The sequence below is a fragment of the Drosophila hydei genome, unplaced genomic scaffold, assembly GCF_003285905.1.
Source record: "Drosophila hydei strain 15085-1641.00,03,60 unplaced genomic scaffold, DhydRS2 tig00008125-arrow-arrow-pilon, whole genome shotgun sequence".
NCBI lineage: Eukaryota > Metazoa > Arthropoda > Insecta > Diptera > Drosophilidae > Drosophila > Drosophila hydei.
This window is the reverse complement of record NW_022045835.1, coordinates 829,229-1,060,758: the sequence shown is the minus strand read 5'-3', so window position 1 is coordinate 1,060,758 and position 231,530 is coordinate 829,229. Positions and strand designations below refer to the sequence as shown.

The 231,530-nt window shown below is 38.4% G+C and overlaps 47 protein-coding genes and 1 non-coding gene across 66 annotated transcripts; 27 read left to right on the top strand and 21 right to left on the bottom strand.

The window, feature by feature from the left end:
- Nucleotides 1-4,078: 4,078 nt before the first annotated feature.
- Nucleotides 4,079-4,692, top strand: LOC111605212. Its single transcript, XM_023323636.2, has 2 exons — nucleotides 4,079-4,389; nucleotides 4,462-4,692. Exons 1-2 carry the CDS (start codon nucleotides 4,167-4,169, stop codon nucleotides 4,611-4,613), a joined length of 375 nt encoding a protein of 124 aa, XP_023179404.1. The 5' UTR covers nucleotides 4,079-4,166; the 3' UTR covers nucleotides 4,614-4,692.
- A 22,036-nt stretch (nucleotides 4,693-26,728) lies between these two features.
- Nucleotides 26,729-71,620, top strand: LOC111605209 (myb-like protein V). Of its 5 annotated transcripts, XM_023323626.2 has the most exons (8): nucleotides 26,729-27,047; nucleotides 44,850-45,012; nucleotides 51,891-51,962; nucleotides 64,756-64,808; nucleotides 67,434-67,503; nucleotides 69,599-70,144; nucleotides 70,204-70,953; nucleotides 71,011-71,620. In XM_023323626.2, exons 1-8 carry the CDS (start codon nucleotides 27,013-27,015, stop codon nucleotides 71,278-71,280), a joined length of 1,959 nt encoding a protein of 652 aa, XP_023179394.1. In that variant the 5' UTR covers nucleotides 26,729-27,012; the 3' UTR covers nucleotides 71,281-71,620. The 5 variants fall into 5 exon arrangements, with proteins under 5 accessions (XP_023179394.1, XP_023179395.1, XP_023179396.1 ...); XM_023323627.2 differs by lacking the exon at nucleotides 51,891-51,962; XM_023323628.2 differs by lacking the exons at nucleotides 64,756-64,808; nucleotides 67,434-67,503.
- LOC111605210 (serine/threonine-protein kinase mos) lies at nucleotides 35,626-74,124 on the bottom strand. 2 transcript variants are annotated; one of them, XM_030225239.1, is made up of 5 exons: nucleotides 73,893-74,124; nucleotides 73,685-73,836; nucleotides 73,415-73,628; nucleotides 72,575-73,357; nucleotides 35,626-35,675 (listed from the first exon to the last, which is right to left on the bottom strand). In XM_030225239.1, coding segments are annotated over exons 1-5 (1,185 nt in total). In that variant the 5' UTR covers nucleotides 73,895-74,124; the 3' UTR covers nucleotides 35,626-35,641. The 2 variants fall into 2 exon arrangements, with proteins under 2 accessions (XP_030081099.1, XP_023179400.2); XM_023323632.2 differs by lacking the exon at nucleotides 35,626-35,675 and adding an exon at nucleotides 40,885-40,935.
- Nucleotides 74,125-74,284: 160 nt separating this feature from the next.
- On the bottom strand, nucleotides 74,285-78,467 carry LOC111605264 (tafazzin homolog). Its single transcript, XM_023323702.2, has 5 exons — nucleotides 77,918-78,467; nucleotides 76,015-76,432; nucleotides 75,144-75,380; nucleotides 74,683-75,071; nucleotides 74,285-74,625 (listed from the first exon to the last, which is right to left on the bottom strand). The coding sequence occupies exons 1-5, from the start codon at nucleotides 78,065-78,067 to the stop codon at nucleotides 74,581-74,583; spliced, it is 1,239 nt and encodes a 412-aa protein (XP_023179470.2). The 5' UTR covers nucleotides 78,068-78,467; the 3' UTR covers nucleotides 74,285-74,580.
- Nucleotides 78,468-78,525: 58 nt separating this feature from the next.
- Nucleotides 78,526-79,253, top strand: LOC111605266 (39S ribosomal protein L18, mitochondrial). The gene has a single exon (XM_023323704.2). It carries the CDS (start codon nucleotides 78,615-78,617, stop codon nucleotides 79,176-79,178), a length of 564 nt encoding a protein of 187 aa, XP_023179472.1. The 5' UTR covers nucleotides 78,526-78,614; the 3' UTR covers nucleotides 79,179-79,253.
- LOC111605270 (cytochrome b-c1 complex subunit 9) lies at nucleotides 79,193-79,623 on the bottom strand. Its single transcript, XM_023323713.2, has 2 exons — nucleotides 79,396-79,623; nucleotides 79,193-79,331 (listed from the first exon to the last, which is right to left on the bottom strand). The coding sequence occupies exons 1-2, from the start codon at nucleotides 79,525-79,527 to the stop codon at nucleotides 79,296-79,298; spliced, it is 168 nt and encodes a 55-aa protein (XP_023179481.1). The 5' UTR covers nucleotides 79,528-79,623; the 3' UTR covers nucleotides 79,193-79,295.
- Nucleotides 79,624-79,691: 68 nt separating this feature from the next.
- Nucleotides 79,692-83,650, top strand: LOC111605267. 4 transcript variants are annotated; one of them, XM_023323708.2, is made up of 3 exons: nucleotides 79,892-79,958; nucleotides 81,373-81,785; nucleotides 83,375-83,650. In XM_023323708.2, exons 2-3 carry the CDS (start codon nucleotides 81,461-81,463, stop codon nucleotides 83,476-83,478), a joined length of 429 nt encoding a protein of 142 aa, XP_023179476.1. In that variant the 5' UTR covers nucleotides 79,892-79,958; nucleotides 81,373-81,460; the 3' UTR covers nucleotides 83,479-83,650. The 4 variants fall into 4 exon arrangements, with proteins under 4 accessions (XP_023179478.1, XP_023179476.1, XP_023179475.1 ...); XM_023323707.2 differs by lacking the exon at nucleotides 79,892-79,958 and adding an exon at nucleotides 80,823-80,915; XM_023323710.2 differs by lacking the exon at nucleotides 81,373-81,785 and having other exon boundaries at nucleotides 79,692-79,958; nucleotides 83,375-83,646.
- On the bottom strand, nucleotides 80,998-81,079 carry Trnas-cga. The gene has a single exon. It is a non-coding gene; the product is annotated as a tRNA-Ser (tRNA).
- A 276-nt stretch (nucleotides 83,651-83,926) lies between the features above and the next one.
- On the top strand, nucleotides 83,927-84,420 carry LOC111605268. The gene is made up of 2 exons (XM_023323711.2): nucleotides 83,927-84,027; nucleotides 84,084-84,420. The coding sequence occupies exons 1-2, from the start codon at nucleotides 84,012-84,014 to the stop codon at nucleotides 84,347-84,349; spliced, it is 282 nt and encodes a 93-aa protein (XP_023179479.1). The 5' UTR covers nucleotides 83,927-84,011; the 3' UTR covers nucleotides 84,350-84,420.
- Nucleotides 84,421-84,694: 274 nt separating this feature from the next.
- LOC111605262 (NADPH:adrenodoxin oxidoreductase, mitochondrial) lies at nucleotides 84,695-86,822 on the top strand. The gene is made up of 4 exons (XM_023323701.2): nucleotides 84,695-85,068; nucleotides 85,474-85,846; nucleotides 85,902-86,073; nucleotides 86,134-86,822. Exons 1-4 carry the CDS (start codon nucleotides 84,830-84,832, stop codon nucleotides 86,787-86,789), a joined length of 1,440 nt encoding a protein of 479 aa, XP_023179469.2. The 5' UTR covers nucleotides 84,695-84,829; the 3' UTR covers nucleotides 86,790-86,822.
- LOC111605269 lies at nucleotides 84,997-85,369 on the bottom strand. Its single transcript, XM_023323712.2, has 2 exons — nucleotides 85,228-85,369; nucleotides 84,997-85,176 (listed from the first exon to the last, which is right to left on the bottom strand). The coding sequence occupies exons 1-2, from the start codon at nucleotides 85,334-85,336 to the stop codon at nucleotides 85,088-85,090; spliced, it is 198 nt and encodes a 65-aa protein (XP_023179480.1). The 5' UTR covers nucleotides 85,337-85,369; the 3' UTR covers nucleotides 84,997-85,087.
- A 183-nt stretch (nucleotides 86,823-87,005) lies between the features above and the next one.
- Nucleotides 87,006-88,706, top strand: LOC111605265 (UPF0605 protein GA14893). The gene is made up of 3 exons (XM_023323703.1): nucleotides 87,006-87,084; nucleotides 87,632-88,046; nucleotides 88,108-88,706. Exons 1-3 carry the CDS (start codon nucleotides 87,044-87,046, stop codon nucleotides 88,621-88,623), a joined length of 972 nt encoding a protein of 323 aa, XP_023179471.1. The 5' UTR covers nucleotides 87,006-87,043; the 3' UTR covers nucleotides 88,624-88,706.
- Nucleotides 88,707-88,791: 85 nt separating this feature from the next.
- Nucleotides 88,792-92,727, top strand: LOC111605261 (F-box/LRR-repeat protein 6). The gene is made up of 9 exons (XM_023323699.2): nucleotides 88,792-89,175; nucleotides 89,660-90,679; nucleotides 90,744-90,954; nucleotides 91,017-91,186; nucleotides 91,245-91,385; nucleotides 91,548-91,715; nucleotides 91,776-92,008; nucleotides 92,065-92,199; nucleotides 92,273-92,727. The coding sequence occupies exons 2-9, from the start codon at nucleotides 89,675-89,677 to the stop codon at nucleotides 92,463-92,465; spliced, it is 2,256 nt and encodes a 751-aa protein (XP_023179467.2). The 5' UTR covers nucleotides 88,792-89,175; nucleotides 89,660-89,674; the 3' UTR covers nucleotides 92,466-92,727.
- An 891-nt stretch (nucleotides 92,728-93,618) lies between these two features.
- Nucleotides 93,619-94,424, bottom strand: LOC111605241. Its single transcript, XM_023323676.1, has one exon. The coding sequence runs from the start codon at nucleotides 94,214-94,216 to the stop codon at nucleotides 93,758-93,760; it is 459 nt and encodes a 152-aa protein (XP_023179444.1). The 5' UTR covers nucleotides 94,217-94,424; the 3' UTR covers nucleotides 93,619-93,757.
- A 265-nt stretch (nucleotides 94,425-94,689) lies between these two features.
- Nucleotides 94,690-97,853, top strand: LOC111605224 (WD repeat-containing protein 48 homolog). Its single transcript, XM_023323652.2, has 9 exons — nucleotides 94,690-94,946; nucleotides 95,095-95,314; nucleotides 95,369-96,360; nucleotides 96,430-96,534; nucleotides 96,589-96,728; nucleotides 96,795-96,990; nucleotides 97,065-97,259; nucleotides 97,339-97,444; nucleotides 97,608-97,853. The coding sequence occupies exons 1-9, from the start codon at nucleotides 94,905-94,907 to the stop codon at nucleotides 97,649-97,651; spliced, it is 2,040 nt and encodes a 679-aa protein (XP_023179420.1). The 5' UTR covers nucleotides 94,690-94,904; the 3' UTR covers nucleotides 97,652-97,853.
- A 570-nt stretch (nucleotides 97,854-98,423) lies between these two features.
- Nucleotides 98,424-99,180, bottom strand: LOC111605236 (protein Vhl). The gene has a single exon (XM_023323672.2). It carries the CDS (start codon nucleotides 99,070-99,072, stop codon nucleotides 98,515-98,517), a length of 558 nt encoding a protein of 185 aa, XP_023179440.2. The 5' UTR covers nucleotides 99,073-99,180; the 3' UTR covers nucleotides 98,424-98,514.
- A 111-nt stretch (nucleotides 99,181-99,291) lies between these two features.
- LOC111605237 (trafficking protein particle complex subunit 2-like protein) lies at nucleotides 99,292-100,262 on the top strand. Its single transcript, XM_023323673.2, has 6 exons — nucleotides 99,292-99,378; nucleotides 99,455-99,531; nucleotides 99,585-99,754; nucleotides 99,814-99,901; nucleotides 99,971-100,050; nucleotides 100,111-100,262. The coding sequence occupies exons 2-6, from the start codon at nucleotides 99,499-99,501 to the stop codon at nucleotides 100,154-100,156; spliced, it is 417 nt and encodes a 138-aa protein (XP_023179441.1). The 5' UTR covers nucleotides 99,292-99,378; nucleotides 99,455-99,498; the 3' UTR covers nucleotides 100,157-100,262.
- Nucleotides 100,263-101,809: 1,547 nt separating this feature from the next.
- Nucleotides 101,810-102,262, top strand: LOC111605259 (cuticular protein 47Eg). The gene is made up of 2 exons (XM_023323697.2): nucleotides 101,810-101,837; nucleotides 101,909-102,262. Exons 1-2 carry the CDS (start codon nucleotides 101,826-101,828, stop codon nucleotides 102,260-102,262), a joined length of 366 nt encoding a protein of 121 aa, XP_023179465.2. The 5' UTR covers nucleotides 101,810-101,825.
- Nucleotides 102,263-107,773: 5,511 nt separating this feature from the next.
- Nucleotides 107,774-109,099, top strand: LOC111605231 (troponin C). The gene is made up of 4 exons (XM_023323665.2): nucleotides 107,774-107,843; nucleotides 107,912-108,086; nucleotides 108,409-108,660; nucleotides 108,977-109,099. The coding sequence occupies exons 1-4, from the start codon at nucleotides 107,832-107,834 to the stop codon at nucleotides 109,003-109,005; spliced, it is 468 nt and encodes a 155-aa protein (XP_023179433.1). The 5' UTR covers nucleotides 107,774-107,831; the 3' UTR covers nucleotides 109,006-109,099.
- A 3,630-nt stretch (nucleotides 109,100-112,729) lies between these two features.
- Nucleotides 112,730-118,557, top strand: LOC111605227 (glycine-rich cell wall structural protein 1). The gene is made up of 4 exons (XM_030225216.1): nucleotides 112,730-112,953; nucleotides 116,315-116,930; nucleotides 116,995-117,540; nucleotides 117,634-118,557. The coding sequence occupies exons 1-4, from the start codon at nucleotides 112,939-112,941 to the stop codon at nucleotides 118,491-118,493; spliced, it is 2,037 nt and encodes a 678-aa protein (XP_030081076.1). The 5' UTR covers nucleotides 112,730-112,938; the 3' UTR covers nucleotides 118,494-118,557.
- A 657-nt stretch (nucleotides 118,558-119,214) lies between these two features.
- Nucleotides 119,215-120,695, bottom strand: LOC111605240 (vacuolar protein-sorting-associated protein 36). The gene is made up of 3 exons (XM_023323675.2): nucleotides 120,508-120,695; nucleotides 120,010-120,423; nucleotides 119,215-119,931 (listed from the first exon to the last, which is right to left on the bottom strand). Exons 1-3 carry the CDS (start codon nucleotides 120,511-120,513, stop codon nucleotides 119,317-119,319), a joined length of 1,035 nt encoding a protein of 344 aa, XP_023179443.1. The 5' UTR covers nucleotides 120,514-120,695; the 3' UTR covers nucleotides 119,215-119,316.
- Nucleotides 120,696-125,316: 4,621 nt separating this feature from the next.
- LOC111605258 (larval cuticle protein 1) lies at nucleotides 125,317-125,830 on the top strand. The gene is made up of 2 exons (XM_023323696.2): nucleotides 125,317-125,328; nucleotides 125,405-125,830. Exons 1-2 carry the CDS (start codon nucleotides 125,317-125,319, stop codon nucleotides 125,828-125,830), a joined length of 438 nt encoding a protein of 145 aa, XP_023179464.2.
- Nucleotides 125,831-128,663: 2,833 nt separating this feature from the next.
- LOC111605221 (larval cuticle protein 65Ag1) lies at nucleotides 128,664-129,910 on the top strand. The gene is made up of 2 exons (XM_023323644.2): nucleotides 128,664-129,382; nucleotides 129,453-129,910. Exons 1-2 carry the CDS (start codon nucleotides 129,371-129,373, stop codon nucleotides 129,846-129,848), a joined length of 408 nt encoding a protein of 135 aa, XP_023179412.2. The 5' UTR covers nucleotides 128,664-129,370; the 3' UTR covers nucleotides 129,849-129,910.
- Nucleotides 129,911-131,817: 1,907 nt separating this feature from the next.
- Nucleotides 131,818-132,700, bottom strand: LOC111605219 (larval cuticle protein LCP-17). Its single transcript, XM_023323642.2, has one exon. The coding sequence runs from the start codon at nucleotides 132,523-132,525 to the stop codon at nucleotides 131,875-131,877; it is 651 nt and encodes a 216-aa protein (XP_023179410.2). The 5' UTR covers nucleotides 132,526-132,700; the 3' UTR covers nucleotides 131,818-131,874.
- A 3,476-nt stretch (nucleotides 132,701-136,176) lies between these two features.
- On the top strand, nucleotides 136,177-138,254 carry LOC111605220 (cuticle protein CP14.6). The gene is made up of 4 exons (XM_023323643.2): nucleotides 136,177-136,247; nucleotides 136,921-137,099; nucleotides 137,625-137,700; nucleotides 137,824-138,254. The coding sequence occupies exons 2-4, from the start codon at nucleotides 136,924-136,926 to the stop codon at nucleotides 137,980-137,982; spliced, it is 411 nt and encodes a 136-aa protein (XP_023179411.1). The 5' UTR covers nucleotides 136,177-136,247; nucleotides 136,921-136,923; the 3' UTR covers nucleotides 137,983-138,254.
- A 1,123-nt stretch (nucleotides 138,255-139,377) lies between these two features.
- On the bottom strand, nucleotides 139,378-139,787 carry LOC111605257 (glycine-rich cell wall structural protein-like). Its single transcript, XM_023323695.2, has one exon. It carries the CDS (start codon nucleotides 139,705-139,707, stop codon nucleotides 139,378-139,380), a length of 330 nt encoding a protein of 109 aa, XP_023179463.2. The 5' UTR covers nucleotides 139,708-139,787.
- A 1,039-nt stretch (nucleotides 139,788-140,826) lies between these two features.
- Nucleotides 140,827-141,251, bottom strand: LOC111605278 (ctenidin-1-like). Its single transcript, XM_023323722.2, has one exon. It carries the CDS (start codon nucleotides 141,175-141,177, stop codon nucleotides 140,842-140,844), a length of 336 nt encoding a protein of 111 aa, XP_023179490.2. The 5' UTR covers nucleotides 141,178-141,251; the 3' UTR covers nucleotides 140,827-140,841.
- Nucleotides 141,252-143,281: 2,030 nt separating this feature from the next.
- LOC111605275 (protein FAM98B-like) lies at nucleotides 143,282-144,020 on the bottom strand. Its single transcript, XM_023323719.2, has one exon. The coding sequence runs from the start codon at nucleotides 143,628-143,630 to the stop codon at nucleotides 143,304-143,306; it is 327 nt and encodes a 108-aa protein (XP_023179487.2). The 5' UTR covers nucleotides 143,631-144,020; the 3' UTR covers nucleotides 143,282-143,303.
- Nucleotides 144,021-146,116: 2,096 nt separating this feature from the next.
- Nucleotides 146,117-146,639, top strand: LOC111605256. The gene is made up of 2 exons (XM_023323693.2): nucleotides 146,117-146,412; nucleotides 146,474-146,639. The coding sequence occupies exons 1-2, from the start codon at nucleotides 146,117-146,119 to the stop codon at nucleotides 146,637-146,639; spliced, it is 462 nt and encodes a 153-aa protein (XP_023179461.2).
- Nucleotides 146,640-148,847: 2,208 nt separating this feature from the next.
- Nucleotides 148,848-149,633, bottom strand: LOC111605255 (prisilkin-39). Its single transcript, XM_023323692.2, has one exon. It carries the CDS (start codon nucleotides 149,631-149,633, stop codon nucleotides 148,848-148,850), a length of 786 nt encoding a protein of 261 aa, XP_023179460.2.
- Nucleotides 149,634-152,376: 2,743 nt separating this feature from the next.
- Nucleotides 152,377-152,870, top strand: LOC111605276 (keratin, type I cytoskeletal 10). Its single transcript, XM_023323720.2, has one exon. The coding sequence runs from the start codon at nucleotides 152,420-152,422 to the stop codon at nucleotides 152,786-152,788; it is 369 nt and encodes a 122-aa protein (XP_023179488.1). The 5' UTR covers nucleotides 152,377-152,419; the 3' UTR covers nucleotides 152,789-152,870.
- Nucleotides 152,871-155,250: 2,380 nt separating this feature from the next.
- On the top strand, nucleotides 155,251-155,600 carry LOC111605254. Its single transcript, XM_023323691.2, has one exon. It carries the CDS (start codon nucleotides 155,292-155,294, stop codon nucleotides 155,598-155,600), a length of 309 nt encoding a protein of 102 aa, XP_023179459.2. The 5' UTR covers nucleotides 155,251-155,291.
- A 1,691-nt stretch (nucleotides 155,601-157,291) lies between these two features.
- On the top strand, nucleotides 157,292-158,035 carry LOC111605252 (fibroin heavy chain). The gene has a single exon (XM_030225211.1). The coding sequence runs from the start codon at nucleotides 157,292-157,294 to the stop codon at nucleotides 158,033-158,035; it is 744 nt and encodes a 247-aa protein (XP_030081071.1).
- A 2,449-nt stretch (nucleotides 158,036-160,484) lies between these two features.
- LOC111605277 lies at nucleotides 160,485-161,358 on the top strand. The gene has a single exon (XM_023323721.2). It carries the CDS (start codon nucleotides 160,501-160,503, stop codon nucleotides 160,834-160,836), a length of 336 nt encoding a protein of 111 aa, XP_023179489.1. The 5' UTR covers nucleotides 160,485-160,500; the 3' UTR covers nucleotides 160,837-161,358.
- A 938-nt stretch (nucleotides 161,359-162,296) lies between these two features.
- LOC111605251 (glycine-rich RNA-binding protein blt801) lies at nucleotides 162,297-162,626 on the top strand. The gene has a single exon (XM_023323689.2). The coding sequence runs from the start codon at nucleotides 162,297-162,299 to the stop codon at nucleotides 162,624-162,626; it is 330 nt and encodes a 109-aa protein (XP_023179457.2).
- Nucleotides 162,627-162,710: 84 nt separating this feature from the next.
- On the bottom strand, nucleotides 162,711-163,072 carry LOC111605250. Its single transcript, XM_023323688.2, has 2 exons — nucleotides 162,976-163,072; nucleotides 162,711-162,907 (listed from the first exon to the last, which is right to left on the bottom strand). Exons 1-2 carry the CDS (start codon nucleotides 163,070-163,072, stop codon nucleotides 162,711-162,713), a joined length of 294 nt encoding a protein of 97 aa, XP_023179456.2.
- A 3,223-nt stretch (nucleotides 163,073-166,295) lies between these two features.
- LOC111605249 (uncharacterized protein F12A10.7) lies at nucleotides 166,296-166,745 on the bottom strand. The gene is made up of 2 exons (XM_023323687.2): nucleotides 166,631-166,745; nucleotides 166,296-166,465 (listed from the first exon to the last, which is right to left on the bottom strand). Exons 1-2 carry the CDS (start codon nucleotides 166,743-166,745, stop codon nucleotides 166,296-166,298), a joined length of 285 nt encoding a protein of 94 aa, XP_023179455.1.
- Nucleotides 166,746-168,914: 2,169 nt separating this feature from the next.
- On the top strand, nucleotides 168,915-177,282 carry LOC111605223 (MAGUK p55 subfamily member 7). 4 transcript variants are annotated; one of them, XM_023323648.2, is made up of 9 exons: nucleotides 168,915-169,067; nucleotides 172,813-172,910; nucleotides 172,970-173,247; nucleotides 173,310-173,441; nucleotides 173,804-173,833; nucleotides 174,991-175,158; nucleotides 175,222-175,543; nucleotides 176,045-176,338; nucleotides 176,411-177,282. In XM_023323648.2, the coding sequence occupies exons 2-9, from the start codon at nucleotides 172,868-172,870 to the stop codon at nucleotides 176,929-176,931; spliced, it is 1,788 nt and encodes a 595-aa protein (XP_023179416.1). In that variant the 5' UTR covers nucleotides 168,915-169,067; nucleotides 172,813-172,867; the 3' UTR covers nucleotides 176,932-177,282. The 4 variants fall into 4 exon arrangements, with proteins under 4 accessions (XP_023179416.1, XP_023179417.1, XP_023179418.1 ...); XM_023323650.2 differs by having other exon boundaries at nucleotides 168,916-169,067; nucleotides 176,162-176,338; XM_023323649.2 differs by lacking the exon at nucleotides 173,804-173,833.
- A 1,338-nt stretch (nucleotides 177,283-178,620) lies between these two features.
- Nucleotides 178,621-181,218, top strand: LOC111605235 (beta-ureidopropionase). The gene is made up of 4 exons (XM_023323670.2): nucleotides 178,621-178,857; nucleotides 180,007-180,269; nucleotides 180,330-180,949; nucleotides 181,010-181,218. Exons 1-4 carry the CDS (start codon nucleotides 178,754-178,756, stop codon nucleotides 181,181-181,183), a joined length of 1,161 nt encoding a protein of 386 aa, XP_023179438.2. The 5' UTR covers nucleotides 178,621-178,753; the 3' UTR covers nucleotides 181,184-181,218.
- Nucleotides 181,219-181,410: 192 nt separating this feature from the next.
- Nucleotides 181,411-183,232, bottom strand: LOC111605232 (spermine oxidase-like). 3 transcript variants are annotated; one of them, XM_023323667.2, is made up of 4 exons: nucleotides 183,146-183,232; nucleotides 182,444-183,081; nucleotides 182,166-182,295; nucleotides 181,833-182,107 (listed from the first exon to the last, which is right to left on the bottom strand). In XM_023323667.2, the coding sequence occupies exons 1-4, from the start codon at nucleotides 183,152-183,154 to the stop codon at nucleotides 181,916-181,918; spliced, it is 969 nt and encodes a 322-aa protein (XP_023179435.1). In that variant the 5' UTR covers nucleotides 183,155-183,232; the 3' UTR covers nucleotides 181,833-181,915. The 3 variants fall into 3 exon arrangements, with proteins under 3 accessions (XP_023179434.1, XP_023179436.1, XP_023179435.1); XM_023323666.2 differs by having other exon boundaries at nucleotides 181,411-182,295; XM_023323668.2 differs by lacking the exons at nucleotides 182,444-183,081; nucleotides 183,146-183,232 and having other exon boundaries at nucleotides 181,411-182,107; nucleotides 182,166-182,274.
- A 474-nt stretch (nucleotides 183,233-183,706) lies between these two features.
- LOC111605234 (spermine oxidase-like) lies at nucleotides 183,707-185,548 on the bottom strand. Its single transcript, XM_023323669.2, has one exon. The coding sequence runs from the start codon at nucleotides 185,495-185,497 to the stop codon at nucleotides 183,983-183,985; it is 1,515 nt and encodes a 504-aa protein (XP_023179437.1). The 5' UTR covers nucleotides 185,498-185,548; the 3' UTR covers nucleotides 183,707-183,982.
- Nucleotides 185,549-187,243: 1,695 nt separating this feature from the next.
- LOC111605247 (exocyst complex component 3) lies at nucleotides 187,244-190,414 on the bottom strand. Of its 2 annotated transcripts, none has more exons than XM_023323685.2 (3): nucleotides 189,287-190,329; nucleotides 187,943-189,207; nucleotides 187,244-187,568 (listed from the first exon to the last, which is right to left on the bottom strand). In XM_023323685.2, exons 1-2 carry the CDS (start codon nucleotides 190,256-190,258, stop codon nucleotides 187,963-187,965), a joined length of 2,217 nt encoding a protein of 738 aa, XP_023179453.1. In that variant the 5' UTR covers nucleotides 190,259-190,329; the 3' UTR covers nucleotides 187,244-187,568; nucleotides 187,943-187,962. The 2 variants fall into 2 exon arrangements, with proteins under 2 accessions (XP_023179453.1, XP_023179452.1); XM_023323684.2 differs by lacking the exon at nucleotides 187,244-187,568 and adding an exon at nucleotides 190,340-190,414 and having other exon boundaries at nucleotides 187,808-189,207; nucleotides 189,287-190,270.
- A 258-nt stretch (nucleotides 190,415-190,672) lies between these two features.
- LOC111605246 (SET and MYND domain-containing protein 4) lies at nucleotides 190,673-193,484 on the top strand. Its single transcript, XM_023323683.2, has 4 exons — nucleotides 190,673-191,354; nucleotides 191,410-192,430; nucleotides 192,490-192,805; nucleotides 193,151-193,484. The coding sequence occupies exons 1-4, from the start codon at nucleotides 190,678-190,680 to the stop codon at nucleotides 193,450-193,452; spliced, it is 2,316 nt and encodes a 771-aa protein (XP_023179451.2). The 5' UTR covers nucleotides 190,673-190,677; the 3' UTR covers nucleotides 193,453-193,484.
- Nucleotides 193,485-193,548: 64 nt separating this feature from the next.
- LOC111605248 (5'-nucleotidase domain-containing protein 3) lies at nucleotides 193,549-196,473 on the bottom strand. Its single transcript, XM_023323686.2, has 7 exons — nucleotides 196,002-196,473; nucleotides 195,495-195,898; nucleotides 195,140-195,435; nucleotides 194,888-195,074; nucleotides 194,334-194,474; nucleotides 194,120-194,271; nucleotides 193,549-193,776 (listed from the first exon to the last, which is right to left on the bottom strand). Exons 1-7 carry the CDS (start codon nucleotides 196,216-196,218, stop codon nucleotides 193,572-193,574), a joined length of 1,602 nt encoding a protein of 533 aa, XP_023179454.1. The 5' UTR covers nucleotides 196,219-196,473; the 3' UTR covers nucleotides 193,549-193,571.
- A 618-nt stretch (nucleotides 196,474-197,091) lies between these two features.
- On the top strand, nucleotides 197,092-208,168 carry LOC111605214 (CCR4-NOT transcription complex subunit 1). 5 transcript variants are annotated; one of them, XM_030225224.1, is made up of 10 exons: nucleotides 197,092-197,527; nucleotides 198,694-198,897; nucleotides 198,969-199,538; nucleotides 199,609-200,068; nucleotides 200,694-201,965; nucleotides 202,084-202,878; nucleotides 202,944-205,492; nucleotides 205,555-206,726; nucleotides 206,795-207,154; nucleotides 207,367-207,476. In XM_030225224.1, the coding sequence occupies exons 1-10, from the start codon at nucleotides 197,426-197,428 to the stop codon at nucleotides 207,434-207,436; spliced, it is 7,554 nt and encodes a 2,517-aa protein (XP_030081084.1). In that variant the 5' UTR covers nucleotides 197,092-197,425; the 3' UTR covers nucleotides 207,437-207,476. The 5 variants fall into 5 exon arrangements, with proteins under 5 accessions (XP_030081084.1, XP_030081082.1, XP_030081081.1 ...); XM_030225222.1 differs by lacking the exon at nucleotides 207,367-207,476 and adding an exon at nucleotides 207,759-208,168 and having other exon boundaries at nucleotides 197,093-197,527; nucleotides 202,108-202,878; XM_030225221.1 differs by lacking the exon at nucleotides 207,367-207,476 and adding an exon at nucleotides 207,759-208,168 and having other exon boundaries at nucleotides 197,093-197,527.
- A 6,856-nt stretch (nucleotides 208,169-215,024) lies between these two features.
- Nucleotides 215,025-218,280, bottom strand: LOC111604531 (membrane-bound alkaline phosphatase). The gene is made up of 3 exons (XM_023322633.2): nucleotides 218,117-218,280; nucleotides 215,658-216,820; nucleotides 215,025-215,586 (listed from the first exon to the last, which is right to left on the bottom strand). Exons 1-3 carry the CDS (start codon nucleotides 218,190-218,192, stop codon nucleotides 215,251-215,253), a joined length of 1,575 nt encoding a protein of 524 aa, XP_023178401.2. The 5' UTR covers nucleotides 218,193-218,280; the 3' UTR covers nucleotides 215,025-215,250.
- A 1,322-nt stretch (nucleotides 218,281-219,602) lies between these two features.
- On the bottom strand, nucleotides 219,603-221,941 carry LOC111604606 (odorant receptor 45b). The gene is made up of 6 exons (XM_023322719.2): nucleotides 221,427-221,941; nucleotides 220,593-220,780; nucleotides 220,364-220,539; nucleotides 219,947-220,045; nucleotides 219,744-219,896; nucleotides 219,603-219,653 (listed from the first exon to the last, which is right to left on the bottom strand). Exons 1-6 carry the CDS (start codon nucleotides 221,939-221,941, stop codon nucleotides 219,603-219,605), a joined length of 1,182 nt encoding a protein of 393 aa, XP_023178487.1.
- Nucleotides 221,942-230,165: 8,224 nt separating this feature from the next.
- Nucleotides 230,166-230,725, top strand: LOC111604607 (probable salivary secreted peptide). The gene is made up of 2 exons (XM_023322720.2): nucleotides 230,166-230,408; nucleotides 230,469-230,725. The coding sequence occupies exons 1-2, from the start codon at nucleotides 230,220-230,222 to the stop codon at nucleotides 230,640-230,642; spliced, it is 363 nt and encodes a 120-aa protein (XP_023178488.2). The 5' UTR covers nucleotides 230,166-230,219; the 3' UTR covers nucleotides 230,643-230,725.
- The last annotated feature ends 805 nt before the right edge of the window (nucleotides 230,726-231,530 follow it).

Genomic DNA, 231,530 nt, shown 5'->3' with positions numbered 1-231,530 from the left:
AGATCGGAAATGTGCGTTAATCCAATTAAATGCGCAATTTGCATGTGCAAACAGCAACAGGAACAACAACAACAACGCCAACTAGGTACATAAAATTGGTATTAATTAAAAATTGGTAGCTGGCTGCAATTAATAACAGGCAGAGAGAGCAGTTAGCAGGGTAAAGACGACTATGAAATACCCTGAATTAAGTATATAGAAAGAAGTGTATGAAGTATGACAGAGAGAGATAGATAGATAGAGAGAGAGAGAGAGAGAAAGAGAGTGAGAGAGAGAGAGAAAGAAAGAGAGCAGGGAAAATATGGTGAGGCAGATACAGAGGAATCAAGAAAGAAAGAGCCAAAGGAAGAAATTCAGTAAAACAAAGAGAGAGACAGAGAGATTACTAGAAAACTATGATCTATACATACAGGTATATATACTCGAATATTTTATAATAACAACAGTTTGTACTTCCCTCCGTCAGCTAGTCCTCCTTTCTAGGCTGTTGATAATGACCTAACCTCAACTACCTAAAAGACTAAGTTATTAAGAAATTTATGCTTATACTTATTTTTGTTATATAAATACCTATTATTCCTATTCATGGCAGCTATATAATATAATTGCGACATATTTACTGCCCATAGCAATGCGCTGCCAAGTTCAAAGCTGAGAGACGTGTTGGCATAGTACCAAACAGAAAGAGCTAACAGGAAAATATAAACTCAGTTCTTAATTATGATCAGGTATATAGATATATATGCATAAATAAAATGGAAAAGCGCGCTGAACAGGATGGAAATCGAATGGAATTGCATGCAAATTGAATGAAATGGGTTGGAATTGAGTATGAGACTTGGTAATTGGCAATTAGGGCTGCAGCCACCCGATGGAGGTCATTGTGCTGATTGAAGAGGAGAGGGAGCAGGCAGTAGGAGTAAAAGGAGGAGGCAGCATGGCAGCTGCTGTAACTGGAGCTCATTTTGCATATCGAAGAGTAGGAGCAGCAATGGGAGCGGCATAGCAGCAGTGGAGTCAGGAAAAACTGGAGGATGGAATGCCAGCTGGACACATAGAGTAGGAGCAGAAGGAGTAGGATCAAGAGTTGACATACGCAGCTGGAATTTAAAGAGAAGAAACTGGCTTGGAAGTAATAGTAGGAGGAGAAGGAAACAAGAGGTAAAGAGGGAAGAGCTGCAGCAGATGTAGGAATCAGCAGGTTGGAATTTAGGGAATGGAACCTGGCACATCAGCAGAAGGAACAAGAACAGAGCCTGCTATAACAGCAGCGGCAGTAGAAGGAGGAGCAGAGCCGGGCAAAGCAGCAGCAGCAGCAGCAGCAGCAGCAGCTGCTGGAGTTTCAGCACCACGCACAAATGCAGTTCATTTGCTTGGGTGCTTCATATTTAGGACAATGTCCTGGGCCAGAGAGTTGGCCGGCATTTGTTTTGGCTGCTCGGCTGTTTAGTTATGTTTTGGCTCGCTTCGTTGCGCTTGTTTGGACAGTTGTTGTTTAGGTTGTTCAACCCGCTACAGTGGCAACTGCCTACGACGACATGTTGACTGAGTGCCGCGTTTCTTTTCGCCTCCGCCTTTGCCTTTGTTTGGACTTCTCGCTTTTGCCGGGTCACGACAGCAGCCATTTAAAAGCGAGCCAAAATCAGAGCCAACAGCAGCTCCAGCGGCGACACGTGCCGCACGATGATAACATGGAAATCCTGGCAAATAAACTGCAGTGTAATGCGAACATGTTACACAGTGGCGTTATACACTGAGAGAAATGTGTGGTATAGTTCGAAAGGAGTAAGAGAAGTGTGTGGGCATATCGACTGTAGATACCCTAGACAGAGTTCTAGAAGTGTTTTATGAAATATTGAACAGAAGCTGGGAAGGCTAGGGAAATTCATTCATATTCATTCATACAGGAGAGATATACCCTAACGACAGATTACGCCAAATACTATTCATATTTCTCAATCAGTACTACATTTTCTGCCAGTGCACAAGCACTCGTAAAGCACACAGCAGTATAGCTAGTACTTAGAACCCCAGGGGAGCGATTTTGGACAGCAGTTAGGCGCATAACATGAGCCATCATTTAGACGCGAAGCAGGGGTAAAATGGGGATATTATAGAGAGGGGAAGGACTAGTAGAGAGAGAGAGCAGAAAGAGGGCCGCAGCTGACATTTTCAAAATTTAACTTGTGCAATTTGCATGAGCCGCAAGTAAAAGTAAAAAGCGATACTTTTGCCACAACTTTTTTCCAGTGGCCATAAAACAGCAGCAACAGCAAACAGGGCGACCAACAGCAGCAGCAACAATGGATATACAGGCATAATAAGCACGCGTCCTTTGTCCTGCGCACGGCACACATTCGGCACAGGTTTATACCCAGCAGCCTTTAAAGTAGCAAGCGGGTAGATGGGTGACTAATTATAATATGCACAAAGACGTTAAGCTGCAACTTGTTAAAGAAGAAATACAACTACAAACTACATAGCCATAATAATGCTCTAGCACTAAGACTGGATGACTCAAGCAAGCAGATTGCAAATAAAAACAGTAAAATTAAAAAAAAAATAAAAATAAAAATTAAAATAAAAAAAATTCTCTCTTGCAATATTGCTTTACAGAAATTCCCTAACATTGTCAAATACCGCAGCAAAAGTGAGTTTATATAGACATACTCTATTATTATGGAATTCGAGTGGTATAAGATCTAATGCATTGCATTTTAAAATAAATATTTAGGGATATTTTTTGTCTCAATACTTAATTTAATTTCATTAATATTTATAAAAGTTGCATTTCAATAATTGAACGAAAACGAGGCACTAGATTTGATAGCTTAGTCTAACTTATGTAAACCTTTAAAATATATCAGCATTTGGATACCCCTACTCAAGCTGTAGCTCTAGCCTATACATACTTAATTATATATACAACAATTTAACTAAACATTCCAGGGTATCTCCTAGTTGTTCACTCCCAACAATCGCACTCATGCTTGTTATTTGTCGTCTGGTTGTCGTCTAAGCTGCCCGCAATGCAAACAGACACGTGCAACACCCACACACCTACGACTCAGTGACTGCGAGGGGAGTCGTTGGTGCTGGGGTCACAGGGTGTTTTGCATGTGTTAATGATGGATTGTTTGCCAGTCGAGTCCGAGTTCGAGTTCGAGTCCGAGTCCTTGTGGAAACGTTTTCTAATAGCTGGCGAGTGTCCCTGCGCTTTGCTGTGGCTTCTGCTTGTTCAGCTGTGCAACCCCCAGCAGCAACAACTAAAAACACAATTTGCATAAACTGCAAAATACTCTCTCTCTCTCTCTTCTCTCTCTACTCCTAATATATCACATAAATATCTCCAAAACTTTAAAACCTTGCCAGGATATTTTTGGCAGGTCCTTTCGGGCACGTGATTTCAGTGCAACAATTAATTTTGTGCAGCTCATTAGCCAAAGAATTTTGGCTTGGGTGGGAGGCTGGAGGTTGGAGGTTTTCTTTGTGTTTGGCGGAAAATACGCATTTGAAATTTTCCATTTTGGCTTCATGCGGCAACAAATTGAAGTTAATGTTTAGGGTTTTCCCAGAAGTTGGTGCCGGGCTCCAGCCTTTTGACTGGCTTTATAAAAGTTAATGGCCTCGCCAGATAGCTAATGTGCGCCACTGACACAGCTTGAGGGTTAAATGCTGAAGGATTCCACTGCGCAAATAGCCCAAAAAGTGTGCACTGGAAAGGAAATATGTTTAAAAGTTTGGGTGGGTCTAAAATATGTATATAAAAGCTATAAAAGCTGCATATGAGAAGCTGAATTTATGAATAATAATAGACGTAAATATATCAAAGTTTATCTATAGAAACATAAAATATATTTAAGCTGAAAGTACCTTTAAGGAAAGCTTAGTTCATGATAGTTTTTCTGGTGTTTAGGTATAGGCATGGGAATAAATGTTAGCCAAAATAAGGACAAGTTGAAAATGTAGACAAAGAGTCAACTGCCTCAGCTCCTACTAAGTGTTGAGACTTAAAGTTAAATCCACCCCAAACAAACTGTATTTCACAGTTAACTTCACAACACTGACAGTTGTGACAGCTAAGTCACTGCACAACACTAACAAAGTGGAGTGAAAGAAATTGCATTTGTCATCTCACATGAATTAAATCGAAAACTTTTAAAAGCATGGAGAACGACAAGGCAGAGCAAGAGGTCGAACCTGCCTCGGGCTCATCCAACGAGGACACCGACGAGGATGTCGATATCGATGCGGATATAGAGGAAAGTCCACGTGGACGCAAAAGTGTTAGCGCCATAATAGCCGAAATGGCCATCAGGAACGAACAGGAGGCAGCCAGCAACAGCAGCAATCCGCGCACCCAAAAAGAAGACGAACAAAGGCGAATGGGTAAATGAACTGCAAATGCAATCAATATCGACTAGATATATATATATATATATATGTGTATTTACCAAGTAGAGTTATCTCATCTCTCACCGGCTGCCATGGCCGCCTACATACGTGAGCTGGAGGCGGAGCTGTATGAGCTGAGCCAAAGGGAGGCACGGGAGCTGTCGCGCAGCAAACACCTGCGAATCTTTGGCAACAATCGCAGACGCTCCAGCAAGTGAGGCATGGGAGAGCGGAGAGTAGGGGATTACGATTGCCGTATACGCTCGTATATCAAATAAATGACCATCAATGAATGAAAGTGAACATAACTCCAGTTTCTAAGTAGCTGAACAGTGTGTGGCATACATGTCGAAATCCGCTTACAGGGCTTAATTTCCTGACTTGGACAGACAACGTCATCATCGCCATCATCGTTGTCGTTGTCGTAGTTGTCGTGTCCATTTGGCACAGCGGACATTACACATCCGCCGGGTGCTTATTTAGTAGCCTCAGCAAACACGCAAATGCACAACTAATGGGACTGCCAGCTGGACCAGGGAATGAGAGTTGGGACTGGGACTGGCAATGGGATTGGGACTGGAATTGCAACTGGAGTTGAGAGTTGAGACTCGAGTTGGAGCTCATCGGCATTTGATTGGGGAGCAACGCAGCGCTTCGCATTGTGGGCTTAGTGTCGTTTGCTATACGCTTACATGGGATATTACAGTTTTTCTGATGAACTATGTCAGCTGAGTGAGAGGATAAGGTATAAAAGGTATAGGGCATAAAAGGTAAAAGGAATATATAGGTATAAGGTATAAAAGGTATAAAGTAAAAAAGGTATAAGGTATATATATATAGGTATAAACTAAGATTGAGTAAGGCATATTGAGGTAGGCAGTTCTATCCCTTAGCCTAGCTTTTGCTAGTTAATTTTTTATTGCTAAAAATACTACGAAATAAGATTTAAGGTAATGGTATGTGAATATATTAAGCTAGTCATGCATCTATTCTCTGACCACATATTCTTTAGCTTCGCTTGTATTTGATTTCAAAGAATCAATGTTCATTAGCTGTCTGCAATCATCTTTTATTGTTGTAGATTTCTTGTTCCATTCAAGTATACCACAGACCCCTCCAGCCATTATCAATGTCTCACAAAAGTCTTCCTCCAATAGGGTATACAGCATTCGTCAAGTCATTCCTTCACTCTCTCTTGTTTCCCTTTGTTTTCCTATTTGCGGCAATGCGTAGCTCAACTCTATCCCATTAGTAACTCAATTCAAAGCAAATAGTCGCAATTTTATTACATGGATTTGGGCTAATTCTAGATTTCCTGCTTGGAGCTTCTGCTGCTGCTCGATTCACTGGGGAGTTGAACTTCAGTTCTTAAGTTGATTAACTCTCACGCGATTTGATTCGATTTTCAATTATGTGAAACCGCAGCGTCAAAAAATGCATCAACTCGATTATGCTAAATAAAGCTCCACGAAAAATACTTCACTCTTGGGGTTGTGCTCGCCCATTTACAACTTCCTGCTAAACCCCTTTCGCCAAACGACGCGGCTAAATTGCAGCTGGGGAGTGTGAGAGAAAGTCCTTGTCAAAATAAATGTTGTCACCGACACGGTGGTTGCGGGTGCAAATGGTTGTCATCTTCAAAAGGAATCCCTCAACAGTTCCGTTCAGTTTTTCGCCCGATTTGGGGTTTGTCAAAACATAGCATTACCCGTCCCACCGTTCGAGAGGCCAAACTGAATGCAACATGTGTCCAGGATTTGCTTTTTGTTAATTTCCATCCCCCAAAATATATACATATATATATTTGAAATATTTAGGGGTAAGTTCCAGCTAAGGGTAGCTCCGGCCTAATAGAATATGCTCATTATGGGATTTGTGCTTGAGTGTGTTTCAATGTACATAACTCAAACTAAATGATTATAAATGAATTCATAATCTAAACAACACCGCAAATATTCAAATCACAATCCAAGCCATGAAAGGATTTAATTTAGTTGAGTGCCACGTCTCCGATTTGCGTCTCCAGTTCCAAAAATTTAAACTGGAGTTGGGAGCTCGGAAGTTGGAAGTTGAAAGTGCGCAGTTTCTTCTTTCATGAATAAGTGAATGTATAAAATAAACTTTTGGCCTGTTCTCAGGCTTTTCAGAGCTGCTATTTACCGTTACTTTCTCTTACACTGCATTCGCTCAATCGCATCTTAACAAGTGGGAAAGTCTTGATATGCGTTGCTGACTGACTAAGAGATACCTGCACCTGAGTTGAATATGTTTGTCAAGTAAACTGTGGACATTGGATCAAACTTATAGCTAAGGCACATAGTTGTAATTGTTTTTATCTTTACTACTACTTGCATAATTAAGAGTTGAATCGCAATTTCTACTAGAAATAGAAAAATTATTGGATAGTTTAAAGGCAAACAACATAGTTTGAACTTCTCTCGATTCTTTACTGGAAGACTTACTTCCTCTGTTTCCCTTTTTCTTTCTCCGTGTGCGTCTGGCTTTCTGCTCTCTCTGTCTTTAACATTTTTTCCTTTTTTCATTATTTTATTACCTCTCATTTTCTCCCTCTATTTCTTTCCTAATTCTTATTTCATTTTTATCTCAGAGAAATTCCATAGAGATTCCTTTTTTACTTTCTCACTTTACTTTTCTTAAATAACTCTTCTTTCTTTTTATCTGATTGTGTTTTCCTCTCTCTCTCTCTCTACCTGTAAATTATTTTTTTACTAATCTTAATAATTTTCTTTCTCTAAATATCTCTTTTTCTCTCCCATTCTTTTATATTCTCATAATTGTTATCTGGCTTTCGCTCTTTCGTTATCTCCTTTCATAGTCTCCATTTCTCTAAATCTCTTTCACACTATCTATCGTCTCTCTCTCACTCTCACTCTCTCTCTCTCTCTCTCTCTCTCTCTCACTATCTCTATATCTATATCTATCTCTCTCTCTATCTCCCTATATCTTAAGACTTTTTCTCTCTTTGTCTATCACTGCTTCAACTCTAATATCTCTGTTGAGTTTTGTCTCTCTCTCTGTGTCCCCCTTTTATTATATTACCATATTATTTTCATTATCTCTCTGATTCTTTCCCTTACTCATCCTCTCTTTTTTGAACTAATAAGTACCTAGCTTGTCATAACCCTTTCGACTACAAAGTGAAGGTATCTCAGCTAATTGTGTGTAGCTGCAATCTATTGTTAAGGTCTGACAAAAGTTCACTTGGTGGTCGAAAGACTCTTTAAAGCAAGACAGCCTGGAAGATACACACACCACACACCTATGTGTGTGTGTCTAATTAATGAGTGTGCCTATTTGTTAGTCAAAGTATGGGAGTTCGGTTTGGGCATCAACAACAGCAACAGCAACAGCAACAGCTGGAGCTGCACTTTTCAATGCGACTGTAGAGCATTTAAAAACCTTGGAAAAGAAGGAGGAGAGGCATGCGGCAATTGGCTGACGGCAGGTGGCAGGTGGCATGTGGCAAGCAGTAGATACACTTAATTACAGTTAATGCAAAAGTGCCTCATTGTATGTTAATTTAGTTTATGTGCAGTTTATGCAAATTTTGACACACAACTCACATGCCAAATACGTTTATGATCCATCTATGTTTATGGCATAGGAGCATATAGGAATTCAGGCAGCTAATTGCAACGCTCTGTGGCGCATTCATAAATTTGCCAACTGCTTTTATTATTATTATGTTTTATGTGTTTATGTTTGTGTGTGTCTCTCAACAGATCCAATGGCCAAAGGGGCATTAGCCTCTCGAATGCGTTCCTAAGCCATGAGCCAGGATCCAAGCGTTGCCCATTGTCTGGCCATAGGTGGGGGGCGAAAGCGGGCTGTGGCAGACACAAAGAAAGCGCATGGAAGCGTTTGTCTGGGTCTTCGACTCCGACGACGACGCCGAGACCAACTCCCGACTGGAGTTCGGGTTCGCTAAACTCCCAAATAAGAAAACTAAACCAAGTTGCGGGCAAAACAAGCGGGTACCATGGAAGCTTCAAGGCGTATAGACTAAATGATACCCTGTATTTGGGTAACAACTGCGTATGCAACTGTTAAACCCTCACTGACCCCCTGAGTTGCCATTTCGTGTTACTTTTAATATCGCCCTATCATACCCTCTCTTTCGCCAGTTGCAGGGTATTCTCACAACAATAACAAAGCTGGCATAAAGTATTTGCAACCATTTTTCTGCAACCTTTCATCTGTTTATCATATGCCTCGCTTGCAGCATCTTCCTCTTGCTCGCCGCCGCTGTGTGGGTCCTGGCCAAAGCATTTCAATTGTCCTGGGCTTGCGCCAGGACATCGTTAGTGTTAATGTAGTTGTTTGCTGTTTATGCTTTCACCTGCCGACAGGTCGAGCATTTGACATTTTATTATGCAGCCACGCTCCATTCAACTCTATTCAGTTATTCCATTTGAAGATGTCGCCTTCAGTCGAAACGACTCGCCTGGGCGCAATTAGATATTTCAGGTATCGCGCATACGCCACGTTCGCTGGTTTCACAAAATGTCAAGTTAGGTAAGTTGTAAAAGTAAGAGTGTTCTAGATGGGGTTGTCTGGGTAGGTCATGTCCTGTGTCTAGCTATTACAAAAAGGCAAGATTCGATCTCTTATTTTAAGGAAATCATCTATCATCTATCATCTATCATCTATCATCTATCATCTAACATCTATCATCTATCATCTATCATCTATCATCTATCATCTATCATCTATCATCTATCAATCATATCTATCATCATTCATCTATTCATCTATCATCTATCATCATTCACTACATCTATCAATCTATCATCTAGCTATCATCTATCAGCTAATCATCGATCATCGATCATCTATCATCTATCATCTATCTTATCATCTATCATCTATCATCTATCATCTATCATCTATCATCTATCATCTATCATCTATCATCTATCATCTATCATCTATCATCTATCATCTATCATCTATCATCTATCATCTATCATCTATCATCTATCATCTATCATCTATCATCTATCATCTATCATCTATCATCTATCATCTATCATCTATCATCTATCATCTATCATCTATCATCTATCATCTATCATCTATCATCTATCATCTATCATCTATCATCTATCATCTATCATCTATCATCTATCATCTATCATCTATCATCTATCATCTATCATCTATCATCTATCATCTATCATCTATCATCTATCATCTATCATCTATCATCTATCATCTATCATCTATCATCTATCATCTATCATCTATCATCTATCATCTATCATCTATCATCTATCATCTATCATCTATCATCTATCATCTATCATCTATCATCTATCATCTATCATCTATCATCTATCATCTATCATCTATCATCTATCATCTATCATCTATCATCTATCATCTATCATCTATCATCTATCATCTATCATCTATCATCTATCATCTATCATCTATCATCTATCATCTATCATCTATCATCTATCATCTATCATCTATCATCTATCATCTATCATCTATCATCTATCATCTATCATCTATCATCTATCATCTATCATCTATCATCTATCATCTATCATCTATCATCTATCATCTATCATCTATCATCTATCTATCATCTATCATCTATCATCTATCATCTATCATCTATCATCTATCATCTATCTACATCTATCATCTATCATCTATCATCTATCATCTATCATCTATCATCTATCATCTATCATCTATCATCTATCATCTATCATCTATCATCTATCATTTATCTTATTTATAGATTAAATAACTATCGTAACTATTTTCTATAGCCTCTTACAGAGTTGTGATCAAGCCAATATACCCTTTTGACGAATTCCAATGCGTAAATCCTCATTGTATCCCCTTTTCTAGAGCGGATATTAAATGAAATGCTATTAGACGCTCTATTTGCAGCATCTGCGGCGCGCACAAACTTCCAATTCTTATTCTAATTATGATAGATAGCTGTGTGCGGCAGGCGACATGTGGCAGGGAGTCATCAAGATGTTGCAGGTGCATGCCATCACTTGGCCGCTTGTCAACTCGAATGCTAGTCGAAAATAGATATGTCAATGGGGGGAGCTCTACCTAGTTCTAGGCTCCGTCCTCTAACACATAGCTGGATCAAAAAGCTGGCAAACACTTTGATTTGATTTTGCCACCAGGTTGCATTTCCGTGTTGCAGCTACACAGCTACAACTCTTCTTACTCTTCTCACACTTTTCCCTTTCTCCCGGTTCAGAGTTTGGCCCAAATGAAATTTTGGTAGCGTCAACAATTTGGTAAATGTTAACTTTGCTAATTTGCATAAACCGCAACAACCGACGTGGCTGAAAGTTAAGCGTATCATCGCCCTACCCCACCTCTCTCTATCTATCTCTCTCTTACTCTGCTCAAAAAGACCATAAAAAGAGATGGAAAATTGCAACTTTCAAATTGGCAAAGAGGGGAGTCAGTCTAAAGAGCAAAGAGTATACGACTAAAGGAATACCCGCACTAAGCTGTTAGGAGAAGCGAGTGAAAGGTCATGTGAAGCTAAATATGGTGAGTAAGGAGCACAATGTATTTCGATTAAGTTTTACTTGAATTAGGAATTCATATTTCATACATAGCTGGCAGTTGTAGCTCTTTTAACTAATTCGTGTCCGCTTGCTTGCCGGGTATATTTTGAAAACCACGACCAACTGACTGAGTGCCTTGCTGGCTGCCAGGCTAACCGTACATCACTGTTGCAGCCGGCCTGTGCGGCCTGTCGTCCTTTCCTACTATCCTGCACAAATGTATATATATATATATATGTATATGTATATCCTTACACTTCCACGCGACTCACTTTCAGTTTCGCTGTTTGAGCTCTCTGGATCGCTAGCCGTTGCGACCGGCCTCTGCGCCATATAATCCCCAACAAGAGCTGGCAGACACGTGCGCCACGTACCCAGTTGTGTGTGTGTGTGAGTGTGTGTCTGCAGACTAACGGCCAAGCGAAAAAAGAAGAAAAGGAATCCTCGAAGAGCCAGCCACAAATTGTAATGCAATGTTGCCACGCCACCCGCTTTGCTGCGCGCCCCCTTCCGCAGCTGCTGTTGCTGTTGCTGCTGCTGCGTTTCCTGCGCCCGGATGTCTATGCGATAATGATGGATTGTTAACAACAATGCAAAGGTCCTGACGCATTCGAGCGTATCCTTTTTATAACTTCTTTTATTTAAGGGTATTTGAATTTTGAGTAACTTTTTGGGTAAATCATTTGATTATGGCCTAAACGTAATGCGTGAAGCGTAAATAACGAAATTATATTTTTTTGTATTTTTTATTAATTAAATTAAATTATGCTCTATTTCCAGAGGGATTTGTATAAGTTAACGTATAAGACTTTAAAGACATTTAAATGTTTGAGTATTTTAAAGCTCTCTTTAAAATTTAACTCTACCATTTACAAATGCTACATAAATACATATGTATGTTCATACATATATTATTTTCTTGACATTTTTTGTGCTCGATAATCTTTACATGTCTTCACTTTAACTTTTAACTAAATAAACTCTATTGAAATTCTAAACACATTTGAGCACTTATACTGACAACAACAACAACTAGCGCCAAGCGCCAGCAGCCGTCTTATACACGCGTCAACGACTCTTATATTGTGTGGGCAACCACCGAAATGAGCGTCGTACAAAAAGCCGGCAACAACAGCAAGTTCAGCTGTTCAACGACAGCAGTCGCTCAATTCGCCGCAGTTAACAGCGTCTAAGAGTCGCCGTGCTGTTAAGTCTCACGCTCACAATAACAGCAACATAGCATATGTTGCTATTAGTTGCCATCGAGTCTTCGCCGCGTGCAGACGTTTATTGGTGTGTCGCCGTCGACGTTGTCGTCTAGCCTAAGTTGTGTGAGTGAGTGCGAGTGCTTGTGTATGTGCGTATAAGTAAGAGCGTTGCATTTTGTTGTCAGCAGCAGCAGCAACTGCATTCAAATTATGCGATAATTTAGCTGATCTAAAACTGCGAACAACGTCGCGTGTGTTGACAGCTGCCTCTGCGTGAATTAAACCAACAGCAACAAATAAACAAAAAACAAAAACGAAGAAGAAAAAGATAAAGAAAAAGGAAAACAACAAACACACCTGCTGCCTGTCTTCAGTTTTTTTGTTCTGTTTTGTTTTGTCTTCTTTCGCCGGCTTCGACAAAGTTCGCTCCAAAGTATCAAAACTTTGTGCTTCTAAAAAAAGTAAGTGCATTTGAGAGAGGCCAATTCGATGAGAGTTCAATGACTGTCGAGAGCTAGTTCTAATGAGTTGCTGTTGACCACCTGATAAGACAGACAGGCGACAAAAACTCATTTACATATAATTATAATCGGCGCGTTTTCTTCTTTTTTTTTTGACTGCCAATATGTTAATTTGAGAACACTATCAGCAACAGCAGCTGCTCAGGCACACACAAACAAATTGAAATTTTGGTTGCGCGACGCTTTTCTCTGGACGTAGGCCCTACGTAAACTGTCGCAGTTTACAAATGAACTTGTCAATTGCTCAATCATTTCATATTGTTGTTGTTGCTCACTCAATCGTTCGCACTTATACCCTAGAGTAAGCTCTTCAAAGGGTTGTGATGTTGAGCATGAGTCAGCTAATGCGCTAAAAAACTTTAATTTTCTTAAAAAGAAATTATCTAAGAAAATTTCGAAAAATTTAAAAAATATATATATATACATATATGATAAAATTATTAAAATAATATGTCTCATGTAAACTTCTCTCATAGAGCATAAAAAAACTGTAAAAAAATAGTTTTCGGCCGATCCAATCACCTTTTAATGGTGTAAAAAATTTGAATATTCAGTTAGCTATAAATTTTACAGGGCATTTGGTTAGTCATGCCTCATGCCTTTGCGTTTTGTGTACCAAAATTTTTATTGGACGCCCTGCGGCGCCTGTGTGTAACCCGAGCGTCGTCATCTTTATCAGGCCTTGGCTGGCAACGTTGTCCGCTTCCGATATCAATTGCTGATAGCGCCCCAATGCAATGGCAATTGCAGACGTCAAAAGCGAAGCTCTTATCAAACAACGAATAAAAACACAACCTGGTGGCAGAACAAATTCTGGCATTGCCTTTTATTTCGAATTGCATTTCGGAGCTTTGGGCAGTCACTCGACAAACAAATGCTGACCAAAAAATACACATGAAAATTGGAAAAAAGCGGAAGTTCTCTCTATATAGAATTACAATTCTGATTAATGGGAAACAGGAAATGAAATAATTGATAATATTTAATGAATACTTAAAGAGAATTTTGCATGTATTCATATAAAATGATAATACCTAAATATGGGCACTGATAAAGCGCTTACAAATCAATTAAATTTTAAAGACTTAAGTACTATAATAAAAAAAATAAATAAATAATTATGGTTGATATTCCTATAAGTAAATTATGGGTTCAAATATAATTAAAGTTTTAAAGTTTTCAAATATAATTAAGTATAATTAAACTTAATAATTATAACAATAAAAATATTAAACAAAAAAAGTAAAATTAAATTATGGAAGTTCTTAAAAAATATTATAGACTAGCTCTAAAAAAATACAACTTTGTAAAGGTTTTACAAATTTTGCTACTAAATAATCATGAGGTCATTTCGCTGAACTTATTGGTAGAAAAAAAAACAGTCCTAAAATAAATAAACAAATTTCTTTGTCGTATAATATAAACTTAGATAAGTTATGCATTAAAAAGCGATTTCTTTTTGATACAATAAAAAAGAAAATAAGATATAGATAAAGATTTAATGAGCATTACTAAATAGATTACAAATATATCTATAGACGGATTATAGAAAAATTAAAAGCGATAAATATATGTTTTGAAAGGGAATACTCAAGACAGATAATTTCTATAGATGAATTAGAAAGACTTTAAGAGACAAGAAAACAAAGTTTAAGCCACGTAAAAAATTTTTTTCAAGAACCATGAAGAGCTACATGAGTACCTATTAGTGTTAACTCCTTTATGAGTTCCCAATACATTTCTCTTATCAAATATGAGTCAAGTATATATATATATTACTTGCATTCGAGATATATTTCCCGACACTCGCAGTTTCTCATTTTTTTAACAAACATGAGTCAGGTATGCCCAAGACTAAGACCTCATTCGAACTCCTCTTCGTTACACATGCATTTATTTGCCTACACTTTTTCTCGCTGTGCACACATTTTATTGTATATTGTGCTATTAATAATTCTTATTTTGGGTCTCCTCTTCTTCTTCTTCGTGTAGTGCATTGTAAAAATACTTTCAATGGCTTCACCATACCATTAGAGTCAAATGTTTGCACAATGCTTAGTCTTAGAGGTCGTATGGGTAATATTATTGCGCATACGCCACATGGCGCCATGGTTGATAACTCGATTTTGGAATAGGTCTCCTATCAATATGGGTGTGTGTGTGCGTGCGTCTGTGTTCGCATTGAATTTCATTTCATTTCATTTTGTCATTGATTCAATTAATAACAGTGCATTGGCTCTTTGGCCAGCCAATTTGCCATTTCACAATGGTAGAGAGCTCATGAGTAATGGAAATTATAATGGGCCAACGGATCCGAAAAGCATTTCTCCGATAAGATTACAACCGCTATTTAGATTCCATTGAAATTATTAATGAATACTGCGTAAACATGAAATATATTGTGTCTTGTTCATGGCTGACTTGCTGCACATACATATTAAAATTCCATTTAGAAACTTTTCGATTTCGTCGAGCTTTTGTATCAAAATAGTTTCTGCGTGTGTGTAAAGTTCATCAATCAGTAAATTATTTGGGGATGTAGATGAAAGGAATGCTAAAAGAGAAAAAAGCATCATGCTTCCGTTTTATGAAGAAATGACTTGGCTTAAAATTCGATTCTTTTTCTAAATATTTAGCTGCAGCTCTTTGTAGAATAACTACTTAGGCTTACATTTCAGTTTATACTAAAATATTAGTTAAGAACTCGAGTTCTAATCTCTGCCCCAGTTCTTAGCTTTCTTAGAAATCTTTTTCTACTTCAAGAATATCTGCTTGCCTTTCGCTTCAAGTTTTATGTGCTTTCCGTCATGACTTTGCCTTTCCACTTTTGTTTTACCGTTTCGCACTTACACTTTCCATCGTTAAAGTTCAGACCAAAAACAAAAAATTGTCACGGCTAGTGCTAGTCGCGTAGCCGTGTCGTAGACGTAATTATGCAATCTACGCGTCGATTTCCACAAAGCGAAACAAAGCTCAAACTCAACCCAGGCACGACCCACGCGACATAAAGAGGAGACGAAACGTCATAGAACACCATTCGAGACTGTAATTTCTAGCATTTTGGGCGTTTAATTATGGTTGCCACAACAATCATAATGGGGCCTCCCAAAAGGCCAGCGTAGGAAGGTAGCGCAGGGACAGCTGTGGGCAAATTTTCACGCACGTGCTGCGACCTGCCTGAAAAATATGAGCATTAGCAATGAAAATGCCAAATGTGTTTGGCATACGAATGTAAGGGAAAGGCAGAGAGCTTGAACGACTGCTCTAATACCTGCACTAAGAAATGAAGAGTTTCTTGGAAGACTATTTAAATCATTCTAAATGTAAAAGAACTTTTCTAAGACTGTTTTCACTCAGCTTTCGTGTAACGTAGAGTAGATATATTTACTTTTCGTTGCTTCATAAAAGTTGTCAGCCTGAATAAATTCAATGTCATTTCTAATTAAGTCTTACAAACAAATTTCATATATAATGTATACAAAGTCTCCTCAGTCTATAATGCCTCTCTAATTGGTTAGGTGCAGGTATATGCATATACGTATATAAAAAGTGAATACAAAATGAAGCGAAGCAATTGACAAAAGTGAAAAAGTGACCCCTCGAGCGCGACCGGAAGTAAGGTGCGCCTCGACGTCAAAAATTTGACATTAACTTTAACGCTGGCTGCGTGCGTGTGAGCCAACATAAACATGAAATATTTGTTGCTACATATGTCAATACACACACACATACACACACACGCACACATGCATGACTTACATTAGCATAATAAATAAAGACATTTGCAACAGATACAAAACAAATTAAATACCGGACTCTGCTCTTTCGTGTGTATGTGCAAAGTTTTTAAGCCAATTAGCCGTCAGAATTTTCCGAGTTTTCCCAAAAGTTTCATGAGAGCAAAACTGATTAAAATCTGACTAGAGTTGAACCCTTGCTAGCTGTAGCCGGAGCGCACTGTAATCAGGGCACACACAGACCATTTTCTCTCTCGTGTGTCTGGCAAATAAATAAAGTCTCAGCTAGGCTCGAGCTATATGAATAGCAACTGCTGCTATTTGCATAGGCGCCCAATGTGGGGTATGCATTTGAGCCATGTGAATATCTACCTAAATGTCTATGTGTTTCTCTTTCTGCTCCTATTTCAGTTTCAGTTTCAGTTGCCAGTTGCCAGTTGCCAGTTCCCAGTTCCAGTTGACAATATAAACACATCAACCATAACCATATCTCATAGGGCTGCTCGTAAATTTTGGAGACTTCCACACAGACCATTAAGCGTGCCTCTCACCCTGTCTTCCTTGACATTGCTCTCTTGCTCTGTATACCCTAATATCATGGAATATAGTTAGAAGGGGTATATTGGCTTATCGATAAATATTAAGAGCTAATCAGTATAACCGAAGGCAACATAGTCAAGTCAGTCTGACTCTAGAAGTCTAAGAGCAAAACACTTGACTTTAGAAATTTATATGCTTCTTTATCATAGACAAAAGTAATTTAATATATTTTAATATATTATAATAATCATTTTCATAAGACGAAGCTATAAGTACTTAAGATATGCTATTTGTTATCTTATATAAAGTCTCACTTCTTTCTAGCTAAACCTAAACCAGGGCATATTCGAGTCGGTTACTCTCAACTGTAGCTGTGTTGACTTGTTTTGATATGCTCTTGTTGTTATTTTGTGTTGTTTGTCTGTTTTTTTGTATGTGCGCCCCTTCGCTCCCAGCCAAAAAACGCATTTGGAGACACGCACTAATTTTCGGATATTCAAAGCCATGAAAGTCAAGTGTGCGAGCTTTTGGTTTAGTTCAGTTGGCCAACAGTTTCGTTGGTAACTCTAGCTGTTGCGAGGCACGTTTTGCATTTTATGGTAATTTCTTTACATTTACATTTTAAAATACCAATAGCGTAAGCACAAGGCTGTAGCTTTGACACCTTTTCGGGCTTAAGCGAAAAGAGTTCAATTGAAACTCCAACTATATGAGCGTAATTCTTTATATGTATATATATCTATATTATATATCTATATTTTCATACGCTGTGTAGGTGTTTTGCTGGCAAACTGGTTTCCTCTTTAAAGCCAAATATCATACAAAACATCATCATTGCGTTTGTGATAATCGGCCAAGTTTTTAGATACTTGCCAAAAAGAACGTTTGTCGCCTTTTCAGTTTCAGTTTCAGTTTCAGTTGTCCAAAAGTTGTCCAACTGGTTAATGTCCAAGTGATTTAGTCAATGATATGTGTGTAAAGACTTTGCTTTTGTATTTCTGTTGTCATTTTTATTCAGCTTTTGGCACTGCTTCGGCTGTTGTCTCTCTACTTATGGACAGCCACTTCCGCGTGCGATTACCTCTGGGATCAAACTTGGCACTCGTAAACAAACTCGAAAAAAAAACGTATATAAAGGAGCTGGCAGCATGTCTGGAGTACTCAATAGGCTGTCATATGTGCAATTTAATTAACGTGTATTCGGTAATTAGCTTTTCACTGATGTCCATTAGGCATGGCTAATCATATTAATAGAGCTTATAGACAGACTTCTGGCAGGCTCAAGAACCTGTTGATGTCGAAGAACATGTGTACTTGGCTTTATGTTTGTACAGAAGTTATAACTTAGTTATGTTTGGTAGAAACTTGTGACTTTTGTTAAGATCTCAAGGTATAGACAAAAGAGGAAGGGTTTGCGTATAAGAGATTCTAGGGTAGGACAGATTTAAGGAAGAATCATGTTCAGAAAAAAAGTTAGTGAAAAGGGTATTCAGATTCTAAGGTATTCAGATTTAGGCTAGACTTTTAAGATCTCAAAGTTGGGGCTTAAGAGTCTCGGGTCTTCAGATTCTATAATGTTTATGTTGGACAAAGTTTGAGGAATTAGTGTATAAAATACTCTAAGGGCATCAGATGCTAGGGTATTCAAACTCTATGCAGTTCATGCTTCATTGAGTTCACTTTTGTTGACTAAAAGGCCTAACAAGCAAGCTGGGTTATGCTCAAAGTCTTCCCAGTTTTTCTGTGCGCATTCACTAACAATTTACCGCCCTTGGCTCCCCTGTGCAGCTCAATATTTGAACAGCCAAAGGCAAATACTACCAAATTGCCTAGCCTGAGGTTCTTGCCAGACTTAAAGCCAGTTTATGCTCTGATATTTACGCTAATTACTTAAGCAAATGCCGTTGCAGACGAAGCTCTATCTCTCAGCTACCAGCAGTAGAAGCATCCGAAATTTTATGACTGGCAAATAAACTCGAATTACAGATTTCAGTGCTAAGCCACCCAAATGGGCGCCTGTGGCCACGCCTACTTTTTTACTTTGTTAGAAATATATATATATATATATATATATATATATATATATATATATATATATATTTGTAGCATATACATTATGGCTTAATAGAGAGGTGGTTCAGTGCCTCCGTGATTTGGTGGCTCGTTGGCTGCTGCCTTGGCATAGTTTTTGCTGACGGGCGCAATTTTATCGGCACAAAGTAAAAAACCATTTAGTCTAGATAAGAGCCCAACTGATTTATAACAATGGCAGCAGGTGGGGGCTGTTTCACTCAGCATTATTATATATACTCCACGCTGGCTAAGTGGGTGTGTCTGCTGTTTCGTTTTCCTTGCTGTTGTTGTTGTTGTATGCGATTGAGTATGGTCAATTTATGTGTCTAAAATGAAGGATATATTTATAGTGTAGCTGGGCACAATGTATGCTTGGGTTATTGGAGCTTATAGCAGCTGAAATCTTGTAGAACTTGGTATGAAAACTGCGATTTTTTGCAATGTAACTTAATAATCGCAGCTTAGGCTTAATAAATGAATGAAAATGTAAAAGTCAATGTGAATCGATGTCAAAGTGCAATTAAAAGCTTGATAGTTTTGTTCAGTTGTATGTAAAAAGGAAGGAGACATGGTCGAATCTCTAAACTATATATGTAATATGCCAGTATGAAGCGTCTAGTCTCTGTACTAAAAATAGTTCTAGTCTTTAATATTTTCATAAACAAAATATTCAAAGTTTCAGAAAACAATTTGTATCTATGAAATATGTTTAACAAATAGTGAGGCTAACTATTTATCTATTCATCTATATAGTCATCCATAAGCCTATCCTTCGAATATGTTTAAATACATAGCTGTGTTGAGCACCAAGTTATGTTTGCTTTCCAGCCCAGCTAGTTTCAGTCCAAGTTTTCTGCCAACATTTTCTATGCCACACAAATTTTATTTTTACTTTTTGCTTATGAATTTATATTCCATTTTATATCCCTATAAAAGCCGTAAACTTTTGTTTGGCCGCCATTTACAGTAGTTTTTAAAACTTGTCAACAATAAAGTTCAAATTGTGCCAAAAACCTAGTTCGAGTCACTTTTAGCACGCAATTTTATTGACACTTTATTGGCATGTGGCAACCAGAACCACTTTAACAGCCCCAAGTAGCCCAATGTGAAAAGCCCAAACACCCAACCACCCACACACTTGATAGGTTTTAAGCAAAACTTTGCTTGTTATTTGTTTTTGGAAAATTTGATTGCGTCTTTTTTTGAAAGTTAAATAAAGTTGAATATTCGATCAAGTGAAATATGCTAAAAACAAATAATACAAATGTAAGTTTGTGTGTGTGTGTGTGTTTGTGGCACACCTGCATTCGAATTTATGCCTCGCTAATTGGATCTAATCATCGGCATCCAAACAGAATCTCACTTAAAATTAAACCAAATGACATTTCAGCGAAAGCGTTGACAACTTCTGCAGCTCGACAAACTGGCAAAAAATCAAATACTTGAGACACACATACAACATACACACACAGCCACACACACACACGCACACACTTACCAGTGATGCAAGCTAAAAGATGTGCTTGCCTCTTTTGGGTGGTCGTTGGTCGCGCACATTTTCCCAGATTTATGATTTGTTTATTTTGCGTTCTCATTTTCGATAGTCGCTGCGATCATTTCCAAATGCCCTACAAACAATACATAACGGGCATATTAGTTGGCTGTAATAACAAAATAATAATTATATACAAAATCAACAGCAATAAATTGAAAATAAATAGTGTATTCTGAGCATATTCTAGCTAAGCATTAAGAGGAAATATGCCTACTTCAACTGCTAAAGATGCATCATAAACTAAACGTGAAACTTGTTTTGATTTATTTTAATTTAAATTGACAAACTACCAAACCCTAAAAACCAAAACTTGCAGATGTTTTGGTACAGCAATAAATATAATTATCAGTCAAATTCAGCAGTCGCAGCAAAGGAAGTCAAATGTAAATACAAATATGAAATTTTAGAAATAAATAAGTAGAAAGAAGAAAGCAATTTAAGAATACTATAAATATATTATATAGTTCAGTATAGTATATATATATCTAAGTATATATGTAAAAAATTGATCAACAAAGAAAAAATAAACTGACGAAGATATTCAGTGTTCAAATAGCAATTCCTTTGTCATTTCTATCAAGCCTTTGTAGCTAAGCCAATCTAATAAGACTTAAATAGGTAAATCAAAGAAAAAAAATAACCATAGAGGTGTGACAAAACCTAAAATAAGTTCATTTACAAGACAATTTGTAAAATTAGGCAACTTTTATGATAAGCCAAGCTTTAGATGCGGGTAAAGTTTACCACGAAAAAAGTGAACATGGAGGAGGTGCGTCGAGCGAATTGATATGCTCATTTGTGTGGCTGAAGTAAACATTTTTCACATTGATTCAATTAGTTGCGGGTATATCAAAGTCGGAGATGCGGCGGGTCTTTGGCACAGCTTTCTAACTTGTTGACTTTTGAGTCACGAGGCATGAGGCCTGTGGCATGGGGGCATGCGATGTTTTGTTTACCAGAGGCGCGCGTCTTGGCGACACATTCACAGCAGCTGAGTGGATATACGTTTATATATATAAACATATATGTTTGTATATACGTATATATATTCATATTCATATTCATGCAGCTCATAAAGTCAGCAGAAAACGCACAACTGCAAAAAGATTTGCATTTCGAATTGCTGTCAGCACTAAAAACGCAACTGCAGCAGCAGCAGCAGCAGCTGGAGTGGGGCGTGGGCAGCAGGGGCGGGGTCGCTTTTAATAACTGAAATGGGGATTGCTGGCTGTTGTTCATTATTGGCAAAATTCATAAATGGGCTGGCGGTGGCGAGTGCGTGAGTGCGTTTTAGGTTTAATTATAAACCAAACAGACGAAGCTAAAAACACATAAGAGAGAACTAGGCGTACGAGCACGACTAGCAGATACCCTAGACGATTATTCAAGTATCATTTTACTTTATTTTCAAAGAAACTAAATGCCATATAAGAAATCTACCAAGAGATACCCAAGAATCTGAAAGCTATCAAGAATCTGAATATATTTAACTTTTGAGTTAGGTAAATAATAAGATATAATATGTGTAAGCATATATGAATATGATTTACATACGTTACAAGATCAAATGTGTAATATATTTCTTTGAGGAATACAAGACAATATGCAACTTTAATTAAGAGAAATTGAAATAGGGCTAGCTCGATTCAGCTTGGCTATGGCTGTGGCATTTACAACTGATTCTTACATACTTTCGCACTCAAGCAGTACACCCTTGCTACACCCAATTCCCAATGGATTTGCAGTATAAAATCGCCTGAGACAAACGGGCGCTATGAATATGGATCTGAATACGAATCTGAATACTCAAATGCGTGCTCGTCTGCGTTCAGGCAACAGCAGCTGCTGCATTTATGAGCCGACAGATACTTTATATATATATATATATATATATATATATATAAACATAGAAGGCACATCCATCAGTTGGTTCTTGGCCCGAACTGTTCGACGTGCCCAAATTGCATTTGCATTCAAGTTATTTGCGCTAATTTCACGTTATGAAATTTTTTATTTCGCACATTTGCGCAACGCGTTTTCTTGCCTCGTTTTTCATTGCAAGTGGAAAGCGGGAGGAAAACTGTAGCTGTAATTAAAAAGGAAAACTAAATTGGACTAAACAGACTGCGCTGGCTATCTGGTTTTAGTTGTAATTAAATCGCAGCTCCAGACTACAGCGGATTGTCTGCGGCATTTGAAGGATAGCCTGAACTTGAGCTGCACTAGCAGAAGGCTCCAAGGGAAGGAGTCCAGTTTAGACGGCAATTAGTTGCGCAAAAACTATTTCAAGTTCTCAACTTGTATGGCTTAAAGCAAACTTAAAGTTCGCACAAATTGAAATATAACTGAAATTCCAGAACTCAAATGTAACAACTGTGACCAAACTTTATTTCAAATAAAGTTGCGGGTAAAAGTTTTATCTTTGAGCTGTGAAAACTTAAAAACATTTTAATTAAACTTTAATGAATGCAAAAAGACTTTAAGTTTAGACAACAACTTAATGAGTTGTTATTATGATAGATATATTTTATGAAAGAGAGGGAGAGAGTGAGGGAGAGGCATATATAGCTGAGGCATATATAAATTGACATAGCTTTTCCTCTATCCTTCCTTTTTATCTTTCCTTAAATCTTCCTATCTTTACTTTTTTCTTTCATTCTTCTTTTAGATTTATCTATTTTTCTATGCTTCTATCTATCAAAATCTATGAATATATCAACTTAACTGTCTATTTTGTATATTTATCTATTCATCTTCATATATGTTTATATATTATGTTTTACTACCTACCTAAATTCTTGTCTAACTAAATGTTTTATATTTAAATTTTTGTCTATCACGATTTTCATATAAATTTATATAAATATATAAGAGATTTCTATTTATCTAGATTTTTTATCTAACTCAATTTAGACTTTATATAAATTTGCATCTATTAGATTTCACGTGTATCTTTCCATTCACCCAATTTTCGCTCACTTTAAGTTTAATCAACACAGTTCGTCTCCTTTTTTAATTAAATGAAAATATTTTTCGCTTTGAATTAGATATGCCAACTGTGTATAACATGCATAATCCAACTACAGCCAAGCCTCTATCCCCACGCCATCATTCTCACACTTCTATTGTGCTCTTTGTGCTGGAATCAGCTTGGTTAGTCTGTCATAAATATCATAATAATCAACAAAATCCACTTGTGCAGCTCTATGAATAGCGCTCAACTGATGCAAATTCCATGCCAGTTAAGCGAATTGTGCTTCTCCTTCTCCTTCTTCTGGTAGTGGCAGTGTAGTGCCGTCCAATCCGGGTCTGACCACCCGGACACTGAGCCGTAGACACATTGCACAATTGACGCCATCAGCGACTCCAAAAAGGAGATGCCACAGCGCTTTTGTTATTCAATCCGAATGCCAAACAAACGGGTGGGCGTCAGCACAAAAAGCCAACGAAAAGATTGTTTGTGAAGTAATCAAAAATGTGCACTGAGAGAAAAGCATGGAGCGTGAAATAAAAGTGTTAAAATGTAGTTTTCTAACGAATGAATAACTGACAGCTGGAAGAGACGGGAATGAAACTTCTGATTGGCTTTCATACTTATTATAAATTTCTTGTTGAAGTTGTGGAAATTGTACACTGCGAAAAGAGATTGACATAAAATTAAATAACATTCATTACTGAGTGGAAAATGGATAATTATCATTTATTTACAGCAAAAAGGCTTTTTCCATTATCTAATTGATCGAAAGATGAAGAAAACTTTGATGATAATTTTATTATTTATTTTTAAATTTTCACATATTTTTTTTGGCAGTGCAAGTGCGAGACATTTGTGTAAGTCCAGGGCATTACGTCTAAAGAACATTTGTATTTTATGTATTGTTCTGTGCTAACAACTATACTTAATATGCAACAGCTATTTTCGGTGGGCCACTTGAATTTCACTTTGTCAAGCCTTTTTCCAACCTCGGCCCCATCTGTCCAGCTCCTCCAATGCTCCCCTTTATAAGCCCTCCCCTCTTTTGGTAGCTCACGCAGTAACCGCATCTCGCATTGCTGTGCGATGTTTTGCGGTGGTAATTGCACGCGCGCTGAAGCATATCGTATGTTGCAGGTTTCCGTTGCTGGAAAACCGGGAGAAACGACCTAAAATAGCGGAACCATGGATGGGAACAAAAAGAAAAACTAGATGCAGGAGGGGCCAAAGGGGTACGTATGGCGGCCTCGTCAATATTGGCCGCGACAGCTTTTGTTGTATGCACGAATTGTACGTGTTGCAATCTTCAATAGATACAGCAGCAACAGCAACAGCAGCTACAGATACATTTACAGATACAGATACATTTTCCACTCAACAATTGCGAGCGTGCGTTTGTTCTTCTTTCACGCTTGCTGCATCGAGCTGTGACTCGCTCTCGCTTGCTGAAAAAACATGTTCTTTGTCATGCTGGCTGCCTCTGGTCTGTAGCTCGTTGTACCATTTGTATCTGTATCTGTATCTGAGCCAAGTGCATGCGCCCTTTGGCCCATTAGGGCGCAACCGTGCATAATTACATCTGTTAATGTATTTGTACACGCATTTCCATCTGTAGCTGTAAGTGTGTTGTATCTGAATCTGAATCTGTGTCTGTTGTTGTGCTACGCCCCTTTTTTTTAGGCAATTCTAATTACACGCGCAATGATTGATGTTCGCGCCGTATCTTCTGTATAGTTTTTTCCATTCCCTATTGCGCTTAAGCTTCTTTTGTAATATTTCAAATTTTTTATCATTAATTCTTTCACAAATTTCGCTTACTTACATCAAATTAAAAACCCATAAATCTTTCTCTATACACATACTAGTTTTTTTCATACATATACAACATATATATATATGCACAAATTTTCACACACAATGCAAACCGCAATAGCCACAACATCCAGGCAGTCGATTTATGTTGCCCTTTTAATTTGTCACTCGACACGTCAATTATATAAATCGCTTCTATATGTTGCATGCTGCTTGATGCGTGCTTCGTGCTGCGTGGCTGCATGGCTGCATGGCTGACAACATTCCCATTCTTATACATAAATAAAAACAAAAGATATTTTTATACTCCCGCTCATGCTGAGCGCGGAGTATATTAGTTTTGTACAATTTCTGTCTTGCTGTTCTTATAGCTGAGACATAATATTTTTTTATTCTACGAATTCGTATAGATCAAAAGCGTTAGCTATCCTTACTTTATCTAATTCGCAATGAAATAAAATAAATAATATAAATATTAATATGAATATGAAAAATAATATATATAAAATTAAGTAAGATAAAGTTTAAAAAAAATACAGAACGAAACTTACTTAAGAAAAGAGAGAAAAAGAAAGAGAAAAATAACTATTCCATAATCTCTTTAAGCTATATAAACTAAACACTCTCTATATAAGAAATTAGCTTAGCTTAAGCTATATAAATAGCACGTCTTATATAATATCTCAAGGTAGTATAATGTTAAAAGAAACTTGCTTTTCATTCACACTAAAAACATAAAAATATTTTCGTAGCCGTAAAAAGTCAATACAAACAGCTTACAAAAATGATAAGACTCCACAATACACAAAGCAGAGTATTAAAAAATAATGTTTATGAAAGTTAAATATTTTGTCAAGTCTTCAACTTTTTTCTTCTTTCTTTCATGCATTCCGTTTTGGGGCGAATTTATATATATTTGATAATAATGTGTGAATTTTCTTTTCTTTCGACTCTCGTTTCAGCTGCAACACAACTGAAGCACATCCCCACACCCAGGCACAAATGCAGGGTATATGTGTGCGTAGAGAAATGCCAGCTAAATTTTTACTATTGATTTCTACAAGTGTATGAAAAAAGCTCCATTGCTCAATGGCTAAATAAAACACGCAGCCACACTGAGAGAAATAATCTACTGATTGCATAACGAGCGAAAACGTGTCGAAAAAAACTAGAGAGAAGGGGAAAAACAAAATCAACAACAGTTGCAGCTGCCGTTGCGGCTACTTTGCTTAATTGATTTCTGTCTTGCAATGAGGCGTTTCAATGCCAACAACAGCAGCAACAGCAACAACAGCAACATCAGTAATAACAACAAAAATTTGCTGATACCAACTAAACAACAACAACAACAACATTCACATCTTCAGCAACTGTGCGACAACTGCGTTTTGGGTGCGTTTCGTGCGCGTTTTTCGCGCGCGTTTTTTAATTAATTTGAAATCGCGCTTGCCCTTTTTTTGTCTTTGGTTTCGGTTTGGTTGTGCGTGTGTGTGTGTGTCCGAGCGGAAATCAGCAATTTAATTTACAATAAGACGCTTGCCAAGGAGGCACCCGAAAGTGGAGCAAAAACCCATAAAAAAGAAGCAAAATAAAGGAAAGTCAAAGAAGAAGAAGCCAAAATGTTCGCGGGCATCAGGAAGAGACTAGCACGCAAGTGAGTAATACAGAAACCTCTCTCGTTGCCACTCTTAAGTATTTTTGTCAACCATTTGAGCTGCTTTTATTTTATCACTGTTGTCCCTTTACCCTAAAATACCCTAACTTGGGGAGAGTAGATATTTCAGGCTAAGGCTTGAGTTGTCTGCCAGAAAAGAGAATATAAAATGTGTATAGAAAAGATAATTAAAAAATTGGCATTTAATTGTTGTTAACTTTTATATTTCTTTGAAGCTTGTAAAAGTCTTAGTTTAAAAAATTAAATTTCTGTTACGGGATTTGAACCCTTCTAATATTAGTGCATACGAAATTCGACTTCTGAAAATGCATTTTCCATTCCTGGCTTTATCGAAGTTGTGCCTTCGTCGTTTTCATGGCCCAATTCCTTTGTTAATGACTTACGCGATAAAGGTCAGTGCGGGCGACTGGGGACTGTGGGGGGCTTGAGCGTGGCCAACCCTCATTCCAGGGCGTTTTTCAATTTGCAAAAATTAGAAAAAAAGTTGTTCTTAGAATATCGTTTACTATTTGTCTAATTAATTTTGTTGCACAGCTGGAGTTGAAATTTGGAGCTCATTTGCACGCAGCACTCTCGAGACGCAGCAGAATATTTGGGGGACAAGTACAGCTGTGTGCGCAGCCCTTCCCACTCCCTAATAATGCCAGTCAGCAGCATTGGAGAGCGCCTACGCCCCCTTCCCCATCCACACCCGCTGTTCATCGCGACATTGAAGCTCATGAATTTGCTGATTTGTGCAAATGTTGCACGTTTCGACAACAATCATCATTTATCATTATTCGTCGTCATCATTATTATAATCATTTTTGAACGTTTTTTTAAATGAGCCAATTAGCTTAAAAAATCTTTATTATTAGCCTGATTGCTGAAGACGAAAACCAGTTTCTATAAACAAAATTGAATTATGCCACACAAATTGATGGCTGAACTGTTGTGGTTTGCGGCGCGTGCAGACCCCGAAACGATCTACCAAAAAGAGTAATTTCTAAAAACTCTTTTTTTTTTGCAAAAAAAAACTATTATCAACTATTTTCGTGGGAAATTTTCATGAATTTCGTGTTAGACACTAATGAAAGCCAAAGAAAGTTGAGGAGTTTGAAGAATAGGCGCGTAATTGCTTAGAGTGTGGGCGCCTCCTACAAGTATTCAATTGTAAGCCCACATGAGAGGGGGAGGGAGAATGAGAGAGAGCTTGAGTGGCTCTTTAAGTGGGGATTATTGGGAATAGAGAACTATTCTTTTGAAGGGAATTAATTCGTATACCCTGAAATCATTGAAAATGTGAATTAAAGGTATAATTGTTTTGTTAAAATATAAGTTATAGGCAGAAGGAGAGTGACAGACCACTTAAAGTATATATATTCTTGATTTGTGTCAATAGTTCTCAATCTGCCTGTCCGTATGTATGACCCTTTGAGAGCTAGAGTCTTGAAATTAAGTTTGTTTCAAATTGAACTTCAATTGAACTTCAGTTATTGCATAGATTCATTTCGAATCATGAAGGCGGACATCGTGTTATATAAAAAACTATTCTATTCTATTATATCTTTAAGTCCCTAAAGTATGCATATTATGTAAAGTGAATCACAATAGAAGTAAGAAAATTTAAATCTTTCGCAAGGCTTTGCTTTTCTATGTCTCTTTTCACTTTTTAAGTGCTCCACTTTAGCTTTAGCTTTAGCTTGAGGTTTATTACACATCACACGCTCCAGTATCTGGCTAAGTACCTGCACAATTCACACCCACACTTTAAAAAATACATATATTTGAAAGCCCCTTGGTAGATGACAAAGGCGAGTGTTTTTCATTTTTATATTTTCCTTCTCTTTTTTTTTTGGTCGAAGTTGTTTACAAGTCATGATGTGCTAATTATTACAGAAAAGTGCAGCCAAATGCCTTTTAGCACTTAACGTTGACGGCAGCTGGAGGGCTAACAGCAACAACAACCACAGCAGCATAATACTTTAGGCTCAGGTGCTAAAAACACCTGTGCAAATAGAAACCGAAAACTCTAAAGTTGAAGTCGAGGCCTAAACTTCGACTTGGCATTTTTGTAGGTGGCAACATTTAAGCTACATAACGGAGACTCTAAATATATATATGCATATATATATGTGTATATATCCTCATGTATATATATAAATTGTTCAAGCTTCAAATCTTGTGTGTGGGCCCCCACACACACGCACACACACTAACAATTTTCATAGAAATTAAACGCTTGGTCTCGCAATCAAGCGCGACTAAATTTAAGAAATAACAACTATAGACTATGCAATCGGGCATACACGACTGCAGTATGCCCGTTCATGGCACAAAAACAGTCGAATCGATTCAAGAACTCGATCTTTAAGAGTATATCAGGCCCCCACATGGCACTTTATAAGCTTATCTATGGCAGAGTAAAGCCAATATCTACACACATCTATACAAGAAATCTTAAGGCTTCGACTAGGCACCCAACCCAATATACTCTCTGATCTGTTCACGAACGAGCATGAAAAATAATTACACGAAAAGCCATAACACACAATTTTATTTAACATTAAACATTAAACACAAGATTTTATGTGGGCAAGCATTAAACTTTACGCGTGCGGCCCACAATACGTGCGATAACCCCTGAAAAAGTTGATGAATTCTCACGCCTATAAAACACAAACTCAAACTAGACAACAAAACTGAGCTTCAAGTCGAGAGTCTTGGGCTACAGTGAAGCCCACTGTAGCTCTAACTGCATACATAACATATAATTAACTGCATCTTGAGTTTCCTTAAGAAAACTTACATTTATTGCATGCCTAATTATGATTGATACGGGAACACAGGAAATATGTAATAGGGCGGAGCTCTCATATGTAATATGCTTGGCTCTGAAACACTTTGATGTGCTCTGGTGAAAGTTTCAAGTAATTTCTCATCGTTAAGATTATATATTATGATGGTAAATACATTTTTAAGAAGTTTAAGAATTTCTTGTGCACGTAAATTAGCTGAGTACTGTAGAGAAATGGTGAAAACTGTAAGGCTTAGAACCTTGAGCTTCCTAGAAAAGTGATAGGTTTAGCTTAGAACAATTTCAATGAAATATTTTATAAGTTGGACAGCAATATGCGCTCTGTATTGAAAATATATCAAGTAAATATTTTCATATACCACATTTTAGAAAAAATGTATCAAATATATCTAGATATATTTATATATGTAAAAAGATATATATAAACAGGGTAGGGGAGGAGATAGATGGAAACTTGGAAGCAATTATTAATTAAATATATATTTATATAGACATATATATTCACATTCATACACACATAGTAAAATCATAGCATATGCTTCAAATTTTAGTCCATATGCGTATGCATAACCTTCCAAAATACCCTGTAGCAACGGATATGACAACCAACAACAGTTGGCTTTGGCGCCTTTGTTGATAATTGTTGTTGTTGTTGCTGTTATAGTTGTTGTTCTTGTGCTTGTTTTTGTATTTGTTGTTCGGTGCCCCAAGCAGCGTTTTCCATTTTGTGCTCATTTCTGCTGGCTGCGCTCATTGTTCTGCCTGAGCTTGTTGTGTAGCTGAGTTATCAAATGTATCTTTGTATCTATTTCTGAAACTGACTGACTGACAACTTGTGAGGCTGCGCATGTGCCACTTAGACAAGCTTATTGGGGCTTATGGGTTAAAGGAAATGTGATGCAACAAAGCGTGAGGCGGCAGCGGCACCAACTAACGCAGTTACAAACTGTGCGTGTATAATAGGCTGCTGTCTGTAGCTGTAGCTGTAACTGTGAAATGTATCTGTATCCATAGCTGTAGCTGCTAGCATGTAGCATGTAACTGCCTCTGCAGCCTTGCGCTAATTTCAAACTAAGATTACAACGGAACAAAAAGCCTAGAAAACGAAACTATTGCAATTACCGGATATGCGCAGCTCTTGATAAATAGCTCACATAGACGGCGTATAAACGTACGTCTTCTATTTTACGATAGGGCATGGAGTTTTTCGGTTGCTTTTGCCTAATTGCTGACGACATTCGATAAGCTTTAGTGCGAGGGTAGCATTGACACAATTTTCAGACTCTTCACAGTTCATAGTTCATTTGCCTCTCGTTAAGCAATACACAAAACATATCTTTTGTTCGCCTTGATCAATAGATAGTTAGATAGAGCACACTCCATCGTAAAGTAATTGTAAATGCGGAAGAGCGACAAGGAGGGAACTACAATGAGCACATTTTATACCCAGCAGCTCCTCTGCTTAGCAAACTTTACAACCGCTCCCCAGCCTCTGCGTTTAGCTGTCATAAATGCGCCATTAGAGCTAACAACTTCACTTAGACAAGACACCCACCCACAATACTCTATGCCTCTCCCCCTCTTCCACTTGAGCACTCTGTCACACACACAAAAGATATGCCATTTTATGCATTTCAAGTGCGTCGCCGTCTGTGCACTATCTCACATCTCTAATAACTCTGTGTGCATGTGTTTGTGTGTTTGTTTGTATATGTGCTTGCTGCACTCCGAACATCCTCTTTCGTCCCTCTCTGTGTATGTCTGTCAGAGCGAGTGAAGTGTCAATTCCATCATAAGCCAAAGTGGCGCACATATCACATAACATTTTCACAAAAGGGGCGACAGGCCAAATCAAAAGAAAAAAAGCAAAATTATTGAACAATATCTCAACTAAACGACAAATACAAATGAAATGTGGGAAAAGCAACAGCAATGCCGAGTTTTATATACACTTTCAATCTATGAACACAATGTGTTTGCATAAACAAGAATATTTTTGCTACTCACCAACACACACGCACACACACTAATGTATTTATATGTGAGCAACTATTGCCAACAAGAATTTGCACTTAGTAAAAGGTTATAGCATATTGAATAATAGCAGCAAATCAATATAAACAACACAGCACAGACTTCACTTAAGCATTAGTTCTTAGTTTTTAATTTAAATTCACACTTAAACAAAATATGTAAAAAAACGCGAAAACTTTTGCAAATTCAGCAAGCAACAGCTCATTTCCTAGAGATTTCAATTAATGTAGTGTTGCAAAACTTTAGCAAGCGATTACGATCAGTGCAAGCAGTGGCTTATCGATAGCTGCAAATATAAGTCTAGCTTTGCAGCCAGTGTTGACATTTGACTATTTTATAGCTAAAGCTAGATTTTTAGCTTTAAAATTGACTATTTCATATTGTCTGTACTACTGAGTTACATTTTATGTCAAGTCACTTTGCACAGTTAGAGTACCTCAGTTTATAGTATACAAAAAAAATGAGCACAATGAAAGCATCAAACATAGACGTCTGTCTCTTCTGCATTTTGACAGCAAACACGCTGCACACGAAGCAGCCGCAATCCCTCATTCGAAAAGATGCAGATACAGCGGACACCGATACAGATTTCAATTTGGGTGTGACAATTGCAGCCGCAGCCGCCAGACGCCATAATGATGAATACCTTTTTAATGAGCAGCTGACGTATGAATATGTATAGATCGCACAGACCCGGGAGACGATTTATTATCGCCTCGACTTGAAGCGACGCGATGCGGATTGCCATGCCTTGTCTTGGCTCCAGCGAAGAGGCGCGCAGCCTGAGTTGCAGCAGCTAAATTACATGGGCTTTTTCACTTTGATACCCTGTAGTCGCTGAAAATGGCTGGCTTATTGACCAAAAGGCTAGATATAGCTTAATTTGCATTACTATTGAAAGTTTTTGAAGAGGACTTTCTCTTGTATTCAGAGTTTGTGCTGTGATACCCTGTTGTCATTATAAATGGGGTATGATGTTTATCGAAAAAAGCTAAATACAGTTAAATTTGTTAAAAAATTTATTTTGGCTTCAGTTAGTTGATTGATTTTTCGATAGAGCTTCAATCTGATTTTAGAGTACCCCAAAGTCGGTAATTTTAATTTTATTTACTTTTGTTCTTTTGTGCGCTTTAGTCGTTAGCTTCAATCATAAATTCTTACCTTTGACGCATGGAATGACCCTAACCTACCCAAATAGTTGACCAGAGTTGTAATGTTTATTGCGCTTTGACATGCAAAGTGAGTTATTCTCGTTGTTCCACTAATATATACATATTCCATATATTCCATAAGTATTCAGAATAATATAAATAATAATTTTTACAGTGTTTCTTAGTATATAGAAATTTGGCTAGTACAAACAGTTTAAAGCCAAAAACTGGCAAGAGTTCTAATTTCGTTTCACATTTCTTTTAATTTTTATTGCATTCATATTTATGTTGCAATTAGCGAGCATTGACTGTAGCCTTCCAACTTTCAATTTTTATTTGCATTTTATTACAAGTTTTGAATTTGCGAGCGTTCACTGTGCTAGCTATAATTTTGAATCTATTTTCTAGCTTTTTTAAAGCTGTAAAAAGAACTCTTTTTTGCGTAACTTTTATTTTATGGTTTTACAAATTATTCCACTTTGCTAGCATTTACTGTATTCAGTTTATTTTTAGCTTGTTTTCTTAGCCTTTTTTAGCAGTTTGTACTTGTTTTTCTAATTAAAAGTTTTCGCCCTTAACGCGCGCTACAAACGCAAACTTATTTCCGCTTGGCGCTTGACTCTGGCCAAAAACACACGCCCAATTGCCAGCCATGCCACACCCACACGAAATATTTCTAAGGGCGTAGACGCAGCTTTATTGCCGTGCAGGGTATTGTTGTTGGCTAAGGTGAATGAGAGGCAGAGGCAGCAAATGTTTGTTGATAAATACAATTTATACAGGTGAATGTGTGTGCTGATGGCTGGAGTGGCAGGTGGACATAGCACATATATACTTAATATATATATATATATTTTTTTTTGATGTTATATTTCGTGCACAATAGAGCGAGTGCGTTATCTGTTTCGGCTGCGGAAATGGGCTATTGAGCCGGCTGTTTATGGCCCATTAGAGCGCTGTGGCCCAAATAATTAGCATGCCATTGTGGTCCTTGAAGGTCCCCAGATAAACGATAACCGATAACCGATAACTCATAGCTGTTCAAGTGGTAAAGTGTCAAGTGCTAGCTACAATTTCCGGCTGGCCAATTGCCAAAGCTACGAATATATTCTGAATGCAAATAACTTTCTAAACTGATGGCTGCACCTCGACGGCTTCCTTTTGCAAGTACGCCTAAGCATATGTACATATCTGTGTGGCACAGTGAAAGCACTGTACAGATGTCCAGCTCTCTTGACAAGCCAGACTTTGTAGTTAATATGCAGCAAGCTTAGCTGTACGCGTCTTCTGTAGAATATTTGGTTTATTGTTAATCATTTACTTATAGGTTTTGCTTGTTCACTAAAGCCAGCTTGCACTGTACCTATGCCCATAGCCTACTAGATGTATTTACTGTAGTTCACATGACCTTTCAACAAAATAAATATGGAATATGTTCACGGCAGTCGGCTTTCACTGTACGAGCCGTGGCAGAACCAAGGCTTGGCCTGCCGTCAGATGCCAGTCAAACTATTGCCGCTGTTTTGTGTGAAGTGTTTGCCCAGGTAAACACAAGGTGTCCACTTGACTTCCGTTTTGCTGATTGCTTCGTATGGTTCGCTTCCCGGAATCGCAGTTCGTAACTCGTAACTGGAGACTCGAGGCTCGAGAGTCGAGAGTCGAAAAACTCCAAACAAACGTGACATGTGCTGACGTCCGCATCGATGTTTGCCATAGTTTCTGCGCTGCGGTTTAATTCATACGATTTGCATAGGCATTTGGCATTTGTGTTTCTAGCTATTTGCATTTGGCGGCGGGCCCTCTCTTTGTTGTCGTCCATCCTACAACAGCAGCAGCAACAATTCTATTTGCATATCAAATATTTGCAAATGCCAACGCATAAAACACTCGAACGCTCCATTTGAGTGCCAATTGGATGGGCCAATAAAGTTCTAATAAAGTTGATCGATAAACGATAAGTATAACGATAACACTTAGATTTAACTTTGTGCTAAAGCGAGATTTAAAAGCTGCCGTCAAAGTTGATGCAGCTGAAGTTTTTAGCTATTTTAACACTCAAAAAAGGCTAGATATGACAAAATGAAATTAGACTTTTAAAAAGAAGTCAACTTCTAGTTGTAAAAGTTCGATCTATATATTTAACACTATCTTTAACTTATTCCATAAGTTTGACAATTTTTGTTTAAAAATAAAGTTAGTTATAGCTAAATAAGTATTAAAGCTGACAGCCAACTAAAAGTTGTATATGCTTAAAAGCATCTGTTTTTATCTTCTTCTTTAACTATATTTTCCAAAAATATATTGCCTAAGAAAACATGCCAATTGTAGCTTTAAAGATAAACTGTCAGCATTTTTTAAAGAAGTTTTTCAGTGTCTTTTAGACATTTTCGATTTAAAAATAAAGTTAGCTATAGCCAAAATATGACTGAATTAGCATTAGAGCTGAGAGCAGCGTAGTCAATTTAAAGTTGTGTATGTTTAAAAGTATCTGCTTAACTTTTGGTAATTGGTATTGGAAGGTAAACTGTCAACAGCGTACACAACTTATTATTTTTAAAGAATTTTTTAAAGTGTTTGACAGGACAATTTTCTTAGAAAATGTGGCCAAATACAGCCATAACAAAGCTGAAATGATAATAAATTGTATTAATATTTATGTTGCTTTAATTTATGCTCAAATTATATTTTCTTATAATAAATAATAAATAATAATAAATGCTAAAGACAGCTATAAAAAGCTATATTGTTAACAGCGCAGCCAACTTTAAGTGAATCTGCAGTTAAATATCATATGCATTATGTTTTTTAACAGCTTATTATAATTTTCCAATTAAACTTTTCCAGATTAAAACACGAATAATAGCTTTAAAAAAGCTTTAAAAAATAGTCAACTTTAAGTTGAAAAATGCATTAAATATATTAACTTTGATTTAGATTCATGATTATATATTCCTATACCTTCATTATTAACCAATAAGATATAGCTATAAAATGGCTAAATTGCCAACAGCACAGCTAAGTTGAAGCGGATTTTTGATGGTTTCTTCCCTATACTAAATGACATTTGTTGCGCTGCGGTTACAAAGATCTCATTACGATCAGTGACTGTCGCCGACTCAATTATATGAATATGTGAGGGGACTATATAGATGGTTTCCTGTTCGAGTACAATTATCAGATGGTTATCGGATCAGTTTTACCCGTATATGCAGAGTGTGCCCATAATAAATCTTAGCTTTTTTTGTTTTTTTGTCTTCTCTTGGTTAACGCTTGTCAAATTATGCAAATTTCAAGTGTGGGCTACAAAATCAGTTATGAATGAGCCAAAGAGAGTGAGAGCAGGAGAGAGGCAAAGGGAAAGGGAGTGTGTGCGCTAGAGATGGCCCGAAAAAAATAAACAGATTTGGGTCATTGATACAAACTTCGATGGAGCATTCAGTCAACACATTGTCAACGACAAAGGGCGTGTTGAAGCGAGCTGCTTCACACGCACCTCAACCAAGAGCCAACAGCCAAGACACAAGAGACACGACGAACCCGAGCGAATTTCACGCAGCAACAACTACTTAAATTTCTCATTACATTAATCACACCCACAGGGCTCTACGCGGCGGTAAAAAAGCTAAAATTCCTTTGTAGCCTTTGTCGAAGATTTACACGTTTACGTAGTGAAACGAGTATATTACACATAGAGTATATATGCTCTAGATACTGTAGGTGTATATAGGTATATCTGAAGATATACTAAATGGAGCATATACTCTACTCTTCACACCATGTAGTCTAACACTTCTAGTCCAAAAAAGCAAGCTGCAAGTGCCTAACAATGGGAATGGGATGCTTGGCTGGAGCTGCAATGGCCAAGTTAGCAACGGGCCTTGACGCTGCCACCGCTCTTGCCTTTAGCCTTGCCTCTGCCTCATACGCTGTGTGCTTCTTTCTCTTCACCATCTAAGCAAACTGCAGCTGCATCCTTTTGGCTTGTTTAACTTGGCTTCAACACTTTTGTCTTTCTTTTTTGCACACGCTTCAAGCTGTAAGCGGAGACCCCATTCGAATTGTAAACAGAGTTTTGGACACGCCTATTTGGGTTATGCTGCTGCATGGATGAGTACCCGCCCATATACACACACACATCTGCATATAGATACATGTATATATATATATATATATATATGTTCGTTGTCGGATTTCGTTTCAAGTCTGCAAAATGGGTTACTGAACGGCCCTTTGGATTGTTCAGCGAAGCGTGCGGCGCGGATTTATAACGGAAGCTTAGCCCGCTGCCCGTTGCCCATTGCCCATTGCCCGTTAGCCGATTCGAATCATGAATAAATTAACAATCGTTGACTACAAATTTGCATGTACACGGAGACAGAGCCAGGGGGAGAGAGACACACACTATATCTATATAGACCCCAACTAAATGCACATATATATACATATATATATATAAAGCTTCTGTCAAATATGCAGACAGTTTTGCATGCCCAACAGGTTCGCTAAGGGGAAATTGGGATTCGAGCCGTGAATTGACCCAAAATTTAATTTAAATATTAAACTGAAAATTCATTTATATAAAAGATACAAGATAAGGTTACCCAACATTAAAGCCATGGTCCACTAAATAAACTCAGATTATTCAGTTGTTTTAAGAACAAAGAAATATAATTTAAAAATATATATATGGTAAATGGGATTCGAACTCTGATCTTGAACTGAGATATAAAACAATAGTCGACCCTATGATTAAAGAGATTCGAACTTGGAAACTTTTCATTGATTTCCTAGCAATCATTTTGCCAAGTGCTTTAAGCTTTCTAGTTACTTGCATTGACTAATCGATTTTATGCAAATTTATCGATAAATATGCAAACAGTAGCTCAGTCCCTCAACCTTTGCTCGAAGCCCTCAAGCTAAGTGTTCCAGTCTTTGTCTACGTCTATGTCTGCAACAGCATCAGCATCTCGATCTGCAACTGCATCTGCATCAGCATTTTGCGTGTGGTCAGTTGTCCAAGACCCACGCCTCAAACGCCCCCCGCCATCGCTTGTCAGCTTCGGCTGGCACCCACAAGCGCCAGAGCAAACAGGCCAAGCAGACCAACAGGCCAAACTGACAGTTCGGACAGTTCGAAAAAGTTTTTGGATAGTTGGGCGTATGCAGCTTCGATCCGAGATGCAGGCGGATAGCTGATTGTGGGCGTGGCGCGTGGGCAGCTCTTGAATAGCAGTCGAAAAATTATTGCAGAATTGTAAATTATTTGCACTGTCGACCTCATTGTCAGCGCTTTAAAAGAGTTAAAGATACAACATACACGCTCTACACACACTCTACACACTCAACTGCAGCTATTCATGACATTAAATTCAAACGCGTTTTATGCAAATTTTGTTTTGTTGCATTCGGTTTGGGTGTAAATGCTTCCCAAATAGCCCCATAATTATTTTCGAGTGTACTTAACCGAAAACCTGTCCAAATTGCTTTTAAATGTTACTTTTAATTAGTTGGCAGCACATATAGAAACACGTCTGTATATATGCTAATAATCTAGCTATAAATCAAGCTTTTCTATTGTAAATGCAAAAACTTGATTTGCATAAAAAACTCGAATTACATAGCCAAATGACTAGGCGACAATTAGGTTTACTTTGTTGTTCATTAAATACCCTGTAATTGGCATAGAAAACAAATAAAGGGTGGGCTGAGCAGAGCTGCTAAGTGAATCAGGCACACAACTCAGGGAGGGAGGGGAATGGGGGCAGTTATCCAAAAGTCGATGCATACAAAGTCTCAATATTCATCAGAGGATCATACATAGTAAATTCAAGATATCTAGCGCTGGTGGCCCTCAAGCTAAATAAGCCAAGTAGAAGGATCGATTATTATCGATAATATGGAAATGGGTTGAGTTATCGAAAGAAATATTTAGCTCATACTTTATATGGCAACAGGAATATACATTTAATATAAATTACAAGTCTTAAGCAAACGTCCGACACTCTGCCGGTCGTCCTGATTAAGAATCATTATACACCATATATATGCGCACATATAGATCGATATATTTCATAATGATCATTCAGATAAAAAACATTTTGAATCAGAATGTCGAATGAACTCAGATGAATGTGTATAGGAAAGCAGGGTATCTGCCAGTATATAATTTACCACTTATCATATCATTTTTAACAACTAAATATTTTATTTAGCTAATACTTTAAATACATAAAATACTTTAAATACTTTAGTACATAATTCCACAGGAACTGATATAAAAGTAGCTAAAAGAAGAGATCCACTCTCTTTTCTCTGCCTCTCCCTCTCTCTCCATTATTATCCCTTTTAATCCTAAGTTCCAGTGCCCGTTCCAGTGCGAAGGTCCATCACTCGCTCATAAGCAGTTAAAAGCCGCTTAGTATTTATTATATTCCACTTTAGCTATAATTATATATATAAACTGAAGCTTATCTGAGCAGCTCCCCCAATTACTGCTGGAACTCCACACACACACCCATCCACACCCACCCACGCAGGCAGATTGTAATTACTTTCCACAAATTGCCTTTGAGGGCCTTTCGGGTCAGTCACAGGCCGAATTTGGCTGCGGCATCGGTCAGCCTCAAGTAGTAAGCGTCTTATGTGGCTTATTTGTAGCTTGCATTAAAAAAAAGCTAAAGAAATTGCCATTAAATGCAAGGCAAAAGTGTTTCCAGCTACTTTTAATGGCTACACAAATGAAAGAAGCGAGTATATTGGTTTCAGGCATTTCGAGTGTAAATAGTCTCTTAGCAATAGCAAAGGTATACCCGAAACTGGAGTCTTTCAAATTCAAAGTCTAAAAACATCATTCCACTCAAAATAAAAAAAAAGCTGAAAACTTAATAAATATTCCAATCAAACTGCAGTTTGCCTTAAAATTTTTCAAAAATGACTCAAAATTTAGAAGTGAATATTGTAATGCCCCAATTAATACCCAAGACTTCAACAAGTCAAAAAAAGTATCACACTCCAGAATCGAACCACATATAGCTGAGTTATAGCCAATTTAAGTTCAAGAACTAACTGTATTAACAAATCTTACGACAACTCTATCTATTCTTTATGTATAACTTAGCTTCACTATTTCTTTGTACCCCGAACGAGTATTACGCAGTCGTCTATACACGCTCTCTCTTCCTCCTCTTTGTCCATTCACTCTGTGCAATATTTATTTTTATGCCAACTGCAACTGGCCATTGATAAGCGCCGGACAGCAGCAGCAGCAGCAGCAGCAAACAGAAGCAAGTGGCGGGGGCCAGTTCTTTGAGAGGGGGCGTGGCAGCTGCGACAGCGGAAATTTATGGTCGTCACATAAAACGCATAATCAGTAAACGAATGTGCCGCACAGTCGAGCCGGATTAACCGAATGACCGGACGGGAAGACAGTCAGACGAATGGATGGACGATGGATGGACAACTGAATGTTTCTCCAGCTCCCGCTGTTTCCTCTGCTTTAAATGATTGCGCGCCTGACGAATGTGCAACATTCAATGAATATCAGCAGACATAAATATATATATATATACATATATGTATTTATATATATTTATCTGTCTCTTTTATATTATTTAACAAAGAGGAGGAGCAAAAGAGAAGCAAAGTGAAAATTATCTCAGCTTTTGATGACTCTTTAGGCTAAGCAATTATTTAATAAAATGTATGACAAATATGATGTGACTAGTTATATTTGCATATATATGTATATATCCAATGTAAAAATGATTGTAATTAAATTTCACATAAATTTATGTATATTCAATAATTAACTTAGTGAGCCAGCTTAACTTTGTGTCGCAGATTCGAATTCCAGGCAGACTTACTATAAAATTATGGAGGGCATAAACTGTAAATTAAGTTATAAACAGATTAATTGTATTTAAATATATATGTGTGTAAAAATATAAAAATAACAATATAGGGGCATAGGAAAGCTAAAATATTTATATAGTAAATATATAAAAAATATAATTAAGTCGAATTGAAAAACTGAAAATGTTATAAATAAATAAAAGGGTAAATGCGCGTAGTCCTTGAATATCGTAATATCGTAAATATTTAAGAATATTATTTAAGATATCTCGAATGAGGTATATGGAACTCCATGAATCCCTCAAACACAGAGAGGTTCAATATAGTCAAGCTAGAGTATCTTTCAACTGAATATCGTAAATATATGAAAAACCAAAAATAAAAATATTTAATAAAAGTTTGAATTTGAGATATGTTAGTTCGTTATTCCTCAGTTCATCATTCTAGATAGCAAACCCAGTCTATCCAATATCGTAAATATGTGAATATCGTAAATATGAAAAATCAAATACCGAAATATTCAACTGAGATATGCTAGTTCATCATTACATACAAATATCGTAAATGACAAACTCAGCCACCTACACATCATACCCAATATCGTATATATATGCATATGCTTATACTTTTTTTATGACTTATGTGGCAACGGAAGCTAAAGTTGATGGGAATGCAAATACCCTGGCTGCAGGCATTGTCGAGGGCTGCACCTTAAAAGGCAGAAGCGAATTCGAAATGGAAATGGGAATGGGAATGGGAATGGGAATGGGAATGGGAATGGGAATGAGTGTGGCTATGGGTAATGAGTCACGGGCGCTAAATTAGATTCCTAAAGTGCAGCGTCTGCACTTTGCACCTATTGCACAGACAATTGATTAAGAGATTGAGGTGGAGGTAGTGTAGGGGCAGGGTAGCTGCATGTTGCATGCCACAAAGCTGACTGTTAATTAAGGCAATGTAATGCCATTAGCTGACCTTTTGCCTTCGCCAATGCCATTGATGTGGCAGCTAATTAAGTTTGCAACAGCTGAATACAGATCAAACCAGGAGGAGCATAAGCTGGAAGCTGGCAGCATGAGTCACCTATACATATATATATATATATCCATATATATAAGCAAGTTTATTTGAAGCCAAAGTCCAGCCAGTTTGATAACAGTTAAATTGATTTTGATTGCTTTATTTGATGATCATAAATCAAAGGCGCATAGAACTGCGACGCGGCACGTGGGCCGCATTTGAAAAGCAAAGTGAAAAACTTGCCACAGATGGTTGCAAGATATGAAGGCAGCCAAACACACACAAAACGCACTTGGACGCTGCCCACTTGGCTGCAGCTTCAGCTGTCCGGCTCTCCGACAGCCGGACACGATACGAAACGAAAACATTTTGTGCGATTTGCTTGTAAGTTTTAGATACCCTGCAAAAATTAGAAAAGGCTCAGTTGGGGTATATTGGTTTACTGACTAGATGTGTGCCTATAGATAGTGGCAAGAAATGATTTGAGTGTTATATGTAGTTTTTTTTTTCAATTTATCGATAACTTACAACTATCGATACAATTACAATTAAAATTATCAATAACTTCCAATTATGATATAGCACTCCAGCGTATTCAAATAATTTACTTCAATTTCAACATGTCAACTCCATCTATGTTAAAGACTGTGAAGCAGACAGAAGTATGAAACATCGACTCGAGACCTTCAGTCACCCCAACGTCAGTTCTTTGATTATTTCTCTATCTTCTATTTGTTAACTAACTGTTTAGCTGGCAAACGCTATAAGACCTTAACTGATTAGGACGTGTACATAATTTTCAATTATCGATAACTTGCAGACTTAACAAAAATCGATCAACTTAGTAAAAAAAATATTTAACTATTTTTTTCTTATATTTTTAGGAATTTAGTCATAATTTTTCATGCAAGCAAGATATATGTATATATATATACATACATATATGATATCGATAACATTAACTCATAGTCAAAATCGATAACTATCACATTCATGCCTGAGCAGATTGCAAATATATATTATTTACTGTACAGATGCCAAGGCAAGTCGTATATATTTCAGTACACATTGATCTATGTAATCTCTTAGGATTCAGAGAGAAACTATTGACAAAGAAATTCTTTGGGATGAGGTAAAGTTGGCTCGTTATGTAGGTTCGTGTTTATATACATATAAACATCAACTGAAATATCTTTCAGGGAACTCTGCTTGATTTTTGAAATATCATTTCATTTATACAGGGCATCAGTCCGTCGACCATTCACACATGTTTTCACATTCATTTATTAGACGCTCGTTTGAGCGTTAGACTTGACCAAAGACCAAAAAAAAGAAAGAAAACTGGATTGCTCGCATGTGGTTGAATGGACGCAGTCAAGTCAAAGCATTTGGCCACAGTCGAAGTCGAAGTTGGAGCAGGAGTTGGAGCTCTAGTTGGCGCTGTTGCCGTTGCCCACTCGAATGCCTCCAAGTGCCAATTTTATCAAATTATTTGCACTTAACTCGCAAATTCAATTTGAAATAACGAGCAAATTGTTGTTGCCTGCGTTGCTCTTGTTGTTAGCAATTGGCTGTGGGGCCGACACAGTTCACATATGGCTTTGGACATGCTTAATAGAAACTTAGGATATCTGTGGCACGCATATTCCTTGCTTTCTCACAGGTGCAACCATAATCGATATCTTTGTCAGCTGCAAATATTGGGTCAACACGTCAATAATGCCACAGGGTGGCAGCGCCTGACAGCCTAACAATTCGCATGGGTGGAGGGGGGCTAGCATGGTCAAAAGGCACAGTGCTGCCAAATCTACAATTTGGTGAGACAAAAAGAAGTGTGGCCAAGTGTGTGTGGACAGTGTATGGTGTAAAGTGAAGAGTGGAGAGTTGAGAGGGAAGAGTGGAGAGTGGATATTGGATAGTGGATAGTGGAGAGTGGAGAGTGGTGAGTGGAGAGTATAGAGTAGAGGCTAGAGTATAGAGTGGAGAGTGGAGAGTGGAGAATGGAGAGTGGAGAGTATAGAGTAGAGAGTACAGTGAAAAGTGGAGAGTGGAGAATGGAGAGTGAAGATTGGAGAGTATAAAATAGAGAGTGAAGAATCAAGAGAAAGTTTAGACTGGAGAGTGGAGAATGGTGGGTGAAGAGTAAAGAGTGTAGAAGAAGGCAGAGAGTTGAGAATGAAAAGTGGAGAGTTGAAGCTGGTGGAGAATGGTGGATGAAGAGTTGAGACTGAAATGTAGAAAATAGAAAGTGAAGAGTGAAAAGTGGAGAATGCAGAGCGGAAAACGATGATTCCACTCATCGAGTTAACCGAAAGAGTCTTCAACTCAGGGATGTGAACATGATCATGAAGACTATTTATATATATTTGCTCAGTAATCTTAAGGTTTTGAAGTAGCTCTTGAAGTTAACAGCCTAAAATTTGTTTGCTTTGATTGTTATTCGATTTCGTCACATATTCCCCTGGCGTGGTATCAGTGTGCAGTCTCGTTGGATTGCATTATTGGCTTCGTGTACTTTGGTTGTGCCTATTGAGGCACTTGAAGATATTTTCTGTTGCAACACAATGCTCCAGATTAGTGGCTAGAGCTCGTGTGTGTGTTGTGTGTGCTTGTCGACCAGCTGGCTGGGCCAGTAGTAACAATAATTTTGACACTTCTTGGGGGTGCCGGAGCTGGTGCCGGATTATAAGCATTGGGAAAGATTTCAGCTATGCAACCAGACGATACCATACGATACGATCGGCAGCCCACGCGACGAAGCTCGTAGCTGGAGCTGGAAGCTGAAGCTGGTTGAGCAAGTTTTCGGCTGCAGACACGGCGGCTGCAATTGAAGGCTGTCAGCTGGCATTAATCAAGCTCTGTGTAGATATCTCTCTCTCTCTATCTGTTTGCTTACTTATCTATATATATTCAATTTACGTTTTGCAGACAAAACGAGAAGGATTGCGACGAGGATGACAAGGACGATGTGCATGATATAATGCCGCCAGCGAACTATATACAAATATCGCAGGGCAAAATTCAATTGGTGCATCAGGCGCGCTCGCTGGAGCACGAGCCAGCGCTCAGCTTGGAGCGTGCCAGCGACAAGGTGAGTGAGAAAGTAGTTAAACTAACTCAGCAAGTATACCCCGTATATATATATCCAATAATTTCCAACTGGTGCTGGTTCGTAGCTCTACTTAGCCCGGTAGCAGTGCTCAGTGCAATTACACTCCTATTAAACAACATTAAACTATAAACATTATTGTCATTTGGTTAACCCTCACCTATGCATAACCCAATTTGCCCGGCCTGGGAAGCTTTTCCTTGGCTTGTCGTGTGCAAAACCTGACATGCAACACCTTTTGAACCTTTCAGATTAGCTGAAGTGCAGCCACTTGAAGTTACAGATTGATGCAAGCTGCAATTCTGGCATGCAAATGCACTTTTGACATGCAGTTAAAGCTGCTGTTTCAGCTTGACTTTATGAATCTCACATAAGAATTTACCTTCAACATGCAGTCAGTTAAGCTTTAGTTTACAATTTGACTGTAGAACTGTAGTTGGTTTATCCTGATGTAACAAAGTTGCACTCCACAGCAGTTGCTTTCATGTGGCTGTTAAAATTTGTCAGTTGGATTTACTTAAGCAAATCCATTTTTTATATTCAGCTTAAGCAGCTGTCCACGTTTAACTGTACAACACTCTCATACATATGAATTCTTAACATGCACTTTAAGCTGCTGTTAAAGTTTGACTGTAGGAAACTCTGATACAAATGTATTTTTAGCCCGTCGATAAACTTTGACTCTCGCATGCAAATGCACTTTAAACATCCATTTTAACTCGCTTGCAAAACATGCTTCCTCTGTTAATATTTGACAGCCACTTTGACCTTCTTGTGAAACTGTAAAGTCTCTACAACCAAGCCAAGCTTGAGCTGCGTGTCTCTCTCTTTCATGTGTTTGACTCATAAATCTGCGAATCTCAATCAGCTTCTGACCATCTGCTAAGAATGCTGCTGATAACCTACATAATATTTTTAGCTACATTCGAAGTAAGGGTTAAGCTCATCATTCTTAACATTTTGCATGATTTGATCTGTGTCAAGATTTATGTTCAATGTGATTAAAGCTGCGGTTCGCTTTCATCTACCGAGATTGTTCCTTATGCTTTACATATTATGTTTAGGAATGAGGTTATGTTTAAGATTTATAACATGATGTATAGATAAATGGGAATTCGGTGAGTGTTTGTAATAAGTTTTTAAAATTTTCCTTTTGACTTGGCTTATTTTTGGGTCATCTTTCTGAATTATAGACATGCCACTAGCTGAAGTGGAGTTGGTTATTCACATCATTCGCTATGATTCACAAAGGCTATTCACATTTATATGGGTCAAGATTTATATCATTCTGAATGATACACATTAGACTGATCATCATTCTGTATGATAGACTTTAGTCTGCCCATCATTCATATCATTTACTATTATGATAGAGCATACTTATATGATTCACTATCATTCTGAATGACAGTCTCTAGACTGATCATCATTCATATCATTCACTATCATGCATCACTTACACCATTCTGAATGATAAACTGTCCAGTCGTTCCACATCTTTGCATCATTCCCTTTCATCATGCCCATCATGCCCTATCGTTCTGAATGATTCGCCTTCCTCTGCCCATAATTTGCAACATCTCAAACAAATTTCTTCATTCCGAATGACACCTTCATCGATGCCAAATCAACGTCAGCCGCTAACAGCTGTTGTGCTGAGTTTTCAGCTCAAGTTTTCAGCTTCACTTGACTGTTATGGCCAATTGCGGCTTGTTTTGGCATTGGTTTACTCTCGCGTTTCCCATGAGCGTGTTTAGCTAAGCGTTCCCATAAAACTTTGGATGTTCGAGCATGAGGCTTATGCGATCACGTTTCGACTTCCGTGACGCTTTAATAGCGCTAACTATGGCGCAGGCGCGCACTGGAGCACTTGATTTATGGCCACCTCTTCCAGCCGTGGAACGTGGCCAAGTTGGCCTGGCCCCATAAGCAGCTGCAAATGAGCTTCGCACAGAATCTGCGGCTATGTAAAATTGGTTGGGACAAAGCTGTGCCGTGTAATGTTTCTCAGAAATCTCGCGACTCTTAGAAGCGACCCAGCGGGCAGCTGGCTGATGGCTGCTGCCTGATGGCTGCCTTGCTGCTGACTGCTAATTGAAGCTGTCTTTAAGCCTGGCCCGCACAGTGGGACAAATGCTGCATCTGTATTGATTGCCACACATGTTGAGCTCATCTCGCTCTCCCCTCTCTCTCTCTCTCTCTCTTTCTCTTTCTTCAAATGGCAACACCCACACACAGATGGCTGCAGCAACTGCTCTCTCTTGCCCCTCTGCCGCCTCTCTCTCTGCTAAATGGCATCTTGATTATGCCGCTCGCATACAATAGAGCTGCTGCTGCTGCAGTTACTGCTGCATCAACCCTGTCTGCATCCCAGCGCCCTGTCATCAGAACCCAGTCACGTTCTCTGCCCGGCTGCAGTTGCATTTCTGCGACGTCTGATTGAACTAAAGTGCTCTAGTCGCAGTTGCTCGACTAGCAGATACCATGCAATTGCGAATGCGAAGATCATATAACTGGTTTGTATAAGATCTACCTCAACTATTTTTGTCTTGTTTGAATATCGATCAGAAATCTGAAACGATATTGAGCATACGATATTCAGCATACGATATTCAGCATACGATATTCAGCATACGATATTCAGCATACTATATTCGACATACGACATTCAGCATACGGTATTCGACATACGACATTCAGCATACGATATTCAGCATACGATATTCGACATACGATATACAGCATACGATATTCAGCATACGATATTCAGCATACGATATTCAGCATACGATATTCGACATACGACATTCAGCATACGATATTCTACATACGATATTCGACATACGATATAATAAATATAATATTAAATATATATAAACTTTAGCTCTTTAAGTTTGTCTATTAATAATTTCTCTATAAATTTCCTTTATGCTTTCTGCCACCTGTTCACATTCAACTGCACAGCTAATATACCCCATTTTATACCCTATGCAATGGGCTCGTCGCATAAAAAGTTCATTGAACGTGCGGCAATTTATGTGCAACGTTTGCACTTCGTCTTCAGCACCTGCCCCTGCCACATCGATCTGCCTGCCCCCTTGAATCTTTGTTTATTTATTTATTTGCCAGCTTTGGATTCGCAACGTTTTTGGTTTCAGTTTCGCTGGCTGGCTGGCTGGTTGGATGGCTCAGCTGTTGCCAGTTGCCAGTTGCCAGTTGCCACTTGGCTGTGGCAAATGCAGTTGCAAGTTGCAGTTGCACATGCGCAGCAGACAGCAATCGTTGCCTTTGTTCTGCTGTGTGTGTGTATGCGAGGCAATAAAGCGAAATATGTAGCTATGCGCATACCCTATAGTCATTAAAGTGCACAGGGAGTGCTAGAAGAGTTGCTCACTTGTTTTTGACTCTCTCTTTCTCTATTTATCTATATATCTCAATCTTTCCCTTGCTCTCTCTCTCTGTCTCTCTGAGTATCTTTTCCTCTTCCTCTCATTTTTTCTTTTTCTCTATCACTCTCTCTCAGTATATATATCTTCCTCTAACTATCTCTCCTTTATTATATATCTGCCTGTGAGATTTCTGTTGCAGGGTATCTGCTAGTGCAGCCTCAGCTATGCTATAGTTAGGCACACTAACATGTCAGAGTCACAAGTGATATATAGCTCAAGCTTTAGTTTTTTCAGACTCTGGTTCAAACTTCGCACACACTCGACAACAACAGCTGTATATTGTTCAGATAAGCTGTTTTATATATGTAGATATATGTGGATATATGTTTATATATACGCTTTAAATAGGTTAGGCACGCATTAGTATTTATCAAGCGGCACATTTATAACAAAACGATCTCACTGTGACTGTATATATATATCTCGTTGCCTGCCTTATAACTCTTTTATGGCTATGAAATGGACTCCACTTAACCCACTCGACGTCTGCGTAATTTCCTGCCACAAATCATGGCTGAATCATGCATCTAGCCAGGCTCAACCTGGCTTATAAATAGTACAGATATACATATAAACGAGGGTGGTATGACAACTAACAATACTTAAATAGAAATATATATGAATAATGAATATATGAATACAATTTCATTGGTATTTATGTAACTCATTCTATCTTCGTTTAATTTCTCTGGCCACCCTCGGCCCAGCCGTCTGGCATTTATTAATTTTCTTCACACCAAAAAATAAATATATATATATTTCTAGCTATAACAATTAGATTTTTACAACTTCCAGCCGACTAATTTTAAGTGTTTAAAGCAAAATATGTTTTACGATTTGTCTGATTGCTTGCGTGTCTCTATTGCCCTCTCTTTCTGTTTATATGCTCATTCATGAAGTGAGCTAAGAGTATATTGGTTTTGTTTACTGCCGTCTACCTTTATGTATTCAATATTTTAACTAAATTTACTGTATGAGCTGTGAACGAGTATTTGGCAGCCAGCTAAGCACGTTTCAATGTTTTGACTTCTGTCTCTTTCCCCCTCTCTCCTCCTCTCTCTCACTCTCTCTCTCTCTGTTGGAGGTGCTGCTGTTTAGCATTTGTTTTTACGAGCCTATTTAAAATTTGTTACTTTTGTTTGGTTTTTTTTTTTTGTGGTCGAAACTTTGTCTAGCGCCTAAAAAAACCGCTGGACTCCCAGACTAATAAGCTGCAAGTTGACTGACTGCCTGAGTGCCTGGCTGGCTGGGTGACAAAGGCTCATAAAATAGCTTCAACTGCAATTGCCATTGCAACGGCAACTCCAACTCCAGTTCCAATTATGAGACTGTCATTCCAACTTCCTGCTTACGCCCACCCAGCTAAAACCTTATATAGGCAGCAAAGTGCGGGCACATATCCAAAACAAGTCACAGATAGATCGCTCTGCTATGCAAGTGCTTTGGCTTTGTTCGTGCCACCGTTGCTTTGTTGCATGCCACACTCGACTGAATTATGGGCCATGCACACCTGCAAAATCAATTCCAAGTCGAGTCCCAGACCTTCGAATCGCGTGCACATGCAAAACTTACCAAACGAAAATAGTTAAAAAATCAAAATAAATTCATTTGCTCGTAAATTAATTTAAATCGCTTAAGCATTAAAGACGCCAAGTATTTTTTTTTTTATTTTCGAATTAATTTTCTCATGTTCCACTTAAAGTTAAATTACAATCAGCTTTTCTAGTACGAATGTTGCGGGCGCCAACGACTGCATAATGCTCGTCAAAAAACTGTTTAATCTGTGCAGAAATCAATATTTCCGAATGGGGTGACCATATAATGAATAGATCTTTCTATGGAGCAGTTGATTCTGATCTTAAATGTTAAATTCTGCAACATTACTTGTTTGTTACGCCCTTAATTGTCGGGTATATATCAAGTCTCTTGCTTCACATTGCACAAAAGCAATATACTCCTTTCACTTTTTGAGGCGAGTATATCAAGTGTTGCAACGCTGCTTTGTTGCTTCCATAAAAATGCACTCGATAAGCTAAGTTTAGCAACAGTTCAATTACAACTCGTTCGTTATCGCAGACCCGCATTTAGTCAAAATACATAAAAACTGTAATTTGGCTCATAAATAGTTCATTTGCAGTTCGTTATCTTTTGTGAAATGTTGCAACTGGCCGCACTTATCGATAAAATGCTCAAATTCATTTATCGCTAACTGATATTTTATTACAAAATTGGTTAAACGAAAAATTTCAGTGTATGCAAAGTTCAAAAAGATTTTAAAATATTTGTGAATTGTTTGCTAAGATCAAAAGCTAAAAACTTTAAATTAAATTTGATTCCAAGTTAATTTCTAAAGGTTAGTACGCAAAATTAACTTGTTGCTTACTAACTATCCAAGCTTTTAATAATGTTGAGAATAACTCAGTATTTGTGATATTTTTGTAGCGATCGATTGTATTTTCGATTGTTATCGATATGTAACTGAGCTCTTAAGCTGTTTCTTGCTTTTCGTTTGTCATTTATATAAGGTGATTAACAGCAACTTGACAACTTGTTTAACTGACAGTTAAGACTTAACATTTAAGTTAAAGTTAACGAAAAAGCTTTCTTGATTGATCAAAAATATGTGTTCCCATATATAGTCTGTTGCTCAATTGCCACTAGAGCTTGTTTATATTAACTGTCAGTTAAAAATTTTCTATTAGAGCTTAGCAAGTTAAACTGATTATCAACGACTTGTCGCTATTAGAACTTTATAAAAATACGTTAAAGAAAATTGTCATAAAAAAATAAAATATAAAAAATCCGTTAAAAAAAATTGTTATGGAGTAGTAATATGTTTAACTGCCAGTCAACAGTCTAAGCAGTCAGTCACAAGTATAGCTCTATTGATATGGACATGGACAGCTTGCTAACAATTGTCTTATCAATTGTTAATCTTTGAGTTATATGCTGACTGATTATCAATGAGTCAGTAGAAAATGCTTCTCAACCTTGTTAACAACCAGTTTATGGTTAACTAATTGTTATCTCTCGCTACACAAGTAGTTTGTAGCTTTGTACTGTGTTAACTACATGTTAAATACGTAACAGCTATTAGCTTATCTATCTTATTTGTATAATATGTGGTTAATATTCGCTTACACACACACACATACACACACACATACATATAGAAATATATACAAATATATTACGCATACGCCCCATTGGTTTCATTGGTCTACACACATCCACAGCCACACACACCCTCTCGCACTTTCCCTCCATCGCACAGCTAAATCATCTATAGCTTTTCTTCTTTTTTTTTTGGGCCTATTTATCTGCTTAGATATCGTTGCCATATCCGAACAACAACAAAAATTGCATTTTGTTCTTCAGTTTGCGTTTCTTTCTTTTTGTTGTTTTTTGCAGGATTTGTTATTGGAAAGGCGCATGATTGAGATTGAAGGCGCGCTGCTGCGTTTGCAGGAGCAGTTCCAAAAAGTGAGTACATCTTACCCACATCTATTCGACATTCTCAGCCAGCGTTGCCAGAGCTTACCAAATTTCATTTCCATTCTCATACCCGCTGCGGTTAGCAGGAAGCAAGTTCCTTCAGCTATATGTATTATATGTTTATATTTCCTTTCAAATTGGTTCACATGGACATTGTGACCTGCCCTGCTGGCGTTGCCAGATGTGCGCATTAATCGTGCTGTTGGCATTTTTGCCAAGAGTCGTTTCGGCTCTTGTGGTTTATGTGGTCAACGGGCCCTGGAGCTAAAGCTGTGGCAGGAATTGGGGCCAGTGAGCGTGGCAAGCTGCGCAGCAGGCAGCAAAACAGCATACGCTGGTCAGCCAGCTCAGCTATGGTAATTAAAAGCTGCAAGCTTTAATTACACACAGCCAGAAATGAGTTTATATAAGGCACGAGGTAGAGCTCTGCATAGATGCGAGACGCTAGAAACCAACTCCATTTGGTTTTGACTCTTGAACTTGACTCTTTGACTCTTTCAGGTTTGATTCTTGTTTTACACTTTAATTCTTACAATCCAATTGGTTCAGATGTTCCCTCTTTGAATAGTTTGGGCTAACTTTGTCATGCCATCTTACCCAGAACCTAATCTCTTGTAACTCTCTATTAATTCTCTTCTCTAGCTTTAGGATTGTATTTCTTATCTTACTCTAACTTTCAATCTTACTCAGCGTTAAATCCCTTTTGTTATCCTTAGTTAGACTCTCTATAGGCCTGAGTATTGCAGCTCAGCTTGAGCGTAGTTGTCTCATTTTTTCTATAGATATTCGACTTAGTTCTCTGTAGCTAAGCCTTTTAATTATTTTCTTACTCGTTAGACATTCTGGCCTTGGACGTAACTTTGATACTTGGCTTTGCTTTTGGTTCTCACTATACAGCTAGACCTATTTGTTAACCTTTCTTGTCTAAGCCTAGATCTGTTAGGGTTTTGTTTAGTTCTCATGTTCTAAAGTGGCCCTTTTTTAAAGGCTGGCAGTCTTTAGAGTCTCGGCACTTGGTTTTCATATTAGTTAAAGTTAATTTAGTTCTTGCATGAGAAACAAAGTCACAGTCGGCTGAAAGATTCTTATGCTAAAGCCAAATTAAGCTGATTTGTTAATGGCTTAGAACCATTTCGTATTGCCGTGAGCGAGCTACAAGGCTTTAAAAAACTGCTGTCTGTCTCTGGATTGTCTGCCAACTATATGTTCCTCTTTAGGTCTCATCTAGCCCTACTAACGTTTCAGCCCTTTACAAATAACTCAACTGAACTTTCGCTGCTTTAAGCTCTTCTTCTGTGGGTTAAGATGAGCTACAGCTTTTCGGAAATTTATGTCTATCTAAGTCTCTTGAGTGTCTAGACCTAGTTCTTGTGCCTCTGCGCTGGTCTTAGCTAACAGCAGACCTTAGTTGAGTTATGGGCCCCTTTTTTCGCTGACTGTAGACCCTCTAGGCTTGGTCTTGTATCCTGCTTTAGTTAAGTCATCGCAGCTTTGGGCTTTTTTGGAGTTCTTATTGCAAACATCTTTTCCGAAAGGAAAGGAAAAATCTCGTATCTAAATGGCACATCTTGAGTCATCTTTTGGGCGTCAGTTTTATGGTCTAGGCAAACGCATTTCCGGGTTTAGGTAATTGAATTTGATAACGGCCTACAGCATTTTGCTTCTGCTTGGCCCAAATAAATGGCCAACGAGTTAAACAGCGGAGTTTATCGTGTGAAAAGGCACAGCATGCGGCCTGAAGAGCCATCACTAGCTACTTCTGCTGCTGCCAGCTCCTGGCCAATGATTTCCGCAACGAAATTGCTGACGCCCGGCCACAGGAAGCGATGGAGACAAAACCCAACAGCAGCCCCTCTAAGTGTATGGGTGTGGGCGTGGCATTTGGTTTTTCGCCTCGGTTCGTCTGATTTTCTATGCTCTGCTTTTTTTTTGGGCTCTGGCAAAAGCGCAAATTTACGAGCTATGGCACTGGCATTGGCATTGGCAATGGCACACAGCTTCTATCGCCCTCTGCTGCCTCAGTTGCCTGACTTTGGCTCTGCCCCCTTTCATACAGCTCGTTATCGCAGCTCCATGTGCCTCCACCGCCTCCGCCTTTTGGGCTCATGCATGGGAATCCGATTACTTTGCCAGTATGCGCATTCTTTTGCTTAATGCGCTCTTCATGCCAGAGTAATATGATATTTTGATGAGCTATGCAACGTCTTCGAGAAGAGAACTCTGAATGCTAGTGCGGATGTAGCTAGATAGATATGGGTAGATAGATAGATATAGGGATAGATGCGTAGATAGGGAGATGGATAGATCTTGAAATAGATAGAGATATAGTATATATAATATCTATCTATCTGCAAACTATATGGATATTAAGAGATATATTGACCGATATATAGATAGATATCAGAGCAGGTGCACGTAAATAGTAACTTGGACAGAAAAACAGATAGATAGAGGGATGAATGGATTATCTATCCATGGAAAGATCTATGGAAAGATAAAGATAGATAAATTTATAGGTAGGTAGATAAAGTTGCATAGATTCATCCATCTATTGACAGATAGATATGCAGATAGACAAAGAGATAAAAGGATATCAGAGTAGATGCAGCTAGCTAGATAGATAAAAAGATTAACAAATAGATAGATAGATAGATAAATATATAAACAAATGAAAAAAAAGCTTGATAGATATACCGTGTATAGGAAGAAACTGAGTGTCGTTCGTTAGATAGCTAGCTTGTGAAATCAGTTGATATAGACGTGTGATAAGTGGTTTTAAGTAGGTCAGTTCTGAGACGAAGAGTTATATATATTTCCCAGACCAAACTGATATATATATATCAGAATCAAAACTCTGGCAAAAAATCTTTCCGTATAAAGTTTTCATATATCTATACTTTGGCTAACTTTATAAGACAGAAGTACGCCGCTATCATATTATTCCTCATCATATACTATGATGGCAAAAGTCAAGACTTACTCAAAAATTATTCACTGATTTAGAAAAGGAAGTCTCTTCAGCTGGAAAGGGTATTTCAACTGCGAAGTATTCCAACTCTACCTTTTCTAGTTGTTTGTCTTACTTTTTTTCATTCTCATTTTTCCTTTTGGTTAGCTGCTTTGCTGCTTTTACTTGGTTGGCAGTTCGACATTTTGGTGGTCGCATGAGATACATGAGCTAACGTTGGCTGGGTCTGTCGACTCGTCTGCTGCTGCTGCTCGACAATATTTCTGCACTTTATCTGTCTGTAAATAACGATTAACTATGCTCACAGCTTCCAGCAGCACGGCTTGGCTACCCGGTTTCACTTAGACAGAGTTTGTGGCACGCCCGCTGGGTGTGTGCTTTATTGTTATTGGCATATCAGTGGCTCGTGGTAGAGTGTGGGGCAACAATGACAAGTCAGCCCAAAAGTGTGAATGTTGCAAAATGTTGAGGCCAGTCTGAAAGCGAGAGCGAGGTAGGGAGAGGGCCATGTGGCATGCAATAAATGGCACGATTCAATGAATATCCATCTTATGATTCGCTTTGCTCTTATCAACATCATCATCATCTGCTTCTAATTTGGACAACATACAGTGACCGTGGCAGGGCGGGCGTGAACCACCGTTTGTTGGCGGCGGGCGCAGTGCGAGGGTGGCTAAAGCACTTTGTGCAAGTACTCGCATTACTTCCATGCCAAATGTAATTGATTCGCATCTGATTATAGCTCTCGTAACCATAAATATTTAACTTCTCTCTCTATCTAGCTAACTCTGTCTCTCTTTTTCCCTCTCTGTCTTTATATAATATATATGCATATCATATGGATATACTTCCCTCCCTCAGTCTGTCTGTCTCTCTCTATGCATATTGTATGACATCCGCAATATTATCATTTGATTAGCATCACAAACCGCAAAGCTTTGGCCACAAACTCAATTTTGAGCCAAAACTAATTTTGATTTATTGTTTATTGTTTATTAATCAATGTGCAATAGGTCAAAGCCAATTGTTTGTCCGAATTCGCTAAAATTTGAGCATAATTTAAATACTATTTTTGGAAATGATGAACTGCAGATACCTGAGAGGTAATATTTGGTAAATAAACATACCAGTGATAAGTTATAGATTCATGAGTTATATAATATATATGCATGATATATGTATATTTATATAAACTGTGAAATACTGATAGACTATATTATAGTATATACATATATAGACTCTGTTATATATATACATTTTGAATAGGTATTTTGGCATGCTTTGGTTTGTCTTCGATTTTTGGCTATTCCAAAAGCAAGGGCAAAATAACTGTATCAAAAGGAACTCATGGAGGATGCTGCAGCCGTCGTATTCCGCCCAGTTCTTATTTATTTATTCTTGTGTCCAAAACTGAAAAGTAGTAAAAGCATAACGATTGAAGAGATAGAGACGCAAAAATATGATTTTTGAAGTGCTTCGAGAATTGAATCGAGATAAACTGAAGTTATAATTTACAATAAAATATAATAGCATAGGAGATAATTGAATCTATTGTATGGGCTTATACCCTACAAATTGATTTAGGTAATTTAGTTTTGCCATGAACTTCAATCTTTAAGCTTGACTGGATTTCAAATTGATTTGTTGTAGTTGTTGTTGTAGTTTTCATTATAGCATTGTGAATGCTTTTCTGTTCATTGTGATTGCAGCGACTTGGCTAAATCTTTTGCCTTTGTTTCGGGCTCAGCTTGAAAATTGAAACTTGAATTTTTTAGCTGAAGCATGAAAAACTCTTAACCCAACTCAAAATGCTGACAGTTGTTGCTGCTGCTGTTGTTGTTGTAGGACTTAGCTGCGCTATTGCAGCAGCTGAGCCCAGGAAACGGAGCCAAATAAACCAACCAACCAACCCACCCACCCGTCAAGTGACATCTAATCCCTTTTTTTGCCCACGCCATGGAAATCGCTCAAATATTTAGCCAAGAAATTAGAAATGTAAAAAAAAAAACAAAATGTAAACAAACGAGTGTCGAAAACGAGATTCGCATTTGCATTTCTGTTTGTGCTAGTGTGTGTTTACTGTAGCTTTTTGTATGCTTTTCATCAGTGATAAATCAACAAATTGGGTAAAATGTAAACGTCGCCAAACACTGGCCATTTGCTAATGAAGTTGGCTGGAAGTTGCTCGGACAATTTATTAGATTTAAGAGCTCCAATTGCCAATCCCTGTCAACCCCATCCGCCCTCCGCTCTGTGCTAGCTGTCAACAATAGCCCCAACCAAGGCTTGGCACTGCAGCACGTGCTCAATTTTTAATTCCAATGCAGCAAAGACGCCAATTTTCGTCCCCCAATCCGAACGCTTCAGCTACGCTTTAATAAGCTGAGTTGCATGCAACGTGGCAAGATTGTGCGGCGACTGGGTGGGGGTGGAGCGGCACAATTGAAAAGAATATCTAAATGTCACTGTCAAGGCGGTTGCTCGGATGCTGGGCAAGCCACTTGGGCTAACCTCTGGGTGGGTCTGACGTCGACTTGGAGTCGACTCGACTTCGAGTGCTACTCCGTAGCTGACAAGAGCTTGGAAGGCAGGCAGTGCAAAAGTCGCAACATGAGCACTTTCTTGTTGCCCGCTCAGGATAGTTGAGTAGAGTATATGGGCTTCTGTGTAACGGCTACTTATACATATATACTTTATTAGAAACAAGACTTGATATAGGTGATAGAGCTTGAGCACTTTGAAAAGGAGAAAAGGAGTCCCGCTCACAGATGTGAAATAGAGCTTATTGGTTTTTGTGTATAGTTCATATATATGTATATGAAAATGAATTACAGAAAGATCCAATATTTAACTCACTCCCTAAAGTTAATTCCAAAAACTTTGGTTTTGCAACATTATTTTTCTAGCAAATTTTTCTCCTGCTGGCACGCTAAGCGAGTATTAAGCAGTCGTTGTTGCGCGATTTGTGAAGTGTTCTTGCTTAATATTAATAACAACGTGCCGCAGCATAATGATCAACATCTTCATCAACAACAACTTCATCATCGGCATCTTCATCTGCATTGGAATAGCTAATAAGTTTTGTGACAAACGTTTTGATGGCTCGCTCACTCGGAAATGAAAGCGGCGCCAGCGACGCCAACGGCCACAGCCATTCGAAACTCCTCGTTTAAGACCCTGTTTCAGACGCCCCATGGAGTACGCCTTTCGATTGAAGACTTTCCTTGCCCTGCACCGAAATTAAAGATGCCTTTTGTCTTTCAAGGGGAGCAGATCTTAAAAGAATGCACTTAAAAGGCAATTAGTTAAAGACTAAATGAACTATGTAATTCAATTTGTACTCAAATTAATGTATTAGGGAGGGAACGAAATGCCTAAAATGCTCCAAGAAATATTTAGTTACCAAAACGAATGCTGCTTTATAATATGGGAATCTAATCTGGAACTATCTTTTAAACAGTTAAACAAATTGAATATCTAGCTAAGATATTATCTTAAGATATTTTAACTCAGATATACCCTAACACACCTTACATAACATGCACCTCAATATATCCTGAGCAGATCTTAAATGTCTTCAAGTTGAGCCTCAACCAAATTTTCCAGAAATATTATATTTTCAAAAACATCTTAAAAGAGGAAAAGAAAACTCTTTCAAAGTTCGTCTAACCTCACAATTTACCAGAATTTTCCATATATGTCAAGAAAAAAAGGGAACCCTCGTTTCTTGCTGAATCCCCCAACAAGTTCATACCCTTTAGGGTAGGTCGTAAAGCGTTGCAAACTTTCTTCAAAATGTAAGCTGCTTTTGCAATACTGTTGCACATGCATTAATGACCCTCTGACATTGCCAAATCCACCCTATGTTCGCATTATATAGTCGTATATAGTCTATATGCATGTTAATTTCTATATGCCCTTACCTTTCTGTTGACCCTCAAGAAACGGGCTGCTTTTTTAACTGATGATGAATCATACGCCCACTCAAACCACTAGACTTATAAAAACTACCACCACACTATATATGCATATATGTATATTATATATGTATATATATATACATGCATATACGACCCTTGATAAATTAAAAAAAAGAGTGCAACGCAATTAATTTTTCGCGAATTTACGAAAGAGGGCAAAATTTGTATCCCTTGTCAGCCTGCTGCCGCTGCTGTTCAAGTGACGTTTAGTGTTTGCCAAGAACTTGGATGGTTCGTCTCTATGTAGATCACCCCCTAGAAACTGTTGTCAACCCTCTGCTTGGCACATCTGCAAAATATTCGTTTTTTTTTGTTTTGTTGCTATCTGTCCATCTCTCGCTCGCTCTTGAATTCGAACTCGAACTCAAACTCTCAACTGCGAACAACTCCACTTCTAGTTCCAGTTCCGTTTGATGTTTGCTGCCGTCGCGGTTCATTAAATTAAAAACAGCCAATTCGTTGCCAAAGCAATACATCAAAAACCGTTGCAATTGATGGGCAGAGAAGACGGGTGTATGTGTGTGTGAGTGAATGAGTGAGTGTGACAGGCAGCCTGAGCCGGTCTCAGCTGATGCTGATCTGCCGGTCATAGCAGTTGTTAGTGGTGTGAGTGGAGCCACACTCAATCGGCTCTCTGCCTGCGGCGAATTCGCCGCCTGTTTGGCTGCTCTCTCACGCTTATTGGCTTGACTGCGGCGGGGGTTGTTTTGCAGTGGCCGTTTTTCAGTGTTCCGCCGGCTGTCTGCCCTGTTTGTATCGGTCGCGCCGTCTGCTACGCTTTTTATTTCGGTTTTTCTCATAGAAATTATAACTTTACCTCTAATTTAAGTTACGCTCGTTTTGGGGGTTTATACATACAGTTTTTTTTTTCTTTTTTTTGTCTGTTTTGGTTGTGCTCTGCAAACATTATGACAACGCTTGGGGACAGCGCCCGAGGCTAAAGTAACTCCGGTTGTTTGTCGACGTCGCCTTCGCTGTCTCTGTCGCCGTTGCTTTTGTGCCGTTGTTTGTATTGCTTTACATGTCACACACACACACACATATAGAGACACATCTCTATGGTTATCATGCTTGTGTGTGTATGTGCATATTGTGCTACCGGTTGCTTGCGGTTTGCCTTTTGACCGTTTGTTGTTACTTTGCTCGTAATGTGCTTTTGTAAAGAACTTTCCACAAATTACAGCTTGCAGATAAACATCAATAAGCAACTGATATATTGACATATTGCAGCTATTGAAATGGTAAGATTTTTCTAACAAATTGAATAAGTTTTTTATTTTATGTCCACTCAGCGCAACTTCGAAGTTTCTTTCGCAGCCATAAAATATCGTTGCAAATTTCTCTTACCCAAAAACTTACTTTAATAAAAAAATTTTCCTATTTTCTAAGTATTTATCTGTTTAAGGTAAATACTTAATTGAATGTGGTTTCTTACTGTTTTCATAAATTTATTATTTTTTGTAATTTTTTTTATGGTATTAGCTTTTTAGATATTCATGAAAAATGAAGCTTAACTGGGCTTATAAGAATATATTTCAACCATTTTTAAGCTTTTTTAATCCATATTTCTGTCGGAATTGCAACCCCTATTCCATGTGTATACAAAAAAGACTCAAAAAACCTATAGACATTTTATAGAATTTCTTCCTATTATATTTCCTCTTCCTCCTATAACTTCCATAAGCCCTCTTGTAAATTTACATTCATAAGAAATTATACTTACAATTAGATTGACAGCTGATTGGCTTGTTCAGCTGCCCCTTTTAGAGCAACTAGACATTTACCACCCGCTGCTCAATCTGCATGTTAATTATTAATAAGCTGGTTTCAAACATTTTCTAAGGAATCGCCCCACACACCTCAATCAGAAATCTATCAGTAAAATATTTTGGCACACTCGGAACAGCCACCCCTTCCACTTTAATAAACTGCATCCCCCTCGCTGTGTGTGTGGGGGGTGGCTTGTCCAGGGATTATAGCGGGTGCAAATGTTTCGCTGATCCACTCCGGTGGCCACCCTCTGATTCAGTTTTTTATGTGGACCGCCCGCCCCCTAGGCTTAAGACTTATTGTTGTTTTGGTTGTTGGCATTGAGCCTGCCACGAGTGCAACATGTTGCCGGGATTTGTTTTGTTAATTTCGACAACCCTAAATCATCAACATGTTTTAATACCCACACAGCAATGAAAATGGGGGATATAGGCATTGCTAATGTAAGTTACTGAAGCTAGAGCAGTGAAGAAAGCTGAAGAATCTAGTCAATAGACCTACAAATATTATATTCCAGTTGTTTATCCTTGCATAAAAAGGTGTATTCGATATATTAATCTATGTCAGGGACATTGCATATCAATTAAGAGTATATCCATCCATATTCATAGACTCTTAGTTAAATAAATATTTTAGAACAGGTATTTTTTAGTTGGCTATGCCCTATTTTAGCAGCTTACTCACTTTTCCTTTTGTGCCGCCCTAACATGCCTCGACGTGTGTCACTAATTAAATTTTATGCAAAATTCAATCGAATTCAAACCCTTAAAAAGTATTTGTCAGTCATTTACGAACAATTGGAGCGATGCTTGCTAGCTTTTCCCCACTTTTTTTGGCTCATCCTAACATATTTAGTCGTGTGGCGTTGGGTAATTAAAATGAATGAAAAGATTTATAAATGACGGCCTTAAACCAGTATTACAGACTGCCCGATTCATAGTTATTTTTCCTTGAATTTATTGGGCCACCCTAAGGTACCTAGACTACTTGAAACTAAAGAAAATAAAGAAGTCGCCTCTACATGCTTATTAAATTCCTATAATAATATATTTCCAATTTGGAAAAACAAGCTGATACCAGAGCGTACATGAGACACTGGCCTATGCCAGTTTCATGCAGTCACATTTCTTTTTGCCAATTTTTTGGGCCACCCTAAGCCACCTAGTCCTGTGTCATTGACTAATTGAAACTTATGGAAATTTAGTTCTTGGTTTGCCCAGGCTTTGTTCGAGGCTTTTAATTAATAAGCAAAAGTCCGGTTCGATTTTATGAGTTTATCAATGGGCAGCGCACAGGCTGGACCCCCCAAAACACACAAAAAATTCCCCAGCTCCTCACTTGGCCCCCTTTTGTCTAGGCTCTGCTTTTTTATGAGCAAAAATTCACAATGAATATTTATGCGCCAGTTGTTGTTGTTGTTGCTGTTGCTGTTGCTGTTGTGGGTGCAGTGGCAGTAGCCAACAGCTGTTGACAGCCGCACCAGTTGCCCAAAATAGCATTTCTTATGAATAGGAGAGAGCGTGGGGTGTGGAGTGTGGATTGTGGGGGCACAAACAGTGCCCCACTGCCGCCACGCCTGCTGTTTGGGCTCTAATTTTATTAACACGTTCATCATTCTATGCCACTGCCATACAGCCACTGGCACAAGTGGCGCCTTAGATGGGAGCGCAGCACGCCCCACGCCCCCTTCCTCGCTCCACCCATGGCAGCACTTGTCTGGGTGTTAGGGAGCTGCAGGAGGAGGACGGCAATCAGTCTGCCACAGCAGTCGCGTTTGCCCATTTGGCGCCTGATTTCTGGCACGAGATGAAGATGACGAGCAATGCGGCAACAGCAGTAGGGGTAGTCATGAAAGCGGAGTGGGGCTTGGTATAAGAGGCGGCTCTGCTAGCTACAGAATTTTGTGTCGGCAGCATTTTAATATTGTATTATGTTTCGCCTGATGCCTGGGCGAATTAATAAAAATTATTGCATATATATTTTGTAATTCAGTAAGCGAGCTTCAGCTTTATTGCGGCAAAGCGGGTGGAGTGGAGTGGGCTGGTGTGAGTGGGGGTGGGTTTGGCTTTGCGGCCCCAGCCGTCTGTTGTTTTCGCGCGTGCTGCTGCCTTTTTATTGTCATTCTCAAGCATAGGCTCTGGAAAACATAGGGTATAACAATGAGGATTCTAACTTCACATATAAGCAAACAACTTTTTCTATTATAAGGACAAAGTTGATACATTTTTGATTAGCATATAAAGTGGGCAGAGCGAAGAGATGGGGTAGAGTGACAGAGAGGGAGAGAGAGACTGAGTAGTAAGAGAAGAGTTAATCTTACCACAGGGTATACAAGCAGGCCTTTATATATATACAAATATTTGTCTTATATCAAAGGCATTTTTAAGGCATGGAATGGAATGTTGCTTCCAACTGAAGCACTTTCATTAAGGTATTCGCAATATTTATTTTAATATTAAGCAAAATTTCGAAGGTATTCCAGAAAGTGAGAGTGAGAGCTTGAGAGTCGCCTTTATGCACTGTTCGCAAAAGTGAAAAGGGGTATATTTGTGAAAGCTTCAAAGTTTACTTAAATTAAATTCTACTTTTAGAAAATATTCAATTTTTTACGGATAAATAATAACATTTTTTTTAAATGAAGAATAATAGGATCACTCCTCAAAAGTCCATAATAATAATAAAATAATATAATGATATATATACTGTCCGCATCCCTTGATGAAAATGCTAGCGATGCATTTTTTTAGCAAACAGAGTATCAGAATCAGAGTATCAGACTGCAGTTGACTCCTAGAACATTTTGTTTTAACTACATTCAGTTCTTGTAATAATTTTTAAAGAAATCGCAGAGTTTTAAGGAATATCTGAATATATAAAGAATAATATAATAAACTCTAACATTATCAAATTTCAAAGTTGTACAGGGATTCGCAGAATTTATACTTCATAAAATGAAAAATATTTCCTTGCAGTTCAATTGAATAGCTCTTTTAAAGATAAAGATAAAGTTAGCAAGAGAAAATTTCCTAGAATTCAGCTAAAACTCAAATTAAAATTGTACCTGAAACGAGTTTCATTTGTTTTAAGCGAACTTTTATTTATGAGGAAGTGTTTAAGCAGCAATCGTAATTAACTATGCAAAAAGTCGTGTTTACTAAAGAGCTTATTTGAATAGTATATATGTATATATCTATCTGTCTATCTAACTTCTAGTTAAACTGACATCTTATTTGCTTAACTTTTTCTATCCCTAGCCTTGCATCATAAGCAGCTCTATTTGATTTAGACTCGAAGCTGTGTTGTCATTCATTATATTTGCACTAAAACCAAAACGATTTATTACAAACGCTTGTCGCTCAGCCAATTCTAGCCAAGTATCTGTTTCTGTATAGTTGTTGCTGTGAGTGTATCTGTATCTTTAGCTGTAGCTGTGTAGCTATGTGAGCTGTCGTCAGTTGGATGAAAACGTCGTGATGTTACTTTTTATCGATTACATTTCACGCCAAAAGCGCAACAGCCAAGGGGCAGGCGGAGGGGGCGTGCTGGGGCACTAGCTGCCGGTTGTTGACTCTGTTGATTTATTGTTGCATGCAACAGAGTACACACACAGCTCCCTCTCACTCTGCCCTCACCTTCGTCTCAGCTCAGCTGCTGTTCCGCATTCTCGCAGCGAAGTTTTGATGCCATTTAGAGCTTTGCAGTCTAGTCGAATGGGTCGATGGGGATTGGGGGATGGCGTGTAAGGTCGGCTCTGTCTTTGTGTCTGGTTCACCTCGTCTTGTCCCTCTCTCTCTCTCTCTTTCTATTTTCAATTTCATTTAGACTCCCCCACACACACCAAGTCTCGGCATACCCTGACTTTTTGTCACTTTCCATCAGCTGTCCGCGTTGATTGTATCTGTGATATCTGGCAATAAAATTGTCTCTCTTAATCATTGGCCAACTGCACTAATTTATTGTATTTAATTACTTAAGCGTTTCATTTACTATATATATAATATAGATATCTATATAAATGCCCTTCCCTACCCCAACTCTTGCTTCTTTAATGCACTTTTTACAGAGCCAATGCGGGTCGCCAACGTTTGAGAAGGAGCTGCGCGAGCAAATCGAAAAGTAAGTGACATTATCATCACAGTTCATTAAGTATATTTATATGTATATATATAAATATATATATATATATATAATATATAATATATATGTTTATATATATAGACTTATGTATGTGTGTGTGTGTACTTCCATTTATATTCATTTACTTATCAGTTACACAACAATTGAACTTGTCTATGAAAATTGTCGCTGTGTCCTCCAGGGTTACTTTTTTGTTAGTTTCAATTAGTTCTCATGCTGTCTTCCAGACGAGACTTGCTCAGCTTATTAGCTACACATAATAAAACTTAAATTATTATTAACTACGCAAAACAACAAAGTTTTACTATGCAACTGTCCTACTGCGTCACTTTAGTTAGAAGTCAGTCTGAATTTGAATCTTAATTTGCTTAACCAATTAGTTGAACAGGTAGCATCAGTCCTCCAGACTAACTATATGTTAACTTGTCTTTCTGTCTAAATTTGCTTAATTTATTAGCTAGACACATAAGTATAGAACTTTATTTGAAAGTTATCCTTGAAACTGAAGCTGCCTGAACTAATTAGTCAGTTTTAGAATAAATAGCGACATTTTTTATGTTAAGTTAAATACAAAAGTTCTCTATGTTCGCTTTAATTGCTACTCAATTTTCAAGTTTGTTAGGCTTTTCCACATTCACTGCTTAAATATACAATAATAAATCCCTTATATAGTCCTTCAAAATTCCTTTTCATCACAATTACATCTTGAGCTTTCTTTTATGCCACAATTCTATAAAAAATCAACTAGTCTAGCCGTTTTCAACAGTTCCATTTGATTCTCTTTGGAAAGACAAAGAGTTCTTTGACTTCCTTGTCCTTAATGTTACATTGATCATAATCTTTGCACTCTAAAGCATTTCTAATGGTATGTAGGCTAAGTATTTCTTTATACAAAACACTTAAGTGTCTAGTAATTGTTCCGCCTAGCACTTCAATTGCTTATCTATGGGGTTTATCAGAGGGTTTTACTTCTTAAATATGGTTCAATAAAGCTGGAGCATAGCAACGAGCAGTTGATAGTAGAAAAGCACTAGACTACAAAGGTTGTTTACAGAACACAAAAAAATTAAAGCTGTGGCTATAGAAGTAAATCAAAGAAGTGACCAAGAAGAACACTAGACTACAAATTATTAACAATAAAGCCAATTGAATGTGTAAATAAAACGAAAAAGTACTTAACTATAGAGTTGAGTACGTTCTATATGGCTAAGAAAATGCTAATGCTACCACAAAAGAATGACTTGGTAAATATAAATTATGTATATATAAAAGATAAAAGTAGAGGTTCATAGATCATTAGAAGAAACATAACAGTATAAATACTTTGTAGACGGGGATAGTAGTAAAGTGGACGGAAGTTCAAGCTTTGCAATTTTAAGAAATGGCAAAAAGAAATAGAAAATATAATTATAAAATGTGGCACATGATAATGGAAGCGCTTTATAGGAAAGGGAAGTAATAAAAAAGATTAATAGACAGTGGTTCAAACTACACAAAACACAGATCTAACTCATCTTGATAAAACCACAATAGAAGCAAAACTATAACTATAAACGCTATACAAAAAAATATATATATAATAAATAAGCTTAAAGTTCAAATCCCACAACCGCTTAAGACTAGGTTAACAATTACTTAGGAAAACTTAGGGCATAGACAAATAATATATTGGAGAATTATGTAAATATTTACGAGCGCTGCCAAAAAGAAGAATTGCTTGAATGTTTTATGCATTCCATTTTATTGGGGGAAAAACTAAATTATAATTCAAATGTTAGCCAGGGACAGCATGGAAAATGTATGTAGAGAGGGTTCACTTTGGCCTGTTCTTTGTGGATTTTCCGCTACATAATTATGCAATTTTTGAAAGAGTTTCTTTTCGCCTGGCGTTGGCCAAGCAGTCGTAGAAGACGTTAAATATATTTCATACCAAATTCGTGACCAAGAACGCCTTCAACGACTTACGCATTGAGAAGCCAGAGAGAGAGAGAGGGAGAGAGAACTATGGGTAACTCGTAGACTTGGCCAAAGTTAACGGCACTGAATGCAATTTTCCAAATTACTGAGCCAAGTCAAGCAAAGCGAATGGCTTGGAAAGCTGCACGAGTAAGGGGAAGGGCAAGCGAAGCAGTAGGAACAAGAGCGAGGTGCAGAGGAGTTGGCGCAGCTTGGCAATCAGGAAGCATTTATTTGCAGTCAGCAGGGCCTGGGTCTTGGCCATTAGAAACATGCCTATGCCTAGACGCGGCCATCAATCAGTCAGCAGCAGCAGCAGCAGCAGCAGCAAAAACAGCAGCACAAACAGCCAGTCCTTCCGTCCGTCCGTCCTTCCGTGCCTATGTCCGTCCCTCCCTTCTTGCTTTGTATTCCGGTTGAAAAGCTAATTACGCCAATTTTCAATTCGCGCTTAACTTTGATTTTCACACACACACACACACATAGACTAACACACACAGATACGTTTGCAACTTGTTATTTTCCTACCATTTACATTTATTTATTTATGTTTTATTTTCTGTTCTTCTTGTCTCTTTCTACACATTTGCTTGCCTGCCTCTCTATTCGCTGTCTCTTTCACACCAACAACAACACTTCCGCTTGCAGCATGAATCGCATTATGAAATCCAAAGAACGCAAACAACTGCAAACATGTCGGGATCACAAGGCCCTGCAGGTATGTACCCCATATACGTATATATATCTCGATTGGGGGGAGGTGAGTTGGTTATTGCTATTGCTAATGTTGTGCTTTATGCGCTGTAGCAACAGCTGCGAGGGCTGATATGAAAGCTACTGAAAATTTACAACAAAATAGAAAAATAAAAAAGAGTTTTTGGTTATTTTCTTTTACAATTGTTCAGCTTAAGCTTGTTAAGTATTTGATTTTAACAAAATTCCTAACAAAAAATAACTCAAATATTTCTTATTTGACAAATTTCTTAAGCTTAAACTTGCTCTTCTTTCCTTAGCTTTAAGAAACTGCTTGAACCACCCTCGCGTTATGCGCAGCATGTGGAAAATACAATTTGCACTCTGTGGCCAAAGAGTTTTCTTTTCAGTTTTTCTTGCTTCGTTTTTTTTCTATCTTTTTTTTTAAGTTCAACTTGCGAAGTTGGGGAAGTTGTGGAGCTTTGTGGGGGCTAAAGTCGACTGCCTGTCTGTCTCGGTAGCAGGGCAGTTTCTATTGAAGACGCAGACGAAGTCTCAACGAAGTCATAAATAAACGCATAAATTCATTTTTAAGAACAATGTCTCCCCTCGCTACCATTTTGTGCATACAAATTGTCGCTTATCTGGGCCGAGGCTGCGAAGCTGAGAAAACTGAGACTACGTGTTGAAATTGTTTTTTTTTTTTGCCCGACATATTGTTTTAGGATACCCTGTAAAGCGGATAAAGAATAGCCAACAGAAGTCGTTACTATAAACAGGAGCAGCAGGAACCAAAAATTAGTGAGCATATACACGCTTCTATATTATACTTTGTTATCGACTTGTTATCCTTAAAATCGATAAATTTCAATATGCATAATTATTCATATGTTTGTTATATAATCTGCTTATCATGTTTCAATATCTTCCTTACCAAGGTCTATATTAATCCATAATTTGATCTAATCAACTAATTACCATCTTAAGTATCGATTATTATCGATAAGTATTATTTTCTAAGTTAAATTAAAAAGTCGAAATGTGACTTGTTAAAAAAAACTCTTAGCCTTGTATAGGGTATCTTTTAGTCTGCCCCTTTCTCACTCTCTTTCTCTCTTTTCGCCTTACACTTGCTTTATTTCCTTAACTTCTGCGTCTTTTACTTAAATTTTTTTCTTTTTAGGAAATTGATTGAGCGTTTGCATTAGAGACGCTTCACTGCGCTCCACTGCGGCATCTTTTCGTTGCCCAACAGGCGAAAGGCGCCCCTCTCCCTGCCACGCCCCCTTCCCCCTGCAGTGGGTGGCTGTTAAGATTTTATTCGAAATTGTTTCTCTGGGCTTTCGGCGTTAACTGACATTGGCTAAGCTTAAGTCGAGTAAATTTGTTTTTCTTTTGTTAAAGCGACTCTAATGAAGCCCAAGGTTTTTCACACTCACGAACTCTCGAATCGAGTTGCAGTGACCTTCGAGCCAGTTAACAAGACCTGGTCAGATGAAATGGGCGGGGAATTTGGCGTCTCATTGGCGTCTATTTGATTGCATGTAATTCGTTCATTTAGCACTTTTGACTTGCTGCCAGCCGAAGTGCTGTATCGATCAATCGCGGCCAACGGGCGACCCTCGTCAATGCAAGTGTCGCAGGGAGTTGGGGTAGATCATTACACGAGATTTCAGAAGTTGACTCGGAGTTACCACTTTAATTAAACTATAAAATAGAGCTTAAAACACATAAATTGCCCTTTAAAGTATCAAACCTTGGTCTAAATTGAATCGTTTATGTAAACTGGTTTAACCAAGGCTCTAATCTTGAATTTAATTGTAAAGAATCCGTCTTAGGGCGGAACGAACTGTAAATCGAATAACTGATAATCAGAAATCTGTCTAACCAAGCCTTGAAATTTGAAAGCGACTCTGCCAAGGCCAAAGTATTCCTTTGGCTTGAGAACCGAAAATCAAATCGGAAGGATCAAGGCTTAGTCTCCATGAGCCGAACCTCCAGACAGAGGCTTGCATTAATTTTTGAAGCGAACCACTGATAAAATATGTTATCTATATCTAAAGCTTAGGTAAAGCTGAACAGATTTTATACCTAATAAGCCTCCCTTTCTCTCTGCGCAGACACGCTTTGCACGCCAGGAGAGTCTGCTACACACGATGCAGCAGGAGAATCGAGCCCTGCTAACACGAATACGACAGTACGAGCACTGCCTGGACGATGTGATGCGCAAGGTGGTGGACGCTATTGTGGCCGAGGATAATCTGCGGGAGGAGGTGAGCATGTTGAAGAGTCGCGTGCGCGATCTGGAGGCACAGAATGCAGCGCTGTCAGCGAGCCCGGTCAAAGGACGTGATGAGGGTTACTGCACGATGAGCAGCGGTCAGCCGCAGCCATCGAATGGGCATCTGGAAGATCTGCCCGAGGAGCCGGAGCAATGGCTGCTGCCTGCAGAGCCCTGCTCCACGGAAATGGAAGACTGGAGCATGTCGCAGGAGGAGCTGGCTGTGATAACCTTCGACGACGAACGCGATCGGCAACAGCTGCAGCTGCAGCGACGCAAACGAGAGCACGATTGGCTTTGGCCCTCGAGCGATTTCATCAATTCGACGACCGTGGAGACGGATGATTCTGTGGCCGATGGAATTGCCCAGCTTTTGCAGCAGAAGGTGAGTTAAGCTCCTCAGCTGACGTCCATTGCCAATTGACTTATTCTCTACCATTGCAGCTTGTCTACTCGGAGGACGAGGAGGTTGCCTGCACGAACTTTACCAACGACTTCTATAAGCTGGTCAACATACGCTCCAATTCTTCGCGCAGCCTCTTCTCTTATGTGGAAGGCGAGACTGATGATGAGGACGATGAGGATGAGGAAGATGAGCAGGACTCAAGCATGTCGGAGAGTCAGATTAAGCAACGCGTCAGTCCGACGCCCAGCGAGGCGGGTCGTGCCCAACTGACCAGCTGCTCCTCCAGCGAAACCGATGAGCACTCTGTGGCGCCTCTGCCGCAACAGCAGGCGGAAGCAGAGGAGGATGAAGATGAGCATGATTATGCGGTCATTGACGAATGCCGAAGACGTGTGAGCGACATCGAGATCGAGGATGTGCCGCTGGTGAAGAGCTCGTCACCTCCTCTCAACGAACAGCAATGCATTGCGCAAATCATCAAGACAGAGCTGCGTCGCCCACCCCATGTACTGGTGAAGTCCAAGTCAGTGCTAGAGGAGCAGGAGCCCAGCTGCATATTGCGCCACAATCAGCGCCGTGAGCTCGAGTCCAGCGTGGTGCGCAGCGACAGCATCAGCTGTGCGCTGATGGCTAAAATGGCCAAAGATTCGCCACCCTCGCCAGCGGTGGTATCGAAGCTGAAAGAGCGCCTACTGCAGCGGCACCCAGCGAATCCAACGGCCAACTCCTGGCGTCGCAGCAATGGCTGGAAGCGTGTCACCTCTCCAGTTGCCGGATCACCCAAAAAGGTAGGTGCTTCATTACTCTAGACATGGAATACACAGCTCATAGTCAAATCATTGCAGGAAACAACAAAGACAACGGAGCTGCCAAAGAGCTGCCAGCAAAAGGCGCCGCCAACACGTATACCCACGTGCATACACACTACATCAACCACATCCTCTATCAGTTCATCCTGCTCCTCCTCAACGCCCTCTTCGCCCTCGCCGCCAAAGCAGACGCAGAAACTGACACAACAGCAGCAGAAGCAACAGTCGAAGCAACAGCAACCTTCGCAGCAGCGCAAATCCAAAATTCCGCCACCTGTACCCGTGCGTCGTTCCTATGCCAGCTAAGAGACGCCCCAATCCCCCTCTAAACATAATCTCAAACAGAATTCTATAAATTGATAGCGACAGAGCGAATAGCCAAGTGCATTCGCCATAGATTTAAAGATTTAAAAGACTAAATTGTGATATATATTCAAACTAAAAACGAGAGAAGTAGCAGGAGAGGGCGTGCACGCACGAATCTAACATATTTATATTATATATACACACACCTATATATATATATATTTAAGATTTTTGGATAATGTTTACTACAGTCGATACAAGGCTCGACGTACTCTATACAGTTTAGTAGAGCAACGCTCGCAGTTACAAGTTCCCAAATTGCATTTCCAAACTGATCAAAAGAAGATGAGCTCTTCAATATATATAAATATATATATATATATATGTAAACTTTATAAGCTGTATAATCTGTATACAATATATATATATATATATATATATGATTTCTATTGGACTAGCCAAAGCTTTGCTCAGCATCTGAGCAAAGCGTCAACAAAAACTAATAAAACTATTAACTATCAGTAAACAGAACTATAAATATAATAAAACAAATAGAATATATATATAAAAATGTAGTCTTCCGCACAAAATCGAGTGTACTATATATATAAACATATAGATTTGTAGAACAGTTATAAAACAGTCGCTAAAATTTGGGTGAAAAACAAGAAAAACAAAAAAATAAAAATGCATATGCAGTATATATATATATATATACATACATACAGATACAGTAGATATATATATGGTATATATGGTTTCCAAGCGATTACAATAAACTGTATATATTTATATATATATATATATATATAGGCAACCAACTCTTCTTCTACTCTCTAGTTAGTCTCTCTAAGTAGCAACCGAACTTTGGTTCAGTCCTTGCAATCACATCCTAAGTACGAGTTATATATATATATATATATATATATATATATATATATAGTATATGGTATATAGTATGTACGACCTATAGCAAACGCACTACGCTCGACAGAAAACAAAATTGAGAAATTATAAATTTAAGCTCGTATAAAACATTATAAATGTATTTTCTTAGCGTAGCAAGTACAAAACAGTAAACAATAAACAAAAAAAGTTACGAAATATAAATTATTAAAACAATGCGAAAATGTTTTTCATTTGCATAAAAGCTAATAAAAAAAATATATATTATAAATAAATTAAAAATATGTTGAAGAAATAAGAGTTAAACATAAAAGAAATATTACAACAAAATATAAAAAATTTGAAACTAAAATTCTTGTAGAGATTTAAATATTAGTTCAATACGCACTTGTTTAAGATCAGCTCCAAGCGTTTTTGTAGCTGGAGAGCGTTTAGACGCAGCTCGGGTTGGCTCAGCCAACAGCTTTTATATAGCTCGCTATAAACACCTTCAAGACACCTGGACGCATCGGTTGTTGGTTCATCGAAATAGTGCGCGAGTCTCGGCTGCTTGCGCTGTTTGTGCCGCTTATGCACACGTCCATGGTTGGACTCAAAGTTTAGATTGCGACGCACCTTTTTGTACAGATCAGTAGAGAGTAGCACATCCAGTTGTGGCCTTATTCGACCTATATAGCTGTACATGAGCTCCACAGAGCCATCTGCCCACTCGGTTCCACAGTAACAGCCATTCGAGGGCAACTGTTCCTTGCCCATCTCAAGTGACTCTAGTAGTGCATAGTTATCGGGGCGCAAATCATGCTTAACCACCTGATAGGCAATGGAATCGTTGCAGTTGAGCGTATGGTAGGGCAAGCGACGTGCCTGCAACTGCCACATTGTAATGCCCAAGGAGTAAATATCCGAGGCGCTGGTCAAGGGCAAGGAACGCAACGCTTCCGGCGACATATAACGCAATGTGCCCTTTGCACTGCTATGTTCATCGTCCAATCGAAGCGAGCTACCAAAATCGCAAAGCTTGCAGATGTAGCGACGTTTAAACTGTTCCAGTTTGCCAAATCCGGTCTGCTTGGTGCCCAATGCAACCAACACATTTGGAGGCTTCACATCCAGATGCAACACTTGCTGACAATGACAATATCGCAAAGCAGCCAGAATATCGAGCGTTATGCTGCAAAAATATGATTTACACTAATCTATATATTTTTGATGATGTACCAACTCTTACTACACTCTGTGCAACAATGGCAACGCAAGCGTATCTAAAACACGCTGCAGGCATAGCCCACTGGGTCGCTCCATGATAAGCAAACCAAACTCGGGCGTCGATTCCATCTTAATCAAACGAACGATATTTTTGTGCTTCCAGTTCAAAACGTGCGCCTCATTTTGCAATGTGGATACGGCGCCGGTTTTAATAATTTTCAGGGCCACGGCATGCTCTGGCAATATATTATAATTAAAATAACAGCTAATCGAAAGTAATTTTGGCATATACCTCTATAAATAGCCTTAAAGACTGTGCCATAGGCTCCTCGGCCCAAAATTTGACACCTGTTGGACCTTTCTGTCACTGGTGGACCGTCTTTGAGCAGCTCTATGCGCTTTGGTGTGTTTAGCACCAGCGCACTTTCTCTCTTTAAAAAGGACCTGCAAATTAGATTTTTACCTATTTTTAATATTTATTTTCAATTAAATTGACTTACATTTTTATGTGCCGTTTAACGGTGCATTCAACAGCTGACAAGTGCCTAACAGTGCTGCCAGCTTACTTAAATAAATAAATTGAATGCTGCTGCGCTTTTGAACTTGAACAGAGCTTGCCTCAAATATTTTTTACTTTTTGGTATGTTAATAAGGAGCTCCTATTTTTATATAATCGCCATTAAAAATTAATCTTTAATGTTTGAGTTATTTATTTGGCAAGAATCTTATTTAAACGTGAAAAGCTAAACGGTGCATTGAATGGCGTTGCCAGTTCTTTGAAATAAATACTAAACAAAATATAAAAAATGCAGCGCATTTTAACTTGTTCGTTGTTATTAATCAATCTGATAATACACTCTTTTACTTAAAATAAAAGTTCACAATAGTGCTGTTGATCGGTGCATATGCTGGCGTTGCCAGCTTATTGAATTAAATACTAAACGAAACAAAAAATGCAGCGCCTTTTAACACACTAATTTACTTAAAGTAAACGTCACACAATAATTGTTCTGATTGCTTAATTTGATAATTTTCGCACACTGGCAGCATAAGCCTCATATATACTAATATGAAAATTGTAAATACAATAAATATATATAACATTCTATGGAGGCTTCATTTTGGGCTTAATACTATAAAAATAAATAAGCTTTCATAGTTTTATATGCTAAAGCATGAATATCCCGGTTAAGCACGCTCCTCATGTAATCTCTCTGTTTCGTTACGCAGATCCTGAAAAACAATTACGATTAAGTACATAAACTGATTGTGATTGGTGTCCAACCATACCTTAAAGGCGTCTTGTATTTTGTCTGTGATGAGTTTGCGAGCCACAGGCTCTGGGACTCGCGTATCCTTGAGAGTCTGCACGAATTCATTCAAATCGAGCGGCTCGCCAATGTTGACAGTGACCTTCTTGCGCCACTGCAGCTTGTAGGGCTCCACATTGGGCAGCACAGTATCCATGCCTTCGTGCCACAAGGGGAGTATAATGGGAATGCGGGGCGATTCATAAATAATCCGACCCACACCCCATTTGAGACGCATCTCCTCCTTGGTCATGTTCACCTTGCCCTCGGGAAACACGTGTACCCATTGCCCCAAAGCGCACTTCTCGATGCACAGATTGATCGCCTCCTGGTACACGCCAATGCCACGCACCACAGGTATGCATTTACCTGTAAAATACAGTTATACAGTTAAAGTATCATATATAGATATATAAATAACACGTTTTGTAGACTACTCACCGTACATAAAGAACATTGCATGAATCTTTTTGGTAAAGCATATGTCGTGTGCAGCCATGGACCATCGAATGCGAAATGTATTGCAGACATAGCGTATGGGAAGGATGCCCCAAATACCGGGATCATCAAAGCAGGAGTGATGATTGGAGACGGTTACCAAGGGTATGCCCTTTGGTCGCTTGACCACTGCTTTCACCAGACGCTCCTTGTTGTACACTCGAGTTTTATTCATTACAACTGTGAGAGAGGAGATAGTGAGGAGTACAGCAATTATAGTTAAGTCAAGCTTATAGCGTAACAATAAGAGGGGGATATAACCTTAAGGTTGTGAGTATAACCATGCGATGTTGGGATATAGCTAGATAATATAACTTAACTATGTTTAGGTCCACCTTAACTTAAGAAACTGTTGTGAACTGAAGAGTAGAATGGTTTAGATATGTTTAAGCCGAGCATGCCCCATTAGGAAACAGCTAATTGCGGTTAAAGAGAGCTACATAAGTTGATCATGCCCTATTAGACGAAAGCTATGTAATGCTTGCAAGAGCAAATTTGAATTAATATGCAAACAGGAAGCATCTTGGCCGTGATGGCCCAAAACTAAACGAAAACAAAATTAAGCAAATATAAATAGATAAAGAAATTTATATAGTATATATATAAGATATAGCGTGTAGAAAGAGAAACGACAAAAATATTGTAATGCACAAATGCAACTAAAAACAAAATTTGATTTGCTTTCCGTTGACTTCTGCGGGAAGAGATACTCTTACAGGAGCGACAAATGGACCGAAGACAAAAATCAAGTAAATATATATAATTCTATATCCATACACTGCTCGTCTATGCTCACAGACATATTCTTACTTACCTAGAACAAACTTGCTGATGAGGCCAACGATGGTGACCACTAGTTGGCTGGTGATGAACCAAAGTTTGGATGGACTGCGCAGCCGTGGAAATATCCAATCGATTGGATATGGTATCTCGACACCGGATGACGTATTTTCCATATTGGGGGACTCTCGATCGGACGACCGGCTCTCCTGTTGCTTGAGCTCCCTGTCTGCTGTATGTCTAATGCTGTCTGTCGATAAAGTTAGCTGCAATGTGTTTGTCTGGTGTGTAGAGTCCTTTTGCAGTGCCTTTGGCTGCGACTTCTGTTCTTCCTGCTGCTTCTGTTCCTCCTGCTGCTGCTGCGGCTCTTTGTGCGGCGGCTGCTGCTGCTGCAGTCTCGACAATGATCTATCATCGGGCAAAGGACGCGCCTCTGGGGCCTGCACAAACGGCTGAGAATTGATGGTAATGGAGTTTAACATGGCGATCAAGCTAAAAAACTAATTAACAGCCATGAGGCAGGTGTCTCAATCTCTAAAAATGTACTTTATGTAAGGTCAAAGACTACTTTTCTCTCAGCTCCATTTCGATTCAAGATACATACAAATATTAGATGTATTTTTGTTCAGAGACAATCGGAGTTACATATGACGGAATATAGCAAAGCTTTGTGCTACATAAGAGAAGAAGCTGCAGAACAAAAAGTTGGAGCGAGAGCGAGAGAGAGGACGAACAACAAAAACAAAGAAACTTAATTTACGCAGTTTATAGAAAACACAATACAGTAAAAGCTCGATTAACGAACTGTTCAGCTGAACTGGTCTGAACAGCTGCAACTGTTAATTTAGCTGTTTTTAAATATTGAACTCTCATGCCTTTTCACTTACACGAAAACGAAGAAATATTTATTCGAACAATTTACATTTTATAAAAGTAACAAAACTAAATTTAATTTTGAGGAAAAAAGTGTGTGTGTGATATTTATTTCATATTTCATTGACATTCACCTGGGCACTGTAAGACAAGGTTCACTGTGAGCAATTAAAGTCCAATCAAAACGTTTCATATGCTTAATTGAAGACGGCTTCAATTAATTTCAAATATGTCTAAATAAATGTATATATATATAAATAAATATATATAAATATATATATTCATTACTCAATTAAGATTTATAGTATTGCACTTGTTTCTGAGCATAAAAGAACATTTTGTTTTGGGCGGACACAACTACGCGCTGGCAGCTTTAAACCGTAACTGACAATTTGTCAAGTTCAAATGTGCACGATTAGATGCGTACAAGGGCGCCACAAACAAAGAGAGAAAGAGTGCGACGCACCTAGAGAGAGTGCTTGGGCAATAGTCAAGTGGCAGTGCAGCACATTATAATCAGTAAATAATTATCAGTTGTTGCGAAAGCACGTTTTTACACACATATTTGCACTTGGCATGCACCGAGAGACAAGAACAAAAAACTATTCAAATTGCGCGCTAATGCGTTGTAGCCCTGGGCAGATAGGCAATTGCGGTGTGGTGAATATAATTGTCCAATAAACATGCATAATAAATATAATTCAAATATATTTATATATATATGTAAATATATATATATATATATATATATATATATATATATATATATATAAATCTTTACACCTAAAAACCACCAATTAACAGACTCGAAACTAATTGATTACACTTACGTCTATTTAGGTCTTATTCACTTAAAAATATACACCGGAAATTGCTATTCAAATTGCGCGCCTTTGCATAGCAGCCCTGACCTGCAGGTCGTATTGTCAATTGCGCTGTGGTGAATATCAATACGCGTGCCATTTATATACATATAGGCACACAAATACAGAAAATCAATTAAGTTGGACTAAACTAATTGACTATATTTAAAAATTTTCATTATGTTTAAACTTAGCTCTTACCCGCACGGCCAGTATATACGCATGTCGGCCATAGATGATCGGCCGCAGGTACTTTTCCTGCCTATGAGATTGCCACAAACTACGCGTGGCAGTCAAATTCACGTGATCTGGCCGAATTCGCCTTAAACTTGCACAAATTGCCATCAGCATGATGAAAACACTTAATTTACTTTTGATGTGATTGTTGTTGTATATGAGAATATGTATATTTGTAGATTGGATACTTTCTTGTATATGGCACCCGCGTTTTTACATAAGCGTTATTATCTTAGCGAAACTACACACATACAGCCAATTTGCTTATTCGGGGAGGAGGTTGCACCGCAACTGGCAACGAGCAGGTTAAATTTTGGCTGGCCAAGGTTTGCGCATTCAGGCCCGTGCAATAAATTCTTGTGCCTATCGCGCACTTTCGCTGTAGGGCGCATGTCTGGGTGAATTGCTGTTGCCAAGAAAGCAATGCAGTGTATTATGTGGGAGGCCAAAAAGGAAAACGAAATAAATTGAAAATTTTCTATGTAAACAAAGCCGAAACAGCTGAGCGTGTTTGCCATTCAGAGGGAACAAATACAATAGGCAGTGTTGCCAGCTGTTGTAAAAAATACTCTTAAAATTATCGACTTGTAATCGAAGAAAATTTATTCATTTTACATAAAAAGTGAATTAAAATCAATTATTTGAATAAACAACTTTCATCATGTCACGTAGTGCACGCCCACTCACCTCAGCCCGTGTGCTTCACAAGATTAAAGAATTGACTACGCCGTCTTCCGATGGCAAGTGCGTGGTCAATCGGAATCCACGCAATCTTGAAAGATTACGTATAGCCTATAAGCCAACCGGTTATCATCTGGAAAAGCCGGGCCGTACCTATTGGCATACATTGGAGATTAACACAAGTGGTCGCTACGTTAGCGCCGATGTGAAGCATTTCGAAAATGGCACAATTCTGAGTGCCAGCACTTCAGAGTGGGCTATAAAGCAACAATTGTACAAAACAAATGATACACCTGCATTTGTAAATCTGGGCCGTGTGCTCGCCCAGCGCTGCCTGCAAGCTGGCATTACTGAGATAACTTGCAACGTGCCTGCAGTTCCCGGCAGTAAACTGGAAAAGCTGCTGCAAGCTGTGCAAGAAAACGGAGTCAGCTTCCAGGAACCCGCCAGACTTCCACTTACCCATCCCTGGGATGCCTACAGACACGAGAAACCCTGGGAGGTAACGGAGCACGCATTGACACAGACAACAACAAAGAAATAAAATGAAAAACAAAATTGTTTTGGGTGTTGTATCGTTTATAATAAACGTTGAGTTATGCTAATTACAATGAGTCAATGTCATTGTTTTATTAAGAACTAGCTGCAGTCAAACGGTCGTCTATTCGTACTTGCCCTTGATGTCCTTCCAGAGTTTCTGTAATTGGAACATTCAGTTTTCATAAGCACAATTTTATTACATAAGCAACAAAAAAACTTACGCCTTTGTTGACGGTGTCGAAGATCATGTTCGCGCTAACATCGATAGCGCGTTCAAAGAAGAAGGCCGATGCCATGATGGCCACAGCGTATGTGGACGTACGTTTGAACAATGTATTATATATAACCTTCATTTTGGTTAGATTTTTCGAAAATTCGTAATTTTCTGGCAAAATTTGCAGTTGCTTCCCACGCCAATAAACAGCTGTCACAAACTAGTGTGGAGTAGCGTAAAAAGTTTTACGTAACGCGTTAACGACACTGCAGCTTGACAAGCTTGCGTAGCGTGGCCGAATTGTTTTTTTTTTAGTTAGATGGCAACGCCAGTTAAATTATTTTCATCTGAGTCGAGTTTCGGCTATTTTTGAGATAAACTTTAAGTGTGATAGACGCCACAAAGTGAACAGCCTACCAAGCTGCATTAGCTACTCAGTTAAACAAATAATTTAATTTCTACTTAATTTACACACAATGGTCGATTTAACCGATGCCGGCTCACCGTTCCAACAGTCCATACCAAATCTTGCATTCTATGTGCCGGCCGTTGTTGTTTTTGGATTAGCAGGTGAGTTCGTTTACTAAATGCATCCTAAATTAGGGATGCATTTTGTTGCGTCATGCATGCAATAAAAACACCACATTCCACCACTACACCCGCCACACCATTATGAAAGCCGCACTACTGTTATGTGGGTCAAAAGCAAAACAAAAACAAATACAAAAGCCAACTTTCACCACTCTAAATCTAACTAGAATTGAACTACTTCACTCGCCGCTGCCCCGCCCCGTTCCATATTGTCTTTGCCTTTTTTATACACTGATACGCTGATTGGAAACGCCGTTATCTTTATGCTGATTGGAATATATTAAGTCTTAGTATCTACCAGAGCTCTAACGATTTTTTTTGTATACGTGTACTTAGTGCACTTATCATTATTTTTTTTTATTGTATATTTTTGAATACGTATACAAAACTTTTGCTGTTCAAAATTCAGAAATGATAAGTACGCAGAGATAAGAGCGGCCAACCACTACCCATTGATTGGCAGCTAACAAGAAAAAGTTGTTAATGGCGGAGCTCTAAACACGTGCTCAGATTCGTGTTAGAATTTTCATTTGTATCTTTTAACTGGCATTTGTTCTTATGTTATGCATGCCCATAGCTATATATATAATCTATAGCCCATAGACGTTTTCTATATATATAAATTGCAGCTGATAAGCCCATCTTATCTTATATTATATTATTTACTGACTTGAGTTCGAACAACCTGCTCAAAAAAATATGCTGACGCTTAAGCAAAAAGAACAAAAAAGCAATACAAAGCGCAGCAACAACTACCTGTCCGCACGTATATCTCATATAGAATGAAATATAAGCGCACCTGATTACGAATAAGTTTTTATTTTTTCCAATTTATGTATTAGATTTGCCTTTTGACGTTCAGTTCGTTACAGGCAACGCGGCAGCAAGTTAGTTGCGCATCTTTAAACGTATTTAAATAATATTTATACGAAAATAGTGAGTTATTTTTTAATGAGTGATGAAAAATCATTTTAATTTCATTTAAAAATATAATAAAAAAAAGTTTTGCTACTCAACTCGCAGCCGGTAGGATTCGAACCTACGCTCCCAGAGGGAATCTGATTTCGAGTCAGACGCCTTAACCACTCGGCCACGACTGCTGTTGTCGGATGGCGACCTAAGTGCCATAACAGAGCAAAAGAGCGCGCGCATTTAGTTGAGAGTGAAGTCATTCGCTTTGCTCTTTGCCACGTTGAATTTTTTTCTTATTTCTTCGACATAAATCAATGATTATTTTATTTAAATATTCATTAAATACTTAAATGAAAAAAAAAAATTGAAATTAAAGAAAAAGCTGTTGCATGTTATAAAATACTCCGTTTAGTTTGTAGCCAAATATTTTATTGTATTGCCTGCATTTTGATGCTGAAACTCAAGAAATTTTAACTTGCAGACGCCATAAATCGTTAAGCCAGCCACACTTAACTTAAACTTAACTTAAAAGCCAAAGTCAAAGTCAAAAGCAATACAAACCATAAAAAATGGCCGAAGATCCATTGAATCAGCGCGCATTTGCCGAAGATGTGGCCGCTGCCGCCGCGGCTGGCGGTGATCAGGGTTTCGCCTTGCCCCCAGGCGCTAGTCCTGGTGCGGCTGACTTCCAAATGCCCAGCGCTGATGAGATATGGAAAATGATTGAGTCCATGGACGGCATTACAGATGATGAACGCGCCGAGCTGCGCGAAAGCATTTTTAATCCAAAGCCACCATCGCCAGATGATTTTATGAAATATGGACATCCGGGCCACAGCTCGAGAGAGTATCTAATATTCTTTGTGATGATAGCGCTCATATTGATAGTCTTCGGTAAGCTGAGAACATTACCACAAATTCGTGAAAATTTCAAAGAAACGTAGGAAATTAGAGTCGGAAATGCTCGACTAAGGATTAATCTGAACTCTTTTCGTTTTGGCTGTTTCTTATATCCCGACACTCTCATATTCAAGCATAAACATTACAACACTCTATATACACACGCACATTCACACTTAAGCATTGTTCTTCCTCGTTCTATAGTCCCTCTTTTTGTGATAAACTTATTCTTGAATAACTTCGGCTTTAGATATATTTAAAATCTCTACTAATTGGCATAGTACCAGGCATAGGCATTAGAGTTACATATATACCAAATTTGATGCCTCTAGCTTTATAGCTGGTCGAAAGCAGTTTCATTGTCAAGTCTTATCGATGGCAAAGCAACTTTATGAGTTATCAATAGAGCAATCTAGATAGTATAAGACTATCTAGATTAGATATATATAGAATATATATTTCAATGTTCAGACCGACAAAGATAGCTAGATCGTCTCAGCTTCTTTTTCCCATAGAGAATAGAGTTGAGAAATAAATAATAGCACCACTATGATCAATGGCGAAACAATTAATAGCACCATTATGCCACTTTTTTGTATTGATGAAAATTTTGACTTCTTGAGCAATAACAGTAGTAATAACAGTTACATTGATAAAAAAAGTGGTAGTTTCTGTTTGTATATTCTTTTTAATATTATTGTAATATTTGTTTGCTTGCGTAAAGGGTTTTAGATGGGTCCTCTACTTCTCAAAACACATATAATTTGATAACTGAACAGGTGTCGGTGCTATTTTATTTTTAGCAACTGCAGCGATCTACTGCTCCTTAAATAAGTACAAATAATATACCCTATATAACCATTTGCAATGGGTATAGAATACAAATACAATATATATATATATATATATATATATTTGTGTGTATGTGATATCTGTGGATAGTGTGCGCTGTTAACATACTCAGAAATAAATGTTGTTTTTTTTTTGAGAATGTTGGCTTTTATAGCTGTTCGATTTCCGATAAGATAGGAGAAATCCACCACAAAAATTGTAAAAAAAAATCAGTAAAGAAAAACAACATAAAAAAGGTTTTTTGGTCAGAGTAGCATGGTTGGCCATGACGATAGTTCTCCATCTCTCTATCTATCTATAGTTTTATTTTAATTATTATTATAATATAATTTCGTATCAAAATTTGTTGTAAACTTGTGCAATGGGTTCGAATGATGAAACCATAATTGAGCATCTGAAACGTTCTGTGGAATCGCTGGTTGAGAAAACCGGGCCGCATAGTCGCTTCGCCGAGGATCTAATACAGAAAATTGGCAAACTGCAAAGCAAAATGGATTCCTTAACCGATGTCGATCGACATCAGTTTGTCAGTGAGATGAAGGGCTCCATCCAGGAGGCGATAGCCAGAATAGAAAAGCGGTTGCTACAGCATACGCATATCTCCCAAGCCTATACCACCTCGATTGTGGTGGCTGTCATATTTCTAATCGTCTCGGTTATCGGTTAATATTACGCCCTTATAATAGCCTTACTACAGATAACTAAAACTGTTCCGTTTACGTCTCTTACAGCTCTCTTCGGCTTCAAGCTCTATAAATCGCTGACTGAGAAGGAGCTCAAGAAACAGGAGAAGCTCAAGAGCAAACAGCAGAAGAAAATCAAGAAATCGAACTAAGCGACCGCTCTCTATATATCATCTCCTTGTCTTTATATATAAATATAGTGAAAACAATTATATAGCTACATACCGCAATAATTGTTCATTTTGAAATTTATATTAAATTGCAAAAGTTTTGTTTTAAATGGTAAAAAAACCTCAAATAAAAGTTGCCTGTAAATGAAAATCAATTTATATACAATATATGTAGCCATTATGCGTATTAAACTATATAACATTTAAAGTTAAAAGTTAAAGAAATGAGTTTGTTTTGCGTGCTTACTTGACATTAAATAAAAACATTCATTGCGCATTGAAGCCATTTCGTGACAATAGCAAAACTTGTTGCTAAAATACCCCAATAATTAGCCATATATATGTGTTATATATGTTCTTATAAACAAGACCGTTGCCATGACAAGAAAATAAAACGTTTCATCGTAGGCTTTGCTGTCAGCTTTCGACACATTTCAGAGTAACAAGAAAATTTCTGGCTTTAAACTTTATTCCAGTGATCGCCAAGACTAAACACAACTATTGATAAATACAAAATGTCCTATTCAAGTCGTGGGTATTGTTGTCATGTTTATTTGTTCTGTAACTAATTGTGGTTGACTCTTTAGGTGGTTTCGATTTTTATTTGCCCACGGGCGGCTGGTGCAATCCAAAAGACGATTTATACTTTCGTCGCAGCGTTGAGTGGGTGCCCATACGCAGCGCGGGTGTCGGGCGCTCCTTTGCCAAAACTAACGGTGCCATTTATCCTCGCGTTATTGGGATGCTGCCCCATTATGGCGGCCATGTGCCGGGCGAAATTTTTAAAGTGGGCCACACGTTTGGCCGATCCACTATCGACGCTAAACGCTGGCTAGCCCTGCACCACGATTAAATATTGCTTGCATTGCACCAATAAATACAGAAATGAAAACACAAAATTTGCGCTTAATCAAGCACGTTCAAAATTGCATGAAAGTATACAAATTGTTAATCTATGTTAAAATATAAATGCGAATCATTGCAATTTAAATTTGCCTCTAATTTTGTCAGTGTTACCAGAGTGGCTAAACTGGCATTATGCTTACATCTGTGATATTTTCACGACGCGATGTGCAAATTTAATGTACATGTAATGGCTTAAGCAGTAATTTCTGCGTTTAGTACGTTAAATTGCCTGATTGATTAGATAAACTTTAATACAAATGTTCTTTATTCAATTGGGGAATTAAAGAGCTGTGGGTTAGCATTTAAAATTGCCGCTCCGCAGCCAGCAACCAGAGCTGCCACATCGTAAGTGGGTGCAACGGTCACACTGGGGCTATGTTTTGGTTTGTGCGATTTCACCATTACACAGCTTTTTATTAAGACAAACATGAGTTTCGCTAAGAATCTGGTATATTCGCGACTTAAATTGTTAAATAAATACAGTCGGAGTGTAAATACAAGTGCAATTAGACTACAAAATGTGCAACAGGTGACGACGGGCAAACGAATATGCATTGTGGGCGCTGGTCCAGCCGGTTTCTATGCAGCTCAATATTTACTCAAACAGCTGAGCGACTGCACCGTGGACATTGTTGAGAAGCTGCCGGTGCCTTTTGGATTGGTGCGGTAAGCTGGGAGAGTTAAGTTAATTACTTGTGCTATTGCCATTTCTGGCATTATCATCCACCCCAAAAATTGGGCCAACCACGGAGCGAAAAATGCCATTGAAGTAGGCTGCAAAAGAAATGTGAGAGAGAGAGAGACGATCCAATTGTAGCTACTTACAGCCCACCTGGTCGAAGCTCCATATTGGGCCAGGTGCACTCTCCACAAGCAGTAGCTGGCAAACTAACATCAGTAGGCCAAACACAATCAAAGCACGAGTCGTCCACATCTTGGGGAATCGAGTGCCAAATGTCTTTTGTTCGGCCAACTACTTGTGGCATTTATATTTAATGGCTTTTGCGTGTGGATAACAGCTTGACACTTATCGACTAATGACAATTGCCATTATGCAAATCAACATTCCAGATTTGGTGTTGCGCCCGATCATCCGGAGGTCAAGAATGTCATCAATACGTTTACAAAAACTGCAGAAAATCCGCGCTTACGTTTCTTTGGCAATGTTAGCCTTGGCCAGGATATCAGCTTGCAGGAGTTGAGGCAACGCTATCACGCTGTGCTGCTCACCTATGGCGCGGATCAGGATCGAGAGTTGCAGCTACAAAATGAGCAGGAACAACATGTCATATCCGCGCGCAAATTTGTGGCTTGGTATAATGGTTTACCTGGAGCGGAGCAACTGCAGCCGGATCTGAGCGGACGTGATGTAACGATTGTGGGACAGGGCAATGTGGCTGTCGATGTGGCGCGCGTGCTGCTGAGTCCAATAGATAAACTGAAGGTAAACATATATAGAATATACTATAACTTTTTCAACTAATCTATTGTTCCTAAAGATTACAGATACCACGGAGTATGCTCTGGAGGCTTTGGCGCGCAGTCAGGTGCAGCGTGTGCATCTGGTGGGACGTCGTGGACCACTGCAAGCTGCCTTTACCATCAAAGAGCTGCGCGAAATGCTCAAATTGCCTAATGTAACAACTAATTGGCGCTCATCTGATTTTACGGGTAAACGCTGTAACGATTAGATATGTAAAATCCAGTTAAATTGTCCTATCTGCTTTATAGGCATAGCAGAGCAGCTGGAGCAGCTGCAGAGACCAAGGAGACGTCTAACCGAGCTAATGCTCAAAAGTCTGAGCGAGCAAAGCACTCGCAGCTCAACAGCTGCAGCGGGCAGACAATTTCTGCCCGTCTTTCTGCGTGCCCCAAAAGCCATCTCTGCCAAGGAAATGGAATTTGCTGTCACGCAGCTCCGTGAGGGTGTAGCGGTGGCTACGGACGCCACGGAATGCCTGCCAGCTGATCTTATATTGCGCAGCATTGGCTATAAATCCAGCTGCGCGGATGCAGGCATCAATTTCGATCCACAACGTGGACATGTGCGCCATGAGCAAGGACGTGTGCTAAAGGATGGTGAAGAGAAAAGCGTGGAACCAGGGCTCTATGTGGCTGGATGGCTGGCCAGTGGACCTACGGGCGTCATCTTGACCACTATGAATGGCGCCTTTGCTGTAGCCAAAACCATCTGCGATGACATAACAGCAAAAGCTTTCGACACAGCTTCAACCAAACCTGGATTTGAGGTGGGCAGCCAGAGAATTGTCAGTTGGGATGGTTGGCTAAGAATTGATCAACAAGAATGCGAAGCTGGCAAATCCAAGGGCAAGCCTCGAGAGAAAATTGTGGATATTGAGCATATGCTGACCATTGCAGGAGTCTGATCAACCTTGATGGAGCTGTTAGCCTTATTCGAGTCTGTCAGCACATTGCAATCTTCCAACTGATAAATGCCAACTGTCAATGTATTCAAATCCAGAAACATCACAAAAGCTGTTTTAGTTGTCATGACTTAGATTTATGTAAATTTGTATATTATGTTTATAAAAATTTTTACTTTTTATGTTATAGCTCAACTGTTCTAAGTAAAATAATTACATTTCCAAATTTGTAGTAAAAACAGTTTTAGATAAGAAAAATGGACAACACTATGACTCCAGAGCCTCACTTGGTGCCAGGGTGAGAGTGTAACTATCACCACTAACCGAACACATGCATACAATTTTCTTTACTAACCACACACATGCATACAAAGTTGAGACATCTAATGCAAACTCTTACAACAAAAAGTCTGTGCGTCTGTGCAGCTTGCTCCACAATTTCGTATTTGTTCGGATTGCCTGTTCACTCGCTTCAGACCCATAGGCTTTGGTGTGCGATCAAGGGAGATGGCCGCTCTCTGTTTACCGTTTCTAGTAATCAACTTTTTTCTATTTTCTCGCAATTATTTACGTACGCATGTAAGTGTTAGAAGTTTAAACTCTCAATAGCGCTCTGTTATGTATATTCTTCCCTTGTAGATGAAATGTTTATTAAAATAGTCAAATGGTTTAACGCGTTCTTAAAAAATGTTTACTTATTACATGTTAGGAAATGGAGCAAAACGTTGATGTGCTCAAATTAAATTACTTTTCAATATATACAGTTACACTTTCATGCACATTAATGTGCTTGTGTGCATGTATCTAGCTGCGTATTGAAATTATTCCTCACCCTCTCTTTACAGTTATACCGGGCACTGTCCTGAGAATCGTGATCGAGTGGGCAAGACATACGGCAGACAGACGCATACGCTGCTTATCGATCCTTGCAGTAATCATGCACCTGAACTAATACTTGCGCCCATCAATGCCAAGCCTGATATCAAAGATTATCCTACACCAAATGAACTGAAAATCCTGCACGATCGCAGTGAGTTTGTAGACTCAGTATATCAACATCCCATTATCCCGGGCTATGCGGGCTTTGTGCCCAACATGTTCAAGCAGACGGGTAAACGTTATGTAGCCGCCGCCACAGCGGGTGTTGCTCAGCACGAGACGCTAATGCAGCTCTATCGTTGCGAGCAGCGTACTATACGTCATCGAGATTTACTAGAGAGTGGAAGAGGATTGTTCGAGCACAAATTGAATGAGCGATTAGTGAGTAACTTTCTCTGTTCAAATATTTTGCTGTTAGCTATAGCATCTGTTCCCCTTGCAGCTACCTCGTTCGCAGTATCGCGCGCCATTGATACCCGTTACGCACGTCTGCAGGGGCATCAAAGACGAGAAGTGCCCGCCGACAACGGAGAAGCTGCGCTATAGCAAATTCACTTCACCCCACTTTTTGGATGATGATGATCAGGACAAGTTCATCATCAATGGCTATGCTGCTCATATACCGATGGCTATGACGCGCTTCGGGGAGCCAAGCAAGGTGCTCACCCATAATGCCCTCTGCAGCTTCTCGGACTATATGTATAAAAAGAAGCGCGATAAGTGGTGTTGTGGACAAGATTTGACAACTCCAGCTATTAAGTGTCCGCCAGTTGGACACTTCATCGTTTACCATAATAATCAGGGCATGCATCCCACTTATTCCGGTCATGTGCCCGGTCAGAATTACAAATTTGGACGTTCGTTTGAAAAAACATCATATCATGCGAAACGCTGGTTGGAAGTTCATAAGGATCTCACTGTTCTTCCAGAGATTGCCAAATTGGATCTCGAATATTAAACAAGTCAACAATGTTAGAGAATCCTTTTTAAGCTTGGCTCCGTTTAGTTTCCAGAATACAATAAAGTTTGCATTGAAATTAATTTGGCTATTAAGTTTTAGATTAATTGCGCCTGTTGTGGGTTTTTAGTATTTTAGACATTATCTAGTTTGGTCTCACTGGCTTGAGTAAAATCATCTATCGATGTCGTGTATCGATACGACAACAACATCGCTGCTCTCGTTTCTACGTCGTTGCAGTTGATTAAAATAAGTTTTTATTGAATCGGCAAGTTAAATATGCTTAAATCGTTGTCAATGCCATGATCAATAAGTGTTCAGTGCCTCTAGTGCTTGGCAAAAATGTAAATGCTTAAGTTTTAATAGCAGAACGTAAAAAATTCCATGAACGCCAACCAAAAAAATCTTTTCCGAATTGAACAAATTCAAACTAACACATAGTGCCGCACTGTTCACACCGGAGCGTTGATATAGTACCGCAGCGAGTGCAAGTGAACCAAACAGTGGTATACGAAGATAACATACATTTGTGTACCTACCTCTCTTCAAGTGGTGAGTTGAATGCCGATTATTGCACCCTGCAATTGTAGCGCGCGGCATGTAAGTGCAGCGCTTGCTTGGTAGTGGAAAATCAACATGTTTTTTGGGATTTATGCCCATGGAAGCTAATTTCCATAAATTTTCTTTATCAGCATGAGATAAGATTGTGCCACACGATTTATTGAAAAGCAAGCAAAGTGCTTAAGCAGTGTGGAGAATAAGCATGCAGGTAACAGTTGTGTCGGTGCGATCCTACCACAACTTGTTTATTAAAAGCGAACAAACGAATAAAAATAAAAACAAAAAAATACATATGTAATTTGTTGTTGAAGGTGAGATTCAACGAATGCATGTTGAGTTGGGAGAGCTCTCAAGAATAAGAACGTATAGAGAATCGGGAAAAACCGCCAAAATGGGTTGAGTTTGTTTTGCATCGATTTTCCGGCCGCTATAAAATGGATGCACAAATTTACCCATCACAAATTTTAATTTTCAGAAAATCCGTACGGAAATGAGTGAAATAACGGATAACGCCAAGGAGACGACGACCACAAATGATGTCGAAAAGAATGACGAGCAGGAAGGAAATGCGGCTAACATTAAAGAATCCAAAGATAGCGATGCAGACGTAACAACAAAGGACACGGATACGGACGCAGATAGTGTGCAGGCACAAAGCGAGCAATGTTTAAGCGTAAAGCCCATTAATTCCTCAGTAACCACAGTGGATATAAATACGTTAACGCCGTCAACACCATCACAGACGCCGCCTCAGCTGCTGGCGGCTGAAACAAGTGCAACAACAACTACAGCAACGGCAGCTTCCAGTGGTGGCACCTCTGCAACAGCCATACCCGAGAATATATTATCGCCGCCGAAGTCGGAAACACAAACGGATGAAACAAATACGGCCACATCGACCTCTTGCTCTCCAGCCTCTGAGGGTCAGAGATCACCAATAGCAGAACCAGATTTACAGCCACAAGACGATAAGCCAGCACCAAAAGAGGAGGAACTGGATAAAGCAACCACAGTTAATGGCACCATACCAAAGTCGGGCAAACCGCTGGTAACGGCGCTCAATAAGAAACTAAACAAGTCCGCCACTACATCGCCTCGAGCATCACGTGCGCGTAAACTGAAAGCTTTGCCCATGTACGAAAGCGAAATCAGTGACCACAAAGTTGGCATCAAGTTGTGCATTAAGAAATCGGAAGCAGCTGCAGGCGGGGCAGAGATGCCAGCCACAGGTGCAATTGCAACGCCAGTAGCTCCTTCGCCAAGATCCGCATCGTCAGCAGCGAAACCTGCACGTAAACGAGTACGCAAACCGAAGCAGCAGGATAGTGACGAGAGCGAATACGAGCCGCGCAAAAAAAAAGGCGGCAGCGGCGGGAGTAGTAATAATAGCGAGCGTCAAAAGCGAATATCAAATGCTGCAGCAGCAGAAGCAGATGCCGAGCCAATTGAGCAGAGTGCTTGGGGCCACGGCTTGCCCGAGGAAGTGCTCTTTCATGTAAGGCAATAGGAAAGGTGCACATTATACAATTAATTGCAATATTTATCTTATATTCTTGCAGATCTTTGAACATGTTGTCGATAAGGAGGGTTGCTTGCCCACGCTTTTTCGTCTTGGACGTGTTTGCTCGCTGTGGAGACAAGTATCGCTTAGGCCCACGCTATGGCGCACAATGGATTTGACCACCTGGATCAAAGAGAAATATCGCACGGAACTCAAATTAAAATGGTTTGTGGATAATCGTTGCAGTGCGTGCACTGAACTAAATGTTTGTAAGTAGTTCTGTGAGTTTTACCGATAATAAACCATTATTAATTGTTTATGTGAATTACAGCCAATTGGAAAATATCGGACATTAATTGTTTTCTGGTCAAGTTGTCTAGTGGGTGTCCCAATTTAACGGGCATTACGTTATCTGGCTGGAAGGGTTTCACATCGGATCATTTAACATATCTGGTCGATAATATGCAAAAGCTGCAGCGCTTAGACTTGAGCTCTATCAATGTAGGAAAACAATTTAATACGTTTTATACAGGTGCTTTAATGCCTCCATTTTTTGCAGGTCGAGATGAATGCTAGCAAGAGCGCCGTGGGTGTCAACTCGCTGTGCAATGCGTTGCAGACCATGGGTAGTCGCTTGACCCACCTTTACTTGGCACATAATCGTCTGGCGGGCATACCCAATATTGTCAGCGTTCTAGCGGTGCGAAAGAAAATTTAGCTTTATTAATATTATATTATTTATTAATTTTGTATATGAGTTACCTAAGTGGATGAATCATTTAGATTCCTCAATGAGCAAAGAGTCCTGTCTTAGCCAGTTGAAAACTTATGATAACATAAATATTTATTAATTTCATTGCAGACGTATTGTCCAAACTTGACGCTCTTAGATCTCTCGAATGTGACCACACAGGCTACATCGCATGGCGTGCTGTACATAGAGAAGCTGCAGCATGGTTGTCAAAAGCTAAAGGTTCTGCGTGTTACCAATTCACACATTACGCCTAGTACAGCTGGCATGCAGGAGATTGTATGTATTTAATGTTTTTTTCTACTCTGCATCTTCTAAACAACTTGGTTTTCATCGCAGATGGATTCACCAGGCTTTCCCAATCTCGAAGAGCTTTCAGTGGCCGCTTTGACTGATGAATCCCGTATCATAAGTGATGATCATTTGCAGCGCATCTTGAAGAGCAGCTCCAAATTGAAGCTTCTGGATGTACGCAATTGCACACGACTAACTCACGAGAGTTTAATACGTTTGCCAGCCTGGGATATAAAGCATTTATTTCTGTCAGGCTGCTCGGTTACACGTGATATGGGGTGGGTAATTAAAATAAAAATGTATAATAAATATTAATCACATATATAATGTCTAGGTCGGGTCTGGAACTCATTGCGTCGAAGTGGGCGCACAGTCTCATTGAACTGGATTTGGCCTGGGCAAATGTACAGCAGCCCATAGATAATGCCTTGCGTGCACTGGCTGAAAAAGGCAAAGAATCGCCATTGGCGTAAGTTTCAAAATACTATTTATTATTGTGTATTAGATATTTTTAATTAAAATTCTATACTTTCTATGTGTAGCCACTTAAATCTGTGCGGCTCATCCGTATCCGAGGACGCGGTTAAGGAAATACTCACGAATTGTGTGCACATGAGCTCAATTAATTTAGCATCATGTCGCGGCTTGCCACGCGGCGTTAAGCGCCTTATGCAGGGACCACAGGAGCTGCACGAACTGCGCGAGGTACTCGGCGTGCAACTAAAAGTGCAGTAGAGACTATCACTAGAATGCATAACAATTGCCTCTTTCACCAACAAATTGAAATTGTTTTGCATTCTGTAATTACAATTAGGAAATAGAGACAGAGAGAGAGAGAGCAAAGAAAAGCGTTTAGTGTTGTGTGGTTTCTGTTCTCCACTATAATGCAATAGTCGAAAATCGCTTCGCATCTTCCAATTTCATGCTTCAAATTTGATTTCTAGGTCCGCGCACTCTTGTGTTTTGTAAATGCAATATATATGTATTCATAATTTAATTGATAATGAGAAAATTGAAAACTAATATGTATACATATATATATATATATATATATGTATATATATAGTGATGTTTAGATGATTTTTTTTACATATATGTATATATATATATATATATATATATATATATATATTAATATATATGTATATATATTCATTAGAGATCTTAGATAAGACACTAAAGAATGACCACTGTATGTTTGTAAAGTATGTATGCATATTTAAAATTAAGTTTACAACTAATTTGTATGTTTTTTGCAATACAAAACAATTGAAGAAAAAATTATACAAAAAATCGAAAAAAAAAAATGATTAACAATAAATAGTAGTCGTCAATTTGAATGTCATTAAGGCAAATTTGTAGAACGTTTTAACCCCCAGATCAACTTTGTAAATAAGTATATTGGCGTTTAAGTAAACTTTCTTTATTGAAATCAGACGATTTCATACACACACCAACACACACATACATATATTGAAAACAATTCAATTGTTAAGCATTATTAGCGGTTAAGAGAAGGCAATTAAAGGTACATTTAATTTTAAAATAAAAACAAATTTTAATATTCTGCGGACCAGTCTTATCAATCAAAAGATTTTAAAATTCAAAAATCTTTTTTAATCAAAATATTTATAATTTCTAAATTAATTTTTTTTATAAATTGTATTAAGATTATTTTTAAAATTTTCAACTGTTTATTTTATTTGTCTTGTTTTCAAAATTTCATAAACCAAAATTTCTAAAAATCATAAAAAATGTATTAAGCATTTGATCTTAATTAGTTTTCTTCCAAAATGCTTATATTTTTTCGTTTTATAATTCCTGGAAAATATTCAAACAGATACTGCATTAATTTATTTTTTCACTAAATAATTTTTATTTATATTGCGAGCGTTACTATTTTTGCAAGTTATTAATTAAGAGCGTTTTAAGATCGGGAAAACACTTTACAAAAACTAGTATACATCATAAATCGCCTTTACCATATACATATATATTATATATTATATATCTCTTGCCGTTGCACTTCAGTTCTTAAGCTTGTCCAGATCATGAATGTAGTCGGTACCGATTTTAACGACGGCAGCCCCAGTGCCAATGCCAGCGATTGTCGCCAGCAAAGCATTGTCCTTGGGCAAGGCAGACTTGATCAGCGCCCAGGCGAGCACCGAGCCCATGCTGAAGAGTGTGGCGCCTAGCAGGGCGTATGCTGCACGTTTGTTGTTCTTAATATCCTTTAAGTGTGGCCGGCCGTATATGTAGAAGGCGCTACCAACAATTGCAGAGATTAGGAACACATTTGTCAAATCCTTTTTGGGCAATATTTTTGGCACAATCTGCGGATTCATCACGTTGACGCTGAGCGCTCCATAGCTAACAACTCCGTGCAATGGTATGTAATAGTTGAAAATGTTTTCTTTGGTGAAGGGCTTTAAGCCGACCTTCTCGCAAATGGTGCAGGCGTCTTTACTTTGTGTGCTAGCCATTGTATGTAATTTTTTTTGATAATGTACAAATGCAGTAAAAAGCTGCTGCTCTCTTTAGTTATGTAAAGAACAGTGTTGCGAAATATCGCAACTAAGAATAACTGTGCCGGTTTTACTGTTCCTTTAAAGCGCTGTAAGTTCACATACAAGAATAGCTTATAGTATGGAATTTTTATTTATATAACGTTTTTTATTTAATATTATTTGACTAAATAAGCAATGTTAGTGGAAACAAGAAAACTTTGCGAATGGCCTGAAAGCCGGCACTTGTAAAACATGGTGGCAAGCTATCGCTGACTAAGTCGATGTTATCCATATTAAAATCATATATAACATACATATTTATATTCCCAAGCAAGTATAAGCAACTATATATTGTATTTTATATTTCATTTAGTCATAATTTATTTTATATTCAATTTAAAGTTGTTAAAATTTGAAGTCATAGCGTTGCCACAGAGTCGCCATATAATTGTATTTTGATCAAATTATATCGATATAAATTCATCGTTAAGCAAATTGTCGTGCATTGGCCGAAAAGCATATTAAAGTGTTGAGTTTTTATTTTACAACTAGGATAAGAAATTAATTAATGCGTGTATTTAATGTGCAGCAGGAGACTACAAACACGTGAAGATTACACAAAATACAGGCAACAACGACAGCTTAAGCTACGGCCGTGTAAGACATGTTGACGCACAAAACTTGCCAGGCACGAAAAAAAATGCAGGTGAGTTAATACGAGTATCCCCAATAAGAAACACCGGGTCCGTAATAGTGCGAATGTTTAAGGCATACAGGAAACTCAATTAATTTACCAACTGACTGTGATTACGTGATATTGGGCTTGATTTGTACTCATTTCAATTTCTTGGCAGGTTTCCTTTGTGATACGAGACGCGGAAGAGAAACAGCATCGGAATGGCGTTAATGCTCTTCAATTGGATAGTAACAATGGCAAATTATATTCTGCTGGACGAGATGCGATAATACGCGTTTGGAATACACGCACTGAAGCCAACGAGAAATATATACAATCTATGGAGCATCACAACGATTGGGTCAACGATATTGTACTCTGCTGCAATGGCAGAAATTGTAAGCACCAAACTCCTAAATCGAACATTAATTAATTACTTAATTTTATTGCAGTGATCAGTGCTAGCTGTGATACGACTGTTAAAGTGTGGAATGCACATAAAGGCTTTTGTATGTCCACCTTACGTACGCATCGAGATTATGTGCAGGCATTGGCCTATGCCAAGGATAGAGAACAGGTGGCCAGTGCTGGTTTGGATAAAGCCATATTTTTATGGGATGTGAATACGTTAACTGCTTTAACTGCCAGCAACAATACCGTTACAACCTCTAGTCTAACAGGCTCGAAGGATTCCATCTATAGCCTGGCCATGAATCCCTCCGGCACGGTCATTGTCAGCGGCTCCACAGAGAATATATTAAGAATCTGGGATCCGCGAACCTGCATGCGCAGCATGAAGCTGCGCGGTCATACAGAGAACGTACGCTGCCTGGTTGTATCGCCCGATGGCAATCAAGTGGTTTCTGGTAGCTCCGATGGCACCATCAAAGTGTGGAACCTAGGTCAACAGCGTTGTATACAGACGATTCATGTGCATAAGGAAGGCGTTTGGTCGCTGCTAATGAGCGAGAATTTTCAATATATTATTTCGGGCAGCAGGGATCGAAATATTATTGTGACGGAAATGCGTAATCCCAGCAATAAGATGCTCGTATGCGAGGAGAAGGCACCTGTGCTCAGTCTTGGCTACAATATAGATAAAACTGGCGTGTGGGCTACTACTTGGAATTCGGATATTCGCTGCTGGAAGCTGCCCATGTATGATCGCTGTACGCTCAGCTCTGGCGGCATGGATGCCCAGTGGACGCTAGGCGGCACGGAATCGGCCTGCATTAAGGGCGGAGCAGCTATCAAGGAGTGTACTGTGCTGAATGACAAGCGTTATATCATAACAAAAGACTCACAGGATCAGGTTGTGGTCTATGATGTACTGCGCGTTACCAAAAAAGAGGAACTAGGTGCCGTTGACTATGAAGAGGAGGTGAAGAAGCGTAACAAACAAGTCTACATTCCAAATTGGTTTACGGTTGACCTTAAAACTGGCGTACGTATGACTATACTAGCATTATATATCAATTTACTAATTAAATTATTATATTCTTGACGTTCACAGATGCCTACGATAGTTTTAGGCCAGGAGGAGGTGGATTGCTTTGCTGCCTGGGTGTCCATAGAAGCCGGATTGCCTGAATGTGATGATCCAACCACTGAGATAAAGGTATGTTTATACTACAGTTGAATTTTGTGTGTATATTTATGAATACTTTCGCAGATAAATTATGGCAAACTACTTTTGGAAGCTTTGCTCGAGTATTGGACGCCTCCACATAGCATGCCACCCAATGAGATGGAGCCCGACGTACGGGGCAATGGTTATTTTCAAGTGCCCAAACACACCCCTGTCATATTTAGGTAAACGATCCACTCTCCAATTCTAATCAGTTAATCCTTATTCTATCTTATATTCATTTTTTGTAGCGAGGTTGGTGGCCGTACAGTGTGTCGCCTGCTGGTGCGAGATGCAGCTGGCGATAGTGAGAGCACACTGCTGCATGAAACGGCGCCGCAATGGGTGACGGATGTTGTGATCGAAAGGAATATACCCAAGTTCCTTAAAATACCCTTCTTCCTGCAGCCACATCCACAAATGACGAAACCAGAGCGTACCAAAAAGGTTACTGAAAACAGTTTCAGATAAACTTTTTTAAATTTAATTTTAAATAACCAATTGTTTCTATATTTTAATAGGATCGTCTGGTGGCCAATGAGTTTATACAGTGCCGTAAGGTGTGCGAGCATGTCCTTGAAAAGGTGCTCAATGCGGAAACAACACCCAGTGCTGGCAATGCAAATAACTCATTACAAAATAGTCAAAGCGATGCCAATTCTGAAGGATCACAGCTGCCAGCAGAAGAACGCATTGAGCTGTGGTGTAACGATGTGGTAAGTAGAAGCTTAGATTATATACATATGTGCGTATGTCCAGCTAATGTCACCTCTCTCTATCTAACTTCGTATACAGATCGTTGATCCAAATATGGATTTGCGTACTGTGCGTCATTTTATATGGAAGCAATCGACTGATTTAACATTTCAATATAAAACGAAGCAGAATTTTAACTTTGATGGTAAATAATGCATATTTGCAATAATACAAACAAATCACACACAACACACAATACACACACACACACATATAATCACAAATACACACACATAAATACAAACAGAGAGTATTTTATAATTTGTAGCTTAATTATAGTTAAGTCTTATATATTCATTCAATCCTAGGTTCAATCGGTGATAGCTTGGAGCGTGTGACTCGCAAATATTGAGCTACAATGTTCAGCTACCAGAGTTATTGTGCTTTAACTAAAGGCGTTGCTTTCCACAGACGCATGTGATTTCTAACCTTCTAATCTGTTTGTTATTAAATGGGCAACATTTGTCAAATATGCCTGTTTTTATTCTTATGTGAATTGGTTTAACAACAAATTTTCGATTTGATTTGTATTCACAAAAAACATATGGAACATATTCAATACATATATATATATATATATATATATATATATATATATATATATATATGTATATATGTATATATACATATATATATATATATATATATATATATATATATATATATATATATATGTATATATGTATATATACATATATATATATATATATATATATATATATATATATATATATATATATATATATAAATATATATATAGATCTTATATCGTACACACTTATAACACTAACTATACCACTTGCATAAAAACAAGCAAACACCATCTATATGTGTATATATATATACAAACAGTTTTCATAAAACCAGTTAGAGATCGATGCATATTATGTGTATGTTGTATATGTCTTGCGCGACATTATTTAGTTGTTTACTTATTAAAATTACATAAACATATTAGTTCTAAGTATTCTGTTATATGATAAATTACAAAGAAAAAACATAAAACAATGCAATTGTAGAAAAAAAAAAACATATATATTAAAGCATATATGCAAGCCAATTTGTACATAAGTAAATCGAAAAAGAAAATTACAAAAAATCAAATCAAAAAATCTTATTAAATTATTTAGAAAACAAGCTTGGCTTTTACTACCCACAGCACAACTTAAGATTGAGTCTTAAAATAATTATATGTGAATATATGCGAAGATTCCTTTATCTTCTATTTGCCATTCGTAATCTCCTTTGATGCGCCTGTCTGTAATAGGAATTGATAGTCCTTAGTAAAAGAAGCAACTGTTGCTTTAGCGTCGCGGGTATTAAGTAATTATTTATGAGCAACTCTGGAGTATTGCAGGTACGTTTTAGCCATCGCACAATTAGCCACAAGCAATTCTCTTTTAGCGAACGCAATGGAAAATGGATGAGAACCTGGCTGCGTACGTCACATAGCTCATCCGGCTGTTGGGGATTCCTTGGCACTCGTATGCGTATAGGATAAAATAAACGCTTCGACCGCACATGCATACGTTCGCCCGTGTAATAGTCGCAAAAAAACCATATGTGTGTATTATACGTATTTACGGGCACTCCTTGATTCGGCTTTAATGTTATTTGTATATTTTGGGTATCCGGATCGCGTACCCAATATAAATCGAGAGTTCGATTTGTTGTGTTCACAAAGTGTACGTATACTTCGATTTCTTCCTGCGGAGGTATATTAAACAGTTCACCCCATTCCCCATTGTTGCGTGCCACATGAAATGCCATCATCAGCAGTATAACTCATATATTGTATCTTTGCCCAAGAATTTTCAATTTTGCTTAAAAGCGTACAAGTGTTTTGCGTATCTTCTTCTTAAATTACCATTCACAATGTACACATTTCATTTTACCAAGTTGGCAGCACGATTGTTTGTTGTTAAATTTCTCGTATGCATCACTTTAACTAATAACTAATAGTTACGTGATATATGCAGCTTCACTCTAGAGTCGACCATATTTGCTAATTGTAACAAACAAATTTTCTTACCAAATTTTTAAGTTAGTTACTAATCTTGTTTTTAGTTTACTTAAAGCGTAAGTGTTTTTGTTTGTCAACTTCGTTAATTGCCATTCAAACTCACATACAACGTTTACACCATCTTTTAAACAGCTGTTCATCTAAGTGAATAAAATACCCAAACATTTTAAAAAACAATGGCATTTTGTATTGCTGTGATTGGCAAGGACGCAAGTAGTTTTAAGTTATTGTATTATATGGCTATTAAATCTTTTACATTTAGAATGCGCCACTGTACTTGGCCACCTCCGATGTGGAGCGTGAGCTGGATCTGCAATATCATGTACATGCGGCCCTCGACGTTGTAGAAGAGAAATGTTTAATTGGCAAGGGAGCGCCCGAGTCCAAGGAACTCTATTTGGGTCAACTTTTCTCAACAGAGAATCATAAGATGTAAAAGCTACTGGTTAAAACATAAGTCGATTCGAATAAAGATATATTGTTTTTTTTAGTTACGGTTTTGTCACCAACTCCAAAATCAAGTTTATTGTTGTCATTGATTCTAGCAACATTGCATTGCGGGAGAACGAGGTGCGTGCGGTAAGTGTACACAAATTTAAGCAAGAAGAGCTGTTCTTAGCTATAGTAATTATTTATTTTGCCTTGCAGATATTTCGCAATTTACACATGCTTTACACGGATGCCGTATGCAATCCCTTTTACATTCCAGGCGAGCAATTGACTTTCAAGTATTCATAAAATATTTTCTTAAAAAAAAAAACAACAAATTAATCTATTTCCTTTTACAGGAAGTTTGATCGAGCAGTACAGAAACTAATGAGCGGCAATGTGTAAACAGAACAGAGTTCAGGAAAGCAAACAATTGATGATGAAAGGAATGAAGGGAAAAGTTTATCAGGAGAAGAAACAAGGAGGGCCGAGAGAGATGGTGGAGTGATATTCAGATAAATTCTAATATAATTTATACATAATGTATTTATAATATATATATATGAAATAGAAATTAATCTATTAAATACTAATAAAACTATTTATACGTATCGAACTTGTTATATAAAAAGTCTGATGACATTAAGCCTGATTCATTTTAAGACAACCATCCATGGAGATATTTGGATTTATCCACATCTATAAACAATTCAAGAATGCCAATGTTTATGTCAGTTCTAACATAATGAAGTTATGCTAAAATAATTTTAGCCGGCGCTAATTAAAGCTTATTAGTAAAGGGAAACAATATTTGTATTATTAATTTATGCATATATGAATTTATGTAAATGATAAAAATACATACAGATATGAGGAATGACAATGTCATTTTCAATGTTTCTTAAAAAAAGAGGTTTAGCAGGCTTGAAGAGGTAACATTTTTAGCAATACAAATGAAATCGAAATTGACTTTGAAGAATATGTTAATTTGATTTCATGCTTAATGAGGTGTTTATTTAAGGAAAATATTTATGTTCACTTAGTCGATATAGCACGTTATAGAAACCTGTTGTTCACGTGAGTTGTTGCCAAAAAAACCAAACATTAATCAAATTGAAATTAAATGATTTGGCTTTAAAATTAATTGAAGTATCAAACATTCGAGCCAATACAGTAAAAAATATTTGTATAATAATTAAATGGAAACTCAATTTTGATTATTTTTTAAAGATTTCCATTATGTTGAGATTTGTGAAAAAAATGTATCAGTATTAAAAATTGTTTATATTATTATTCTCTTGTTTTTATTATATTTTAAAATATATTCTGTCGAAGTGAAATAAGGAACTGATAATTGAAAAAGCAGACTTTTAATATATAGTTTGATAAGACAAATGAAACCATTATTTCGAATTATATAATAATCATATATAATTAATTTTTTTATATTTTATTTTTCAACTCATTTATAGAATATAAATTATTTTTTAATTGTTTATTTTTTGTTAGGATCTATTGTATCTAATTTAATATGTTATCAATTTGTTTAGGAGGAGGATTTACGCATGAAATGATGGAAAATCGATCATTTATGGAATGTAGCAGGTCCACATCGATTCGTCTTTTGATGCTCTTCAATAATTGATTGTTCAGGTCAACTTTTCTCATTTGTATAGTCAACATAAGCGTGAAACGTGAAGCGAGTTTTTAATTAATTAATAAAAATACCTAGGTATCTAAAAAGTATTATTTACCATTAAGTAAAAAATGCTAGTTATGACATTAATGGATATATTTTTGTTTAGCTAGTTGACAGTTAGTATATATCACACATTTAATTCAATTTCCGCTTCTTCCAAATGCTTCAAACTTGTTTTTATTTTTAAATCAAAAGAGGCGAGTCGAGCAGATCTTATGATAAGTTTCTGTATATGCCATAGCTATAACTAATACAAGTGAAATATAATATATTTACATAAATAATGCTAATCAAATAGACAAAATTTGGTATAAAAGGCTTTAACAGTGAGAGATTAGGTATCAGTTAGTCTTCTCAAGTCTTTCAGGAAACAACATGAAGTTCTTAGTAAGTGAGCCTTCACATATACACATAGTTAACAATATAATATTATCTAATATTATATTTGCATTTTACAGATTACTTTCGCCTGCCTGTTGGCTGTGGCCTACGCCTTTGAGAATGCAGAAGTTCTGAAAGACATTAGAGATGCCGACACCGTTAGCTACAACACCCAAATTTCGCTGTCCAATTCAATTGATTCAAAACAAAGTGGTAAATTGAATGGAGACGAATGGATTGTTGAAGGCGATAGCGCCTTTACCTCTCCTGAGGGTGAGAAAGTGGCCATTAAATACATTGCCAACGCAAATGGCTACCAAGTACTTGATGCCCAACCCCCACTACCAACCCCACCACCAATTCCAGAGCCGATCTTGAGGGCGATTGATTACATCCAACAGCACCCAAACTTAGATGCCCAGAAGAACTAAGTTCTTATGTTTTGTAAATAATAAACAAAATGAATTTGATTCAAAAAAACCCTTATTGTTTTCGTTTGTTAATGCTTTGCATTATATTATCACAATCGTTACATATTGATTGCACGATTTAAAAAGTTTCCACTTAGAATGTGTCTACTACCAATACTAACTTTAAACCTATTAATATTTGTACTGATACTACTAGTTCTGCGTCTCTCGAGTGTTTTTTACTACCGATTGTTCTACTACGTCTATTACTATTACTAATACATCTAATAATTCTATTTCTTTTACTTCTACAACTATTATAACATCTACTACCACTACTTTTTTGTGTTATTGCTACTACTACAATTTTTATCACTACTCGTAGTACTATTTCTATTCATACAACTTTATTATTTCTTTTACTAACAATTCTACTGAATTTTCTTTTATTTTTAAGTTCAAGTTTATGCTTGAGGGATGCACAACAAGCAACATGATAATGTAAATCAATTTGTGTATAAATTAATATATTATAATGCATATTTATTTTCTGTCAATATTTCAGATCTTTATTTTTGTCAGTAGCACAGAGTTTAGAAAACAAGTTTAACAGCAATTAACGATTCGTTATGCAAATGAGGTTCGATTCAAACTCGTATCAGTTTCTTAAATATACTTGTGATTACTGAAAATCGGGTTTTCGGTGTCGCTCATGAACTTGAACTTCTGATCAATTTATAGGTCAGCTGAACTGAAAAAAAAATACTTTTGATTTCACTTAAGCTTAGACTTTTGCAAATTATATACGGGAACTATGCAGATATGTGTCAGATATATGTATCAATTTTTTCATATCATCTATAGTTGTTTTCGGTATTTTCATTTGCGAGCTTTGCTACTAATTTGATTTATTCTCAGATTTGTGTTTACTTATGCAAAGTTTAAGAAAAAATTGAGCTTTAATTGTTTGCCAAGTAGTTATGTTTGAAATTAAGCTTTGTAATCAAACTAAGGTGTATATAATTTTAAGTCTTCTTGCAAATTGTTTGCTTAAATTGCAATTTAAAACTGTGATTCTCTTTAGTTATTTGCTATGCTGACTAACAGAAACATGTTAAAGACATGTGCTAACTAACATTATTATGTCAGCCCATTGTTAGCTAATTGTCTATACTTATTGTTAGAGAACACGCTATAAGATGTAAGCCGTAGTGGCAGGCGACTCTCAAGGCTATGCAACAAAAAAAGTTTGCCTTTTCATTTTAAGCTGCTTTCTGCTCATTGCTGTTCACCTGGTATTTTAGTCAAATTTCAATTAAAATTTGTGGCTGGTTTGTGCAATTAATTTTTTTTTCAGCCCAAAAGTGTGCTACATTATTTAGAAATCAAGAATTTGTCCGCTGTTCATAAGAGTATGCAATTGATATTTTTAAACAAATTTGTTTGCGCTTTTCATTTACAGCCTAAAATTATGCCGCGATTTAAATAATTTGTTATTGTCAAGACTTGCTAAAGGCTTTGAGTTACATGTAAGGTCAGCTGACCTAAAGATGCAAAAGAAAATATAAAAAAACTGAAGCTGATTATTGATTTTTTGTTCTTAAAAAATAGATATATATATATTTCTTATTTAGTTCTAAAATATAATATACTATAATTACCCTTGACTATCCTAACTAAAGACTGCTGCAGGTAGATCGCTTAGCATTTTGCCACCAATGCTAAGTGAATGCTTCTGCTGTTGCCAACATCAATTATCTATGCAGGTCGAAGAGCTGGCGCGTTTGTAAAAGTGATCTTAAGCGACGATCAAGGCAACATTATTAACGTCAAAGCTGAAGTTCGACATCGTCAAATGTCAAAACAACAACAACTTTTACTCAGGCAGGCTGGCTGGCTGGCTGGCTTGTTTGGTGGTCTAGTCTAGTCTGGTCGGGCCTGATCTCGTTTTCCAAAACACGTAGCAGCTAATCGTATCAGCAACTCAAACAACTGAAAACCTATTGACGGAGTGTAAGCGAAAACTAATTTTCCAACATCTTGCTAAGAGAGCTGCCAAGACGTCAACTCAGATGCCAGCGCAGATGTCAACGCTGTCTATCATGCAGAGCTTTGGCATCAAAGTCTATCAGCTGTGAAATGATTTGTATGAACTGACCATGAAGGACATGTTAATTCGAGCTCATTACTTTGCTCGAATCAATAATCAATAAAAAATATAATAATGATAATGATAATGCTTTTTTTGGATGAACTAGGATTAGCTATGCAATGATAACGAAAGTGCAAATGCTAATGCTAATGCTAATGCGAAGGCAAATGCTAATGCTAATGGTAATGGTAATTGTAATGCTAATGGTAATTGTAATGCTAATGGTATTGCTAAAGGTGATGGTAATGATAATGATAATGATAATGATAATGATAATGATAATGATAATGATAATGATAATGATAATGATAATGATAATGATAATGATAATGATAATGATATTGATAATGATAATGATAATGATAATGATAATGATAATGATAATGATAATGATAATGATAATGATAATGATAATGATAATGATAATGATAATGATAATGATAATGATAATGATAATGATAATGATAATGATAATGATAATGATTGATAATGATAATGATAATGATAATGATAATGATAATGATAATGATAATGATAATGATAATGATAATGATAATGATAATGATAATGATAATGATAATGATAATGATAATGATAATGATAATGATAATGATAATGATAATGATAATGATAATGATAATGATAATGATAATGATAATGATAATGATAATGATAATGATAATGATAATGATAATGATAATGATAATGATAATGATAATGATAATGATAATGATAATGATAATGATAATGATAATGATAATGATAATGATAATGATAATGATAATGATAATGATAATGATAATGATAATGATAATGATAATGATAATGATAATGATAATGATAATGACAATGACAATGACAATGATAATGATAATGATAATGATAATGATAATGATAATGATAATGATAATGATTGATAATGATAATGATAATGATAATGATAATGATAATGATAATGATAATGATAATGATAATGATAATGATAATGATAATGATAATGATAATGATAATGATAATGATAATGATAATGATAATGATAATGATAATGATAATGATAATGATAATGATAATGATAATGATAATGATAATGATAATGATAATGATAATGATAATGATAATGATAATGATAATGATAATGATAATGATAATGATAATGATAATGATAATGATAATGATAATGATAATGATAATGATAATGATAATGATAATGATAATGATAATGATAATGATAATGATAATGATAATGATAATGATAATGATAATGATAATGATAATGATAATGATAATGATAATGATAATGATAATGATAATGATAATGATAATGATAATGATAATGATAATGATAATGATAATGATAATGATAATGATAATGATAATGATAATGATAATGATAATGATAATGATAATGATAATGATAATGATAATGATAATGATAATGATAATGATACTGCTCCTGCTACTGCTCCTGCTCCTGCTCCTGCTCCTGCTCCTGCTCCTGCTCCTGCTCCTAGCTCCTGCCCATCTTCATACTTTGTTTGCCCTTCATGAATAACAGTTATTTTCTATAAATTCCATTAACTGAACAGAGCGAAGCTGAACAGCTGACCATTTCTAATTATTTTCTGGCTATGTTATTGGTGCAATATTTTAACAAAAACATTAAAAAATATTAACATATGACCAATATGTCAGAAGTGACGTCAAATTGTCTCTTTTTTCCTAGACACTAAATCATATTTCAAATAAAAATATTTATATATATAGAAATATATGGGAGTATTATCATAGAGAATCATATATGCAATATCTTAATGGCGTATATAAATCAATTAAGTTCCATTTATATTTGCCGTAAAGCAAAAAACTGGCATTAATTATTATTGCCGTTTAGAAAAACTCAAAATTTAATTTTAAATCTTAAGAATTTTCGAATCGCTTATAAATTGTTCGCTTTTTCTAGGTGTGTGTGTGAGTGAGGATGTGTGGGCGTTGCTCTATGGAATTTGTTGTTGCTTTTGAAATTATTGCAAATACTGAAATGGGGTATAATAGCTGGCGGCATGAGGATGTAATAGATTAAAAGAGGCGTGGCAGCATTAGCTGTATTTCCAACTGTTCTTTCATACGTCTTTCAGTTTGTTCTTCAGGCCGCTGCTTCGTCTCTTCCCTCATTCCTCCGCCTCTAACTGCTTCCGTCTCAACCGTCTCCTTCAACTGCTCATCTGCCCGTCTGTCCGTCTCTCTGTCCGTTTCTCTGGTGTGTTCTATGATATTTGGTACCAACAGAGTAGAATCTCGCTGAGTGTATTTCCTAGGGTATTTTCTAGTCCATCTATATTACTCTATCTCATTTTACTATTATATGTGTGAAACCAATTAATTAATTCGTTCAGCTATTTGATTATTTGATCAAATTATCATGTTTTACATACTTCAGTATGTGTGTGTGTGTTTATCGCTGATTGATTCGCACAGTAAATCACAGCGTGAAATGGCAATTGGGAATCTAATTCAATAATTATCGCGTGCCGCTATAATAATACACTGCTACAAATTTGCTTATGATATTCAGATTAACTTGTTTCTACTTCGGCATTTGTAGTATTATTATATTATTATTAATTATTAATATATTATTATTATTTTGTCGCTGTTTGCAAGCGCCGTTAATAACCAAGCCGAAGCAGACGTAAATTACTCTTAGTTGACACTCAAAGTGCTGCCCATTTTGTGGTGCATACTGAGCATAGGCTCAAGTGCTGCCCATCAGAGGTTTTGTTAAAATGTACTTTTCAGCAAATTGAAAGGAAATTTGGGAAATGGCATGGTAAATTGCCCTCGATCGCTGCCCAGACTTGCTCATCTTGCCCATGCTAAGGGATTTCGAGAGGAATTTGATACTTTTTAGAGCTCAACTTCAAATTCAAATCAATTCATAAGGATTTTCTTGTTGGCACTTGAAGTTAAGCATATCGGCAACACTTTTCTTGCAGTGTAGTTTAAATATAATCATTGTGCTCCACGTTAAGCTTAGCAAACCACTACAAAACAAATGAAAAGAAGAACGAAACGAAATTCAAATTGTTCTTGCGGTGAGCTGGCAAACTGTTGGCCAGCAGCAAAGTAAACATGGCCAAATGCTCTATGATTTTACAGTGTTTTTCAAAAATTATAAATGTGTACACATGTGTGTGTGTGTGTGTGTATGTGTGCGATTGTTGTTGTGGTGCTTTTATTTTCGAAATGCTGTTGAAAACCATAAATTAGCTTGTTACTTTTGGAATGCAGCATTCAGTGACGTGTGTGTGTGTGTGGGTGGCTGTGTCTGTGTGCGCGCCTTAAGCATATCAAGAAATAAGGAACTAATTCGTTTGGCCGCACAGTCTTTAGCGTTGATCAGTCGGGTGAAGAACAAAGCAGAGCATCAAAAAATTAAATATGGATATCATTGTGCGTTTGGAATTTGTTGTCTGATAAGGCGAATTTTGATTGTGTGTGTGTGCATGTTGGTTTTTCAGGATGAAGATCTGACCCCTGAGCAGATTGCTGTGCTGCAGAAGGCCTTCAACAGCTTCGATCATCAAAAGACTGGCAGCATACCCACCGAAATGGTTGCCGATATTCTGCGTCTTATGGGCCAGCCCTTTGACAAGAAAATACTCGAGGAGCTGATCGATGAGGTCGATGAGGACAGTAAGTGAAGAGCCAAAACTAAATACTTTGAACTCGTCTTATTATATATATATATTATAGTATAAAAAGAGTATATTCTATATATATATATATAATAATTTAAATAGAATTATGCATTTTATAGAGGGATTATCTTAAATATGTCAAAGTCGTTATAAGTGAAATGAGTTTTAGAGCTAAAAACATGAAAATTTGAATCATTGCTGAGCTCTTTCTACAGTTAGATCATATAATTGTGGTTTATGTAGGTCAAGATGAGCCATTATCTAGTATTATGTACGCTTTTAGACTTTTTTTGATATATATTTCTCTTGCTTTGCAGAATCGGGTCGCCTGGAATTCGAGGAATTCGTGCAGCTGGCAGCCAAATTCATTGTGGAGGAAGATGACGAAGCCATGCAGAAGGAGTTGCGTGAGGCATTCCGCTTGTATGATAAGCAAGGCAATGGCTATATTCCCACCTCCTGCTTGCGCGAGATTCTGCGCGAATTGGACGATCAGCTGACAAACGAGGAATTGGACATTATGATTGAGGAAATCGATTCTGATGGCTCCGGCACCGTGGACTTTGATGGTAAGATTTCCAACAATTAGCAGCTATGCGGCCACTGTCACAATATTAACAAAAGAAATACTCTTGGCCCAGTGCCAGATACAAATGACGGCCATGGCGACACCATTTGTCTACTTCTTCTGCATGCCCCTAGCGCCTCGCCCACTCTCTCCCTCTCTCTTCCCCTCTCGCCTGCTGCTCCATTCCAATTGTTCGCCTGCCCTTGTCTCCCGTCTATTTTCGTACTCAACGTGTTGTTGTCTGTATCCATAGCTGTAATTTTATATATCTGTGTATATATTTATGATTCTAATGTATCTTTTCGTTTCTTTTACAGAATTCATGGAAATGATGACGGGCGAGTAAGCTAAACAGCTTTGCGCCTTAACAACAAATCAACTTTTCTACATTTTTTCTAACTAAATGCACAAGATTCTCGAATAAAACACACACACACACACAACCATATAGATAAGTGTTTTAATTGTGATTGATTGACGCATTGAAGAAGAGATCTGCAGATCTTAGATCATGCAAGCTATAAAGTCACAGCTATTATGGCTGAAATACAAATTTCGTAATTAATTACTTTTAATATGAATATAATTTTTACTGTTGATTGACTGATTGATTGATTGAAGTGAGCCTCATAAAAAGAAACACTAAAGCTTTGATTATGAAACTTAAAAAGTTAGTAGTTAAAGTTAAAACATGGTTACTATGTAGACTTTTGCTGCTGATTGAGTGATTGATTGATTGAGGAAGGATATTGTATATATAATGGATATTGTACAAATCTCTAAAATTGCCAAAAAAGGTATAAAAGTATAAGTATGAAATTATAATATATGCTGATGATTAAGTGATTGATTGATAGAGTACTTGATTGAAGAGATTGATAGCTTTTCTTTCTACCGATATTAGTTATCTGTATATATAAAATTTTATTTGCAGCCGTGCAAAGCCGCTTAATATTACCTGCTAAAAGCTGAACTGTTTTATGTTTGAGCCAAGTATTACACAATAGGCGATGAGCTCTAACAATTGCTGTAAAACTAATCAATTCTCGAACAGGAACTATTTAAGCTAACGGAAAACCCAGACGCCAAAGCATATTGACTTAGACCGAGGTTAAGGTAGGGATAGTGGCAGAGGGGGTCAGATGCAGAGGAATAGATACTGATAGAGGCAGAGTTCGAGGTAGATTGGGGAGCAGAGGCAGTGATAGAGACGTAGGCAGAGCTACAGGCAGACCCAGAGCCAGAGGCAGCCGCTTGCCACTTGCCTCATTCATCACAATTGCATCAGAGTTAGCTCTGACTGTGACTCACGCGGGTTTAAGGTCCGCAAACAAATAATTATGAACTCTGATTGATCAGATATGCATTAACTCATTTGTGTGCTAATTCTGTGTTAATTTGGCAAGGCCAACGCAGCGTATGATTAATATCTGCACGCCCAGTCAGCGTATATCACGTATACGCATTGTCTCCAACTGCGTGCAAATTCCTTTGCCACTTGGCTGACCTTCTTCGTGGTTACAAATTGCAGCAACGGGCTGAAAGACATCTGTTGGTTAAAAGTGAATACCCTTCCCTGAGGTAGTCTGAACTAGTTGAGAGCTTTGAGCTGAGCCACAATTATTGCTCAAATATTGAATTTCTATGTGAATAACTCCTTTGTTTCTCAATCCAAACTGAACTGCTTTTTAATAACTGGTAAGTGTATTGCACATTCGTCTATTGTTTAATTTAACTTCTTTTGTTTTTTTTTTTGCTCTCGTGCATCTCACAGTTTGTTGGCTCAATAATTGAATTGCAGCCAGAACAAATAAATTGGCCAAATGCATTTTGGATGCAGCTTGTTGCATTTGTTTGCCATTGCTTGGGCGTGAATGGGCACAGAATGAAACAGCAAATGGGGTATGCTAGGCGAACGGATGCCCTGTTAGCTTTGGGAAGTTGAAATTGCTTACAAAAATATATTTTATTTTGATTGCTGTAGCCACTATACTCTATATGTTGTTCAACTCACAGGGTATATTATGTTATCATATGAATAAAATTGTGTGTGATATATGTATATACCTATAGTAAGAAAGTTGATTTTGATTATACTATTATCTGGTATAACCCATTTATCATGTAAATTACAGGGTATATTATATTGCAATATAACAAAAGTATATGTAATTAAAGAGTTTCCATAACAAACAACAGATTATGTGACCTATAGTTAATACCTAAATCTAATATAACCGATTTGTTGGCAGATTACAGGGCATAACAGATTGTTCTATGTTAAAATGTTATGTAGCCATGCATAGCATGATTTATAAACTATATTTTACACATATAATTTATATACCCCGTTCGTCATTGTGACTTGCAGGGTATATTGTGTTGCCGTATGACAAAAGTTACACAAAACGACAAGGAAAAAAATATATAGAAGATGTTGACAACATGCAGCAAATGCTCGTCTTCAATTGTTGTTTGGCTGCCAAGTTTGCCAGCCTTTCTAAATCACAAATAACAACAACAACAACAACAACAACAAATAACAATTCTTCAAATGTCAATGAGCATTCCCTAAGTTGGTTACGCTTCGTAATAGGTATACGTACATAGACAGATATATCATCATTATATATATATATACATACATAAATGAATGTTACTTGCATGTTAAATGCTCTGTATTTGTATGAAATGTCTGTAGAGGGTATATTGACCTAAAGAAAAAATGAAGTAAACGAACTGTTCTTTGAACTCTTCAATCAATCAATCAAGATGTTTATAAGAATTCGAGCTCAGGGCATCTGTTAGTTGTGTACTATGTTTGACACATTTTTTCGCAGCTTAGGGTATCTTCTAGTCAGGCACTCTCCTTTGAAAGCACTCGCACATCCCACTTGGCCATAGATGAAGCCAAATGACAAAAACTTTAAACAAAATTTCGCGAGCAACTGCCCTTTGAGCTGTGTGTTGCTGCTGTAACTAGTTGTTGTTGTAACTCGTTATTGCTGTTGTTGTTGGGGTCAATATAATTTGGCAATTTTGTCGGCTGGCCGCAGGCTAGATTTGGGTGTTGCTGTCGATATTAGCGATATTTATGACCAGAGAGTTTTACAAAAGGTCAAACGAAATAATTGCTTAATAATTTCGTTATTATCTAAAAAGAATTTCAACGCCTCAAAGGGTCAGCGTGTAGATTTATTGACATCCGTTTCATAATGAAGCTGTAGAGTTGCTCAAATGCAATCAAATATTGTTGTTGCTGCTGTTGAAAACGTGCAAACGATTTAAATGGGATGCATTTGGAATGGGATAGTTGAAAATGGGATGGGAGAGAGAAAGAGAGCGAGAGAGCTCGCGCGGCGAAGCGTTCAGCTTCGATTGGATTTCAATTTACGAGCGCAAAAACTTAACAACTGGTAGCTGGGCAACTGCCAATTGCAACTGACTAAATTAAAGATGCGCTAAAGAGCGAAGAGTGCGGTGAGCCGTGCGGTGTTTGGGAGAGAGCTGCAGCTAATGATATTCTTGTGGAGGATAGTGGTGAGTGGAGAGCAGGAGAGAGCGGCAGTTAATACTATTCTTGCGGATGATAGTGGTGAGTGCGGAGAGTGCGGAGAGCCTTAACTGTAAAGGCGTGGGGAGTAAGGGAGAGAGAGCGCAGATAATGCTATTTTTGTTGAGGATAGTGGAGAATGAGCAGAGTGGAGAGCAGACTCAGCTTGTAGCTGCTGCTGCTGCTGCTGCTGCTGTTGTTATTATTGTTTTTGCTGCTGCATTGAGCAAACGCCAACACAATGGCCACAGCCGGAGACTTTGCTGTCGTGTCTATCTCCCTTTTGGCATGCAATTGTTTTTGCCAGCTGTGCGGCACAGCCAAAACACATACACACATACATACGCTTGCAATAAATGCCATAAAGTATCAAAATCTCCGCTCAGGCACAGCCTCAGCATTAGCTTTTTTCGTTCATTCCATTCCATTCCATTCGATTGCATTTGGCGCCCCAAACGATCTCGCGTTGCATTTGTATAAAAGCCGAAGAACCTGCACTCCAATCGGCACACAAGTTCCGTGACAATAGACGAGGCCACAACAGCGAATCGCGACAGTTATAAATAGACTTTGAAGAATTCTCCCCATTTGGATGCGGCACATTTTGTGATTCACATTTGTGTGTGTGTATATGTGCGTGTACGCGCGTGTGTGTTCCAGTGTTGTGCTATTCCATAAGGATACGAGTCATAGAACATTTTGGTTATACTATTGTAACAGGCGAAAATGAAGTTGAAATTGGTGAGTTTGTGGGAAAGGATTAAGATTGTAGATAAAAAGTGAAATAAAATGTAAATAATATAATAATGAAATATGAAATGCGATATGATTCATATTAAATCTTCGTCATCTTGAACGAATCTTCTAGGAATTTTAATAAACCTGTATTAAAGATTTTTGATAAGAAATTTTAATCGAACAACTAGATGTCTAGTAATTATTAGCTTAATGTTTATTTATATCTTGAATGAAGGAGTAGATATAAGAACAGCGACAATAACTTACATTTACAGAGAGGTAGATGGGAAACTAATATACCCCTTCCTTATTTGCTTGAACAGAGTATTTGAGGGAGATTGACAGGTTACGCTAAACATGTTTGTTCTGTCCGTAAATTACATCATAAGCACAGCTGGCTAATCAACTTCGACTTCGACAAACATTCTTTAAGCAGTATGTAAGAGGCATTATTATAAATCAATTGAAATAATTAAAAAAAATTATTAATAAGATTTAAATATTCTATGACAGAAAAAACACAAATTGGTATTAGTTTAAAAAAATTACATATCTTAAAAAATATTTTGAATGATTTTTTCAGGCAAAGATCGTTACCAGAATAAGTTAAATTATGTAAGTTAAATCAAGGCTAGGTCAGATAAGCTAAGGTTAGTTCTAAAACTAGGTATCACTCAAATAGATTTAGGTATCACTAGAAATATGTAAGTTTATATATTTATCTCATAATCTATATGCAAAATGAAAAAGAAAAGAACAATAAGAAATGCTATTTATTGAAATGAATATTTATATAAATATAATATATATATTAATATAAAGAAATTTCCCCTACCACACTCTCCCATCATCAATATTTAGTTAAGATTCGTTTCCATCTATCTGAGCTCAGATTTTCAATGCAGCTCTCAGATGTATTTTTTGAATAATTATCTGCTGCAAAATTACTTCGAGCTGTATGTGAACTTTTTGCCTCCCTCATCAAATTCTCAGCGATTGCAACAGTCAAGAGTTTTCAATATGTTGCTCAATTGGGCGCAAATGCCGTTCTTTGCGGCACACGCAACGCGAAAGACAAAAGCCAAATGAAGTTGCCGCAACAACCTTAACTGCAACTGCAACTGCAACTGCATTGGCAACAAGCAGCTGCAACATGGCCCAAAGATCTAAGACAAAACGCATAAATTAAAAGCCCATTAAAAATCACAGAGCTTTGCTCGATTCATTGATGAAAAATCAGCACGCAAAGTTAGGCAAGAGGCAGAAGCAACAGCAGCAACAGTAGCAGCAGCAACTGCAGCAATAGCAGCTGTAACATCAGCAACAGCAATGTGGGCAACGGCAACAACATCAAAACTAGCAGTGAGAGCAACACCAAGAGCAGCAATAGGAGCAGCAACTGGACCAGCAATAGTAGTAGCACGAGCAATATCAACAACAGAAACAGCAACTGCAACCACGGCAGCAGCAACATCAGTAACTACAACAGTCGCAAGCTCAATAGGAGCAACATCAGCAACAGAAATATGAGCAACAGCAACAGCGATGGCAACCGAAGCAGCAACAGCAACCGCATCAATAACATTACCAGCAATAGCAAAAACAACAGTAACAGTGGCAGCAGCATCTGCAACATCATCAGCTACAGCAATACCGGCAACAGCAACATTAGTAACAACAGCAGCAACAGCAACAGCAGCAGCAACATTCACCGCAGCAGCAGCAGCAGCACCAAAATCATCTTCGTGTACGCCCACGCCCCCATTCACGCCCCCTTCTTTTTTTTTATAAAAAAAAGCAGATCAACTTAGTTAGGCTTTATGCATAGTTGACCCAATTAGCAAGCAATTTGCAATTTACTTCAATTATAAACGAGGCAAAAACCTAGACAAGGACGAGGATGGGCTGACGACGCAGAGTTAGTCACGAACTGGTCGAGGCAGACCAGGCGAGAGGCATGCAACATCAACTGTTTGTGTCCAGCTAAATGTCAAATATATCAGTTTACACAGTATTTCATATATATATTGATTTGATTGAGGTTGTCTATGGAGCTGTCTATAGAGTTCTTCTTCTTTTTCGCAGCCAATTAAAGTTAAACGCTTTAAACTTCAACTTGACACTTGACTAAGGCAGCAGCAGCAGCTCTGCCACTTGCCACTTGCCACTTGCCAGAGATGCTTGCTTAACCTTCTTCTATTGCTGCTTCTCAGTGGTTCACACGCTGCTGCAGCAACTGCAACTGCAACTGCAACTGTTGCAGCAAATATCAGAGTTCGTTTAGCCTTCTCCGCACATCATGTTTTCTTCTTCTTCTTTATATTTGGCTTTGATGCCTTTGTCGATAGTTTAAATAGTTGTCTTTAGCCTGAAGAGCAACGATAAACGCTTTAATAGCAGCTAAGGCGAAACGTGAGCGCATTGTAAAATTTTTGTCTTCATATTTTGTCTTTCATGAATTTTTTGTATTTCACATATTTTTGCTTGATATTTTAATGGATTTATTTAAAGTAGATTTTTTCTAGTTTCTTTTTTTTTTTCAAATGAACATTTCATTCATAAAGAGCACCGTCTAGCAGGTAGCTAGTTCTGTCTGTCATCTGCCATGTTTTGCGTGTCAGCCAACGATTTATGAATCGTGTGATTCATGCGGCTTACCACCAAAAGCATGGCGCACAGAGCGTGCCTCTCTATAGTCGAGTGTAGTTTTATTACATTTTGACATTAAACATTCGTTCGTTGGGCTGGGCGATAACTTAATATCATGAGGCTAAAGCTGGGTGTACTATTTTAAATTGAGTTGTAGAAGAGACATCGCTAGATCTATATATGGAAATAGATATTCGGTTTATTTGAGTTAAGTCTATCATGGGACTAGATTGTAAATTGGAGATAACAAAATTAACTCTGGTTATTTGACATGAACTTAACATGAGGATAACGAACATTGCAAATTTAAAATTCAAAATGGAAAACTCACGCTCCGCCCATGTCGCTAGATCTCATAAGTCTTTACTCTATTTGTAAGTTCTCAACTAGTAGTTACCCTGTATACAGCATCCAAGCTTAATAGGTATCCTCTAGTAATGAACTCTGATTGCTTCTAAAAAGTCAAGCATTTGACTTTTATGTAAATGTTTTACACATCTCCTCGTACTCACTCTGCTGGCTGGTTTGTGCTCCCTCCTTTTGGTTAAAACGTGCATCACGATGGCATATGGATTTTATGGCTGTCAGACGCTCCACTGAAAGCTTGCCATGTGCTATGCACCGCTGAACTGTTCGCCGCACCACTGAGCCGCATAAATTAGTAATGTCAGTTGGCTGACTGTGTTTAATCTTCCATCTCTCATCTCTCTTGCAGGCGCTGCTGACGACGTTGCTGGCGCTGACGCAGGCGGCGCGACTTGATAACAAATATTTGCCACCGCCAGCGAATGCAGCCAGTGCGGGTGGTGGTGCTGGCACGGGTCTGCAGGGACCCGGCGGTGGCGGCGGCGGCGGTGGTGGCTTTGGTGGCAGCAACAATGGATTGGGCGGCATTAATAATGGACTCGGTGGTTTCTCGGGCGGTGGTGGACCCAGCAGACCAATTGGTGGTGCTCCGGCTCCACGTCCACCTGCACCCGCACCACCTGCTGGCGGTCCACCGATACCCATTCTATCGTTTGTGAATGAAAACGATGGCGACGGCAACTATCGCTTCAGCTATGAGACGGGCAACGGCATCAAGGCCCAGGAGGAGGGCACCGTAAAGAACAAGGGCTCCCCGAATGAGATTCCCTCGGTAATGGGCTCTTACACCTATACGAATCCTGAAGGTGAGCTCGTGGAGATCTCCTACACGGCAGACGAGAATGGTTTTGTGCCATCGGGCGCGGCTCTGCCCACTCCACCGCCCATACCAGAGGCCATAGCCAAGGCCTTGGCTGCTCAAGGCATTTCTCCACTTCCTGGTGGTGGCTACAGCGGCGGTGCAGGTTAGTCAATTGGCTATCATCATAGAGTTGGGTATCCATTAACTCAACTTTTTAAATTTAACAGGTGGTGCTGGCGATGGAGCTGGAGCAGGAGCTGGCGCTGGTGGCTATGGAGGTGGAGGCGGACGTGGTGGAGGTGGCGGTGCTGGTGGTGCCGGATCATATGGTGGAGCCGGTGGTGGTGCTGGCGCTGGAGGATATGGCGGCGGTGCTGGTGCCGGTGGAGGTGCTGGTGCCGGTGGAGGCGCCGGTAGAGGAGGTGGTGCTGGAGCTGGCGGATTCGGCGGTGGTGCTGGCGGTGCTGGAGCTGGCGGATACGGCGGTGGTGCTGGTGGTGGTGGTGGCGCCGGTCGCGGAGGTGCTGGAGGTGGTGCTGGAGCTGGCGGATACGGTGGTGGTGCTGGTGGTGGTGGCGGTGCCGGTCGCGGAGGTGCTGGAGGCGGTGCTGGAGCTGGCGGATACGGCGGTGGTGCTGGAGGCGCTGGAGCTGGCGGATTCGGCGGTGGTGCTGGCGGTGCTGGAGCTGGCGGATATGGCGGTGGTGCTGGTGGTGGTGGAGGCGCCGGTCGCGGAGGTGGTGCTGGAGCTGGCGGATACGGTGCTGGTGGTGGTGGAGGTGCCGGTCGCGGAGGTGCTGGAGGCGGTGCTGGGGCTGGCGGATACGGCGGTGGTGCTGGCGGCGCTGGAGCTGGTGGTGGTGGAGCTGGTGGATTTGGTGGTGGTGCTGGTGCTGGCGGATTCGGCGGTGGAGCTGGTGGTGGCGGAGCTGCTGGACGTGGTGGTGCCGGAGGCGGTGGTGGAGCTGGCGGATTTGGAGGTGGTGCTGGTGGAGCTGGTGGCGCTGGAGGCGGTGCAGGACGAGGAGGTTCAGGTGGTGGAGCTGGTGCTGGCGGATTCGGTGGGGGTGCCGGGCGTGGTGGTGCTGGAGGTGGCGCTGGAGGTGGTGCTGGAGGCGGAGGCTACGGTGGAGGCGCAAGTGGTGCAGGCGGTGCTGGCGCAGGAGGATTCGGTGGAGGTGCCGGCCGAGGAGGTGCTGGTGGAGCAGGTGGCGCTGGAGGCTTCGGTGGTGGCGCAGGCGGTGCTGGTGCTGGTGGATTCGGCGGTGGCGCCGGTCGTGGGGGAGCTGGAGGTGGCGGTGCTGGAGGAGCTGGTGCTGGAGGCTACGGTGGAGGAGCAGGTGGTGCAGGTGGAGCTGGTGGCTTCGGTGGTGGTGCTGGCGGTGCTGGAGGTGCTGGAGGTGCTGGTCGTGGTGGAGCAGGTGGCGCTCCCGGATATGGAGGTGGTGCTGGTGGTGCTGGCGGTGCTGGTGGAGCTGGAGGCGGCCCTGGTCGTGGTGGTGCGCCAGGAGGAGCTGGCGCTCCCGGATTCGGTGGTGGAGCAGGAGGTGGCGGAGGATTTGGTGGTGGTGCCGGTCGTGGTGGCGCGCCAGGTGGAGGTGGCGCGGGACGAGGTGGTGCTGGCGGACCTGGTGGCCCTGGTGCGCAATACATTCCTCCTGCTCCCGGTGGTCCTGGTGGTCGTGGCAATGGTGAATTCGATCCACAGACCGGCTACATCTATTAGAGCGCTAAAGATGAAGACGGATGAAACCTCAATGCAACGCATTCTGCCGCTAATTACTCTTAGTACTTAGCTCATAAGAAAGAGTTTCGATCTATAAATAATTCAAAAAGAATACAGTGTTTCCAAATTAAGACTTAGTTATAAGCGATATAGCTAAGCTATATTTATATTAAAATATATTACTTAGATGTATTTTGAATAATACCAATTGTGTTTAGTTAAAGAAATTTGCAAGTATTAAACGCTTTCAAGAGCAAAATAAGATCTTAAAAAAGTTTTTATAGTCCATGGCATACTTTTAGACTTGAATGAATTGCCTCGATGAGGGCAGAGAGAGAGAGAGAGAGAGCTGTATCATTCGAAATTATGATTGTTCTTATACTTGATTAAATGCATTACTGTCGAACATGAATAACTTGAAATACAATTTGTATTGCATACTTCAAGGAGTGGCGGCTCTGTTAGTTAACATTGTATTAACATTACTAACTTAACATAACCTAACTAAGCTTACGCTGGCTGCGCATAGCTAAGCGATTAAACGATGTATTTTGTTAACATAATGCTGTTATCTAAAGCAAATAATTTTGTATGAGGACAGATAAACATAATCTCGGATAATCTCAGATAAACATAAATATTCCAAAAAGAATTCAAATTTGAATACAAATCTTGAATGAAATACAAAAGGTGTGGGTTTTTATAGGCGCATGTATATATCACGCATTTGAATGCGACTAAATCGACTAATTCGCAAATAGATTTATATGTATATATATATATATATGTATGGATATTGTTGAAGTATTACGCGATCGATTGCTTATTGCTTGGATGACTTCTTGAAGCGTCTGTTGAACTGGTTATAGCCAAAGGGGTCGACCAGCTGGTTGGGTCTGCCTCTCAGCTGCTGCGTAATCAGCGCCTGTTGCTGCTGCTCATTTCTTTGATCTTTTTGCTGTTGTTGCTGCTGTTGTTGTTGCTGCTGCTGTTGATTGAGATTTTGCTGCTGCTGCTGCTGTGGTATTAAATTGCCGCCCAGCTGCTGACCAAATTGACTCGCGTACTGAGCTGGCAGATTGCCGGACTGCAGATTATTGAATGGCTGCTCCGGTTGAAATTGTCCGGAATTTGGAAAGTTTCGCTGCTGCTGCTGTTGCTGCTGGAGTTGCTGCTGTTGCAGCTGCTGCTGTTGCGGCGTCAATTGTTGACCCGGTCGAAATCCTTGTGCCCCTGTTGGCAATTGCCTGTAGGGCGTTTGATACGGATTCAGATTCGGGTTCAGCACGCCCTGCTGATACGGCTGTGCGCCCACAAAGTAAGAGGGCGTGGCTGGAATGCCAGTGCCCTCTGCACGAAAGCCATTCTCATCGGCAATATAGCGCACTGTAATGGGCGTGCCCTCCGGTGAGGTGTACGAATAGGAGCCCTGAATGACCTGGTATGAAATATAATTTAATTGGCTTGAACACTGAAAGTTTCTTCCTTTGAATCAATATTTGTAATCACTTCTCACCTGCGCTTCCACACCTTCGCCATAGCCCAGGTTCTTGACATAGCCCTGCGCCTGAGCCGTGGTGCCATCGGCAGCTGCATAGCCATAGGAGAAGCTGCCGTCCAGATTCAGATCGTTCTGATAGGCGGTGATCGGAACATAGTTCTGCTGTGGATACTGATTGTAGCGAGTGTAGGGATTAGGTGTCAGAGGATTGAGCGGATTCAAAGGATTCAGCGGATTGCTCTGTGCTGGAAATAGGCCCTGTCCAGGTGGCTGTTGACGTTGGCGTTGAAAGGGCGGCGGTGGCTGTGGCTGCTGCTGCTGCTGTTGCTGTTGCTGTTGTAGCTGGCGCTGCTGAAAGGTCGTCTGCTGAAACGGCGCATTGGGCAGCTGGGCGTGGCCAGCGGCAATTAGCACACAAAACACTAAACACTGCGAAATTTGAAGAATCAAGAACACATTGAACATAAATTTCTACTGCAAGAGAGAGTGAGTGAGAGAGAGAGGAAGCTTTACCCGCATTTAAGCTGTCGACGTAGTCATAAATCTCAGCGGGAAAAACGCTTAACAAATTACACGCTCGATAAATTTGACGTAACTCTCACGCGCTGAGTGGGGAGTGAGGGATAGAAACGCGTATCGGAGTATCAGAGTATCAGAGAGTCTGATTTTTGGAGAATCGATGCTGTTGCTGCTGCTGCCACTTGAACTAGACTGCAAATGCTGCAACTCAGGCCAGATCTATTTATACTTCGCTTAACTTGGCAGCCAGCCAAGCTCAACCAAGGCAGGCCCTAAAGCGCAGCTCGATCATAAGAATCGGCGGCCGCCCAACGGCAACGTCTTCCTGTCCACTCGATGGCTAGCTGGCCGGCATATGGGCAGCTGCCATATCTGATCAAGTGCTGGTTTGATCTTGATTTTGATCTTGTTATACCCCGCATACATAGCGAATGGCCAAGCGATGGATCAACTGGGTGTGGACGTTGTAAGTTCTCCCATAATGAATATCAATGAATAACAATCAACATGCTCATGAAATCGATAACTATCGATTACTATAGTTTGTGATCGATTTTCTCAGACATCAAAGTATACATCAAGTTAACCAATTTACAATTATCGATAGAAAATATTATGATTCACAATTATCTCATAGCTAGAGCTAACAACGGCTTACAGGGTATCTGAGAGTCGAGTATTGTCACATTATATTGCTGGTAGGTTGTAATTTATCTACATGCGAATCGTGTTAACAGCAGCTACTGACGGCTTGCTGGTTGGCAGCTTTATTGGTTTTTTATTGGCCATTGACAGAAGGACAAACGAATTTCCAGCTGCTATGTGCAGCTATATTTATGATGTTGCATCTAGAAGATGCATGCCCCGCCAGCTACATAGATTGCCGTATGCTAATTTCTATTCACTTTTTTTGTACATCGATTCTTTTGTTCTTAAGGTGTTTATGTGAGTTATGTGCTGGTACTGTGCTCGTTTTTACTGCTCCCGATCTCGTCTGCAGCTAGGCTTTTGGGTTTGTGGGGCGTATACGCAACTTTTACCCAATGGTCAAGGTTGAAGTTTAATTAATTATAGTTATGAGCTTAGCAGATGATATGTTCATGGATTATTTCTATGGTCAGCAATTAGATTCTCTTGTTCTGAATATCATGTTCACCTGGACTTTTAAGCTTGGTGGGCTCACATGTCGTATACGCAACATATACCTAATGCTCAAGTTTGAAGATGAAACAGCTCTAAGCCCGACTGATTCGTATATACACTTAGTTGCTCATATATGATTTTGTTGCTCTCGAACTCATCTTCAGCTAGCTTTCTGTGTTTCCGGGGCCATCATTGCGCATACGCAACGTTGACAAAATTTATCTACCCAAAAGAAAATTACATTCTCCATGATTCCATCTTCCTTTCCTCTGCTCTAAATCTAAGCTAAGCATTTGCACATCTGTCGTATACGCAATTTGTGCCCAACGGTCAAGGTATAATTGAAGATTCTATGTTAATTAAGTTAGTTATCTAGCCAGAAGTTCGTCTCGTAGATAAACCTGTGAATTCAGTAAGCTTCACTACTTGAAGCCCATCCATTGTCTCTTCACTTACATTCATCATTCATCATTCATCATTTACCATTTATCATTGCTCATTCGTCATGCTGTTCATGTTAAGGTGTTGCCCTGATCCATTCAGTTATGATCTGTTCAGAAAAGTCATTTGTAATTTATGCGCTCGACAATAATGCAATTTTTACGTTTTTAATGCGTTCTCGCCTGCTATTATTATAATTTTTTTTAAGTAATTTCTTTGAACATGTTCTGCTCGCTAACTAATTGAATATGTAAATTTTTATGAGGTTTCTTCGGTCGATACGCTTTTGGCAAGGTCAAAGCTACTGTTGCGAATGGCTGTAATCTGGAAAATTGCATGAGATTTTTAAGCGATGTCTCAAGAGCGTGTCACCGGGTATTACACATAGTCGAACTATATTATACTTTATTTGTTTTTTTTTTGTATAGAAAAGTTGTTTTTGTTTTTTGATATATATATATTAATGCCCGCAGATATGTTTCATACTTTATAGCTTTTTTGAGAGGCACCTAAAAGTATGTTGCATGTAAAATATCATTTTTATTAGGTTGTGGACATATTCGAGTACCCTGCATTTATATCATGAAAGTTTTACTATTAATTAAACATTTTGAATAATATTTATATAAAAGTATAATATGTACAAATTACTCTTAACTGTCTCTGTACATTAAAATATAAAATTTTATCTTTATTACCATGAGCTTTAGTAACTTTTTCAAATCTTACCTAATTAAAATTCCTCATCAGTTTCCAACACTGAAATATAGGTAGATTATCACTATACGGTTTATTTCGACTTTTCCAAGACTAAGTTATGTAGGATTTGACTGATTTAATAAGATCACTGATACATTCATTATCTGAATATATTTATAATAATATCAAATATGTCATCTCTTTAGTACGTTTTCCAACACTCAATAATACAGATTACATTATCAATATATTTAATTTAAATCTGATTTCACTCATACCAAAATTATAAATATAAATAAAATATTTAAGTTATTTATTGTTATGAAAATAAATAAAATATCTTCATTTAAACATATTTGTTGCTGAATTTTGTGAACAACACTAGTTTTGCAAATTAATTTTGCAAATAGTTTGTATGCTAATTTTAACAACCATTCAGTTGAACAAACAAGCTTAAAAAGATGAAGAAGAGATATAAAAGAAAATATAAAAAAATAGTTAAATAAATGTGGCTGGGTTGGGAAACATCTTACATTCGTGTCGCGGTTAGCCTCCTTTTCGTTTCGGTATTATTATTGAACGATCTGGCGATCATAAAGCCGAGAGCGAGGCACTTGGCATTTGGCAGCTGTAGTAGCATTCGACCAGGTTAATTACTGCTAATTGATTCAATCTGCAATACGATACGATCTATGGATCTCTATTTGACTCGCTCTTTCTCTCTCTCTCTCGCAATGCGTAGATTCCTGCTGCTGTTCCGGTTCTTCATTTTGCATTTGCAATTGCTGTGTAAAGGTTAATGTGTCGCATCTAAGTTATGCACTCGTTGGCATTGCAACCACTCAAAACTCATTAAAGTGTTTCCATTTCTGCAGCCAGACTAGTTTCGAATCGCCTTAGAATCAATTTATTAATACATCTTGAAGCCGGAGCTCGAAAGAGACCGAGACATAGACATAGCTAGAGCCAGAGCTAGAGCCAGAGCCAGAGCCTGTCTCTTCATACTGGGCGTGTTGTGTTTAACGCCCAGAAGACGCCAAGGCAAATGCCAACACCGAATCAGAGCGAGATAGTTGCCAAACATGCTACGGCCACATACCCTGTAATGTGATTAAAGTAGAAGATTGGCTTAGAGTTAGAACATCTAGAAGACATCAAGGAAGATATTTTACTATAACTAAAAATGTAATATAAACATATATAAAAATTAAATAATTATAAAATTAAAATTAACAATTTTTTAACAAATAAATTATATACACAATTATTCAAAAATAAAAAATTAATAAAATATATTTTATGAAATAATACAAAGTTTTACAAAATAAAATATTTAGATAAATAGATATAATATTTTTGCATTTATTTTCTAAATATCTAAATATTTTCTTCTATATAAATTAAAAGTATACAAAATATGGTTTATTTTAAGTTTTATAATAATATTAAAAATATATTTTGTAAATTTTCTAAATACATTAAATAATTTTTTAAATATTTTTTGGAATATAAATATTATTTTTGCTAAAGGAATTCCTCAAGAAAAGGTATATACACTGAGTTTAAAAAAAAAAAATGCATATAATTTATATTTATATATAAATATAATTTGGAATGGAAAATTAAAATCTTAGATTGCCTGCAACTCGGAACAAGAATATAAATTTTTCATAGTCAGAAATGTGCTTCAATCTATAAATTGCTGAATAAATATAAATTAATAAATATAAATATAATTATATGACATAATTGTGATTGTTAATTCCGCTAGTAAATGGACAAGTCTACACCTTAGCCTGCGCTACTCTAAGCCCCGTTTTACAGGGCATTTAGTAAGTCTTTTGCGGCCAGAAAACAGTTGCCAATGTCTGGTTGCGAAACTTGCCAAAAATTATTATAAATTGTTGTTGTTTTTTTTTTTTTTTTTTGGATTTTTGGCATAAATGTTAGTCGCTTCTCAGTGCCCACCCACTGTAACAGCAGAGCTCGAAAGATACAAAATTCAAAAATTCAGAAATTTCAACTTCAAACTGTGGCAAGGAATTTGCATGGTAGTCAAGTGGAAAAGAGCTTAGCTATTTTCTTAGCCAGTCAGCCGTTACATATGCAGCACCATTCGCTTTTTTTTTGCTGTACGTTGGTCGGGCATGAGGGCGTGGCGCACGCCCACTTAGCGACATGTTTGTACAAGCAATTTGACAAATTTTATTAGCTGCTGCACCTTACAAGCTAGAAGTTGTTAGATATTTAGATATGCGCCCACAGACAGACAGCAACAACGAGCTGATGTGTCACATTTAACACGCAGACAATGGCCAAATTAAGGCAGGTTACATAAGTTTGGCCAAAGAGTTTTGTTTTGTTTCGGCTACTTTAAATTGCAAATGCAGTTCAACGACTTTATCAGCGCCTGCGACTCGTCTCGCAACTTTCTATTGACCCAGCATAATCAGAGAAATGGTATAAAAGCGCTTAGAACTGTTTGCGATTAGCATAAATTCACAAGAACTGCCATAAAACATGTTTCGATTGGTAAGCAGAAGCTGAAGCAGCACAGCCAAAAATTATTTTCAAGCAGCCTTTGAACAACTTCTCACTCTCTTTGCAGTGCTTGCTCTTGACTCTCTGCTGCACAGGCAGCTGGAGCATTGAAGTTGAACCTCAGCTGGAGCTGGTGCCGATTATCAAGTCGTTAGTTGAGCAAAAAAATGATGGCTCCTATTTCTTTGCATATGAAGGCGCCGATGGCAGCTATCGCGAGGAGGTTGGCATCGTGAGACGCTCCAGTAAACACATGAGAGCTGCAGTTGATGAAGATGCTGCTGCTACAGATGATGATGTTGATGATGATGATGCTGAAGCGGAGCTAGAAGTATCTGGCGTTTATCGTTACATTGACAGTGATGGGGAGCGTGTGGAGGTCAACTATGTGGCTGACAAAAATGGATTTGTGCCCGTGGGCACAAATATACCCAAGGAAATAACGGAGGTGGCCAGGAATGCGGTAAAGTCACTCGAGGTGAGAGTTAAGTAGAACTCGAAAGCAATTGAGCTGTTATAATAGTGATATACAAATGAAATGTGTGCAAGGTATTACAAGAAAATTTACCAAATTTACTATTTTTTATGTTTATGAATAAAGTATTTTATTAATAAAAGCAGAAAGTGATTTGTAGATACAGAAATATCAGCAATACTGAATGGTGTCCTTTGGGACATTCTGGGAAATGTTATACACTATAATACGCTGCCTAGCGGGCCTGATTAGTTCAATTTTGTAAATATTATTCAATCAATATGCCAACAAAACAACTTTGGTTGTACTAATGAAATGTTATTCATTTTTTTATTATTTTATTTTATTAAAATAAGATACAAACAAGATCAAAATAAAATAAATTTCACAGCTACATATCAAGTATCTATAAGAAAACGAAGAGTTTCAATTGCAAAAATTCTGGCAGCTGCATCAGTTGAGCTGTTATACGCTGGTTATAGCCAGCTAGCTAGCTGCCTTGATTGTCGCACTTTTGTAAATGTTATTCAAACAATTATTGAGAATAAACGATTCATAAACCAAACGTAGCCTGGCTAGTCAATAAATTCAAATCAAAAATCCCCAACTCAGTCACTTGGCCAGCTCAGCAGACAACTATGCCAAAATGGGGAGCGCCGAAGCGAGAGCTAATGGCCCAATGGACAGCGTGAGCACTTACAACACCAGCTGCTGCTGCTGCTGCTGAGCTGCTGCGACGGCTACCAACACTGGTCGTAAAGCTGCTCATCGTGCACATATTTAATTTGGCTACGTGCATCGCCGCGCTGCGCCTGTCACAAATATAAATTGTGGCAATTTTTATTGGCACCACAATTTGCAACATGGTAATTTTTTCGTCTTGATTTCAGAGTTCGAACTGGGGTCCAGTGAGCCTCGCGGCACTTGCCTGGATTTTGCCCTTTTGCCAAATGTCGTCAGAGCTGACGCCGCTAATAAATGTACCTAAATTAATAATAATGTTTATTCTCTTGGCTATTCTACAAATCTTCTTGTTCTGAGTTTATGGCTTTGAATATTTATTGCTAATTCAATTGAATATTTCATTATCGACGAAGCGCGATAAACACAGTTTATGCAGCTAATTACAATTTTAATTCGAAACATTTATCAACTAACAAGCTTTAATTGCTCGTAAGATATCTAACAGCTTAAGTGATTTATGGGGAACTAAATAGACAAAGCAGAAGTTGAGCGAAGACTGATTGATTTGAACACAAAAGCTGAGGTGAGAAGTGAGGAAGGCAAAGAAGGGAGACATTTGTATCTATATCTGTATCTGTATCTATATCTGTATCTGTATCTATATCTGTATCTGTATCTGTATTTGTATCTGTATCTGTATCTGTATCTGTATATGTATCTGTATCTGTATCTGTATCTGTATCTGTATCTGTATCTGTATCTGTATCTATATCTGTATCTGTATCTGTATATGTATCTGTATCTGTATCTGTATCTGTATCTGTATATGTATCTGTATCTGTATCTGTATCTGTATCTGTATTTGTATTTGTATCTGTATCTGTATCTGTATCTGTATCTGTATCTGTATCTGTATCTGTATCTGTATCTGTATCTGTATTTGTATCTGTATCTGTATCTGTATCTGTATCTGTATCTGTATCTGTATCTGTATCTGTATCTGTATCTGTATCTGTATCTGTATTTGTATCTGTATCTGTATCTGTATCTGTATTTGTATCTGTATCTGTATCTGTATTTGTATCTGTATCTGTATCTGTATCTGTATATGTATCTGTATCTGTATCTGTATCTGTATCTGTATTTGTATCTGTATCTGTATCTGTATCTGTATCTGTATCTGTATCTGTATCTGTATCTGTATCTGTATCTGTATCTGTATCTGTATCTGTATCTGTATCTGTATCTGTATCTGTATCTGTATCTGTATCTGTATCTGTATCTGTATCTGTATCTGTATCTGTATCTGTATCTGTATCTGTATCTGTATCTGTATCTGTATCTGTATCTGTATCTGTATCTGTATCTGTATCTGTATCTGTATCTGTATCTGTATCTGTATCTGTATCTGTATCTGTATCTGTATCTGTATCTGTATTTGTATCTGTATCTGTATCTGTATCTGTATCTGTATCTGTATCTGTATCTGTATCTGTATCTGTATCTGTATCTGTATCTGTATCTGTATCTATATCTATATCTATATCTATATCTATATCTATATCTATATCTATATCTATATCTATATCTATATCTATATCTATATCTATATCTATATCTATATCTATATCTATATCTATATCTATATCTATATCTATATCTATATCTATATCTATATCTATATCAATATCAATATCAATATCAATATCTATATCTATATCTATATCTATATCTATATCTATATCTATATCTATATCTATATCTATATCTATATCTATATCTATATCTATATCTATATCTATATCTATATCTATATCTATATCTATATCTATATCTATATCTATATCTATATTTATATCTATATCTCTATCTGTAGCTGTATATGTACAGATACCGAATCTGCATTTTCACGAGTATCTCAAACTCATTCTATATCTGCAATTCAGGCAGTTATCTCTAGCTGTATCTTTAGAATTGATGGCATCAATCAGTGCATCCATTAGCAGGCTCTCAACTGGCATTACCTTTTACAAGCTGCAGTCACAATTGTTGATCGCTGCTTCACCCACTCAAAGTGTTGCGATTAATTGCCGCTCAGCATTGGCATCCAACCACCAAGCCCACAAATGTTTTCATTTAGCATGTAAAATGTCAGCGCTTTGTGTCATTCTTTCTTGTAATTTATTAGTAAGTAACTCCGTCTGAATGCGATTCGTGTAAGATGCAACAGGTCTGACACCTGAGCAGAGGAGTAACCCGAACAGCAACAGCGCTTGCCAAATGCCCTGGGCATTTTCAATCCAATTTTGGGAAGGTGTGCTAGCTCGCCACATATTTGAATACGAGACAGACACTTTATGCTAACTTGTGAGTTCATTGTTTGGCTTTTGAGTTAGAGTCGTTAAAATATATATAAAAATTAAAATTATGCACGGAATCTTAAAAGAGCAATATCTGGTCTCTATGACTATCTCTTGCCTGAGATAAAATATGCCATCAGCGTATGGATGCAGTTGAAGATAGAGGCAAAAATATAGTACGGAAGTTACTGCTGCAGCGGCTCCGGAATAACTGAGTGGCTAGTCAGTTAGGCTGCTTCAGTGGTTGACACATTTTTGTTTTTTTTTCTGCTTTTGTGGAATGACCCTGACATTTAGCGTGAAGTAATTTGAGCATCGTTTAAAGTTTTTGGACGTAGCGCAGCTGCCATAAACCGGGATGCAAACATGTTTGGCATGTTTAAACGCATAGAGAAACGTTGAATTATTTGATCGCAATGCCGACCGCATATAAAAGCCAACGCACGAATGATCCACACTCAAACTCTCGCTTTCGTTGATCCAGTTCGAATATCTAAAAAATAAGCTCAAAAATATGTTCAAGTTCGTAAGTGCGCTGGCAACCAAGCAAACTCTACCGATCGTCGAGCTAATGCCTTGATTTGGATTTTTTGCAGCTACCTTTGTTCGTCCTGGCTGTCGCGGCTGTCGCACATGCTTTGCCTGTTTCCGAGAAAGACGAAGTCGTGCCTATTTTGAATTCGGTGGTCAACAAAAACGATGATGGTTCCTATAAAGCCTCCTATGAGTCAGGCGATGGAACCCTGCGCGACGAGGAGGCTACCGTTATAAATGCCGGCACCCCGGAAGAGTCACTTGAAGTCAAGGGCTCTTACAAGTACATTAATGAAGACGGCGAAACCGTTGAGGTCTTCTACACGGCTGGTGTAAATGGCTTTGTGCCCTACGGCTCCGTCGTTAATCCCGAAATCACGGCCGTGGCACAGGCAGCTAAGGATTTACCAAGCAACCAAGACTCTGAACCAGAGCCCAAGGCCAAAACATATGCCTAGTGAAATAGTTATGTAACTTTCGGAAGATGTGAATAAAATTTAACGAAAAATATCAGATAAATTCAATTAATGACAAGCGAAGGAAATATTTTTATAAGCTCGAAAAAGCAGACAATATCGTCTGGTGTTTTGCATAATCTTTCGCTCGCTCTCTTTCTCTCTTTCTCTCTCGCTCTCTCTCTCCTCGAAAATAAACAAAGATTAGAAATTCCCAGCTTCGTAGACCTTGAAAAGCAACAGCTTGGCACAGTCGCAATCAGGTCCGATACTCTCCACTTCTCTTCATACATGCGCATCATTGATAATCACACGTTTAGCCGCTTTTGATGCTGCAGTGAAGCTTGGCATAGTTCAACTTGTTGTAGTTGCTATGTGAAATATGAAATAAGATGTTTATTATCTTGTTTACAGATAATTTATTTGTATTTATTTTACTTACAAATTTTTGTTTATTTTTAAGTTTTTTAAATTATTTTTTTTTTAAATAATTAATAAATATTACTTCAATTTTTGCTAAAATTTATTTTTGGTTTAATTTAATTTTTATTATTTTGACTATTTTAAAGCATTTAATTTAGGTCTTTTTAATAACCTATATCATTGATGTTGACTTAAATTTTTACTTTTAAAAAAATGTATACTAAAATTGTGTTTTGTTGGTCTTTATGTTTATATATATATACATATTATTTTCATTTATTTAGTAATTTAATTTTAATATAAAAAATTAAATTACAAAGACTTAATGTAATTTAATTTGATTTTTTTTTTATTTTTATTAAAGTTGGTATACTTTTTAAATATGTTATATATTTTTTATAGCTATGTAATTTATTATTATTTTACTATTATCATTTTATTTATGTTATTTTTGATATGTAGTTTATTTTTTTAATATTTTGCTATTTTTTATTTCTTATGAAGTATACCTACATAAATGTTTTTACATACATTGTACAGTAAATCTACAGCAAAGGCTCCTTTATAACCTGCACAACCATAGCAAGCTCTACTGTTCTATGTAAAAAGTTCCTAATAATGTATTTGAGTCTTTAACAATTGTTCAGTCAGGCATCAATCACTTCTTCAGTTTATGCTTGCTTCATGGCAGTAATTAATTTTGTTTGCACTACGGTGAAGTCTAACAGCATTTGCCAATCAATAGCCGAGCACACATAGCACACATGATTTATTACGTCTAGCAGAAGCATTTGGAGTTTAATGCTCAATTATCGCGCAACATAATAAAATTGACAAATGGTAAAAATAATTATGCAAATTTCTCATTTCATATCAATTAAGGCTTTAGATAGCCGAATTTATAATCTTCTAGCTATTTTAATTGGAGAAGACAACTCTTTCTTGAAGCTTTATTAAAGAGAGGGAGAGAAAGAGAGAGACTTAATCTTTTGTGATCCACAAAGTTGACGTTTCATCATCGCAGCAGCCTCTGTGGCTCCAAAAAGTTTTATGACATCATTATTTGGCACTTAGCATGTTATTTTGTTGTCAAGTTTTGGGTGCGATATCATGGGCTATAGATAGACGAGATTTGCAACTTTACCAGATGCAAGCAGTGTTAAAGAAATATATTGGTTTGCTGCTGAATTAAGTCAGATATTAATGACATAATAATTAGCAAATAAACTATATTATATGTTAGACAGTTATATATAGCAAGGTTTTCTAGGGGAAAGATGCTACAGAAGTATTTGCTAAAAAATATTTAGAATATTTATTTATATTTTTTATTAGTTTTAAGACCACTCTTACAAATAGAACTATGAAGAGTGATCTCTGCGTTAAAGATGAAACCAAATGCATTTTAACATCAATTTTAAACTAGTTTTAAATGGAAATTGCCTTTTTTTATAATTTTTAAATTGAATTCAATAATTTCTGAATCAAAAACGAGCATTGCACAGTCAGTAATTTCGACTTGTTTTGTTTTTTTTATTTTTATTGCTAATCAGTTTACAAATACACAAATTTAATAATACTAACATAGAATTGTATTAAGTCTCATTTATGCGGTCTTTGACTCCACTTTGTCGCTCTGCTCGACGGCGACAGCTTTCACCTTCTCCACGGGGACCACCTCCACGGGCACAACTTCGGAGGCAGCGACAACGGGCTCGGAGACCACAGCAGTCTTGACTGCCTTGACGGGCTCAGCTTCCACAACAGTCTTGACCGGCTCATCCTCAGACTTGGAGCGAGCACGACGCTGATTGAAACGATCGGCACGTTCCTGCTCCTCGGTATATTCGGGCAGATCGGCGGCTGCCTTGGCCAGACTCGAGATCTCAGGGGCAATGTTGGTGCCGATGGGCACAAAACCATTCTTGCCGGCTGTATAATGCACTTCCACTAACTGGCCATCGGAATCGTAGTAACGATAGGAGCCTTTCACCTCAAGAGCCTCGTCATCGGTGCCGGCATTGGTGAGTGTGCCAGTCTCTGTGCGAGAGCTCTGATCACCGCCTTCGTAGGAGAAACGGAAGGATCCGTCGGTTTGCTTATCCACCTCAAAACTGAGCAGTGGAATAATTTCACGCTTCTCGGTGGTTACTTCGCTGGATAGCTTGCCGCTATTGCCGGCAACGAGGTTAACGCTGGCTCCATTGGCTCCAGTGGCCACAGCCACCAGAAGCAGGCAGATCGTTAGCTTAAACATGTCGCGTCTTGTCTGGTCTTCACTCTTAACTTGGCTAGAAGTTTGGATAGTGCGTCGCTTTTATATGGCACAGCAGTCAACGAATTAGCATCCATTACGTTATTTAACAAAAAAAAAAAACAACCATAAAAACAAAAACAAAAATAAAAAACACTAAAGAAATTCTATAGAAACTTGGCCGAATAAATTTTAATAAAACGCTCACAGCTCGATTTGCATAACTATTCACAATTCAGTGAATCAGCGTGGGGAAATATTTAAAGATCGACTCAGACTGAAGAGGCCGAAAAATATAATTAATTGATTTGCGTTTCTGAAATCCAAAGCAAAATCTTTAGTTATACTTACATTTGCCTGTTATTCAATAGGTCTGGCAAGTTCTTAGATCACACTTGAAGCTAGTTTTGGCTGATGTCTTACGAAAGATATGTTAATTAAAAAGAAGTTGGAAGAGAGTGAGATCTAGAGTGAGAGTGAGTGCTGACTAGGGTATACTCTAAGTCCGGCTTCGGCAATAATATCGGCTGTGATCGATCAAAGTTATCGATTGTTAAATCAGCGCTGCCTTTAACCTATCTATAACAACATAGCTCCTACCCTAGCACACCTTAATTCCTCAAGAGTACTCCTTGTTGAATCTGAGCAGCTGTCTGCCATTGATTACATACTTGATTCACATAGTGAATATGCCCTCTCAATACATCTGCTCGCAGGGCAACAATTAAGCTGCGTCACAAACTGGTTTTTGGCCTGGCCAACTGTAGTCATGTAGTCAGCTTAATATTTCTCTCAGAAACTGCACTCTATATTAGCATGTGCATACATATACATGGATCATTAGGCATATCAGTTTAATGAAGAAGAAGAATTGCAACAACAAAAGTCGCATAAATTTTAGATAGATTTTAAGCGCACTTAAGATGCGCTCTGATTGAGATGGCAAATAAAATGAATTACACATGCGATTCATTCATTCATCATTGTGAATGGGAAACGATGTGACGGAAAACTTAAACTGAAACTGAGCAACGTCCACTAAGGCACACGGGAATTTTTTCTGGGCGGAGAGCAATAGCAAGTAAATGAGAAATACGAGTGTGAAACCCTATTGCAAATGCGAGTAGACCAAACAGTGAGATTTTTGTATGTCAAATGTGAACGAGAAATGAAGCGAGAAACGGCTTGAGAGACGTTCGAATACCCTTTCGATGAGATGGAGGGAGTATGATGTCTTGCAAATGCAGACCCAGAGTAAGGGAAGAAATAGAGTAAATACAATGAGAAAATATGAAGAATAAAAAAACATCAATTTTTTATGTGCTTCGAGTGTGGACAGCTTAAGACATTATATCTATAAATATAAATAACCAAACATGTTAACTACAGTTGAGTATGTAACAAAAATTATGACAAAATCGAAGTGGCTCATTTTAAAGGGCACAGCAGATGCACTTAAACAGCTTTAGATGCTGACTAAGACGAAGGCCAGCAAAACGCGGGCAAATCGCAGCACACAAAGTGCACAACAGACGAAAAGGAAAAGCCACAACAAAACAACAACAACAACATTACTACTACTATAACTATAACAACAACAACAACAACAATAAAGGGTGGCTAAGGCAAAGACCAGCTGGACGCGGAGGCGGGCTAAGGCGCAGGGTGGAGCCAGAGAGGTGGAGCTCGAGTTGGAGTTAGAGAAGGCGTCTTCGCTGCAGTTACTGAGCGCATTTTAAAATGAACTATGACAGGGTATATGAGCTTGGCAATGGGCTATGTGACACTAAGCAGTGGATGTAAAAGTGAGCAGTCGAAAAACTGAAGGAAAAGACATATTAAAAATTAAAATTAAAAGGTAATGCAGATTAAAATATATATATATATATATATATTTTTTTTTTGAAAATAAAAAATAAATAAAATTTTTACAATACTTTAAATTATTTTATTTAAATAAAAAAATATAACTTGAGAGACTTGAGTTAGTAATTTAATCTTTCTGATATATAAATATGAAAAAATAAAATATATATTTTATTTAATAATTTTTCTTTGTTAGACTTAAGTTTTTCTTATATATATTTTACCCAAATAAGTTATATAATTTATAATAAAATATTCGTATTATTTAAATTTCCATAAAACTTATAAATAAATACGATAAGTCACTATTAAAATTTATTTTGTTTTTAATATAATTTGTAGACTTAAAGATTTTTTATTACTATAGATATGAATTTTACAATATTAATTATGAAAGCAATTAAACAAGCTCAAGAATGTTAATAAGAAGTAAAAACATTGCCGATATTTATATTTATAGATCATCTGCTAGTCGCGCATACCCGACTAGAGCACTCTCATTTGCTGTGCTGCTGCTGTTGTTGTTGGAGGCGCGTTAATCTCGCGCGATGTTCATCATGGCATGTTCGTGATCAGCGCGCACTCTTTGTTGCAGTTGCTGTTGTTGTTGTTTGATCTCTTGTTATTGTTGTTGTTGCTGTTGCTGTTGCTGTGGTCGCAGCTATTGCTGCAATTTTTATGAATTGCAACTGACATTTCCTACACGCTGCAAAAGTTTAAAGTTTAAAGCTGAAAATTGCAATTTTTATGCGCCGGCCGGCTTAGCTTAAGCCTAAGCTTAACGCCCCACGGCCCCGCCCCCTTTTCCGCATACCCTTTTTCGGTCGGCATATCATTTGGTTCACCTTTCAGTGGGAACTGGTGCAGGGGAGTGGCGCAGCACAGTTGGTCAGCAAATTGGCCAACATGCGCAAGCGTTTCAAATGTCTAAATTGTGATTAGCAGCAGAAGCAGCTGTTGAGATGCTGCAGCAGATGCAAAATCAAACAATGGCAAACAAATGGCTTTTTTATGCTACATTCAATTGTGTTCCATAAACAAGTGGGCAAACATTGCGCCAAGCCCCGCCCCCAAGGCAATTGCATTGCAAATGTCAATAAACATAAAAACAAGAAACAAGAATTTAATGCAAGCTAATGTTCGTAGATTCAGCAAGGCAATTGCAACATTTATGCAATATGTCTTGCTATTAATCTTTTAATTAATATTTGAATTAAACAAATTATTGCATATTGCGGCGCATCGCAAATTGAATCACACACACAGATAGAGAGAGAGAGGGAGAGAAGTGTGGGCAAACGCCAGCGTGGGCTATCAAATGAACTTCGCATTGCTAATTCACATAAATTAAAGCCTAGACAAGCTGGCGTGCCACACACACACACACAAACACACACACACACAGAATGCAGCTTAGCTGTCGGCTTAACTGATACAACACACTTGCACACTCTTGTATATAGTTATGCTGGTTATACATGGCGTATGCGCAACGCCCATTTGCATTCTGAAACACGTTGCGCATACGCCGCGTGGAACAAGTGGCAGCCTCTTCCGATTCTGTTGCCAACTCTACCGCCGCTGTCAAATGTACAGCTTCTTGATCTGCTAGCTGCCGCTGCTGTTGCTGCTGCTTCTTCTTGACAATCTGATTGCTGCTGCGCTGCTCTCATTGCGGATGCTGTCGCTGCCGCTGCTGCTGTTGCTGCCGTTGCTGCTGCTGCTGCGGCTCAGTGAATGCATTTTTGGTATAAAAACCTTTGTGTCGACTGCACTCAAGTCAAAACAGTTTTGACGAGCCTTCCAAGCGCCACACAAACGCTTCAGTTTAAAACAAAGTCGCGCTCAAATTCATTTAAGTGAGTTCGTGTTGTGCTCAAATATCTGCAAGGATCTGATTTAACAAAGGATTAATATGAAAGCAAATATCAAGGAAATATATAAAACAAATTTAAACAAAAAGTTCCTTGTGAGCAAGGAAGCTGGATTTGTTAGTGTCTGAATATAGAGACGTCTAAGTTTATAAAAAGAGATTGGCCAGAAGACTTTTAAAAGCTAGTTAAAAATAAAAATAATCTGGCATTGCTTTCCATTCCTTCTAAAATATATGTCAAGCCAAGTAGTTGCATATACGAGGTTGGTCTGAATTGATCCAAAATTTAGATTATGAAAAATCAAAGTTTTTGTTAAGGAAAATGGAAATATTTCCGAGGAAGCTCGCACAAGATCCTGACAGTGTTGACAATTTATCGATAACCAATAATCGATAACAGTACTGTTCTTTAGTTCTGTAGTTCTACTTCTCTTTCTCCCTCTCTTCTACTCATATGCATATCAAACCCACACTTAGCTGTGACCTTCTTGTCTCACCAATTATTCTTTGTGACTTTCGAAAGATGCCATAAAAGATTATTGTCGGTTATTAGTAGAGCCATCAATTGCAATTATGCATATCGTTTGACATTATCTGCCGCTGCTGCAGTGTCTCAATTAACCAATCATCTGTTTTGTCGTTTATTAATCCGAAAAAAGGTCATGCAGTTACTTAGCTCCGCCTATGTCGTTGCCGCCCTGGCGTTGTGCTCCCTGTGCCTGGTCACAGCTCAGCCACAACGCGGTCTGGCGCAGCCTCGCGGCAACTCGTACGATGCAAATGCTGTGATACTCAAGCAGAACTTCGATCTGAATCCGGATGGCTCCTATCAATACAAGTAAGTTATTGCTATTGTTGGAATAATCATGAATGTGGATCAATCAGTAAATCAATCATTCAGAATCATTATTCTGGATTGTCAATCACTGCCAAAGTATATAAGTAAAATATACAATCAGTAAGAGAGGCAACTGCTGCTCCTTCATTCAGTCATCAATCAGTCAGGATCAGTCAATCAGTTGCTCAATCATTATTCATTTAGTTACTCAATCAATCAGTGAATCAATTGACCAAGCGATCAGTTTATTTTATGAATATATCTAGTTAACCACTAAGTTAACCATTCAGTCAACTTGGCAGGACATCAGTCAATCAATCATTTACTCAGCTTTTTGAAAATCTCGATTAATATCATATATATAATATCATATTAATAGCATATCTATTATAGAAGTATGTTGCGTTTCGTCCATCATTCAGTTAGTCAATCATACTACTTGTCAGCCAATCAATCAAGCACTGCTTAGTCATTCCCACGCTCAATTTATAATTTTTTTATACTTCTTACACATTTTTTACACAGCTACGAGACGAGCAATGGAATTCGCGCCGATGAAGCAGGCTACCTCAAGAATCCCGGTTCACAGCTGGAAGCTCAGGTAGGCTCTTCGCCGTTGCTTAGTTTCAAGCGCAGCATCAAAGCGCGCCAAAACACGCATTGCCTACCTTTAGGCACTTCTTGAAAGCTTTTTCTTTATAATCACACAATTTACCTCTGGTAGGTCATGCAAGGCTCCTACTCGTACACCGGTCCAGATGGTGTTCTATACACCATCACCTACATCGCTGATGAGAATGGCTTCCGCGCCGAGGGCGCTCACATTCCAACTCCCCCTCCAGTTAGCCCAGCCGCCGCAGCTCCACGCAGATTCTTCAAATAATTCATATGACGACCATTGAGAATTATATATATTTCTATGTGTATATAATTGAATATATATTTTTGTACGATAACATCCAGGATGAAGCTCAGTTGGTTATCAGCAAAGGATTCACAGACCTCTGTCTCTAAATATATACATTTATCGTCTACCCTTTCCCTCACTCACTCCCGCTCCCTTCATTTTCCACTCTGTGTATATTTATGCATTTACCCTGCGTTCTCTTCCGATATCTTCACATCTACCTAGCGCCTAACGAATTGCGTAATATATATATATGTTTTGTACATTATGTAAGTTTGATTGTTAAATTGTCGTATGACTTAAAGCAAGCTATGCAATAAAACGAATATTGCTCGAAAAAAATATATTTAAAATGATTTTCATTTCTTGGAGTGTGGATTGGATATAGTCTAAAAATAATTATATCTATATATATATTTATTTATATAGCTAAAATGATTACGATGCTATTTCCATTGAGAGCTAGCAGAGCCAGAGTCTGTCCAGGCGCGCTGAGGGGCTGACAGGGGGGATTCTGGATAGAGTGATATAGCAGAGACATTTGTCGTAAGCAAACCTCTTAAGCATAGTTTTCTTTACGCTTTGTTTTAATATTCATTTGTGCCAAGCAAAACAAAGCTGACATCTCCTATCTTATCTCCCGCTCTTATGTCTTTCTAACCACATTAAATAGTTACAAATTTAAAAAAAAAAACAGGTCTATCTGTCGCACAGCTCCAGAGGCGTGGACAGACTAACAATGTATCCAAATCCAGATCAAACAGGATTTCCAAACTCGCAAATAATTTGGCTACCAACAACAACAACCGAAGATTGAAGAGATTACATCTTCTGGACAGATAAATTTGAATAAAATAGAAAAAAGAATAGATTTATATACTACTATATACCACTCGAGGTTTGGAGTTATATATCTAAGCTATAGTGTCTCAGGCAATAAGCCCCAACAAAGGAACTAAGTAAGAAAGACAAGAATAACTCATTTCTTGTAGCATACTTTTTGGTTAGATTAACAAATAATTTTATAATAACAATAATTTTAAATAATTATTTAATTTTATTATTTTAATTTAAAATTATTTAAACACTCTTTCAAAGCTGAAATATATTATTTATGAATTACATTAGCTTTAAAGTTCATAAAAGTTATTTTAAATTTGAGATTCTGATTTCTGCTAGAAACTGTTTTTAAACAGGTCACAAAAAAATATAAAAATTAAAAAATCTTTAGCAAAATAAAAAAGTATTAACATTTTTTTTAAATATTCTTTATTTACAAACACTAGTATAGAATTAGTAGCTATGGCGCTGCAGTGGCTCCTTAGCAGGTTGTCCTTGAAAGAAGAAAAAAGCGTTGCTTTTTGACAGAGCTTAGCGTCCAAAGGCCTCGTGGTCGTTTACCCAGCGTCCGCCACCCCAGCCGCCTCGACCCCAGCCGCCTCGACCCCAGCCGCCTCGACCCCAGCCGCCGCGACCCCAGCCACCGCCACCCCAGCCGCCGCCACCATAGCCGCCCAAACCGCCGCCACCCCAGCCGCCGTAGCCGAACTGTCGCACCTGTCGTGCATTTCCAGTTACATGTTCTTGTCCCAGATCCGCCAGGTTAAGTAGATCGTTACTCTCCGCTTTGCCCTCCAACGGCTGGGCAAAGCTGCAGGCGATGCACACAGCGCCAACGAGCGCCAAAAGTGTTAAACGCATCTTGTGATTCGACTTGTTCTACTTCGATATACACGGTTTATTGTGCACAGATGAACTGATGCTGCAAACCCAATTTCTACTGCCTTTTATTTGCCTCCGTTTCTTTCTAATTCATATCTTATAGACTTTATACCATCCCAGATCTAAAGTTGAATAAGGCTCGTGATGGACTATTTGCTTATATTAATTATTGCAATTCTGTTCTTTTTTCACTCTCACTCACGTAATTTATTTGTTTGTTGATTAGGCTGTTGTTTGTTTAACACACAGTCGAAAAGTTGCACCTGCCCAAAGGTACTTCCCAATTACACAGGCCAGCAGAAACACGATAGAGTTCTGTGACTCAGCCTTAACTTTTTCGTAGGTTTTTGATGTGCTATAAACGAAGCTGAAATTATAAATATTATTTTAATGGCTTTTCAGGTCAGTTGGAGCAAAGTTTCTGCAAATGCAAGAAGTATCCTACTTCAAATATACTTGTACCACATTTTTGTTAACACTTCAAGGTACAATATATGACTTACCATCAGCTTCATATTCGTCTGTTCCTTCGTAACAAACTTCTGTTGATTAGTGTTACTCAAGTACTAAGTGGCTCATATTAACAGTTAATTTTATTGGAAGCGGTAGCTATGGTGGTTGTGTACAATCAGGTGTGTGTGTGTGTCAATGTGTATGTGTGTGTGCGTGTATATCGATCAATTAATTTGCATGCCATAAAAAGAATGATTTGGTTAGTCAAGTTTTGTGCAATATATTCCAACATTTTGTTTGTTTTAATCAAAAAAGAGAATAACTGTAAAAGTAAAAATTGACTTGACGATATCCTGTTTAAAACGGCTCCAACTAATTTTTTATTTTAGGCAAAAAACTCATAGTTACGTAATGATTTAGATGGACTGGAGCTAACCGATCCAATCTCCCAAATAATTAGACTCTGACCAACAAATTGCTTCTAAGCAGCTTACAAAAATGATAGCAATTCAAAAACCTTACCGAAAATAAAAACAATTCACTTTTTTTTTAAATGTTCTTTATTTACAAGCACCAGTATAGGATTAGAAGCTGTTGCGCTGCAGTAGTTCCTTGGCAGGTTGTCCTTGCTAGAGGCTGCGTCGCTTATTTTGCCAGAATTTAGCGTCCAAAGCCCCAGCCACCGCGACCCCAGCCGCCACCACCCCAGCCGCCGCCCCAACCACCGCCCCAGCCGCGACGATAGCCACCGCCCCAGCCACCCCAACCACCTCCCCAGCCGCCACGGTAGCCACCGCCCCAACCGCCGCCCCAACCGCCGCCACCCCAGCCGCCGAATCCAAACTGTCGTGTCTGTCGTCCATTTTCAATGGCATGGCCTTGACCCAGATCCGCCAGATTGAGTAGATCGTTATTCTCCGCTTTGTCCTCCAATGGCTGGGCAAAGCTGCAGGCGATGCACACAGCGCCAACGAGCGCCAAAAGTGTTAAACGCATTTTGTTATTCGATTTGCTCTACTTCGATATTCACGGTTTATCGTTTACAGATGAACTGATGCTGCAAGCCCAATTTCGACTGCCTTTTATTTGCCTCTTCTAATTAACATCATATATACTCTACATCAGATCAGATCTAAGGTTGAGTAAAGCTTGTGATGGGCTTTATTTGTTAATATTAATTATTGCAATTCTGTTTTTTTTTTCACTGTCACACGTAATTTATTTATTTGTTGATCATGCGCTAGAAGGTTATTACACTTGCCTCGGTCTGCCATTTGCTTAGCACACAGTCGAAAAGTTGCACCTGCCCAAAGGTACTTCCCAATTACACAGGCCAGCAGAAACACGATAGAGTTCTGTGACTCAGCCTTAATTTTTTCGTAGGTTTTTGATGTGCTATAAACGAAACTGAAATTGTAAATATTATTTTAATGGCTTTTCAGGTCAGTTGGAGCAAAGTTTCTGCAAAGGCAAGAAGTATCCGGCTTCAAATATACTTGCACCACATTTTTGTTAATACTTCAAGGTACAATATATATACTATATATATTTAGCTGATTAGAAGTCAGCTTCATATTCGTCTGTTCCTTCGTAACAAAATTCTGTTGATTAGTGTTACTCAAGTACTAAGTGGCTCATATTAACAGCTAAATTTATTGGAAGTGGTAGCCAGGGTGGGTGTGTACAAACAAGTGTGTGTGTGTGTCAATGTGTATGTGTGTGTGTGCGTGTGCGTGTGTATATCGATCAATTAATTTGCATCCATGAAAAGTGTGTTTTGGTTAGTCTTGTTTCGTACAATATATTTAAAAATGGTTTTTGTTTTGATCAAAAAAAGCGAATAACTTTAAAACTGGAAAAGTATGGCTAGAAGATACCCTGTCTAAAACGAATCTGACTTTTTATTTATTTTAGCTCGAAAGCATTATCTGCATATATTACAGAGAGTTTTTCCAATACCCCAAGGCCCTAGTTGGAGTCATTATATAATTTTTAGGCAATCGTAAGAAGATTTTGAAAACTGTGGGAGCTTATTGGAAAACCAATATCTTTATTCACTGAAAATTATTCTATATTCTAAAAATCAATACAGCAGCCAAACGCAACCAGCTGACTTAACTGCAGCAAAAAACAATTCGTAAATTTGAACTGCACTTGTAGATGCCATTTTCACATATTTACGACGCAGAGCGCTAAAAATGACTTGGCAAAATTAATGGAACTGCAGATTAGCGTATAATAAGGCATTCATTTAAATGGGAAGACTATCAAAGCCAGTTCTAAAACAAATAAAAATTCCACAATAAATGAAATGTTTTCGAGAGTCTGCAACTCAACCCAGAGGAGTCAATAAACTGTATGACAATTTAATTTGATGACAATCACTGAGTTGAAGGATAAATAGCTTAACAGTCTGCTGAGCAAAGTAAAAACGAGAAGTACTTCCAAATACACAAAGCTGAAAACGTCGAGAACATTTATTCTTTACTACTTCATCTTTGAGTATTTTGAAATATGAGCAAAATATATTTTTGATCTTTCATTACAAGATTTTAGAGACATTTTTCAGACATCACAGTCAAGAAAACAATTTTAAAAATCAAGAACACAAAAAAATAAGGACAAAGATTTTTACGTGAAATTAAATAGTAAAAGATAACCAATTTTTAATATTTTTCATATACTCTTAGAATAAATTTTTTAGATAAAATCTATTGCTTAAATATATATATAGAATTTTTTTAATACAAGTCTTAACAATCTGAAATGATAGTAGTAAAAAATTAATATTAACAATCAAGATATTATAAGCAATAAAAAGTCATTTAAATTATATTTTAAAAAATTTTTTTTTTAAATACAAAGTATAGACTTTTTAAATGTTTAAATTTAGTTTTTAGTTCAACATATGCTTTTTTCAATCTTCTGATTATATATTTTTTAATTTTTAAATTTTTTAAAGGATCTCTTGTTACAATCAATAACTTTAGAGAAGAAAAAACTGAAATTTAAATAAAACATTGGATTTTTTAAGTAATGTTCTTTATTTGAAAACAAAAAATGTACAAAAATTGGCAATTCTGAGCAAGTGCATGGATAAGATGGCGTTGGCCTTAGACAGTTTATCTGCCCCAACCGCCGCCCCAACCTCCGCGGCCACCCCAGCCTCCGCGTCCACCCCAGCCGCCGCCTCCCCAACCGCCACGTCCACCCCAGCCGCCGCCTCCCCAGCCTCCGCGTCCACCCCAGCCGCCGCCTCCCCAGCCTCCACGTCCCCAGCCTTGACGCGCCTCACGCAGACCTTCGTTGGCATGTGCGTTCTCATCCTTCTCAAGGCTGAGCAAATCGATTTGAGCGGCATTTTGCTGCTCCTCGGCGTCGGTGTCGGTCAGGGCATAGGTGTAGGCGAGGCAGAGCACGCCGATGAACGCCAAAAGTGTTAAACGCATCGTGATTCGAGAGTTCCTTCAATGGATTCGCTGTATTACTTGGTTGGTTGCTTGGTTGTGGCTTACTGATGCCTACTGCTTAGATCCGTCGGCCTTTTATTGGCCCATCCAAAGCCTGGAAATAACCGGATGAGCTGTCGTTCCTGTTCTCATACGCATTGCTTAATTTTAAGTGTCACACAGTACTTAAAAACCACAAACAGCTTAGAATGGGAATTTTTGTTTTATTTTGTTTTGCTTTTGTTTACTTTTTGCTTGCTCCACAGCCAGGCATTGTTACTTTCACTATGTTTGTTTATTTATTTATTACTCTGTAGATTATCACACCCGTTCTGCTTGCGATTGTTGTTGATATTATTATATATTAACTCTTGATGTTGTTGTGCTGCTTTTGCATCTAAGTAAATCACTTTGCATACTGTCTTCACTTACTGTGGAGCATCTGCTCGCTAATTATGATAATGTAAGTGCTGTAAAGTATTGTAAAGTGTTGTAAAACGTTGTAAAGGTGAAGAGACGAGAGGGCTGTTCGAGAAGTTGAAGTCTTCTAAGCCTACAACAATTACTACAACTTTTACTACTTATACTACTACTACTACTTATACTACTACTACTACTTATACTACTACTACTACTTATACTACTACTACTACTTATACTACTACTACTACTTATACTACTACTACTACTTATACTACTACTACTACTTATACTACTACTACTACTTATACTACTACTACTACTTATACTACTACTACTACTTATACTACTACTACTACTTATACTACTACTACTACTTATACTACTTATACTTCCTACACTACTACTTATACTACTTATACATCTTATACTACTACTACTTGTACTACTTATACTACTACTACTTATACTACTTATACTACTACTACTACTTATACTACTACTACTACTTATACTACAACTTATACTACTTATACTACTTATACTACAACTTATACTACTTATACTACAACTTATACTAACTTATACACGACACTTTATACTACTTCTTTCTACTACTACTACTACTTATACTACAACTTATACTACTTATACTACAACTTATACTACTTATACTAGTACAACTTATACTACTTATACTACTACAACTTATACTACTTATATTACTACTACTACTTATACTACTACTACTACTTTTACTACTTATATTACTACTACTACTTATACTACTACTACTACTTATACTACTACTACTACTTTTACTACTTATATTACTACTATTACTTATACTACTACTACTACTTATACTACTACTACTACTTATACTACTACTACTACTTATACTACTACTACTACTTATACTACTACTACTACTTATACTACTACTACTACTTATACTACTACTACTACTTATACTACTACTACTACTTATACTACTACTACTACTTATAATACTACTACTACTTATACTACTACTACTACTTATACTACTACTACTACTTATACTACTACTACTACTTATACTACTTATATTGCTACTACTACTTATACTACTACTACTACTTATACTACTGCTACAACTTATACTACTTACACTACTACTACTACTTATACTACTTATACTACTACTACTACTTATACTACTTTTATTACTACTACTACTTATACTACTATTACTATTATCACTTCTGCTACTACTATAAATCAAGCTAATATTATTAGTATAGTTATTAAATAATAAATTAACAGTGTTGTAAAGTGACATAAGCTCCCATAGGTAAGTATGCACTTTGAATAGCAAACGGCAAGTCACTCGATATTGCTATGCCAAATATGAATACTATGTATACGGAATACGTAAGTATAGCCAAAGCCGAAAAGTAAACAACACAAATTCGCATATAATCGCGAATTGTCTATGACACGCTGATGCATTCTAATGGAAGCAAAACAGCCAAAGATCAAAACAAATTAGTTGAAACGTAATATCCAAATTGTGCATAGCATAGCTGATCTTCAAGAGACAAACATATATATATATATATATATATATATATTTGTTTTAGCTTTTTATAATGCAAAATTGACAAATGAATAATTTTGAAATCTTGTTTCAAAGCTGAATTGTGATATAATTCAAAAGAGCTGTACTTTATTAACTTTGACTAAATTCTAATTAACAATTGCTATTTATGATAACAGCTTTACATAGTATTGCATAATTTCAAGACATGTTTTGCTCAATAGACCAATGGGAGCAATGGGAGAGTTTGCTGACAGAGGTGTGGAGCATGAATTAGAAGGTCATTTATGTAATATAATAATATATAATTTTAAATGGATTTATATGTTATATAGGTGAAATATTTATATGTTTATGCAGAATTTTAACCTCACAGTTCAGTAACAGAACCAAACGAGTATTCACTTGGCAGCGCGGCATATTCTTTGTCCCGTTACCAAGGCACGTAGATGCAGTCAACGACCAAACAAGCAAAAGTCAGAAAATGCATGTTACCGAGTTTCTGAATCGAACCAATCGACGCAATCGTAATGCCCAAATTGATTGCAGTGTAGAATGCAAGCTAGCCGACTATGCGGAAGATTTGGATAGACGTCGTCATCAGCTGGCTCGCCAGCTGCACAGTGAGCAGCACCAGCTGGATGAGGAGCTGGCGGAGCTGCAGAAAGCACGTCTCGACTTAGCTCAGAATCAGCGCATTGAATGGATACAAATGTCGCTGATGAGAGACGAGGCAGCCGAACAGCAGCTGCTTCAACTCAAGCAACTGCAGCGAGAAATGTGAGTCAGCTGAATTTCTTCCAATCAGCGTTTCCCATTAAAAGTACTCGACTTCTTACAGCGAAAACTCTGAGGAGCATCGGCACGAGGAAACAAGGCAAATACTACTGGCAACCAAACAGGCGCAGCTCTATCAGATTGAGGAGCGCAAAGAACGGCAGCGTCGAGCTGCCCAAATGGAGGCGATCTGGTATCAAAATAAATATAAATACATATGGGATAAATAAAGATATAATCAGCTCAAAAAATTTGTAGCCGCCCTCGACTCGCCACCTATTTATTTACTTATAAATAAAATGCCATTCGATTTGCATATGCAAATTGATTATGCCAAAAGTTTGAATAATATATATGTGAAATGCAAAAATATAGTAGCCAATTAAATAGGTGTGAATATTTGTTTCGCTTTAAAAACTAGTCTAGAATAATGAAAACTTCAGCTCAAAAAACATGTGAGCAAAGCAAGCAAGTGTCGACTATAAAATACTTTGTAATTGAGTCAGAAGTTAAGAAGATGATGATAATTATTATTATTATTATTATTATGTAGTCAGCTAATTTGTCTAATGAATTGCATCGATTCTTGTTGACCTTGTTTAAATGTCTATGAGCTTGCACAATTATCGAGTGCTCAATCAACGTCACAGGCTGTGCGGGGATTGCCTTCTAGCCTAGCGTCAATTAACACCTTTTTCGATGATCAGCAAAATCGTTTTGCAATGACTAATTGTTGGGTCATGTTGTGAAATCGTAATTTGCTCATTTCAAAATTGAATAGTTGATTGAGTTAAGTAATCGACTGATCCCGCTATTAACACTTCAAGTAAAGGAAAATAAATAATGATCTAAAACCTATTATCTATAATCTATAATCTACGATCTATGATCTATTACTTCTGATCTACAATCTATTATCTAGAAAATATGCTATTTTATCTATAGTTTATGATCTACGATCTATAATCTATCATCTATGATATATAACTTATGGTCTTCGATCTTTGATTTATAATCTATGGTCTACAATCTGTGATCAATAATCTAAGATCAATGATCTATAATCTATTATCTATGCTCTATAAAATATCATCTATCATATATAGTCTATGATCTCAGATCTTTGATCTATAATTTTTACCTAAGAATGTCGCTCACTACTAAGATCGTATTTAATGAAATAATATGACTAAAATACATTCATTATATTCTTAAAGCATTTCATTTAATTATTAAAAACTTTCAAAAAATTCTTAAAGCATTTCGCTTAAATATAAAAAATTTTCATACAAATTTCAAAGCAATTTATCGTAAATCTAAAATTGTTGCCGTATATCAAATCATTTCATCAATTTTTCAAATCGGGAGAACAGTCCAGAAGATTTACCACCAACAGTTGTGGTAATAATAGTAATTTGGATAGAATTGTTGGGGGTAGTAAGTCCAGGTACGTCCCCAGGGTCCGCCAAATATATGGCGTAATTGACGCGTTCCTTCTTCTGAGTGTTGAGCGCCCACATCAGCGACATCCTTCAAGGTGGCTAGTGATCCCTCGTGCTTATTGTCCAACTGCTGCTGACCAGCCTGCTGCAGCTCCATCTCCATTTGCTCCAGCGTAATCGGAGCTGGCAAGCCACAGGCCAAAACGGCAAATGCAGTCATCAACAAAATGCACAGCTTCATTGCGAATAAATTGAGAAATGTCAACTGTCTACCAAGTGGTGGCCAGCTGCCACTTTTATAGCCCTACTCAGGACTTGCACTTTGCATTTCCAATTAGATTTATTTACGCTCACAATTTCACAATATTCTTTGACTGAATGACTCTGCATTTTAGCGGGTTTGTTTGAAGTGCAATGCAAACAAGATGGGTAATACAGTAGCCAAAAAGCGCTTAGAATAGAATTACGCTCTTAAAAGTCAATAACATTTATTTCAATTCCAATTTATATCAATTAGCAAGCACTTGTGAGTTTCAAATTCGATAACATACTTTTAGGCTGTGTCTAAAAGGTATTGTATATATATTACATTAGGCAAAATATTTAAAATAGTTAAAAGCGATAACAAGCAATTTGATAGATATTTTTGTTAGGCCAACAGAGCTGCTTAAAAATTAATCACATTTTGAGTTCACTCAACTCGCTTAGCTTCATACATATATATATATATTATATATTATATATTATATATTATATATTATATATTATATATTATATATTATATATTATATATTATATATTATATATTATATTTATTATATATATAATATTTAATATATATATTATATATTATATATTTATAAGAAATGAACAAAAATAACAAAATGACAACGCAAGCAAAATATTATACTCCTTATATATCATGATAATATGTAAATGCAGTAACAACGTTTCATTAATGAGTGAATTATAGATATTTTAAATAGCTTAACAAATTTAGTTTGTTAATCTCAACGAGTTTAGTAAATTGCTTAGCACTTGTGGATTAATGCTAGCAGCACCTGCTCCGCCAGCTCCACCATTGGCCAAAAGCGGACGCAAGCTGCTGCCCAAAGCTTGACCCAGCAGCCCAGCGATTTGGGATGCCTGCGCGGTGTTCAGCTGTGAGCCAGCAGCGGCGGAACCGCCAAGGGACGAGACTGCTGAGCTGGGATTGGCGTTGACTGGCGCTGGATAGGCTGCGGGTCTATTGCCATAGCTGGCAGTGCTGCCATAGCTTCCATAGTTATTGTAGTTGCCTGCGTTTCCGTAGTTATTATAATTGTTGTAGTTGGGTCGGTTGCCATAGTAGCTGCCTGGGTATTGTGTGGGGCGCTGATAGCCGGCATAGTTGTTGTAGTTGTAGCTGGGTCTATTATAGCCATAGCTCGGATAGCCCAAGAAGTTTGAATAGTTTGGATAGCCGAAGGCAAAACCGGGAAAGCCAAAGCCATAGCTGGGCCTATATCCATAGTAATTGCCATAGTATTGGCCTGGATAACCGCCTCCACCTGCTGCTCCACCTCCATAGTACTGATCCGACTGTGTGGCTGCACCAGCTGCTCCGCTGCCACCTACTGGCACCACTGGCACATCGTACAGAGGACGCGCCCCTGCGCCGAGCAGCAGCGGCGTTAGCAGACCCAACGTGCGTCCCTGTCGATCTGTTTTTGATTTTCCCTTCTCAGCAGCCACCAGAGCGAGGAACACAACGAGCAGACACAAACGCGAACGCAAATACATTTTACAAACTTCACTCAGGCGACGCTCAAAGACATACTAAAGCTGCGCCTCATCAAATTTAGTTATATATATGCAAAAGAAATAGGAACGTCCACGCCCCATAGCCACTATTGTTGGCCAAATATGTTACGGAAACTGGCAGACCTTCGGCGCATCCAAAAAGTTGCCAAAAATCACAACGGAAACGCGCTACGCACACGCAAAATAAGAAACGCTAGAGAAACGCGCATGAAACGCGCTGAAATCGCGTCATGGACTGGTTTCCATGCTTTCACGCATGCTCCAAAGACTGCAGACGCTGACTGACATTGACCTTGCTCAACGTTTCAGCAAATATTGGCCAAATATGTAGAAACAAAGAAAAAATATAAACAAAACCAAACACGGCTGACAGATACTCTGTAAATTGCTTAAAACTAATTAAATATGGATTTCAATTTATGTAGATCACGAGCAATAAATGAAAGCGCTTTGATTTCGAGCAAACGGACGGAGTATATAAACTAGTTTTATGGCCTTAAGAGCTATACATATACGTATAGACTATAAATACTCTCTTCGATATTAAGCAGACCTGCTTAGTTTTGCCTAGTTATGATATATACAATACACCCATATCTAATACTATCGCTCTCTCTTTTATCGATATACAAATTCAGCATACCCCCTTCAAGTATATTTCAATGGGTATTCAAAAACTGTTTCACACCGTTAATGCGTTAATATTGTTTGTTTTTTAGTTCACTTCCGCGGGATTTTCAAAAGTTTGTGGAACTTGTTTGCTTTATGGTTGAGCGAGGATTATATATTATATAGTATATGATATTTTGAGATGTCTATAATTATATTTACTTGCAATAGCAATGGCTTATAAGCCGAATAAGCAAAACAAGTACTCGACTTGAGTATTTGACGGCATACTTTAAGTATTTCTAATTCTGACATTATGATATCTTTATATAGAAACGAATATTAAGATTTTCAGTCTAATTTAAAATACATCCTAAAGCCAATTATCTTAGCATTAATTGAATATTTATTTAAGCTTTGCTTACAATTAAGAAAATTATCTCTAATTACATTTCGTTAATCGACTTTCAGCTAAATAAGTATTTAGACTACAACTGTGGGAAAATCAGATGAATGAATGTAAACGCCTGTAATATGACTTGATTATCATGTGATCCTACAATTATATATATGCATATATATGTATTATAATTTTTTTGAGTTATTTAATCTTCAGTTGACGGTTGGGCAGAGTAACTATTTATCAACCGGTTTTCATTTTTGTTGTCTCATTAATTTGACACGTCACTTAATTTTTGTTGAAATGTAATTTTTTCAACAATTTGACGTGCACTGAGCGTAAATTGTAGGAATTATGAAAAAGTTTTTGAATTGAAAATATCTATTCGAAATCATATTTACAAACATAACAAGCATTCATTAACTTAACTTTTCTTAAGCCCAGAGATATGATATAAAAATATATTTGTATCGATCGCATGCTGTTTAAAAATTGAAGAGATTTCATGATGTTTCAAGTCTAAAATGCAAAAAAAAAAATAATATTTAAAAAAATTATTTAAAATAAAACCAATTACATTTTAAAATTTACAAAAGTTAACAAATATATTATTTGAAATAAATAATACTTTTTGTAATTATAAATAATATTTTTAAAAAGTATAAATAATGTTTTAAAATTTATATATCATTTTAAGAAATATATTTAAAGAAAATATCTAAAAATCTATTCTCAGAATTTTAAAACATTTTTATTTTATTCTTGTCTTCAAGTATACAAAACTTAAGCCAACTTTTCTTTTCAAAAAAACTTACATTTAATAGCCAATTTATAATTTGATGACACATATCCGACACTTGTTTTCGGTAAAAAGAAAACGTAAACAAATTAAACAGTCTAAATAAAAATGTAGCTAGAAACAAAAACTGGTCTTTTATGCAACAAAAAGAAAAAAAGGAATAGAGAATAAAAAGCCATAAAAAAATATTGATATAAGTAGCCATTGAGACGATCTTAACTGCGCAGTTCTGCAAACAATTTAAAAGGTCAGTGATCAGAGTTCCTAACAAGTTTTTAATTATTTTCGATTGTCGCTCAGGGTATTTTAATTGTTGACGAACGAAAGCCATAATAATTAAAAGATGATAAAGCATAGTTCAGAAAGTACCCTGTAAAAATATTGAAATTAAATGGGAGATTTAAAGATGTACCAAAACTTGAGATAACCCAGTTAACCCTCAGAGCTTTGGTCCTAGAATTTGTCCTAACCACAACTTGTTGAAGTACTATAGCCAACTAGTTTAGATACCTAGGAATATTTTAAGCTAGTTGAACTTCGGCATTATTCAACTATTTTACAGGGTATTTGTTCAGTGAGTCCCCTGCTGAAGAGCCTTTCAAACGCTTATAGACAATGTGTGAGAAGTTCTGACTTTGCAACAAAATAGGTCTTTGGCTCTAGGCCAACCTAATGAATGGGCTCCAAAAGTGAGCTCCCAATGCGGGGGCATCTGAGGCGAGTGCCTTGGGGGTCTGGGATTTACGTTTATAAGTTCTGGTGAAATCATCAAAAGCAAAAAACAATTTGAAAACAAAAATAATGATAGATGCTTGAAGCTAATGATTCGTCTGGCAGGATGAGCCAATCAGATTCGCATAGTTATTCTCTATTGGTGCATCCCCCATCAAATATCGTCGAGTATAAAAGATGTCGACATTCGATAGAACCCAAATAGAAGCAATTGCAAAACTAAACATGAAACAATTTGTGGTATTGGCGCTCGTCTACTGCCTGGCCTTAACCCTGACATGGGCCCATCCGCTGGTGCTGGAGGAGCAGCCACAGCAGCTGACGCTCGAGGACGTGGATGCTCAGCCAGTGAATGATGCGGATGGTGGACGTGAGGCTCGTGGTTTCTGCTGCGGTGGTGGCTTTGGACGTGGAGGCTTTGGCGGTGGCTTCGGAGGTCGCCGCTTTGGCGGTGGTGGTTTCGGAGGCCGCGGCTTTGGAGGTGGCTATCCAGGCGGTTTCGGCGGTGGCTATCCAGGCGGTGGCTATGGAGGCGGTTCAGCTTCAGCATCAGCATCGGCCAGCGCAAGTTTTGGCGGCGGCTATGGCAAATAAACTAAATCCAATTGCAATGTAAAATTAAATGAAATAAAATTTAATAAACATTAAGTAAGAACCGACTGCTTAATACTCTATCTTGGGCAAGAAAAAACGAGAAGATATATTTATTTTGAAATTTTTGTTTAAGTTTAAATTTATATATCTATCGTCAACATTCAACAAAGTCAATATACTCATTTCAATTTCTTGGCGTTTATATAGCCGAGTCCCTTCTTCACTTTATAAAAAATAGAACCAATACACCCCTTAAACTTTTCGCAAGAGCGCAAAGCAAAACGTGAAACGAGCTTAACACGCCTTTGGGGTATAAAGGGGCACGGTTTCAACGCATTCGCCCGACTAGCTGTCGCTGGGAAGCTGCTTAATATATAGCTCAGCTGTTCACGCCTGCTTCAAGCCGGTTTTGGCACTCACGAAATGCAAACAACAAATTAATATCATAAACAACAACATTAATGCCATTAACAAAAATACTATTAATCAAAAAAAAACCTAGCGAATGTGAAGATTTTATTTATAGCAACAAAAAAAATCGAGAGTAAATAGAGAGAAAAAATAGCTTAAAATATTCTACTGCATTAAATTCGCAAAAAATATGATATATGATATGATAAGACCAGACCAGACATTGCATTAGACACTTTTTGTAATTTAAACCCGAAATTGACGTCAAGAAATTAGTATAAAAAAATAAATGTGATAAATGATTGGCAAATTAGTCATGAACAATATATTGGTTAAATTTATGAGTAAAATAAATAAAAATGATATCAAAAATAATAAAAATATTCAAATTAAATGTCAATAAATTAGTGTAATACATTAACAATAAATTGAATAAATATATTAACAATTGATCAAAAATGGAAAAATTTGTAATAAAATAAAAAATTAGTAATCTTATAATACATAAGAAATAAATGAATAAATTAAATTTAGTTAAAATGTAACAAAAACACAATTTAAAAAAAAAATAAACTGAAAACCACTTTAATAAAATTACATTGAAAATATATTATTTAAAAAATCTTTTGAAGCTTATCAGTTTTATTCTTCTAATAGACATTTAAAAGACGAAAAGAAAGCTCTGCTCTCCCTAATTAAACTAAAAATATGAACTCTAAATTGTTATATAAATTTAAATTTAAAATTAAAAATTTGTATTAAAGCGTTTGTCTCTTAAATATTTTATAAAATTATGAAATAATATGAAATTATTTTAAGCAAATTATTCAAATTAAAAAAATTTGCCACCCACATCTCACATCTTTTTTAAATGAAATTTTGAGCAAGCAAAAAAACTATAGCTCTTATACGCTTTGGACTGTGCCAAGAACTTCAAGCAAACTCTTATACAAATATATTAAGTTATAGATGATTTAATATATATTTATATACATATATAAACTTATAGCTCTCATACAAGTTGTACGCCGAGCATCAGGTTTATTGAACTTGATCAAGTTATTTTCTCTGCGAGTTTTTGAGTTTAATTCACAGTATACACATTAAAGTTCAGATTAAAATCTTTTAACACACATTTTTTGCTGATTATTTGTACAATTTTTTAACTGAAGAATCCGTTAAATACGCATGATAAATATACCTCTCAGCTCCTAGCACGACACGCCAGCCTCCCCATTCTTTGGACTAATGAATAATTCAATTCTAGTCAAATATTTTGCAATCTGTTGTAATTCGAAAATTACACGGAAATAAACTTCAAGGTGATTCAAGGTAAATAAATAATTAGCGTCTATTTATTTGTTAACGAGAAGCGCAGCAAAGGCAAATGGACACGAGCTAAACTTAGATATGGAAACTAAATTTCAATCTCTATTAAAAACAAGTAAACAAGCTTTAGGGGGTGTGTATGATAATAGATACTTTTATATTGGATTAATAGGCAGACAGAGTGAGACGGAGGTATGGGACCATCGCATATAAGAATAGATAGACAAAGAAGTAGATAGGTGAACAAATGGAGAAAATGAGAAACGGAAGGACAAATGGAAAGACGAACAGATAGAGAGCCAGATAGATAGACACAGGTATGAAGGGATGGATGGACGGACGGGATATTATGTAGACATCCTAACCCAATTGTCCCTTTTCAGTAAGATCTACAAAAGAACTCCCTAATTATTACCATTGCTAAGATCTAGAAGATACAAATACCGTGGAAAATCAGTTGATTCACAGTGCCTACCGCAACAGTCATAATAATAAAGCCACAACTTGGAAGTCAATAAATACCAAAGTCATGGATCAACTTCCAGCTCAACTCAGTTTTTGACGTCAGATGAACATCCCCCCTTAAAGTTGAACGGAAATGTTATTCAGGTGCTAATCATACTGAATAAGGGGTCTCTGTCTGACTGTCTGTCATAAATATTAGCGATTGCTTGTATAAAATGAGTTGAGAACCGAGAGCAGCCAAACAGAAGCAAAAGGAACTCCAACTGGAGCGCAGCAGCAGCATACAACACTATTCAACATGAAGATCACGCTCATCCTTTCCCTTATTGTGGCGACAGTCAGCTTTATCCAAGCAACACCTGTCAACAATCCCTATCAGGCCGTTCACTCAGCCATCGATCTAAGTGGACAGCCGGTGAGAGCGAGGCGTGCTAGCTTTGACGACTATTATATCTGCTATCCGAGCAGCGTGGTCTACAGCTATCATAGCAACTCCTTGGAGTCACATCGTCGTAGTGATGCGGAACGCAGCTTTTCGCGCTACGATGCTCGCAGAGATCGTGCGGATAGAGAAGGCCCCGACTACACAGATGTCTTTGGCAAATAGACTTGATTGAGCTATGAGCTAGATGGCTTATAAGTAATAGTCTGTAAGATGTTCGTATAGGCGCAGAAAACTATTAATATTATTTATTTATTATAATGTGTTCCACATGTAAATAGAGAAATTAAGAATTTTAAACAGAATTAAAGTTGAAAATAATAAAGTTAATCTGATTTCTGATTGATTGACACATTAAATGTGTTGTGAGGTGCGATCAGCACTAAGACTAAGGATGACTCAAGCTACCATATACGACTTAAAAGATTTCATGTCCTAGACCTGCACCACAGAAATAGATAAATATGTAAAGTAGGTAAATATATGGATTGATCTCATAGGAGCTCAAGCGATCCAGTTATGTAATATTATTGTAAAAAATGTTGTTTATTGACTAGTAAAAATAAAAACAGAAATAAAAAAAAAAAATTCTTACTGATTGACACATTCAATGTGTTGTGATGTGCGATCAGCTTTTAGTTCTAAGAACAAATAGTTTTTGAGTAGTAGTAAAATGATTATTGAATGATTCATTGACTGGTGAACAATGCACTGCACTCCACAGTAAGGGCAAAGATGATAACATTCTTACAGTTGCTGCTTCTTCATATACAATTTATTTCTTAACACATTCACAAAACCTAACAAAATATCACATTTGTTAGTAAGCTACTAACAATACATGAACTATCCCTTAGTCACTTGATTAGCCCATACTGCTCTCTTACCGTTTCTCCATTGAGTACTCGACTCAACATAGCATCAACTATCCCCTGTCAATGGAAGATGCTGAAGTAGACACGTTATTTATTACTGTGAGAGAGATAGATTATTATTAGATAGAGAGATGAATACTAAATTTAATAAAATCAGAGAAGCAAATGAATATGGAGTAGAGTATCATATTCACATCTTGCTAATTCAAAGAGAGATTATGAGATCTTAAAATTACTATCTTAAAGTTATAAGCTTACTGCTATGCTCTTCTATCAAGCCTTTCTCAAAGTCAAAGCTTTAACTAAATCGACCTCAAAATTTAATTTAAACTTAAATCTTTAATGACCTCTTACAGACAAAGCGCTCCAATTGTTTTGGGCAAATCAATATCTAGTTTAAGTTTATGGTTTTTATGTTTCGCTAACGATATTCGCGTTCAGCCACAAAATCAAAATTATAACTATAAATTAGTCATAAAAATTTTGCATGGAAACTAAAGCTGATGAATCAGAATCTATAAAATATCCGCCGAATATCACAGCATACTTTCAGGCACAGCAAGAAATAAGCAGAAAAATGTCAAGTTCGCTGCCTAAGTCTTTCGTTTACAAAGCATTCAACAGAGACCACGACGCATTTCACTTTGCTTCGTAATAATTTCATGCCATCGACTGAGACATTTAGCACCTTATTTGCGTTGGCCATTAGCCAAAAAGTGTGAATTGTTTATAAAGAGATTACAAAACGCAGACGAGATACAGCCACAGCTGCTCTCTGCGGAACTTCAGTAATACACATATATTTTTGCTACTGTCATAAAAACGTAAAAAAGACTTACCTTAACCACAAAACCGTTTTATGAGCCAAATAGAAAACTGAAAATTGCAATAGAAAGTTTTTTTTGCGCCCCCTCAGCATAAAAAGCGACTTTGACGTGCCGGAAGCAAACAGTTGTCGAACACCAGTCGAAGTCAAGCAAAATGAAGTCGGTTGCTGCACAGAAATCCTTATTGATGCTAGCGCTTCTGCTTCTTGGCAGCTGCCAGGCGTTGCCCGTGAAGGAGGAGGCACGTGAGCAGCGGAATATGAAGATGCTGACGCCAGGGGCCGAGGCCGATGTTAAGATGATGGCGGCAGCGGGCACAGCAAATATGACGCCAGCTTCGATGAACCTCGGCGGCGCGTTGCCCATGAATCAGATGGCTCTGGGCATGGTTAACAATATGCAGCTGGCACGTTATCCCAACTATCCGGGCTTGATGTCGCCCTTTGGTCTGCAGGCAAACATTGTCAATGGCTATCCCGGCGATGTCAATATGGGTCTTGGCTTAGGTCTGCCCGGAGCTGGACTAGGCCTTGGAGCTGGATCTATGCCAGGCGCTGGATATGGAGCTGGCATTGGCGCTGGAATTGGAGCTTCACCTGGCATCGGATTCGGCGCCGGACTGGGAGCACCTATGCCTGGAGCTGGCTTTGGCGCTGGTCTGGGAGCTACACCTGGTGCTGGACTTGGACTAGGACTTGGCGGCTATCCAAACACTGGCTTCATGTACGGTAATTCGCTCTATGGCAGTCCACAACCTATGCCTGGCTTTGGTCCACAGGGCACGCTGGACGGCATCATCGGCATGGCCAATGCACCAGGTCTAGCACCAGCTCAAGCTGGCATCTACGGCCAAGCCGCTGCACCACTTGGACTTGCACCCATGCAGGGCTTCTTTTAATTAGCTAACTTAAAACTTGCAACAAATTTGAACAATTATTTATTTAATTTATTTAGCTAAAATATATAAAACGCGAACATTTATTTAATGGAATTTCTTATACATGGTAGCCCACTGAAAGAGTTGCCTGCGCTGCTGCAACTGTTGTTGCTGCTGCTGTTGCGGTTGATGTTGATGTTGCTGTCGATGTTTCAGTGCAGTCAGTGCAGGTTGATGGCGCTTGGCAGCCAACGTGTAGGCGCCCTTGCCCACAAAATGATTTGGCAATACGCCCACGCGTCTCTGCTGCGCTGCAAAGGTGGCCAGGATCAGGCAGAGGCTAAGGCACAGCAGCAGCAAAAACTTATAGCACATCGTGTCTAGAATTTTTTCCGATTACTGTGACTGCAACCGTTGCCAGTTGCTGCTTTTATGCCACTGCCGGGTGTGTGCCACAACCAGCTGGAAAGTGGATTAACCGGGGATTTGGCGGCTGGATTGCGGCTTAAACTGAGTTTGAAGTAGTTGCTAGGTAATTGGGACTCTTTGGAGTAGTTGCTCTTAACTGGGACTTTGCTTTAAGTCTGTGGAGTAGCTGTTGCTGTTAACTAGTTTCGCGACTCTCGCATATTTCACAATTGTCCCAAAAGGCAAAAGTCGCTAATTATGCCGCCAGCCGAGTCGAGTCGAGTCGCGTTAAGTCGAGTGTCAAGTGCAAGGCGAAAACCAAGTCCAAGTCGAAACTCAAGTGTTGACCAAGATACTTAATGCAGGTATACACAGACAAACAGAGAGAGATCACTAATTTGTTAGTCACTTGGCAATTGGCTCTTTAGAAAGTGAAATTTGTAGGGTCCCATTGTTCGGCTAGAGACAATGGCACATGTTGTTTTACATGGAAACATTAGCAGCTATAAACCATACCATATACCCTGCTTGAACATTTTCAATGGGTTTAGGGTATTCAAAAAAAATTACCCATAAGCAATTGTCATCGCGTCTGAGTAGCCTGCAGCTTTGTTATGCTACCCGTGGCTGTGGCCTATTACGGCATTTAGTTAAAGGCTATATAATAATCTGAATGAATGAAATTACCTTTAGAATGGGTCTTCGCTAAGAGAATCATAGAAGACTAGAGATACCCTAAATAGTGCTGATTGAATGAAAGAAATCTCGAACTGACTAAGAAATACTCCGAAAGAATCGATAACAACTAGAATTACTGACTTGTAGATATAAATCATAATGCTAGAATATTCATGCTATAAGAATACGAGAGGAAGCATAGGTAAAGTATAAAATACAGTTAAATATCATGTTAAATGATAATGCTGCTAAGAGTGCATGGCAGCCAGTTCAAAATGAGTATCAGAATCATATTTTAAGCATCTCCATTCCAAATTTGAATGGCATGAAAAATGCTCAAAAAAAAGGTTAAATATTCACCGATATTTATCGATTTCTAGCTAAGCTATCAACAACAAAGTTAAGGTACTCGTCAATAGAGACTTTATTTTAGATTCAATTTATTTATTATAAATATTATAATATATATATTATAAATATTATATATTATAAATATTATAATATGGTCGAATCTAAACTATTACATGAAATACAATAAAATAAAATGCAAAATACATTAAATGTAACATAAAATATTCAATATATTAAATTACACATATTTCTTAATTTAAGGGTCCTTTACAGTTTCTATATGAAGTGGCCAAAAACTTTAATGCATAGACTTACTTTTATAGATTCTATAGACTGGAAACACTAGAGACTCTAGCGACTCTATAGACAACATAGACCTTTGAACGTCTCATTTTTCGAGCTGTAATAGTTACTTAGATCTGTTCATCTAACAGATCTCAACAAAAACATATACAAAAAATTTTAATTCTATATACTTCATACTCCTCTTGCCCTGCCTGTAACCTACAATTTCACTTAACCCATCTACCCCTATGTGATTCACTTTCAATTTTGCCATCCATAAAAATATATCATTCAAAACAATTTTCGCTCATTTTTCACTCTTGCAGGTGAATTTCCAGCTGTTCTTTTATGCACAAGCCTAAATCGAAATATAATTGAGTTCTAGGGCAGATTTTTGTCTTTTATTTTATGATTTATAACAGGTCAAGTTATTGTTGGAGATTTCCAAAAGAGATTTGAATGAGATTTGTAAACTGAGTACATTTTTGACCTGCGCAACAATTTTACCCAATAGAGAGTTTACGCAGGTGTGTGTGTGTGTATGTGAAGCAGGTATGACACAGTTAATCTATAAATGCCATGTGCAGCATGCAAAAGGTTTGTTTGTAGAAGACTTTGTTCCATTTGCCTAGTAAAGTAGACCCCGAACAGAGGCTTGAGTAGATTTCGTGCTGCGTTTCAGCTCATATAAGACGCAACTCGTTCCAGTTGCAATGCAACAGTTTCTTATTAAACGCCAGCCAAGTAGGACACACACATTTCGAATGCTCAACACATCAACGACAACTGTTGGCAGCTGTCTGCTGCTGCTGCTAATGCTAATGCTGTTGCAACTGGGCATGGCCATGCCCTGGTGGCGTCAGAACGATGCCAGCTACGATGCCAGCTTGGATCCCGTTGCCTGGTCTCGTGCTTTCGTTCAGGATCAAGTTCGTAGACCGCGCATCAGTCAGCAGATGCTATTGCCACAGCTGGAGAAGCCCAGCCGCAGCTGGTGGAGCAGCAGCAACAGCAACAGCAAGAAGAAGAAGAACAACTACAAGAAATTCTCGCGCAGACATCGTAAAAGGCGTTTGATGCTGCATCAAACGAGATGTTAAGCCACTCAACTGCCAATTAGCATAATAAATTATTTGCCACAAACTAAAACGAAAAAGTGTAAATTTATGGTGTTAAAAAAAGCTGCTTAATTTTAAATTTCCAACACTTAGTGTGCATAGAAGACAGGTTAAATCAGTGCTGATTCCAGAGCATCGAAAGTAAGGGAAGCCCAACCAACCTGCTCTAACTCTCTCTCACAACTGCAACGCATTTTCTTATCAATGGCATCGATTACAAAATCTATAGTTAATTCAATAGGCAACTGTTGCTAAGGTCAATTGGATTACGTTTCAAGACCAAATCCCGCCAAATACGCAGGCGGTAAAGACAAATGCAAACATGATGTAAGCGAACCCACAACAAGAAAAGACAACCAGCTAAAGACCTAAGCAAACTATGCACAGGCAGAGGCAGAAGCAGAGACACAGAAAGAGCCACAGTCAGAGCCAGTGCCCGAGTCAGAAGCTAAGCCAACCCAATCCAACTTTGGCACCAACATTTACACAGACTACTGCGACCTGAGCGACTGTCAGATGCTCTGTAAACTACATGGAGTATGTGAAGTTGTAGAAAAGGGAAATTTATATTGGGCTTATATTAAATTATTAAATAAAATAAAAATATTATAAAACCAATAATTTTTAATATTTTAAGATATATTAAAAAATTTTAATATATGAAAAATGTTAAGTTCAAAAACAACTGTATTAAAATAATAAAAAATAATAAAATTATTATCCCACAAAATTATTATATTCATATTTATTTTAATTAAAAAATATATATATTCAAAATTGATTAATTTGAAAACTTTGACCACTTTAACCACTATTTATTTTTATACATTTAAAAATGAATACTTAAAAATAATAATAATAAATTATGAATACAACTTTATAAAATTGAAAATCAAAATCAATAAAATAATTACAATTATTATTAATTATTTAATTAACTATTATAATTAATTATAAAATTAACTATAATTACTTTACCAAAAATATATTAAAAATAAATATGATTAAAAAATTAATTAATAGAAAAATAGTTGTCTTTCAAAAAAATAATATTGAAAATTTATTATTTATTAAGAACTTATTATATTTTAATTTTCATCTCGGCCACAGATTGCCCAGTTGCCTAAAATATTCTAGCACTTGAACAACTCAAGTGCTATAAGGAATTATTAAGAAATGCATTTATTTCTCTCAGTGTACGCACATAAACGACGCCTGGTCTGCTAACACTCTCAAAAATATGAATGAATGAATGAAAGTACATTTGGATATGAAAAGCAAGCATAAAGTCGCAATGTGGACTCAGGCAATTAGCAGCTACACGCACGAGCCACGCCCCTACCAGCCCTTAGCAGATCAGCCAGAAGTAATGCTGTGCATATATAAGCATGAATCTCTGCCACTTGCAGATTAAGTACAAATCAGTTAACAGCTCAGCGAACATGAAACTTCTCGTACTGAGCCTTTGCCTAATCGTGAGCTGCTGGGCAGCGCCTGTGGAACTGCAAGTTGAGCCACTCAGTCTGCTCGATGTGGATGGAGATATGCAGCTGGAGCCATTGCAGCCGGAGAGTGAGCGTGTGGCACGTGGCCTGGGACTCGGTGGCTTCGGCGGAGGCCTCGGTGGCAAATTCGGTGGCTTCGGCGGCTTAGGTGGCTTAGGTCACGGCTTTGGCGGCGGCTTTGGCGGTCATGGCTTTGGCGGTGGCCTGGGGCATGGCTTCGGCGGCGGTTTCGGCGGCTTCAAGGGACTCTTCAACAAACACTTCTAATAGCTAGACCTAAATATTAATTTTTATTATTAAATTTTTTAACAAATTCTAGTTGTAATAAATAAAACATTGCAAAATGAAAGACTAAAAATTTTGCGTCAAATAAATTGGATTTAAGGCTCCGTAATATTGCAGCTCTGGCTGAGCATCATAATCCACGTCAGTTTCGGGCGTGGTGCTGCGCAACTGTACGCGTGGTGACTTAGTGGTGCGCCAACTACGGAACACTTCTTGCACCTGAGCCACAAAGCCACGCCATAGACTCAACGGTGGTTGATAGACTGGAAAAGTGGTTCAGAATGAAGTTAAAGAAGATTTAAAGTTGAGAGAGTTATCTTCTAATGCCTACCCTCTGCGTGTGGTGGTGCCACCTGTGCATCGTATTCCAGCTCATCTAAGGAGCAGACGCCCACTAGCAGCAGCATTAGGCAAATCATACGCAGCATTTTGAGCTCAAATCCAAACTGAGCCGAAGTCGTAGACAAATTTATATAGGCGCGTCGCTGTGATGGCCCTTGGCCACTTTCCCATCATAAAATGGCGAACAATCATAACTACCAGGCCAAACATAAGATATTGATTTTCCAGAGAAAGAGAGACTGACTGGCAGATACCCTGTACGCAATTTCACTTCTTTATAGATATTTTTCCTAGATATACCTTTCTATTTATTCTAGAAATTCAGTCTATTCTACATTTTGTATTACTTTTATTTCAATATACAGAACCAACAAGTTATTTTTGGGCAAGTCAGCTGTCTATCGATAGTTATCGATTTTCTAAACTGTAATAAAAACTAGATACCAATCAAATTAAATAGTTTAGATCTGCCTCATATATCAATATGCCATCAAACCATTTATATTAATTGATTTTCATTAAGTTATCGAATTTATCGATTACCTAGGTAGAAGCTATGACGCCACTAATGTCAATTTCATATGACTCGTTTTATAAAACATACGAATTATGATTTTATCGCAAATTAACATATACATTTCATGTGCTTGTTTGTTTTTGACTGTTATCGATCACTAAATATGTTTTGTTCATAAGAGAAACTCGATACCAATTAAGCTAAACTCATTTTAAGGCTCTGATATTCAAGTTTGCCATTAAAAACACTTTTTCTTATCTTTTATTTATCGATTTTAGTGCATCTATGAACATTATCGATCTCTCAAAAATCAAGACACCAATAAAAGAAAATTTTTTTATCCCTAAAAACGTTGTATTTATATTATATGAATGACTGATCAGAGCTAGATGACTTTTCTATTTCCTGATCACACAGCTCTTGAATATGCTGCTCGCATTCTGCCTGTTGACTCTCTGCAATACCCCACACTAAACTCCCTGCAGCTATGTTCCATATTCTACAGGGTATTAAAACGCACACTTATTTATTGAGGCAACGCCAATAGCTGTGCGGCACACAATGGAATATCACAAATATCAAATGTTCATACAGATATATGTATATATCTATAGGTATATAAACTGCGAAATAAAAAGAGCAAACTTTAGCCAGAGAAGATGGAGCTACTGACTGCAAATTAACTGCGATTGCCAATGTTCGCACTGGGATCCAAAGCCGACACGGAGACTACCAAAGCCGTCGTTGCCTAAGAATTGACGTACTTTGCGCGCACCACCATCAACTTGATCGGTTCAACAATTTTTTGCACCGCCAATTCATTTGCTATTCAACTATCTCTCTCTGTCTCTGTCTTTTTTTCATCCAGTCAAATAATATAAAAATCACACTTATTTATTGAGGCAACGCCAATGGCTGTGCTACACACAATAGAATATCACAATTATCAAATGTTCATACAAATATATGTATAAATTTATAGATATAATATAATAGCAAAATAGAGAGAACAAGGCTTAGCCGTAGAAGCCGAAGCCACCACCAAAACCACCGTAGCGACCGCGATGGCGAGTGCGTGTAACCACACGCGTGCGCTGAAATCCGTAGCCGACACCCAAGCCAGCGTAGCCACCACCGTAGCCGCCATAGTAGCCACCATATCCACCATAGTACGGTGGTGGTGGTGGTAGTCCACCGTAGAATGGCGGTGGACCATAGAATTGACGTACTTTGCGCGCACCGCCATCAGCTTCATCCGCAACCACATCCGCTTGAGAGTTCTCGCCAGCTGTTAGCAGAGCCTCCTCCGGCTCCTGCGCCGCTGACAGCAAATCTTCCTGCTCCACTGCACCGCTTAGCAGCGCACAAATGCCCAACAGCAGCAGGCCAATCTTCAGGTATTCCATTTGGATTTTTGTGAGCCACTAAAACTGAATGTCGAGTCGAGCTTCAATTTATAGTCAAATATTAGGAAAATTACCTACCTGGAGAGGTTCAATAGCATTTCTTGAGTGCCATTGAAAGGTTTTTTATTCTTTGAACTTTTTTATTTTGAATTTTTTTTGCCGCACCACCAAAAGGCAAAAGAGTAATTACGCTTAAAAGCCGCAAGCGAGGGCTGTGTTTGGCTTTTAAGTTGTTTACTTCAAATTGAATTTGAAATTAAGCCAATCTTAAGATCTTGTTGCCAGATGCGGAAGTCTTGATAGAACTGTAGAGTGCACAGCTACTCGAGTTACTTGATGTATTACTTTGATATATGGGCTGAGATCCAGATGATTTATGAGTGCCTTATCATGAATTTGTAACGTTTATGCGTGGTATATTATGATATTGTGATGTTTATGCGTGACTTATCATGAATTTGTAATATTGTTTACTAAAATGTGAAACATTAAGTACAATGAAACCTTGTTATGTTTATGCTTGCAGTATAAGTCTGTAATATAATAAATGTATCATGAGTTTGTTTTCTTTTAAGTTCAGTAACTATCGACCAATTAATTAATATTGTAAGTTGACTCATTTGGCTTTCAGTCTACATCTTAAAAAGTATTTCTCTCAATCTTAAGCGTAATCTTTTAGCTCTATACATTTATCCAAAAAACTCATTTGATTTAGTTTTCCACGCTTAAAACTTAAATTTCGATGAAATATTCAGCAATTGAATTATTTTACTCTCAATTCATTTTTTAAGGAAATTTGACATAGCTGTCCATAGTACTTGAGATTCAAAGATCTCTATGTCTTTCTGTCTCGCTTTCGTTCAGCGTACTTGAAATTCAAAGATCTCTCTCTATCTCCCTCTATCTATCTTACTCTCTTGCACTATCTCTCTTTCTCTTAAGCACAGCTGCCGATCTGATTTAATGCTCAGCCAAAAGGCACTTGGCGACTGCACAGAAAAGACTCGAGTTTTTTATCGGAAGGTTTCATAGCTGTTTGTTGTTGTTGCGTTATTTGTGTATTTTTATTTAGCTAAACGAATAAATAAAGCTGAAAACGTAAAACGAAACTTGAATAACAACAACATCAGAGCTGAAAAGAAACTGCAGCATCATCAAAGAAAAGACATATTTAAGATGTATATATAGATCGATATATATATATATGGCAACTCTTATGTGATACATATTAGACTTTATCTAGATTATTTTTATTAATAAAAACTAAAAAAAATATTATAACAAATTTATTGTATTTAAGAAAATATATATCCATTTATATCGGTATATGTCTTTATATTTTCTGCTATTTTTATATATTTTTCGCTTCACTTCAATATCTTGACTTCAGCCCAAAAAACCGCCAAAGCCAATACCTTTGAACTTGGCAAAGCCAATGCCACCGCCAACAAAGCTACCAGCGCCTAGACTTCGACCATAGCCGCCACCGTAGCCACCGCCATAGCCACCTCCAAAGCCTCCACCGTAGCCACCTCCATAGCCAGCATAGCTGGGCACTATGCTGGATATGCTGGACACAACAGGCACGGTCGTAATAATCGGCACGGTTTGTATCACGGGCACAGTTTGTATGACAGGTGGTGCAATGTAACCACCACCACCACCACCGCCACCAGCAGCTACTATGCCACCGCCCACAATGCCACCGCCAATAAAACCACCTCCAATGTGTCGCGTATGTCGCACAAGTTCATTGCCTTCATTCACGATGGGCGTGGCCTCCAGCTGAGCAACGACAAGTGCGAAGATCAGCGAATAAAACGTTTCACGCAGCATCTTTGAAGCTCCAACTGATTGGAATAGCATCGCCAACCTCGTTATTTATGCAAATTAATTAGTGGGCCACGTCTGTTCGCATCCCATGGCATAGCGGCAGGCATATTTGCTTTAGCAATTCACAAATAACTGGATGCCGAAATTCCCCAAGCACTGAAAGCTAATTCCATTTAGATCTAACTCGGAATATGCTCATAAGCAGCTGCTTAGTTTACACTGGGATAAATTGGGTAGCAGCTATTGAAGATGGTGTCAGCAGACATTGAAGAAAGAGAAGAAGGAGAAGAAGAGGATGACGAGCAAATCACTTAGTCAATCAAGGAGTCACTCAATCATTGCTTCAGCCACGCCGTCTACTCAGTCAGGCAATCAATCAGAAAGTCACACAATTTGTAAGAAACAATATAAGAAGAAGATGTTTGAGATAATAACATAATCAGTTCATCAATCAATCATTCATTCAATCAATCAGTCAATCAATCACTCATCAGCAGTCATAATTCAGACAGTCACATAATACCTCAATCAAACAGCCCTTTAGCCTAGTCTAGTCTATCCATCAGTCACTCAATCAGTAAAGTAGTCAGTCAATCAATCAATCAAGCAGTCAAATAGTCAATTCAATTAATAAGTCAGTTACACTCAATCAATAAGTCACTCATTTAGTCAGTTATGCACACATTTTTCACAAGTCATTCAATCAATCAACGATAACTTTAAAATATTCCCCCAAAATTTCTTTGAGTGTATTTCACACATCAACCACATCGATCACAACTGAGTGAAGGTCAGTTTTGGTTGCGAGCCACGTGCATAGAGACGCGTAAGTGAAGACCCAGCCAATGCTTGGTTAATGCGTATGCAAACATAGCTAAGCTGGTGGGGTTTTTTTGTGGTGCTGCATGACGCACCACGCAAACGCCGCATAAATACGTTGCGACGTCTGCGCCCGCGTCGCAGAACGTAATCAACTCGACATCCAAGATGAGTTGCTATATTCAAGTGCTGCTGATTTGTGGCGCAGCTGTGGTGCTGGAGGCTTACGGCTTGGATGGCATCAGTGCGGTGCCGGTGGTGCAGCAAGTGCCGGTATTGCAACAAGTGCCGATTGTACAGCAACAACCACAGGCGCTGGCCTTAGGTGGTGGCTTGCTGGGCGGTGGTGCGGCTGGCTTCGGCGGTGGTTTTGGCAGTTATCGCGAAACCATTCGGGTTAGGGGACGTGCCTTCGGCGGTGGCGGCTTCAAGGGTGGCTTCGGACATGGTGGCCTTGGCGGCGGCTTTGGTGCCGGTGGCTTCGGCGGCGGCGGCTTCCGCGCGCGCTACGACAAAAAGGTGGTGGGCGGATTTGGTGGTGCTGGCGTACTTGGTGGAGCAGGAGGTGCAGCGCTGTTCGGATAAACAAATATATATAGTGGTGCCAATGATTTATGTTTATGAAATAAAGCCAAAGTGAAAACATGGATACCCTGTAGCGTCTGATAAGTTTAAGCTAGAATGCCACCCTGTATACTTTGTATTGATAGTGCTCATGAATGTTATCAAGTAAGCATTGCTTTTATGTTGTACTTAATGGAAAAAAATAAATATATTTCTTCTTATGTTCAATCACAAGTCAAAAAAAAAAAAACACCCTGTATATGTTGTTATGCTCACGCATTTTGCTGACATGCGCATTTTCAACCCTGCTGCTGCTGCTGCCGCTGCCTTTGCTTGGTGTTGTTGATGATTATGGTGGTGGTGGTGGTGCGGTAGCGGGTCTATATAATTTTTTATTTTTCTGAATGGGGCAGCCAGCCAGCCAAAGCAGACAGTTTTAGTTGGCCAGGCGCCTTGGCCACAGTTCGAGTCAGTCGCTCGCTGCAGTCGCTCGTCGTAGACGCTGACAGCGCGCTATCGCTCCCTCTCTCGCTCCCACTCGGGCTTGATTTGATTTTACAGTTAGAGTTGCACGAGCTGCAGCCGCACTTGCAACAAGCTGAGCAGGTCGAACATTTTGTTTGAAACAAAGTCAATTGTTAAATAAAAACAGCTAGGCAAAAGCAAAAATCTTAACTAAAAATAGCAACAAAATCTGAGCTATAAATCGGGCATAAATATATATACTCTTATATACATATATATGAGAGATAAATGTGCTGTGTTGTTTTCTGTGTGTGCGCCAAGTGGAAAACTGTTTAAAAATAAAACAAAAACGCCAAACGGCAAAAGCTTCAACAAAAACTTTTGTCATCAAAGATATGAAGAGAGGAATATAACATAACTGCATAACTGTAAACAAGAACAACTATAACAACTCCTACTGGAACAAGAAACATTCAGGTACTTCTTACATATGATTCGATTTGATTTGAGTTCAGCTGCTGCGCGCTGTTTTTCCTTTCAATGTTAATTAAAAACCAAAATGAAAATTTTGCAAATGTTGCTGCGGCGCTCGCTCCGGCGCTCTCACGCTCTTCCGCTCTCTTTTACTGAGACACACACTCGCACACATGGAAGCTCGTTATCTATGCTCTCTCTTGCTCTTAACGGCGTTGCCAGACTGTTGTCATAAATCACATATTGTTAGTAGTTCATGTGAACTGCAGTTGATCAAATCTGTTTTATTTTGTCAACTAATATTGTTGTTGTTGTTGCTCGCTCTCACTCTCTCGCTCTCTCTCCCTCTCTTTCTTTCTCTTTAGCTTATCTACTATTACCTGCCTTATCTCATGAGCACACTGACTTCCTTTTTCTTGTTTGCCATACATTGACACGTATCATTATGCACAACAACAACAACTGCACACTTCTACTTATAATATGTATAAGACGGAAAACACGCACTTGTCTTAGTCTCAAGTCCTCTGACACCACGCTTGCAATTAGCGTAATTGCGGCTCAACACACACTCGCACGCACACACACATGCAGCTGTTGGTCTCATATGACAACGCCAATTTCTTTAAGAAAACACATTTGTAGTGATGTTTCTAGAACACTGTAGCCTCTATAATGAAATATAATAAGCTTTTATAAGTTTCATACTATTTTTAATAGATGTCATTCTTTCATTATAGACTTTCAAGTCTTCCATAAACAGCCCTAAAATATTTTACTTTCGACAATTTTATTTTTCTCCTAACTATAGATTAGTCCCTCTTTCTCCCATAGATACTTTCTTATTTTAACTGTTTAGTTCCAGTATTTTCTCTTATTGTTGAACTATCCACCATTCTTTATTCAAGCATTTTAAAAAAATTTTTTATGAATTCTGATGAGCTCAAAAATAACAATTTTTGATATGCTTATTTTGTGTCTTATGTTGTGCCCTTGCTTGGGAACTTCCTTTAACTACATTCAATTTGCATTATGAATATGGAAATGCTGATGAGCTTTGATTATGGCAATTTCATTGTGACCTCGCCTCCCCCTCTACTTCCTGTTATTGAGCCTAAAGTTCACATAGTAGCTGCGCCCAATGATATAAATAGTTATCAGGCCGAAACGTTGCCCACCCCCTGCCAGAAAATCTCTCATCCACGGCCCACCTCCCACCACCCACGGTGCTGACGTCGTTGCATTTGTAACCCTGACAATGTCAGCTGTTGTATGTTGTTTGTTTCGTCCACCTTTGACATATTGTGTATTTAGTTCAAGGTCAATCGAAAGTTTTGCTTGATAGCAAGAAACTGGAGCAGCGATAAGCTACTCATCGAATTTGGTTTGTCCACTACAGAGAGGCTAACTGCTGGCTGGCTTGTCCACTGTCAAGGGCAACAGCGAAAAAAAAAACAACATGCGTGTTCTTAACGCCAGTTGATTACTTTTATTCGTGTTGCGAAACTCTCATTATTCAAAAGGTGTCAAAAATATTCTTAAAAGTTCATTAACATGGCAACAGTTTTTTATGACGTCTTGAGCTGACACTTGGTGAAAACTTTTGGCTAAAAATATGAAGCATAGTCAATTTTAGAAAGATATTTAGTATAAGACATTGCTTTTTCACTACTTTGGAAGTGTAAAAGTCAGTGAATTTTTATAATAATATGTGAATTCTTTAAACAAATGTTAGATAACAGAAACTTTCCCTATTAAATAAGTAATTAATAAAAATTTTTCAGTAAGGAAATATATTGAGATTATAAAGACATGCGGGTGGAACTACGACAGTCTCAAAAATATATTCTTTACAGGTAGTCAAAAATTAAAATTCATTATTTTAAGCACATGCCGTTTGAGCTACCTTTTTAGATTAAAAATCAGCAAGTCATAAAATTCTCTAGCTCTTGTCATATTCGGCAATCTCAACAAATTTAGCTTCGAATAACACTAATACTGCATGATAAAGTAAGCACGTTTTGAATGCTCGCCAAGTCCACCTGGGCTATCGGTCAGTTGGCCGTAAACTGAGCTGAGGTAATGGGCTGGCATAGTGTTAACGGGTCACAGCTAACAATAGCAAAGGGCTTTGCACACAAAGTGTTAGTGAACTTTTGTGCCGCAGCTTGGCAGTTTGGCAGCTGTCCAGGACTTGTTTTCCAGCTGGTTGGACAAAGGATCCGCCGACAGCCGCAACAGCAGCAGCAACAGGAAGCGCAGCCATTGAACATTTAATGTATGCAGATAGAAAACGTTGCAACGTTGCCTTTGTCCACTAGCGCGACTAATTTATGGCTGTCACTTAAACGGGGCCGGCGCCAACTCACTGCAAAGCTGCAGCCCACGCGACACTCGCAACGCAAGTGGCCATAAATTGTGCCCTCTTCTAATCAGCCAGCCCTCAAGTCTGCCTCGCTCTGCGCTTCTCATAAATCAGCGGCAAGTGGAGCAGCAGCCTAGTTGGCTCCGACTTAATGGCAACTAATTGCATTTGCGCCAAAGCAAACAACGTTAAAGTGAAATTTGTGGAAAAAGCAACGACTAAAAAATACCCTAAATTAGAGCAAAGAGAATTAGATTGAGAGGAAATGGGGGAGTAACTAAAAAACAAATTTGCATAGTCTGTTTAAACTCTAGATGAAGCTGAGTACCTAATTTAATATCTCTAGCTCGCAAAGTTCTCGAGTTATGCTTGAAATGGCAAGTCTCAAAATAAACTTTAGTTAGGAAATGGAGATTTATTAAGAGAACTACCCCACTCAGCTATGCAAGCTATACAAACACTTTCAACAAGCCAATCTACCATACGTACTTTAGTGTAGGGCATAAGAAGACAGCGTTTTAAATCCCTTTTAGAGGAGAGGAGTAAGGTCTCCAAGTTATTGTGCGCCAGTCAGACGCCAGCCAGCTAAAGAGCCATTGAAGCCAACTTTTTAGCTTTTGTGTCTAACGAAAATGTTCGCATTACACATACGACGCGTTGCCAAATTCAGTTTTGCGATGTCGTGCGGAGGCGCCAACAAAGGAAGCACAAAGTGATTGAAAATTGACTTTCAGCACGCATCAACATTTTGTTATTTTGTTGTTTGTGTATTTCAATGTCGCAGGATGTTATTGTCCTGTTTATGAGCAAATTTACAAAAAAAGTTGCAAAATGAAAAAGTTTCCTGCCGAATTGCGAATCGATTTTGGTTATTCACAAAGTTGTTGGGGGAGAAATATATGTATATTAGGTATATAGGTATATAAGTATAAGAGTGTTAAGGCATATATTTGTGTATAGATATATAAGTAAAGGCGAGCTTCTTAACGCACTTGTGGGTTGGCCTTGTTAGCAGAAAGGAACTTGAATAAAGTTCAAAATTGGATTTTCTGTATTCTCAATTAGCATTTCCATAAAATCTGCCTAATGATGCCAGAGCATTGAATTGAATAGAAAAAGGGCACACAAATACCTCTTGCTCTCAGTTTTAATGAATAGCTTTCAGAAAGTGTTTGCTTATGCTTCAATTTGTGAGCTAATTAGCATATAGAACGGCTGGAACTTTTTCATTCAATAAAATAACTTAACTTAAGCAGTTAGCTGAAAATTTACCTTGGGAACGAATTTTCTGATTGTCAGTAAAGAATTTATTTTATACTACAGCTTGCTACTCTTAACCCACTTCCCAATCTTAATAATTTTCTCACCTCTTTATCCTTACAGCAACGCTATACAAAAGTGTCGCAGCTGTAGGTGTAGCTGAGTGTTCGCTTGTAGCATGCTAGCTGCAGTTATGGCATCCGATATCAATTGGGATCCAGGTAAGCATGACTCACCCACTCACTCCTGTCTACACATTACAAAAATGTTCATCTTGCAGCGCTTTCAAGATTGATAACCACACTGAAGGAATCGGATAATTTGTCCAATGATCAGGAGATTGATTTTCTCAAAGCGTTGCTGGAGTCCAAGGAGCTAAATGCCTTGGTCAATGTGCACACAAAGGTGGCCAAGGTGGGCCGAGACGAAAGACTAGCACCTGTCTTATCCACCTCGTCGCAGGTGCTGTACGAGGTACTCGAACAGCTGTCGCAGCACTGTCATCTAAGCGACGATTGTAAGGAGGCATTCCATCTGCTGCAGGATTCGCACGTGCAGGTGAGCTAAGCAAACGAATTTAACTGTAAGAGAACTTTCATTCAACTATAAAATCCAATTAGCACCTGCTCTTTGCACACGATGCGATTGCACAAAAGGATTTCTATCCGCATCTGCCGGAGGTGCCCATCGAAATGGACGAGGACGAGGAGACCATCAAAATTGTTCAGCTTGTCAAAAGCAATGAGCCTCTGGTAAATTTCGAACTCCCATCGCTGCTTTCTAACTCATGTCCATTAATGCCTCATATTGTGTCATGTCTATCGCATATATATAATGCTATAACTGTCCAACTATCCAGACCATGCATACTTCTCGCATATCGTCACAAAGTCTCTCAAACGTCCTTTGCCTCCAATCGTTTCGTTTCTTCATTCATCTAAAATCTCATACTCATATTTGTTTTTCAATGCTAACAAATCTTATTGTAAATTTTTGCTTTTGTCTCGAAAAAAAAAAACATTAAAAAATCGAATAAAATCGAAAAACAATTTCAAAATTCCGTCCATCAAAAAATTGTTAAAAAAAAAAATATATATATATATATATAAAACAGACAGGAGCACAAAGTGCGGAGCCAATTGTTGTAAGTAAAAAGTCCTTACTGTAAAACGTGAAAAGCATTAGATAAGACGGATGTTAAACTTGGCACCAACAACAACAACAAACAACAAGAACAACAAAATACTGTAACAACTTTTGTAATATACAAAACTATTTGATGTACTTTTATGTGAAACAATCAAGTTTTTTAAATGTTGTATATTTTTCATAAATTTTTGTTTTAAATTTTTTTATATTTTATATTTTGTATTTTATATTTTATATTTTATATTTTATATTTTATATTTTATATTTTATATTTTATATTTTATATTTTATATTTTATATTTTATATTTTATATTTTATATTTTATATTTTATATTTTATATTTTATATTTTATATTTTATCTTTTCTATTTATATTTTATATTTATCTTTTATATTTTATATTTTATATTTCTATTTTATATTTATATTTTATATTTTATATTTTATATTTTATCTTTATATTTATATTTTCTATTTTATCTTTTATCTTTCTATTTTCTATTTTATATTTTCTCTTTTCTCTTTTATATTTTATCTTTCTCTTTTATATTTTCTATTTTCTATTTTATCTTTTCTCTTTTCTCTTTTCTCTTTTCTCTTTTCTCTTTTCTCTTTTCTCTTTTCTCTTTTCTCTTTTCTCTTTTCTCTTTTCTCTTTTCTTTTCTCTTTTCTCTTTTTCTTTTCTCTTTCTCTTTTCTCTTTTCTCTTTTCTCTTTTCTCTTTTCTCTTTTCTCTTTTCTCTTTTCTCTTTTCTCTTTTCTCTTTTCTCTTTTCTCTTTTCTCTTTTCTCTTTTCTCTTTTCTCTTTTCTCTTTTCTCTTTTCTCTTTTCTCTTTTCTCTTTTCTCTTTTCTCTTTTCTCTTTTCTCTTTTCTCTTTTCTTCTTTTCTCTTTTCTCTTTCTCTTTCTCTTTCTCTTTTCTCTTTTCTCTTTTCTCTTTTCTCTTTTCTCTTTTCTCTTTTCTCTTTTCTCTTTTTTCTTTTCTCTTTTCTGTCTTCTATTTGACTTGTTCGCTGTAAAGAAAAACTGTAAAAAATATGTTCTACATATACACATATACATACACATACACGTACATGCCTCACTCACACACACTTACACAACACACTCAGGCGTCAGCAGCGTTTACAAAAAGTTCATTGCCTACTTTTAGGGCGCAACCATAAAAACGGATGAGGAAACGGGCAAAATAATTATAGCTAGAATTATGCACGGCGGCGCGGCAGATCGATCTGGCTTAATACACGTGGGTGATGAGGTCATCGAGGTCAACAGCATCAATGTGGAGGGCAAGACGCCAGGCGATGTGCTCACCATATTGGTATATATAATACTCAAACTATCTCTAGCCTATCTAATCTATATATATATCTGGAATTCTCAGCAAAATTCGGAGGGCACCATTACCTTTAAGCTGGTGCCAGCGGATACGAAAGGTGCGCAGCGTGAGTCTAAGGTGCGTGTGCGCGCCCATTTCGATTATAATCCAGATGTGGATCCTTATATACCCTGCAAGGAGGCTGGCCTGGCATTTCAGCGTGGCGATGTCCTGCACATTGTCGCACAGGACGATGCGTATTGGTGGCAAGCGCGCAAGGATCATGAGCGTTCAGCACGCGCTGGCCTCATACCAAGTCGAGCTCTACAGGAACGTCGCATCCTGCACGAGCGAACGCAACGCGAATCCAATGACCTGGACTCGAAGCGTAAGTATGAATTGGATTCCATTGAATTAGTGTGCATATATTATAAATATGTATGGCCCCTTCATTTATTCATATTTCGATAAAAGATAAGTTGGATTCATCCGTTCACTCTTGAGCCTTAACCTTAACTAAAAATATAAAATGATCATAATCCTAACCAAATGAACTTCATCGTCTAAACTTAAAATATTAAAAAATCATAAATTATAAATATATTAGAGGTATTCCTTAAAGTTGAGCTTGAAAATAATATATATCTGAGATAAACATTTTTATTTCAATCAAAATTTCCAACAAAAATTCTTCAAAGCTTAAAAACTTTAAGTAATTTGAGGAATACCTCAAAAAGCTCCTTCATCATTCTATTAACCAGCCCAATTAGACCTTAATTAATCGAGTCCTCGCATGCATCTCATTCGTTTCATTCTAATCACACGCTCACTCACTACTCACATCGCTACACATCGATTCCCTGCATCCGTAATCCACCTGGCCATCCAGCCGGCTCATGCGCCTCGCTGTGCACCACGCCGCCCGGTTCACCGCGTCTGCAGACGAGCAGCAGCAGCTCCTCCTGTCGCCAGCCCAAGACTAAAAAGATAATGTACGATTTGACAGAGAATGACGATTTCGATCGGGAATTGATTGCCACCTATGAAGAGGTGGCCAAGCTATATCCACGACCAGGCGTCTATCGGCCTGTTGTACTAATCGGAGCACCTGGGGTGGGACGCAATGAGCTGCGCAGAAGATTGATAGCGCGTGATCCCGAAAAGTTTCGCAGTCCAGTGCCATGTGAGTAGTTAACAGTAGACGTCATATATAAAACATATATATATTATATATATCCTATATACCCTTGCTTAGATACCACTCGACCTATGCGCACAGGTGAGGTGCCTGGACGTGAATACATTTTTGTGGCACGCGATAAAATGGACGCTGACATTGAGGCGGGCAAATTTGTGGAGCATGGCGAGTACAAGGGTCACCTCTATGGCACCTCAGCCGAGAGTGTCAAGTCGATTGTGAATGCGGGTTGTGTCTGTGTGCTGAGTCCACATTATCAGGCGATCAAGACGTTGCGCACCGCCCAACTGAAACCATTTCTCATACACATCAAGCCACCGGAGCTCAGTGTATTGAAGGCAACGCGCACGGAGGCGCGGGCTAAATCCACGTTTGATGAGGCCAACGCGCGTAGCTTTACGGATGAGGAATTCGAAGATATGGTCAAATCGGCGGAACGCATCGACTTTATCTATGGTCACTTTTTCGATGTGGACATTGTTAACGGGGAGTTGGTGAATGCGTTTGAGCAGCTTGTCCAACACGTACAGAGGCTGGAGAATGAACCACTCTGGGCGCCATCCATGTGGGTGCAGTAGGCGTAGCCACGCCACCCATCCACCCAGTCCTAGAAACAAACACCAAAGTATTTGCCATACGAATTTAGCCCAACTAAATTAAAACAAACAAAACAAAAAACTGCTAAGCTAAATGAAAAGTTAGTTGCCAATGTTGCACGGCATTTAGTTAGAAAGAGAGAGCGAGAGCGAGAGCAAGAGAAAGAGAGATATATATACTATATACGTAGATATATAGAGAGATATACTATTTACCCTTAGACGCTACTCTTCAGCGTCCTTTCCTTTTCACAACATGTACCTTTTTTTGCGTAAAAGTGAAAACAATGAAAAGAATACAATAAAAGCAAAATGAAAATTATAAAGAAGAAAGAAACCGAAAAGAGAAAAGAAAATTAAACAAAACTTACTAAAATTAATTAACAAAAAAAAACTAAATCCATTTAACCAAATTTATGCGTCATCTGTTGTACAACAATTATTTCACTTAAATAATGTTTGTCCATAAAAACAAAACTCCTTATATTAAAGATATAAAATGTTTAAATTTTATAAATAAAAAAAGAAAAACTTATAAATGTGTTACAAACTCCAGCTAAAAGAGTTTTTTCTCAACTATTTTTAAGAATTTTTTTATTATATTTTTTAATTATTTTAAAGCTTCAGATTTTGTATACAAAATCTTTTCCGAGACTTTATTATATATTATAATAATCACAGAGGACAGTTGATAGCAAAGATAGCGTTCGCTTGATAAGACAGACCTGGTTTCAGAGGGGAAATAGTTAAGGCTAACCAAAAACAAGTAGGGTCATATCTATATATATTCTACATAAAGATCAGTAAATATAAAAAACATTTCCATTTACCAGATAAACAAATTTTAGAGCTATAAAATATGTAACCAGGTCGGCATTACTATACATTTTAGCTTTAAACTAAAACTGATTTTCAGAAAATCTATTATTAACACTTATCAATTCGAAATTAATTGAGAAATTTTGACTATTCGAAGAGCCTTAACCTGGGCTTAAAAAAGAATTTTTAAGCTGATGTTTTATGTTAAGTATTTACTAGTTGTTAGCGCACTTTTCTATTACTGAACAGCATGTAAGGTATCTTCTAGTCGAATACTTCCACTTATTATTATTGCTCATAGGACATCTGATAGTCGTATATTCTCAAATATTCTATCAAACTGGAAATCTTATTGTACCCTTATTTGAACCTATTTAACATCTAAACAATTCCCTCTATCTTCTCTCCTCCTCCAGTTGTCATTGATAATTATGATAAGGTCAAACGGCGCGCGCGCCCACAACTAAGTCGCACTGTATGCAGCAGTTGTGGGATGGGGCAGAGGCGTGTATATGGAAGTTGCTGGCTAGGGATGAGCAACAGTAATATATGTGGTTCACAGTGACAGCTATAACAGTGACAAATAGCAGCTACACTTTACAGTTACTTAGCTACTTTCAAATGACCTGAACTAAACACTAAATACATATCAAAAATAAATAAAAATAGCTAAAATACAATATTTTTGTTTTTAAAAATATTGCATATTTTATTTTTAATAATTATTAAATTAATAATTCAGGAGTAACTGATAAATACTTGTTATATGTAACGATTTATGGCAACTATCGCTCATCTCTAGAAGCAGCTGATCAACTGTTGATAGTTTACCATGAGCATTCCGCGATCTACGCTCAACGCGAGTGGTTGCTGTATTAATCGAGCGCTTTTCTATATTAGAAAGAGAAAGAGTACGTCCCTCTCTCCCTTCTACCTATCCGTACAACTACGAAATAAGCATTCAAAGACAATACAGCCGGAAAACATGTCGACATTTGAATTGAGAAATTTGGACGAATGCCTGGAAAAACATTTGCCAGCTAAGGAGCTACAAGAAGTCAGGCGCATACTCTATGGAGTTGAGAAAGAGTGAGTAGATATACCTAACTATATATATATATATATATGTATATGCTGCCTCTGATGCGATATAGATAGTATATCTATGTGCTAATCAAAACTTAAAACAGGCCACACTGCGAGCTGATAAGGCAACAAAATTGTATAGCGGAGATAAGTCTTAGCACATATTCAATTTGGGCAGCTAGTTAGTAAAATCTATAAGAAAACATATAGTATACATATATATAAATATAAATAAATTTAAATTTAATGCATACATATACGTATTTGTATATGTATATCAAGTATACGCAGCGTTAGAAATATTGAAAAATTAAGTATGCAATGATGAAGCTTGAATGCCCTTACGGAAAGGTTGGCATAAAAGAGATTATAAACACTAAGAAATGGAAAGAGGAAGAGAAAGGCAAAGGCAAAGAAAGTGAGAGAGAAATAAAAAGAAAGTAAAAGAGAAGAGAGAAAGAATGTTGTTCCAATCTATATAACCAAAAACAGATTCATTCATGCCTTAACTAAATGTCTGATAACTAATTGGGAGACTCTTCCATATAGGGTATATTAAAAATACCAGCGAGCACAACCAAAACAAAAACAAATACCAGCAAAAGTTGCGCGCATTGTTTACAAAGCAGTGAGAATGCAAACCCAGAGGTCTCTCTGTCAACCTGCCTTTCTCTCTCTCTCCCTCTCTCTCTCTCTCCATACACGCTAATTCACTCACTTCCTCTGCCATACTCTCTTCACTTTACAGCCGATCTCTCAACCGATCGAGAATCACTCCGTCTTTATTTTTTGGCCCCACACTCGGACGCTCCGACACTCTCTTTGTCGCTATGTCATATGTCGATTACGATTTCGTTCTCATATACTATGCCGCAATTCGCTCTCACACATTCCACTTTTTTTAATTTACACGTGCTGACAGTCTCTTTGGCATCATATCATTCTCTCCTCTCACTCTCACTCTCCCTCATTATCTCTTAAAATCTCACTCTATTTCGCTGTTTTGTTCTGTAAAGCTCTGTTCAACTCACGCACTCTCCCTTTCGCTCTTCAACTCTCTCAGTTGCCAACTCTAACTTCAACTCTCGCGCGTTCTTGCCAAAACCCTGCCAGTCTAACTCACTTTCTGTCCCACGTTCTTATCGCTCTTAGCCAATCTTTGGAACTGCCAGAGAGCGCTCGCCAGACCGCTTCGCAGAATGGCTTTGAGATCAAAGGCTTTAAATTTGAGGCACGCCCCGAGGAGCTGCGTAAGCCGCGGTTGGTTCGAATTGGTGCCATACAAAATAGCATTGCTTTGGTAACAACGGCACCTATTGAAGAGCAGCGCGAGGCCATTTGGAATAAAGTGAAGAGCATGATCAAAGCGGCGGCACAGGCTGGCTGCAACATCGTATGCACCCAGGAGGCGTGGAGTAAGTGCAGCCAATTCCAACTATAGACGACTCCTATTTATCTAACTCTCCTTCCATTAGCCATGCCCTTTGCCTTCTGCACACGTGAGAAGTTTCCCTGGTGCGAGTTTGCCGAGGAGGCGGAACGTGGGCCGACGACCAAAATGCTGTCAGAACTAGCAAAGGCCTACAACATGGTCATCATACACTCCATCTTGGAGCGAGATATGGAGCATGGGGAGACGATTTGGAATACGGCTGTCGTAATCTCGAATAGTGGTCGGTATATGGGCAAGCATCGTAAGAATCACATACCACGTGTGGGCGACTTCAATGAGTCCACCTACTACATCGAGGGCAATACGGGACATCCCGTTTTTGAGACGGAGTTCGGCAAGCTGGCGATCAATATTTGCTATGGCCGCCATCATCCACAGAATTGGATGATGTTCGGTTTGAACGGAGCAGAAATTGTGTTCAATCCGTCGGCTACAATTGGACGTCTCTCGGAACCCCTATGGAGCATAGAGGCAAGGAATGCAGCTATAGCGAACAGTTACTTTACAGTGGCTATCAATCGAGTCGGCACTGAGGAGTTCCCCAATGAATACACCTCAGGGGATGGTAAGGCAGCGCATAAGGATTTTGGCCCCTTCTATGGCTCAACATATGTGGCGGCACCAGATGGCTCCAGAACTCCCGTAAGCATACACCTTTAACTGGACTTGCAGTCATGCTAATTATGCTTAATTTTCCCACAGAGCTTATCGCGCTGTGAAGATGGTGTGCTAGTCACTGAGCTAGATCTGAATTTGTGCCGACAGGTTAAGGACTTCTGGGGCTTCCGCATGACCCAACGGCTTCCACTCTATGCTGAGTCATTCAGTAAAGCAGCGCAACTGGATTTCCAGCCACAAATTGTGCGGGAGAAGTAATAGAAATTTTATTGTATTACAAGACCTATTGGCAATGACCAAAATAATATATATATATATTAAATTTTGTACGCACTCTTAGAAGGAAACCTTTTCAAATTTTCTTTCGAGCTAAACGTGCCCTTATAAAATTTTGGTAGTGGCCAAATCTTTATAGCAGTAGCTGAGCGCCTTTTGGTAGCCGCCAGAGCGATCAAATAAAAAATTATAAATTCTCTTAATTTGAGGTCCAATTAAATGAATATCATTCATTTTCGTAGAAGGATATAATGCGTCCAGCCTCGCGTATTCCCGTCTCTACGGCACCGTGAACTGTCGAATAATGATTGGGGCTGGTTGCCTCGCCGGCGAAAAATAAAACCGGTCGCGTTACCACTGGCTTCATATGGGTAGCTCGCACGGAAACAGCCGTATCAGCCGAGAGAAGCGCGTCGTAGACTAGCACATTAACTGGCTGTGCGAGTTGTGCGGGTCCCGTTTCATACTCGGAGGCCAATAGGGAGGGATATGAGTAGCTGCCCAAATGCGCCGGATCAATGCTCCATTTGGTGGTAACCACATTGTTGGGATGCGACAACTTAAATTTGGGCAGAAAGCGATGTAGCATATCCATAATGCCTTGCACCAAAGCATCGTGGTCCATGCTCTCGATAACGTCCACGTGAAATCCGGATGCCCAGCCGAGCAATACGCGTGGCTGATGCTCGTATACATGAAAGCCATAGATGTCCTTTAGCCAATATTCCGATGGCAAATCTTGTCCTCTCCATAGGGCATTGAAGCCGCGCCAATTATCTGGCCAGAATTTCTCATCAAATTCAATAAATATTTTGCAAATGCTGGCAAATCCAATGAAATTGATCGCTGCACAGTTAGCTTCTGGCAAATTTGGCCGAAAGAGCATTGTGTTGCGCTTGAGCACGCCTAGAGAGAAGGTAATCACTACATGATCCGCGGCATATTTCCTTTTATCACAGCTCACCACCACAGAGCCATCTATGCGATCCCATTCAATTTGAATAACCTTTTGATTAAGATCAATGCAATCCTTAAGTATTCCATGCTCATTCATCTCGTCACCTTTGACGAGGATGCGCAAAAACTCCTTAAAACTGCAAAAAGGGATAGTTAATAAGAATATGCTTAGTTATTAGTGACCGACTGGCGGTTAGCCAGAAGATCACAAAACAAACGAAGGAAGAACGAACTGACAGATGAAGGGAGATGCAGACAGACGGACAACCTTGGCTTACTGCTTACCCCTTTTCACGCCAGTTCAAATGGTGGCAGCCTTTACATGGCTTAAAGGTCCAGTAGTCATAGGCTGACACATCCATCATACTGCCTTCTATTTTCTTGAAAGTAGTTATAAACTCTTTAGCTACATGCCTATCCAGATGGCGATGTCGCTTGTCCATCTCTCTGTAAAACATCTGTGAAACGTATTCGCCAAAGCTGGCCTCTGGATCTATTTGGTCGTCCTGCATCTTGTAATATATAGTTGATATCAAATTCAACATTTCCTCGACAACGCTCTTAGACAGTTCATCACCATTCGAGCGTATCCAATTAATATTCTTTAACGTATCATCAGATTTCTCCAATATGTTTAACTCTTTCACCATCTGATAGACCACATTGCCTTTTTGTCCATAGACCCACTGGGCACCCATATCGACATAATTGTCAGCAAATTTCAAGGTTTTAACACGCCCGCCAATCCGATCAGACATCTCTACAATTCGGACATTATTGTAACCATTAGTCTTCAGTTCTACCGCACAGGCAAGACCCGCCACACCGCCGCCCAAGATCAAAATTCTCGGCTCACATTTATATACCGAATTCGTAGGCCTGGTTTTATTGCGTGCAAGTTTTGCTTTTTGGTTGGACCAACACTGCGACAGTTCGAATTAGTTAATTAGCTTTTCTCCGGTTGTGCTGCAATCGCGATCAACTTACACTTCCCATATAAAAGGTAATACAATTCGTATTTATTATAAATGTCTGTTAAGAAAATGTCAAAAGTTGTCAGAAAAAAAATTTATAAAGATTGGAAACTAAATAAAAATTAAACAAGAGAACTATAGTCGGTGTGCCCGACTAGAAGATACCCTGTGCATTCTCAACTAGTCAGGTAGAGTCAGTTGTCTTGAACTGTCTAAAAATCAATCAATCATCAATCAGTCACTCAATCACAGAGTTATATGTATCACTAAGTAAACTTATAAATAAAAATCTGGCTCTGTGTAGCTGTTAATCAGACGTAAATATAAAATAAAACTACCTAATTAGGCAGACTTTGGCTTTATAGCCTAAATCAATCAGTCAATCAACACAAAAAGTTATAGCTTATAGGTTTAGTCATAGCTTTATATTTATGGTCAATAGCGCATAGTCAAACATTTAACAGCTCCTTACATGCTGATTGATATACATATATATATATCAATATACATATATATATATATATATATATATATATATATACATATATATATATATATATATCTTATAGTCTATTCAGGATGTATTTATTGTTTGGTTAAATTTAATTGATTGTTTTTACTTTTAAGCCATTGCACAGTTGCTTATAAAATAGGGAAACTTTTTGTGATTTTACAGCTGCGATGTGGCCATGGATCAATCATTGTCAATCAGCCAGGAAACGTCACTCGATTAGGCATGCACATAAAGCTGGCCGTCGCATAGGAGTTGCCTAGAGTGACATCAATATCAATCAGTCAATCGTCATCAATCAGCCAGGCAGAGTCAATCAAATGAAATATCTGACGATTGCTATAGCTGTGATTTGGCCGTCGCTTCCTTTAGGCCATAGAACTCCGCCAATCTCTCAGCTTCTCTCCAACCGGCTTCCACAGCTCCATGAACTGTGGAATAGTAATGCGCGCTGCTCGCCTCGCCGGCAAACTGGACAATGGGTCGATCGCAGCGAGTCTGTTGTGGCAGCCTTTTGTTTCTGCCCGGCGATTGAGGTGACATGGCAACCACTGTCAAAGGCTGCGCTAGATCCTGAGCACCGGTGCCCATACGTTCCGTATCCATGGAACGAAACGAGTAGGAGCCACGGAAGTTCGGATTTGTATACCACGCGGAGGTGCAAAAGCTGACCGGCTCCGGTATATGCCAATGCAGAAAGCGACGAAACAGATATAAACAGCCTGCAACCACTTCATTTCGATCCAGTGACTCCATGTGCCTGCCACTCGCATTGATAATCCAACCAGCCAGAACATGCGGCTGATAGCTGACTCTATAGAAGCCAAACACATCCTCCAGCCAGGCACGTGGCGTATTCCTTATATCAGCCAAATCCTCCTCCCGCCACAGCAATGTAAAGCCCGTCCAATCCTCGGGCCAAAAAGCTTCCGGAAATTCCACAAAGATTTTGTTAACCGTGCCAAAGGCCAAGCCTTGGATGGCTCTCTGCTTAGCCACTGGTAGCTGTGGCTCAAACATCTGCAGATGTTGCTCCTTGAGCACACCCAAGGATACGGTCACAATCACATGATCCGCCAAACAGCATTCACCATTGCTCAACTGCAGCTCCACGCGAGAATCGTTCCGATTCCAAAGGATCTTTTTAACACTACGATTGAATAGCACGCGTTGTTCTAGTACACCCAGATCTGTGGACGTTTCTAGCTCTCGACTGCGCGTGAGCAGACGCAGCAGCTCCACAAATCCTTTATCCTTCCAATTGAGCAATATATCGCCTTCGCATTCCCAATAGTCCAAATAGCCGCGACCAGATACTTCCTCTAGATTATCAGATGCCTCCACAGAGTTTTCGAATTTTTGATAGTTATCAAAGAACTCGTCAGCTAAGACTTGATCTATGTCGGAATTCTCGGGTCGGCGTAGCATTTCGTAAAATTTATTGGTCAGGTAGCTGCCCAGGGAGCCGCTGCAGTGCTGCAGCTCCAGTTGACGTGTGACCAGAGAATCACCCACAATTGCTTTCAGCCTGTTGGCCACATTATCGGGTAATACTTCTCGATTGCTGCGCACACATTGATAGTTCTCGTACACCGGACCGGTGGTCTCCAGTAAGTCCTTCTGGCTGGCCAGCTGATGTACGATATTGTCCTGTTCACCATGACACCACTGAGCTCCAAGATCAATCACATTCTCGCCGAAAGGTATTGTGTGTATGCGACCGCCTAAGCGGGACTCGGCTTCCACGACGAGAACATTCTGAAAGCCATAATCCAGGAGCTTCGTAGCACAAGCAACGCCCGATGCCCCAGCGCCGATGACAACGATCTTTAGATCCCGATGCGATTTACTCATAGCTTCCTATTTATATATATATATATATGTGTTTGTGTGCGAATCAAGCAATCAAGATCTGCAAAGAAAACGAATTTAAGTGTTGGAAAACTATGGACTCAACTAAGAGGGAAAGAGGAAGGGGTATCAGCGCAAGCAGAGTGAAATCTTATGAATTGATTCAATTAAATGGAATGAGATCAGAATATGAGCTACAACTAATGAAATAACATTGGCATAGGCAGTGTAAAATTGGTAAAACGCACTTTATATACCCTGTAAAAACATTGTAAATTATATATTTTATATATTTAAATACAATTCAAAGCCTAGGTAAAGCTATAGAATCAAGTAGTCGCAGTTGGCATGCCCTGTAAAAATGTCGGAAATAAGAATATATAATATAATAGATTTTCAAGCATAGCTAAAGTTAAAAACCCTAATTAAAATGTATTTACAAATCAAACATAATTTTTAACATAATTGGATCAATATATATATATATATATTTTTATATATAATTATACCCATATTTATTCTGCTAAAGTGTGTCATAAATGCATATTATAGTGCAGAATAAACCAGCTAACCATTAAACAAACCTAAAGGAACGCTTATTATTATTAAGAGGAAAGCTTTTGGACTTTTGGACATTTATATAAAGATACCAACTATAAACATCCAAATTATCTAGAAAAAAACTCATGGAAACTAACACTTCTAAATTGATTAAAAATATATTAAGTTAAGTAAAAATATACTAAACCATTTTTCGGAATTCCCAGCAAAAAAAACTGCAATAATCTAAAGCTTCTATTCTGTAAAACGCATTATACCCTGCGCATTCATTTGAAATGAAACGCCGGCTATACCGTAATGTATATGCATATGTTTTTGCTATTTGTGTTTCTGTTTTGCAGCGAGCGTGCGTTGTAGTGCAGACACGTGCGCCAACAAATGCCGTTAAAAGGGAATTCCGTCTACCTATTAGCTTATGCAGTTGCTTTTGCAATGGTATTAGTTGCTTAAGAAAATACAAAGAGCGTAAACAAAAACAAGCTGCAGATGGCGCGACGGCAAACTGTATTTGAAAACAGCTGCAAGAACTTATTTGAAACGGTAACTGATAAGAGGAAACGCGCGTAACATGCTCTGATAAGAGTCAAAGAGTGCGACTGAGAGAGCATGCAGTGACATACAAAAACATAAGCACACAGAGTTCAGCATGGATTTATAAATAGAACGAGAAATTGTCATGCATGTGTGTGTGGATGTACGGTACATTAGAAACGCTTTAGCTTTGCATCTTGTTTGACCAGCCTGGACCAAGCAGCCAGTTTTCTAGTTAGCAACCCCCTCGCAACACCAATACCAATAGGCATTTATACAATGCCAACACACTCACACGCAGACACAGTAGCACGCGCTGCTTTGACTGCTGCTGCTAGAAAGAGAGCGCAGCATTGATTTTATATGAATGCAATATAGATTTGACAAAATGACCAAAAACTTTTCAAGGTTCAAGAGCAATGCATAAAATTATAACAAAAACAGACACACTGCACACGTTCACAAACACATATACATACATATATCGGCATAAGTATGTATGTTTATGTAGTCACATAAAAAGCTCCACTATCTGTCGCGTGTCTCACTCACCAAAATAATTTTTTTTATTATTTTCTTTTATTTGTTATTAACTGTAATTTATAAATCCAACTTTTATAATATTATATATATTTAAATATTTTAAAAATTCACTGCACATAAAAATTAATAATTATTTAATGGACTATGCGCTCTGTTACTGAGTCAAGCGCACAAACAAAACTGAAAATCATATGGAAACGTGCTGCTCCACAATGCTTATGCTGCGCCAGTGGCGTGGCAACAGCTCCAACCAGGCAGACACATTGCCTAGGCAAAGTTTCAGCCAGGAAACTTTCTCTGCTACGCCACTGTGTTTGCTCTGCACATGCTGCGCGAGAGAGAGCTTTCATCGCTATGAAAGCTCGTCTAGCAAAAGCGCGCCAATGCAAAGACCAGCTGACCGGCGTTTGGAATGGAATTATGAATGAGCACTGTTGCGCTGTGGTTTAGATGGAGGAGAGCGTTAGGTGTGAAAATAGTTGTATAGATAGTGTATAAGACTTGTCATTAAGTATACGTAGCAAACTTAGCTTATGTAGTCTAATTAACATAATTGAGTGTATTATTATTATTAGTAGAATATAAACTATGTTTGCCACGTATAAATTATGTCTTATACATTATTATAAAATACAAATATTATTATAATACAAAGCTTGTAAATAATAGTAAATAATGTGTTTTATAACTTATAAAACTGTGCTACTTTTAAGAATAAGCAGTATGTATACTCTTATATCATAGCTGTTAGCTAAATACAAATTGTAGCATAGTTTCTTAAGTTGTATGTGTGACTTATACTTATACTTATACGTTTATAAATGATGTCGGTTCTACCACAGCTTATCACTAAATACTATTTCCTTAAATATGCAATCCTGTTTTGCAATGCTGACCATAGACTTCTTTGACTTCATCGCATCCTGAACCTTCTCTCGCACTTCTGCGGCCTTTACATCGCTGCGTATGTAGAAGATACGCACCAAATGATCCTCAGTTAAAGAAGGATAACTGCCCAGCAGCGTATGTAAATCCAATGCGAGCAGCTCAATGTCCGCCACAATGAGAGACGATAGAGTTGTTATTAAATCCAAGGGGGAATCACTTAGCGAAATCTTTGGTGCAATCTTCTCGAAGAACTGTTTTATGCGCTTCGCTTCCAAATTGATTTTTCTTGTTATTGCATCGCATTCGCTACGAGTCTTCGAAAGTCTCTTCGATAGAAGAGCTCTTATATAGCGCTTCGCAAGCAACTTCTGCGCCTCATTGATCACCATCTCAAAATTAGCGGGCAGCAAATGATTGTAGTCCTGAAAGTAATCATCGAGCGTGACACAAATGGTGTCCACAGCAATGCTGCTGCCGAGCCACTTAATCGTAAATAGATCATTGAAATGACATTCCATATCGAGAAAGGCCTCCTCCAGCAAATAGTTCGCTGCATGTGCGCGTATCCTTTGAAATGTTGCTAATAGCTTCTCAAAATCTTCGTAATGTTCCGTCCTCGATTTAGGCCAAAAGAGATGCTTCATTTGCTGTGCCATTTCCACAACGTTCTGACTATTATTAACAATTGTTATGATATAGTGGGTAAAGTATTTGATTTGATCTCGATTCCGAAAATGATGTTCCTTCAATTCAATGACATTCTTGAGATAAGTTTGTCCGAACAATTCCACCTGTTGTATGCTGAGCACTAATGCTTTAAATGTCAGCTCCTGATGTATGGTGTTTGTCACCTGCAAATGCTGATCGATCATCTCGAATATGATTACCGGGCCAGCACTATTGTAATAATGATCTCGCTGATCGGGCAACTGTTCAGAATACCATTCCTGTTTCTCCGAATCAACGGTCTTTTTCATCCAATCCTGATAATTACGTTCCATATTCTGCAAATACTCATCCTCTAGCGATTTTAAGTGATGCGGATGCAGAAGTGGACGCGACAGCTTTAGTACATCCACATTCAGGTCTGCATGCGACATTAGATCAGCGCCTGGATAAGTGTGCATAACCCAGGCTAACATGGAGACATATTCATTGCCTTGAAGGCCCGATTTCACAATGTTATCCAGCTGCAAAAATTATAATTATAAAAGTATAATTATAATACAATATCACACGCAGAGAAAAACAATTAATCATACGACTCACATAGCTAGATAATCCTTCGTGGTAGAACTTTACATATTCATTGAATATATCGTAGTGAGGTGGAAAGCAGGGGACGCACAACGATTTAACTACACGCAAATCTTCAAGAATGATTTGTCGCAATATCTCCAGATCGCGGACTAGCCACAACTTATTATCTGAGCGTTCCTCCAGCTTGGAGCCTTCAATGCGCGTGATCACAGCTGCTTGGAGGACATCCATGATCATGGAACGCCATGCCTTAGGTCTGCCTGGTGGCAAGAAATTCGTGACTTTTTGCTGTTGCAGCGCAAATTGATCATTTTTCTCTTCGCGCTCGATGATTCGCAATGCTGTCACAATTACTGTCGGCTTCTTTCGGACAGTATTTAACGTCCGACTGATGATCAGGCGTAGCTTCTTTTCCAGTGCCTGAGACACTTGATCGACCTTTTCGAAGTGACGCTTGAGCGTAATCTTATCGGAGGCATGTTGCTTGGGCTGTTTATGCAGCTCGTAGAGTAGATCATCACGCGAATTCTCCAAATCGGCCAGACACTGATGCGCGCTCAACAGTTTGTCTTCGTCTATGAGTGCCATGGTCTTTTGCACACTTGCATCCACATTAAAGATGTGCTTCAGATTCTCCATAGCCGTTGCATATTGCGAATGTTTTGTATTCTCCTCGCGAACCACTTCCAAGGCGTCATAGATCTCTGGCACGCCTTTGAGCAGTTGTTCCACGTCCACCATACGACGACGCACCTCACGCACATCCTGCATACACGTCTCGAGCTGCTTCAGACCCACTCGCACGCCTTCCAATTGATTTTGCATACCCGTTTTTAACAACGCCTCCACAGATGCTTTTTTTCGTGCTATGCGATGACGGTATTGTTCAACTTTCTCCAACTGTCCAGGCCGTTGCAGCATATTTTGTATATCTTTAAGTGCTGCCTGGCGTGCTTCTTCTTCCAATTGTTGCAAATCCATTGTTTAATATCTCTTTTATAAATTTAAATAAAATTTCAATTACAACTCATTTCTACCGAAGAAGTAAAATAACTAAGTCACCGATAACATAACAGCTGGTTTTGCGGATGCGTCTATCGATAGCTGCTTTTACTGATCAACACTGGCGGGAACAGCTGATTTCCATTTTAAAAGACCGCCACAATTGTATGAGAAATAATTATGAAATAACACTGCCTGGCGCTGTTGCTCTTCCATTAGTTGCAAATTCATGTTACATATAACTCTGTAATGGATTGTAACTTTAAAGCAGCGACACAGCCGTTCTGCTAAGTTGAATATTGACATTGTAATCGATAGTTGATGGGCAACTCTGAATTAAAGAACCTTATTTTGATTTTGAAATCCGGTAGCAAATTAAGAATTATAATTTAAAAACAATGTTGACTTTATCAAAAGTTTTTGGTGAACAGAACGAGCTAATTCCATTTATAGACGACTATCAAAACGAACTGGAAACTGTCAGACTCTTGCACACTCTGCCTGCAGCCAATCAGAAACGTTTCAATGAATTAACCAACGAATTTCTCGACACTTTAGAAGATCCACACGATTTGAAAGCCTGTGCGGAACGTTCGCGTTCTAGCCGTGAGCATGGCAATGCAGTGTACACAAACAGATCCAAGACGAATGCCACCGATCGAAAAGAGTCCTTGCTTCTCGCTTGTCGGTTGTACACAGAGGCCATACTGCAGGCAGAGAATGTCCACGAGGAGCTCTGTTTGGGTTATGCGAATCGTGGCATGGCTTTACAGGATTTTGGCTTATACAAGGAATCCTACGAAGATTGCGAGTGTGCACTTGAGTATGGCTATCCCCAGAAGCTGCAGCATAAGCTTATAATGCGGCAAGCCCATTGTGCCTGGAAACTGGGCAATGTAAAGAAACTGGCCGAGCTCATAGCGTGCTTGGAGCAACATCAGCTAAATTCGGGCTATGCCGAACAATTGGCGCAGTTGCAGCAACAGCTGACACTACTAGAAGAGCAGCAAGCAAATGACCAGTCAGAGGATCAGATAGAAATCCCGTCAAAACTTCAAGAAGTGAATCACAAAATGTGAGTAAATAATGTATATATTAACTATGAATAGATTGATATAGATGTCTTTTAGCTCAACCAGTCCCGGCTCTAAGGGACGTCACATGGTGGCCACGCAACTCATCAAACCGGGTGATTTCATATTCAAAGAGCAAACTGCTTGCTTTGTGCCTCTCGAGCCGGGCTTAATTTGTCAGCAATGCGCTGCAAGTGTCCTCTATGCGCCTATTCCCTGTACCCAATGCCATCAGCGAGTGGTTTACTGCTCCCGCCACTGTCGTCAACTACATGGGCGGATTCATAGCTATGAATGTGCTGGTTATAGGAAAAATCTATTTACCTTGTTGGGCGTCTCACATTTAGCTGTGCGAATGGTGCTTTGCTACATGCAACAATGGCTGACAGATCTGGGCAACGGCTCTAACGCTGAAGAGCTTTGGCAGCTGCTAATGGACAAGGCAAAACAAAGTTACAATTGGCCAACTGCTCCGCAGCATTTGCTCAGCTTATGCATGATCAGCCATCTGGATAAAGCAGATTCAGCGGAGCTCGTATACTACGCACTCTCCGCAAATCTCTTGCAAGTTTATCTATACAAATGCACCGATTTCTATGAGCAGCTCAGAATCGAGAGTAGACATTCAGCCGTTGCTCGAGAGGAATGGGACTTGTTAATAGCTGCCTTAATTTTACGCTCTGCCAGCCAGCTGATCTGCAATGGCCATGTCGTCGTCACCGTTGTGCTTCGCTCACAGTTCCATACGATGGAACCAAAGCTCTGGCGAGAACCCTTCCATTTATATTTAGGCTGTATGCATAAATTTGATAGCGTTGCACTGATATCGGCGATCAATTTACCATATTTAGCTCTTTGTAATCATGCTTGCGCCTCGTCGATTCAGCTCCAGTTTGATGGTCGTGTGGTAAACTGCCTTGCAGCCACAGAAATTAAGGCAGATGAAGAGATCTTCAATTGCTATACCTTGGACTATAGAAACTCCAGTTGCTCTATGCGTAAGCAGCACCTTCAGAAAACATATAAATTTGAATGTAAATGCTCGAAATGCAGTTGTAGCAAATCGGATGAGGATTTTGTGAGTTGAAATTCGATTTAGTTGCAAAGCTCAATTAATATCTTTACTCTGTTATTTAGCTGTCCTTTAATCGCTATCGCTGCGAGTTCTGTGCTAAAATCTTTGTGCCTGGCCAGCCAGAAGAATTCAAATGGTGGGAGTCGGAGTCGGAACTGGCGCCACAGTCGACCATTAACTGCTCCAAGTGCCAGGCGAAACAGTCGTTTACCTGGTTTGAGCTATTTCGGGATATACTCGCACTTTGTTATGAACAGCAACAGCGTCGCAAGGCGTATAAAGCATTCGCAGAGCTCGACACTTGGCTGCTGGATTATCATAACTTAAAAACACAATTGGCCCAGCAGCTAATCGCTGGCTGCCTAACAGCCAAGGCAGGTGAGTCAGGCAAGGCACATGATTCAAGTCAGAGATAGAGAGAGCAATGGAAATTCACTGAGTACAAGTGCTTTCAAGATACAAGATATAAAAATATTTGAGTTATTGGATAAGTTATGGTAGAGTAAGAATTCATGTTGACATGTATTGGCTGGCACTAAGAGCAAGAGGGAAGGCCCTTTAGATGTACTAGACTATTTTATGAATCCCTTTTAAGACCAAGGCTTAGTGGGCTTATCTCCTTCAAGTATCCTGTCTGCCTCTTATCGCTTTACCTGAAGTTTGGCTGCCTTATATGATTTTTACTGTAAAGCGCCATATCTCACCTCGTCTACCTTCCCATAGATGGCGCCACATGGGATGACATTGACTACACACAATTGTCACGCATCTTGGATTACCTGCTGGCGAGCGTGGAAGCACAACATGGTGCTAACTCCATGACGTACATTAGCAATTTAACCTATCTAATGGACTTAACGGCATTTGGTAAATACAAATGCAGCAGCGAGCAGCTAAAAGCAATGCGAGCTGCTTTCAATTATTTGCCTCCAGATACGAAGCAGATTTTTGTCAACTATTACAACGATTTTATTGAGCAGCGCTATGCAGCTAATGGTAAAGCTAATGCTAACGCTAATGCTTAACAACAATAATAAATTCTCTAAGAACAACAACAATAACACTGGCACTTTTGTTTCATTCTAACTTAAACTACAAAGAGAGAAATCGAGACAGAGAGGGACGACGTGCTATACCCTGTGTTTTATATGAAATGTGAGGCATATTCGTGTGGCATGACGCCGCGTCGTGGATAAAATGTGTGCGATGTCGAAAACTTTAGCAAATTCGTGATGTCGCTCGTATAAATGTCCGCAAACCGAAATAGCCGCCGTGAGAAATACGTCGGATTGTGATACGTCCGAAATACGCTTCCGAATTGTTCGTTGAAAACATTTTTCGTTTTATTCCTACAACAGAGAAACAAATATTTAAAGATAAATACAGTAACAAGAAAAAAAATATATATATAGAAAATAAAATATTAAAACATATTAAGAAATATATCTAAATAGATCGATATAGACTAATCTAGCTATTCGTAGCAGATCCAATGAGCCAAAACTAAAAAGATTCCTATAACAAATCTATATCGATCTAATTTGGAATGAAATCGATTCTGATCGATATCAAACTTTATATGAAATATGAGAGAATGGTTTAGAGTCGAACTAGAGCATATGAATATATATATGTATGTATGAATATATATATGTATGTATGAATATATATATATATAGAAAGTAAACCAACCGCAATTGATCCCGCTCGTTCATCCAATCTTGCAGACACACCTGCGCCGCCTCGCTGTCGTCGTCCTGTGTATCCTCAATTAGCTGCGTCAACATTTGCAGCCAGTTGGCGCTCATCTTAAAGTCCACTCGATTCAATGTCTTTATCTCATGCTTTAAAAGAAGTTTATATAATACAGTTATACAATATTTATATATACATAGGTAATACACACGGCTAGCTCGCTGATGATTGCACCTGTGCGCCAGCTGTGCTTCAAGGTAACATCTGCCAGATCGCTGTACGGATGATCGCCAAAATAGAGCACAGAATGACCACGCCAGCCCTTCAGCTCCTGCAGCTGCCGAACAGAGCCCTGTTGAGTTGATAATGTAAGTACAGTAAAGTTTAGTAAGAAGCTTACAAATACAGATACTTAAATTTCTATATACGTAAAAATTTAACTATTTTATAAATTTACTTCATAACGAGTTCTCACGGTATTACACAGCAAGTCTCGTTAAGATCTTCAACAGGTGTATTTACAATCTTATAAGAATTTCAACGACTCTACTAAGTGTATACGCACGTCTAATAAGACGCTTAGAAGCTGCGACATTTCCTGTTATGCAAATGTCTAGTTGGCACTTTGCACGTGTGCAAATGTACTTTTCTAATAGGAATTTACACTAGCATTTACTATGCAAATTTGCATTTCCTATAAGAATAACAAACAGCTGCAGTTTGCGTTTGCTCAACTGGCTCTTACGATGTCGCCTATTTATATACCTCATAATAGATTTTGCCCTTTTCCAGCTTAAATACACGATCCCATAGATGTGATCGCGTTTTCTCATCGTACAGCCTTATTGGCCGAGATTCGTCTGTAAAGAATTTTGGTTTGCGTGCCTGAACGATGACAACATCAAAGAAATCTCTCCAATTTTCGCCCACCAAATAGGACATGCCACAGTTGCTATAAGAGAAGAGTGGACAGGGCTATTGAAAGGCTTATTTACAGACAGTTAAAACTTGGCTTACACAAAAGAAAATGGACTATTCGTAACCAGAAAGAGATTCTTGCCCGCCTTTTGAAGCTTTTCAAAATATTTTGGCAGCCTTGCATTGCGTTCGATGTACTTTTCCGTATTCTTCATGACCGTAGAGTGCATAATGGGATGGCATGAGCCCATGGCCGTTCTTGTATCATGAAATACAATTTCTGGATTATAATCTATTCGATTCCGTTCGAAATATTCGATAACATTGCAGAGCAAACACATTTCGGGCACTGAAAACAGATCCGCCAATTGCACCATTTTCGAATTGGTATTGTGCTAAAATGGAATTCGAAATTAAATATAATATACAATTTTGATTATTTTCAGATTATTACTCTATAGCTATTATTGGGTCCCTCGACATAAGCAATTGGCAGCAATCGATTGTGATAGAGCTTGAGCACTTCGTCTGCTTCCACTTTGGTGCGTCCACGATAGACGGAACCCAATTGGAGTTGTAGGAAGGAATCCAATTTGACCAGCAGGCCCTTTTCCACATCATAGTGCAAGCCGCGTACAGCAAAATTTGGCTCATATTCCAAATCCAAAATATCTTCCGGATAGCGAAAACGTTTAACCAGCATTTCACGTGCCAAATTGTACAGTAAATCCTCCAGCAACGGCTTGTAGCAAGCCAATGTATAATCATAATCGAAGCCATAAACCTGCACCTCACTAAGGTCCAATTCATTGCAAGCAAAAACTGCATCTGGATGCACATCTATGGGCAACTTTTTAGCTAAAAAATGAAACAGAAGTTATAATATGCTCATACATACATATACATGGAGAATATAAGAGTGAGACTGTGTATAAGAGTGCCTACTTATTATAAGGCTTACATTGAAATTTCTTTTTTGTTGCTTCGTAGAGCTCTTGGAAATCACTCACAGTTTTTCGTGGATTAATTAGAGCGTGCGACGTAACGGCTGCTGCTGCTTCTGCTTCAGTTCCCGCATTTTGACTGCTGCTCAAATAACGTGAATGCGTTACCTTTAACCTACTGCACACATTTTGTTTAAGAAATGCATTAATAATTTTTTTACGCGCTGCACTCATTTAACTGTAATTGCTCTTGTTATAACTGTTAAATGTGCTTCAAGTAGTTTTGTTACATGCACACGCAACTCAACTCATTACACCCTAATACACGTGCAGACTGCATGATGATCAATTGATGCACCATATTTCAATGTATACACCCACTCTACAGTGCTTCAATTACTTAATTCAATTAAATACAAAACTCTTTTGCATAAAAGCTAAGGCTTCACATTTAATTAGTTTAGTTAATTGATATTTAATTAGCAGCATGCAACAGCTGTTTGAACATGTTGAACGCTACACAGCACTGACACACATCGTGCATGTATTCATATCGATAGCAACAGTGCAGCGATGTTTCCTGTACATCACTAAAATTGTGAAACAGACACGAACAAAAAGTTAAAACGATCGAATAGCGATTAACTTAATCCAAATTAAACGTAAATAAAATATAAACTAATACACTATTAAACAAACTTGGCCTATTCTACAAGAAATTCGCAGTAATTTTTGTTAGGAAAGAAAACATAAACAGTGCATTGCACGTATAAATCAAATCCAAGTAAATTTTTTGGTGCTATTGCCTGTGTGTGCGTACGTACGTTTGTCAGTGTGTCTGTGTCGGTGTGTACGTGCGATTCATTCATTTCCAATTACGTGTGTGCTGGCAAAATTTTGGACGGTCTTTTATTTTAACCAAGTACAAGCAACAGTTCGCCCAATGACTTGTACAATTTCATTGTTGTTTTAATAGTCAAAGTAGACCCGAGAAATGTAGAGCTGCTGCTGGCCCCTACAAAGGGGGGCCTCAGCCAAATGCCATGAAATAGCACAAACTAAAAAACAATTATAAAAGACAAAATATACTAAATATATATATATAATATATATATTGATATTTGCGCCGCAATATTGAAACGACAAAAAAGAAACGCTGCGCCGTTTACGTTTACGTTTAAAGAAGAAGCAACAAATACGTCAAGCACCAATACGAAGACAGTTTCCAAGTATTGGTAAATACGTATTATACGTATAAAAAAGTATTTCCGACAATATTTTCGGCGTTATCAACACCAACACCACCCACCACAAGGCACAGTCGTCCGAAACACAGCGGAACGCAGAGCAGAGCCCAAACAAAAACAACGATTATAAGAAAATAAATTCGAAAAACACAAAAGCTCACCGAACACAACCCACAAATTTGATACGTAGAATTATGAACGTAGAGAACCAATTGACGCCGCTAAAGCAGATTCGTAATTTGGTCAAACACGTGAATAAACGAAATTTTAATGAGAGCAGCGAACAAATAAAGCAGGTACGTTTCACATTTAACCTTGTTTTTAAAATACATAACCAAATAATTGTAACAACAACAATAGCAACATGAGCAATAGCAATAGCAATAAAAATACAATTAGTGTTGGCAAATTTTGCACATATCGGCTGTGAGTCAAATACAGAGACAGCGCTGCCAACTTAATCGCATAATGGCTATATTGCCATTTCGCTCACACATGCATTTTCGCCGACGCCATTACAGTTTCTGTAAAAGCAGAAAATTTCTCTGCGCGAGTTTCTTGTAAAAAACTTACCTTGCTCGCTTCAAGATGCAAGTTATTTGGAATGTGTAAAACTAGCATTATTACAAACTAATAACCATGCACGCCGCCAATTCGTGCAGCTTAGTGAAATAACTAGTGAAATTGTGCAAAAAATAACTGAATAAAAGAGAGCGTACAACGTTTTCTACCAGCTGCGCTACTGCCAGCCCTTGAAATTCAGTGTACCAACATTCACTGTCTACCATTACTTGAGTATTATATACAAAAATCCATCAATAAGACTTGATTTGGGTAAGGCATATGTTTAATATTACTTTCTTTTTATGCGTATATATATAAAAAAAAGTTCGTTTGGCTACCAATACCAATACACGAACAAATATCCCTCTTGCTTTCTTGCTCACCCTTTTGCGATGAATTTGTATATGTGTGCAGGCCTATGCGTGTATAGGCCTAAAAGTTGCGTTGAGTAGTACTTTGTATGTCATTTTTTTCGCTTTGCATTTTTTTTTTTTTTTTTGTTGTGGAGCAGCTGCGCGGCTACAGCTGTTGTCTCGCTTCTGCGTACACTCGATTAAGTTTCACATTTGAGTTTTTGTTTGTGCCGTTTTTTTTTTATATATTTGATGATCGTTGTGGAGCTAGCTACGCTTCACATTTCTCTTTGTGACTTGTCAAAATTTCAAAGTGTGCAATGAAAATCGAAGAAAAAGAAGATAATTATAAATAGTTGCATCAATTATTATTCAGTTAATTGTGTGACCGCTTTTGATGAATTGCTCATGTGTTATCGATCTCTAACTTCTGCTGCCCGGGCACGGCAACATGCTCAGGTAAACGAGAGTTAAACGACACCAAATTAATCTCCCTCAATCTCTTTTCTTTTCGTTCTATGGTCTCATCTCCGTTTCGCTTGCAGTTTATCCAAGATTACGGCCTCGAAGCGGATCGTAGCTGTCTGCGATATCTGTTCACGGTACTTAACTTGAACGATCCGTCACCGAACGTTACCGCACAGCTGCAGGCGAAGCTCTTGGGCGCCCATTTGCAGCGGCAACTGCAGTGCTCATCGTTTGTCACAAATATATGCTTTGCCTTTGATCAGCATTTTGCCAAACAAAAGGTGCGTAAACAAAACTCAAGCAAAATCCAAGAGGCAGCTGCTCATCTATCATGTGTTTCTTTTTATAACAGAGTCTGAAGCCATTTGCACTTGCTGAGTTGGTTGGTCAGGTTGCCAAGCTAACTGGCATTAACAAACTCTGCGAGTGCATTTTCGCATTAGCGGTAACCCACAGCTCGCACCCGGAACTTAGGCAGAGCGCACGAGAGAACTTGCGTAGCTCTTTGCCTGATCTACTTGATTCGTATTTGGGTCATAATTCGGCCACTGCAGCTGCAGCTAGTGGTCTTCACGAAATATCGTTTGATTTGTTACAATATTTGTTGTGCTGTTTGCGAGAGTACGTGACACCACAACTGGAGTCACAGTTTTTGAGGAAGCTACGGGAGGAGTTTCCACGTGAGGCGGTGCCATTGGTTTTAGCGCCACTTTTGTATCGCAACGCAACAACGACGACGACGACGACGACGGCCGCCGCCAAATCAAACGACGACGACGACGAAACTGATGCAGAGGAGGAAACGACGAACACGAACACGACGAACACCAGCAGCTGGAGCAGCTCAAATGCAGATAATCTGAATGAAGTTGGCATTGAGGATATCTATGACCATTTATCCGAGATAATTTACACAAATCAGGTACAGTTCACTCTATTGTAAATACCTCTAAGAATTACCTTTTATAATTATTTCGTGTGTCTCATTGCAGGGCAAAAATAATATTATGGACACATCTTGGATTAATTTAATCCTTGAAATCGGTTATGAATTTACATCGAGCGTTGAAGATTGCAGAAACCATTTGTGTTGCGGCTGTGGATCACGAGAACTACAGCCCAAAGATGTTGCCAAAATTGTTGGCCTCATGTGCAGACGACACTTGTCGCTGCTTGATTGTAATGTAAATTTGCCAACGCCAGCAAATTTCTGGCCTGGCCAACAGCAGGGAGCTGGCAGCAGCAGCTCTAATGCTTCACAATCAGCACAACAGCAAAATTCTACCAGTAACAACAACAACAATGATGGCAGCGGCGAGTCGGGTAGCGCGACCAGCGAGAAGAAGGATAAAAAGGAGACAACAGATGCAACACAGACATGGAAGCCAGATGTATTTGTGCAAGCGCTCAAAGAGTTGGTGCCACAGCTTAACTGGAAGGATGTTTGCATGGGTAGGTGTCAGCGTAAAATAAACAAATGTAGATTGTAATTAAGTCACACACAAGACACAAGATATCTGCCTTATGAATGTAGAATGTATATAGATTCTACTTATTAGCTTAATTACATGTTCGGTCGGTATATTCCAATTATAGTTAACTTCTAGTTACCTTAGAGTGTAGGCTTAATTTATGTACAGGGTATCTCCCAATCGACATTCTTGTTAATTTTATTGATTTTAACATCAGATTCTTTCAATCGAACTGACATTCTGTATATCTTTATTCTTGTTTATTTATATAATAGCAGGTACGTCATAGATTTGTTTACAGAGTATATACCACTGTAAATAACTCAGTTTTCTCCTCAAAAAAGTTCTTAAACCTTAGTCATTGCTTTGTTTTCTGTCATAATTAATCAGTTAATATTAATTTGTATATTTGGGGTGACGGAGTTTTATTTAAAATAGAATAAGTTTCGACATTTTTTTTTCGTATTTTCCAGAACTGAACCATCAATCGATTTAAAAAATTATCGACACAAATTGTGGACGAAGTGATATAGACACATAAAAATATTAAATACATATAAATAATATACATAAAAATATCAAAATTATCAATTTACATCTTGCAGAGCTCGATCATCCAGAGTTTGTGCTAAAGGATCGCATTGGATTGGATTTGCTGTTGACCATTTTGAGATTGTCCACGCAATCGAATCAGTTTCCGCAACCGGAATGCATTTATCGTCATTGGTCTAACACAGAGGGTCAATTGTCGTTGATAACGACCATGCTACAGAATCCAGATCTATTCTCATTTGCCGATTACGTTTTTAGTCAGCCGGCATTGGATGTACTGAAGACGCCACCCGATGCTGAGAATAAGGAGATAGCTGCATGGAAATCATTGCATTTGGTTGAGGTGTTACTATCGATTGCGGACAAGGGCTATTATAGTCAGGTGCATGAACTTTTCAAGTTCCCAGCGCAAAATTGTCCGGACGTGTTATTCTTAGCTCTGCTGCACATAAATCCGCCTTTAACACCATTGCGTCAGGATCTATTTAATCAGTTAATACCCACATTTCTGGGCAATCATCCCAATTCGAATGTTATATTGGCTAGCGCCTGGAGTTCAACCAATTTTCAATTGCGGCCCAGTATCATGAACGCAATGTCTGAATGGTATTTGCGTGGCAGCGAGTTCGACCAGGTGAAGTTGTCGCGGATACTCGATTTGGCACAGGATCTAAAGGCACTATCCTCGCTGCTCAATGCGCGCTCGTTTCTGTTTATCATCGATTTGGCCTGTTTGGCATCGAGGCGCGAGTACTTGAAGCTCGAGAAATGGTTGAGTGATAAGATACGCGATCATGGTGAACCCTTTATGCAGGCCATGATAAAGGTGCTGCAACGACGTTGCCCGCAAGTAACGAACTCCAAACTACCCGAAGATCAGCTACCGCCGAAGCAGGCGCAATTGCTACCTGAAACGGTGACCACAATGATCAACTGCCTTCAAGCGTGCATCAATACCTGCATGCAGCCCGAGACAGCCGAAATGATTATGCAAATGGCCGGCAATGTGGCAATTATGGCAAATAAAGCCCGAGCTGCGCAGCAGCAGCAACAACAGCAACAAGCGCCTCAGAGCTTGGTGCCGCCGCCACCTAGTATTTTACGTGGACATCGTGGCATGGATCTACCAGGAGGTGGCATAGTGCCTGGTTCAGTACCACCTCCACCACAGCAACAACAACAGCAGCAGCCCTTCTCGGGCAATCTGAATGCACAGCAAATGTTTGGACCCGGTGGTATGGATCCCTTGACGAACATGTCTAACAATCTTGCTGGACTCAATCTGGGCGGTCCGAATGGCGCTTTCAACTTTGGAAACATGCTGAGTAAGTATAGAAAAAGTGGGGGAAACGGGCTTATTTAGTAGAGCAGACGACAGCTATATATCTTTGTATTTTGAATTTTCACATTTATTCAAACACGTATCTTTATGAATGGCTACAGACAACTTGGTTTCTACTACTCCAGCATCTCCATCGCGTCTCATGACGGCCGGCGCCAACCCCTATCCGCCTATTCCCATACAAATCACAGCACAACCGCCATCAAATGTTGGGAATTATGGACGTATGCTGCCAGCAGGACCACAGCCAACGCCAACGCCAACGCCACCAAATCCCAACAATCCAGTCATGGCCGATCTCCAGATGCCCGTTTCCAAGGAAGTAGAAGATGAAGCGAACTCATACTTTCAGCGCATCTACAATCATCAGCCAAATCCAATGCTTTCAATTGATGAAGTGCTCGACATACTACAACGCTTCAAGGAGTCCAGTCATCGACGCGAACAGGAGGTCTTCCTTTGCATGCTGCGCAATCTGTTCGAAGAATATCGCTTCTTCTCCCTTTATCCAGAGAAGGAACTGCAAATAACTGCTCAACTGTTTGGCGGCATTATTGATCGCAATTTGGTGCCCACATTTGTGGCACTTGGACTATCGCTGCGTTGTGTTTTGGACGCATTACGCAAACCGGAAGGCTCGAAGCTCTATTACTTTGGTGTAACGGCGCTCGATCGATTTAAGACACGCCTTCATACCTATAACAAATACTGTGAGCACATACGCTCGATACCGCATTTCACCGACTTTCCACAGCATTTGATACAATATGTGGAGTTTGGCATGCATGGTCAGGAGCCACCTCCACAGAAGCTGATTGGGCTAAGCAATACAATACCTTCGTCGGCTATAGCTCAAGGGGCAACAGAACCGCTATATCGTGCCAATTCAATGCCAGGTACAATAACTGTAGTACAATCAATTTGTATTCCATTTTTAACTGTGTTTAACATTGCTTTCCAGGCAATATGCCCACAGCCCCGAATGTACAAAAGCCGCCTGTTGTTGTGTCGCATGCTACGCGAATGAAATCCATTGCGAATGCAACAAATATCGATACTCTACTAGTAGCCAATCAGGAGGAGAAGGTAACTGTGCCACCAGAGCCCGTGCAGGATAAGACGGCATTCATCTTTAACAATCTTAGTCAGTTGAATATACCACAAAAGTGTGAAGAGATCAAAGAGATTATGACCAAAGAGTATTGGCCGTGGTTAGCACAATACCTGGTACTCAAGCGTGCCTCAATGGAATTCAATTTTCATACGCTCTACTACAACTTTTTGGATGCATTGAAAAATGTTGAGATTAATCGTTTTGTGACCAAGGAGACATTGCGCAACATTAAGGTATTGCTACGATCTGATAAGGGTGTGATAAATTTCTCGGATCGCAGTCTGCTCAAGAATCTCGGCCATTGGCTGGGCATGATGACACTTGGTCGCAATCGTCCTATATTACAATTGGATTTGGACTTAAAGTCTCTGTTGGCTGAGGCGTATCACAAGGGTCAACAGGAGCTGTTGTTTGTGGTGCCATTCGTAGCAAAGATCTTGGAATCCTCTGCCAAATCGCGCATATTCAAATCACCCAATCCCTGGACAATGGGCATTATGTATGTTCTGGGTGAATTACATCAGGAGCCAGATCTCAAGCTTAATCTCAAGTTCGAAATTGAAGTTCTATGCAAAACACTGAATTTGGAACTGGAGAAGTTGAAACCTGTTATATATCTAAAGGATCCAACGCGTGCTCTGCTGATCGAACAGCAAATGTCGCAGCCAAAGCCAAAGGTTGTTGAAGCACCACCTCAGCAACAACAGCAACAGCAGCAGCAACTTCAACAGCAGCAGCAGCAGCAACAACAGCAACAGCAGCAACAACAGCAACAGCAACAACCACCGCAGCCACCTCCATCAACTGAAGTCGATGCACAGGCCATGATGATGTCTAATTCGAATGCATCTGGCTCGGTAACATCGCCCAACTTGCCAACAGATCCCAGTCAAGTAGTTTTGCCACCACCAGAGCCACGATACTCCTATCTGGAAGTAAATGTCAATAACTTCCAACTGATTGGCCAACAGCTGGTGATGCCCAATAATATTCCATTCCTGCATGCCAATCCAGGTATTAAACACATCGTTGTTAATGCCATTGAGCGCACAATTACCGATTGGTTGCAGCCGGTGGTTGATCGTAGTATACGCATTGCATGCGCCACCACTGAACAGATTATACGCAAAGATTTCGCTCTGGATGCGGATGAGAATCGTATGCGCACTGCAGCTCATCAGATGGTACGCAATCTAGCCGCTGGCATGGCCATGATAACTGGAAAGGATGAAATCGCTCGGGCGATTAGCCAGAATTTGCATAAGGCATTCATGGCTGCGTTGACGGGTGTGCCCAGCATGTCCGATATACAGGCTGCATCCATGCAGCTGGCCAATGAAAACGTCGAATTGGTTTGTGCATTTATACAGAAAACATCAGCTGAGAAGTCGGCGCTCGAGATCGATCGAAGACTGTCGACAGACTTTGAGACGAGAAAAATTGCGCGCGAAGAGGGCAGCCGATTTGTCGATGCACAAATCTTGAGCTATCAACAAGAACGTCTACCGGAGGCAGTGCGTCTTAAGGTGGGAGCAGCTCCGCCTACGCTCTACGCTGTCTATTCGGAATTCGCGCGCAGCATTCCCGGTTTTCAGCAGATGAGCGATCGTGACATTGCTCTATTCGTGCCTAAGCCACAGGACTTACAGCCCCCGAATGTGTTTGCCAATGATGAGAGCAGCATGGTCTATGCCGAGGTAGCCAGCAAAATGGAGGCCTTCATGAATACGGCCATCAACGTACCGACACTCCAGTTGCAGGCAAGCAAGATGCACATACTGCTCAATGCTTTGATGGCTACACGACGTTTGCGTGATCAGGAGTCTGCTTTCAATCTACTGACACGTGCCGTCGAAGGTCTGACCGAGGGCTTGATCAACGTTCAGGATCACATGGAACAAATGAAACTATATCGTGACATACACTTGCGTATTCTAAGCTTGTTGCACAATAGCTTTGGTGCACCCAATACGGAACGGGCGGTGACCAAATGCTTCTTTGATATACGCGAAGAAGTGCGCTACAATGTCGAAGCTGCACGCGCCCTGATCACATCACATTTTGTGAATCTATATCAATTTGATGGTATGCTGCGCGATTGTATGGATAATGGCAACAACTATGTGGCCATCTCATTTGGCATTGCGCTGCTCGAACGTCTCATCATGGAGGATCGCGTTATAAACATTGTCTCCGATAATGAATTTATGGCCACGGTTGAGCTGCTCGGACGGCTGACACAACAGCGTCATCGCTATCCCGAATGCATTGTGAATGCCATTGAGACGTTATGGTCGGGAAATCTAAATGCAAGCGATTATAGCTCATTTAATCCGGGTGAACGTTATCCGACCGGGGCATCACATTATATACACTCTGGCATGCATCACGTCCGGGTAAGTTGTTCTTAACATAGATAGTAAAGAGCTGTATTTAATAGATTCTTGTTTTGTTGTAGTCATCCGAGATGGATGATCCACCTGGCCTGCAGGAGAAGACCGAATTTTTGCTCAAAGATTGGGTCGCTATCTATACACAACAAAATCAGCAAACAACTCGAGATGCGCGCAATTTCAGCGCCTTTGTACAAAAGATGAACAGCTATGGTATCTTGAAGACAGATGATTTGATCACACGCTTCTTCCGGCAGGCAACGCAAATCTGTACAGACGTTGTCTATCGTATGTTTGGGGATCAAAATTTGCCCATCAATCAGGCGAAGAATAAGATATTCCAATGGATCGATGCATTTGTACATTTGATTGCTATGCTGGTTAGGCATTCGGGCGAGGCCGGGAATCCGACGACGAAGATCAATTTGCTCAACAAGGTGCTGGGCATTGTGCTGGGCACTTTGATCAAGGATCATGAGATGCGCGGCGTTGGCTTTCAGCAAGTTGGCTATCATCGTTTCTTCATGATGCTTTTCATGGAGCTGTGCTCTGCGGATAGTACACTGGAATCGTTGATGCACAGCATTGTGTCGGCCTTTGCCTACACATATCATCTGCTCAATCCGAGCGTGGCGCCCGGTTTCTGTTTTGCCTGGCTGGAGTTAATCTCACATCGCGTCTTCCTTGGCCGCATTCTGGTCCAGATACCTGGCCAAAAAGGCTGGCCATTATACTCCCAGCTGTTGCAGGATCTCTTCAAATATCTCGCACCATTCTTGCGCAACACCGAGCTGGGCAAACCCGTACAGTTGCTCTATAAGGGCACGCTGCGTGTCCTGCTTGTGCTGTTGCATGATTTCCCAGAATTCCTATGCGATTATCATTTTGGTTTCTGTGACACGATTCCCCCAAATTGTGTACAAATGCGTAATATTATATTGTCAGCGTTTCCACGTAATATGCGTTTACCGGATCCATTTACGCCCAATTTGAAAGTCGACATGCTTTCGGATAGCAGCAATGCGCCGAAAGTGTGCAAAAGCTATATCAACAATATACAGCCATCCAATTTCCGTAACGATCTCGATTCGTATTTAAAGGCCCGAGCACCTGTCACTTTCCTATCAGAGCTCCGGGGCCATTTACAGGTAACTACAGAGCCGGGCACACGTTACAATATGGCCTTGATGAATGCGTTGGTCATGTATGTTGGTACACAGGCCATTGCACTGATCAGGTAAGAACAATTAGGTGACCAGTATAATATGTTATATTTATTGACTAATTCTAAAATGACTTCTACAGAAACAAAAACTTTGTGCCGAACACCTCAAACATTGCACACAGCGCCCACATGGATATCTTTCAGAACCTGGCTGTCGATCTCGATACAGAAGGCCGTTATCTGTTCCTCAATGCGATTGCTAATCAGTTGCGCTATCCGAATAGTCATACACACTATTTTAGTTGTGCCGTTTTGCATTTGTTTGCCGAGGCCAATTCGGAGGCAATACAAGAACAGATAACGCGTGTTCTACTCGAACGTTTGATTGTAAATCGTCCGCATCCGTGGGGACTATTGATCACATTCATTGAACTGATCAAGAATCCAATCTATAAGTTCTGGGATCACGATTTCGTGCACTGTGCACCCGAGATAACAAAGTAAGCGATATACATACGAGAACTCTTGGTAGCTAGAGAAATATGCAAATATTAAGTATTGTTTATTAATTAGTATACGTAGTTAGATATATATTGATATATATATATATATATATATACTTTTCACCTGCACACACCTTTGCATACGCACAGTTGCTTTTTACACCTGTTGCGTGATTATTTATGGTTTTTATCGTTCATTTTGCTTTCAGATATTTTGGTGAATGTCTGATTGTATTTAATCGATTTGAGCCTTTGAACAGCATTCAGTGTGCAGCATAATAATATAGAGCAAGAGTTGTTAAGTTTTTATAAACAAAAATAATTATCTCCAGTGTAATTGTATATGCCCTCATAATACACTCACACAGACACTGACTCACACACATGTCTTTCATGTATCATATGTACAAACAAAAAGAAATCAAATACCAACCCGAAACATTCGTAATTTGTATTAATTTGTAACGTTTGCCTATCAAAATATATTTTAAATATATATCTATATATATAAACTATTATAAGGTTTTTTTATATAATCTTTTTTATTTAAGCAAAACTTAATTAATTATTATTATTTACAATATCTTTAATGTAATTGCAGACTCTTTGAATCAGTCGCTCGCTCCTGTTTGGCCAAATCGAATGTTACCCAACAGTTAAATATGGCCATTGATGGCGGAGCAGGTGGAGCTGGTGGAGGAGTTGGAGGTGGAGGTGGAGGCGGCGGCGCCGTTGTCGTCGATAACCAAGAGGTGGTCAACATTAACTGAGTAAATGCAACGCACGGATTTGCGAACAGATAAAAATAAAAAAACGAACAGCCGGAACAACAGCTGCAACCGTAATCAGCAACCAGCAGCCGACAGCCGTCGTAATCGAAGCCGTAACCGTAGCCGTTGCCGTGCCCGTAGTTGGAGCCGTAGCCGGGGCAACAAAAATCATCATAAAATCAATTATATATATATATATACTAACGAGATGTGTTTAGTTTTTAGTAAATCGTTTTAAGCAAAATATGAAACCATGAAATTACAAAAGCAAAGAGCTACAAAAAAAAAAAAAAACAAAAAAAAACAAACAAAAAAAACAAAAAGAAAAATCAAAAAGCAAAAAAAATAGAAAGCCAGCTGTTAAATACCGAGATATATATATATATATGATAAATTCGAACTGTATTTAGTAGTAACTAATTGTGTTGAGATATATATATATATATACAAGCAAACATCCATACATACATACATACATACATACATGCATAAATACATAAATACATACATATTAACCGATACGAAGAGAAAACAACATTTTAAAAGCCAGCAAATGTTAAACAACAAAATAACAATAACCAATTTTTAATTCAGTTGTATTATAATTATAAATGAAAACAAGAAAAAAATGAGAAAAACCCGAATTCCTGTATTTACCTGTGGTTTTATACCTGGGCACAGTAATGCCACACGCTCTTCTAGCTCTCTATGCAAGGAAAGACAGAAATTACAAAAAAAAAAGTAAAAAAAAATGGCAAAAGAAAACAAAAACAACTAAAGGAAACTAATGTAAATATGTAGTTGTTGTTGCTATATTGATAAAGAACAACAATAATTAATTAATTAAACTAAAGAAAAAACAAACAAGCAGCAGCAAGGCGCATATGAAATTTATATGAATATATACATATATATATATTAATGTGTGTGTATATGTATATTTAGTTACATCTATTTTTTTTAAATAATTTTCGATTCACGCTTAATTTTTTGATTACATAAAAGATATTTTAAAGGTTTTCGCTTTGCTTTAAAACATTTTATATATACATAAATATACTTATAATATTGCTATTAATTTTTTAAAACTAGCTGTAATTGGCATTGAAATCCATACCTTGTTATATGCATAAAGATCAAGCATATATATATATATTTATATTTATATATATACATATATATATATAGTTGGAAGTTACAGAACTTTTGATTTTAGTTTATTTAAAGTTAATTAAATATGTTTAAAGCAACCAGCAGTTTATATATATATCATATATATAAATATCTATCTGATGCACCACTTGTATCTGGAATGGAAGCAAATTGTGTACAATAATAATAGGCAAATATAGGCCAAGGCGGGGCAGACATCACCCAAACACCCGCAATTCATTTATAGGCTAATTGAATTATGCAACAATTTATAAAAACAAAAATATGCTTACATTTTTCCATTCTTGTGTACATGCAGGAAAAAAAAATATATATATATATGTATGTAATCCCATTTAAATCGATATAAGTAACTATGCATTAAGTGGAATAATATAAAAATATATGTATAAATGGCAAAATTTTACACATGCTGCGTTTCTCTTTAACCCCCTCGCTCCACTTGCGTTCTATGGTTTACAGCTTTTTGTTTTGTAGTGTGTGTAGGCGTACACTTAAAAAAGCTCGAATTTATTAGAGCAAAGGGCGGCCCCTGGCTGCGCGCGCGCTATTGTTTCCTCTCTCTTCCCTCTGTTTGCTGTATACAGACACATAGTATGCTTGCTGTATATATGTAGCCCACTTCCGCACCCAGCCTTACATAAGCCCAACACACATGTATGCGTATGTGTGGGCGAGCGGGACGGTATGAGACGCGCATTTAGGTTAAGTAAACAGACGAAATGTCGATAAATGACAAATAGTTTTTTTGTTGTTTGCATCGACAGATATACGAAACAATTGAAATATATGTACATTTGTAAATATACATTTGACACGAATTCTAGCTGTAATTGAAATGCTGCAGTCAACGCTAACGTTCGGCTGTTAATTCATATAAATTTGGACATAAGGAAAGAAAAAAACAGAATGTATATATTTTCTAGTTGTAACTGTGTGAGTGCGCGCGCTTGGCAACCAGGCAGCAAACATAAAAAAATGTGGCACACTTAAATGCTGCGTCAACGTCGCAGTCGCCGCGCGAAAAATTCCCCTGTTCTTTGTATGTTACACCCCTACACACATACGCATACGACACTTTGTACATAATATGACGGCGAAAGCTACAAAAAGCGCGTCGAATTTGAATTTGCTTAGAAGTGCGCGCGCGCTCTTGCTAAAGAGAGCGAACGAGAAGTTTCGTTAAAAAGCTGCGACTGCGACAGCTCCAACACATACAAATACACACGCTGTCACGTGTTCGTATTTGGGCTCTGTGTGTATCTGTATTTGTTGTATATACATTGAGTGTGTGCATATGTGCGAGCATGTAGTTTTGTGTAGCTCAGCAAAGCTTTCGATCTCTCTCTCTCTGCCAGCGTCTGCGACTGAGGCTGAGTCAGCGCCATTAGTTTGAACACATTTTCTGTATGCTGAAGTCATTTTTTTCTAGCGTCATCTTTTTTTTTTCTCATCTGGCAGCGTTTTGGCGCATAATTTTATGTTGTTGTTGTTGCTTGTTTCTAATGCAGCAAGTAGCTGACAGATACAAATGCAGGAAAATGCTGTGGCCCTTAACAAAAAACATTTGGTGGTCGGCTCCCACGAAAAGCCACACAAAAGCCACACAACTGGATTTCGTTTTATCTGACACGCTCTCTACCAGCAGCTGTATAAGTGTGTGAGTATGTATCTCCATCTCCCTCTCTCGCCACACTTTCGCGCTCTACACACTTGGCGCTGACTGCTGACCCAGTTTCCTAGTGGGTTCTCAGCTTCGGGCTTTGCTTTGGCTTTCACAACTTTCTTGCCAGCAACACCCACCTTTGGCCCTATACTTTTGTCTCTCTCGCTCTCTCTTTCTGTTTCTATTGCCCAATTGGAGTCCAAGTGAAGTTGTATGTATGTCCCTAACCCAACTTCTCTAATGCTGCAAAAACGGAAATAACCAAGAAAAAACATCTTCCTAGCAGTTCGAAATCGAAAATAAATTGTTTGCTTCAAATGTGAAAAGGGGTCCTTTTTGAAAGGGCTTACATACAGTTACAGTTGCTGGAGTATCTCTTCCTATAAATACGTATACACACATACATATGTACATAAAAGAGATTTCATTAATTCAATATTGCTTAGCTCACAATATTTAAGAGCAACGTGTATCGTTTTATTTATAATTTTCTGAAACTAATCTAATATACAAAGGTTTTATATAGATATACATATATAAAATCCCTTGCAAATCTTAATTAGCTGGATTTACGATGTGACTCACAAAACCCAATGTCCTAACAGAGAAGACCACAAACACATACGAACATATGCGTAAATAACACAAATATGGTTTGCATTATTTTTTAATCGCGTATCGTTTGCTTATCCTGCACTCACGATATTCGCAGTTAGCAGACTTATGCAATGTACACTGCAAATATATCGTAAAATGACGCTTGCTTTAACCAATTCAAAAGATATTGAGTGAATAGCACCATATAACAAATACCGCAAAGTAAAGTGAAGAGCAAAGGAAAATAGCGTTTGCAACTTGCTCTCTTATTGAGTATAAAAAGATATCGATAGGCAGGAACTTTCTGGCACTTGTCGATAGTAAAAAACGGGCATGTGATTTGTCATATATTATAATTCGCATTTACATAACAGCTAGATAATCGTTTTGAATCATATATAGCGAATGTTCCACAGTTTGCGCCAATACATAAAAGAGCAAACAGCGATTGAGGGTGACAATGCCAAAGATATGAATCCTGCTGCTCTGAAAACTTAACTGCAAAGCCAACCAAGAGCTCTGCAAAACAAGACGAATTACGATATTGTCTTATTCAATCCGAATCATACTTACGATACGTTCAAAGAGTTCCACTTGAGGTTCCGCACGCTGCAGGATGCGCAGGATATTCAATCTAAGCTCCTCTATGAAACCAGCCAAGAAATTCAATAGATAAAATTCCATCAAGGCATGCAAAGTGACAACGGAAATGACGAGAGCGGCTTTTAAATTTAAATATGAATTCTGTTTGCCAAATTGGATTCTTATCAGAAAATAAACACTTTGTATGGCCGTCAGGGCAAGTCGTAACAAATACCAAAGTAAAATATGACGAAATGTAGAGCAGAAGTTGTATACGATATTGATAAGCTGTTGTTGTTGGCTTTGCAGTTGAAGCAGTTGTTTGGGTTGCTTTGGCTGCTGTGTAAGCAGTTGTTCTAATTGGAGCTGCACTGCCAATTGGCAATTGGTTAGCTGCCACAGCAAAGTGAAGATCAGCAGGGAAGCGGCGCAAATCATATTGGCAGTGCAAAACTTCCAAAAGCTGCCTAATACTTGGAAGGCGCTGGCCTCATTGCAACTTGAAACGAGATAATATAGCTGCATTACCAATTGGAGCAGCATGAGCAACAACTTAATGAGAAGCAGCAGTTTTAAATTAGCCGCTGCTGGTCTCCTGTTAAAACGGTTCAACTCTCTCAACTTCTCATACATCCGCAATATAGATTCCTGTAACACCTGAGCACAATGAATGCAAGCTACGAATAAAGCCACATTGAAGCTGCCAAAGAAAATGTTAGCCAACTTAATCTGATTGGTGTTCAAAGTTGTGCGCATAACAGAACTATCCATTAGAAGATCACGTAATAGCACAGGTATTCCTGCCACTATCAAGCCATTGTGACATATGCAATAAATTCTTAAATATTTCGTTCGCTGAAGCTTTCCCGTTTTCAGTTCCGGATAAAAATGGCTTAAGCCATTTAAAGCCAAGAAGTAAACGATACACAACTGTGGCCAAGACATGACTAGCTAATAGAGCTTGCACGTACTACGAATATTCAGCTATTAATCAACTTAATGGCTTTTAATTGGGGTGATGTTTATCCATCAAACTGATAAACATCTAAATATATATTTTAGCTTAAGGGAATACGCTGCGTATACGCAATTTAGTTTCAAAATACTAAAATTAAGCCCGTATATTTATTTATTTATATATATTTATCATTAATGTATATCATAAGTCTGAAAAAATTTCTAATTTAAAAGCCTGATAGATAGCTTACGTTATACATTAGTATACGATCTTTGTCATATGCAAAGCATATGAGGACTAAGATATAGCTAATATCGTTTCATTAGCTTCGAACTAAACCTCTACTTATACCTATATGTAAATGCAGTCAATATCGTATATAGCGTGTCATCTCATATCGTTTGTTTACATTGTACTGCTTTCGTAGTGTTCATTTGCCAAAAACAAAAATGACGCTTACTCAAAATGGCAGCTAACTCCCTATCGAGCTTAAAGCGATATCGATTGTCAATACTAAAATGAAAGGAAAACAAAAAGTCAGCAAATTGTGCCAAAGACAAATTGTGTCTAGTTTATAATTGCAAAAAGTTATATATAATAATTAAATTATAATAAGGCTAAAGGATCGTGCTGAGTGGCGCCAGCAAAGCGCTGGGCAACAGCTGCCACTTTTGCCGGTTGAGCGCGACAAGTTGCGTGTTTTAATTAAATTGTCAACGTTCGTTCACGTATGAGTATGTGTGTGCACATGTATGCCTGTGCGGGCTAGAGTGTGTGTGTGCGTGTGAAACATATTTGTGTGCTGTGAAGCATGACAAACCCCGCTGGGTGACAATGACCAAATTGTTGCTGTTGCTGTTGTTGGCATTTCTGCTGGTAAGTAGAAGTTCATTGGAATGTCCGCTAGACCGCACAGAGACAGGTGTGCGAGATTTTGCACAGTTCTACCAAAGGGGGCGGGGCAGCAGCAGGGGGCTGCTGGGATAGTGTGGTTAGTCGTTGCGGCTGCCATCGGCTTTGGCCCAGTGATCAAATTGCATGCAGCAGCAGCATCTGTTGCCCACAGATGGGGCGGGACTTTAGTAATTCCCCATGGCAAGCACGCGTAACTGGAGCATTGTAAATATATCATCATGGCATAAGTTATTTACTTTAATAAACTCAATTTGAAATTTGCTTCAATTTGGCTCGAATTAAATTTTCATAGGGATGGTAGCCAATACATAATCTAAGAAGTCGATTAATCGATAAGCCAATTAGGTAAATAATATCAAACTAATTAATCGCTCAAGCGATGAATATTTAATTTTATTATTGATCGTGTCTTTGCTATTGAAGGACGGCTGAAATCTTTATTAAATCAACTCAAACTAAAGTAACAAAAGTTTAGCAAACTTTTAAGCTACTAATTCAGTTCACGACTTTTACTGTTATCAATCACATCTATTTGGTTTGATTGATTGAAGCTGTTTGTTAATTGAATTGCAGCTGCAACAGCAACTGCAACTGCACCTGCACCTGCAGCTCACTTGTGAATCAAACTCTGTGTGCCTCTGTTATGAGCGAGAATTGACAGGAAATTGTGCTGCTGTCGCAACCAATTGGCATTCAATTAAAAGCAATTCCATTTACGAAAACCTGGTTAACAGATGAAACTGTTTAATGGCTGGAGTTAAGGCGACAACTGTATACTCTATAAATTTGGACAGTGTTTTTCTGGGACACCTATTTGATATTGGTACTGGGTTTTATCATGAAAATTTATGAAAGTGATAAAGAGTTATTTTATGAATTTTTATCAACAAAATGAACTAGTTCATGGTTCATTAAATTGTAAAAGGGTATGGCAAGCTATGCTTTATCTATGTAAAGTATTCTTAGCTTTACGATATAATTTACCATTGCTAATTGTAGCCTTACGATATAACTAACTTTAGATATACGATATAGATTACTACTGCTAAAATGAACGATAAAGATTGATACCATTTATGATTTATGAATTTCGATATATAGGAAAATTCTTAATATATCTTTAAATATCTTTAAATATTATATAATAAATCACATCTTTATATATGCATAAAGTCCAATATAGAGTACAAAGACAAAGACTTGTGCGTGTTTCCATGTGTTTTATGTGAGTTGCAACATTTCTCTGCTACATAATGACCATCGAAATAGAATAAGTCTAAATTAGAGTATTCCAGAAACTGCCATGAGCAGTACATTTAGCTATTGCGCTAACATTTTAATTGCTTTTGGCAACTTGAATTGACAAAATAACGAAAAAATAAACAGAGAACACCAAACACATTTGGATAGCGAGAGATAGGGAGAGGAGTACCTAAGGCTGAACATTGGCAAAGGGTCCGATGGAAGCAGCTCTGGCCATCATGGCTGGAATGTTGGTCTGTTCGTAATTGCCGCTGAAATACTGGGCAAATGGACCCGAAGCAAAAACGGCAACATCATCCCCACCATGTGTATCGGCATCGAGGGGCACCATGGCTGGACTCACATACAGCGGATGCTCCGTGTGCTGTTGGCTAATAGGCTTGCGGCCATCAGCCTTAGTGTAGGTGCCCGCATAGCCAGGTCCATTGGCATAGGAGAGTATATTATAGGGTCTGCCATCATCGGCTAACTTATTAGCCAAGCCTGTTATTTCCTGTTCACGTAGCTATGGAAGACAGAAAGCAATGGATCAAGGAATTAGATTTCTATAGCAGACGGATAAGCTGTGTGGCTTACCGGATAACCATTGACGGTCATTACATGCGAATGATCGGATGTCACGACAATTAGGGTATCATCCACGTCGGTCATTTCTCGTGCCTTCTGTATAGCTCGAGCGAATTCGGCGGTGTCCTCCAACGAGCGACGCGCATAGTTCGAATGATGAGCCATGTCAATGCGAGCGCCTTCCACAAATAGGAAATATCCTTTCTCATTTCGCTGAAGCACCTTCAAAGCTGCCTCCGTTAGCTCGGTTAGCGATGGATCAGCTAGATGGCTATTCTTGGGGTTGCGCTCACGATCACCATCATAGGGCAAGTGTCCCTTGGCAAAAAGACCCAGCAAATAGTCCGTATTATCCAGGTCCAATTGGGTTAGACCTTTTCGGCTCCATACATAGCTCGCCGACGCTTTCTGTGCCTGCTTATCCGCCAGCCAGTCCTTGATCAAATTGCGTCCATCCTGGCGATAGCCTGGATGACCCACCTCATCACGCATGGTCTCATTCAGGAAGTTCTGTCGACCACCTCCGAGAATCACCTTCAATTTCTTGCCCACTTCCCATTCAACCAGCTGACGAGCTATATCTATGCTCTCCTCTGGATCGCAGCCCTTCTCCCTAACCTCTGCATCGTTTTCCCAATTGCGATCAGAGATGTGCGCATAGACGCCAGCTGGTGACGCATGGGTAACTCTGGCACTTGTCACGAAGCCAGCGTCCTTGCCCGCATCCTGTGCCCACTTGGCAATACTGTCCACCTGATTCTGCGCCACATAGGCGCCTTTGCAATCGTAACGTGGCACATTCGCGTTCACACCAATCGTACCATAGTTGGCCTTCACACCACCCAGATAAGCAGTTGCGGTGCAGGCGGAGTCAGCGACCTGGCGATTCACACAGTATGTCTTCGATAGGCCCGTATAGGGAAACTGCTCAAAGTAGACCTTCTCGGAGCTGTCGCCGAGCAGATTCCTGGTCGCTGTTATCGTATGAATCGACATGCCATCGCCCAGGAACATGATCACATTCTTTGCACCTTGCTTCTTCAATTGACTCAACGCATCCAGCTTATCGGCCAAGGTCTTCTGAGCATCCTCGCGCCAATAGTGGCTCTGCATTTCCTTTTCATATTTAACGGCTGGCGCGGGCCGCGACAAGCTTCGTCCATGCTGACGGTCTGCAAATTTACAATTGAGCTTTAACTAATCTAGTAATACTCGGCTGCTTATCGCAAGTGCTTGGACTGGGTGTTTAGTATATGCTTAAATTGTTTTGTATTTCATGGAATTCCAGACTTGCTTAACTTAACTCGTATATATGGATTTCTAGCTATCAGCGAAATACGATCTATAATCAAAGTATTTGATTGATAAAAGCTTGTGAACGGCATATATATGGCATTATAAAGTGAACATTGAGCTGCAAGTGCCACTAGTCAACATTTATAATATGCAGCTTAAGTTATCTTCAGGCTAAAACTTTGGCTTACATTGATTTGGCTTTTAAATTTGCGCTGTTTGCTTGGTTACAGCTTTATTCATGTGTCTATATATGCTTAGTTCAAACCCTTAACAATTCTTTGTACCCTGAACATATTGGGGAGCAAGAGCTTTGATAGAAGAAGGCGTGACAAGCCCCACAAAGTGTTTAAGTACCTGATCAGAAGACAAACTGAGTCGACTTAGCCTTGTCTGTGCGTCCCTTCATCCGTCTGTCCCTTTGTATAAACACATTGAGATCTTAGAACCTTTACGCTTTACTCTGTAGCTCTACAGACTTATTTTTATAGCTCCTTCGACAACACATGTCGATCAAGTTAGCTTCAAATAGTCGATAACTTTTCTCTTTTCCATTAAATCTTAATAAATATTATACAGAACTTGAGTTATATTTATATATATATATATATATATATATTTTTTTATATATTTTTTTTATATATATCTTGTCTTAAAATATATTTATAATGAAAATTTCAAATTTCATTTGAGCTCTAAATCCATTGCATTTTCTGCTCTCTCTTTTTCTTTTTCTCTATCTCTATTCTATATTATATTATAGATTATATCTATATTATATTATTATTAATAAAATTGAAAGTCGATGCAAATTTCCTTAAATTTTCATATTCGAATCCCTAGAAGATTAATAGATTTTCTTTACTATTCACTTTATGCTATGAATAACTGACAGCTGCTGCTCTCTAGCTCTTTCTTTTAACATGCATATGTTTTATTATCTCTCTATATATATAATACCAATATTCTATATATGCTATATCTATGGCTTGTGGTTTTAATCAAAACGTTTCCCCCTTTTCCCATTCAGAATTTGCTACTCTTCATCTCTATGCTCCTCTTGTAAACTAGTTAAATCAACATTATATAATTGCAATTCATTACCATCGATACATCAACTTTTCTCTCTACATTTATAAACTCTATCCACTGTTATTGTAGCACGCTTCACATACCTTTCTCCGCTTTGGCTACAGCCAGCAAAAGAAAGCTGACCAGCAGCAGACGAAATAAACCGTAAAACTGGCCCATAGCTGACTTCTTGTCTATATAGTTATATATATAGAGTGAATTCGCCTTCGATTCGCACAGATCAGCTCGCGTAGCTGCACTGAAGGAGTTCGTTTGAACTGGGTCTGGCTGGCCAGTCTGCTGCCTTTTTCTTTTCGCTAATCTATAACACGTAAATCTAATCAGCAAAATTTTGTGTAATCAGAAATGTTCAAAATCAAATTCAATTTATGGTCAAAGAATTATCTTAACTTAAAGCCGATGCACGTGTTCAACGAGCTGAGACACGCACTCACTCACTCGCTCGCTCTCTCTCCCTCACTCTCTTAGATCACTGCAGCATTCGGTTGCCATTGGTTACCTGCTGTAAGGCACGTTACGTATACGCTCCGTATGGCTATTGAACAAAGTGACGTCCCCTTGATTTTGTTGTTATATGAGCAGCCTTTGACTTTTTGCTTTTAATCAAGCAGCTCACATGGAGTGCTCTGCTTTGTCCTCGTTAGTGACGCCTTTTGACGTCAGATGCAGTGGCAGCTGCTGCTGTTGTTGTTGTTGTTGTTGTTGTCGTCGTCGAACAACCATATGCAAATTTTCCTTGATATGAACTGGACAAATGCAAATTACGTACTCGCCCACCTGCTGGTACTTTAATGAAACCAGGCTGCCCACTCTGACTAGAAATATCTATCCTCCAGAGCTTCAGCTTGAGTTGTATTACAAGTTGCTGGTGATATCATGGAGCGTTAGATGATATCAGTGAGAAATGATAAATTCCTTGGTAAGAATAGTATATCTTATAAATAAGTCAAACCTGAACATTTTCCAACTTTCATAATCCAGTCTTTAACAAGAATCTATTTTTATTTGTATCCATAATTTGGATAAGATTCTTAAAGCTTTTAAGCAAAAGTAAAGAGAGCTAAGTTAGATGAAAAGACTTTATATAAATATTTATTTATATTTAGCGTATATAAATATTTATTGCCATCAAAACGTTATATGAAATATATATTTGTAGTAAACGAGGTCTGTTCAAAAAGTATCTCGAGTATCTTTTTTGTGCTGCTCTTCAGCTGCTTCTTCGATATCGTCTTTATCTAACTTTATCGTGGCAAAGAGTCTGGTTTTCAGGGCATACGAAGATGCACAGAATTCTTTAAGCTTTTTAAACAGATTTCGTATATATTTTAGGTTTATTTCAAAAATGTAAAAAGCAAGCCTCGCGCTTAGTCTAGTCAAGCACTAGCAGCAAGGGAGAGAGTGCTGCATACTTTCAGGGCATTGAAGTGCGCTTATGTATAGATATAGATACATATATATATATATATATATATATATATATAGATATATATATATACTTCTATGTATGACCACGCCCCTTGGCAATTTTGTTTTGTAACACGAAAAACTTGTATTGCTTTGTGTCCACTAAAGTATTGTCTTGGCCAACGCCACAATGGAGCCCGTAAACTTGATGACCTGCAACAGAGGAAGCAAAGCGAGACAAACAAAGCAGTGAGTCCTTCTGGCTATAAATTCTATAAAGCTCACACACACACAATTACGCACCGATGTAAAGACGGGCAGAGATGGTGCAAAGAAGGGCACTTGGACTGTGATAGGTCGCTGGGCACGCATGATAAGCAGATAGATACGCTGTCGCACATCACGATTCCACAGATACCAATGGCTATTGTAGGCAGCCTCGCCTAGCTCCAGACTCTAAGGGACACATACATAAGTATTTTATATAGACTCTATGAAAGACTCACAGCCAAAGACATTTCAGTGCCTCCATAGCAGTAGAGAAATAAACAGGCGCTAACTGTGCTAGCATAGACCACATAGCGTATGATGTTGTAGCCGGAAAACTGCAAAGACAAAGACAAAAAATTATAACAGAAAGCAGAAAAATTTGGAAGTCAAAGTTAATTTAGCTTGAATCGAACTTACTCCTCAGTTCATAATACAAGAAGACAGGGTTAATAGCTGTGATAAAGCATGCTTATAAGCTGAAACTTAGTTCTCGTAACTCCAATCTGAATCTGAAATTCTGAATCTCAGAAATAATTATAGTCAATCTGAAAAGATTGAGCAATTTCTAAGAAAAGCACAGCCTTATCACACCTTGCCCTAGACTTCATGCAGTATAAATCTCTTACGGCCAGTAAATATTATCAAATACTCACCAATAGTATATCGATAACACTCGTAGCTATCACCAAGCTGGAGGACAGAAATTGTGCAAAAGTTGGCGCTGCCATTATCACAGAGAAACGTTGAACAATGCCAACGATGTCATTGTGACGATCAATGATAATTCGCAGTTGTTGGCAACAAACTTCGCACTCCCGCGCAGTGGGATCTAAACGTGGCAAAGAACAAGATTGAGTTGAAGGGACTCTAAAAGAAACTCACTGTGAACAGGACGGACAACACGCTGCACATCCATTTGTAGGGCTTTCAGAAGGAATGTCACGTAGAGCGTGAAGCTAAAGAAGAAGCCATCGGTGGCTACAAAGGCATAGACCGTTACCTGGCCGCTCCAGGTGGAATAGAGATAGGCGAGAGGATAAAGGGGCATGCGATGAGCTATGGATGGAAAGCTGAAAGGAGTAGAGAGAGATAGTGATAGAGATAGAGATAGAGATAGAGATAGAGATAGAGATAGAGATAGAGATAGAGATAGAGATAGAGATAGAGATAGAGATAGAGATAGAGATAGAGATAGAGATAGAGATAGAGATAGAGATAGAGATAGAGATAGAGATAGAGATAGAGATAGAGATAGAGATAGAGATAGAGATAGAGATAGAGATAGAGATAGAGATAGAGATAGATAGAGATAGAGATAGAATAGAGATAGAGATAGAGATAGAGATAGAGATAGAGATAGAGATAGAGATAGAGATAGAGATAGAGATAGAGATAGAGATAGAGATAGAGATAGATACAGATACAGATACAGATACAGATACAGATACAGATACATTTTTCAGATTCAGATTCAGATTCAAATACAGATACAGATACAAATACAGATACAGATACAGATACAAATACAGATACAGATACAGATACAGATACAAATACAGATACAGATACAGATACAAATACAGATACAGATACAGATACAAATACAAATACAGATACAGATACAGATACAGATACAGATACATTTTCAGATTCAGATTCAGTTTCAGATACATATACAGATATCTTTGAGATACTTTGAGATACTTTGTCACCTACAGCATGCGAAAGGGCATATCGTATTTGAAGGGCAGCTGTCGATGCATCCACATCTCCCAGAATGATCTCAGCACAAATGCCGCCGTATTGATGGAGCCCAGCGTAAAGATAAGCATGCACAGCAAGGTAGCCAACCGATAATACCCACTCTTCAGCTCGTTTCTGTTGCCTTCCGTCTGTTGCTCCGTCAGGTGTCGTATGCGCTGAATGAGCGCTGCCACCTCCACACGACTCGACCACATGCAGGCCATTTTGAAGAGCGTGGTCAGACTGCAGGCGAGTGGACAAAAGGCATCCATGGCATCCACTGGACTGGTGTGTATGTAGCTCCAGCCAAAGCTGAACTCCGCCTGGCAGCAATGCAGCAAATTCACGAAATTAAAGATGAGCCAACATGTGGACCAGAGGCTGGGCAAACGCTCAAAGCGCAAGCCCAATAAGCCAAACGAATATCTGGTCACAAAGAACAAATGCTTCTCCAGCGGATAATCTTTGCTCAAATACTTTGGATACATTGCGCTCAACTAATTGCTTGCACCCATAGGATTTCCATACTTATATAGCTGATATTTGTTGCCATTATAATTATGGGCTATTGTCGTAGAGCTAATAATATGTTTGCCTAACTAATTAGGCGTCTGTTTTGATGCCTGTTTCCACATATTAAATGACTTAATTAGAGGTTACCCAAAAGGATTGAACACTTGCTCACCTAATGGAACACTTGCTTACCACGAAGGTGTTTACCATATTCATATTTACTATAATAACGCGTAATAACTACAGGCATAGTCGAAATATGTTTAAACTCTAAGGTAAGCAAAAGAAGAAACTGATTTATTTAGGCCTACGTTGTATAAACTTCTATAACATGCTTTTATATAACGGCTTCACGGCTTGATTGCATTCATGAGAATTGCAGAGAGAGGCGATCAACATTTATTTATGAAGCAAGCACAAAAAACGTTTACTTGATCTGCCATACATGTGCAGCATTTATGAGAATTGCAAAGAGAGGCGTGACTCCAAACCCATTTTATCTTTTAACATGAAAGATCAAGGGAAGTTTGCCAGAGATAGATTTGGTTTAAGAGCGCACACAAGTCTGCTTAGCTACAAATAGCTTAGCTAACAAATATATATTTATAAATACATAAATATCTCCATAACGCATATTCCTAACTTGCAGATTCAATTGAAATGTAGCTAAAATATTATTTTGCAACAGTATTCACAGAATTTTACTACTTGAAATTTGAATTTCCTTTTGCAAACGCATTTTTTCCCACAATGTTAATCGAGCCGCATGAATCTGCAGTTTCTTGAACTCTACTGAAAATCGAGCCAAGAGAAACAAACCTCAAAAGTTACCAAATATACATATAGATGAGAAGAAGAGGAAGAGTTTTGTACTTCAGGCAATTGGAATTTTAAATGTAGCCACACGAGCAAACATTTCATGATTTATACATGTATATATACTCTCTCCATATATATAGAGGGAGATAGGTTCATTTCTCTTTTATATGTGGGTCACTATGCTTTTGTTGCCCTTTTCAATATGCTTTGCGTACGAACGATTTTGCATACTTACGTCTCTGATTTATGTAGATTACTGCGCATATCAATTGATTGGAGCAATTTATGCATGCATCTCCGACAAGCCGAAATGAATTTGAAATTGGAGCATAGGGTTTATTTATAGAAACGTTAATGGAGTAGGGAATATTATTCTCGATGAGCTATGCTGCCTTATACGAATGATTCCATACCTTACTATTTTGTGGATATATTTAATAGCAGTAGTATTTTTATTGTTATACTGATGAATCTCATTATGAGCTTACCATCTTAGCCGAGGGCAGTTTATCATCGTAGTTAGTTGTATATTCCGGGAATATGATGTCGTAGACTACGTGAATAGCTAAAGTATTCTATATTATTCCAAGCACATTTTATTATTCAAAATATAGTATCTTATCCGGAAAACAGTATTCTATCCGGGGAATAATATACTAGAGTATACTTTCTTATCCTATTATTAGATTTTATAAGTTTTTTTATATTTTGTTATCCTGATACCTTTTTATTACTGTACACGATGCACTAAGTATAGTCATGTGTTCTTAAGCTCTGCTTATACTAAATGTTTCTGAAAACTCCTTCAAAATTGCTCATTATACTTTTATCCGAAATATGTTATTTTATTCCACGGTATCCTAAGTGCCTAAGAAATCTACGCTTTGCTAAGAATACCCAATAGACTCTTTCGCAACTTGTTTTTTTTTGTCTTAAACTCCTTTACTAAAGTCACCTGGGACTTTTTAGACAATTGACTTTACAACGAATTTTTTTAGAATTGAGTATTTTGACAGATGCTGTTAATGCTCAACGTCAACGTCAACGTCATCGTCAAGCTGCTGCAGCAACTGCCACGCTGCATACATTTTTAATTAATGCCCCCAGCTGCCCCGTGCTGTGTCACGCTGCGTATACGCAATCAAAAACGTTAGCTTATTGATTTTGAGCTTTTATTGCAAGTGCAAAATATGTGACTTCATTGCTGTGGCAGCCAGCTGCGTGGGTCGTGGGCGAGCTATTGATTTTGCATAAGGACACGATATCAGGCGCACATCCTTGATGGCCAATATGCAGGCGAGCTGCTTCCTTTTCGCTGATATCATCGCCTGGAAATACGCTTTGTGCTGTAGCTACCCCCAAAATAAACAGGCGAGGCCAGCGCAACCACTCAACCACCAAGCCACAAAGCCACCCAGTCGCCACTCTGTTTGACTTTTATGACAACAAACAAATAAACGAACTAACTCACGCACACCCACACACCAGAGCCCACGCACACACGCAACTCGATGCCAACCCTGGAGCGTTGAAAATGTTTTTGAATGCTTTCACATGGTTTTTCGTTTCATACCCAATATCCCTTGAAAGTTGCCACGAGTGGGGCATATTGAGCTTACACAAAGAGCGAAGAAGCATACGTACATGCCTAAGCTTAGGCATTTAAATACTTTTAAATGTCATTTCAGTAATTTCAAAAAGGATTCCTTAAGAAGCAAGTGCTTAGTCGTATACTTGGAACACTTAAACGTGCTAATTTTAAGAAATTATAGATTTCATATAGAGTAACTACTAGTTGTGCATCTTAAGCAATTCATTCTTTTCTAAGGTAAACAAAAACTTGATCTATTTGCCTGCAGGGCAAGTTTTCAACACTGTAAACTTATTGACTTCATAGAATGAAGCAACGTGTAGAAGTTTTGTCTGCAGGGTATCTGCCTAACCTTTAACTAGAAAAAAGTTTCTTCACTTTTGTTGCTGAGCAAAAGTAAAAGCTGTGCCTTTGCCTTTACAGGGTACTTACCAGTCGCTTGTTTTTGGTTGCCTACAGGGTATCAGCTGTTCGTGCGCTTCTCTAGGGAGCTCTGCTTTTTAGACTTTCATTTAAGTACAGGGTATCTGCTAGTTATGCACTCTTAGATAGCTTACCTCTTAAACAGCTTAGGCCTTTGTCTTACAGGATATCTAGCTAGTCGAGCACTCGCAGTTAGGGCAGTTTAAGTTTCGCTCTTCTTCTTGCAACTGTTGGCGTCGGCGGCCATGCCTGACACACCCTGCTGCAGCAACCACCCCCGCAGCTGGAAGCAGGGCCTGGAAATGATTGTGTTGTGTAATGTGCTCCTGCCTCTGCCCCTGCCCCTGCCTCTGGCTCTGTCTCCGCCACTGCTGCTGTTTCGTCTGCTGCTGATGATCCTGCAGCTGGCGCCTCGCGCAAAAAACAAGCAGGAAAAGCAGGCCAACGTGTCATGTGGAAAACAGCAGGCCAGGCCAGGCCAAGCCAGGCCAGGCAAGGCATGAAACCAGTTTTCCGACTTCATTTTCTATATTTCTGACGCAGAGACATTCGTACTTGTGCCCCCAATTTCGAGTGGGCCGCGGAAAATGCGAAACGTGAAGCGTGTGAGCCGAAACGTGAAAAGCGTAACCAGCTTTTACCCTACCGACCGGGTTGGGCGCTTGAGGCTTTCGGATAAAACAGGTTGATTTTCCTGTTTCGCGACTCTCGCTCAGCGCCAACGTTGTTGGCCATTAGCCAAATGGGATTTCACACGCTTCCTTTGGCGCTGCTGCTGCTGCTGCTGCTGACGACGTTGCCTGATGCCAGTTGAGCACGCCACTGTCCTGAGCCCTGACCCCTGCTCTGCCTCTGGGCAATAGACCTGCTTCCTCCTTCGTCTCTTTATAGCTGCGCTTGATCAATTATTAAAACTCACTCAGTTTTGCAGCGCTTTATTTTTGGTTTTCGGTTGGTGCCATAAATCCGCTTGCGATGCGCAACAGAACCTTTTACACCACCTCTCTTCATATGCTTAACCTCTGCCCTTTGCCTTACACCTCTTCCCTAACATGTCCCTCTGCCTTAGCCTCAGCTCTGGCCTGGTCCTCGACTCTAACTATCTCCCTCTCTCTCTCCCTCTCTGCATATTTCCATTTCACTCTGCCCCTTCCGGTTCATGTCTGCATTTTATCTTTATCGTCAGTTGCCACATCATTTCTGGTGACATTTCACACTGGCCTGACCCACATATATCCATGGAGGGGTCGCAGGGGAAGTCGAGGGCAACGAGTTCTTCAAACTAATGCTGACAAGCCTCATGCTAATGTCCATTGCGATAAGCGACAATACCAACAGCAACAGAGCGAACAAGTACGTGCCACATTCGATAAATTGCTCTATGTAGAAATTCTCGTTCAATTTTCAATATGTCACGTTATCTTTGGCTTATGTAAAATGGGGACTAAACACAAAAAAAGAACATTGAAGCATATGCATTAATGCCTGATAATAAGCTTGTAAAGCTATATATAAGTTTATCAAGAGTCAAATTGAATTTATGAGTGCTATTTATAGGCTAGAAATTACTAGGTATTTGGATATTTACAGTTAATTTAGTGGAAAACCAACAAGGGTGTTCCTTATAAATACAGTCAGTAAAATTGAGTGCTATAGAGTATCAAGGGCAGTCCCTTGCATGAGTAAGATTATGCTAAAGGCAAACAAAAGTTAGAAATGAAGGCAATATTATATCATGAGGGTATTCCCTTATAGAAGCATATGTATTTACTGCTACAACTATTTACTTATAAAAGTACTGCATGGGCATTTCCTTTTAAAAGCAAGGTAGACAGAATATTAAAAGTATTTATTGATAAAATATAATAACTAACAGAAGGTTAAGCCACTAAATAAACAACGCCATCAAAGCTGAGCGCTTTTAGACATATTTTTGAATATTTAATATGGGTATTCCTAGCTGAAGCTTGAGCAGAAATAGAGCTTTGAAAATATATAAAGAATATGGACTAACTTGACGTTAACTTGCTTTGGACTACTTATTGAAGATATGCGCTTGAGATTCTTCTATGAGCATAGAGCAGATGACTAAAAGGGAAAATGAAGAATCTCAACAATCTTCAATAAGGATATTCCCTTGCACAGAAATGTAAGCAGAAACATAATTAGTTGTAGCTAAATAAATATGTCTATATATATATATATATATATATATATATATATATATATATATATATAATATATGTCAATATAAAGCAGCTATGATAATGATCAATTCATATGTCAAGGTTGTAGCCAGACAAAAATATAAATGTTGTGGGTATTCCGCTCTATGAGAATATATGAATCTAGACTCAACTTTAAAGAACGTCAGCTATGAGCCCAGAGTTAAAGGCAAGACTTGCACAGCTCTTGGAGCAGCATATTAACGTTCTATGTTAATGCTTATATATATATATATATATAATTGAATTGCCTTCTCCAGCCTCGATGACGTCCTTGTTAGCATTTTACAGCGAGCAATTAAATTGGAAAAAAAATTGAGTTGAGCTGAGTTGAGCGCAATTTTAATTTGCAATGCGGCGTTAATTATAATTAAAACTATTGAGCTAAACAAATATGTGCATGTATAAATAGCGAACAGGGCCAAAGACGCGCTAGAGCTGTACAGATATATATATATATATATATATATATATATATATATATATATATATATATATATATATGTGCATGGATAGTACAGAGATCAAGCATGACACAATACAATTTTTGTTTGACTGTGCGGCACTTTGTGCTTCTCTCCCACTCTCTCTCTCTCTCCCCCTCCACGTAATGTGTCATAAGCTAAATTGTTTTAAATTTTTGTTGAATCGCTTTACAAACGACTGCATAGCATTGAGCTGGCGCATTACTGTTGGAGTCTAGTTTCCATGCTCTCATAGAGCGTGCTATGAATATGACAGCAGATGTGTTTAGCTATATAAATATATATCCAATGAGCATTTACCTATCTAGTTGTCTTCTCTCTTTCTTTAAAAACTCTAGTAGAGCATTCAAACTTCGACCAGAACAAGTCTTATGAAATGCTGTTGCTGTGGCTTCTAATTGAAGTGGCTGCGTTTTGAGCAGCTGTCATGTGGTTGTGGCTTTGTCTGTGACAGATCTTACACTGAAATCGAATAGCCAATATATATATACAAGCATACAGTACACTAACTGCTGCTGCTGCTGCTGCTGCTGCTTCTATAGCTTCCACTGCTGCTGCTGTTGCGGTCAATAGTGCACGACATAATTGCTGATTGAATGAGGCTGTCAACTGACGTCAGCCTACGACTGATTAATAGCAATTAGCAGTGGCTTCCATATATATATATATATACGATATATACTATGTATATGTAAGTATATGTATGTATATACCACACACTTACATAGATGCCACATGCTCCACATTTCAGCTTTGCTTAGCATAACTACGGCTTATATTGTTTAAGGACTCGCCCAGCTGGGTATATATATACATATATGTAAGTATGTATGTGTGTGTATATGCTTATAGCTTGTATATATCTCTCCATATATCTTTATATATCTAACTTTGCAGTTGCAAATCGTAAGCACGCAAACAGTGAAGACGACAAGTCACGCCAGCAATTCAGCTAGTGCTCAACAATATAGCACATACCACATTTATATATGTATGCGAGGGCTGTTTAAGCAGTTTGCTAGCTTAGGAAAAAGACAATAGAAAAAGCTTAATTAAGTAAAACTCTAGGACAAAGTTATAGAGCCTCACACAAATGATTCTACAGCTGCTCTGTCAACAGTTTGGATTGCCATGAATTCTCTTTGAGGATTTAATCACTTATATATAAGGCTTATTGTTGCTTGATAAACACGAATATATATTTCAGCTTATATTATATAGCAGCTTATATTATAAAATATCGATATCCATAGCAAAGTTATATGCCAGATCTAAAAGTCGACAGTTATACGAACTTCATTCATTCATTATTTAAGTGAATATATATTTTATTTTTATTAATTCACTAAACCTTTGGTACCACCCTCGTCTATACACACAAACACACATACATATATATTTCTATAGTTCTCAAACATTTTAACTCTTGGCTAGGAATTGGATTCTCCTTCATTTTGGCGCCATAAATCTCGCATGCAGCTCGCAGTTCGCATGTGGCATGTCGCATGTTCTCTGTCGCATGTCGCATATTCGTATTTCGCATGACGCCTGGCAATTCGACAAATGACTTCAAAAACTGGCGCAACACTCGCATAAAACTTTATACCCTCGCGTGTTTGCCATGAGTAAAAAAAAGCATTTTCATTTTAGTTTTATAAACTTTATACAAAATATATTTTCCTGGTGCAACATCAGCAACAAATGATTCCGTTCAACTTGTTGCCCAAACTAACAAAGAACCTAATCCCAATTTCGTTCCAAGCTTTTACTCTGCTTATGACTCACAAATCGTTGCACAACACTGCAAAAACTGCACGTGAATTCAGTGTTGAGCAACTTTTTACTTTTTTTCACTCAATTAAAACTCTTGCTTCGTTTTACAACACTATGGACATGCGCGTAAATCATATTGCCTGTGAGATCTGCTACAGAAATTTGAACGTAAAAACTATATTCGAGAGTTTTTAACTCCTTTCCCGATAGACCTATAAATTATGCCTATGACTCGACTCAAATGCGGAAATATTAATATTTTTGAATACACTTCACTGTGAACGGTAGTGCACTAGAAACTTACAAGTGGCTAGAGTTTACTGTAGGTAAAGTTGACATGGAGCAATGACGTTTTCCTTGATGTTCTCGTCCTCCTTACACACTTTATCTATAGTTTCAGCTCTATTCCATTTCATCGACTCAATTAAATTCTTACCTAAGCGGCACCCTCTGTCATCTTGCTTACGTTCTCCATTGTCAGTTTGTACATTTTGGGAATTTGTAAACATTTTTGATAGGAATTTTGCTGGGTCTAAATTTAAACTGAATTTAATCTGTTCTAGAGAGAGCGGGGCAAGGAATGGAGAGAGCTGAGGTAAGCCAGCTGTGCTTAATTAATTTGTACAACTATCTATAGCTAGGGGGTAAGAGCTATTCAGAGTGGCACAAAACCACTTACATGTATGACTAGCTTAACCGATATCAGTTGAACATATGCTCTGGGTATATAGATAATAGATAACAAATTATATTTTGTTTTACGCAATTGCTTTGGTGCCGCTAATTGGCTTTCGTTGGGTCTCTACCTTAAGCACCTGACTGGGTTATCAAAGCGATAGGAAATTGTCTTCGGTTTTCCTTTATTTTGCAATAAAAGCGCCAAAGCGCATCGGGCCCGAATCATTCTACACACAAAACTTTTCCAATAACGTGAAAGATGGGCTTCAAGACCGTAACGCTAGTTGGCCTATTGCTCTGTGCTGTTGGCCTCGCCTCGGTTAATGCCGGCAACGATTACCTCTGGGGCGAAATAGGACCCAACGACTACCATCTGGCCAAGGATACAGTGTCGAAGGCTTTCTTTGTGGGTCTGGTGCAGAGCAAGAAATATGTTTTCAAGCAGAAAGTACGTAAGATGACGACAGTTGTATTGAGCTCAGTATAAGACTCTCTATGTCCCGTCTAGAACAATCTGGATGCTTTGACCATTACGGCCATTAAGGTGACCGATAAGAAGAAGAGCAATGGCGCTACGGCTGTACTTGTTGCTGGCGGACCTGGCTCGAAGGGCGCCACCATTCAGTTTACTTCGCAACGTGGCTATGGCATCAAGGATGTGGTTGAGATCTGGGGCCGTTAAATATTGAACGAGTTTGCACCCAGCTTGTAAGCCTAAAAGTATGCCTTCAGCTTGGGAATAAACTGCTTTGACTACTACTGAAATTTGCCGTGTGACGAAATGGGAATGTTTTCTAGGGGATGTACAAGTTATTATCTGAGAAATTTATATAGGCACTTATAGTATACTAAAAATATATCTAATTTTGCACATAGAATGATAGGCTATAAGTGCTATATATTGTAGTACAGTGTTGGAAAACGCTTGAACATTGTAGGATGTTAGTAATCCATTTGTCAAACTGAATAGAGTTAAGTAAAGGAATAAGCCAAAAGGTTTTCACATGTTATACAACACCTTCATTAAGTTATAGTGCTCGTAACAACCCTACAGCTTGAATAGTGTTGGAAACGGCTCCTTTAAGCAAAAGGCAGTGCAGTTAAAAAGTATTTTGCAGTCGAAAGTCTTTTAACATAAAACAGTGTTGTAAAAGTCACACTTTTACGTCAATTGCCATACTTTTCTGTGTTGTAAAAGCTCTTTACAGTTTAACCAGTGTTGTAAACGACTTAGCCTAAGTAAATGTCTGCCAAAATGGCAGCTTTATGACGCCCAACGATGATATCCAATATTCAGCTTTATTTTCTGTATTGCCAAAGCTCTGCAACGTTTGACTAGTGCTATAAAAGGCTTTGCTCAACATGCTGAGTCCAACTAAATGGATTCCACACGGTCTTATGACGCAAACTTTGGAAATATTTGGCTGAGCTTCAACTGGTTGCTAGTTTCCTACAGTTGCGGGCATCTAATCCCATTTATCAAAGTCTAGACGCTGCTGGCCATATATTTATGTATGTTTATTCTACACGTTCTATGCGCATATACAAATGATCCCACAGTCAGCACAGT

What these genes read in the sequence shown, in the direction of transcription:
- LOC111605212 (XM_023323636.2), top strand. Translation starts at nt 4,167, where the DNA reads ATGGAGAACGACAAGGCAGAGCAAGAGGTCGAACCTGCCTCGGGCTCA. An exon ending in AGACGAACAAAGGCGAATGG is followed by an intron (nt 4,390 to 4,461) that starts GTAAATGAACTG and finishes TTTACCAAGTAG; the next exon opens with AGTTATCTCATCTCTCACCG.
- LOC111605209 (XM_023323626.2), top strand. Translation starts at nt 27,013, where the DNA reads ATGTTCGCGGGCATCAGGAAGAGACTAGCACGCAA. An exon ending in TGCAGGAGCAGTTCCAAAAA is followed by an intron (nt 51,963 to 64,755) that starts GTGAGTACATCT and finishes CACTTTTTACAG; the next exon opens with AGCCAATGCGGGTCGCCAAC. An exon ending in CCCAGCTTTTGCAGCAGAAG is followed by an intron (nt 70,145 to 70,203) that starts GTGAGTTAAGCT and finishes CTACCATTGCAG; the next exon opens with CTTGTCTACTCGGAGGACGA.
- LOC111605210 (XM_030225239.1), bottom strand. An exon ending in CTTTAAGGCTATTTATAGAG is followed by an intron (nt 73,629 to 73,684) that starts GTATATGCCAAA and finishes ATATATTGCCAG; the next exon opens with AGCATGCCGTGGCCCTGAAA. An exon ending in TTGGAGCTGATCTTAAACAA is followed by an intron (nt 35,676 to 72,574) that starts GTGCGTATTGAA and finishes TTATCATTTCAG; the next exon opens with CTTTGTTATGGCTGTATTTG.
- LOC111605264 (XM_023323702.2), bottom strand. Translation starts at nt 78,067, where the DNA reads ATGCTGATGGCAATTTGTGCAAGTTTAAGGCGAATTCGGCCAGATCAC. An exon ending in CGTATATACTGGCCGTGCGG is followed by an intron (nt 76,433 to 77,917) that starts GTAAGAGCTAAG and finishes ATCAATTCTCAG; the next exon opens with CCGTTTGTGCAGGCCCCAGA. An exon ending in AAATACAAGACGCCTTTAAG is followed by an intron (nt 74,626 to 74,682) that starts GTATGGTTGGAC and finishes ATTGTTTTTCAG; the next exon opens with GATCTGCGTAACGAAACAGA.
- LOC111605266 (XM_023323704.2), top strand. Translation starts at nt 78,615, where the DNA reads ATGTCACGTAGTGCACGCCCACTCACCTCAGCCCGTGTGCTTCACAAG.
- LOC111605270 (XM_023323713.2), bottom strand. Translation starts at nt 79,527, where the DNA reads ATGAAGGTTATATATAATACATTGTTCAAACGTACGTCCACATACGCT. An exon ending in TCGACACCGTCAACAAAGGC is followed by an intron (nt 79,332 to 79,395) that starts GTAAGTTTTTTT and finishes TTCCAATTACAG; the next exon opens with AAACTCTGGAAGGACATCAA.
- LOC111605267 (XM_023323708.2), top strand. Translation starts at nt 81,461, where the DNA reads ATGGCCGAAGATCCATTGAATCAGCGCGCATTTGCCGAAGATGTGGCC. An exon ending in GCTCATATTGATAGTCTTCG is followed by an intron (nt 81,786 to 83,374) that starts GTAAGCTGAGAA and finishes CGTCTCTTACAG; the next exon opens with CTCTCTTCGGCTTCAAGCTC.
- LOC111605262 (XM_023323701.2), top strand. Translation starts at nt 84,830, where the DNA reads ATGAGTTTCGCTAAGAATCTGGTATATTCGCGACTTAAATTGTTAAAT. An exon ending in GTCCAATAGATAAACTGAAG is followed by an intron (nt 85,847 to 85,901) that starts GTAAACATATAT and finishes TTGTTCCTAAAG; the next exon opens with ATTACAGATACCACGGAGTA. An exon ending in GCGCTCATCTGATTTTACGG is followed by an intron (nt 86,074 to 86,133) that starts GTAAACGCTGTA and finishes TCTGCTTTATAG; the next exon opens with GCATAGCAGAGCAGCTGGAG.
- LOC111605269 (XM_023323712.2), bottom strand. Translation starts at nt 85,336, where the DNA reads ATGTGGACGACTCGTGCTTTGATTGTGTTTGGCCTACTGATGTTAGTT. An exon ending in GAGCTTCGACCAGGTGGGCT is followed by an intron (nt 85,177 to 85,227) that starts GTAAGTAGCTAC and finishes TTTCTTTTGCAG; the next exon opens with CCTACTTCAATGGCATTTTT.
- LOC111605265 (XM_023323703.1), top strand. Translation starts at nt 87,044, where the DNA reads ATGGACAACACTATGACTCCAGAGCCTCACTTGGTGCCAGG. An exon ending in GAGCCTCACTTGGTGCCAGG is followed by an intron (nt 87,085 to 87,631) that starts GTGAGAGTGTAA and finishes CTCTCTTTACAG; the next exon opens with TTATACCGGGCACTGTCCTG. An exon ending in ACAAATTGAATGAGCGATTA is followed by an intron (nt 88,047 to 88,107) that starts GTGAGTAACTTT and finishes TTCCCCTTGCAG; the next exon opens with CTACCTCGTTCGCAGTATCG.
- LOC111605261 (XM_023323699.2), top strand. Translation starts at nt 89,675, where the DNA reads ATGAGTGAAATAACGGATAACGCCAAGGAGACGACGACCACAAATGAT. An exon ending in CAGCTGGCATGCAGGAGATT is followed by an intron (nt 91,716 to 91,775) that starts GTATGTATTTAA and finishes TTTTCATCGCAG; the next exon opens with ATGGATTCACCAGGCTTTCC. An exon ending in TCGGTTACACGTGATATGGG is followed by an intron (nt 92,009 to 92,064) that starts GTGGGTAATTAA and finishes TATAATGTCTAG; the next exon opens with GTCGGGTCTGGAACTCATTG.
- LOC111605241 (XM_023323676.1), bottom strand. Translation starts at nt 94,216, where the DNA reads ATGGCTAGCACACAAAGTAAAGACGCCTGCACCATTTGCGAGAAGGTC.
- LOC111605224 (XM_023323652.2), top strand. Translation starts at nt 94,905, where the DNA reads ATGTTGACGCACAAAACTTGCCAGGCACGAAAAAAAATGCAG. An exon ending in ATCCAACCACTGAGATAAAG is followed by an intron (nt 96,535 to 96,588) that starts GTATGTTTATAC and finishes ATACTTTCGCAG; the next exon opens with ATAAATTATGGCAAACTACT. An exon ending in CACACCCCTGTCATATTTAG is followed by an intron (nt 96,729 to 96,794) that starts GTAAACGATCCA and finishes CATTTTTTGTAG; the next exon opens with CGAGGTTGGTGGCCGTACAG.
- LOC111605236 (XM_023323672.2), bottom strand. Translation starts at nt 99,072, where the DNA reads ATGATGGCATTTCATGTGGCACGCAACAATGGGGAATGGGGTGAACTG.
- LOC111605237 (XM_023323673.2), top strand. Translation starts at nt 99,499, where the DNA reads ATGGCATTTTGTATTGCTGTGATTGGCAAGGAC. An exon ending in GGGAGAACGAGGTGCGTGCG is followed by an intron (nt 99,902 to 99,970) that starts GTAAGTGTACAC and finishes TTTGCCTTGCAG; the next exon opens with ATATTTCGCAATTTACACAT. An exon ending in GGCGAGCAATTGACTTTCAA is followed by an intron (nt 100,051 to 100,110) that starts GTATTCATAAAA and finishes TTCCTTTTACAG; the next exon opens with GAAGTTTGATCGAGCAGTAC.
- LOC111605231 (XM_023323665.2), top strand. An exon ending in CGATGAGGTCGATGAGGACA is followed by an intron (nt 108,087 to 108,408) that starts GTAAGTGAAGAG and finishes CTTGCTTTGCAG; the next exon opens with AATCGGGTCGCCTGGAATTC. An exon ending in CGGCACCGTGGACTTTGATG is followed by an intron (nt 108,661 to 108,976) that starts GTAAGATTTCCA and finishes TTTCTTTTACAG; the next exon opens with AATTCATGGAAATGATGACG.
- LOC111605227 (XM_030225216.1), top strand. An exon ending in TGGCTACAGCGGCGGTGCAG is followed by an intron (nt 116,931 to 116,994) that starts GTTAGTCAATTG and finishes TAAATTTAACAG; the next exon opens with GTGGTGCTGGCGATGGAGCT. An exon ending in CGGATACGGTGCTGGTGGTG is followed by an intron (nt 117,541 to 117,633) that starts GTGGAGGTGCCG and finishes GTGGTGGTGGAG; the next exon opens with CTGGTGGATTTGGTGGTGGT.
- LOC111605240 (XM_023323675.2), bottom strand. An exon ending in GCGAAGGTGTGGAAGCGCAG is followed by an intron (nt 119,932 to 120,009) that starts GTGAGAAGTGAT and finishes ATTTCATACCAG; the next exon opens with GTCATTCAGGGCTCCTATTC.
- LOC111605219 (XM_023323642.2), bottom strand. Translation starts at nt 132,525, where the DNA reads ATGTTTAAGCTAACGATCTGCCTGCTTCTGGTGGCTGTGGCCACTGGA.
- LOC111605220 (XM_023323643.2), top strand. Translation starts at nt 136,924, where the DNA reads ATGCAGTTACTTAGCTCCGCCTATGTCGTTGCCGCCCTGGCGTTGTGC. An exon ending in GATGGCTCCTATCAATACAA is followed by an intron (nt 137,100 to 137,624) that starts GTAAGTTATTGC and finishes TTTTTTACACAG; the next exon opens with CTACGAGACGAGCAATGGAA. An exon ending in GTTCACAGCTGGAAGCTCAG is followed by an intron (nt 137,701 to 137,823) that starts GTAGGCTCTTCG and finishes TACCTCTGGTAG; the next exon opens with GTCATGCAAGGCTCCTACTC.
- LOC111605257 (XM_023323695.2), bottom strand. Translation starts at nt 139,707, where the DNA reads ATGCGTTTAACACTTTTGGCGCTCGTTGGCGCTGTGTGCATCGCCTGC.
- LOC111605278 (XM_023323722.2), bottom strand. Translation starts at nt 141,177, where the DNA reads ATGCGTTTAACACTTTTGGCGCTCGTTGGCGCTGTGTGCATCGCCTGC.
- LOC111605275 (XM_023323719.2), bottom strand. Translation starts at nt 143,630, where the DNA reads ATGCGTTTAACACTTTTGGCGTTCATCGGCGTGCTCTGCCTCGCCTAC.
- LOC111605256 (XM_023323693.2), top strand. Translation starts at nt 146,117, where the DNA reads ATGCATGTTACCGAGTTTCTGAATCGAACCAATCGACGCAATCGTAAT. An exon ending in AAGCAACTGCAGCGAGAAAT is followed by an intron (nt 146,413 to 146,473) that starts GTGAGTCAGCTG and finishes GACTTCTTACAG; the next exon opens with CGAAAACTCTGAGGAGCATC.
- LOC111605255 (XM_023323692.2), bottom strand. Translation starts at nt 149,633, where the DNA reads ATGTATTTGCGTTCGCGTTTGTGTCTGCTCGTTGTGTTCCTCGCTCTG.
- LOC111605276 (XM_023323720.2), top strand. Translation starts at nt 152,420, where the DNA reads ATGAAACAATTTGTGGTATTGGCGCTCGTCTACTGCCTGGCCTTAACC.
- LOC111605254 (XM_023323691.2), top strand. Translation starts at nt 155,292, where the DNA reads ATGAAGATCACGCTCATCCTTTCCCTTATTGTGGCGACAGTCAGCTTT.
- LOC111605252 (XM_030225211.1), top strand. Translation starts at nt 157,292, where the DNA reads ATGAAGTCGGTTGCTGCACAGAAATCCTTATTGATGCTAGCGCTTCTG.
- LOC111605277 (XM_023323721.2), top strand. Translation starts at nt 160,501, where the DNA reads ATGCTCAACACATCAACGACAACTGTTGGCAGCTGTCTGCTGCTGCTG.
- LOC111605251 (XM_023323689.2), top strand. Translation starts at nt 162,297, where the DNA reads ATGAAACTTCTCGTACTGAGCCTTTGCCTAATCGTGAGCTGCTGGGCA.
- LOC111605250 (XM_023323688.2), bottom strand. Translation starts at nt 163,072, where the DNA reads ATGCTGCGTATGATTTGCCTAATGCTGCTGCTAGTGGGCGTCTGCTCC. An exon ending in GGCACCACCACACGCAGAGG is followed by an intron (nt 162,908 to 162,975) that starts GTAGGCATTAGA and finishes CCACTTTTCCAG; the next exon opens with TCTATCAACCACCGTTGAGT.
- LOC111605249 (XM_023323687.2), bottom strand. Translation starts at nt 166,745, where the DNA reads ATGCTGCGTGAAACGTTTTATTCGCTGATCTTCGCACTTGTCGTTGCT. An exon ending in ACATACGCGACACATTGGAG is followed by an intron (nt 166,466 to 166,630) that starts GTGGTTTTATTG and finishes TATCCAGCATAG; the next exon opens with TGCCCAGCTATGCTGGCTAT.
- LOC111605223 (XM_023323648.2), top strand. Translation starts at nt 172,868, where the DNA reads ATGCTAGCTGCAGTTATGGCATCCGATATCAATTGGGATCCAG. An exon ending in TCAAAAGCAATGAGCCTCTG is followed by an intron (nt 173,442 to 173,803) that starts GTAAATTTCGAA and finishes TATATAAAACAG; the next exon opens with ACAGGAGCACAAAGTGCGGA. An exon ending in AAAGTGCGGAGCCAATTGTT is followed by an intron (nt 173,834 to 174,990) that starts GTAAGTAAAAAG and finishes GCCTACTTTTAG; the next exon opens with GGCGCAACCATAAAAACGGA.
- LOC111605235 (XM_023323670.2), top strand. Translation starts at nt 178,754, where the DNA reads ATGTCGACATTTGAATTGAGAAATTTGGACGAATGCCTGGAAAAACAT. An exon ending in CTCTATGGAGTTGAGAAAGA is followed by an intron (nt 178,858 to 180,006) that starts GTGAGTAGATAT and finishes TATCGCTCTTAG; the next exon opens with CCAATCTTTGGAACTGCCAG. An exon ending in CAGATGGCTCCAGAACTCCC is followed by an intron (nt 180,950 to 181,009) that starts GTAAGCATACAC and finishes ATTTTCCCACAG; the next exon opens with AGCTTATCGCGCTGTGAAGA.
- LOC111605232 (XM_023323666.2), bottom strand. An exon ending in TTGAACTGGCGTGAAAAGGG is followed by an intron (nt 182,296 to 182,443) that starts GTAAGCAGTAAG and finishes CCCTTTTTGCAG; the next exon opens with TTTTAAGGAGTTTTTGCGCA.
- LOC111605234 (XM_023323669.2), bottom strand. Translation starts at nt 185,497, where the DNA reads ATGAGTAAATCGCATCGGGATCTAAAGATCGTTGTCATCGGCGCTGGG.
- LOC111605247 (XM_023323684.2), bottom strand. Translation starts at nt 190,258, where the DNA reads ATGGATTTGCAACAATTGGAAGAAGAAGCACGCCAGGCAGCACTTAAA. An exon ending in ACGAAGGATTATCTAGCTAT is followed by an intron (nt 189,208 to 189,286) that starts GTGAGTCGTATG and finishes TAATTTTTGCAG; the next exon opens with CTGGATAACATTGTGAAATC.
- LOC111605246 (XM_023323683.2), top strand. Translation starts at nt 190,678, where the DNA reads ATGTTGACTTTATCAAAAGTTTTTGGTGAACAGAACGAGCTAATTCCA. An exon ending in CAAGAAGTGAATCACAAAAT is followed by an intron (nt 191,355 to 191,409) that starts GTGAGTAAATAA and finishes GATGTCTTTTAG; the next exon opens with CTCAACCAGTCCCGGCTCTA. An exon ending in CTGCCTAACAGCCAAGGCAG is followed by an intron (nt 192,806 to 193,150) that starts GTGAGTCAGGCA and finishes ACCTTCCCATAG; the next exon opens with ATGGCGCCACATGGGATGAC.
- LOC111605248 (XM_023323686.2), bottom strand. Translation starts at nt 196,218, where the DNA reads ATGAGTGCAGCGCGTAAAAAAATTATTAATGCATTTCTTAAACAAAAT. An exon ending in AACAAAAAAGAAATTTCAAT is followed by an intron (nt 195,899 to 196,001) that starts GTAAGCCTTATA and finishes TTCATTTTTTAG; the next exon opens with CTAAAAAGTTGCCCATAGAT. An exon ending in AACGAGCGGGATCAATTGCG is followed by an intron (nt 193,777 to 194,119) that starts GTTGGTTTACTT and finishes TCTCTGTTGTAG; the next exon opens with GAATAAAACGAAAAATGTTT.
- LOC111605214 (XM_030225221.1), top strand. Translation starts at nt 197,426, where the DNA reads ATGAACGTAGAGAACCAATTGACGCCGCTAAAGCAGATTCGTAATTTG. An exon ending in TCGTGCCAATTCAATGCCAG is followed by an intron (nt 202,879 to 202,943) that starts GTACAATAACTG and finishes ATTGCTTTCCAG; the next exon opens with GCAATATGCCCACAGCCCCG. An exon ending in CAGGCCATTGCACTGATCAG is followed by an intron (nt 206,727 to 206,794) that starts GTAAGAACAATT and finishes TGACTTCTACAG; the next exon opens with AAACAAAAACTTTGTGCCGA.
- LOC111604531 (XM_023322633.2), bottom strand. Translation starts at nt 218,192, where the DNA reads ATGGGCCAGTTTTACGGTTTATTTCGTCTGCTGCTGGTCAGCTTTCTT. An exon ending in TGTAGCCAAAGCGGAGAAAG is followed by an intron (nt 216,821 to 218,116) that starts GTATGTGAAGCG and finishes GTAAATTTGCAG; the next exon opens with ACCGTCAGCATGGACGAAGC. An exon ending in TGACCGTCAATGGTTATCCG is followed by an intron (nt 215,587 to 215,657) that starts GTAAGCCACACA and finishes TGTCTTCCATAG; the next exon opens with CTACGTGAACAGGAAATAAC.
- LOC111604606 (XM_023322719.2), bottom strand. Translation starts at nt 221,941, where the DNA reads ATGTATCCAAAGTATTTGAGCAAAGATTATCCGCTGGAGAAGCATTTG. An exon ending in GATATGCCCTTTCGCATGCT is followed by an intron (nt 220,781 to 221,426) that starts GTAGGTGACAAA and finishes TACTCCTTTCAG; the next exon opens with CTTTCCATCCATAGCTCATC. An exon ending in TGTTGTCCGTCCTGTTCACA is followed by an intron (nt 220,540 to 220,592) that starts GTGAGTTTCTTT and finishes TGCCACGTTTAG; the next exon opens with ATCCCACTGCGCGGGAGTGC.
- LOC111604607 (XM_023322720.2), top strand. Translation starts at nt 230,220, where the DNA reads ATGGGCTTCAAGACCGTAACGCTAGTTGGCCTATTGCTCTGTGCTGTT. An exon ending in AATATGTTTTCAAGCAGAAA is followed by an intron (nt 230,409 to 230,468) that starts GTACGTAAGATG and finishes TGTCCCGTCTAG; the next exon opens with AACAATCTGGATGCTTTGAC.